The following is a 258415-nucleotide window of genomic DNA, read 5'->3' on the forward strand; positions in this document are numbered from 1 at the left end:
AAATGAAAAGGACTATGTGACGCTGAAACAGGGCAGGGACTCGAAACTCGAGGTTCTTTGCGATAAACCTGGTCCTGACCAGAGAGTCTGTTACTGCGGTAACTGACCGAGAGCTTAAGTTACCTCTCGCTCCAAAACCGGCTAGAGTTACCCCACTTTCTCTGGTTTGAGTTACCTCTCTTCTTGAAACGGAAAAGTCAGTTTCCCTCATTTCAGGGTTAGCAGACTCTAAGTTTTCACTAAACCTGCTTTGTGAAATGGACCCCTGAACAACTGTTGAAGTACTGTAAAACTTTTGATAGTCCCAAACCAAACTGAGACTGAAGATCTAACGATGGATTCGATATTTTTCTCAAACTTCATAAAAAATAATCACGTACCTTCCTGTCAATCTCCAAAGCCGACCCATACAGAACACCACGCGTTTATATCCGAGCCCGGAGGCCATGTGTGCTGCACACAAATGACTCTGGTCTACAGCGGACCGACCGACAACCAATTTGGGACCCCTTCTTGCCTTTTCAAATGGGGGGGGATGTGACGCGTGTGTGAGAAAAGGGGAGTCGTGTTACAATCTACAGCTGTGCTTAACCCCACCGCTCTCACACGCCAGGGATCTGTGCTATTATCATCGTTGTCCTGGGCTATTATTAAGCTGTTCTTTTGCCCTCCCCTCATTTTCTTTCACCGGTCACTCTCGTAAAGCACAAGCCAAAAGGACGCATCGTGCAGGATCCGAGTGCGGTACCTTGGCAAGGGTCGGTGACAATATTTGTGTAGCCACTTCACAGTGTGTTCACCTCCGCGACCGCGGTGTGATGCAGTCCAGGGACGAGAACGTCTGGAACCTTTTTTTCCGGAGGGTATGACCGCCGGTTAAAGTCCACCATGTTTGCCATACCGCACTTTGTGTTCATTGGTGTGTCTATTTTTGTCTTTATTCGTTTGTTTGTGACGCCATCATTATTGTGACACTTTCCATTCATTACATTTTTGTGTGTGCAGCATTATAATTATGTACTGTACGCTTTCACAATCCAATAACACAAATTGTACCTTTGCAAAGATGATAATGATCAGTTTTGATTGATTATTTGCAGTGGTATGTAACTACAGTACCTAGAGCATTTTTTTTCTGTTTCAGTCACTTCTGTAGCCTGTTTAAGCAGCAAACATTACATCAGCATGATTCATTAGAAATCTAGAAATGGTGAAACTGTAAACACTTTTTAAAACAAATAATCTAACTCCAAATTCAAATTCACCCAATTAGTGGACCGGTCAATTATTTACCCAAAATCGTGTTATTTTTAACTGTTTTAGAGTGCAGTGTTAGCATTAATCAATTAGCTAACTTATGCTTCCGATCAGTTTCTTCTGCAGGCTGTTTAGGCAACAAACATTACACTTAATGAAACTTGTAATTTTGTTAGAATCTACAAATTACCCAACTCCAAACTTTTCTGTTTATTGTGGATAATCATTAATATAACTAACTGATCATGTAATTGTATTTTATCTCCTATTTCAATTACTCTTGGAAAACATTTACTAGGCAGGAAAATGACCAGAATTCATAGCTCAAATTGGATTTACATCTGTCATCTTTATCTATGCTCCCTGGGGTTTAGAGAAGACATTGTAGTGTTTGCCTTGGCCAATTTTTAAATTATGTGTGAATACAGTTGAGTTTTTAGATACACACATTGGTTGCGTTTTCTACATAATAGATGCTTTTGCAGTTGGAGGTGACAAGCTATTAAAACTATTCTGGGTCGCGTGTGTCACATTAGGCGTTGAAGATGTGGTGTACCTGATTTTATTTGGGCTGATGATTATATTCAAAATCCACCTTGAATCACCCTACCTGTTCTTTTGTCAGCTCAGCAGGTTGTTCTGTCACATCTGTGTCCTCCACTATCTTCAATACCATCTTGTCTTCTGTCCCTGAAAACTGGACACATTGAGGAAGGTCCACATCCTCTATAGGAGTCCATGCAGGGATGAGCCTGTCCATGTCAAAGGCAGATGGAATCAGCGAATGGTTCTCATGTACAAAGTTATCTACAGCGGTTTCCTCTGGTTCAGTTTTGGTGTTAGCTGTTGAATCGCCAAGAGATTGGCCATTGTCTTCAATTTGTGGTTGGAACGTGAAGCATTCCTGTCCACACTGGATGGATTCCTCTTGGATTGTTTGTCCCACGGGCTGATCGTGGACACCCATCCCTCTTTCTGTCTCGTTATAGGTCTTAATGTCCGCTAGCGCTTCAGTCAGGGCGTCTATCCCGGCTCCTATCTCTGAGAAGGCGGCTGTGAGCTCCTGCCTCGGGGTCCCGATGACATTCCAGTCTGAGAGTGCGCTGGCCCAGCTCTCTACTGAGGACCACCTCTCCACTGGCGGCCTCCAATCCTGGGTGTCATCCCTGCCCCAGCCAATCCCGTCACTGGCGTAACCCGACACCCAAATCTCTTCCGACGCTAAATCGCTGGAAGTGGAAGTAGCCAAAACATTCGTCTTATCCAGATACTGGCAGGCATCCGCCCACAGCTCAGCAGGACTGACGCTCCTCGGTACTTGTGGGATGATCTGGGTGACCTCAGCAGGTGGCTTGAGCCCTGACTCAGACTCCAACATCACCCAGTCCTTATTCGTGGAAGGACAATGTGTCACGCTCTTGGCTGAATCACAACACGCAAAGTGAGACGCATCACGGTTATTATCTAGTCCATTCTGCGAGGCAGTTGAACTCAGGATGAAGTCCTGAGTCTCATTTTCAAAGATGTACAAGTCCGACACAAGGCCCGTGGCCGAGTCAGTCTCTGAGCTATCTGACAATGACCTCAGATAGTCGGGCTGATGGTTCTCGAAGCTGAGGCCGGATGTCCTGGAACTCTCCAGAGTGGGCGACTCCACCCTGAACGAGTTTCTTGTATCTGGTATGTGGATGGGTTCAGTGTAAATCTCAGACATGTGCGAGGTAAGGCCGCCAGACAGATGGGGTAGCGGGGATAGCAGTGATTCCGACTGGTCCAGGAAGCCTCCCAAAAGAGAATAATAGCAAGAATCCTGACTGATTTGAGACTCAGGGAGAACAGACGGTGACTGTCTTTGTTCGTTGGTGGTGATCACCGTCAGTTCCATCGATGTAGCTCGTTTTTACACCTCCTGCATTGCCATCAACCACAGCATCCTCCAGTGCCTACACATAAATGTATGACAAGATGAGAAAACAACTTTTACTCACAAAACTGATGACTTTTTTTATCTTGAGTGAAACCAACATGCTTTTGGATTGTGGCATGATGAATGTGCAAATGCCTAGACATTACACAGATCTGATTGGCTGGATCGGATCGGCAGATATTTAGCATTTAGCATATAGCATTTTGCATATTTAGCGCATGCAAAATCGGTAGTAATGTCATAATCTGCAGATCGATCAATGACATCATTTAATAGGATCCACAAAAAAAGATTTTACAGCGTACACAATCTTGTTCACTCCAGGGATGTTCTGTGCTGCCATCATTAATAATCCAACGTTCCTCAGCATATACAGTCTGATTTTTCGCCCCCCCAATTTCATTATTGTTATTATTATTATTATTATTTATTTATTTTTATTTTTTATTTTTTTTTTTTAATGGTAAGGTTTTCCGCCCTCCATTTTTCATGTATTGATTTTTTAGGCTTAAAGTGTTCTTTTTTCCCCAATGCATTTCGGTGGTTCAGTTTTGGCTATTCTTGGGCTGGGTCGGTTGTTTAAATAAATTGGATAGATTGGTCCATCTTCTGATCGGAATCGGTGATTGGTTATTGTTTTTTGTTTTGTTTGTTTTTTTAACTCACTGATCGGCTTCAAAATCCTGATTGTGTAAACTCTACAAACTACACACAGGAAAGCCATTGCCAAGACTCCAACCCCGAACCTCGGAACTGTGAGGTAGTTCTGCTAACCAGTACTACACAATGCTGCTCTCAAAACTGAAAATAATCACAATTTGTGGATTTCATAATTTTATTTCTATATCATAAATTTCCAAATAGTAGTAGTGCACTTTAAAAAACAATAATTTAAAAGTTATAACATTTTAATTTGATTGAAATTATTTTAGTCCGCTGATAGTGTAGTGGTACACACGCCTGAGTTGTGTGCGGGCAGCGTGGGATCGATTCCCGCTCAGTGACAGTGTCTATGTGTGCCCTGCGACTGGCTGGCGACCAGTTCGGGGTGTAGTCTGCCTTCGCCCATTGACGGCTGGGATAGGCTCCAGCAACTCCCCGCGACCCTGTATAGGATAAGCGGTTTGGAAGATGACATGACATGACATGAAATTATTTTATGGTACTTATTATAATCCCTCAAGAGGCTAATCGACAAGATACAATTACTATATTTAAAAAAAACCCCATTGAATTTCCAAACAGTTGTGCCTGACAGCAGGTTATTTTAATATTGCCCTTAATTTAATAAAATCCTATGTACAGTACAGTGGTCAAATTGTCCTGCTAGCCTACATGTGAGTGTTCTGTTGCTCTAGGTGGCGATGTGAGGTGTTGAAAGCGGCTCTGTTGATTTACACAAGTGCTCGAAGGACTTGCTGGTGGCAAAGAGGCTGGAAAAATACCAGGACATCTTCACCCATGGCCTGCATTTGTCACATACTCTGTGAAGGGCACGTCGCTTCAGACACGCTGCATGACAACAACAACACACTAGCATGCAATAACCTAGAAAAAGGACACGTGTTTAATACCTCCTCGTTTTTAGGAAATCAGTTATCGAGTGTTCATCTTTTAAATTTTATAATTAAAAAAAATCTAAATAAGTGCAATAAAGGCCAAATGTAATGTTTTCTTTTATTATTTTAGTTCAGAAAATATATTTTTTTGTAAAGTGATACATTTGTACATTTTTTCTATTTAAAAAAATAAAGTAGTACGTTTTTTCTTTTGTAGTTAGAAAACAAAAAGTTTTGGGGTGGTGATATTTTTTTCCGCTGTGTTTTTTTGTTTTGTTTTGTTTTTTTAGTAAATAACATTTTATTTAGATCATCTTTTGCAGTTTCTGTAAAAAAGATGTTTGGGGGGAGAGAGATAATTTTTTTTACACTTACACTAGTTTTGTGTCATGTGTCACCTCCAACATCGCTTATCCTGGACAGGGAGGTGCCAGAGCTTATCCTAGCTGACTTTGGGGCGAAAGGCGTACTACACCCTGAACTGGTCACCACCCGGTCGCAGGACACACACAGACACCGTCACTGAGCGGGAACCGATCCCACGCTACCCGCACACAAGTCAGGCAAGTGTACCACTACACTATCAGCGACCCTACACAAAGTATATTCAGGAAACAAACAAAATAAAGTCAGTGATGAGAGAAATTTTATTATTTTATACATATACTAGTTTCATTTATTTAATACAGTTTAGCTTAGGTACAAAGGAAGGGAGACATTGTATTTGTTTTTGGGGGAAAGAATTACATCCATTATCCAAACCGATTATCTTTACAAGGGGCATGATGGAGCCGATCCTAGCTCTCCTTGGGCAATAGGCGATGTACACCCTGAATTGGTTGCCAGCCAATCGCAGGGCACACAGAGACAAACAAACATTCACATTCACAATCACACCTAAGGGCAATTTAGAGTGTCCAATCAACCTACCATGCATGTTTTGGGGATTTGAGAGTAAACTGGAGTACCCGGAGAAAACCCACGCAGGCACGGGGAGAACATGCAAACTCCACAGAGGAAGGTCGGGGCCGGATTTGAACCCAGGACTTCTGCACTGTGAGGTGGACGTGCTAACTATTTGACTACCGTGCCACCCCGGGAAAATTTTGACCGATAACAAACGAAGAGAAAGTAAATTAAGTTGTTGTCTCTGAATTTTTGGGGGTAGTGCGGTTAGTAATTTTGTTCATTTTGAAAAACAGAAAATAAGTTAAATAATGGGAGGAATTGTATTTCTTATATTTTTGCATGCTAGTTTCTGAATAAAAAATAAAAATCTCCAGCAATCAATCGAGAGATGACAGTTCATGAATACAATTCTTGTTATTGTTGTTACTGTCCTATTATGATACAGCATTTGTGTTAAACCACAAACTACAATGAAGGAAAAAAAAACCCACTAAAATGCCATGATAATGTACTCATATTAAGATCTTTGTTGATACATTCCCCTAAATTATTTATATAAAATATCGATATTAGTATTGTATTGAAACCTTGCAGTATTGCACACCACTGCAATCCACCAAAGAAAGTATACAGAGATGACATTTAAGATGCGACCAAATATGATGGGAAATCCATCAATCAATCGATCATAAAATCTTGTGCAACAATTTAAATAATCTGCCACCTAAAATATCCAGTGGGCAATTTTGGAAACAACAAGCCTGTGGAGTGAATTCAAGGCTAATAAAAAACGCAAAGTACGTACCTTTCCCATAGACGTGTTTGCCGTTTTAAAGCTGTGATGCACCACTTGAGCGTGAGCTCTCCTTCAAGTGGGTGAGGAGGGGGGAGAGGCTATTTTTGGAGGCCCTCAACCGTCACCGACTCCTCGCGAACGCAAAGTTACCTGATATCGCGGACATGTGCCGATCCTCAACATTTAAGAGGCTTATCTATATTTATAGTGATGGCCTATTTGCTGGAGTCAATAAAAGTGCTTTTGACGTACTGTTTTGATTCGTTAGCCAGGAGGAGAATGGAAAAAACATGTAACAGATTTCTGCAGAACTTTGCAAAAGTGTGGAATATGGGCCGAATCTGCCGATGAAGAACAGGTGTGAATCTGGATACATTTTGCAACTGTTCCCCCCTGTCTAAAAATCCAAATGGTAGTCCTGTTCACCTACAAAGTACATGTAAACTTCATTGTTTGTGTCCCCGCTGTATCTCAGATTTTTAAGCAGTCTTTTTTTTTTCTTCTGCTTTATGTTTTTATGGTATAGATACAAGTCCCAAATTAGAGTTGCACACCTTAAGTGTATTACCACATTGTACCACCACATGCCAGGCAGCACTGAGCTCTACTGGAAGATTTGCAGCATGTAATTAAGAGCAATAGGAGGCAGAGAAGGGCCCCGGCTAATCTCCAGTAGTTGTCATTATTCCCACAGATCCGAGAGAATACATGCCAAGCAGTATTGTTGTATGGTCTGTTTGTATGTGTGTTAAATTAGCAGTAGTTTGAAGGTTTATAATTAACGTACATTCTATGCTAGTATCATTAGCTGGTCTATGGTGTTTCACATTACGTTAGCATTAAGCAAGTGGACCTTAGGTAGTTTAAAACTACAACATTTGGTCAAAATTACATGGTAGGATTGAACATTTTGGTCTTTAAATTTACAATCAGAGCTGAGCTGCTTGTGAAGTGAAGATTACGTTCTCGACGCCGATTGGCTGTCGCAGAGGAGGGATGGTCTGGTCGATTAAATATGCAGACAGGAACTCGATGACGGTTAGTCGATGCCCAGCTCTATTTAGACTGTTTAATTCATAATATTTGATGTGTCGATTTTACTACAAAATTCAACTAAGAGTGACCATCTCATCTTAGCACTGTATGAGCCAGAACATCTACTTAATTTCCTAAAAGTGATTTTATGTTAGTCTCCAGTGAGAGCGTGAGAAAAGGCCCTTAGGAATACTTAAACTATTGTTTTAAAGCGGAAGTCAACCGAAACATATTTTTTATCAAGGGGATGTTCTATGCAGACCCACTAGTTGAAACAAGGTATTCTGATTAATATTGCTTTTGTGGAATATGAGTTAAGCAGCAAAATCTAGCCTTCTCAGGGGGCGGCCATTTTGTCACTTCTGTCGACATAAGTGACAAAATGGCCGCCCCCGAGATGGCTAAAAACGGGTGGATTTAGGTATGAAATCTCCGTCAGCCCACATCCCTCCCTTCCCTATTGCTCATCCTGCTTGTCAAAGAGCAGACAGAGGGCACTCTGACACTCCCAGTAAACAAAAACAAAAAAAAGTGCATGTGCCCCTGGACCAAACGGAACATAAATGATTCGAAACTATCGACCCGAACAGTTTGGACGCTTTTCACAAACTGTTCCATCCCTATCTAAGTATTCTGTCTTGCCACCCTACCCCATAGCTCAGACATACTGTATGAAGACGGGAGTTTCAATTTGTCACATGTAGCCAGTATTGTGCCAGAAATTCCTGTAAATTCTTTCAATGTCGGCATGTTGGCATCCTCACTTGTATTTTATTTTTATTTTGTTTCTTTTTATTTTCACTCCAAACCTACACGTTGGCACAATTTGTGAGATCCAATTAATGGTTTCAACAAGCAAAATGCAACTGTGTTGAACAAGTTAACACGAAAAAATGCATCAGAATTCTATGTGTTTTTCTTGTAAATTTGCCACATTCTAGGGACATGTAAAAACAACATTAATTACTAGTTAGTGGTATCTGGCAACTGTATGAATGGAAATGTTGACCAAAAATAGAAGCTAAAAGTTTTGTAGCGGCTCTCGTGCGGACATGTTACACCTTGTATGCTATGTTGTTGTGGCGTGTTGGATTGGACTCATGCACTCAATGAGACAGAGTGAGACGAGTGTCCTCTTACAACAGCATGATGTATTTTTGCACCGTGTTGTTGCACAGCCTGCTGTCTGCCCTGCTTGCTCAGGCTCAGGGGGATCAGGGGTTGGGGGGCTCGGGCCGGTGACGCTGCACATGTCCAACGTGTGCGTCACTGCCTTGTTTTGCTGTAATGACGTTGCGTGGGAGACTCAGCTGAATGGAATATGAAAGTACACTCATGTTAGTAGGAACTTTTAAAGTCTGTATATTATAAGGATAAAGTACACATTTGTATGGGGAAAAATGTAATCTTTTCATGATAAAGTTGCATATGGGAAGAAATCTACTTCTGCAAAAAAAAAAAAAAAAAAAAAACATCATTGAGAATATATTCGCAATTTTACAAGAAAGAAACAATATCCATTTCATGAAAACATTTGTTTATTTTTCGGTCAAAAAAATGTATACATGTTACGAGATCGTTACAATGCTATGCTAGGAAAACAAAATATTCAGTGAAAAAAATAATATCAAGAGAATCAATTAGTAATTTAACTGAAAAAAGATTTTTTTTTTTGTTTTAAATAAATTTGTAATTTGTTTGACAAAAAAATCTTCAGATCCAAATGTTCAGAATTGGAATCATTAAAAAAAATGTTAGGGCAAGATTAGTCATTTGTACAGGAAAAAATGTTATTTTTAATTTTGTCATGTAGCAAAACAATTTCATAATAGTCACAAGGCATAATTGTACAAAAAATGCCATAGTTTGAGAATAAAGTAATAATTTTTCAAGGCTAAGTGGTTTGTGGAGAATGAAGTCCTTTTTTTAAGTTACAATGACACGTGATCTTTTCATCTCATGAGAATAAAGTTGTAATTTTGCTGAGCAGACTTTAATGAGTTAAATTACTACTATAAAATAGCCTTTATTTTTAAACAAATCATTACACAGAAAAGTCATTATTTTGCTAGAAAAAGTTGTCATATTTTGAAAATAAAGTCGTTGTCTTTATGACAAAATACATCATTTATGAAAATAAAGCCTTATCATTTCATTTTAGTAAATTTCCTGTAAGTCTGTATTTTAAGACAAACAAGTTATCCCATTATGAAAATAAAAAGTCATGTTATTTCAAGGGAAAACACTATAAATCGTAATACGTACGACGAGTACGTAATTTCACCAGATGAAGTCAACATGAAAGCTATTAATTAGTCAGTGTTGCAAGAGAAAAGACAACAAGAGAAACAATGCCATGATATATATTTATGAGAACAAAGTTCTAAACTTACAGGAAAAAAATATTGAATTAAATTAAGGCGCATGGGGAACCTTTCACCTATCAGGCCCCATTTCAGTTTTTATAATGAAATCATGAATGAATGTTGTTCAAGACAGTTACCGGTACTTCTTTTTAGGAACATATTGCCCATGATCCATTGTTTGCCTTCCCTGAATCAGAGCACAAGGCAGAAGCATGACTCGACCAAAATGTTGTGAAACAAAGTGAACCATGTTCGGTGGCAAGTTCAAATGGGATTTAAGTAAGCAATGTGATAGGACGTCATGTTGCCGCTTCTGACTCGCTGTTATGGAAGATGCAGTCAGCACATCAGAGATGCCATCATGCTAAACTGGATTACAGCACTAAATCCTCTAAGCATCTTTATCACGTTAACTGCAAGGGCAAAGACCACAGCCAAGGTTCAGCTATTCCAAACCATCTCATTTAAAAAAAAAAAATCAGTAGCGTAGGCATGACACTGAGCAGAAAGAATACAGTATATGCCTGTGAATTTTGTTTGTATGAGTTGCTTTTCGGTGTGTGTTATAGTTGCAGTTGTTTGAATGTTTCTACTTATCGTAACATTCCATATTACACTGTATGTTAGCATTAAACTGGCTGAGTTAGTTTGATGCCTAGTTTGATTGAACAATTTGCTAACAAACCAACCGAAACAACGATACACAAGAAAATGTGGTCCCTTTATTTGCGGTATGACAGAAATGTTCAAAGCTTACAAGACGGCGATGTAACACAGTTAGTACGGTAGTTGATTAACGCCTGTAATCAGTGTTGCACTGGATCGGCTTTGCGGTTCCAACTCAGGAGGACGTAGGGCTTCTCCACCAGAACTGTTAAGACCACGCCTGTCCCCAGCGTGAGCACCAAGTGGCCGAGGAACAGGTACATCTAAAGAAGACCCCAGACATCCAGAGATACAGTTGAGTGCGACCGTTCGAATCACTCATACAGCAGACGGTACCAAGAAGCCAAGAGCTCACAAAGTTGACATCTGTGTAGTGGATGGGGGTCTCCTGTAGTCCGATGTAGACCAGGATGAAGACGGGATGGATCAGGTAGCAAGCGAAACTGATGTTCGCCAGAGGGACCCACAGTGAGAATGACAAGAGGCTATTGATAAAGCCTGCAGAAGGAGAGGAGCGTTGATAAAGCATAATCACAAGATATACAGTAATAGTCACTTTCACAGAAAACAAAAAAAACATTTTTCAAGTTGTAAACGGGTAATGTTAGAGGGGAAAATCCAAGGGGAAAGGTCGTCCTTGCGAAAATAAAGTCACAATTTTAATGACCCAAAAAAGTAATTTACAAGAACACAGTCATCTTATTACAAGAATTATTTTGTAATATTTCCTGTTGTTGTAACATTAACTGGCCAAAACGAACACTAAAATAGTCAGAGCAAAAGTCACCACATGACAAGAACAAAAGTCCTTTATCAAAGTTATTACGTGTCAATTCTTGTAAAATGATGACTTGCCAACAGTAACATTTTCATTCATTCAGACACTTTCAATGTCTGAAATAAAATAAAAACGCTTTTTCCAAAAACAAAAATGAACTGAAACAACATTTTTGCAGAACAAACAAAAACTAACTAATTATAGCAAAAATATCCTTCGTTTTTGTCTTTGTCAATTCATTTAATAAATGAGCCTTTGGGGTTGATTATAAATGTATTTATTTCAGCCGGAGGAATTTATTAATTTATTAAAACTCTAAAACGATCATAACCCTGGTGATATAAACACCTGCTGATCTTTTACCTCCGTAGCCCTCCTCACAGGCCAGGACGATCCAGGCGATGGCCAGAGCCCACAGCGGTCTGTGTAGTCCCTGGTAGAGCGCATGTGGCACGGAGGGGTGCACTGGGATCCCCCGGAGGACGTAGGCCAATCCTATCAACGCTGCCAAGACTGACAGACAACACAACCAACCCAGTAGCGCCTGCCACTAGAGCAACAACAGCAGACAAGCATGTGAGTGTGATGGCAGAGACCGTGACGGTAGCGCCAATTACATTTTGGATTTGAAGAAGATGAATCCTACCTTATTCTTTAAGAGTTGGCCTTTTTTAGTTGTCAGGTATATTCCAGTTAATATTCCTATCAAAAACGGTCCGTATCTGGTGTGGGGCTTCACATAATAATACAGGACATAATTCTCTGATGTCCTGGAAAATAAATTACTGTATGTAAAAATTACAAGAGACTAAAGTCGGAACGTTATACGACAAAAGTCATACATTACAGTCGTAATTTGAGTGGGTAAATCAGCATGTCTAGTACAATTTTTTTTTTAAAAATATATATATACAGTACTGCATTTTATTCTTTTTTTTTTCACACAATCAAACAAACAAAATTGGACATTTCCGTCTAAGGAGTTCTTTCACGGTTGTTAGCTTTTTAAAACTTGTGACATTTCGATTTTATTATCATAACAGTTCCATAAAAGTTAAAAAGTCAATTTTTTTGTCGGAACATCAAACTGTTCTTCTAATGAATTCTTAATTTAATTTAAGTTAGGGCTGTCAAAGTTAAAGCATTAACTTTGGAGATTTATTGTAGAAGGATGTCATTAACTTGTAGAAATACGTATCACAATTTATTTGAAAAATAAATTATGACTTTGCTCTTGTAATAATATGAAATTTTCCTAAAATAAATTATGAAGTTATTGAAAAACCTTACTACATTTTCTTGTTCAATTAAAAAATTACAATATTGTAAAGAAATTGCAATGTTATTCTTTCGGGTGAAATCCAAACATTTCCTCAAAATATTACAACTTGATTGACCCCAAAATTATGGCTTTGTTCTTATTACAAAATTATTCTTGAAAAATATTGACTTCATTCTTGCAAAATTACAATTTAGAGTAACCATTGTAAAATTATTAATATAATTTTGTAATTTTACCATTATGTCCCCTCATATTTATACTATTTTTTCCCCTTTTCAATGTGGTCCTAATACTTGTGAGTTGAGAGAGTTCAGTTTCTTTAGTGGCTAAACCTATATCACTTTCATGTATTTGACTCCAAAGCATCAGAACCAGATTATGGTCAGTTAGTATTACAGCGTAGATGGCTGGAAGACGGGCAGCTGCAGGAGTCCCGTGACGAGTGAACCAGCCAATGTGGTCATCAGCAGGAGGCCTCCTGCCACGGCTGCAAAAACACCTCTATTCCTGACGGAGGGCACAGTAGATAGGTTGAGTGCTGTTTCGATCTTTTGAATCATGCATTAAAAAGTTTGGACGTACAGTCTGTAGAAATAGACCAGTATGGGAGTGGTGGCGTAACACTGGAAGTCCAAAGAGAGGTACCACGTCCAAGGAACACACTGCGGAGAGGTCAAGTTCTTACAAACAACTATTTCAAGATAGAAATAAGAATTCTCGGAAGCGACTGGTTGACCTTACTATCTCATGGACTGGGAGCAGATTGCTAATCAGCAGCAAGTTCCCCCACCAGTACGTCTTACAATCCATCAAGTTGTCTATGAATGGAAACCAGTAAGGACCCCAGTGCACCAGAGAGATAAGGCCAACGGTGAGACACATTACAAAGATATGCAGCGGCTGGATCCTGTCAGAGAATTTTTTTTTTTTTTTTAAAAACAGTTCACATGTTCTTCATCACAGCACCGAGAGCTTTACCTTTTGAACCTCCTGAAGAGGTAGACCACCACTAGAGCTGGACTCAGCTGGTCTTCAGCTCTTTGGATGGAGCCCAGTAGAGACCTGGAGCTAAGTAGACCCCTGGAACATAAAAATGCTTAACAAATCAAAACAATAACTTGTTTTTTTCGTGTTGTTAGTGTTGCACTCGAGACTCCCGGGATGTCGGAAATATCGCACTCTGATTTTCTCTGACAACCAACCGCCCTAATACTTTTGGTAAGACCGCCATTGTTGTGTCACGTCAGACAATGTCTGTTTTAAATCTCGAAATTAAATGTTGAAATTTGCAAGTAGGAACCCTGACTTTTCCTAGTCTGAGTTCACAATTTCCGACTTCTCAGTGTCCTGGAATGTCGCTGTAGTCTCACCCTAGCAAGAGGAAGGTGTCTACAGCCATGAAAACTGGTCCACTGAGAGAAAACACATACAGAGGGCTTCTTTCTACTGTTCTCTTCCAGTCTTTGTAGTTATCTGCGAACGATATTGTCATTTAAATGACCCGGTTGAGAATGGACCTACATTTCATAAGGCGAGGTCTCGTACCAAGATTGTTTATCACAGGGAACTGTGCAGAATGTCCGCACATGATCCACAACAGGCTGAGGATGCGGATGCCATTCAAGGAGGAGTAGCCGCCTTCGGGCAAACCCGAAGACGTGCCGAAAATACCCCGGCAGGTCGTCTGCAGGGAGAAGGCCTGGAGGCACTGATATACACAGCTTTTAGGAAAACATGAAGATCCACGCCTGGTGCTGTCTGCGGGAGACATAGTATACACATATCCATCAGTGATTCCGACCGCAAAGTTTAATAGCAACCCCCCATAATCAATAGTCATAATCAAATGCTAAATCAAATTTTTAGACAGTACAGTACATTGTACTTACTATTTGCCTCTGTTGTACGACCATTTACTTCGCTACCCATAGAACCGTTGGTCTTCAGGGTGCCGTACTGGATGAGGTCAGTGTTTAAACAGGCAGACTCTGTAGTTGGCATCACCGCCCGGTTCTGGTGCCACCTCACAGTAGTCGTGAACAGGGTGGCGGCAAGGGGAATCGCCAGCATTGTGCAACATACAAACCTGTGATAGAAAGGAGGTTCGGTTAAGGCGAAGGGTGATGTTGAATATATAATAAGGTCTTCTTACAGGCATGTGACATCTGATGCATCAGGGGCAATGGTGTCTGACAAGCAGTGAGTCATAAACATCTCCTGAGTGGACTCATTAACCAGAATAGAAGGTAATGGAGGTATAAGGGATGTGTGTCCCATCTTGAATGTATCTGTTAAAACATTAATGAATGCATTATTGTTATGCATACAAATTAAATACAACTACAATGAATACAAATTAAATTAACTGACCGTACAGCACCAATGTTTGTACGTCTTCTTCATCACAAGAGTCTGGGACACAGATACCCACAAAATACTGGATGGTTCCCTGCAAGTAAAATAGTAATTAAATGAAGGTTATATATTTTCATTCTTTGTAGTTTGCATCATTTGTCCTAACCTGCTTGAGGAATACTTGGCAGTACTGTCCAGAGAAGGAAGGACTGTGGGCAGAGTGACACTGCTGCAGCAAGCCAGGCCGGTTGGCATTACCTCCTTCAACATTGCTAGCCAGTTTCCCAAAAGCATCATACACTGTAATTAAAAATAAATAAATAAATAAATAAGATTAAAAATATATATATATATATATATATATATATATATATATATATATATATATATATATATATATATATATATATATATATATATATATTGAAGTCTCTATTATCAAAGCTTTATGCTGCAAGCAGTTTCATTGTTTATCAATGAAGTACACAATTTCTCAAACCTATCGATACAATGACTGATGACTAAGGAATTAAAAAAATTAAAAATAACCACCACAAGTGTAATGAAAAAAGTACTTACTGAGAACAGCATATTTCTTAGGGTTGTCCTGGTTTATTTCCCGTAGGAAAGTATTGGTATCCGTCGCGCATTTTTCGGACACGGTCAACGAACATGTTGTCTTTAGGAGTGCAATTAATCCTGCTAGATGAAACAAGCTCATCCAACCAAGGGCCATTATAAAAGTGTCTACATCTTTTTACCCGAGTGGGTTTTTAAAGTGGGGGGTGGGAGGCATGGGGGGTTAAAGAGTTATCTTTACAACTGTGCCTCGTGCACACCTGCTTTTCTACGTTAGGTGTAACAAAAAGGACCCAGAGTGTCGCTTTGTCATTGCAGGATCAACGTGATTAGCACCTTCGCTTCACAAAAGATGACTGCCGCATAAGGTGTTGAATTTCCTGAACATTTCCGCTCTGCCTTAATTGGCGTGCTAGTGATTTGTTTTTAATCAGCAACATTTTCCTTCAGGTTGGCTTTTACAGGTTTAGGAACCATATTTGGTTAACTTCGATTTAAGTCAATGTGGATGCCTCATGTCTTGCTATAAGGTAGTAGAAAAGGGATTTAATCAGGAAGCGAAATATGGCAGCCTCCTGTAGGGGGAGGCGCGCCCTATGTAATATAATTGATTACTTCACCCACAATTATATAAAAATAATTACGTTGATGTGATAGAGCAGCATTATTTTGCATATTGTTGAAATGAATAGTGGGTTTTTAAAATGAATGATAATTGAAAATTCAAAATATATGTTCTTTAAAGTACAATCCCAACAATTTTCTGGGGTTAAATTTGCGATGTATTTCAACCCTCATAATAAAGGGTTAGTTATATCGATAGATAGATAGATAGATAGATGGATGGATGGATAGTTGGATGGATGGATGGATGGATGGATGGATGGATGCATGGATGGATAGATAGATAGATAGATAGACAGACAGATAGATAGATAGACAGATAGATAGATAGATAGATAGATAGATAGATAGATAGATAGATAAATAGATAGATAGATAGATAGATAGATAGATAGATAGATAGATAGATAGATAGATAGATAGATAGATAAGCACACTATATGATTATTAAAAATATGGAAAACTAATTTAACTAACTTTCTGGAGATCAGATTGAGAATTAATTCAACCATCGTAATAAATGGTTAATGATGATGATGATGGCGGGATAATAAAAATAAAAGTAGAATAATAGATACAGTTCAGCATTGCCCACTAGAGGGTGAGCTTGTTCCAAAAAACCACACAGCCTACTGTAGTTGTACCTTTTGTTTTCTCTTTTTTTGAAATGGCAATTGAAGGACGACGAACAACTACTGTCTTGTTAGAAGTTGATGACATCATCTTTTGCCTTGCTTCCACCATTTATTGAAGTTAAGACCAGCGCAAGCATCTGAATTGTCTAATAAAATTAAAAAACAGCAGCAACGGTAGCAGCAACAAGACAACATTCTAAGAAAGAATTCACAGACTGCTTCTCTCATGCAGTTTAACAGCGAGAGGCTAAAGTCCTCTTGTCAAAAAGTAGCTTCCCTTCTACCCTACAGCTTATCGATATGTGTGGCTGTTACCGTGTTGACGATTCAAAGCTTTGTTTTCAGTGTAACAGCCACGTTTACATTCTCCAATGTACCAATGAACAAGAATAATGTTGACGGAAAGGCTAAGTCTACTGGTACACTGGTAGGCCTTTTGAAAAATGAAATTGATTTTTCACTCACAGAGGGGTGTTATTGTCATTGAATGTATTCTGTTGTCAAATAAAGTTGAGTAAAAATAAGATAATAGAGAAAAAAAACGTGGTATGTTTAAAGGGGACCAGTCAAATTAAGTAAAAAACTCAATTCTCCTAAAGGTAATTTCCATGGACAAAAGCCATAGAAAATATGACATTTTAAAAATACCTGTTTATGTGGAGAATTTCACTATAACAATATGATACAGCCATAGGTTATGTAAGTCTACACAACAGTGCAAACTGTTTAAAATGGTCTTCTATAAAAAAAAAACATCAATTCAAGTCTTTAGAAACTGAAGTACAAAAACTAAGTCATTCAATTAAAAACAAAAAATGACTCTCATATACTGTATTGTACATGTGCTGTGTGAACAGTACTTAGAATATATATATATATTGCAGTGTTTTGTACATAGTAGGACCATGTAAGTTGAAAAGTTCCGATTGTAGTTGAATCATTTCACTTCTCTGCTGAACTGAGTCGTTTGGCCTTGATGAACGCCATGCCGTGCGTCCTCATGTGGACGTTGAGTTTCCCCTCCGTCTCAAAGAGCTTCCCACACACTTCGCATTTGGTCTTTGGCATCCCGTCATCGCTGTCCGCCGTAACGTTCAGTTGGTTCTCCCTCTGGCTCTCGTCGTCATCCTGAGCCCTGAATCGCTTGAGACCTTGCTCCTTTAGCCGGTGTACAATGAAGAGGTGTCGGGCTTTGGAGCGGCGCGAGGTGTAGCAAAGGCCGCACTCCTGGCACTGGTAGGACGAGCCGTCCGACTTGTGCTGGGGGATGTGCTTGTGGAAGGCGGAGACGTCCTCGGTGGCCAGGCCGCAGACGGCGCACCTGTGAACTTTGGGGATGTTCACCTTGAGCCTCTTCAAAGGCTGCAAATCCAAACTCCTAGAGTTTAACCCAACGGACCCTTCATTATCTTCATTCTTTCTCTTGGTATTTGCAGACTGGGAAAAACATTCGAAAGATATTTTAGCACTGAGCGGCAACGTGAAGGACAAATAAACGTTTATATCCGTACCGATTTCTTATCCGGCAAATCATCCCTGGTATCGGAGGTTGCGGTCTTCTCCTCTGAGGTGCCGTGCATCAACTGAATGTGCTGATCCAGCAGCACTCTCTTCGTGAACGGCTGACTCAGAGTCGGGCAGTGCCTGTTAAAGTGCAATAAAATCGCAGTGACACTCCCAACAAGCTGTTCAGCTTCTCTCATTTGCATTGGCCTTCTTTATTCTTTCTCTGCCCATTTTTGGTTTTACTACGACTCAACTTGTCAAATCTCTCTGTCGTCAACTATTTCATTTTTGAAGTGGTACCTTGACTTACGAATCCCCCATCTTAAAGTGGAAGTCAACCCAAACCTATTTTTTTCAAGAATATGTTCTATGCAAGCCCACTAGTTTTAACAAGGCATTCTGATAAATATTGCGTTTGTGGAATAAGAGTTAATCCACCTATTTTTAGCCATCTCTGGGGGCAGCCATTTTGTCACTTCTGTCAACTGAAAATGACATCACAACTGCTCAGACAACGACCAATCACGGCTCAGCTTCAGAAAACAGGTCAGCCGTGATTGGTCGTTACCTGAGCCCTGAGCAGTTGTGATGTCATTTTCAGTCGACAGAAGTGACAAAATGGCCGACGCCTGAGATGGCTAGAAAGGGGTGGATTTTGCTGCTTAACTCATATTCCACAAACGCAATATTAATCAGAATGCCGTGTTTCAATTAGTGGGCCTGCTGGGAACGTATTCTTGAAAAAAAGTATGTTTGAGTTGTCACTTGGTCGATTTAGTTTTGTGTTGTGAAGCAAAAGTCGAGTTGCAAGCTAGTTTTACCGACTACTTGACTTTAGTACTCCACATTCATTTTTAAAAGGGAACTAAACTTGAACTAAAAACAATATAATGCAAGGAACTGGGTCGACCAGAGTTTTCTGATCAGACAGTCCAATTTTTTCTTAATTCAGCTACACACTGGATCTTCAAAACTGGAAATTCTAAGCAAATTTTCTTGCATGAAAGCAGGTTAGTAGATTTCCCTCACTCCCTAGCATCACTCAACATAAGTTTTTTCTTTTTGTTTACCATAGTCTAAGATAATGGGTGACTATTGCCAGAACAGCTTTCTGCATCTGATTGTTTCCGGGTTCTGAGGGTCCACTAGCTGCCATATCTGACCTGCAATCCAAAATTCCCCCTTTTTTGTTTCACCGCCTGGTATCCACTTTTGCATTTACTTAACAAATCACTTGTAGCTTGTACTCACGGGCAGGTGTAGACTTTGCGCACTCCCTTGTGTTTGAGGCGGTTGTGTCGACAAAGACTGTGGGTAGAACTGAAGGATTTCTCGCACTGTCGGCACGGATGCTTCTTCAATATCTAATGTGAGATTGGAAGATTGTGAGATGTCGCGTATTATTCTTAACCGCGTTAGCCGACTTAACATGCCAAAAGTTTCCGTAACGGGTTCAGACAATCACCTTGCCATGTTCTCGTTTCATGTGAGCCACAAAGATCTCCCTGGAAGTGAAGACGGTGTTGCATTCTCCACATGTATACCCTGAACCATCGGGGTTCTTAAGATCGCCGGAGCTATTTTTGGTTGAGGTTTTTGGTGATGAAGCTGCAGCTTTATTGACACCCTTCTTTTGACCATTGATGTTTGCTCCATCACCGTTTTTGTTACTGGGGCCATTGTTTGAATTTGTAGGCTTGGTGCTGAGAGGGAAGTTAAGCCCCAAGTTTGGTGGGGCGTCAGTGGTCTTCAAAGTTCCATGGATGGCCTTGCAAAGTTCAAATGGATTGAATTGAGGTGTGATTGAGTTATTTAATTGATTTGCGTATCAACTATTGAGGTCCTACCTTTATATGGTCCATCATGAGCTGTTTCTGCGCGTAGTGCATGGAGCAGTCGGGGCATTTGAAGACAGGAACTTTATGATTAACAACATGCTGGTCGAAGTGTGAGTTGAGCAGAGACTGCATTGTGAACACAGTATCGCACATGGAACACTTGTATATAAGCCTGTCGGGTACAAGAAAGACAATGTCCTTAACAAAAGTAAGTGACACTGTTCATTGAGTTTTGGGAATACGGGATTTGGTAATGACGCTAAATTTGCTACATCCGCTAATGAAGAGCTATTGAAGTCAGTGGTGTCCATATGGAACAAAAACAAGTTAATCCAACATGTCTAAAATCCTACTGGTGAAGCAGAAAGGGCGATTTTCCTGCGATTTGGTTCCGGGTATCAAGTTGCTGTTGTCGTGTCCAATTCTTCAATGCTAAATTACATACTGCTATTGATATGTGACTTTTCCCTCTCCGCGTCGATTTAATCGGAGTGGAACACTTCTAAAATGATTTTAAGTGCTTTTGACCCGTGCGGCCTTTACCACCACTCACTTGGGCTCTCCTGCTTTCAGTCCAGGATGCTGTGTGTGCGCATGAGAGTGTGTTGCTGGCGCAGACTTGAAGGCCATGGGGCAAAGGGGACATTTACAGAAGATCTCACAGTGTGTAGTCTGGATGTGCGACTTGAGGGTTGCAACATCAGCAAAAATCACACTACAGTGGACACAGCTAACGGGTGGAGACAGGACAGAGAATAAAAAAATAAATGAGTTACTCAAGTCAAACTTGAACACTGAGAGCAAAAGGATACATTCAAGATTTGTTTTTGCTTTCTATTTCCATGAGCTGAATTCACAGATCACAGATATTCTTTATGTACACAAAAAGCCTATATGAATATTGCTGTTACACATGGTGAGCAATTATTAGGCCAGATGGATGTACTGTGCTATGTTAAAAGTGTACATTTTAGAGTGGCCTTTATTGTGGGCAAACCTCTGAAATAATCATGCTAATCTAATTAGCATCTTGCTATGCCACACCTGTGAGGTGGTGGATTATTTCAGCAAAGGAGAAGTGCTCACCCACACATATTTAGATGTACTCGTAAACAACATTTGAGTGAATTAGACCTTTTGTGTACATAGCAAAAGTCTTAGACCAGTTCAGCTCATGAAAAATGGGAGCAAGAACAAGCGTGTTGCAATTATATTTTTGCTCAGTGTTAACAAGACTTAGGTTGTTTCGAATAGTAACTGGTCTATCGCCACAAGATTTCAAATGAATGAATTTCAGTTCAAGAGACTAACCGGTAGCCGACTCTACGGGTGTAGTGCAGGCAGTTCTTTGTGACGTGGGACTGGAAGTGGACAGAACGACAGCTCGCGCCACATTCGGGACAAATGTATGGAGACTTGTGCTGGTGGATTCGTTGATGGCATAGAAAACTGCAATGGTTTGGGAGAAGCATTTGGCAGATGGTGCAAGTTTTCTGATAGAACAGAGAAAGGAAGATAGAGAAGATAGATATTGCACTGTTGTCAAAATACTTTCCCTGCTTAAAATCTCAAGTGCACAGTAAGTAAACCTGAGCTATATTGAGGTTCATCGTTCGTGACAGCTATCCTAACTAACTTTGATGTGATCTAGATATTTTGTTCTCTACTCTAGATACACAACTTTAAATATTCACAACTTTTGTACGCGGGTTGAAGTGGCCTTTTCAGCCAAACTTTGCAGTCTGACAGATTTTCATTTTTGGGGAAATCCTGTCACATTGCTATTTCAAGTCCAACTTTGGAGTTGCGCGGCTTCAGTGAAGTATCACGTTGTGCCACAACCTGAAGGGTAACAACAATTGGAAGGAAGGGACAGAAAATGTCCTCAACTAGTATTGGAGTCCCCAACAGTAATAGTTGTTGTTCCCTCAGGACAGAGAGAATATATGCCGGTTAGTATTTTTGGGTTTAAATATGCAATGTTTAAGTAAGTGAAGGAAAAAAAACAGCTTGAAGCAAGCACGATTTGCGTCTTATTTGGAGAAAAATGCAAGCAAAAGTCTTTTTCTGTTTCTTCAAAATGATCTTATATGACAGTGTACCGTTTCTTGATAGCGAGAGTGAGAATAGGCGCTAATGAAGACTTTAAAATGCTTTGTGATAAGTTTAAGTGTGTTTTAATAGGTTTAAATGTGGTTAACTCATTCACTGCCAGACATTTTCAGACCCTCTTTTACCCGAACGTTTGAAAAAAAAAAAAGGTCAATGGCAGTGAATGAGTTAAAAGTGTGAGTCTTACAACGTTTTTCCTTTTTTTTTTTTTTTTTTAAAAAGGCTTCTTTCATCTATTAAGTATTGGGGGTGGGTCTGAAAGGTATCCCCCTTGATAAATGGGGATTTTCTGTAGATTAAAAGCAGCATCATGTGCCATACCTGCCCACTGGTCTCCAGAACTTGTTGATAATGCGTTGCTAGTGAGCTGTCGTCCTGGAACGTTTCATTACATTCCAAACACTTGAGGCTGTGCCTGCAGAGCTTTGACGCATCATCGTCTAAGGGCACGGCTGCCTCGAGAGACGTATTGTGTGGAGTTGAACTCACTGCACTCTGTGACCCACTACTTGGAACTTTTCCTGTGGTTTGAATGGGAAAGGCCAGTGCATCGGAGGCGGAGGAGATGCTGTCTGTGATGGTGGGCGGTCCAGCAAAGGGCGATGTCGTTATCATCTGGTCTGCGGGGATCGGTTTTAAGATGAGATGTGAGCACTGCATGACAACCCCTTTGTCCTTGTGGCCCCTAGCATGAGACAGCAGACTGCATTTGTTGTAAAAGATGAGACTTTTCGAGCAGTGGTTGCAGGTAACCTCAATCCGCACACTGCGACGTTCGTAGTGTTGGGTCAGGCTCTTTTCAAGAGCAAAGGAATCGCCGCACTCCAAGCACTTGTAGCCACGAGTGGGAAGGGAAATGCAGGCTGTGGTTGGCGGAGAGAGGTTTGGGACATACACAGGAATGGGATTGATGCTACTCAAAACTTTATTAAAAGCATCAACGACAGAGCTTTGAGAGCTGCTGAAGACTTGAACCCTGGAGAGTTTCTTCGCAGACTGGCCACTGACAAGGGCTTGCTGTTTGAGAACTTGCGATTGCTGTTGCTGGGATTGCCTGGAGGAGGACATTGCTTTTTGGAGCTCGCTGGCAGCAGAGGACGCATTCTTGGAGAGAAGATTGAGATTGCTAAAATGGACTGCCTTCGGTACAAGTTTGGCATTAGTCAGACTGGAAGCAGGGACCATGACAGTCTGTTGTTGCATGGCGTTTGCCGCTTTAAGGATGGCACTGCTGGCACTTTGTACCGAGGCGGCTGGAATGACGGTTGCTTTGACGGTGGTGTTATTAGACAGCTTCAGGTTGATGACCTGGGAACCAGCTGTCTTGACGGCTGAGGCTGGCAAGAAGGCTGTCGCCACTGGTTTGATGGTCATCTGCTTCGTTATTTCTATTGATGGTCCTCCGCAGGTTGCAACGACTGTCGTTGGCAACGAGGACATTGCGGGGGATGAAATAAATGCGCCACTGGTAGCCTTTACCGTTAAGCCATTTCCAAAGCGGTCTCCTTTGTTCACACTGCCAAGATCGAATTCCGGGATGACTCGTGTCACTGTGCGCTTGATCTGTCCAGAAGAGGTCTTGACTGTTTTTATCCTGACTTTTGGGATGACCGGTGTGGTGTCTGTACTGCTACTCTCACTATTGACACTAGAGGGACTATCCGGTGGTCCTGATAGCAGGCGCTTTGCCAACTCCAGTGCTGACTCCTGCTCACGTTTCTTCCCTGGAGCCCTGGAATTGTCATTGTCTTGGTTTGAGTCAGTCTGCATAATAGGAGAATTTAGAATATAGTCTTGAGTGCTTTCCTTTTTAGCGCTAAGAGCTGCAATGGCTGCGATACAGGAAGAAAGTTTTGCAGAGGTCTTTGACTGGATTTGGGATGTTTGCCCATTATTCTCCTTGCCATGTGTTAAGTGAAGCGTTTCTTTGGGTTCTTCTTGAAACAAAGTCGATTGAGGGGTGTTATTGGACACAGAACCTTCCAGAATGATATTTTGATTGTTATTCTGATCTGGTTTTAAGTCCTTTGTTTTGGACTTAGAAACCTTTTCCACAGATGCAGGGTGTTTAGAATGCTGTCTCTCTTTCTTGGTCGTGGACTTGTGAAGTGAATGTCCGATACTTTTGATAGTCGGATCACGTACTTCATTCTTGTCCTCCTCAAACTCTTCCGCACTGGAGATGGGACTGAACTGATTACAGGGTAACGACTGCTTGCATACTGCATGTTCATCCGCCTTAGAAGGATTACATCCATTTTTGGGGCAACAAACACCCGTTGGCATGGAAGTCACGAAGCCATTTTGAAGTTTATTGCTAATTCTTATAGAATGAGGTTGGGTATGGAACTGCAAATCCTTTTCTAACAGGTTTCCAACATGCTGACTTGTATCCGCATTTCTAATATTCTTGACGATGACACTTACACCGACATCTTCGTTGGTTGTGGACCCGCACTTTGCTTGCTTGACATTGTCATCATGGTCATCTTCCTGGCCAGATTCAATTGCAGTTTTAGGATCCACCATGTCGGGGATGTCGAAGGCCGCCAGGAGGTCGTCAAAGTCTGGTGTCTTCATATCTCCCATGTTCCTTTCCCTGCTGTAATTTGGAACTCACCTGTAAGTGTCAGAAAATAATATAGTCATCGTATTCCATGGATTGATCATCACAGCCATTGTCGCCGACTCTTTTAATTACATCAAATATTGTGTTTATTGGTCATTTGTTTGGGGGGTTGTGCAAGATGAAATCGAGTATTTAATAACCATAGACTAGATCACACCTTTAAGTATTATGTTAAAGTCAAATAACCTAAATTCAGCTTTTTTTCCTCCTTATTTTCAATAATAAAAAAAAAATAATAAAAATAAAAAAAGGAAGAAAGAATTAAATCAATAACGACCAATATAAAATAATTATATTGTGATCTGGTTTTCAGTCATATCGCCCAACCCTAGTTGCATAGAATGCATAATCACTAACTGTACAATGGTACCAGGGAAACACATCCTGTGGTCAACTACGTTGAGGTTGCTATAATTAAAAATGAGGTATCATTCATACAGTCAGCATGCTGAAATATATATTTTTTCTTCGAGAAATACAAATACGGATGAATGGATGTAGAAAAGCCAGCCATATAACATGTCATTTTGAAAGTAATGGGTAAGTAATACCACTGGATTTGTCTTAGTCTCATTCTTTTTTTCTATCGATGGAATGCTTACAATATAATGTGAAAGCATGAATATCGAGTGAAATATGGTCAATATTTGTGTCCAAAGATGCCTAAGCTATCTAGTAAAAGCCTGCATTTGAACGAGAATAAAAACTCAAATTTGTTTTGATCATAATTTTAGTTGTTGTTGTTGTTTTTCAGAGTTGTAAAATTGATAAACTGTGTGATACCGAAGCTAAAATGATCATAGAATTGAAAACAGAACAAATGGTAAACATGTCCCTGTCCTGTCTATTAATACAATATGTCTAAATAGACAATTAGTAGTACGCCGATTGATCGGCAACCGATCATAATCGGCCAATTACCTTGGAAAAGTACGCAATCGGCATATGTCAATCAATGCCTTTCATTCCCAATCACAAAAAACGATCACCCGCACCTTGTACTTTGCAGCCTGAAGCCAACTAGAGATCAGCTTGTGTGCTGTGAGTGTAGTGTCCCCTAGATTTGTGTTTTTTTCTGCGCTTTCAATTTGAAATGAATGTCCTGCTTCTCTACAATAAAGGGATAGAAAATGGGATGTTTTCTGATTAATCAATTGAAATCAATAATTAAGAGATTAATGAATTATTAAGATAATTGTTAGTGAGCGGTTCTAAAATTTAAAAAATGTGCAGCTAATCCTTGTGATCAGTATCGGAATCAGAATCGGCCGATCTCACTCATGGATAATCGGAATATCGACATAAAACCCTGATCGGAAGACCCCTAATAATAATAATAATAAAAGTACTGCGTTTTTTTCGGTTTCAGTAATCTCCCCCTCTGAACGTTTGTCATCTTAACCATCATCATCAAGGGGTGAACACCAGAGGTGAGCATTTCGCCGGTACTGACAGAAGGTCCATCAGTCTATCAGATGGACGCCCGTTTTGCTGACGATTGACGATAAACTTCCAAAAAATTAGGTGGGTTTTCCTCCGTCAGCGTGATTGTCACCAACCGAGTCAAGTACCGACAGACCTCTCAGTCCATCACTGACGGACGCCCGTTCTGCTGACGACTGACAGAAACACACCCAACACACACGAGACAGGAGTTGGAGTACGAGCTACTTTGATTGTATTTTACCCTTGGCCGCAATGCTGAGCTGGATTCCAGCTATGGGAAGACATTTTAGACTTTAAATTAAAACGTTTTGGTGTTTTAGGAGTGTGTTCCAACTGTTCAATAGACTGGCAAATGATATGTGAAATATATGTGAGTATATGTGTGTGTGAAGCTCTTTGAGTAGGCACAGTATGAAGTAGATATAGTGCACTCAATTTACCATTTTAATCAAATTTGATTGTTCATCTTCTGGAGTGTGACATGTTTCTTTTTTGGGCGGGCAGGGGGAGGGGTCTGGCGAATAACAAACTGGCGGACCGGTGAAATTTACCGCCGAAAGCGACGACGGAAGCGCGGGTAAAATAACATGACGGAGTGACCGACTAACGATTACAGTTTGGGTCGGCTTGAAAATATGACGGACCGACGATGATTGACACGGGCCCATGACGAATGACGGCCTGGCAAAATTTTGTAAGTTGCCCACTTCTGGCTAATAGATGCATGGGTTAACTTCTTTTTAAATACACTTTGAAAGAATGTTAAACTGTTACTTACAACCTGGAAATGTGTTTCTAAATGTAAACAAATGTCCGGTTACCCAGCATCCAGGAACAAATTCTGTTCAAACTAAGAGATTCCTGTGTATGCTTCTCACTCGTTAATGACAAAACGTATTACACTATTTCATTTTCCAATTTAATTGCGGTATTTTTTTTCTACCTTTCATTTTTCATAGTGGGTGGTATATTACAGTGCAATATGAATATGCTACGTGTTTGTGTTCTTTTTATTAGGGACAAACGGCATATGTGTGAGGCTAGCCTGGTTCCATCAACACCACTTCTGCTCTTTGTGCCATATGACAATCCGCATACCCAGATTTTGTATTTCTTTTTTTAGCCTCAGTTCTACTTAAGAAGCCTCAATCCAGTACGAGGGGTGGGCGGGGGGGATTTCAGTGATGGCAGAGAGTGGGGTGGAGAGAAAAGGGCTGACGAGCAATGAAAGGATATGAAAATGGCTGCCACAACTGCAGACAGCGAAAGAGGCCTGGTGGGAGCAGCAAGCCGGAGACATCCGATGCTAAAAATGAATGTTAAAACGCACAAATATGACGGATAATTAAGACACAACACCTCTTTCAGACGCATGCGTCACTTCCAGCCCATATCCACACAATGCAAGATGTCCCCCATGTCAGTAAAATGAAGGTTAGTCGTAGAAACATGCAAGAAAATCCGCCACTCCTCACCCTCTCGCCTCGCCTCGTCCCTCTGCGGCCACTAGCCGAACCTTCCTCCTTTCCTTTTTCCCATCCCGCAACAAACATTCACTCCACCGCTAACCCTCAAAAAGCCATGCGGCCCACCATGACTGAAGCAACAACAACAAGAAAAATCCTGCTTCTTCGCAAAAGGCCCAGAAGTCAGGGTCAGGTTACATCCAGGGTGCTGGTGGTCCTGGGAAGGATCCGCTTTTGTCATTCTCTGAAGCACTGGCAGCACACAGACATACAAACAAGACACATAGATCAAGCCCTATGGTGTGTGTGTGTGGGTGTGTGCGCGCCTGTGTGTGTCAGGGCTGCACATTCACAGACTTCCAGGCAGCCAACCCCCCTCTGCCCTCATCCCTTCCCAAATCTCCCTGCCGTCTTTTCCGCGAGTCGTTGCCGCGTCGCAAACGGCCGCGCGGTCGACGCTTGCTCCGAGGTAGCCGGCGGCCGGGGTTCCGCCGACCGCCGTCGGGTCGGCGGGGAAAACCGCCCGTATCTCTCGGAGGAGCACAGAGACAGCATTGTTCCCGTCAGCTCTCCGTCTGCCTCAAACTGGTTTCAGCTAGTTCTGCTCGCCCCCGACATAAAGCCCATCGCTGCATTGCGGCCTCAAGAGCGCACAGGCAGCAGACAGAACAACGCTCTACTCCCAGGATAGCGCTTCCCATTTTTGCCTTTGTCTTATGGAACATGATGCTCGGATCGGATCAGGATCGCACACCTTTGTGGATAGTCAATCAAAAATGCAGAAGTGTATGAAGGAGGATAACGGGGAAGGAAATGACAATATTTACGTCTTGTGAGGTTGGGGATATTGAGGAAGTCAAGCTGAGGGGTGACGGCTGCAGGTCTGGATGTTGGACTAACGACTGGAAAAAGGACACAATGGTTCAATCGACTAACTTTGGTCATCTGCCCTCGTGCCGCATTGTGATTTCCGAACACCGAATACCGATCCGTTCTTTTCAGTCCAGTTTCCGAAACGATTACCGTCAATCTCCAAGAAATAATGTCAAAGTCAAACTTTGGGTATCCGTCCAATATGTTTCCTGAATTTTATAATCCCTAAAAAAAAACAGCGGCGTGGGAAAACACCGGTTATCCGTGCACACCTGCCTGCACCACTCACAGATTTCCAAAACTTTAAAAATCCCCAGGTGAGGTGGCCCTTGCAAAACATTGGGTGTCCATACATGCATCGCATATCCTGTTAGCAAAGGTGGCATGGGAGAACGCAGCGTCTACCTCTGCCTAGATTGCAACCAAACGGATGCCATCCCTCTCCACGCGCCCCCACGGAAACATGCATACACATCAACATGCACATGCAAATATGTAACTAAATATTGCATACCCAGTACGGTCTTTCCCCCCACACTGGAAAATGGATGTCTTCCTGTCGAGGCCTCAGCACCTGCTTAGTGTCTTACCCCGGCCATTCCAGCCTCCATCTTCTTCCTCCTTCCCCCTCCCCCTCCCACTCTGCTTCACTGATTCACTGCCAGTCCGGGCCTCCCTTCCGCCTTTGGCCGCCGCCGCCGCCACCTTCATGGACATTCATGAAGGGATGGATAGAAGTAGGGGGGTGGGGGGGGAAGGGGGTTAGTGCTGGTCGCACTGTTCAGCAGGCAAATCAGGCCTTTTGTCTCTATCGTTGGAGGGGGTGGTGGTGGTGGTGGTGGTGGTGGTGAAGGGACTCTCCACTCAGGCTCTGGAGCAGCAGCTGGTGCAGAGGAAGAAGAGAGAGAGAGGGAGGCAGATGGAGGTGGGGGGAGACGGAGTGGAAGAAATAATCGGCGAACGTCGGATGAGGGTGTCAATGCGTGCGCTGTTTTCATGTAATGGACCTTTCGCATTGCGTTTCTTCCTATTGGGATGAGGTGGGGCTCGTGCGTATAGAGCAGGGGTCACCAAGTCCGGTCCTCCAGGGCACCCGTCCTGCAGGTTTTCCATCTCTCCCTGCTGTAACACACCTGTTAAAATGATCAGGATCGTCATCGGGCTTCTCAAGAGCTTCCTGATGAGCTGATCATTTGAATCAGGTGTGTTACAGCAGGGAGAGATGGAAAAACTGCAGGACAGGTGCCCTCGAGGACCGGAGTTGGTGACCCCTGGTATAGAGGGACTAAATTCGAGGTAGGGTTAAGTAAGGTCAGTAGTTCTTCATTAATCTTTAAGAGTACATCAAAAGTAAATATTTCGTTGGCCAAGTCTACAGCCAAATGGGACTGCCTGGGCAATTTTCTGGCAGTGTTAAAGCGGAAGTCAACCCAAGCATATTTTTTTCAAGAATATGTTCCCAGCAGGCCCACTAGTTGAAACACAGCATTCTGATTAATTTTGTGTTTGTGGAATATAAATTAAGCAGCAAAATGCACTCCTTTTTAGCCATCTCTGGGTGGCCATTTTGTCTTCTGTCGACTGAAAATGACATCACAACTGCTCACAACGATCACGGCTGACCTGTTTTCTTAATCTGAGCCGTGATTGGTCGTTGTGAGCAGTTGTGATGTCATTTTCAGTCAACAGAAGACAAAATGGCCGTCCCCGGAGATGGATAAAAACGAGCGGATTAACACTTATTCCACAAACGCAATATTTATCAGAATGCCGTTTCAACTAGTGGACTTGCATAAAACATATTCTTGAAAAAAAAATATGTTTGCGTTGACTTCAACTTTAAAGGAAAAAAAGCATCACATTGTTGCGATTTTCATATATATTTTATATATATATATATATGTCCGTATTTGGAAGATTGGAGAAACTACGAGTGGAAAACAAAGATGCTAACCTACCTGGCGTTCCCTCACCGGGAACCAGTCCTCGACGCACCTGTCAGCCTCGCACTACTCCCAGCCTTTATTGTGTGAATGGGGCCATGATGGATTCATTTGTCAGGCAACACAAATGCACGGTATTAATTAACAAGGCAGGAACGCTATGTGCGTGTATTGAAAGGCCCGAGTGGCGCTTCCTGCCCCTCAACGGTGTGACACGTTATGCAGGAAAACAGAGCACAGCGAGCCTCCCCTCCCCCACTGACACAGTCATGTGACGTCATTTCTCCCTGGATGCGAGTAGGCAGAATGAGGCGCTCGCATCCTATCCTTGCATGAATTTACTGCACCCAATTAATTGATGCTGCTGCACTCTAGTACTCAGCACAATGAACACTCGGATACGCTTCTGCTATTCTTCTTTTGTCTCACACGGTATATGCCAATATTTGCATCAAGGTTATCTTGTCTCACAAACAGTGTAAGGCCTTTATTTTCACCTCGATTTTCTTTTGTCTTGCACGGCATATTTCCATACGCCTCCACTGTCTGACCATATCACCCCTTTTGTGCGCTTCTTTTGTCGTACATAGTGCAAGCGTATTTTTGCACCTTGGCTGTTCTGGCTTGTAATGAACTGGCCGTTCGGGAATCTTCCGAAAATTCCCGATGGCCGCCACGCCCCTGCCTCAACCTGCAATATTCATCAGAAAAAACGTGTTTCGACCACTGCATCGAAAATATCCTTGTAAATATTTTTTTGTTGTCAATTTCCCCTTAAAAGAGAGCAGGTAAAGTTATGATCAGGAATAAGAGCAAGCTGTATTTAAGGGACATCGGGAGTCCTACTTAAGGTACTGGTTTATTACTAGTCCAAACGCACTCTGCTTAATATGACGCAACAGGCCTGGAAATTAGTCGATGAAGCTAGCACACTGTTTGACAATATGCACCCGGGATTAAAAGAGAAGCATTTTTGAAAAAGAAAAAAGAAAATAACCAACGATCAGGCTCATTGAAGAGAAACAAATGCAGGGCCTCCACTCATTAAACTACATTCAACATAATGGCCATGTTTGTTTACTCTTTTATTTTATTTGGTTTCTATGCCGGTCCCTCAAAATATGTCAACAAGAAAGTAGCTGTGGTTCAAAAAAGGTTGAGGACAGCTGGAGTAAATCCTTTTAAAATTTAGAGTACGCTATCTTTTCTTGGGATTTGAATGATATTCAAAAGTCTTCGGAAAAGTTCATGTTCCAGTATTTGCTACAGCCTGCCTCCGTTGTCAATGAATGAATCTCGCCTCTTTGGTGCATTCATTCACATTTTATATGCGGCTGGTGCGTCAGAAGTCTGAATGGGAGAATCCATGTAAAGCAAAAGTGTGCAAGTCCAGGCGCATAAAAAAGGTCTTATACGTCAGTGTGAGAATGCTGCCCCATGATGCGCTTATATTTCAACACATTGGGTGTGTCCACCTTGATTCACTTGGTGACCATACAGAAAAAAAAATCTCAAATGGACTAAATTCTTTTCTCTTATTGGTCTTATTGGTTTGTCTTACATGAGAAAGTGACAGGCAAACATAGCAGCAAAAATAAACAAAAAATCTCCAAGCTGGCGTTTATTGATAACTGATTTCCAACCACTGTGACGCATATGTGGGGGAGATATTTAATTTCCCTTAATTGCTCCAAAAACGTTTTCTTATTTACTTCAAATAATGTACTTTTGTTAATTAATCTACCTACGTCAGCAATGGATCGTGACTATGGAGGACCAAAACTGCCAAAATAAAAAAATAAATAAAAGGGAAAATAAAAACAAATATAAAAAATATAATTGACAAAAATAAAATAAAATATAAATAAATTGATATTTAACTGTATTTATATATATATATTTTTGTATTTATTTCAGCATTGATTTTGCTATTTATTTTTCCTTTTAAATATTTTTTAATTTTTGTATTTATTTTTACATTTTTGTTGTTTTATTTCAATATTTTTATTTTTTTCAATCATATTTTTTAATTTAACTTTTATTTATCTATTTTTTTATTTTGGCAGCTTTTGCCCCTGCAATGCAGAAGGAAATGTTATTCAAATGAAGGGGTGGTCCTGAGTGTGTCTTGCTGTTGAGCTATATGGAAATAAGAAGAACAAAAAATATATAATACAAAATATATGTTTAAAAAAAGATTTGAAAATCAAAAATAAATAGCAAAAGAAATGTGGAAATAAATACACAATAGTTGTATAAATACAGTTAAATATAAATTTATTTATATTTTATTTGATATTTTTCAATTATTATCATTTTCTATTTATTTTTGCTTTCAATGTTATTTATTTTTGATTTTGGCAGTTTTGGTGCTCCATAAGTGACAGGCAGGACAATTAAATTCTCTTCCACTAGATGACAAAAGGTACATTTTACCTGTAGATCCACCTATTGCCATTCATACAACAGGATAATTGTGTTCAACTAAACATGTCCAGATTTTACACAAAGTAATTTTGTAAGTAAATAGAGGGGAGATCCCTTATTGTTTCAGAATACGAGTGCAGTGAACCCTTGTATATTTGCGGTTCGACATTTGTGATTCGATTTCACATATTAACTGTTGTTTGTTTTGCGCTCGAATCAAAGATTAAATTAGAGTACCACTCAGACGCCATCTGGTGGAATCTTGGTAGTGTTATGTTGTTATGTTTCATTTATTCAGTATTATTTTGTGTGTTAAAATGTCCATCTTTGGTGGCGGTCCCTGCTTACAATTTGTCAGTGCAGTCTACTTTGCCGTTACAATTTGTTTTATGTTATGAACTGTTATTTCGAAAGATTATGGAAGGATGAAAAGATTGAATTAGTTGTACTTTTTTTTTTTTTAAATACTTGAACCCCTTTTATGTGGAATTCTTGATGCAGTCCATACACACCCAGACTCTATCTCGAGCGGCCACCACGTACGTTGAGTTTGAGACCCCTGTTGTAAAGTAAGTAAACACACACAGACACATATCGGTCTGGCCACCCAAGCCCAAGGATGCCTGCGAATATGACTATTTAATCAAGCAAATTGACGAGAGCGTCTGCAGCAGTTTTGGATTACTTAAACTGCACAACATTGCCGTCTAGTGGTTCATTAGGTGCGCTCTTAAATCTTTTTTTTTCCCCCCTTGGAGGATGACAGTACTTTTATTGGGTAATTTGAAGTTCTGTACACCACAATTATGGGAGGAAATTGTTCCGTCATGTTTTAATTATGAGCTTTCAAATTTTCAAATGGCAGGTTTTTGTCATGCAAAAAATAAATCATTTAACACCTTTTTCCACCATCAGCGTGACTTATAACTTATAACCTAAAAATAAATAATTGAGTTAATGTGGTTACACAAGTGTGAACACCCATTTGTAACTGGAGATGTGGGCATGGATCGAAGTGCAACAACCTGGAATCGCTGACTTTTACTGAACATGGACAGAAGAGTGAGCATTTAGTGGCTGGTTTTGATCAATCTGGTTTTAATTTGTGTTTACCCCAACAGAGGGCGCTCAAACACCCTTTTGAAGTTTTGATTGGGACAGCCACATTGGATTCTGTGATGCTGAGCTGAGAATTAAGCATTGACGAATCAACCAAATTGTTTTATATAACTGTAACATTATTTATTTATTATTAACTGAAAGAGCACACACACACACATGTCGCGCCAATCAGTATTGGACAATTTACACATTTTTCACCCATTTAAAAAGATAAGAGATATTTTTAATTATGTGCACATCAAGTATGAGAGACAGAATGTGACCCCCACCCCAAAAAAACAAAAACAGGAAATCACATTGCATGATTTTTAAACAATTTATTTGTGAAAATGGGTGGCCAATAAATATTTGGCAGCTAGAAAACAACTCTTCTGTCCCTCACAGGCCAGTCATTTGCTGTTTCAGACTTTATTACAGCCTCCACTCGTTAACAGTACAAATGGCACCTGTTTGAATTGATTAGATGTATAAGAGACACCTGAACATACCTTCAAACTGTCAGACTACAGTCTACACCACGACCAAGACTAGAGAACTTCCCGAAGGCACCAGAGATACAATTGTACAACTTCAGAAAGCTTGGATGAGTCAAACTGCAGCAAACAACTTTGTGAGAAAAGATCAACGGTTGGAAACATTATTAGAAAATGGAAAAAGTATAACATCACTGACAATCTCCCTTACAGTGGGGCTCCATGCCAGATCTCACCTCGTGGGGTTCAACTGATCCTAAGAACAGTGAGGAATCAGCCCGTACCCGTACGGCGGGAACTGGTCAATGATTTGAAGACATGGAGTGAAATCTTGCACTAAGGTTGCCCTACTATGCAAAAATCATGTAAGGGCCTGTCTGAAATTTGCCAAAGACCATCTGGACGATCCAGAGGAGGATTGGGTGAATGTGATGCGGTCGAATGAGACCAAAATTGAACTTTTGGTTTAAACACCTGCACTCACCGTGTTTGGAGGAAGAAGAATGCTGCATCCCAAGAGCACCATATCTACACTGTGAAGCATAGGGGTGGAAACATCATGCATTGGGGATGCTTTTCTACAAAAGGGACAGGAAGACTGGCCCGTATCAACGGCAAGATGAATGGGGCCACGTATTGTGACATTTTGGGTGAAAAACTCCTTCCCTCGGTCAGAGAATTGAAGATGAAACGTGGCTGGATCTTCCAGTTCTGGAGTGGCCTAGCCACTCTCCAGACCTCAACCCAATCGAAAACCTGTGGAGATAGTTGAAACTGCGTGTTGCCAAGCGACAGCCCTCAAACGTCACAGCTCTAGAGCCGATGTGTGCAGAGGAGTGGGCCAAAATACCAACTAAAGTGTGTGTAGACCTGGTCAAGAACTACAGGAAGCGTTTGACCTCCGTCATTACAAAGTATTAAAAGTCACTTTTGCTGGCTGCCCAAAACTTATTGGCCATCCATTTTCACAAATAAATTGAATAAAATGTGATTTCCTGATTTTTTTTTTTTTTTTGTCACACTTGATAAATGCAATATAATCGGTATATATTTGGTTACGTTTCTTGTGTTTTCTAAAAAAAAAAACAACTGAAAAAATAACTAAGGCCAATAAATGCTTTGTCATCAGATAAAACTCTCTCTCTCTCTCTCTCTTTCTCTCTCCCCCTCTCCCTCTGCCTCTCTCTCTCTCGCTCTCTCTGTCTCTCTCTCTCTCTCTCTCTCTCTCTGTCTGTCTCTCTCGCTCTCTCTGTCTGTCTCTCTCGCTCTCTCTCTCTGCCTCTGCCTCTCCCTCTCATACACACAGCATGTATAAAACAGTAGGGTACACATTGACGGTGAATGTTTTGGTCCCTCTTGGTTTCCAGACAATGGCGAGCGCTAATTGCAACAAGTTGGTTGCACACGTCTTCCCCCTTAAAGCAAAAAGGAAAAGTTTCCTCTTGTGTCCTCATTCCTCATTTGGTTCACGGCTGATTGGTGAACAAAGAGGCAACAAGCCACTTTCACCCCATGATTAGGCTTCTAATGCCACTGACTGATGGGATAACGTTTACGGGAGTTAATGAGGAGGAAATAAGTCATTTTCTGAGCGGCCGGGAAGAATTCAGCCAGGTTAAAATGCCTTCGGTGTAAGAAAGACCCTCGCTGTTTATTTTATGTGTTAATGGAAAACGTGTTTGCGTAAAGCAAATTCTATTGGCGAAATTTTGTGAAACGTAGTTCTTCACCGGTTATCAACAACTTGAAAAAAATATATACTTTATGTCTTCAACCATGATTTGTATCGTTTTTTTTTTTTTATTCCTCGAATTAGTGCCCTTTTTTCATTACAGTATTATAATATACAACCGCTAGGGGGCACTTCACTACTATTTTCCATATGAATACACAGGTTACTCAGGTCATGACAATACCAATGCATCGCTGGCTTCGGTATGAACAAAGTTGAACCTCTGAGGTGAGAAAATTACTCAAATATTTGGGGAATAATTCTCACGAAAAATAGAGTTTTAGGTGTCTTTGTTATAGGAAACATTACATTACATCCCTCAAAATGGGCAGCCTCAAGAAGGGGCAAAGACAAAATGTTACAAAAATCCACTGTCACCACCATACACGTCCCTTTTTTGTCAAAGTGCAGGTTGAATATATTGTTTTTTACGATAACACGTTTGTGACTATTAAGAAAGTTATTTCACCTTCACATGTCTTTGTCATGACAGTTAAGACTGACTGTATTTGCGTTTAATCGGTTAACTTAATTTTGGGGTTGAATGGCCATTAAAAAGTTTGTTTTCAGTTACAGTGAAGCCTTGAGATATGACTGACCCGTTTTATTCGCTTTGACTTGTAAGCGAAATTTGTGAAACGAGCGCGTATGCTGGCAGTGCTCATCTCAACTCACTTCACAACAAGCAGCAGTTAGGCATGCAGATTAAAATTCGTGAGCAATTCTTTTAAAAAACGGCTTCAAGATGGTTAATGCCACTCCCATCTGAAGTTTAATGCCAAACTAAACATAAAACCAAGAGAATTACATTTTTATTTTAAACAACCACATAACTTTGACTCTGCTCTCTTAATTATAGCACATTATGGGAAACGATATGGGCACTAACTGACCTATTCTTTATCCTCTGCGAAGAACGACTCATAATACAGAGGAGCTGAGACATCTTCATGTACTGTTTATCAATATGTCTGCATGTATTGTAGGTGGCCAAGGTGCTCACAACAAAGGAGCAGCGCGAGGACCATTAAATTGAAGCAAAAAATGTGGTCAGTACTGTTTTAATGTCTTTCAATTCAATTGAATTATGTCCTTATTGTATGTTTTTAAAAAGTAAAATATTGTAAAGTGTTATTTTTCACATTACAAAGATGCTTAAACGGATTGATGGGATTTTCATTCATTTCAGTTGGGAAGCATGAGTTTAAGATATGAACGTTTTGAGTTACGAGCATGGTCACAGAACAAATTTAATTCGTACTTCGAGGCACCACAATATTTCCAATGGAATTTGAATTTCCAATTCAAAATCCAAACAAATGCACCATTGACCAGCATCCTGGAAAGGATTGTTTTCAACCTTGGAGGGTTCGCAATATGCACATTTCCATTGTTGTTTTACTTTTACATACAGTATAAAGTTTATTGTCTTGAAAATATTCACATTGGATAGATTTTACCCCCCGCACCCAGAAAAAAACATCAGAAAAGGATTTTGATGCAATAGTGAAAAATAAATAAACAATTCTTGTTGCAACAGGTAAGAATGAAACAGAATGAACAGAAATCTGAGCACTATAAAAAGTTTTGCACAGTGTGTGCCTGTCAGTTTGTTGCCATAGCAACGTCGGCCTTCCAGTCCCATCAGTCCTCCCAAAGACGCAGCAGCTGTATCCATCACCACGTCTTGCCAATAGACTGAATGTGTTCTTTGGCCTTCATCCTCAACGAGGCAATGCTGGACTTTCTCGGGTCTGACGAGCACTGGTAGGCCGAGAGCGGCGGCGGGCACATGGAGCCCATCCGAGGCAGGTGGGGGGTGTGCCCCAGGGTGGGGGCATTGAGGAAGGAGGACGGGACGGAGGGGGGAGGCGAGGCGGTGTAGGCGCCGCCTCCTCCTATAAAGCCAGGCAGCGACTGTAGGGTGGCAGAGGCCCCGATTGGTGAGGCCAACCAGGGGTCCAGGGAACCCGTGGCGGGGGGACGGCCAAAGGAGAGCAAGGAGGGGGGGGCGGTGGTCTCCTGGAGCTTGATGGAGTTCACTTCCAGCTTCTCCTGCCGACGCCACTTGGCCCTGCGGTTCTGGAACCAAACCTGAGAGCAACCAAAGGGAGTTCGATGCAACTGTATTCATTGTCCTGAAGGTTAATTAACCGTGCCAAAAAATTAGGTACAACTACACAATCTAATGAGATGTAGCAAAGTTCGTCATGCACCATCAAATCTGAGTTTTGTTTTAAAGACATTTTAAAAAACAAAACAAAAAAGATTTGCTCAAATTACCATAATGAATTATGTTATTATTAATCACATTTATGTGGAGACCATGGACCATGATTTCTGGTTTGTCACGATTAATTAAACAGTGTGTTTCTATAACTCCCTGCCATGTTTATATTTTCAACTGATCACTTCTACCACATTCCTAGAAAATCACAATGCCCCACCTGCAGAAAGAAATTATGTTTATTGTTAACACTGTGATGGTGCAGAATATTACATTTGTAGTGTTACGGCAGAGAACACATTTTTCAATTATAGAAAAACAAAAATGAATTTAATGTAATCAGGGGCTCAAATAATGGATGGGTGGTGTTCACTGATCGTTTTTCGGGATGGCTGACTTTTTTTTTTTTTTTAACCTTAAAACTATACCAGCGCTTCTTTGATTAAATAAAACCACCAAAATGTTTCCTCTTACCTGTACTCTGACCTCGGGCAGGTTGACTTTGAGGGCCAGTTCCTCTCGACTGTACACGTCAGGGTAGTGGGACTTCTCGAAGGCTCGCTCCAGTTCGTGCAGCTGGAAAGTGGTGAAGGTGGTCCGGTTGCGGCGGTGCTTCTTCTTCGGGTTCTCGTCGTCCGACAGTTTGCAGCCCTCCCGGTCCGGCGAGCCCGGACAAGGCGGCGGATCACCAACACCAGCGGCACCGCTCGGGCAGCACATGCCTGCGCAATAAAAGTCGTTCCGATTGATTACTATCCTTGTTGGATTTTCTGCGAGGACGAAATGACATGAGCGTAATGCCTTAAGTCAAATTAAAACGAATGGAATTCATTTATTTAGGCAACAATAAAAACCGACTAAAATTAAATATTGGCTAACGCAAATTTAAATGAAGCTAAATGGCATTACTAAAATAAAACGGTTGAATAAAACGAAATCAAATACATCATATTTTAAGTAATATGAAATTTAAAAGTAAAATCACTATTGAATGAATAAAAACGAAATTAAATGCACGTAAATAAAATGACATTTCAAAATAAACAAAACACTAAATAACTAAAAAAACACACCACGATCCAACAAAATTACGAGGTGAAATGATACAACACCACTTTGAAAAGATCAAAATTAAGTATTTTTAAACAAAAACAAACCTAAAGCAAAAATAATATAGATTAAATAAGACAAAACCAGAATTAAGGTATTAAAATGAATACAATCAATGTATTCAAATGAAACAATACCACAATAAAATTAATATAAATAAAATGTAATAATCATACAATAAATGTAAATCAAACTGTATACATTAAAATAAAATACATCCAACAGAAATTCGTAAAATTATGTTAAACTAAACGAAATACATTTAAATAAATAAAACACATTTAGTCGCCAAATGAAATAAAACAGAAAAAAATAGTGCAATATTGAATGATTTGAACGAGATCAAAAATGAAATACCTTTCAATAAAAAGAAACCTGCTTTTGGCTGAAATAAAGCAAACATAAATAAAACCAATAACAATAAATCTAACAACATTTCAACAAAACAGAAATTAGATCGAACGTACCGTCCAAACTTTCTGCGAAGTGATTTTTATGACTTGGTTGAAGATGGCGCTGCTCGTGCGGGTCTTTGCCGCCAACTTTGGCTGGCAGGCTGCAGGCGGCCGACTTGTGGAACAGGAGCTCCTCCTTGAAGCCCAGGATGGCCTCGATGCTGTGCACCCTGGCCGGGTTGCCCTGCTGCTGGTGGACGAGGGTGCGCGCGGAGGGGGACTGCTGCAGTCGCTCGTCCATCATCATCATGCTCATCATCCTCTTCCTCCTCTGGGAAGGCGGTCCAATCAGCCACATGGGTCGGCGGGGACGAACAAAGTGGATGATTGTTGAGTGGAGCGGCATCGGCTTTTAAACTAACGACCACCCACCCACCTGCTCGCTCCTCTGACGTCACACAAGGGGGACGTCCCGGATTCTCATGGACAGCACGTGTAAAACCTACTTACATCAATCTTCAAACCATCTTTCCACTCCTCCAGATGTCATGTTCGGGGGAAAGAAGAAGGAAGATTAAGATTAAGGTACAACAAAATCATAATTACAAGATTTCTTGCCATCGTAATATTTCATCCAATTTGTTGCCAAACTGAATGGAGGTCTCATTAGTTGGATGGGCTGTGATTGTTTTTTTGTTGTTGTTGTTTTTTGGGGGGGGTAGCGTGGGCCACTATCTCCATGCAGCCTCTCCTGCCATTTCAGTTACTGATGGATGAAAAATGGGAATACATTAAGAATAAATAGTAAGTAAACCTTTTTATAGGGAGGCGACTTTTATTCGCCGATTTTCACTATTTACGGCAGGGCTCAGTCACTATCCTCAACAAATAGGAGTAATGCAACAAACTGGACAAAAAGACACTTGAAGTTCTGCCAGTTTGGTTTGAAGTGGCCATTTTAGACCCGCTGCACACCGAGCAACGCGAATAAATGACAGTCCACGATTCAAGCCGCACCAGGGGATCGTTGCACACATGACTAAGTGGAACAACAGCAAAAACAACAACATACAAACAAAACAAAAACATCCTGCTGTTTTTGTTAGCTCAAAAAGCATTTTGTGGCACCAGCTACAGTATTCATTACATTTTTAAATAATGCCAAAACACTGAACTAGAAGCTGTTTCCAAACTTTTGCTTGGTGTTGTACTGTATCATATTTTTTCTTGACCCACAAACGACATGACGTGATGGTCAAGAAGCGTATTGCCTTAGCGAAACTATATTAATGCAAAGAGAGAAAATGGGCACGATATAAAGGCGAGAATGTGGATTTTGAGAGGCTTTTGGCAATGACATTCAGTGTCTGCACTTGTGCATTTCGCAACACAGACACATAAACACTTTGCTTTTTAGCCACATGGCCACGTGCACGTAGGAAAATATAAATTATGAATATAGTCAAGTATTATTGTTAAAGAATATATATATATATATATATATATATATATATATATATATATATATATATATACACACACACACACACACACTCAACTAAAATATAAACTCAGAACTCAGTGGTTACACATGCTGTCTGCCATCTGTCTGATTGTAAACCAGGATTCATCCGGGAAGAGAACAGCTCTCCAACGTGCCAGACGTCATCGCATTTTCCCACTCAAGTAGGTTACGACGACAAACTGGAGTCAGGTCAAGACCCCGATGAGGATGACGAGCATGCAGCTGAGCTTCCCTGAGACGGTTTCTGACAGTTTGTGCAGAAATTCTTTGGTAACGCAAACCCATTGTTTCAGCAGCCGTCCGAGTGGCTGGTCTCAGACGATCTCGGAGTTAACCATGCTGGACGTGGAGTTCGTGGGCTCGTGTGGTTGGACGTGGTCCGTGGTTGTGAGGCTGGTCGGATGTACTGCCAAATTGTCTGAGACGCCTCGTGGTAGAAAAATTCAATACATGAGCAATAACTCTGCTTGACATTTCTGCTGTCAGCATGCCAATCGCAGGCGCCCTCAAATCTTGCGACATCTGTGGCGATGTGCTGCATAACTGCACCTTTCATACATCTTGATGAGGTGGGATGGATTATCTCGGCAAAGGAGAAGTGCTCACTATCACAGATTTAGACTGCTTTGTGAGCAATATTAGAGAGAAATGGTGATACGTGGTGATATAATGGTGTATGTGGAAAACGTTTTAGACCTTTGATCTCATAAAAAATAGGAACAAAAACAAAAGTGTTGCGCTCTTCCTTCGATTGCTCCGATTTGTTGTAAACTCCTACCAAATGTTGTGAACTTTCTCATCCGTTTCTGCTTGTAACTTTCATTTTGATGAAAAATGACTCGGTGGGCCAGCGCCATCTCTGGCCAGCGGGACGCGTGTCCCTCTCCAATGCATACTCAGTGCAGGAATAGCTTTAATTTTCCCCTTCTGATCCATTAAACAAAGCTACATTTTAAGTGCCCCGGTGGCCCCCCTCGGGAAACAGACAATAAAGACAATTTTCAGCGATAACCATTTAGGAGCAAACAAAGATTGACAGCAGTGTGGTAATCCCGCTTAAAGGGGGATTACATGATGTTGCTCAAAAGAGTTAAAACCCGCTAAAACTATTTAGCTTTTCCTAATTGCACAAGGTGACCTCATCCTTTGTGGGCCCCGCAAGAGGAGGGGGAAAGAGATGCTAATTAACACCACAGGGTCAATGTGCAACTTCCTTTTTAGTGCTTTTATTCATTTCTTGCTTGTTTTGTAGGGTAACTGACATTTGGTGACACACCCAAGTGAAAATGGAAGAAAATGTGATGACTAGAAAAGCTTCCACTCTTCCGGGAACACTTTGGGTAAGCTTTTCGAATCTTTGTTTGTCCCGTTTTGTAAGGAGGACGCTATTAGCGACTTTATATTCTGCACTGGGAATCAAAAAAAGAGCCTTCAACAAACTCGGAAGCATTCGATTGTCTGAGAGATGAGGACTGAATGACCTGAAGCCAATTCCTAATCGTTTATTTGATTGATTCATTCATTGATTTATTAATCGGTAATTATTATGGATGCTTGATCATCCATGAGCACTTTAATTAGGTCTCTTTTAAATGCCTTTTAAATCATTGAATTGACACTTTACAAACAAGGCTTGAAAATTACCAGAAAATAATAATTAAAACAAATGATTAAATGTGATTTGATGATTTTTAAATCATGATATATATTAAGTTAGGAGCTCTTTCGAATATTGTGGTTATCTCATTTCGATCTGTAATGTCAAAACTGTTATCAAAATATTCACATCCTCGAAGCTTATTTTTAAATGACTCCATATCAAAACTGAACATTATTGTCTATAAAGGCATTATTATTATTTTTTTTTAATTCCCACCATCCCGAATTACTAAAACATTAAGTATTGCTGTAATATTGTCATATAATGTATGTTAGAGAAACCCTGCAATAGATTGTGCAAGTGTGCCTACCCGGGTAATATTATGTCCAAAAAATATTTGTGTATTCATCCCACATGATTGATCATTTCATAAGCACTTCGATGGAGAGCTTTGAGGATTCACAGGTCACACGTTCAGTAAAAATAATAACACGCGTGGGTGGATGGATGGATGGATGGAGTGGGAGGGGCCCGTCCCACAGGCTGGACCTGTGTGATCCTATTAGATGTTAATCTTCAGACTGCAAATCACAGCCGCTCAAACTTGGGCTGCTGTGAAACTCTTAACTGTTGACCATGTCGCCTCCCCACCCTTAGACACCCCCACACCCCAAAGCCCCTCCCTTGATCACAACTAACCCCTAATCGTCCTCTCGTTGACAAGTGTTTGGATAATGCCCAATTACATTAAAACCGTCCCTCCACCAGGTATTAATCTTTCTTATCTTATCTTTAGTGCTTGTGTAGAGCCAGCTCTTGAATGCGTTTCAAAATCCAATTAAGAATTTGAAATGTGATCACGTCATGTAGAATTAATCATAACACAATCATGTGATAGTTTCAACTTCTCTTAATTGACTTATGCCAATCTCATTTATTAAGTCGTAATCGAAATATAGGGATAAAACATTCGCATTACACCACAATACTTATTTGTCCATATTTCTTAAAACAACATTCTAAACAGTTGGGTGAAAAATAACTCAATTTCTGTCAAAAAGGCACCCGCTACAATTTGACCCAACTTTCTGGGTTGTTTTGTACAACAAAATGCCTTTTTTTTTTTTTTTTTTGTGCAAAATAGATCCAAGTAGTGGATCAGTCACCTTTTGACCCAAATTGGGTTATTTTTGACCCAACTGTTTTTAGAGTAAAAGTAACAATCAAATGTTCTTTATGGTTTCCTACTCTTTGCTCCTTGTAAAATAAGAATAACAGAGCTGTTGATTTATCAACACTGTACCTTTAAAAATGAAGATACCGGATGCATATGACAAAATTCATTAATACAAAGTTACGTTCAGGTTTTTTCATAGCAGTGTTGGCGCTCTGCGATATCTGCAAAACAGCGATTATTTATCATAACTGGTGTTGCTTTAGCCATATACTTTACCATGTGACAAAGAGATAAGATGTATTGTAATACTTATTAATACAAAGTAATGGTCGTATCATTTCTTAATGCGGTTCTGACACTTCAAACTTTGTCATTGAGCGCTACTGCTACGATCTACGATATATTGCGATATTTATTAAAACAAAGTATTGGTTCAGCCTTTCTAATAGTGTTGTCAATCTTTGCTCTTTGTCTAAAGAAATGATAGCAAAATAAGAACTGCAGATAATATCTGATGTCAGTTTGTCAATATTGTACCTTGTGGAGATAAAGATACGGTGTATCGCAATAGGCTATTTATTAATACAAAGTAAGGGTCGGCTTTTCAACATTTCTTAATGGTGTTGTGACTGTCAGAATAGGAATAAATGATCACATTTAATGTTGATGTATTAATACTTTCCTTATTAATACACTGCCAAAAAAGACACAACTTGTATTTTTGGGGGGCTAAAACAGTAATTTAATTTGGAACAACTTTGAAATATAAATGATTGACATTTTTGGCAACATTGTCAGTTAGCACAACAAAGCAAGCAAATTATTTGCTCCAAGACAATTTGCTGAGTTATTTTTACTGATATCTTGAGAGGTTGGGGGACAATACAAGGAACAATTAGTTCTGCAAACTGTTATTTCTTTGTTGTGAAACATGTGAAAGCTAAACTACAGTAAAATTAATAATATTTTTTGTTGAATTGCCCAACTTAAAATTTTAGTTTTTTTGCGTTGAAATTTTGAGTTCACATAACTTTTTTTTCTCTTTTACAGTGTAGAGAAAGTAATGGTTAGGTGTTTTCCTATTGGTGCTGTGACTCTTACCCTATTGCAAAATGAATTATAGATAATATCGGAGTTTGGTCTGTTGATAATCTAGATACAATACATTGCAATTTTTATTATTCTAAAATAACATTTGCCTCTTATCTTAAAGTGTCGTGTCCCTACGCTTTCTGTCCAAATAAATAACAAAATTGGAACATTATATATTTGATCTTGGTGTATCGCTAAATTGATTATTGATTGAATGCTATTTGCTCATTTTCAATAGAAATGATAAAGCAGTCAACACGCACAGAAATACTGCATAATACACATCTTTATTTGATCCACATTTTCATATGTACATTATTTATTGAACTCACATGGTAAGGTCAGGCAATGTTGCAGATATTATTTATACATCCTGTATATTTCAAATGACCGTGAGAAAATGACTGTTACTGTTTTGTGTTGACAAGAGATAGAACCGCTAAACGTCTCAATGAAGTCAAACACCACCTACAAAAACAAACAACAACCTAGCATAACCACTGAAGTGAAAGGGAAGTCAAAACACTCTTTTCAACAGGCTGTAAACACGCTTTTAGGAGACTGTAACCATCTCGCTTGTTACAGCAAATAGAAATAAAGTTTTAAAGTCATGTGACCATAAAAAGGACATTGAAGTGGGGATAGAATTAACATCTAATTTAATTCATTGTCGAAAAGGTCTTTATGGAAAGTCAGGACACTTGGGTTGATTAAATTAATTTAGCATTTTATTATTATTTTTAAATATTTTGTATATTGTATTTTTTTGAGTTGGTGGATTTAGAATTGTTTTGTGTATGGAGGGTCATTCTGAAACAAAGAAGCTCACTTTGAGTATGTTTACATTTATCAAGAAAAATGTTTTTCGAAAAGGTCTTTTTTGGTAAATTAGGGCACCTAGCGTGGATTATTTTAAACTGTTATTGTCCAACTGTTATCATTTAGAAAGTTTTGTATATTTTTTAAGTGATTGCATTTAGATGATATGTGGTCTCACAATTAATAATCAAGCAGGGGGCACTGCCGGTGATTGTTAAAATCCAACAAGAAATTCACATTTGTTAAATACTTAAAATCATTTTCGTAAAGGTCTGTATTTATAACACAGGGCACCTGGTGTTGATTCATAAAATGACTGTTATATTTTATTGTTAATATTTGACTTATACTGTGTGAGTATAGTTTTGAGTGGGTTGATTTAGGTTTTAGGTGTGTTTTTGCAATCAAGAATGCTGGCTGTGATCTTAAAATTCAATGCGAAATTTGCTTCCCCCCCCCCGAGTCTTAAAATAATCATACAGTACTATGCAAAACTCTTTGGACCACCACTAGCTTTGTTGTTCTAACATACAAAATAAAATAATTTTTGAATACAACGTATAAGTAGAATGACAGATTAACCTAAGAACCTAAAACAAATCCCACAAAGTTACGGTACATTTTGGTCAGGATCTGGATAAAGGTGCACATACAGGACGTTTTTTTGACGATTGAATAGTAATGGTCACGCTGATCTCTTCAAGAACCAGGAAGTAGCGTGCTGGTTAACAAACGGATGGAAAAACACATTTTTTTTGGTCAGTTCAGCCTTGGCGGAAGTCATCGCGCTACTTCCTGATTGGCTGCTTCTGAGAGCGTTGCTAAAACAACAAATCCAATGGTGGCTTTTGCACAGTAGCTCCTTTCTCCTTTTTGCCCGTGGTTTTCTCACATGACGGCGCACTTCTCCTCGGCTTTGGTCTTGAGCTCGGTGACAGTGGCTGACGCCTTCTCCTTCAGTTGGTCCATGTCCATGTTCTGCAAGTTCTGAATCTGGCCCATGAGGGAGTCCTTGCCCTCCTCTTCGGTGGCATCCTCGTCCACCATCTTGAGCAGCTCATCGGGCACGTCCACGTCGTCGCCGGCCATCTCGATCATGTTCTCATCCTGCTCGCTCTGCATCAAACAACAACAATAAACGCGTCAACTTGAGGTGGTATACAAAGAGTTTCCATTTCCTGCAGCAAGGAGGTTGTTTTCATAAGCATTAGCATCAGGTAGTTAGCCAGTTTGCGGGATTACGCAAAATTTTGGTGAACTTTTCTGCGACATGCCCCCTATTTTCCGAGTAAATTATGCAAGAGTCCAAAAAAGAAATTGTTCAGCATTGGCGGGAGTCTGTGATCAAGTGTCCAATTTTTTTTTTTTCATTTATTGTGTGGGTTTTGAGCGTAACTGGGATGTAATAACAATTTTCCATAGTCAATTGTTTTTTTATGTTTTTGTTATGTTTTTGTAAGAGTATAGGATAATTTTTGGTTTGTTGGTTGTATAATATGAAAATTGTTAAGCTAATTTTCTCAATGGAGATAAGGAGGAAAACGAAAAATTCTGGTGAATCGGAATAATAGGCATACTGTATATTTCTATTTTTCACTTTTGTTAACATTTCAGATCATTTGCTTGTATAAAATCTGTCAATATCTGTGAATCTTAAAGTTAAAAAATCGGGCATATGCAGGAGTCTAATTATGGCAGAGATTGCTATTCCTGTTACTTATACCAGGGAGGCTAAAGTTTTTTTGTTTTGTTTTATTTGTTGTTTTTTTTCCGGAAGTTTGAGCAAAAACTATTACACCATTTTTTCCCAAGATTTTGTGAATTTTGGCACGTTCATTTATATATCATAATATCAGTTACCTCTGTCAAGCAGGGTATTCGTTTATCTTAGTACATTTTTTGGCATATGTTTGGTTTGTGGCGGCACGATGGCCAACTGGTTAGCACGTCCGCCTCACAGTTCAGAGGTCGTGGGGTTCGATCCCTGCTCCGGCCTCCCTGTGTGGAGTTTGTATGTTCTCTCCGTGCCTGTGTGGGTTTTCTCCGGGTACTCCGGTTTCCTCCCACATTCCAAAAACATGCATGGTACGTTGATTGGACTCTCTAAATTGCCCCTAGGTGTGATTGTAAGTTTGGATGTTTGTTTGTCTCTGTGTGCCCTGCGATTGGCTGGCAACCAGTTCGGGGTGTCCCCCTGCCTACTGTCCGAAGACAGCTGGGATAGGCTCCAGCAACCCTTGTGAGGATGAGCGGTGTAGATAATGGATGGATGGATGTTTGGTTTGTACCTAGGATTATGCAGATAAATATTTTTTCTAGAAACTGTAAATTTAGTTATGCATCAGGAAAAAAATACAGATTTTATAATCTACTAAAATTGCAGCATTTCCTCAATCTCTTCAGTACATAACGTACCAGTAGGTATCTCGATCACAAATTTGTGACGTCACGTACATAGTGTGAGGGAGTTGTGAATTAGGTGATTATCCAAATTCGGATTGTTAGGCCTTGGCAGAATTCGCCACTCGACTGAGTGTCATTTGGGTTATTTCCGAGGTGGATGTTTTTGTCTTTTGGAAGGATGACACAAAAATAACTTTGACTCAACACATTTTCCTGACACTTTGTGTAACGGTGGGGCATACGCAGGCCTTGTGAATATGCGAGGGAATTCCCATGAGAAAGGTAAACAACTTTTTCCCGGATTAACATGATGTTTTTCCACGAGTGATGAAAGCACTGAAAGATTGAATTGATTGAATATAAGATTAGGTACGTTGTAAACAAGTGGATGAATCTTTCTTAATCCATGTTGTGACTCTGTTATTGTGTAAAAAGCAGGTGGGAGTAGTTGGAGGATAAAACACCTTTTTTTTTTTTCTAGACAATTTATTTTGCAAAACAAAAAACATGGAAAAATCTGAAGATGATTTCTTCAATAGGCTGTTCATATGAAAATACGTGCTTTATAAATTGTAATTTCAATTTGTGTGGTTTTTGTTTAGATTTTTTTTAATCATCTTTCTTTATGTTTGGGACAAAAATAAAAGAAAAAACAAAATGACTCAACAAATTTGGAGATACTTCTTGAAACTGACAATCGATATAATTGTCTGTGATGTAATTACAAATGTCTTGTTTTTAAATAAATATTTTTTTCTGTCCAGGTTTTGAATAAAAAGAAAAAAAAGAAAAATTGGGAGATACATGTATTTTTTTTTTCTCAATTGGCAGTTGGTATGATTGGCTGAGACATAAATCCAAATTTCCTGAATTCTATTTTATAAACTTATTAATGGATGTACTATAGTATATACACCGTAGGGCACTTTAATAGACGCTAAAAACAATTAATGATGACAGATAAAAATGACTTTTAAAAAATAACCTTTAAAAAATGTTTTTAATATTTTAACTACGCATGCTTAGGCTACATGTTCAAAGTGCCTTTCAGAGCACCTTATTAATAAACTATATGTATAATAAAACATAAACAATCATTTATATTCGAAATAATTGGACCATAACCTTTCAATTATTATTCAGCATGTTTAATGTGCGGCTCTGAGGCTGGTGTATTTAATTTAAATTTAAAATGCAATTCATTCATTAAAAACAAGTGATGATATGATTGAATGCCATGTAATTCCAAATTCTGTGATTTCTTTTTTTTTTTTTTCTCTGAATGTTTACAAAGTTCATTTTTGGGTGGCATTCGAGACATGAAAGGGCATACTGGATTTCAAAATAAAACCTAATTTTGTTGAGCCCATCTTTTTGAGACGATCCTGCCTGCAAAGGCGCGGTCAAGTGACTCTCAGGTCCATTGATGGGGATTATCCGCGGTCTTCAGGCTAAAGATAACGTCCACCGAGTCGCACGAGACGCTTATGCCATAAGACGGACAACAACTTCCTGTTATTCAGTGAAAAGTACTTACCTCTTCATTTAACCCTTCCCCCTTGCTTTCAAGAAATAATCCATTGTATGCTTTTACTATTGTCGCGATGCTGCAAATCTATTTCGCTTTAAATAAAGACACGGAGGCCTTATTGTGCGTACAATGTAAACATCATTAGAGCAGAATAATTAGATTTATACATAGATGTGCTTTAAAAGGCCACAGAGCGGCCATTGTTTTTTTTTCTTTATCACACAATAGCGGACAAGGTCACGGGCATGCATTAAATTCACACTTTTTAAATAGCGTTTCCCTTTTGTTGTAAACGGTTCATTAGAATCTGTATTTAAATTAGGAATGACATACCTTTTGTGCTCTCTCCATGCCTACTAAATGCTCTGTATTAGTCCTTTTTGTTCTATTTATGGAAAATACAAAGTAGGAGAAGTCCGATCACATGGACTGATGCAATACCGAGTGATCCTGGGATCTCTGCTCAGTGGATTTTTGGCTTCTACAAAGGGTCAACACCCTCCTGTCTAATCTGGCGAACACGCTTTGCACCTCCTCTTCTAATTACCACCATGCGCCTACCTGTCCATTTTCCTATATTATATTTAGACATATAATAGGAAGACCTAATGAACACTGTTAGAAAGGTTTAAACTATCACCAAACACGTAAATTCAAATTTCAGGATTTTATCAAGATTGTGTCAGACCATATATTTATTTCCTTTTTAATAATAAAAAAAAAAGTTTTTTTTTTTGTATTTGATCATTTGCAACCTAACTCAACGGCCTCTATTTTCATAGATTTCTAGAGTTCTATGAAGTCGGATGTGATCACTCCCACAATGATACAGACCTCCCTCTGTCGGATGCGCCGGCCTGTGCTCATCTGCGAAATTACTAACCCACTTGTGGCGCAGGATTTACGTGTTTACGGAAATAGAGCCCAATATTTCTTATTTTAATTTCACCCAAAAAATGTTAGATATTTAAAAAAAATATTATTCAAAAAATGTGACTAAAGTAAATAATGTCAAACTTGTCTGCCATAAAAGCTTTGCTCGGTTTTACTCTGCTGCCTGCAGAAGATTGGCAATGCAAACGACAATCTGGTCTCAATTGCCTAACTTAGGTCAAGTTTTATCCATCCATCCATTATCGATACGGCTTATCCTCACAAGGGTCGTGGGGCGTGCTGGAGCCTATCCCAGCTGTCTTCGGGCAGTAGGCGGGGGGACACCCTGAATTGGTTGCCAGCCAATCGCAGGGCACACAGAGACAAACATCCGCACTCACAATCACACCTAGGGGCAATTTAGAGAGTCCAATCAATTTACCATGCATGTTTTTGGAATGTGGGAGGAAACCGGAGTGCCCGGAGAAAACCCACGCAGGCACGGGGAGAACATGCAAACTCCACACAGGGAGGCCGGAGCCGGGATCGAACCCACGACCTCTGAACTGTGAGGCGGACGTGGTCAAGTTTTAATAAAAAAGAATAAAAATGAAGTCACATAATAACTACTACAAATCAATTGAGGAAAAAAAAAAACCCAAAAGGGAAGTAAAAACAACCGATAATGTGGTTGCACAAGTGTGCACACCCTCTTATAACTGAGGATGTGGCTTTGTTTCGAATGAACCAATCAATCACATTTAACATTGTTAAATGGGAGCCAGCACACACCTGCCACCACTTAAAGTGCCTCTAATTAACCCCAAATTAAGCTCAGATGTTCTAGTAGGCTATTCCAGACATTTTTGCAGTCACCTCACAAGCCATTGTCTGCTGAGAGCGGGGATCTTATTGTTGAAAGGTGTCAGTCAATAGACGGGTAGATAAGAATTTCCAATGCAATGCATGACATAATCCACGATACACAATACACAGTGAAGTTATCAGCAAGTGGAGAAAATATGGCACAACAGTGACCAAGAACTGAATCCTTGGGAATGCCCTTGATGAAAGACAAGAAGAAAAGTGTTCAGATTTCAAAATAAAGATGCACTAGAGAAATTCCATGTGTCGTTCCATCTTTTCATCATTCAAACGAAGCACTTTTATACAAAATGGTGGCCCCCATTATTTCAATTGCAGTATTAGGATAATGAGGACTTGAGAGTGCCTACCTTAGGCAGCCTGTACTTTTCCCTGAGGCACACCCTCAGCGTCGCCCTCTCGGCCTTCTTGTGCAAGAAATCTGCATCTCTCTCCATCCTGAAACGCATTCATTCATTCAAATTAAGTCATTCATTACACACTATCAAGTGCGTAGTGAACTGAATTCATACATACAAGAATTAGTTTAATCTTAAAGGACTCACAAAATGTTGCATTAGACATTATTGACCTGATTCTGAAATGTGATCAGTGATTAACTGTTTAAGAGGAATGGTGCTTCCTTTTTTGTGGGTGTTTTCATCCAGCAATTAAACAACAACAAGATAGGACACTAATCATTATTGTCCAATGAAATATATTATATCTCAACATTTAGTTTGTAATTTATACCCCCCAAAAAATCCTACATTTTAGCTCTGTGTTTCGAGTCTTTGAGAAAAAAAAAAAACTCACTGGCGTGATGACCCACAGGGTACATTTTTTCACCTTTTTCACAGCTTTGTTTTTAATTATTATAATATGTTTGTTATATATTATATATGTTATATGTTATTATGCATAATATATATATATAAAACCAAAATGACCGATCTCCTGACTTTTTGTGACTGATGGGTTCTTAAAGGGGAACTCAATCCAAAAATGTTCTTTACAATAATATGTTCTATGCGCCCCCACTACTTTAAAAACGGCATTCTGAATCATTCACCTGCTTTCTGAAGCTGAATCATGATTGGTCGTTACCTGAGCCCTGAGCAACAGTAATTTCATTTCCAGTCGACAGCAAGTGGCAAAATGGCCGCCCCCTGAGATGGGCAAAAACAGGTGGATTTTACCCCTGAACTCATATTCCACAAACGCAATATGAATCAGAATGCCGTGTTTGGACTAGTGGGGCTGCATAGAATATAGAATGTTCTTGTCAAGAAATGTTTTTGTTTGAAGGTTGAAAGATAGGGTTGTGTGTTGCTTATGAGCAAGTATGCATGAGTAATTAATGATCAAAATGATGAAATGCGGTAAAACTGCTGTAGTGGGCCGTATGTGGCCCACTGCGCTGTTAAGTTACTCCGCCCCTGCTAGAAATATAAACTTGCTTGTCCCAGGTTTGGCTCTCCTGTAAAGTTTCTTTGAGGTGAGCACTTTTCCCTCAGCCAATTAAAGATTGGGATTATCAAACCAGACAGGGAGGAGCACGTTTAAAAATCTACAAAATACACACATAAATACGCTTTTGTGTAAAGCATGTTTGTTTCGTTCTTCAAGTATTGGATTTATTGTCTAAACATCAGATCAAGCGTTACAAAAATCCACTAAAAAAACATGTAACATTCATATTCATAGTTTATATTATAATGATAAAAAGAAATTTGTTTGATCAACCATTTATCTTTTTTGTCATCAATTTAGGATCTCAGATGAGTTTATGCAAACAGAAATGGCTGTTGTGGAAAAAGATGTATCGGTATTTATTTCTTCCTGTTTAATATGTCCATTGTTAAAAATAAAAAAAATAAAAGCTCTTTCCCAAACAAGAGAGGCTGATAAAACCCGTTATGTAATTTGGGTTGAAGGGATTTGCTTCATGCTGCGGGATACCACCCCCACGGCCAACCCGCCTCCTCGCGAACAATTCTTTTCAAAAGTGTTTTTATAAAAATGAGTATAAAATGTTTTATTTTTATTATTAGTTTTTTTTTTCAATGATATGCTTGTACTCAAATGTGTTGCTCATACAACAACTCTACGTTCTTGACTGAATTTTACACACGTTAATTGCTTAGTAAAATAACTTTCAGGATCATGACATGAAATGTCATCCAGATGGCAAAAACATCTAAATAAAATGACATATTGAATCAGATTTTTGATTAAAGTGCAGCCCTAATTTACACCACGATGCTTGGACAATGTAAATATTCCATCCTATATACTTCCTGGGTAAAAACTTGTTAAATCGTATTCATTCATTTTCACACAAATTGATTTTTTTATGATTGTTTACAAAAAAGTCATCACATGCAATGCTTGAAACAGATTAGTATTCCAGCATTTGTAGCATTTTAAAACAATGTAGCCTGGACATTGTCAAAATAGGATTTTTAGGATTTTATTTTTTAGATCAACCGATTGACATGTAATCAATTGAATACATTTTGTGATTGTTTACTTAAATCAAAATGTGAAATGTCATTCAGAACGTCCAAAAAAAAAAAGACATGTTAAAGCAGATTATTGATCAACTAATACACATGTAGCCTGGAAAAGGTTTTTCTCCCTATATAAAATCCTCAATTTGTGGAGTTGACAATGTGTTATAGGACGGCAGAGGTGAAGTATTTACTCAAATCAATGTGAGATTGTGCAAGACAAGCCTTCTTTTCAAGGTCAGCCTGCTCTAATCCAAAATGGAGACCCTCACTTACTTCTCCTCCACCAACTGTTTCTGGTACTCCTCGTACTCCTCGCGCGTCATGCCCGCCGCCTTGGCTGGGTCCGAGGGGGTGGCCTCCTCCTCCTTGTCTCCTCCGCCGCCAAGGCCCATTCCCGAAAGCGGGTTCCCGATCATGCTCTTGATTAAGAAAGCCATGGTGATTTTTTCGTTGTTTTTTTGGGGGGGCCAAGGAACGAGGAAAATGGGTTGGGTTGGTTTCTGCGCTTTGGTTCCTTTAGCTCCCCGGTAGCTGTCGGGCTAACCTGCTGCTTGTCTATGCGGCCAAGGACGCAATGATGACAAGCAACAAACACACACAATTTCTCACACACGTACACACTTGGTTGTGTGCTTCGGACATAATCTGGATTAAATCCTCCCCGGCTCCACTATACTAAGAGACAGATGGCCTGTTTCCTATCTATTTTTAAATCAAGCATGCATTTCACGCTTGCACGTTTATTTTTTTGAAATTGATTGTGCGCCAAAGAGCATGTTTTTTTAAAAACAGAATCCGAGATGGAACCCGAGATGGTCGCTTTATTGAATTAGCAGAGTACGTGCAGTGTGACGGTAGCGAGAGAAGCAGGATTACGGGTCTTGTTTATCCCCGTTGGAGCCTTCCTCCATGCCGTGCTGTTGTTTGAGAGGGAGAGGATGATTGACAGGTGGGAAAGGGAGGGAGGGAGCGTTTGTTGCTTCTCCATCATCATTAAACGTATGAGCCACTGAGAACTACAGTGGGCTAACTCCATTTTGGTCATTTTTAAATTAAGGGCAGAAATGAGGAGACAAAAGGCATATCTTAAAAATAAATACTGGTCTAAAGGTTTAGGTTAATTTTTTTTTACATGTAGGGGGCAGTCTACTTTTGCATTCAGTTTTGTAAAAATGTATTTATTTTTTTGGCCTGTGCTCCAGTGCATCGATGCATTTATAATGTTTCATAAAATACTGATCAATTTAACGCTTGTATGGATTTAGAACACGATAGCACTAACCTTTTGGTGGCAGTCAGTGGGCAGTGACCCTTACTTTAAAATCTCCTGCAGGATGAAAAAAAACATGAGTCAGACCACACTAGTTGCCAGTGAGGGTTTTAGGCAAGAGTTGGATTATCATTTCAGTATTTTATTACTTCATCTTTTATTCCTGAGGCAATGTTTAGAATGTTAGTCAGGTGAGCGGTCAATTGTGGTCTGGAATAAGAAAAGGGACGCAAGATGTTAGTGTTAGGATAGAAACTATCAGCAAACTCTGTAGAAGCCTGATAATGATTCTGATCATTTGAATCAGGTGTGTTGGACGAGGGAAACATCTAAAACATGCAGGAAAGTGGCCCTCAAGGACCAGAGGATTTGTGGTAGGGCTGTCCAATTAATTGAAATTCAATTACAATTACGATTATTATACTCCACGATTACAAAATTGGTATAATCGTAAAAAAAAAAAAAAGATTATTAATATACATTTATATCCAACGCACTATATTTGTTTACACAAGAAAATCATACTTGAATTTATACATTTGCACCTTTTTAAAAAAACAAACAAATTTCATATATTTTGTTTGGTCCAAAAAAACATACATAACTATAGTGTTTCAAAGAAATGTATTTTTCATTATATTTTTACATTTAAACATTTTCTTGTTTAGTATCAAAAAATAAATGATTGTTTGAATAATCGTGATGTCAATTATTACCAAAATAGTCCTGATTCATATTTTTTTTCATAAACCGTAATCTGTGGCCGGGTTACGGTTTGAGTGAGTGTAGGGCAAAGGTGGGATCAAGTTTCAAGTGATAACCTTCAAGTTTCAACAAGTCCCAATTCAATTAGCCTTGGGCAAATCGAGTCACGTCCCAAGTCAAGTTATTAATGTAATCCTACCTGCACTATCTGGTCTTCATAAAGATAGAAGACCAAATAGGTGTGATAATGATCGACCGCAAGACTAAAACATTTTGTTGCAGAATATCCCCAAAAGTTCTTTTCTTTTGTTGCAAAGTTGTTTCATTTGCAAAATGTGCAAATACATAATTGAAAGGGTCTTGTCATGTGGCCTTGTAATGATTCCACCATGACTGAAGATCTGACCAAATGAAGTGTCCATGCTGGCACTGTAAGTGTTCTCAATGCAATTGGGAAAAGTACTCTTGACTAATTTCATTGATTCATTCATTCATTATACCGTAGATTGAAACTAAAATTCACTTTATTTCAAAATGAAATAAATTTTGCCTCACATATTGCTTGATAATGAACAGCACAATGATTTTCCAACCATTATTGCTTCATTAACTCTGTTGTTAAAGTAGAAGCCAACCCAAACTGATTTTTTTCAAGAATATGTTCAATGCAGACCCACTAGTTGAAACAAGGCCTTTTGATAAAAATTGCGTTTGTGGAATAAGATTTAATCCACCCGTTTTTAGCCATCAAAATGGCCGCCCGCTGAGATGGGTAAAAACGGGTGGATTTTGCTGCTTAACTCATATTCCGCAAACGCAATATTAATCAGAATGCCTTGTTTTAACTAATGGACCTGCATAGAACATAGTCTTGAAAAAAAAGTTTGGGTTGACTTGCCTTTAACAAAGGGGTCTGGGTAACGGTAAACTGTGTATTTTCCAGCTTTCTCTTTGGCATTATTATTGACAATAATGTGAATGTCACATTTCAAAATATGTGTTTTGTTTGTAAAAGACACTGGTGGCATTAGTACTGACATTTACGTACATACTATTTAGTCTTCACTGTACCTAACGTATGTGTTTTTGTGTTGTTCTAACTGTACTTATACTTCAGCAGACGTATCAATTTTAAGCTTTATTCATACAAAATTACACATTTAAAAACAAAGACACAGGTTTGTTGTCAGCAACATCTGGGAACAACTAAGGCAGACTTTTTTCCTTCTTTTTTTTTTTTTTTTAAACAAAATCCCAAAAGATGTGACCAGGCAAAAATACTGCTAGGGTTTAATTTTGCATGTCACTTGTTGTAAACAGCACCAAATTAAGATTCTGGAAACAATTCATTAAAACTATATTCTTGCACATAAATCATATTTTACTTCCAGGTACAATAACTTAGAAAATTTGTGCAGGGGAAAAAAAAAAAAAAAAAAAAAAAAAAAAAAAAAAATCACCCAAAATAGACTTTCCCTCATTTACATATTAATTGGATTATAATTTTTGGGAATCAAAAGAACTTCTTGGCTGCTGCTTCCTGTTGGCTTCTGCAGTGGAGAAAAATGACAAATTAGTAGGTCATTTAATTTCTATTTATTCAATAAGTACACAAAAAAAATATGAACTTACTTGAACATGATATAACACAAGAACAGAACCGATTGGACCACGATGAAGATGACAAAATGGACAGTGGACAAACAGGAAGGCATGGGCGGAAACTCAGGGCACTTTTGGACCTTTTCACCAGGATTCTACAGGGAGTCCTCATATTAGCAGGCACAATAAAAACGCTACCATGTTAATGCTAACTTTGCATTCTGACCTGAGCGCCACGCTGTACTAGGTGCTCCAAGTCGCGCCTGACTGTGTGTAAGTGCTCCTTGATCTCGTTGAAATGCTGAATGCTCTCGTATGAGGCCACGCCGCCGCCCTGCTGCTGATGCTGCTGCTGGGTGGAGCCGATCAGCTTCAGAGACTCGTAGAAGGCATTCCTGCCCAGATAAAGAACGTAATATGAAAAAAAGAATTCCAAGGTAGCAAACATGACGTGAAGTCAAATTATAATGAAGAAAAATTGCGATGTTACGAGAATGAAGTGGGAATATTCAGAGAGGTCAAGTAAGAAAAAGTTGTGATGATACAAGATGTCGAATAGAATACTAGAAAATCAATTTTGAGAGAAAAATAAGTTTCAAAATGATAAGACTTTTTTTTTAAAATAGCCACAAATTGAAAGTAAAAGTTGTAATATTGCAACAAAAAGTCGCAATACTACAAGATTATATAATTTGCAAAATAAAATAATGTCGCAATAAAAGAAAAACCACAATGTTAACAAAAAGTTGTTAGAGAAAAAAAGTTGCAATTTTTATTAGAAAAATTAATGAGAATGAAGACAAAATACTCCAATAAAAATGGATCCGAATTTAGATTAGATAGGGATTTGTAGAAAGGTGCTCCTGTGGAGATCTAAAGCCATTCAAAAAAGCCAACCAAAATACCAAAATAGAATACGAATCTGATTTTCATGTTGGCAAGCAAGACGCACAGTGGGTGTATCACACTTTTTTTTTCAACCAGAGATACAAAATGTCTCCTGTGTAATCTTTTAATCCCTATTCACCAGAGGATCTGTATAGCCAAAGTTTGAAACCCCGAAAATTACCATCTGATAAAACAGGTCATGATTGCCAAATTAATCCCTTCTAAAAACATGTTCCAACATCAGATTACAAGGGTTGAAAGGGTTAAGGAAACGACTAGCTGTGATGCTAGCAGACAGAATTAGCACGTCGGAACAATAATGTCAGCAAATTTGTTCATGTGCATTACAAAAAAAAAAGATGCAGTGCTAAAAGAAAAAAGTTATGTTGCAAAAAAGTTGCTATTCTTCTAGAATGACCTTTATTTGACAAGAAAAGTTATGCTACCACAATTATGTTACAATAAAAAGTTCTAATGTTACACGACAACTGTGCAATGCGCCAAGAAAAAAAGTGGTTATAATAGTAGTTGTAATAATAATAATAGAAAATGTAACATTAAAATGCAACTGTAATATTTTAATAAAAGTCAATGCTGTGAAAGTAACACAACCACCAAAAAGTTGTGACGCTACAAGAAAAATGTCGTCGGAATGCTATGAAAAGAATGTAGTTATGAGAATAATACCATTTGTTTTTGCCTTTGCAAAAAAATATGTAGAAATGTCAAAATGTTAAAATTGTTACATAAATTGTTATAAAATGACGTTATTAATGACATGAACACTATTTTACTTAACTGTACTTTAATTAAAAAAAGACAAAAGGTTTTAAACCTGTATTTTCATTGGGTTGCCTTGGTCACACAGTAAGTCAAAAGAAAATGACATTTCTTGCAGTTGATTAGAGTCAGGCAGTAAGCAGTAACTTTCTCTTATCATCTTAAAACACGTCTAAGACGATTAGGATGGAGGAGGGGGGGCGGAAAAATGGACAAATGAAAGGAAGTCCTGCAGAGCGTCATTTATAGTAAAGACCGTGTTGAGGCCGTGTACGGCAGATGTATTTAAAGACGCCTAATCTGATACGCCGCTAAGACGTGGCCTTTTCTTTGCGAATCAACAAAATCTAATTTGTTTTCATATAGAAAAAAAAAAAATCTCCCTTGAGAAAGTAAGTGAGCGTTTAATAAAGCCGGCATCTAATCTTCATCTAGTGACCCATTTATGACCATTTTCTAATCCAGCCACGAGCCATAAATCAGTTAGCGCGTTGCACCAGGCTGGACTGGCCTTTTACTGCCGTCAATCAAATGATCGGCGAGACACCTCCAACCTGAGAGTAGTGGCTCAACGTTATAATAAAAAATATATAAATAAATAAATCATAAATCATGTACGCACATGGGATTTAGGCCACATGGACAGCTTGCTTCTTTTATGATAACATGACGCAGATTAATGTTACATAAAGTGAAATCTTTAATATCGTCGTGATTAATTTGTCATGGATGCAGATGGCACGCTCCAATTAAGACACAATCAAACAGTGACGGCCACAAAAAGAGACATCATTTAATCATTAAAACAGCACGCCTCCACGAAGGAGTATTAGGGCCACGCCGAAAAGGAAAGGAATAGTCAGGAGGATAAAAATGCTAATGCTAAAATTGTAAGAAAAAAAAATGTAACAGGAAGAAAGTTCTATTTGAAATATACGGAAAATGAATAGTACACTCTGAAAACAGTTGGCTCCAAAATATATACACATTTTTTTAAAATAACAAAGAACTAGCATCGGATCAACCTGAACCAAGTAGCGGTCTTTTTTACCCTTAATTGGGTTATTTTTGAGCCAACAGTTTTCGAGTGTAAAATTATGAGAAAAGTGTTACGTTCGGTTACGAGATTAAAGCCATAACGCCACCAATAACAACATGAACCTCCTTTCATTTTTCAGACAATGTTAGTGTAGCGTCCGAGGTATCTAACGTCACATGTGTCACACAAAAACTCTTTCGGCGTATTCCCGCCCTAAACTCGGACACCCATTATCGCTGTAACGCCGGGTTGAAGGTCAATTGCGCTAACCAGCGAGCTAAGTGCCTGGGCTACTAACCCACCAGTTACCACTACTCTTAAGACTTTTTTTTTTTTTTTGCATAGCTGGCATCTGTTACACATGCACACTATACAGACCGCATTTATGAAACTCAGCAAGCAAGTGACCTTCATAAGAGTTAGAGTTAGAGGCAATGCTTATGCCCCACGACGTTTGCTTTGATTTTTCAGCGTAACGATGGCTTGATTCACTGCTGGTGACAGCCTTTAGGATCTCATATTGAGTGTTGACGGCAACAAATTCCAAATGCAAATAGCACTACCAGAGCCAGAGCTGGGCTTTCGTTCCGCCTAAATGGCGGACCGGTCTGTCTATCCGTCACCGACAGACGCCTGTTTTGCTGACGGCTGACGAATGATGGGTAAAATTTGAAAAGAGAAGGAAGAACTAAGCATAATCGGAGTCCCCTTTCTTTTATCCGTCATTCGTCCGTAGTCCGTCATTAGTCTATTTTTGGCGGCGGGGCTTCGATGGCCGCGGCGAGGAACAATAGTGAGTTGGGGGACAGATTTGAGTGATGGACCAGGGCTGTGAACACTATCCATGGGGCAGTCAGTCTTTCTGTTCAAATATAATCGTCTAGTGTATATTTTTGCGATGAGGCTTCAATGGCCGCTGAAGGCTGCTTGTGTATAGAGAGACACGAAACAGTAGCATGCGTTCAAGCGTGCCTGTATTTCCTCATTCTGACTTCACGTACACGGCTCCTTCCTCCTGCTGCTGGGGCACGCGAGTGAAAGTTTAGTCGGTCTGCTCTTTGGAAATTGGATGATGTGGGAATAACAGACTTGGATATGGATGAACTGAGCAGTCAATTGTCCCATTACTTAAGGTCCCTTAAAAAGTGGGAGGCAAACTGTTGCAATTCCTCACCTCAAGTGAATGTAATTTTTAGAGAAAAAAAAAGAAAGCCAAACTGCAGTTAAAGCACATCTTGTTTGTTTCATTTCAAATCTATTTGGTGGTGTTTGCAGCCAAAAAGATGAGAATTGTCCATGTTCGAATGTTGATGAACCCGACCGACTATATCGCACAGAACTATTTGTTGGGAAAAAAAACTAAATGTAATTTCTCTCGTAATATATCAATTTGACTCTTGTCATTGTATAACTTAATTTCCACTCTTGAATATTTTTCCCGTGGCTCTAATACTCCTCTGTGGTGCAAGTTAATTTGAAAGGGTGGGACCAACAACACATAAGCACATGCAATTTTTCATGACCTATTATTTTTCACATTAAGTTTTTCAGTACAAAAATTAAACAGCCAACCGAAGCTTCATCATATTACATTATCGTATTTTGGTTTTTTTTAAGGCAGGCTGTCACGATAATGCAAAGAAATCACTTTTTGGGTTGTTTTTTTTTTGTAGTATAAGACCCCTTAAGTTTAAAGAGGATTATGAATGGGTGGGTATTACTGTGCGTATCATGCCTTGTACATATACCTTTAAAAACAGACTTACTTTCTCATGTCTGCCATGAAAGCATGATCATGGGATTACTAGGGCAGCCAGTCAGACACCTGAGATGTGCGCAGCCTGAGATTAAATATGATTTCTGGGGTTTAACTGCCGGCATTTTCCCTTTGTTTTGATTTTCAGCGGATGTTAAAAAAAACAAAAGGGACTCACCTAAACTCGTTGAGGTTTCTGAGTAGATCTTGGTGGGAGGATACAATCGTGCCCAGCTGGTGGTTCGTCACGTCCAGCTAAAATAAACAACAGCATGGTAGGAGGAGCTAACATTGGAAAAATAACATGAGTAACTTTGTTTCGATTGTTTAAAAATGTGATTTGAGTGTCAACAACAGGCCTGTAAGGCGGGTCTGGAAGCGGGAAAAAAATAATGGCAACGTTACATGGAAAAAAGTAAAGCTGTAATTTTAGTCAGGAAAAGTAATCATCTTACAATTACAACTTAGTTATAATGTAACAAGAGAATGTCATATTACAAAACATAATTTAATTTGAAATTTTACACAAAAAACCTTAAGTAACAAATACATGATAATTTTACTTTATAAAAATGTTTGCATTAAAAGAGTCATAATTTTACTAAAATAAAGTTGTAATTTAACGAGTAAAAAAAAAATCAGGTGACAAGAAGAAATTTGAAGTCATTCACTGCCATTGACATATTTATTTGTCTTTTCACAGTCCAGCCATTCAATCCCAGGAATTTATTTAGATTTTTTTTTTTTTAATTTCAAACGTTTGGATAAAAGAGGGTCTGAAAATGTCTGGCAGTGAATGAGTTAATGTGACAAGGCAAATTCTGAGGGGGGAAAATAATTCAAGACTCAAGTTGTAATATTACACAAAGAAAAGGTCCTAATTTTACAAAATGACGTTTTTGCGATTTTCGGCTTACTCATACAGCAAGTAATAGTGCAAAAAACAAAGGTTTAATTTTACAAATATAAAAATAATTAAAAAGACTAGAAAAAGTCATAATTTTACTAAAGTACTAATTTTATTAAGTACTAAAGTTTTTTCTACTAGGCATTTTACAAGAAAAAGTTTTATCATTCTTGTAAAGTCATGGATATATAGTTGTAGTGACAAGACAAGATAAAGTTGCGAGAAAAAGTTATATGTTGACAAAATAGCCGTATTTTACAAGAATAAAGTTTCGATATTCCGAGAGAAATTAGACTTTCAGGAGAATATACTTGTAATGTGATCAGAATGAATACAATTTATCACCAGAAAAAAAGTTGTAAGTTAAAAGACAAAGACAAAAAAAAAAAATTAACATTTTATGGGGTAAACTGTATAACGTTGCCATAGAACTCATAAAATTCAGAAAATAATGGCATATCAATTTTAGCATGTCATATTGAAACCCACCTGGCCAGTGTTGGCTCCCCTCTTGGAGATCTCATCGGTGACGATGGTCACGTAACGCCGCTGTTCATCCAGAATCATGGCCAGCTGCCGGTTGAGCTGCTTGATATCCAGGTGGATACGGTTCTGACCTTCAAACACCTGACGGATCTCTCGTTCGTTTGCACTCTCGTACAAGTCGTCAACTGCTGGGAAACAAATTCAGAAAAAAAAAAAAATCATTCATTATCTCAGTTGCCGTGTTTTCAAAATCGTAAACACAAAAATGAATGATAAAACAAAACGAATATTGGTCAACCAACAAGTCAACATTTTCTAAACAATTGCAACGGGATTACCCTCCCGACCCAAAAATCACTTTTACGAGAATGAATAATAATTTTTTTTAAATCAAATTAAAACAGTCATTTAAAAAAAAAAAAAAATAAAATAAAAATAAACATTGGAAAAAATTAAATCACAAATGATTAAATTCCAAGAATGAGGTAGTACTGATAAAATAGAATTTTACACACAAACAATATTTAAGTTTATGAAAAAAAATTGTAATATGAGAAAGTTGCATTTTCACGAAAGCATACATTTGAAATTTTACAAGTTGTCATATTATAACTGAGTCAATCTTTAGAGATTACAGTAATAATTAGAAAGTCAGTCATACGAGATTGCAATTGTGACATGCGAATTGTGATATTGAGATGTGAGAAAAGACACAAAGTTAAAAAAATTACAAAGTTGAAAACTTGAGATTGAATTTGAAAATGTAAAAGTTGGAATACCATCATAGTACATTTTCAAATTATGTAATAGAAGTAATAAAACACATGCAAAAAGTTGTAAAATTATTTGAATAAAGTAATTTCATGGAAAAAAATTTTTAATTTTATGCTGAAGTCATGCAATGATTATGAAATCATGTTACAAGAAAAAGGGTTTTGTAAAAGAAATTTTTGTAAACCGAGTACATTTAAGTTAATTCTCATACTGAGAATGAAGTAAAAACAAAAGTACTTATAATAAATTGGTCTGAATATGAGAATCATATCTTAATCTTACAAGAATAGTCACATCATTACAATATATAGTTTAAAATTTACAAGCATATATAGCCATAATGTGACAAGAATACAGTCATAATATGATAAGAACAATTTTGTTAGGAGAAACAACTACAGAATTTTTAAGAACAAAAGTTGTAATGTTAAGAAAAGATCTTTGGGGTAATATCTACAGAGTTGCAATGCTAGCTGAATAGTTGTAAATTTTGTAATTATGATGAGAAAATATTTTACAAGATCACCATGAAGGAATAAAGTCATTAAAAAAATGTTATGAGATACAAGTCATAAAATGACGAGAAAAAGTCATGAATACAGTGGCTTGCGAAAGTATTCAGGTTTTTCCTTGAACTTTCTGACCTTTCGACCGAATAATTTCGCAAGCTACTGTATCTATGGCATCTTAAACTTACGAGAATAGTCAAAAAGTCTGAATTTTACGAGACAAAGCCCTAATAATATGAGAAAGAAGTCATATGACTATGAGAACCTATTTTACGAGAATATGTTTCTAATTTTAGGTATAACAACATCCAAAAGTGCCGTTAGCCACCACAGCACTAACTTGGCTCTCCATGGACGTCAGGGTGCTCTTTCTGGAACTCCTCTTTCTTTTTATCGAGCTCTTGCTGGAAGTTGTGGAATTCCTCCTGGTACTTGTCCTTGTCTTCTTTAGGAATCTCCGCTTCTGGTAGGGGCTTCAAGAGGGCCAGCACAGAAAAAAAAAAAAAAAAAAAAAGCTTGAGTGATTTCAGAAGAGGCTTGGACTGATTCATCTGCACACAATCATAGGGATTTGGAAAAGGAGTTTGAGCAAATGGAACTTACCGGCGTCTGGCTCGGTTCTGTGAGTTGGAATAACAAGAAGGACAAGACGTCGTGGTCATCTGGTGTGGAGAGAAGACACAAAAAAGGAATATTAATTCAAATGGCCGAAATAAAATTAAAACAACGACAATGTTATGCGGAATAACTATTGCTATCCAACAAGGCCGGAGTTTTCAAACAATATAATCGTGTGTAGAAAATAGCTTAGGGCACAGTAACACTAATTTACTGCCTAAATGGGCTGATGTAAAAAAAAATAATAATAATAATTTTGACTCAATGAGGAAAATAAGGTGCACAATTGGACACAAATGTTGAGATATTAATACAGTTGTGCTATTATGAAAACCATGTGTAGCCAAACTTTAAGCCTTAACTTGAAACAATTTCTCTGGTTTCTAAATAGCATTTGAAACCCAAACGCTTGTTTGAAACCCTAATTTGACTTGAAATCCTAGTTTCAAACACTAACCATGTCTTGAAACCCTAATTGGAAACCCTAACCCTAGATTAAACTATTTTAAAACCATAACCCCTGATTACAAGCCTTATTTTTGAAACACTAACGTAAAACATTGACCAAGAAATAGCATGTCAAAAGCTAACCCTTGTTTGAAAACACTTGCTTTGGCCTTATTTCAAAACCCAAAAGTAAGGTCAAGCCTCAGTTAATTTCACAAAATCATAATTTGAAAACCCTAACCCTGTCTTGAAAAGTTAATCTGAAGTGTTGAGGCTTCAAACTCTAATGGGAAAACCTATATTGAAACCATAACCCTGACTTGAAACCCGAACCAAGCCTTGAACCCCACAATTTGAAAATCTAACTTGAAACGCTAGTTTCCCTAATCTTAACTAAAATTTAAAACACTCTAGCCAGAAGCCTTAGCCCTTGTATGAAGCCCTAACACAGGCCCGATACCCTAATTGGCGAACCGGTCCCTGCAAGTCACATTTGAAACCCTTTTTTCACCATAGAATACCTGCTACTCCGCCAGTCGCAGCAGAGATGCCGAAGAAGCCCTCAGTGGGGATGATCATGTTTTCCACCCTGGTGCAGAACTCAAAGTCGTCTTTGTCGGGAGTGAATCCGTTGTTGATCATTACCTGCCGAGCATTACAGCCAACATTGACAGGAAGTGGGCCAAGCATGCCCCTCAAACAAAAGTGCATTGTGACGTACCGTCAGCGTCTTTTTGTAGTACGTCACTTTGGCTCTGACGGGATACGGCTTGTTGCGGAAGTCTCGCAGACACGTGCCCAAGGCTTGTGTGCTGCCGTCTCTGCCAACACAATTTACAGCATCACTGCTGTGGTCTCCACCAAGGTGGGAATCAGTAATGGGTTATGGTATTTTTTTTAATTTGTTTTTCTTTAATAAACAGTACCATGTTTGCTGTATCATAGATGTTTTTTCAACAATATACTGAATAAATTAGCATGTAACCACTGAATCATGATATAATTGCAAGTAAAGTATCGTAAAAATCGGAGTTGTCCAATAACAGCTTTGGCACCCAAGTCGGAGTCCGAATCATTTGTTTTCAAGCATCTGCCGATACAGAGTCTCGATCTGATATCTCATCAATGCATTACGAAGAAAAAATAATGCATTCAAATTGTCTTAATGATCTTAGTAATTTAAACAAAAATACATTATAATATTTTATTCTTGACTTTAGAAATTCAAGAATCCGATCTTGTTCAGCCGATCACGATCGGCTGAAAATCATGTGTTCGAACCAGATTTCCGCTTCCATGTAAAGTTATATAGTGAGTAAATCTGAAATTTCTACCCCTACTTCTTACATTTGTTGAAATGGTCTTGAACACAAAGCATACACAATAGATAATGATTGAAAGAGTAAAATCCAAAACATACAAACCGTTTTTTGAAGAACACAATACATTATCATATTAGAAAATAAATGAAACTCGATAACAACGCATTACTGTATATTGCGTCATAGTTTTTTTATGCACACATGACCCCATGTTGATTAAACACTGTACGTGAAAAACATTGCCAAGTATCTGCTTGCGTAAACAGTGCAGATTCCAAGACAAACTGTGCAACGGCGGTGTGGAAAAAAAGTCATTTCAAGCTTTCACTGGTCTGCAGGAGATTAGGGAAAGATAGGGGATTATTTACTTTCCAGCAAATATAATCATATTTTCTAATCTTTTAAGTTGCTCAAATGTGAGGTGGCGACATCAGAGCAATGGAAGTGCTTACTTACTGTTTGTGGTCATAAGAAATTCTGCCGTTGTTTCCCACAACCACGATAACCGGGTTATTTTTCTGGAGGGGACACAAAACATGCTAATCGTGAACAAATACATTGAAAAAATCACTTAGCTAAACATGATCAAGTATGACCTATTGACTATTTGTTTGTCATAAGGGCGGGTGAAGCAAACAACGTAAATAATCATCTTTGAGTAAAGCAACAGAGCTGGGCACTTTACCGTTTTTTGCACGTCCGTCGTCCGTCCGTGACCTGAGTACGCTTTTGTCCCCTTCCCTCCGTCCTTGCTCATAAAAATAATTGTCGTCGGAGCCCGTCTGTCCTCGTCCTCTTAAAGCGCTTCAGTCCTTACATTCCGTCGGTCTGCCGCCCCCACCCAAATTTTTTTTATTTACATGACCCATCAGGCTTTGATAGATTTTTACAGCCCAGAGATGTCCAAGACAAGGACATAGTTCGCATGCAAAGGGATAAAGTTTGTACTCAATGTTAACAGTTAGTTAGCAAAACAAAATTGCTGTGCACTTTTTTCCTCGTCAGTGAAATGGGGCAGACTATGCCTGTGAGAACAATACTGCAGGGAGGGAACACACATGAAAAAGGGCACTCTACAGTGTTGTGTAGGCGTAGTCATGGCTGCTCTGTGGTATCATGGAAGAAAACAGAGTTCTTTCTTTTTAAAAGAACCCAACACAACACGGCAGTCTGTACTTCACCCGGTTCGGCACGAATATAAGGACGGACGAAAACCCATTTCCTTCCTTGCTTCCTTTTTAAAAGACTTCTCGTCCTCCGCCCATCCGTCCACAGAATTGGCGTCAGTCCGTTCCATCCCTGGGACAGAATATCTATCTCTGTAAATCAACCTTTTTGTTAAGACCTGTTATTTTGTAAAGTCAGCCTTGACAGCTTTCCAGTTTTGGGAGCAACATTTAAAAAGAACACGAGTGACTAACAATTCAAATTGGCCCTCTTGCAATTATAATAATTTGCTTCTCCTAGCATTAGCCATAGCTTGCTAGTATTCTGAACTAGCAAAGAGGAATGTTCCAAACTAGCAAGTGGAATGTTGAATAACTCATAAGACACTCATCCGAAACGAATCTGTGGAATTGACACCGACCTTTCCGTCATTGTCGAAGGAGTCGAAGAAAATCCCAACTCCGTTCCACTTGTCAGAGGCGCCGTACGCGGGCCCAAGGCGGCCTTGAGCTTCAGTGAACCAGATGGCCTGTTGATACAAAAGGAGACAGAGTTCAAGCCTTTGGCTAAGAAAAAGGCTTTTGTGATTGGAACAAAAGTAACAAACTAAATTGTCCTAATTTTGCCGCAGTAAAAGAAATAGATACACTTTTGGGCCGTGTTGACGTCTCAAGTTCAAAAATATGTCAGGAATTGCTGAACACCCCTTCCCAAAGACGCCTGAGACACAAAATTGATGATTCACCATAAACTTCGTACCATAACTAGTGAATTATTCTGGGTAGAAACACGCTACACTTGTTTGTCGTCAACTACAAACAACAGACGATGTATTCTCACACAACCTGTAAGGCAACCAACCATTGAAGAACCTTCTGCCTTCGGGCTATTTGAACTCGCCACTCCTGCGTTTGCTTGCGCTTTTTCTTATGCCGTCATTGTGTTCCGCCGGCTAAACACCATTCCACATGACTCGATGCCGTCACTGAAAGCAGAGACCTATTGTTCTTTTTAATTTAAGATAAAGATGCTTCCTCGTGAGTGCGTTATCCTTTTCGGAATTAGCCAGGGCGTCTTTTAAAACTACCACCTTCGTGTTGGTATGTGAAGGGGCCTTCACATACAACGGGCAATCCCTGAACCCGTTGCTGGAGACTAGCAGTAAGGGATGCAGTCAAGCAGACGAAGGAGTCCCATCTGGTCTTTTTGGCCTGTAGGACTTCAGAGGCAGCTGAGGGGTACCAGGGGTACCTCGCACATCCAGTTCAGGAAAAATAGAAACGACTTGCTTGACCTCAACTATGCTTGTGATTTATATTTAATGATTGCAGCTTCACCGTACAATGACAAAAAGTCTTATTTTTCTATTCTATTTAGACTTGATTTTCTGTTGCGTAATTAATTGTTCTGTGGTTATTTAATTTTTTGTCCAGCCCAGGGAGAGCGCATGCAAATTAGGCAACTCTGGTCCAATTTGATTCAACTCATTCACATTCACTATCTTTGATGGCTATAGAGTCCAAATATGCATTGAAACAGGAGGGTTGGCAGTGAGTAAAAAGGATTCAAATTTGGGTTCTGCACTTCCTGTGTGGAGTTTACACGTTCTCCCTGTGCCTTTGTTGTTGTTCACCCAGTACTCCGCTTTACTCCCACAGTCCAAAAACATGCAGTAGGTTAACTGAATGCTCTAAATCAGGGGTGGGCAATTCCGGTCCTCGAGGGCATGTTTTTTATGTCATCCTGCTGCAATCTACCTGATTCAAATGATCAGGATCGTTATCCATATATTTTTTCTTTCTCAAGAAAGACAAGGTTAGCCAATAAATTGGTGTTCATAGCATGCTTTCTGTAACAGCTGCATTATTGTATTGTCTTGAACTTCTCAAAAATAAAGCTCTTGTGAAAAATAATACTAAATAATACAAAAAAGTGTATTAAAATAAATATACTGGTTAAAAACAGCCCTTTGAGTAATTCATGGTGAAGTTCACAAAATAGTTAGAAGTTTATGAAATTAAAGAACAGAGAAGTTCATGTGATTTGTCCAAAAAGAACACTTTTTTTTTATAAGAATCTGAATCGAGAATCGTGAGGAACCGGAATCAAATCAAAGAACCGGAATCGTCCAAATTCAAACGATGCCCAACCATGTCTAGAGTCGCTGCCCACGCGGCTCGCGTTTGCCGGCACGAAGCAAGCGAAGGGGCTGCGAGGGAGAAGCAGCCAGTGTGGGCGAGCTGCCGTGCACTCGCGTCGTAGCTTCGGCGGCAGGAGGAGCTGCGCGACGTGCGCACACATTTTGTATTCGTCCTATTTCGTTTGTGCTTCTTCTGCGCGGATAACTACCAATCGAAACTTAGCACCGACATTCTAAAATCTGAACGATTCCGGGAGAGCCTGAATGAAGGTCCCGGTTCCACTCGATTCCCGGTTATCGATGCCGAAATTTAATGAGATCAAATTATTCTGAAGGTAAACAAGTGCCCCTGTTAGCTTTTTCTTACCAAGCCGTCCGCTCCTATTCGACTTCTTCCGGAAACCCGGAATGTCACCTCGGCTTCCCAGTGTTCGAAGGACGCCTTGTTTTTGGACCATAAAGACCCCCGCTGACTCTTGAGGGATGGCGCGATGCGCACCTGGTCCGTACTGGGGATGGCATCTACCATAGAGATGAGAGTTAAACCTTAATAAAAGCACCTTATACATGAGGTTTCGCATGCCATGTCATAAAACTACTGAAGAACTTGCATCATTACCGTGTGATTATCACATCCAAACACAAAGGCACCTGATTCACTAAACTCCCCCAAAAAATGAAGTCTGACATGATGGAATTGGAAGCTTTCGTCCATGAGACAAACAAACATATTAGTAATCAATTAATAAGTAAAAAGCACCGCTGGGTTGAAAATGCCTATCAGACATGCCATTTAAAGACGCAAACCTCTCATGTTGGAAAAATCACATCAACTTACGCCCACTTTTGCATGCACAACCATTTTGTAAATTGGGCCCCAAATGTGGTGGTGAATATAGCGTAGTAATGTTTTACTAATATTTTTTAAATTGGACCAAACACTTGCATGCTACTCTTTTCCTTTAAGGTTAGAATGAGGTTTCTCATCCTTGGGCCAAACATGGTTAGCACTTTTGAGGGTTAACTTAAATGTCAATGACGTTTCCCATGTCATGTCATATACGCGCAAAATATGGTGACGAGATTTAATACAAGACAAAACCAGTGTATGTATGAGGTCTCTCATGATTTTTCTCAAGTCACGCCATGCAAGTTATACCTTACATTACGTCATTGTGATTTTTGAAACGTAAACACAACGAACGGCTGCTATATTTTATATTGGCTAAAGCACCTTAGGAATGAGATTTTTCACAACATTTGGTACAACGACTTAGTAGTGGTGACTGATTTTCACACCAAACATGGCGTCTATATTTCCAGAGTTGAATAACGTTTCGTATGAACATTTCGCATGAGTTTGACATGACATATAGGGTGGATATAATTTCTTTTAATTGCACCATTCCTAGCTCCATGATGCTTTAACTACGACCTGGAAATTGTTCTCAAGCAGCCATGTTAAGGAGCGTTTTTCAATCATTCATTCTCTGAACCGCTTATTCTGACTTGAGAATTGTCTTAAATGTGTATCAAGGGGCACGGATCAATTATCGAGTAGGTTCCACGCATAAGCTATTGACGTGGAAACAAATATTTCCTTTGCAGAGATCTTTTAGCTCCTTCACAGCGATGTATCAAATGGGCGTGTACCAGCTCGATCATGAACGTAAATCTTTTGTTTCTGTGATTCCTTATTGTTTTAGTTTAAATACGACAATGTATACAAGTTCTGACAAATGTGCACTGTTTGCGAGAGGTGTGCGGGTAATTGGTGAAGACCAAGCCATTGCCATTCCATCCACCCACGGGTGGGTGTGTGGGACATTCACTAGATACTGAACAACTTCAAAGCATTCCTGGGCATGTTATATATGGTGAAAAAAATTGTTCAAAAACTGAGTTTCCGCAGATTCGAATGATACCAAACATTATAAGATACAATCATATCTGCAGGCTCAGCGAGTATTTAAGTCAAAACAATCGCTAACACACAAAAAATGTGCAACTCACCATTTCATCCTCAAATGTCCGACACAATTTCATAATCCATCATCAATGATCATAACAAGGGTCCAGTAAAAGTATTCCAGTAATATAGTTAGTCCACAACAAGCCTGATATCCTTAAAGCCACGTTATTAGCTACTGCTAACTGTTACAGGTTGCTATCAGATACATGTACATATTACATATGTACATATTTTTCATCGTAGATTGAGTTACCTTCGACGGATTTAGCAACACGAGCTTTCAAAACATAGGCTGGACCTTAGTTTGATTGATTGCTTACTTGATCCAATAAACTAATGTTTCCCATGTCAGAGTTCAACAACAGCCAATGAACATATTCCATGCGTAAATAGTACCACCCCTGTATATGGATGATTCGTCAGTTATGTTTACAGTCACAACCAAACTTGCTAAACTGGTGATTGACACATTCAATGGCCAATGAAATTCTTCAAAACAAAACCATGGAAACTGTTTTCAACAAAAACAAACACAGTGCGTAACTTGCGTAACACACACTTTCAAAGCCCAGCGACACAGGGCTGTGCGACAGAGTGCACGTAATATCGCGTCACCCTCTTTGATTTTTCTGCGTTTTTTAAAATCTGGTTGTAGGATATGATCGCGCCAAGTCTTACTTTTCATTAGAACTCATGATTGTTGAAGCATTCCACAATAGCAGCCTTTTCCCCGACGTATGTGAACATGGTTGCAATGGGATCACCCAAATGGCACACTTTTGGTTCGCCTGGACATCCCCTTAGTAAAACTTGTGTAAAATACTAATTTTCTGTCGCATTATTGTCAAATTTGAAATGGAATTGGAGGAGCCTTTGAGCTCTAATCCTGCTGTGTTATTTTAGTCCACCACCTAATACAAAATTTTATAGAGCATAAAGTGGACATCGTTGCAATCGCAATTCTGCTACACAGACGACTGATGTGTGAAACACGGCAATGACTGAATGAGATTTCACGTCCTGTCATACATCATGACATGCAATTTACAACTGTACCATGGTGGCTGTACATTGGAATGTTCTCTCTCATTTATTAACAGTTTAGGGTTGGGTGAAGGAAACAATAGGGTATTTCGATTAGAGATGAAGATTTGGTCTAGTTCTTTATGATTGTATTGTTATTCATAGTAGCATTCCCATTTTGAGTGTTTATATATGTACATGCTTTATTTTGTGTACAGTCTGTGTACATCACATAGTACAATACACTTTGTCATAAGTGTCTTCATTTGTAATTGCTTTTGTTTTGGCAATGCAAATGGGAATCTATTTTCAACTGCATAGATGCATAATTGAGCAAAAACACAGCACCTTTCGTTTATCTGCATCAAACTGCACCTTAACCTTATCAGTACTGTACTTGATGAATTGGAGCTGCACAGTAGAGTCCACTATCAGCTGTATGACGCTGAGCTTGTGATGCAACTTATGAATGTTCAACTTTTAAATTTAATTCCTTGACACGTTTAACTCATTCGTTGACTCATTCAGTGACAGTTGTCAAAGGCGCATGTTAACTGGGAGGTTTTAATCACTGTAGGCTTCAGTGTTGCTGTTAGCGCCGCTAGCTCGGGGCAGTTACAAGTTACTGTGGGTGACGTTGACATCTGGACTTACTGCCCAAGTGTATCCAGAAGGGGATCGTGCCATCCGCCTGGACCAGATGGGGCCCCTTAAAGCTGTACTTGTACTCGAAGCGGCGGTGGGGAGCCGCGTCCGCCGGGTCCGGCGTCTTCGCGACGGCGTCGTTGTCGTCGGCCCTCACTTGGGCGACGCCGCTATGATACAACAGCCCTGCGAGAAGAGCGACGAACATCCTTGCTGCCGCCGAGGTCGAAGCCCTCCGCCGCCGCCGCCGTGTTGCTCCTCCGGGCACCGCCATGTTTCCGTGTCAGTGCTGACGTAGCGCTCAGTGCTGCAGCACACAAGCATGACGGGATTGCCTGGAGGCCAACAAGGCGCCTTCTCATTGGTCCACGGCTCTCGCTGACACACACACAGATGCTGCGAGGGGCCTCCGAGGATGTGACACGACACGTTGATTTGAGCTGAGCCAACACAGCGAGTTGACTGAGAGTACTACTGTGGTAATGTCAATACATCATGGGACAGAGGACAAGGTGACACAGCTCACAACTCCACCCCCGAAAAACAAAATCAGTTGAACCGCCCTCAGCTAAATTGAAAGTGACAGTTTCCACATGAATAGTTACCAGCAGTGGTTCTCAAACTTTTTACACCACCTCAAAATATACTGAACTCTCCACGTACCGCCATAATGATACTACAACATATAAATACAGTAGCGTAGAGTAGGCCAGTGTTCATCTAAATCGAGGCAGAAATGTTATTCATAAAAAGTATATCTATATGTATTATTGTATTAAGCCACTGTAACATTTTGAATAAGAAAACTATACAGAAATAGGAAAAAAACTTCACATAGTCCATCCATCCATTTTTCCATCTGACTTTGAACACGGGGCAGCAAAGACATGGACAAAGTCTGGACACTCTTTGAGCTCACTGCACTGCTCCGTCATTGGTTAAATCCATGTCCCATGGTTTATGGACACCATGCTATCAAGCAGGGTCACCAATGATTTTTGGCAAAATGCTTTGTCCTGCTGCTGTAGAACGTGTGGTAGCATCGTTTCCTAAAAAAATAAACCTGAAAGATTATATTGATTAACAAAAACAACAAAAAACGAGCATCATTATTGAAATAGTCAAAATGTAAAAATATTTATTTCTTACAGTAATTTTTGGGTCCGCTTTGGGTGGTGAAAGCCTCAGCGAGAGAAACAAGGAATTGAGACACCATTCACTTTCTGTTGACTTTCACTGGTTCCACCCCCGTGGACCGAGAGGGCCCCAGTGGCCTTCCACTCTTGTTGTGCCCCCCCGGCACAGCTATTGTGGCAACGTTAATCTGGGGATTTTGACTCTTCTGTCGCATGATCAGCAAATGGCAAGAAGTGATCTGTGAGGCTTTAGACTGATAAGGTTTCATGTGCTCTGCCGGTGTCATTTCATGTTAAACGCCAAGATTTTGTTTATCCACAAAATCCATCAACATGCATGGCAGATGTGTTTTTTTGTTTTTTTTTTAAATCATGAAACAAAAGCTCTTGTCCCTTTACACAAACGGAACACAACAATTGGGCTGGTGTAATAATTGGTACATTGGTTGCTAATGGTACCCTCCCATATTAGTTATGTTAAGAAACACACATTTTTTTTAATGATTAAAATTACATTGTAATTGTCCAATTATCTCCAGCTTTTTATATTTGTACACTTGCTCAAATATTTTTAATATATAAATTTAAAAAAACACACACACACTTTGTAGAGGCCAAATGTTTTGTATTGTATTGGATGTCATAATTTGTCAACTCTTGGAAGTGCAGTTTAAAAGCTCAGTGAACATAGAGAATAAAATAAATAAGAGTCCTCTGTGCCTTTGTGACCGAGATCCTCATTAGGGAGATAAACCTGCACTCCTTTGAGGGCAAACACAGGAGTTAAAATGACAAAAGCCATGCTAACGGATCAATTTAGCCACGCACAATGACAACCTGCTGGACGTTAATGGGTCAGCGGTGCCAGTGAAAAGCTCATCCTGGTAACTAGCGCAAATATTTGGCCAGTCAATTATATGCTCTTGTTGTCAACGTGTCATGTGTGAACCAATATACTGTATAAAATAACGTAACGACGTCCAATGTGATGGTTGTCTCATACCACTTTGCTATGTCTCACCACTACTTAACGGTAGTAACATTTGAGGTCTTGGCCCACTGCCTTTGCCCCAACCACAACCAATGCCAAAGTAGCCGTAAAACTAGTGCTTTAACTACTGTGCTGTCTAAAATATTACCCTCGGCTGTTTTTTGCGTTTTTCGAAGCATTCTCTAAATTTGTTGCTGACCTGGTGACCCACGCCGATAATGTATTAAACATGGCTGAAATACCCATCTAAATGTCTTAGCACAGCATTTCAGACAATATTTGATATTTTTGACTTCACACAGCTAATACAGTATATGTACTGTATTACCATAATCATGGTAATAGTTTTAATGTTATATCCCATCAATCATAACGTCCAAAATAATGGTTCTCCCGCATACCTCGATGTCTGAACCCTTTTTGATCAAATTGAAGGTCTTGGCTCACTACCGTCGCTCCAACCAAGCAGCTGCAATATTTGTGCTTTAACTACTACTCTCTTGAAATATAACCCACAGCTATTTCTTTTTTTGCTTCTCATTTAGGTCCTATTGATGTTCTCATCAATGACTTTAATGTAGCGCTCTGTAACGTTAGCCCATGGCACTGTAGCACCATTATGATTAAAAATGCGTACTGACAGACTTACACCGGTAGCTCAGGTAACAACCAATCACAGCTCTACTATTTTCCGAAGCTGAACCATGATTGGTTGTTATCTGAGCCCTGAGTAGTTTTGATGTCATTTTCAGTCGACAGAATGACACCTACTGAGATGGCTAAGAACAGGTGGATTTTGCCGCTGAACTCATATTCCACAAACACAATATCAGTCCGAATGCCATGTTCGACTAGTGGGCCTGCATAGAACATATTCTTGAAAAAAAATATGTTTGGGTTGACTTCCCTTTTAAAGGATCCAACTTCGACCTTGACATCTCAGCAACTACAGACCACAGTCACATCATTCCACATGAACTATGGACAAACACATGAAACAAACATCGGGAGGTGTTGTACATAGTTTTTGTTCAATATATTTTTACTATTTCTATTATCAGTATAGTTGGCAAAATACTGTGATTATATATCATCAACTCAATTACACTGAGATTCAGTCACATACAACAGGTGTTGTACATGGTTTTCTACCAAGATATCCCATTATATAACACAATCTCTGTATCGTGATGGGGTTGTCTTAATTTTGGCATGCTTAATGTGATGACCGGTAACGTTTGTAAAATAGAATGTCCTATTTTATCAGGAGTTACTCTGTGATTCACTTGCATGTAATTCTGATAATGGCAGCACAACATTGTTTCAAAGCCAGCACTTTCGAGGGGTATTGATATTGCGATGTATCATGTCCCGAGCTCTCATACATTATTGATACAAATGGATCAAATACCACTATCATCTTCCTTCAATCTCGACGTAGCTTTTTGTGTATCGGAATGTTTAACGAAATACAGTACAGTACGATGAGGAAATTCAATTTTTTTTCCTGGTGTTTCTATAGAGGAAAACACACACACACAAAAAAGATTAGCCCCATGAAAGTGGCTGAGTGTCGCACATGCTCCATCCTCACAATGCCCAAGGGTCCCACCTTTGAGGGGGCTTCGCTCCAGCGAGGTCCGGTGTGGTCCGGCCTGGAGTGGGTTAGACCACTCATCGGACTTTGGCACATTCATTTCAGGAGCGACCTTCTCTCTCATTATTTAAGCAACGGCGACAATAGCATACAAACCCCCCACCCTCCCCTTTTATGCGCACAAGTGTGGTGGGGGGTGTTGCCCCCACCCACCTCCTTTTAGTGTGCCCCGCCTGGTCTTTTCAAAAAAGATACCCTCAACTTTCTCTTTCTTCCATTTGCCGAAACAGATTTCTTTTTTTACTCTTCAGGCCTCTCATTAACTCCGCTCCTGCTCGCCATGGCTTGAAGTGGGCGGGCCTTGTGAAAAAGCAACCAATTAGGGGCCTCATCAGCTCCAATTAGACGAGACAAAGCCAGAGTAAAGATAACTCAATGAGTGTATGTGTGCGTGTGTGTGTGCACCAGTCCAGTGTTACAAAACTTTGCCATTCACAACATGAGGTGGGTGGGGAGTGGGGCGATTCTCTCCGGGGCCAAGTGTTGTTGTGCTGGCAGGGCCCCCGGGCCCCCCAGGAGTCCCAGAAAGAGAGCCATTCAACCCTCTTTTACCTGTTGGCAATCTCTTATTATTGTCCGCCTCCACTCTCTCCATACTTCCTTCAACAAGGGGAGGGGGTGGATGGATGTTAAGGGGATGCCTTTCACCTCATTAGAAGTGCATTTGCACTGTCTCCTAGCCGCAACAATGTATTTTTCTTTTTTTCTTTGTACATGATAATCTTCCCTGAATGGAGGATTTTTGGGGCGCTTAATTTGCCGCCCACGCTAAACACATTCATTAATGAATTGGGTAACACTAATTTTCTCCTATTCAAGGGGTGCATCTTTTTCCGGCGGTGGGGGCTAAATAACGAGGGGAGGTGGTGGTGGTGGTGGTGGGGAGATATAATTAGGATCCAAGGGTCCACTTCAGTAAATATTTGGAATCTTTTAAGGCTTACCCTCGATTAATTACTTCCACAAGAGATTTTCGCAGAGGGAAATGAAGTGCCAACTTTCCTCTAACAAGATAAGCTTGCGGGGGGGGGGGGGGGGTATTCATCAATTTTGGATGGGGGCGCCATTTTAATCAAACGCATGCTCGGAAAATGGGCTCATTACGGCCACAAAAGAACGACGCGCAAACAGTGATGTCATGTTTTGTCGCTTGTTTACACAGATAAAGACGACTTGGAAAAGGCCGATAGTGTTGATCATTACGGTGATGCCATTGTCGCGATAATGTCAGCTGACAACCGAGAGCAAGTTGCCAAGTTGTATAACCACATACGACCAAATAATAGGGATGTCCCGATCGCATCACGTGATCTGAAATCGGGCCTATCACGTGATTTTCAACTGATGCGGTATTGGTTGAAAAAGATTGTTTTTAAAGATCAGAAAGCTACAAATTAATCCAAAATGTGCAAATATTTTGCCAAATCTCAGAGTAATATCTTATTTTTACTTCATATTACACAATGTTATGTTATGTTTTCTGCTGCTAAAACAAAGTAGCAATGTAGTGACAGTAACAGAGCTGCAGGGGTGCAGGCACACACACACACTACACTTACACACACCTACACACGGTTGCATAACAGATCATAAATCAATACTGTCCTTTCTAAATAAGAGAAGTCATGCATGTAGCGTAGCTGCGTGGATTTTTCATTTTACCCTGCACAAGCCAATGTAAATGTATTGTTTACTATTAGATAAATCAAATGTGTCAAACAGAGGAATCCCACATTCTTTGGTAATGCTTGTATGGGCCATTCAAATTGGTGACATTTGCATCACCTGGCAATTACATGAAAATACATTTTTATAAATCGTCCTCCACGTTGATATGTATTAGGTTTAAAGTTAACGTTCAATTGGTGTAAATTACATGGCTATAGTGCCTGTATTTTCTAATTTTAACGCTAAAAACCCTGGAAGAGTTTCAGTACAAAAACAATGACATGAAAAAAAAAACAAGTCTGAGATGGACACATCTTGAGTTTTTCAATGTGTATCATGACATTTAGTGCTTAAAAAAAGGGAGATTTTTTTCATGTACCACACTAGATGGAGAACACACTGTATTAGAGCGGCAAAATGGCGCAAAGCTTAAAGCGGAAGTCAACCCAAACATATATTTTTTGAAGGGTATGTTCTATGCAGGCTCACTAGTTAAAACAAAGCATTCAGATTAATATTGCGTTTGTGGAATATAGTTAGTATAGTATATGACTAATCACAGCTCACCTGTTTTCTGAAGCTGAGCCATGAGCCCTGAGCGTTTATGATGTCATTTTCAGTGGACAGAAATGACAAAATGGCCACCTCCTGAGATGGCTGAAAACGGATGGATTTTGCTGCTTATTCCATTAATGAAACATTAATCAGAATGCCAGGTTTCAACTAGTGGGCCTGCATAGAACATATTCTTGAAAAAATATGTTTGATTTGACTTTCTATTTAAGTAGCATTGACCAATTGGCTTTTTCATGCCTACGTTTTTGGATTGTTTTACTGACACGCAGGTCCCCAGTTGTATTTATGCACTTTATGCAAAAACGATACAACATAATTCAATTATTGCCAATTATTTTGCAAACTCCACATTAACAGCACATGGATACCTGTGTCTCTCTGTACCCCAGTTTGAAAGTGCTTGAAATTGCTTTGTGTGGTGCTGAGACGTCACCATCCAGTTTGTTGTGAGCGAGGACTGCTACCTAGTGGGTTCAGAGGGGTACTGTGACTCTCCATACTTTTGGGGGCATCCCCGGTGCGATACAATGACGTCATGGCACAACACTAAAACCTACGTAGTGTATTTAATTGCCAAAGCAGCAGTAACTTTAACAACTAAAACGAGGTTGGATGTCACCTCAAAGGACGAAGTTTACGCTACCTAAATTAAAGTGGTCATGCAGTGAAACATCCGAGATGATAAAACCTACAGAAACATGCTGTAAAGTAGAAATATGCTGTTGCAAAAACACATAAAGCACACGTAGATCATAATTTTAAACTGGTGTAAAGGAATGGACATGCTGTCATATGATTCTTAATGGGAGAGAGGGCAACAAATTGTGGATATTTAATTAAAAATAAGCAATGATCCAGTTTTAAGACGATTCCTGCCTTCTTTGCATAGTCACTAAACAGTTCTAATGTTGTAATGGTGTGTATACAGGGCACCTTGCTATTATGTATGATGAAAATTAGATTGTAGAATTTGGAAAAATCTAATTCTGTAAACTTACGAGGACAAAGGCAATGTTCTGAAAATATTACAGTTGTTTAATGTTAGTGTTACAGGAACAAAACATATTTTGTGAAGAACATTGCAATCTAAATACTGTAGTGTATTTTTTTAATCTTTAAAATGATGTAGAATTTGAATAAAATGTAATGTAATTTAATGGCATGAGAAAAAGGTCATATGAGAATCAAATTGTATTTTTACATACAAATGAAAGTTGTATTGATGTGAGAATAGTCATGGGATTACAATAAAAAAATGTTAGAATTTTAATAAAATTGTAACTTTTGCAGGAAAACAAGATACACACTTGCAGAAAAAAAAAGTTGGTGGTTCCTCAGCATGTAATAGCATGGTGAACTTATTTGTCGGACAGTTCAGAATATAAAAATGTTACTTAAAAAACACGGCACAGTTAAAAGTTTTATGGTGGCGACAGTTTGATCCTGGCACAGATTATTTCCATTATTTTCTCAAGCCTCCATTTTGGAAACACGCAGAAGCACAAGTGATGAACGACACCAACGGGGCACTTCACAGTTTTCTTACTGCGCCTGTGGTTGTTTTTCAAGAAAACAACAATGACATTTAGCTCCTAAGATTAGAATTTTTCTTCATCCAGAAGTGAATGAGGTCAGCAAAAAAAAAAAAAAAGTTGAAACAAAAGCAAACTTTTATGGCTTAAACACAGCTGGGAGTCCAAAAGAGGCCCAGCACAGCCTCTTGAACTTCGGACGCAGTAAATATAATAAATGAATGAACTTCAGACGCAGTAAATATAATAAGTGAATGTGATCACGTTTTAATATAAAATAATACTAAACAAATACTTCTATGTTACCTTGACTTACTAGTGCCCCAACATAGTTACTAGTGCAACAAACAGTCAAACACACAAATAGAAAATGAGAACACTCACAGGAGGGACTCCAACTCCTCAACACTACAGATGCTGTTGTGATTTTCATCTTATCTCAACATAAAGCCATCCATCCATCCATCCATTATCGATACCGCTTATCCTCACAAGGGTCGCGGGGCGTGCTGGAGCCTATCCCAGCTGTCTTCGGGCAGTAGGCGGGGGAAACCCTGAATTGGTTGCCAGCCAATCGCAGAGCACACAAAGACAAACATCAGCACTCACAATCACACCTAGGGCCAATTTAGAGAGTCCAATCAACTTAACATGCATGTTTTTGGAATGTGGGAGGAAACCGGAGTACCCGGAGAAAACCCACGCAGGCACGGGGAGAACATGCAAACTCCACACAGGGAGGCCGGAGCCGGGATCGAACCCACGACCTCTGAACTGTGAGGCGGAGGTGCTAACCAGTCGATCACTGTGCCGCCCAACATAAAGCCATTGCAATTAGAAAAAAACAGTTTATGTCTTTACATTATATGTTGTAGTATTTTTGGGGGTGTTGGAATGGATGAATGGATTTTCAATAAGAAAAACTGATTTACTATACAGTGGACCCCAGCTTTTTGGGGGCCAGGCACCGGCCCAGTTTTCCACCCAAAACGGGGGGTCAGCTGCCGACAAAAAATAAAACAAACAAACAAACAAACAAACAAATATAGTCAATTAAAAAAAGAAATAAATCTGCAAATAGGTGAATTTGGAGTTTGGCACCCTGAAATGCTCAGTCAACCACAAAAAAAGAGAAAAAAAGGAAAAAAAAAACCACCCGGAGCCACAAAAGCCTTTTGACATCCAAAGTGAGAATAACACTGTCAATATTGGGGTTTTTTTCTTAACCACTATGTATCATAAATTGTTACAGGGAACGCAAAGTTCTACTTCTGCATATAACAAAAACAGTTTGAACCCTGACAAAAAACATCACTCGCTTCAAGTTTACTTTCAAACAAAATAGACAATAGTGTCAAATGAAATATTTCTTTTCCAAATTCACAGAGAGCCACAGCAGAAAGATGAAAGAGCCAATTATGGCTCTAGAGCCGCAGGTTGCAGACCCCTGTATTGGTACTGTAATAGTGTACTACTAATAAGTCAAGGTAGCACTATATTTACAAACTTTTGTGCTCGTGCTTATTGATGAACTAAGCGATTCAACACTGACGATGTAAATGTCTCCCTCTAGTGGAAAACAATCCAACAACAGAGTGGATTACTCAACCCAATGCAGGACAGTCGTAATCTAATGAGAAGGGTTAAGTCACAATTTTGCAAAATCAGAAATTGAAGAAAAATATTCTATTTTTCATGACTGATTAAGCAGACAGAAGAGTCAGTAGTGAGGAAAAAATTCTGAATGTTACAAAAGTTTTATTTACCAGTTAAGTCATGCTGTAGCTTTACACATGTAATAAGCATAAGGTTGTGGTATTAAGATAAAAACGCGTTTGTTTTTTTGTTTTAATTGAGCTTAAAGTCCTAAGTTTGCATGACTAAAATTTCATTTTTCATTTTGAGGAAATATTTTTTTTGATGATTAAAAAATATTGTTGTGAAAGCAATCAGCATTGTGAGAAAAAAATAGTTCTGAGGAAAGTCATTTATTTGAAAAAAAAAAGTCCTAATGTTATACCTTGTAGCATTAAGACAAAAAATAAAAGAAATACAAAAATATTTGATGGAAAAAGTTTTAATTTTACCAGAATAAAGCCTTAATTGACCTTGAATAGAATACTTAGGTTGAAGGAAATAATTGTATTTTCATCATTAAAAATAAATGATGTATGATTAGTTTGAAATTGTGGTTATTATCATTCTTTCCCGTCATCTTTTTGAATTCAATGCCCTGAGAATTAGATTGAAGCGTCAATGTCACAAGCTAAAGTTTTACAAGAAAAAAAAAAGATTTTACAAGAAAAATGGAACATTGCAAGAGTTCAACTTTACTTTGCAAAAAGTTATATTTTTATATCTAATAAAAAAGAAATGTTGCCTGAAGAGTCAGTTTGAGAAAACGTTTTTTACAACGAAAAAACACTAAGACACATGAAGGAAGCAAAAGCAAATAGTAACAATACTTGTAGATTGTAGATATAGGTCACAACTATCAGGCTGAAGTGGGCGCATGCGTGTGTGTATATGATATTATGTCATGTCATGTCATCTTCCAAACCGCTTATCCTATACAGGGTCGCGGGGAGTTGCTGGAGCCTATCCCAGCCGTCAATGGGCGAAGGCAGACTACACCCCGAACTGGTCGCCAGCCAGTCGCAGGGCACACATAGACACTGTCACTGAGCGGGAATCGATCCCACGCTGCCCGCACACAACTCAGGCGTGTGTACCACTACACTATCAGCGGACCTGTATATGATATTAGTCATGTTGTTATCATTTGTGCAACAGAGTTTCTAAAGTGTGTAAACGATTTACATGTGTGATATTACATCAGCGGTGTTAAGTGGAGATTTACCGCAGCACTGGGAAGTATGTCAACATCCCTTAAAAAAAATCCATTTACGTTATCATCCGCCAGTTGTTATGCTGTTACCATGGCGACAAAGCATCACAGTGGACTCATCTTACATGTGGCATCAATCTATAAGATGAATATCTTGAGTTCATTTAGTGTAATTGTTAGACCACTTTCTCGCACATGTTCAAAATAAAGTACAAATAAAAGAAAGGAGCCGATTGTCAGGAATGTTTTTGCAGAGCTAAAAAAAAAAGTGAAAGAATAACATTATTTTGAGAGAAGAATTGCCACTTAAATGTCAAAAAGATTTACTCTTACAAGATTAGTGTCATGACGAGAAACATAATGAAAACATGTCGCAATATTATGAGAATAAACATTTTGCAGATTAAAAAAAAGTTATACATTCATGAAGCAAAATCTTTTTTTTTTAACCAAAAATAAATTGCCAATTTACAAGTAAGAAAACAAACCAAAAGAAGTCAAGTTATTGTAAAAAAAAAAAGTCAAAGATATGAGATGTTCGTTGTTGTATTTCTATGCAATGAAACGTCTTAATATTGCCAGACTAGCAATACTATTATGTGAAAAGTGTTCATTGGTGAAACACATTTATGAGAGTAAAATCATAATTTAATAAAGGCGCACCTTTTAACTTATTCACTGCCAGACATTTTCAGACCCTCTTTTTACCCTAACATTTAATAAAAAAATATAAGTAAGTTCCTGGGAGTGAATGGCTGGACTGTAAAAAGACAAGTAAATTCGTCAATAGCAGTGAATAAGTTAATGGGGAAAAAGGTTGGAATGTTGCGAGAATAGTCATTATTACTAGAAAAATTAGAAAGGCATACCATAAAAATTGTGAAAAAAAAACAACCCAAAACCTTAGAGAACACGGTCATAATTTTTGAATGACACCTTAAATTTAGATCAATTTCACATTTTACGTGAAAAAATATGTACACTAAGCCCAAAAAAAATGCTGTTACAAGAACAAAGTCGTAGTATTACGAGAACGTTTTCAAAGTTACAAGAAGTAAGTCATAGTTTTGCAAGGAAAGTTGTAATTTTGAGAATGCCGTAGCATGAAAAATGTTTTTAAAAAAATCTTTGCCGGAATACTGCTTTAATATTACAAAAATAGCCATTTTTTTTTTAATTAGATGTGTAAAAGTGCCAAAGGTACAAAGTTGCAACAAGCAACATTTACAGTTTGTCTTTATCGCTAACCAATTTCAAGCTACAAACTTTTGAAATAACAACATTGAATATTTTGTTGAAAAAAAACCCCTCTGGTGCCTAAAGGGTTGATGTAGCATGAACAAAAAAACAAAAACTGACAGAATACCATCGTAATGTTACAACAACATCTTGGTTTTATGAGGACGAGTATTCATTTTGTGAAAAAGTTTCAGAGTTATAAGAAAAATGTATAATTGCAATTTGCTACTCACCAATCGTCTCTTCTTCTGCTCATGCCAAAGCTCTGTCTAATATAAAAGTATAGTTTTGACGCCATCTTGTGGCCTCTATAGGCAATTATTAACCTTTTTGGGGGGGGTGCATCCACAGATTTTGGCTACTCAAGGCAGGGCTTGGTCTCCATCCACCCAAATAGCGGGCGAGAACTGTTTTATGACCATTTTAAGACTAAATGTTAATTTACGATAAGAAAAAAAAATTTAGGAATCCAAAAATTTGCCATTTATCTTAGAGTATTGTTTGTTAAAATCACTTAATACAATAGTAATTATAAATAAAGTACAAAGCATGTTATTCCTAATAATCATAACGAGATGATTTAGAGTAAAGTTATTTCATTTTAATGTGTGGGAAGGACGTAAAAATGTTCCGAAAATAACATCATTTTGCATATATCATAGAAAAATAAACATCTGTGATCCAAATGGCAAATAATACATTCTGTTAATAAAAATATTTAAATAATAATAAGTTATTTACATCTCACATTGGCTATTTAGAATCCATTGCTGTGTGTTCTGCCTCGCGGTGGTTTCCTCTTGCGGGTCCTCTTGGAGTGCGGTGGCGCCGGCAAAGTCTCTCCAAAGTCCTCGCCGGAGCCCGCGTCCTGGCTGTCTCGCCAGGCGCCGGGCGTCGCCGGGAGCTCCTCACCAGGGTAGAAGGGCACTCGGCCGTACACTTTGATCTGCAGGTCGGCGATGTCGTTGCGGATGTCGGCCATGAGTAGCAGCAGGAAGTCGAAGGAGCCTGGAGGGCCCTACAGGTCGACAACGGCAAACAAGTAACTAACAGTGACAACAAATGAGCGTAATATCCAACCATTGTGTGCTACATTGTTTAAAAAGACTTAAAGAAAATAATACTATACTATACAGGATTGCAGTTTTAAAAGAGTTTGTGAGAATAACATTGGAGTTTGCCATAACTAACATTGCAATTTTCTATAAGTAAAAGATTTCATAGTAACTTTCCATAAAATTTTACGCTAAGAAATTTGTTTTGTGAATGAATTGCATTTTATTATTATTAAACAAATTTTCACTTTTTTGGTTAAACATCAACACAGTTGTACCTTTACAAGTGTACAATTTACATTTTTGAGAACAAATTATTTCAGAAGGAAATTTGATCATTTCTGAGAATAAAATTGTAATCTTGTGGTAATAAAATTTTACAAGCACGACAGTGCATATTGTATTGTAATATAATAGAAATTGTGTGAGAATTTTTATTCATTTTGACAGGGGTTTTTTCTTGCAAATATTTTTAATTTACATTAATAGAATTGAACTTTACAAGACCACAATATTTTTTTTACACAAACACAAATTTTACAAGAGTAAAATCTACTTTGTCAACAAGAATAAAATTGTCTTTTTTTTGAGAATCCAATATTAATTTGACAAGAAAAAGTGAAACTTTCTAAAATATATATTTTTTTATGAATCCAATGTTTATTGTCTGACAGCAATTGTAATTTTACCACAATAAAACTGCAATTTTTAAGAGAGTAAGATTTTAATTTTACAAGTGCAAAATGTTTATGTGAATAAAGTAAAGTAGTTATACTTGATTTGTCCAACTGTTTTTCCTCCGTAATAACGCTGTTTATTTTTGCGTCTGTCTGTAAGCGACCCTGAAACAACAGCGCTGGATTTTAGCGACAGATCTCATAGGCACGTGACGATGTAGGTGGCGATTGTCTTACTGGAGGTCCAACAGGCCCGGGTGCTCCTCGCTCCCCCTGGAGGGTGAAGAAACAAATATTTAGTTTAAATGAATTTGAGTCAAGGGGAGCATGAGAGGAATTCATAATATTGTATTCTTTTTTTTTTTTTTCCTTTAACGAGTGTAAGCGCAACTGTGAGGAATTACTGTTGATCTACGGTAGCGCTCGTTCGCCCGACCGCTGAGGTGGTTCGGCAGGCTCGTATAGGGGAGGGGGGTCACGCTGGGGCTGTGAGTGTTTTGGCAGATGGTTTGGATTTGTTACTCGGAGAGACAGATTAGCATCACCCTCCGATCTATCCACACAAACATCCCCGTTGCAGAAAAATTGAAGGATTCTGTGTATACTGTAGCTAAGGCACCTGAATTGGACCACACCAGCGAGCCGCTTAGCCAAGCAAATCGCTATTAAGCTAAGTGGCACATTTCCAAAAGATGTCATAACTTTATTAAAACTCAATAAAAGGTATCGTTTTGGGCTATCTCAAGTACTGTTGCAAACGGTTTTCCACATTTTAACATGAAACAATTACAATTATGACTTATGCCCACAAAAATCGGAATCGGACAATCACGACTAAGATCAAGTATACTTACATGAATACTCGAATGCGATCTGAATGAAACCAACTCGTGTTCGACTCACAAATTCGTGAAAATGATGATTGCGAATCCGACATTCATTAATTTAATCATACCGCTTTGATGTCATCATTGCGGATCAACAATGTCGGGTCTGGCAAGTTCAAACTGAAAAAAAAAGACGACCATAAACCTGTAACCTGTATTCTATACACATAAGAAATATCGGAAAGGGACGACTACTAAGAATTTGATGAAAGTATGATATAATAGTCATATTAGAGAGAGAGAGAGAGAGAGAGAGAGAGAGAGAGAGAGAGAGAGAGAGAGAGAGAGAGAGAGAGAGAGAGAGAGAGAGAGAGAGAGAGAGAGAGAGATGATGAAATTGATGAAATTCATAAACCAGACAGTACAGACAAAACACAAAACGGTAACAGACGTCTTGATCTGAAGTTTGGAGCATCTTGAAATCTTTTGGTTTCCTGTCGAGGTGAAGCAATGCAAACCGTTTCAGTTCCCTGACGAACCCTTCCTTAAAAAAAACAAAAAACGGAAATATTCCAGACGTGCCAAGTAGTCCGCAGAGTTTTCTTAACACCGATCAGGAAAATGGCCACTTGAACAACTGCACGCTGTTAACCCCCTCTGGGCTTACTTTTGATTTTCATGGGGCAAGAAACGTGTTTGCACTTGAGTGGATCACAGACGTCATGAACAATCAGTCATACGTCTTAAATCCGATGTAGCAACTTCGACTGCGAACAATCATCGCCTTGTAGGCGGCACCGGACCTCTATTAACCGCAGTTGAACTTGTTTCCAAATGTAATCTCACCTTGTGTCCGTCTTTTCCCGGCGCTCCCGGAGGCCCCTGGTGGATAAAGACGACAGCTCATATTTATTAAAGCTTGTGCATTTTAATTGTGTTTAGAAATGATGCGCTAGGTTAATGGCTGCCTGTGTTTCCAGCCAAGATGAACTTATGTCTTAAAATCAAGCTTGGGACGGGCATGATACATTGATACTTATTGTGGATGATGTGCATTTGGATTCGGTTTCAGGTCAGCTCAACTAACAAATTTAAAGGACTTTCATGAGTAAAAAAAAAAAAAAAAAGTTGTAGTTTCATTCTTACTTCAAGTTGACTAAAGAGATACCATTTTTGGCCTATGATGAAATCTCAAGTTGGGTTGCATACACCAAAAATTTGATCTTAATCCAAATAAAACTAAACTGTATTCTGCTAACACAAATATCGGAAACAGCCAACTACTGTAAAAGGGAAGTAACATTGTTGAAACCTTAAAGCGGAAGGCAACCCAAATATATATTTTTTCAAGAATGTTCTATGTAGGCCCACTAGTTGAAACACAACATTTTGATTAATATTGCGTTTGTGAAATATGAGTTAAGCAGCAAAAGCCACCCGTTTTTAGCCATCTCAGGGGGCGCCCATTTTGTCACTTCTGTCGACTGAAAATGACATCACAACTGCTCAGGTCTCACGTGACGACCAATCACGGCTCAACTTCAGAAAGCAGGTCAACCGTGATTGGTAGTTACCTGAGCCCTGAGCAGTTGTGCTGTCATTTTCAGTCGACAGAAATGACAAAATGGCTGCCCCCGGACATGGCTAAAAAGGGGTGGATTAACTCTTATTCCACAAACGCAATATTTATGAGAATGCTGTGTTTGGATTAGTGGGATTGAGGCGAAGTCAACGCAAACATATTTTTTTCAAGAATGTGTTCTATGCAAGCCCACTAGTTGAAACAAGGCATTCTGATAAAACGGCTGAACTGTTTTCTGAAGCTGAGCCGTGATTGGTCGTTACCTGAGCCCTGAGCAGTTATGATGTTGTTTTCAGTAGACAGAAGTGACAAAATGGCCGCCCCCTGAGATGGCTAAAAACGGGTGAATTTTGCTACTTAACTCATATTCCACAAATGCAATATTTATCAGAATGCCTTGTTTCAACTAGTGAGCTTGCATAGAACATATTCTTGAAAAAAATATGTTTGGGTTTTCTTCCACTTTAAGTGTGACTAGCGTGAGTATTCCAAACAACATCGACACACCGCTAATGAGGATTAAGAGCTTTTAGGAGAGGAACATATGTAATTAAAACCCTCCGAATGCTCACCGGAGGCCTTTGTGAGGTTCTGGCCCAGTTGACGCCGCTAGCTCGTCTGATTGCAGGTGTTGATATTAATGTCATTCATCAACATGGCAATGCACAACCGCATCCCGCACATTCTTGGTCCACGTCCCGGTCACACTAATCAACATGAAAGGATGACGCTTGCGGGCAGAGAATGCGACCCAGCCAACCAAAACCAAAACCACTTGTCATTGGATTAACCCTTCATTGTTCTTACCTCAAAAGGTCAACGTTTCAGCATTTCAGGCTTAGATTAAATGTATCGGACCTTAATGATGGTATTAATAACCCTAAATCAACTCCACATATTTGCATGTGATCTCATACTGAAAATGAGTCATACAAAGTTACCATATAACGATCATCTACGGAAGTGTGAAATGAAGTTGTGGGATGAGGAGAAAAGTCAAGTAGAAGAAAAAACCCATCTAAATTCATATTCAAAGTTGTCTTACAATGAAAATGGAATGTTTGCATCAGAGGAAAACTTTGTAATGTTACATCGTTACAAAAATTGCCTTCATTTTAAGACAGTTGCATTACGAGAAGAAGCTGAAAGTGATTTTAAGGACGTAGTTTTAATTTTAGAAGAAAATAAAACATAACGTGGCAGAAACACGTTTGCGATTTGTGGATTTGCAAAGGCGCAGATTTTTTTTTATCACCCCCCCCAAAAAGTATCCTCTATTATTCTCAGAAAACTCACCATTTTGGCCAAATCTCTGTTGCCGCCATCTTGCGGCAGTTTTGTGCTAAGGAACTACAGTGGATATATGAATACATGAGAACAAGTTGTTTTTTGAATGTAGTGTTTTGAGAATAGTCAGTATTGTGCGTAAAATGTAATGTTGGAGTTGAGAAAAAGTGTTCAGACAAATGTCGTAATTTTCCAACTGACCACAGCTCCACGAAGGCCTCGTTTGATGTGGGACAAGTCTGGTGTGGGCCCGAGGGGGCCCATCAGTCCCCTTGGTCCAGGAAGGCCCGGAGGCCCTGACTGTCCTACAAGACCTGGCTGTCCTGCTGGCCCTGGATCTCCTAAAACAAACAAACAAACAAACAAACAAACAATCAAACAAACACAAAGAGACTTGTTGATGAAAGTGGATTTGATTTCCTGCTTCCTCTCTTTAGCCGAGAAACAGTTCAAATGACTTTTTCATAGATGCGAAATATGACACATATTCAATATTCAATCTTTGTTTTTTTTTGTAACTCAAAAACATTCAAATCAAATGTACCAAATGTATCACTGTTAAAAAAATGGGAAAAATAAAATAGTTGATCATATAAAATTGTGTTGTTGTTTCTCCCACTCATTTATGAAAACAGCTATCAAATATTATCCAAAATACAATTTTACTTAAGAATTATTTGAATTGTAAATCAATCTTTGTCATTTATCGCATGGGCTGTGTGTGTGTGTGTGTGTGTGTGTGTGTGTGTGTGTGCATCGCTCAAGTCTGTTTCTTTCCAATTAATGAGGCTTTAATGGTCCAGTAAGTTGCATGTTTACCTGGTGGACCAGGTAGACCCGGTGGTCCCGTTAAAAAGGCAGCTGGGATTTTGTCATTGGTCCTCTGCTCTAGAACATCAGAACTGGTTGACAGTATCTTGGGTAAAGAAAGAAAGAAAAATACTACATATTTATTTATGAAGTGGGCATTTTGCGGTGAAACCAAAAGGCTTATATAAAGAGAATTACTGTTATAAATACATGACTGCAGATCATTATCGTATAACCTTTCTGGATTTACTCCCGACAAAGTTTGGATGAAGGCGCAATTCATGTTTAGTTGCTCTACGTAGTCGAGAAGCTGAGAAATTACAGTTTCGCTGGTTGATTAGGGAATTACTTATTTAGCCATGAGTACACTATATCGTATCATAGACCTTGAGAACATTTTCACAGCCTTTTTGAAATTTTGTCAAAGAACTTTAGAACATATCACAAATCCTAAAAATGTACATCTTTTCCATTAAACCATAATAAAAATAAAAATAAATCTGTTTTCAAAGACTGTTTTCACTTTATTTTTTTTAAACTGCGCCACCTCAACTTAAGTTCTTAGACCCCCTTGCCCCAGCAATTCAATACTATATTTTACTTGTTGTTTTTAAAACTTTTTTTAGACCCTCAGACGCTGGGTACCCAAACCTTTCTATGATAAAACAACCACATAATATAATGTATGATAAATGACTATCAACCTTTGTGGTGTACCCAATATGTGAAACAATGGAGTACCACATGACTGCAAGCAATTAATCATGTGACCCAGAGCGCCACAAGTGGCAGACGGATTCTTGGAGGGAAACGCAAGTCTATCATTGGCTTTTCCCCCTGTTAATTTGCTGTCCAATTTGTACTTGGAGAATGACATCAAGTGGAGTGAAATGTATAGGTGTTTTTTGCTCTTTTTTTTTTTTAAATAAAGGATGAAATAAAGTAGTCATACAACATGACTCACTGACATGTCATCTCTCTGCCCTGAGGGCGCAACTACTATGACTGGAGATCAGTTGGAGACCTTCTCTGCCTCATCTTTTTTGTTAATTATGCTGCACCTATTTCAGTTGATCTTAGAGCTGCCAGCATGTTGCGCCACATTGTGGTACTACACTCAAGGTGCGTCGCACTTGTGAAAAATCCATAATTTAAACGTGCGATATAGCGGGGTTGTGAACGATGAACTGCAATATAGCGGGAGCGTCAGTGTATAACATTTATAAGAATTTGATTTTTAAAAGTTTTACATGGAGGTGCTCACCTTTTGTTTCAGCTGCAACACGGTGGTCCTTATCTGCTGAAAGTCATCACATGTGGCCGAGCAGGTCCCCGTGTTCATCACGATGTCAGATTTCTTCAAGATATGATGCAGCGCTGTTAACGGTATCATTGCTATTATTTGAACTTATTTTTTGGGAGAACGTTAAGAGTTTCATAAATAAGTGAGAACAGATTAAAAAAAAAGGCAACTTCAAATTGTTTATGATACAGTACACATTTCCATGTGCCATAGAGCTTCCTCAACAAAAACAATATGGCTACCAAAAATGCTTTGTTTCCCCCATTGGACTATATTATTGAAATACACACCACAGTGTTGGTGCCGCCGACGAGTATGATTAGCGTTTAATTGACAGGGATAGAAGCAGGCAGTTGCTCAGTGCCGTGTTGCCGACATGTTTGGATGTGTGACATCACACCTCGCGAGCTAGCCGCCAGTCATGGGTCGCACCATTGAGGGGACCCGTGTGCTGGAATTTTCTACCGTCATTCCCATTTACTCCACCGGTTGAATAATCAGAGTAACAATCGTGAAAAAGGTCAGCATACAGAGCTTGCTTTTGTTTCCGCACGCATACATTAAATGGCAGATTGACAGTGTCGGGACCACGTTGCTTTTGCTAAACCAAGGAGACACCCTTGGGAGGAAGGACCGCCTCATTGGCGACGGAATGGGCGTATCCACCTTTATTATTATTATTTTTAATCTTCCGGGTCCTTTATGAAGTTTTCCTCAAGAGCATCAAGGCAAACCATGGGAAGGACCCCAGAGTTGAAGGGTTCAAAGTTCATGCTCAGGAGGAAAAACTGTTCTGACGTGCCATATGTAATGACTACCAGGTGCATACAGACATACACACGCACGCACACATACGCGTCTCCACCAATGAGGACATAACATGTTCCAACGTGAAGTTGGTCGACGGAAGCACGCTTAAAATGATAGACGGACCGACCGTCGGCCGATAGGTGATTACTATTTGACAAAAAAGGCAGATAAATGCACGGCGGAAGGGTACCCAGGCTGCAGACGGCTGGCGATTATCGGACCGGCAAATTTGAGTAAAATGCCCACCTCTGATTGTTTGCATTAACACACTCCTTTCTAACTCTAAGTGTTATTAAATGTAAAACTGAGCCATACAGTATAACTGAAAATATATACATATATCCTTACATTAGCTCTTAATTATTCAAACAGCTAGCAGACATGGCTAATATTTTACTGGCATTGGGCAGAATCCTCGCTTCTCCAGAACCATCACTTTTCAGGAAACCAAGAAAACGGCTTGTTTGTTGACTCATTAACATTGCATTGCTGAAGAGAGCAAGCCATTTTCAACCTTTTAGATTGGTCGATTTCTAAAATAACAACTATTAAAAATTAATTAATAAAATACTACTTAAAGCGGAAGTCAACCCAAACATATTTTTTTTCAAGAATATGTTTCCAGCAGGCCCACTAGTTGAAACACAGCATTCTGATTAATTTTGCTTTTATGGAATAAGTGTTAATCCACTCAACGACCAATCACGGCTCAGATTCAGAAAACAGGTCAGCCGTGATTGGTCGTTGTGAGCAGCTGTGATGTCATTTTCAGTCGACAGAAAACAAAAGGGCCGCACCCAGAGATGGGAAAAAAGTAATTGTATTTTGCTGCTTAATTTATATTCCACAAACGCAAAAATGTGACGCAGCTGGGCGGCGTCCTAGTGCCCTCTATTGATGAGCCGCCACTGCTTCATGCACACATAGGAAATGGTTGCTCCCCACAAACTCTGCTTAGCAACGAGCCACTGACCTCTCTCTTCTTTGCTGCAGGTTCGCCCGTCTTCCTCCAGGAAGAAGCCAGGCTCGCACTCGCAACGGAAGCTCCCAACCGTGTTGATGCAGAGTTGCGAGCACGCTGTTGTGTTAGTGTCACTACATTCATCAATGTCTGCATGAATCACATAAAATTAAGCTTTATAATTATATGGGGTATTTAAAATATAATCTTAAGACCCTGTGATGAACCCGCAATACTATAACACGAAAAGCCAAAAGGTCGCATCCAGTCAAGCTCCAGATACTGTGAAAATATGCCCGTGAAGGTTGTAAGCAGCATATCAGGTGCTAAACTTTGCCAACAGTGCAGTGATGTCATTGCTGTATTATTGCAGAATTTAATAATTCATTGAACCAGTCGCAATGGAACATTTAGTTTTGTGGCACAATAAACGGTCATCATATGCTTGCAAAATGGAAAGACTCACCCAAACAGTAGGGCTTCTCGCGGTTCCGATGTCGCTCGCGGTGGTAACGGTAGCCGGGGTAACAGGTGCACACCACGCGGCCAAAGTGATCACTACACTGCTGCTCGCAGGGAGCGTCAGCGCACACGTCGTAGTCTTGAAATACAAGAGAAAAGTAAAGTTAGCAATGTGAATTTCTATGTCACTTTGTTCAGCCAGAGCCACAGGCAGCAAACTATTCGGGCCAAAAAGAAATTCTTCAGAAGGTTGGTGGCTGCCATATAGTGGAATTAATGGAGTCTATGTAAGGTAACATTAAAATTGTATATGTACTGTAAATACTGTGTACCCCAGCTATTTCCAGTACACCTTTCGGGCCCCCGGTTTTTACATTATACCTTACTGGCAAGACCAAGTGCAGTACCACATTGTGCCACAACATGCAAGACAGCACTGAGCACTACTGGAAGAGTTGCAGCATGTGATTAAGAGCAAGAAGAAAAGACAAGCAAGGTCTCCAACTAATGCTTTTCAATTGTACTGGTTCCACACCGGTTTGGCCTTGCTGGGCAACAGTTGCTTTTCCATCAAACTTTCCCAGGGCCGTGCCGTTACAATGAAACCGCTTTTTAGAGTCGTTTGAATCCGTTCAGTATGAATGAGCGCTGGTGGCAAGCTTTGTGTGCAAAATCATTATCACACTATTTCATTCATGGTCAGGGGCGTGCTGGCTATTGGGAAATGTGTTAAATAATCAACACATTTCCCCAGTTCCGGGCAGTTCTTTGATTGGCCATGATTGAAGCCGGCTGTGATGATTCCCACAACAGCGCAGACCTCTTTCTCTCTTAGATCCGCCGGCCTGCGCTCATCTTCTTAATGCCGTGCACCGCACAAGAATTTACACCATTTCAAAAATAGAGCTTAATGTTACCAATAAGCAAGCAGACTTGAGTTATGTGAAAATATATGGTTTGGTTAAACACTTAGGTGTTTATATGTGAAAGTTTTTTTTTTTATGTGTCAATTTTAGCTAACTTCAAATAGGAGTGATAAACAGCTTGAAGCAAGCAGGCTTAATTGTGCTATACATACAGATGTTAACTATGAGAACCTCACTTCATAACTTCATATTGGTTTCATATGTTGTTGTGTTATGCAATATTTATTTATTGTACATAAATTACAAGTGCACTACAAAATAAAGTTTTAAAAATCATAATATGTTGGCGAAAAATGTTGTCCCATCTTGTTGCAAAATATGTTTACCTTGTGTCAAGATGTGGCTGCAAACTACTATACATACAGTAGCCTTTTTCATAATGTAAGCATATTTGACAAAATTCGTAATACGTAACAATGAATTGATTGATCATACCTAAACTATTCGGCGGGACTTGCCTACCTTCAGGAATGCACTGACCCAGCACGAACTTGAAGCCCCGGCAGCACTGCTTTCTGAAATACACCAAACGGAAGCAAATAACGTTGGGTATAATATGTCTATTAAAGCCGCATTACGGCTGATATGTATTATTAATAAAACACAAACGCGCGCATCTGTCTGCGGGTCAGACACAAGAGTTTCCCGCTGACTTGGACTGGTTCCCTCACAGCTCTGTGTTCTGATCCAAAGCATTACGCTTATTATTCATCACCGGCTCACACTCAAAAAGCAAAAAGTGCTTCCAGGTGTTGCTGTTGTTTTAACAGGAAATGATACACACCGAAAAAAAAAAAAGGAATTACTCGAAGTGAGCATGGTAATACAACATGCTCACTCAGAGATGACCCCGTAATTCTTGCAGCATTTATTCAACCATTGGGGGCACTGCGTTTCTTTTGAACTTGGCAGTGTTCAAATATGATTGATGTCATTCTTTTTCTCACATACTGTATGAGGTAAAGGACAAAAAAAGGCAGCACAGAGGGATCAAGGCCCAATCTGATGAAACTATAAAAGTAAAATATTGTAATAGTACAAAAAAATCCGTTCACTGTATCAACATTGCTTCTACTTTGAGTTTTACTGGAGGTCTTCATTTGTTTGCCCTCCCCTGATCTAGTTGTTTTGTGTATATGGATGCGTTCGGAAAAACGCCCTAAACGTGAACTGGTTCACTTCAACCGTTCGGACATTCAGAGCATTGTTCAAATGTGCCGTTCGGTTATTCAGAGTGCACAAAAACGGAGTGCCAGAGCGTGCTCTAGGTGCTCCAACTGGGGACACAGTGCATCTAGTTCGGCAAGCACTACAGGTGGAAAAGTTCAAGCGCATGCTGCTTATTGGTTTGTAAGACAGGCTGTCTATAGAATTTTAAAAATACTACATTGAATAAAACATTTAAAAAATTGTAGCCTAACTGTAAAATATAAAAATTCCCATCACAAGAACTTATAGTCATCTTTTACAAAGATCAAAATCTCCATATTTTATCAATTAAACCAAGAAATGAATAATCCTACTTTTGATGCATACAATTAAATTAAAAAATCAGGTGATTCATATACAAAATTCCAATCTTAATACAAAGATGTCATTTCATTTTATTATTTTATGTATCACATCGACCTCAAAGAAATCATCTAAAATTGCGCAAAGGTAATACCTGCAGTTATTAGAAGGCTATTCATGACATTTAGTTATGAATGGTAGCGATTCACTCAAAGATGATTATGCAGATGACAGATGTTAAAGAGTTACTGGAGGTCATTCTTACAAAAGTGTATTTCTGTTCAGCCAGCCATTAGATGAAAAACTGTAAATCAACCACATGAGGGGAAACCACGATGTTGGCTTGAAGACATTATTTTGGTTCAACGATGTACTTTTAATGTATGTTTTCTTTAAATGTGCGTCACGAGACATGCTCACTGGAACAGAATGCAAATAATACTCGCTCACTCGTATGGAATATTCGCCAGACACCGTGACGACTTCTCTCAGCACACTGGGGGCGCATGAATGTTAAAGCGTGACCATCGCATTTGATTACGTTTGTCCTGACCCTCGCCGCAGACGAGCGATGCGCCACAAAGGGGCGCTAGAGAGGCAATATTGCTCATTTTAAAACGAATATCCGACCAGTGCGGTACGCATTTCGGCTGGCAGCCAATTATCTCATACTCAGGGATGATATTTCAGTGGAGACTACAGGAGAATAAAGTGGACTATATTAGACTGAACTGGACTATACAACACTAGACAAGACAATAGTAAACTAGACTACAATACACTCTACAACACTGCACCGCACCAGACTGGATGAGACATAAACTCTACAAATTTAGACAAGACTGCACCAGAACAGCCTGCACGAACTTGGAGTAGATGAGACGACAATGTAGTCACTACACTTTACCTACCGTACCTTTAAGATACGTGCTTAAGTGGTTTACGATATAGCTAGGCCAAGAAAGTGGAAGCGATATAGCGGGAGAACACTGTAATATTTTCCACCGTGGTACAAGATGGTTTTCATCTAAGAAAGCTGAAGGGCAATTCCTCATGTCAAGTCCAAGAAGCTTATTGATTTTAAACAGGTTTGGATTCAAAGTTTCCATCAAAAATGGTGAATTGTCATCCAATTCAAGAGCCCAATGCATTTTTCATGATATCCCGATTCCTTGAACTTTAGCTTCATAGTTTTTACATATTTTACACACAGTAAGCGCTGCATTGCCTGATCTTGGCTACTAAGAATTATTGTATGGTAAAAAGTCTGGGAAGGGGGACACTACAAGTGGACACCCTGAGAGAGTTGACACGAGGACGACTTCCTGTGTGACCCGAAGGAGAATAAGCAAACAGTCGGTGGGACGATGGCGGTAAAAACAAACATCCCCCACCATCTCGAGAGAAACCAGATCCATATCCGTGTTCACTTTCCCTCAACTGTGCATCTTTGATTGAATTAGCATTAATGCAAAATGCTCACAGATTGCAACATCATACCTTGTTGCCCCTTGTGGAAAATCCAAGCGGGGTTAGGAAACATCCAAAACAACTTTACAAGATTATCTTTTCCTCCCTCATGAAGGATTCTGTTTGAAATGATTTCTTGTGGACTGGTTTTGACGCGCGGCACGGTGGTCGACTGGTTAGCACGTCCGCCTCACAGTTCAGAGGTCGTGGGTTCGATCCCGGCTCCGGCCTCCCTGTGTGGAGTTTGCATGTTCTCCCCGTGCCTGCGTGGGTTTTCTCCGGGCACTCCGGTTTCCTCCCACATTCCAAAAACATGCATGGTAAGTTGATTGGATACTCTAAATTGCCCCTAGGTGTGATTGTGAGTGCGGATGTTTGTCTCTGTGTGCCCTGCGATTGGCTGGCAACCAGTTCAGGGTGTCCCCCGCCTACTGCCCAAAGACAGCTGGGATAGGCTCCAGCACGCCCCGCGACCCTTGTGAGGAGAAGCGGTACAGATAATGGATGGATGGATGGATGGTTTTGACGCATGCTGCTAATGTTTCAACCTACATGAAAGTCAAATCAACTAAAGTGTCCTAAAGAGAAGCAGGTCAATGGCATGAAACAATTCAAACTAAACTAAACTAGACCTTAACTGACATGAGCAGACCCTTTACCAACCCTTGACTAGACAAGGCTTGATTAGACTAAACTTCACTACACTAGACTAGGCTAGGCTAGGCTATACGAGAGTAGATTGGAATATATGACACTAGAGTAGACTAGCAAGGCTACTCTAGAATAGACTATATAACAGGCTATACTAGACTAGGTCCATTAGTCTAGACTACAATCTCGGGAGCAGTGTTGCTGTGAGTCAGACACACACAGAGCAGTAGTGCTGCCATATATTCCCAATAGCGACGTACTGTACCGGTATATGATCTGTGCAGCACAGTACCAAATGGCCCAGTGGTTAGGGACCATTGATCTAGTACAGACTTGACTACAATAGACTATACTAGAATAGAGTAGTTTTGACTACACCAAATTATACCAAACTAGTATACACTAGACTGCAGATGGACTAGACTACAATATACACAGCTACACTAAATTGGTTTAAAATAGGCTGGAATGTTCTACATTACATTCAATTAGACAACACTAGATTTAACTACACTAGACTGGCATGGTTTAGTCTGCACTATCTTAGAAGAGATGATATTACACTAGACTGGACTAGATGACAGTATAATAGACTATCATAGTCTGGAATAGACTACACTGGATTCATGTGTCATCTTCCAAGCCGCTTATCCAGTACAGGGTCGCGGGGAGGTGCTGGAGCTTATCCCAGCTGACTATGGGCGAAAGGCAGACTACCCCCCGAACTGGTCGCCAGCCAGTCTCAGGGGACACACGCAGACACCGTCACTGAGCGGGAACCGATCCCCACGCTGCCCACACACAACTCAGGCGTGTGTACCACTACACCATCAGTGACCCTACACTGGATTAGACTAAAACTAAAATAGACACGACACGCATGCACACACACAATAGACTGTACCAGATTACTATATTAGACTACTAGTGTAGATTCGACTAGACTGTGCTATAATAGTAAACACTTGACTGGATGAGATTACGTGAGGTTACATTAGACTTCCCTACACTTTACTATATTGGACACGGCTACTCGAAAGTAGCGTCATCCATCTGAGACACCCGGTTGAAATTTGGTGGCAATCTGGGGAATTCCCTAGTTGGAGTTAGTTCAAGTAAGGCCCCCATGGAAAATGCCCAAATCTTGTGAAAACAACACTTCCAAAATGGTAGATGAGTCCTGTGATGGACTTTGTGGATGCCAATGTTTTCTAACTCTCTTCTGCCGTCTCACTAAAGTAACAGGCCAACGCTCACATTTTCAGATTATTTGTCCTCAAAATCTACTGGCGACACAGAGTATTAAAAAGACCCCCACCTGATTAACCGGCTCACTTTTAAATGTGTGTATATATGACATAAAATATACAACCAATCAACTCATAATTGAATCATTTACACAAATATGGTGGCTCGAATTTTCTTTTCAAACATCTCTGTTGTTTGTTATTCCGTGAATGAGATCCATTACTGTATTAAAAAGAATGTGCTTTTTAAAATATAAAACAAACTCACTTTTGATTGACACTCTAAGAAAGCGATCTGTGTCCATTCCTCACTTTCCATACTTTGGCCATGCTGTGTTCCCTCATGTTCACTCGTCTTTTAGAGATATTTATGCCAAAACCTATAAACTGTAATTTATCCAATTCATCTTTTTTTTATTTTTTTTTATGGATTCTGTAGGTATTCCGTCCATTAAAACCTCTACGGTACTGTATGCACTCCATCCACACTCCCGTTCATGTGCACTGTAAAACAGTCTGTTGCTACGAATTAATCTTTTTAATACCCCACATAAAATGGCAACGATGAGGTTATACAGGCGACGATGTGTTGAAGGTTCATCTTCGAGGGGAACGCAGACGAAAGAAGGATGAGCCAGCATATCACATAAACCACAAAGAGTGGTTATTTGGTCACGTAACGTGTCGACGCGATGACACAAAAACAGCCAGAATAAATTCTGCGTGTGTGGAAATGTGAAAAGGTTTTTGTTTTCATTCAACAGAAAATCATAATATATTTGATTTGTAATATGTTTACATGACCTAGATTTAAATTCAGTGACATGCTGGGGAAACAAAGACCTGAGCATAAACTGTCTTGGTAGTTTTAGGCACACTTAAAACGTAAACTGATGAACTATAGTGCAGTTTGCTTGGTTCAGTTTATACTGGAGGGTTTTCGCATCACATCACTTACATGTTCATTTGCTATGTGACACAAGAAGATCGTGAGTAATACATGGAAATATTAAATCAAGACGTCAACATTATGCTGTCTTGGTAGTTCTAGGCACATGAGTAGAATTAACTTTGGTGCAGCTCACCTCTTTCAGTTTGCATTGGAGTGGGTACACGTCATTTACATATAAACCTTATAGCTGCCTGGTTAAGATGATGATGCAATGGGGTTTTAAATCAAGTTGTCACCATATACTGTCTCAGTAGATCTTGGCGTAGTCGAGTAAAAATGTAAACACATGAACCGAAGTGCATCTTGCTTGGTTTACACTGAAGGGGGTTCACATCATGTCATGTACAAATTTTCCTCCTACATGACTGCTAAAGAAAATAATGTTATGGGATATTAAATCAAGACTTTTACCATAAACTGTGTCGGTAATGCGAGATGCACTCTTGTAAAAAAAAAAAAACTCTTTAGGTCTTCTTACCTGAATGGTAAAGAAGATGAGTTGAAGTTCAAAAAGTTTAAACCTGCTACACAAAGCAGAAAGACTGAGGACAAAGGCTTTATAACAGATACATAAATATAAAGTAATGTGAGTCCATCTTATGAATGTCCAGAGAACCACCAGAATTACAGCAACAACAAAAAAAAAAAAAAAAGACAGAGGTCACTCGTTCATCTAAAAATACCACAGGAGCGATTTTCCCTGTTCTTACTTTAAAATTCCTCTGACGTGCTGACGTTCCCTCAGCCGTGTCCTCATTATTCCCTGGAATTATTAGATTGCAGGCTACCTTTGAGATGCCAAAAAAAGGTAAAACAATGTTGAAGAATGGTGTTTTTCCACCAGATGATATCTTTCTGCTGAGAGGGAGGCAGCTGGAGAACTTAAGATGACTACAAGGCGCATTTCGCAAACTTGATGACTCCACAAAACATCTCAAGTTTTGCAACAGGGCGAGACTCTCTGCAATTTAATTGACCTTTGATCTGCGCTATCAATCAAAATCGCGACAGTTCCTTGCTTTGTCCTGGAGAAATCACAGCTGACAGTTTGAGGAGCTGTGGAAACGCTGCTTCCGATAGAATTCTTACACCCAAAAAGCTGACTTTTAACTTAACTACTGTAACTGTCTGGTGTAAGGTATCCCAAATCACTTAGATTCCTGATTGTGTCTGAAACCACAGTTTCCCCAATCTTTATAGAGTTCCAAAAAAATCACACGGCACACCACCACACAAAAATGTCAAAATGTACACACAGGTTAATTTCCATCAAGTGGATTAGAATTGAATTGATCCGCCTGCTGCCATCACCTTCACTGGCAGATAGATGAACAAAGGTTATTTGTAATAAACTTTAATGTGAAATGCAAATGGTTTCATGTAAAAAAAAAATGCAGAAAATATAAGATACTGTTTACTGTATATTCTTCCCTTTGCTTATATTTATTTTCATTTGAGTAAAAATAATAATAAAATAAATGAATAAATTGTTTTCAGACCAAATGAGTGAAATTGAATACTTTCATCTGGTAGGGAATCACTGGTGTAGACTGTAGAGGATTTTTATTTCCAGTTAAGTAGTAGAAGAAAATACCTCCTGATCTGAGCTCGGCTGCATTCATTCACTCGTGTCCAACCTTCCAAAAAAAATTGGCTGAATAAGATCTTGATCTAGAAAAAAAAAATCCCTGAGAGCTACCAATGTACCCAGTAATTTGACTGGAGTAACTGGTGTCGGATATCCTCCAAAATCACGAGAGTTCCTACTGAGAGTTAGCGGTGTACATTTTTTTCTAAAGGTTGGTTAAAATTTGTATCTGACAGAGCACATACCTGCTGAGGCCAGCTCAGACTCGGACAGAAAATCATTTGTGCAGTGCACCTTTCATCAAGTCAACTGACAATCAAACAAAAAATAACCCATGTTGTGGAAGAGTGGTCTGTAGGGAACTTCAGGAATGAAAAGTGGAAGTCTAACTGAGCCTTTAACAAGATAAACATCCTCCACGAGGTAGTGTAGTTGTTCACATAGCTGTCATGGTGTTGGATCGATTCGCACCCAATAATCCATTCACAATCACCCTGTGATTCACTAGCGACCGAGCCAGGGTGTAGTCTGTCTTTTGTCTCAAGTCAACTCGGATCGCCTCCAGTCCGTACCGTGACTGATGGATGGATCCAAAGCCTTTGCCAAGGAAATCGTAGCAGCAATTTAACCTTAAAAGAAAAACAACTTGACAACGGAATTGTAAACTGACCTAGCATCTGCTTTGGTTCCCAACCAAGATTGGGAAAGAATGGTCTAGAACAGTCCTCAACCAGTGGCGCACATTAGTGTGCTGTGAGAGATCAACAGGAAATTATCGGGAAATTATCCCATGTCAATTATTATATATATATATATATATATATATATATATATATATATATATATATATATATATATATATATATATATATATACTTACTCATTTAAAAAAAAGTTTATTCATGCCAACCACTTATAGGAACAGGCAAAACAATAAAATGTTCTTCCACTTGATGACAAACGATACATAATGACCCCATATAGCCACTTTTTGTGAATTGTTTTGCTAAGTCGGGTGCCGTGAGATTTTTTTCCGGTGTGAAATATGTGCCTTGGCTCAATAAAGGTTGAGAAGCACCGGTCTAGAAAATCAAAGTACCAAATCAGAAGTCAAAGTGGGCTTTTCACAAGACAAAACTTTAGGGAGGTGGTTTCCAAACGATGGCCCGCCGACCATTTTTTAGCAGCCGCGGCATACACAAAAACTAACATTTGTCTTGCCAATGCTATTGGGTGTGAATGTTAAAATCGTGGGGTGGTTGTAACACCCACATTCCCCATGGGTGTGATGCACCTGACAACCACTACGACTGCTGATAAAACAATCTTATGTAGAGCTTTTTTAGATATACAAAGAAACTATTTAGAAAGAAAATAGTAACAAAATGTATCTTGTAACAATGTAGTTTAGTTTTTCCTCCATTTTCTACTCTTTGTCAAAGTCAGATTTGTGCATATACAGCATTAATGATTACCGTAATTTCTCAAGAACAACATGAACACATACATTATAAGCACCCTGAAAAACACTGTAATAATAATAATTTGATAGATTAGGAATTTCTTTTTTTTTTTTTTTGTGCGTCTAAAGAAAAGTTCCATTACCTTGCTAATAATTTCGGCTGTCAGTACTCGAGCTAGGAAGCGGAAATAAAATAATATCATAAAATCTGTTTGGGAAAGGTCTCAAGGAACTCCAGGGACAAACCTCTGGAAGTCAAAATAAGCCTTTACTGAGCCAAAGCCATTAGAGACCATTGGTAGTGTAGTTATTCACAATCACCATGTGAACTGAATGGCGACCAACCCAATGACACAAATGCATCCCAAGGGTCATCGGTTGTCAGCTCAGCTGCTTACCCAATAAAAACTGATGCATGATCTGTCCGTTTGGGACTAGAGTAGATTAGTCTAGAGAAGCTTCAGAGATTGAACCTCAAACCAGAAGTCATGCAGCTTGAGCTAGCGTTAGGGTTGGATGGGTTCACATTCAATGGCCCATAAACTGGCCACCAATCTAGAGTGAAGTCTACTTTTTGTCTTATGTCAACTGACATCCAAATAAAAACTGACCCAGGATCTGTTTTGGTTCCCAACTTAAGTTTGGGAAAGACAAATCCAGAGGAACTCCAGGGACAAAACCTCAAACTGGAAGCCAAACATTTCTGAGGTCCATTGGTATAGTCGTTTAAATAGCTGTCAAGGATTTGGATTTATTCATACTCAACGGTCCAATCCCATCACCCTGCGATTGGTGACCAATCCAGGGTGTAGTCTGCCTTTTGCCGTCAATGAAACAAATGGCACCGATCGCAGACTTTTGCCATGACATAATTTCCCACTTCATGCGATTTTTGCACTTGCCCTGTGATTGACTATCAACCAATCAAGCCCGTAAACAAAAACGTTTATCTGTTTTGACTCCCAATCCTAATTGGCAAAGACTGTTCTCAAGTAACTCCAGGGACCAAACCTCAAACTGGAAGTCAAAAGTAAACCTTTAAAAAGAATTGATGACATGCTCTCTGCTGTGCAATCAAGATAAATACGTAGTCCTTTATGTGTGTCCCGCACCACAATTGATAACCAGCAAGATACATCAACATAAATTATGGCTGAGTCAGGGTTCATGATCTGAGGACGTGTCACACAGGCCTTGATCTTAAAATCAAAAGGAAAAGTTGTGCACTGGTCAATGTCATTCAAAGTGCTGATTTGGATTCGAACCACTAACTTCACTCCTGTACTCATTCAGCGACAGCAAGTGCTCGAAAAGACAATCAAAGAGCTATTATATTTTTCCAGAACAGTCAATTGCCTCAGATCAGGAGTGACTTCACCTAATTTGACTGTTGGAAAACAAAACAAATAGAAGAGGGGCTAGACTAGCTTTTCGCTTCTCTGGTCATGCTACATCGGTGGCCAATTTATACCCATGTCACTTCTGTTGTGGTTAGTCATCCTTGTATAACGATAGAATGTTACAGGAATAGTTTTATGAGAACCAAGTAGCACTTTAACAAGTAGAATCTAGTAGCAATAAAGTTGCAGTTTTACAAGACAAAGCCGTTACAATAGTTGTAGTGTAGACACACAGCACGGCATATACGACCGGGATGGAAGGCAGTCTCCAAGTGCCCATTTCACAGATCTGTGACCTTCCTGGCCAACTTTACATCATCTGCCCATAGAGATCTGCTTGCAATTCCTTATATACGCACTTTGATCTCCTGCCTGGACTCCAACAAATTAGTTTCTCCTACTGCCATGTCAAGGACTCTGCGCCTCTTGTGCACCAATTTTAAAGGGAATGAGGGAGCCACTTCCATTGGCGACAGCTCAAGATTAAGTCTGCCATGTTAACGCCCACAACAAGGAGAAATGACCCTTTTTAACTGCGCCAAGCTGCGTGCATCGACGAAAATACTAAGACAAAGTCTAGCCCGCCCTTGCATGGATTTATACCACGCCTTGTGCCAGATTTGCACCGGTCACGAAAATACAGCCTACAATGTTAAAATAGCATCAGTTTTTCAAGGGGGAAAAAAAAAATCTGACATTGTTCATTTCCGTGTTCGAAGAAGAGGTTTTTTTTTTTGTGAGAGTACCATAAGTCTTTACGAGAATGGTGTTAGTATTACAAGAAAGGTCTTTAAAAGAATACATATTCATATTTACGAAAGTCGTATTTTTTGAGGAAAAGTCACATGAAGACAAGAATAAAATTGGATTTTTTACAAAAGGTTGTCAAATAGTTACATCAATAATTGTGGTACACTTTTGTAATAGTATATAAAAAGTCATGGTGTAGAATAAAGCAAGAATATAATAGCATTTTAATGCGAAAAAATCCTTATGTTACGAGAACAATTTAGAAAAGGCCATTATTTTCTAATCACACGAGTGAGTCACAATTTTACAAGAATAAAATTGCACTTTTTTTCCTCAGAAAACGGTATCAGCAGTAATGTTGCAACAATAGCTGTGGAGTAACAATGGCACTATGTAAAAAAAAGTCTCAATGTAACACCAATAAATGTGTGAATTGTAATCTTGAAAAAGTCCTCCTGTCACTAATGTTACATCAACAGTTGTGATGTAACAGGATTAGGAATTTATTGTAAATATTGAGCCTGTTTAACAATTTACAATTGTTGCCATTTGTCATTTTTTTAGCAAGGCAGGTAGGATAAATCCATGTTCATGCTCAAAATTGGTTAGATTATCTTTATGTGCGCTGAAGGAAAACACAGTTAGGAATGTTGCATGGTGGTCATTTGTGTTCAAGCAGGGCAACAAAGCAACAAACGGCATGTTAGCCGTTGCATGAAGTCCACATCTGTCACTAAGGAATGCTCTTTAACACTAACATGTCCTCCCTTGTGCTATCGTGATGGCTTGCACTCCAACATCTTTCTCACTTTAGGAAATACAAGTCTTAGATTCCCACCCACCCCCAGCAGGAGCAGCAATAAATGCAAATTAAGCATGCCTCCATCTCCCACCCACAGCTGTATTACAATATTACTCAAGATAAGTAATCATAGCGATGAAAATGCATGATCATAGATGCCACAGTGCTGTCATGAAACAGAAAAAAAGAAAAAAAGGGAATCTTCTGAGCAGTCAGAATTATGAGAAACTAAATTTTACAAGATCAAAACTCATATTTTTTAAAACGTATTTTTTAGTTTTTTTCACAATACAAATCATATGAAAACAGCAGTGCTATGATAAAAGAAACCATCATACTCAGAGAAGTTAATTTATTGAAAATTTGTTGTAATTTGATGAGAATAAGTTTCACTTTTACGAGATTAATCGTAGTAATAAGAGAAAATTTTACGAGAAAATGTATGAGTCAATGTTGGTTTTGTAACAGTAAAAAAAAAGTCTCATGTTTTTATAAAGTCTGATTTTTATAAGGAAAAAGTGTAACGGCAATATCAGAATAGTAATGTAGTAGCATCACTACAAAAAGTCCTACTATTTACTTTACTGTAGACGTGCAGTTGTGTAAGCCAGTTCTGGTTTGCAGCAGACACAATGCACTTTATCTTCTTTTTTTGAAGTTTCAAATTATCACAAACTTTGGACATTCTCTGTCTTTTACTCACTCGTTCCCCCTGGCTTGCACTTATTGCGACGTAAGTCTGCAGTAACAGTCTGTGCGGAAAAATGATCACTGCAAACTCCTGCGACAGCGAAACATCTGTAATATAAAATTTGATATGTACAATTTAAAAAGCTGCAGTACAGTAAGACCACAAAAAGTGAATTTAGACGACCATAATTACATTCCCCCTTCCCCCTCCACCCCAAGAATGAAGTTGTAATTTTGCAAGAAAATAGAAGCGATATGTTTTAGGTTACGAGATTCAAAGATCATCTTTACCTAACATATATTTATAACTGATGAAACACGTAACTACATACAAAATTTATTTCTTTTTTTAAAAATCATTATTTATTTCAAAGGGAATATTGAGATACAAATTTGCCTCCATTTACATGACTGCCCTCATCTGAAGTCAGTCGGCAGATGCTGTAACTGTACTACGTCAACCATTACTCAGTTACAATTACAGAGTGTGTGCATAAAACTAATTTCTTAGCTTATGTTTTGCTAAGCTTGAAATTAATCACAATTGAAAAACGTCCAACGACAATTTCTTGTGTTTTTATTCCTGATTAATTGTGATGACTTCAATTAATCAGTACGTGTGTACGTTTGAAGCGGAGTGGGGATCGTTAGCTAGCCCGATTTCGTCCTAATCCTTCTTCTTCTTCCTCCTTGTGATCCACCATTCAAATCTTTACAGCTTTCAACTCTGCAGGAGCCGTCATTTTCCCGACACTTTCTGTGTGTCCACCTGACAGGCTTCCCCTGCTCTTGCCAGAATGGAAAACATATGTTTACTTCCTTGCTTTTAACACGTACGGTGCTCAGCGTGGGCATGTTTTAGTATTTGATACAGATTGTAAGAATTTATTGTCTTTCAACAGTGGTACAGACTTCTTCCACTCACCCTGTGTTCATTAGTAATAGTAAGGCAAGGAAGCTTTATTTATAGAGCACATTTCATAAAATGTGTGTCACCTAGCTACCAAACAACATTTAAAGGAAAAATACAACATTTAAAGGCAAAAGAATTGATATAAGGATAAGGTTCTGTTGGTCCATGCATGGCCGGGAAAAGACTACTTCCACCCTTCAACGGCGCACAAAGGCCTCCTTACGTCCAATTCTACCAGTGAAAAGTTGAGTAAAATACCAAAGAACGAAAACACCCTTGCGCAGTAAGACTGCGCTATGTACTAGATTTGCGCACCGCACGAAAATAGTGTTTACTAACAGCAACCCTCTTTTCTTTAATGCCAAAATGATAACCTCAGTTTTGTTTTGGTTTAGTTGAAGGACATTTTGGTCCATCCAGCTATTAAACTTTAGACCGCTTGGACAGAAAATAAAAACACATTTTATAATAACCACATTATTGATGGGAAAAGTTAAGATTGTTCCAGGAATAGAGTTGTACTTTTAAGATAATAAAGCTCTAATATGCTTTGACACAATGTAGGAACGTTAGTTTTACAGTGTTTGATTGTAATAGAGCGATAGGATTTATTGCATCTGAATTGTCATATGGGGCTGTTTGACTTTTCCTCGGCAGGCTACATTTCAATGTTATGAGGGCGAGGAAGGCTGCCAACCGGTGTAAATGCTTTTCAGGCATCTCAGATTGGCATGATTGCTGTGTCTACATCTGCTCAAAGAGATGTTGAGAAACAACCGGGACTCGCTCGATCACCCTTTTTTAGCTGCATTAGTAGCCCAAAAAAACAACATATTTTAGTAATTCATTATGCAGTTGTTAAAAATATCTGAGTAATACTTCCAGATGTTTTTTTTTTTTTGATAATTTAATCCACCTTTTTTTTCTTTAGGAATTTGTAAAAGCAAGATGATGATACATTTCAGATGAAGCTAACTAGATTAAAGATTTGTAATGCAGCTAACTTGCTAAGATAACCAGCTAACAAGAAGCTTAAAGTGGAAGTCAACCCAAACATATTTTTTTCAAGCATATGTTCCCAGCAGGCCCACTAGTTGAAACACGGCATTCTGATTAATTTTGCGTTCGTGGAATATGAGTTCAGCAGCAAAATGCACTCGTTTTTAGCCATCTCTGGGGGCGGCCATTTTGTCTTTCGTCGACTGAAAACGACATCACAACTGCTCACAACGACCAATCACATCTGACCTGTTTTCTGAATCTGAGCCATGATTGGTCGTTGTGAGCAGTTGTGATGTCATTTTCAGTCGACAAAAGACAAAATGGCCGCCCCCAGAGATGACTAAAAACGAGTGGATTACCACTTATTCCACAAACGCAATATTTATCAGAATAACTTGTTTCAACTAGTGGACTTACATAGAACAGATTCTTGAAAAAAGAACTTGACTTCCCCTTTAATAAATGAATTTTGTCACATAAGGTTAAACATTTGCAAATGTTGACATACCAAAACCCTGGAATGTCATGAAAATAGTCACTGTATTTTGAGAAAACACCACCATGTTACAAGAATAAATGTTTTACGACAAAAAGTCCCATCCGCATTTTTAATTAAGCAGCCGGCAAATCTTATCAAGCCATGACTCTGTCACCTTTCACCAACAACAAGCTAACGTTAGCACCTCCCCCAAACACAGAAGCAATCAAGATGTCATACTTCCATCAATACTCTCACTTCACCGTTTATTAGCAGAATCCATGAATAACCTTTATATTGTCTTAACAAAGGGGTGCAAATTCCCCATACGAACACCAGAGATTATGTCATGAGGTCAATAGAATACCACTTCACATGGAACGGTTGTTGCTGCATAGCACATACCAGAAATGGCCACATTCAATGACCACACGAACACCAATTTTGGTGCCACAGATGAAAATACTGAAAATAATGAATTAAACCTAACAACAACACCATAGTTTCATAGAATGGCGCAAAACTAGTATTGTACTTTTGTTGCTTTGACATGAGCACACAAAAAGGGAATGTATGAGATCTTCACTGAATAACGGAGGACAAGTTGCCCCCCCTTCTCAAAAAAAAAAATCTGCAAATATGCAAATTTACAAATGCCAAATTTGAGGCGGTTCACGGCATTACAGTTTTTTCAACTCTTCGACAAAAATTTCACAACTTCATTAAAATTAAAGAAGAGAGTTACTGTTGAATACACATAATATTCATGTCACCAGACATAGACGCAAGAAGAAAAGAAACAAAAAAGCTCCGTAACAGCAGAATTATTTTTAAAAACAACACTGCAACCACTGCACATGCCGCACATTAATTATGCTGCAGCTGTAGAGTGGAAAGAGTCTTTTATGGGGAAGTCTTTTTACAGGCCAGGCTAAGCCAACATCGCACACACAATAAATCAGTGCAATCATCCTTTTCGCGCGCCCCCACTGAAGAAGAGTTATAAACAAAGATTATAAATGTGTTCTTTTTGCTCCCTCAATTGTTGCTTAGCACGGGGGGAAATCTGGCCTTTGTCTTGGCGTGGCCGGCGCGATGGTTTGAAACGGTTTCAAAAATGTGAGCGTGGCTGATGAAATCCCATTATATCAGCGAGTACATGGCCTTTTGCCATGCTATGTTAACCAGCTAAGAAGAACGTTTAACTTAGAATAGAAAAAGTCGCCTCATTACAATGTTCAGCGGCATTGGCGTTCAGTGGCTAGCGTGGGAGTGACTCATTCCAACTTGGGGGGGTTAAGTGTGAGGGATGGGCATCCAAATGAGGCAGGTGCATGGGCATTCATTTTCTGACCCATCCCTCCGTAATTGGAAATATTTCATGAATATTATACTTTAAGGAAGAAAAACACATTATGATGCAAGAATAGTTTTCGTAAAGTCAGTGTCGTATTTTAATGGGAAAATGTCAATGTTGTTATGATCTTAGTTGTAGTATTATGAGAAAAATGAAGAATGTTTATGAGCATAAAGTCATAATTTTCAGGAAAAATGTTGTACATCATGATGTTATATTGAAAAGATGCATTCAAAGAGGGAGTTAACCCAAATATATATTTTTCAAGAATATGTTTTATGCAGGCCCACTAATTGATACAAGGCATTCTGATTAATATTGCGTTTGTGGAGTAAGACTTAATCCACCCATTTGAGCCATCTCTGGGGACGCCCATTTTGTCACTTCTGTCGACTGGAAATGACATCACAGTTGCTCAGGTCTCAGGTAACGACCAATCACGGCTCACTTGTTTTCTGGAGCTGAGCCATGATTGGTTGTTATCTGAGTCCTGAGCATCAGTGATGTCATTTTCAGTTGACAGAAGTGACAAAATGGCCGCCCCCTAAAAATGGGTGGATTTTGCTGCTTAACTCATATTCCACAAACGCAATATTAATCAGAATGCCATGTTTCAACAAGTGGGGTGTCTGGGGGCATATTCTTGAAAAAAATATGTTTGGGTTGACCTTAAGAAAAAGTGGATAAGGTATTAAGAGCAAGACCGCGAGGAAAGATGGGGAAAAGGCCTCGAGAATAAATAAAAAGAATAAAGTAGGCATTTTACGAGAATAAATTACTACAAAGTAGTTTTATAAGGAAGGTGTATGTCAAAGTATTTCTCAAAGAAAGTCTTTCACAAGCAAAGTTGTAATGTCATTCCAAGAACCGTCACAGTATTACAAGAAAAAGTTCTAATCTTTACGAGACTAAAGATGCACTTTTACGAGACTGATTTTTTCAAAGACAAAATTGTAGTTGTACAAGAAAACATTATATGTCAGCATATTGTAAGAATAGCGTTAATGTTACAGAGAAAAGTAAATTTTATGAGAATAAAATGTTTGTATTCTTTGACAGATTTTTGTCATGATATTAGTAAAAATTATTAATGCTTCGAGAAGGTAACACTGGTCATCAAATTTTATATATTTATTTTTTCAATCAGAGATACAATCTTTTAATCTTTTCTAGATTAATTTTCTGTGCCGATTCCGAATCTGCATCAGCTTTTCATAATAATATAATAATAATAATTATAATAATAATAATAATACATGTAATATATTTAAAGGCGAAGTCAACCCCCACAAATTCTTTGCAGTAATATGTTCAATGCACCTTTACTAGTCTAAACATGGCATTCTGACAACATTGCGTTTGTGGAATATGAGTTAAGGAGCAAAATCCACCCGTTTTAGTCAGTTCAGTGGTTTGTCTTTTTGTCACTTCTGTTGACTGAAAATGACATCACAGTTGCTCAGGTAACAACCAATCAGGGCTCACCTGTTTTGTGAAGATGAGCCATGATTGGTTGTCATCTGGTCCCTGAGCAACTGTGATGTCATTTTCAGTCGACAGAAAGTGGCAAAATGGCCGCCGCCTGAGATGGTTAAAAACGGGTGGATTTTGCTGCTTAACTGATATTCCCCAAATAGAATATTAATTAGAATGCCGTGTTTAAACTAGTGTGGCTGCATAGAACATATTCTTGTAAATAATTTTGGGGGGTTTACTTCTACATCTTTAAACCCGTATCTCACGGAGCACCAAGTGCCTGCGACTTTTCAACATGTTCAAAAATGAACATGTTTGCCACAAGTAAAAACTCTTTGCAAACATCTTTGCAAACATCTTTTTAACGTTTTAGGAACCCTGACCAAAAAAAAAAGGCATAAACACAAAACAACACAAAAATTTGCAAGCATTCACCACTTAGTGAGCTATGGGCTTCAGTAATACTGTATTTATGAATTAAGGCTTAGGTTCAGCAGAGGGTGGAATTTTTTTCTGAAACATCATAGCTATGAATTACAACACATAGTTAATTCTGTATTGTGCAAGCTTTAATATCGGTAAAACAAAAAAATACAATATCTCAAAAACCTGATGTGCTAGGAACAAAAGTGTTTTTTAAAAAATCTGCTTCAAAAATACGTTGGGGGGGGGGTATAAAATTTGCTTTAGAGCAGTGTGGTTGTAGCTCCATGACAAAAAGTTTTAATGGCAAGAATAGACAGAGTGCTAATCTTTACAACAATAAAGTTGCATTTTAATAACAACAGGGTACTGATACCCCTACAGCCCCCCACCCTGCCCTCATCTAAGGTACAATCTGCCCCTTAGATGTGTTCGGATCAGAAATAATGGAATTAGGGTTCCAGGGTCAAACTGTGGCCATCCTGAACCCTTTACGGGCAATTATTGAGTAACATGTTAACATTCTTAAGCATTTGCTCATCAGGCAGGAATGTGCTGTTGACAATCTATATTGTGGCTTAGATAAAACTGTGGTACATACGCTAGTGATAATAAACCTTTTATAACCACCATGAAAACCACTATATAAAAAAAACTAATGACCATCAGAATGTGAAGCCAAGATTTAATTTTCTCGATGTGTAGCAAAGTCACAACACTTAGTGCCCACGTCGTTGCCAAACTGGCACCCAACGCTCACACCATTTGTGCTATTAAAGCGTTTATACCGCAATTAGAAGCTTTTGTGGAGCAAAAGTCTTGCCCTAGCACTTCACAGACTTTTTTTTTAACGGGAGCCAGAGAAAATACCAACACAGTAACACTCATCTTTGTCACAATAGATTGAAAACGCCAACATGATGGGAGGTCGGCCAATGGTCCTTTGATGAACGATGTTCCATAAGATTGCTGAAACTCAGCAGCCGAGACGACATGTTGGAAAAAAATCTGACATGAATTCATGGGCTCACTCCCACTTGGATTTCAGCATCTTTGAAATGTAGGGGAATACCAACATGATAATTGTTACGTAAAAGAACAGCTAGCTGTGTTTTTACTGTCAGTTGTTTGCGTAAGACAGACAGACAGACAGACATAAGTCAAGAAGACTTTAGGGTAAAGGGTGAAATGTCTGACAAGTTCAATCTAGATTGTTTTTTTTTTTGCGGTACTTGCAAGATTATGCATAAAGTTGTGTTTTTCAATGATATGGCAACCATCACCACTCACTTTGTATCAACAATGCAAATTAACTGTGTAAAAAGACACAATAATATGTTACCGACATGAGTGATTGATAAAGCTCTTCACTTGCTGTCATAATCTAAGTATTTGTCAATTTGGTTTTGATTTGATTTTGTAGCTTCAGAATATTTTGACTTTTCAGTTCTGTTTGGAAGCACGATGTTAAGCGGTGAAAATGCTTACATTTTGGCATTGTTAACAAAAACTACAGCATGTGACAAAGAGATTTCATAACTGCAGTATTACGTAAAGTTGGTTACGCTATTAGCAGTATTACGCATAAAGTTCTAATTTTAGTTTTCCACATTTACGATGGTGTCAAAAAGATACAAAGTAAACCCACAAAAAGTTGTGAATTACCAACATAATTGAGACGGATATTCAAAGGTTACTTTGGTTCAATTAAGTGACAGTTACCATGGCACCCATGGTGTTCCACAAACACCACCCAAGAGATATTTCTTTTCTGGTAACTTACATCTCAACCAAACACAGATGGATTTTGATATCTGAACCAAACACAGATGGAATTTTTATATCTCAATCAAACACAGATGGAAGTTCTTCACACACCGGTACATAAATGATAAAACGGTGAGTTATTTAATTCATTGTAAATAACACTGGTCAACAAATGTTTACGACCTTTTTTTTTTTTTTTTTTTGATCAGAAGTAACCTTTTCTAGAAGATTTTTGGGGGGCTGATTCCAAGCCACATTTTTTCTATGGCTAATACATCATGTTTACATAATAGTGATAATGATAATAAAAACATGTAATATATTAATATATTTATTTTATTTATTTATTTTTATTAAGGGTTAGCTTCAGCAACAGGTTGATTTTTTTTACAGTGCATGTTAAAATCCATATTGTGCAATCTTCTATAGGTCAAACTGAATGAAAGCATATCAAAAACCTGATGTGCTAGAAAGAGAGTTAATACATTTTTGTTCAAATCAGCATCAAAAATACTCTTGGGGACACGTAAAATTTACTGTTGACCAGTTTGGTTGTAGCTCAATGACCAGAAGTTGTAATGATAAGAACAGACAAGAATAAAATTGCACTTTTATGATAAATTGCTAAATATAGATTAGAGAAACATAACTAAAGACATTTTCAAATTCCGCAACACAATTACGTTTAGGGACACATCAAGCGAACGCTGATTACAATTTGCTGTGGACCAGTGTAATTAAAGCCAATAATGAACTTACCTGTAGCATGTTGCAACTTCCCCACTGGACTTGACGCATGAGTACTTGGTGGTGGAAATGTTATCTGAGCACTCTTCACTGTCACTGTCAAAATATGTTAAGAAGTAACTTCACAAAAAAGTAACGCGCTGGTGGCGTAAAAGTGTCCGCCGAACGTTACCTGAAGCGGGCGTCGTCCTGCCGAGGTGACCGCGGCGAGGCTCCGCAGAGGAGCAGCACCCATGTGACGGCGGCGAGCAGGCTGCGAGCGCGTCCGTGGATCATGACGCTCCGTCGGGGCTCCTGTCACCGAGCCACCCGCTCGTGGAATGAGCGCGGCGGTGGTGGTGCGGGGGCCGTGCGTGGACAGCAAAACCTGTCACGCACCCAGCCACGGACCCTCCCACTCGCCACGCGCACGTTGTGGTCAACCGAGATCGCTCTACCGTGGCGATTTATGGTGATTATTTTTCATTATTTGACTTTTTTTTAAAAATCTTTATGTGGAGTGCAGCGTACTTCAGTACTTGCGCTCTGCTGCTACCTCGCGTTTATCGTTGGAAGCTCAACAATAGAACACCCCCACCGGCCTCTTCATTAGGTACACCTGTAACGAGACCCACTATTCGAGGAGAACAAATACTTTTCCACGACACCATTTTACACCATCGCTCTCTGGCCAGCCCCCAGGACGCCCCATGCTGAGGGCAACATTTTGGTATCTGTCACAAGTTTACCATCATCATCATCATTACTATCATCATCATCATTATTATTAAATGCATACTTAAAGAATAAATGTACAATATATCTGAATGCAAACTCTAACACAATCTGGCTGTCAATCAAAATTACGTTTCACACCATAGCAAGCAAACAAACAACGTGGTTTCAAAGTGCACAATTTGACCAAATTTGTACATACACACACACACACTCACAAGCAGGAACAAACGTAACAAAAGGTTAAAAAAAATTGAATTGTGAAAAATGAAGAGTTTTTGTGTCATTGTGCTTATTATGTATTTGAATGAATGAGCCATCGGTCGCAGAAAGCTAAACGACGTCGGCCGTTGGTGACAATTGATCACTCTGATTAGCTGTTGGTGGTGAATCAGTGCATGAAATACAAGTAGACGATGCGATAATACACATACGCAAAGGAACTGCAAAGTGTTCTATGTGGAGCACACCCTAGTCTGAAAACGGCTTTCTGATTTATGTGTTTGTTGGAATGTGAATTAAGCAGCAAAATCCACCGGTTTTTGTCCATCATTGAGGCTGCCCTATTTTGCCACTTGCTGTCGACAGAAATGACGTCATAGTTGCTCAGGACTGAGGTAACGCCCAATCACAGCTCACCTGTTTTCTGAGTCTGGTCAGGAGGTAAGCAAGCTGAGCCGTGATTGGTTGTTACCTGAGCCCTGAGCAACTGTGATGTTATTTTCAGTCGACAACAGTGGGAAAATGGCCACCCCGTGAGATGGATGAAAATTGGTGGATTTTCATGCTTCATATTCCACAAACACTATAAATGGTCATGGTAAATGGGCTGTCACTTGTATAGTGCTTTTCTACCTTTGGTACTCAAAGCGCTTCACACTGTAACTCATCTACCTACTGATGACGCAGCATCAGGAGAAACTCGGGGTTCAGTATCTTGCTCGAGGATACTTCGACATGGTCACAATGGCTGGGGATCGAATCCACAACATCCGTTAGGAAACGACCACGCTACCGCTGATCCATGCCTCCCGTGTTTAGACTAATGATGCCACATAGAACATATTGTAGAGAAAATGTTTGACATGACTCCCTATAAAAAAAAAAAGAAAAAGAAAAAAAATCTGATATATTTTATATTTTTAGCTAACTACTGTATTTGGCTCAAATTCTACACAGACACTTGCTGCTTGACAATTGTGTGTTCTAAGCCAATGAAAGATCAGTTTGTGGGATTTCTGAAGATTTTGACAGCATTGTTGTTTGCCTGTAAAACTGGATTTTACTGGGTTGTTGTGTATTGTGGGAGGAAATGTTTCTTCCCTTTATTATCACGTAAATGACTCCGAAGGACTGACCTGGCTTTTTTTTTGGCTCGGCGACACATGAGCGACTCGACACAAAGCCTTGTCCTATGGGTGACCCAAGTGCGGTTCCGAACACGAGCGCTCACACCGGCCAGGTTGACCCACGTGTGCAGTCACATGGCGGCCTGTAAGGATACCTGCGTGAAACCAGAGGTGCGCGGTGTCGCTTTACAGATGCCTCCGCCTCACCTACAGTATGTCAATTCTTTGTATCTTAACTGAGTTGCTCATTAGTTGACACATCATTGAAACTAATACGGGATGTTTGACATTAAATTTCAGTCATTTTCAGCTAATGCCTACCAAAAGCTGTTTGAGCAGTTATTCGATATTCCTGATGAGTTCATGTACTAGTATGCTCTTTGCACTCATCAATAAGACAATAAACAAGCTTGTTTACCCGCCGGTTGAGTAAAAGTGCCAAATGTGGCAGGGTTTTTACTTTCTGCACGTGGATTTGCCACCTCTGACTACTAGTGGGCATTTTGGTGCTACTAGTAGATTCAAGAAGCTTCTCGTGCACAGGTCTCAAACTCCGGTCCTCGAGGGACGATTGCATGATTTAGATGTTTCTCTCCTCCAACACACCTAATTCAAATGATCACGATCATTATCAGGCTCTTGCAGTGCTTGTGGATGAGCTAATCATTTGAATCAGGTGTGTTGGAGGAGGGACACATCTAAAACATGCAGGATACTTGCGTTTGTGGAATATAACTTAAGCAGGAAAATCCACCCGTTTTTAGCAATTTTAGGCCATTTTGTCACTTCTGTCAACTGAAAATGACATCACTGATGCTCAGGGCTCAGATAATGACCAATCATGGCTCAGTTTCAGAAAACAGGTGAGCTGTGATTGGTCATTACCTGAGCAACTGTGATGTCATTTTCAGTCAACAGAAGTGACAAAATGGACGCCCCCGGAGATGGCCAAAACGGGTGGATTGACTCTTATTCCACAAACGCAATATTTATCTGAATGCCTCGTTTCAACTAGCGGGCTTGCATAGAACATATTCTTGAAAAAAATATATTTGTGTTGACTTTCACTTAACGTATCGAAGTTTGAGACCTATACTTCCAATGCATGACACATGTCTACTAGTTGGGCCTAGTGGTGTTACTACTGCAACCTGGTAGTTTACCAGTACGGGGACCAGTTTGTCAAAAGTGGTCCTACAGGAGTAGTGGAGGCATTCATTTAGTGTATTAGCATAAGCTGTATGTCATGGATATTGAATAAATGCTCAAACTGCTTCCATAAACACCAGCAGAAGCAAGCGTTGGGAGCATGTGCCTGCAGTCCCACTTCCCTCCACTGGATGGCTCTTTCAGCCAAGAGATCATCATCCCTCCTCTTGTTTCAGCACCCTCGTCATTAGTGGCCACAAAATGGATGACAGCTTTTAGTGAGAGCAGGGTGCGTCACATCGACGGCGGTCGGGGGGCGGCGAGGCTGTGCCACTTACCTTCCACCCTTTTCCATGCCTCAGCAACCCGAGCTGTCCAATAATGAGGGATGCTGTGAGCCCTCACAGGCTCACATATAGGGGAATAATGGGACAGGTTTGGTTGCCGTGGCCTTGTTTAGCAACACTCCCCCACCCCTCCGGATAACAACAGAGCAAGCATTTTCACTCTTTGATGTACGTCATCGCTGCTCTTGCGTACGTACCGTATATGTAGTGCAACATACAGTGTGGTGTTTATTGATATCCTATGCAGGGATTAATTTAGAGCTCACTCTGTTAGAGAGCCCATCCAAATGGCAACTTTGCATTAAGGGGCAGCGAGTGCAGTGCCCCACCATGTTCAGCAGATGGAGCTGTTTGTCTTTTTTCAGTTGGGTTGTTTTTCCCATCCAATGGTCATTTTTACCCAACCAAGGCCCCGATTTTACATTAGGAAAATCTCAAAGCACACCACCAGACAAAAATGTCACAAAACGTACGAATACTGAAGTCATGATCTCGCTTCAGTTTGCTCACTCTTTGCCAAGTGTGGGCCTGTTTGACTGAACACAAAGCTGACAAACTTGCAGGAGGCCATGACATATATATATTTGCAGAGCTGGGCATTTTACAAAAACTTTGCGGTCCGTTTATCGTCTACCGCCTACAGCTGGGCTGCTCTTCCGCCGTCCGTCTAGCCGCCTTTTTGAAAAAATAGAAATCGCCGATAGGCCGGTCTGCCTATGATTTTAAACGCGCTTCCATTAGCGTTTCCCACTATCAACTTCGACAAACTACCACTCGCGCTATTATCTCTTGACTTAAATGCTGTGCATTGGAATGCAAGATGAAACCGGCCAGCGTGTTAAGAGAAGCATGCAGACTCCCACTAATAAATATTCAACATCGTGGAGAGTTATATTTTATTTATTTGTTTTTATTTTGTCGGTTCGTAGATACAGCATATATGATTACAAGAAACCGGTCAGTAACATTTAAAAGTTGGGGACAGATGTACTGTACTAAAAAAAATGTCATTGACATCACTATCGATTATGCAACTTAAATTCAACTTTTATCACATTAGCGCCCACTACAAAAACATCTCTAATCTAACCCATAATGTTTGTTCCCTGCTCCTTGCATGTGTTTTAATTTTGTATTCGTGCATTTGACTATTTGTCCAGTTCGTTACCTACTTAAAACAGTACACTGCTGTATTACAATTTTTTCTCACACCAGTAGAACTTTACTATTAAAATACGATTAAGTAATTTTACCACTTTCTTGAGAAATACAATATTTTCTTCAGTCTAAAACCACTTTTTAAGATATTCAAAATATTAGGGCTGCAACAAACGATTATTTTAATAATCAGTTGATCTGTAGGTTAAATCGATGAATCGTCAAAAAATGTTTTAATCTCCATCACTTAATTAAAAAATAGGACATTATTTCAAATTGACAGTGCAGAAAAAGCACAAATGTAAATTCATTATAATTCAGTTTAAATTTTCATTTGGTCCATAATGTTAGAAAATAGGCAAAAATATCGATCACTGATTTCATGGAAGACTACCGAAATATTTACTGTTGAGATACTTAAATCCCAAGGATTTGGACAAGTTTAAATTAAACAAGGGCTTTAAATGATTTATCGATTATGCAAAATGAATATCGATTCATTTGATAATGAGTTGTCGTTTTATCGTTGCATTCCTACAAAATATACAAAGATAATGATACAAAACATTTAAAATAAAAAGGAAAAGAATCTTAGTTCAGTCCAGATGACTCATTTTTCGAATGCAGTGACCAATGAGTGAGACGCTTTAGTGACAGTCAATCAAAGCTATTCATCTTTTTCTGTGTTCATGCATGACAGTATTGTAGTGGATGCCACGTGAAGTCCCGTATATATTTTACGACGACTCGGCGGGCTCTGCGCACTTTGTTGTCTGCGCGGGCCGGTCTGCAGCGCTGCAGCAGTGCTGATTTGCACATGCCCAGACAAGAGTGCGCCGTCTCTTAGCTCGCTAACAGAAGCTAACAGCCTGCGTCACCTTGACACACTCATCTAACTTGTCTTGGCGTGACACACACACTAACGCATTAAGAGACTGCCAATCGAGCCGAGAGGACGTTAAGTGTCGGACACTCTCTATTATTTATTCATTTTGATATAATTAGGGTATCAAGGTCACTTAGGGTTTGTTTTTTTGTTTTTTTCTGTTAAGCCAGCTGCTCAATGCACAAAGAACACAGCCGGGAGCGCTTGAACTCATGTTAGTTTTTTTCTCTCTCTCTCTCTCTCTCTCTCTCTCTCTCTCTCTCTGGCTCTCATTTTTTTTCTCAAATAAAGCCACTAATTCCTTTTTCATTACCCTTGACTAACTTTGCACACGTCAGTCCTCGCTCGTTGTTCATGATCCTCTTACTGCAGTTTAAATCACAGCGTGCTACGCTACCTCTCTGTCTTTCTATCTGTATGGATTTTTAGATTAAAACCACTAGCGGCGTTAAAGCAAGCACATGCATATGCATAGATTTAATTAGTCAGTGCACTCCAATCAGTATGGAAATAGACCCGCCGTTAAATCATGTCTGGCTGCAGTCAAACTTAACAGAAGGCAGAGTCTCTAATGTTATGACGATTAAGTCGTAGTGTTATACTTGAGTTACAAGGTTGCAAGGAAAAAAAAGTGCACTGTTTCAAGAATAAAATCGAAGAGTTTTACGTGGAAACAATGTTATGCGAACAGAATTAGAAATGTTCTAATTTTCATATGTTCGCCATAAAAGTAGTGCTTTGGTGTGGCAACCTTCTGCCAAGGAACTAAGTGAGAAGTGGAGAGTAAATTAGATAGGCAAACCCTGTCTAATAGAAAAGTAGTGTTTTCCCACTATCTTGTGGCATCTCCAAATTGTAGGGTTATAGGAATAGTCGTAAGAGATTTAAAGAGGAAATTTTTTCAAGAATATGTTCCCAGCAGGCCCACTTGTATTCTGATTAATATTGTGTTTGTGGAATAGGAGTTAAGCAGCAAAATCCACCCCTTTTTAGCTATCTCAGGGGCGGCCATTTTGTCACTTCGGGTCGACTGAAAATGACATCACAACTGGTCAGGGCTCAGGTAACGACCAATCACGGCTCACCTGTTTTCTGGAGCTGAGCCATGATTGGTTGTTATCTGAGCCCTGAGCATCAGTGATGTCATTTTCAGTCGACAGAAGTGACAAAAATGGCCGCACCCGGAGATGGCTAAAAACGTGTGGATTAACTCTTATTCCACAAACACAATATTTATCAGAATGCCTTGTTTCAAAAAAATATGTTTGGGTTGACTTCCCGTTCAAGCTTAAATAAAAAAAATGAAGTTACGAAAACAAGCTCATAATATAAAAATGAATCAGAATTGTGTGATTGACGGTTTTCTCCCATATGGGAATTAACTCATAATGTTACCAGAAAGGTGTAGTATTATCCAAATAGTGGTAATGTGGGAAAAAGTTGTAATGTTAGCACATCACTAGAAGGTCGCACTGTCCGATCAGATTACTGCATTGTCTTCTCATACTTCACCATCCACTTGAACAGCTACAATTAATTGTGTTTCGTATCTCAGCATTCACATTCTCGGAAAAAAGTGAAGCCCTCACCTGCTTGCTGGCTTCTTCTTCTTCGTTGGTAAGATAGCAGGTTAATAAGCAATTTCCTTCATGTCATTTCAACGCTTCAGTGGTTTCCCCGCAGCACGTACACGGATACCGTCTGTCTATTCACTGGCATCAGCTGCGCAACCAGTGACTCATCTGCTGCCCAAAAAGAGAATTATGATTTTATCTTAATCTTATCTTATCTTAATATAGTAACTTTATTGCCATAATAATGTCACCTTTTAATTTTATTACCTCTTCTTTCAGCGAAGCTTAGTTCAACAGTTTTTTTTTCAGACAAAGGGCGATGAGAACGGACTATATATATATATATATATATATATATATATACATATATATATACATATATATATATATATATACAGTGGTAACTCTACTTACGAAATTAATTGGTTGTGGAAGAAATTTCTTAAGTAGGACATTTTGTAAGTAGAGATGTGTTTTCCATGTAAATGCCCTAATACATTCCAAGCCCCCCAATATTCAGACATAAATGTTTTATAAAGCATAAAAATGCATCAAAACATGTAACAAATACATGTTACGTTTAGATTATTGCACAATAAATGAGAGTTGTGCATAATGTAAAAAACAAAGAATAGAGTAAAGAATAAAAATGATGGTCATTTACCTTTTAATTGGTAAAACATTTAAAATATTTTTGGGGGGAGGCTGGAACAAATGTCATTTCCATTCACTTCAGTGTTGAAGTAGGATTTGCACTACAGGTGTTCAGCATTATGAATGTGGTCATGGAACAAATTAAACTGGCATCTCAAGTTACCACTGTTTTAGAAAATTTTACTCTTTTATGCAAAAGTTAGCTCTGACCATGGAATTTGATTGGACAAATTGCTAAAATCACATTTCTATTGGCTTAAACTGACATTTTTAACAGGGTGGAGGTCTGTCCATTTCTGGGCCTTTTTATGTCATTTATTTTGTGTCAAATTTAGGTCGCGACTATGGGACACTGGATCTCTTGCTGCCGTCAGTCTGAAATCACTCACATTGAACATATCGAAACCTTTGTCTCATAAATTCACTTAATATTACGACTACATTTCTTATCATAGTGAAATATTTGTAACAAGAATATTTTTCACATTACGTTTTTTACTAATACTGATTTTTTTTCTCTCATCACATTGCAACTTCATTCTTTCATTATACTATTTCGTCTTTATTCCAATAAAGTATCAACACTTGAGTTCTGTAACTTTTTCTTGTAATTTTAGAATTGATTCTTGTAATTTTCCACTGATTTATGACTTCTGATAAAATAAATAAATACATAAATAAAACAGTTTTATTCTTGTAAAATTGTGACCTTTTGCTTCGTGTAGCACAGTAACAACAATGGAAAGAGGGAATGGAAAGACAGAAGTGAGTTCCATGCTTTAATTCCTTCGGACGGGCAGAATGTGGTTGCGGCTGGAGATGCCGACGAGCAGATGGCGGCAACGAGGCAATCCATGCACGGAAAATGTGAATTAGGGGATTTTTCCGGCAGGCCTCTTTGCACTAATGTGACATTTTACAGATCCTAAACAACACTACCAAAACACCATGTATTAAAACACACACACACGCACACACAAAAAAACATCACTGTTATGCAAGAGGATTTTCCGCCAAACTTTTTTTTTTTGTACTTTGCTTTTCCCATGCGATTAACGTCTTCTTCCGCTCTTCCGTGACTCCCACCCATCCTGCCGCCATAGCTCAAGGGCATCTCCTGGACCGGGGTGACCCGGATGAGGAGATAGCTGATAATAAAGGGTTCTGGTGGCCATTGGTAGTGTCGTGGTTCACATATCTGACTCTCTTGCAGCTGGCGTGGGATTATGGTTACACAAATCCAGGAAATGTGAAAATTTCCATGGAAATAAATTGAATTGCAAACATATAGCGGGAAACGAAAAAGAAAAAAGAAAGGGAATTCCCTCTCGTGTGTGTTGTGTATATATATATATATATATATATATATATATATATATATATATATATACACACACACACACACACACACACTTAGTTCAACGAAATGTTACCAAAATAAGTCAAAATCAGGAAAAAGTAGTGTCCCTTTCAACATCATCAACAATCCTAATGGTTGGTGCTGTTTAGCCAGTCGGGCTAAGGTGTCAATCAACGGCCACACCTCCCTGAAGTCTTTGCACTTCTTGTGATTGATTCAGCCTTCACACCTGTCACTCAAAGTTTTAAAATGTCAGAGGCAGGGCGGGGTGGGACAATATTTTGGGGAGAAAGTCAAACAAGGACGACGGCTGAAAGTCAACAGAGGGATTTCAAGTCTTCCTGGGGAATGAGTCATCACTACACATATTCAGATGAAGTTCGGATGACTTTTCTTTGAAAAATTAATGGTTGAAATAAAGCAGGAAACGCCTGCTAATGGTTGGAACATTTACATCCAATTAACACGTATTCAAACTCAAGCACCGATTTATTTTACCCACCATTCTATTTATCTGTCCTACACATGTAAAGAGAAGTTAACTACAATATTACAAGAGCGTGATCAGACCTTTTTCCTACGTTGCAGGAATTCCATTTCCTGTGGTCTCACTAACACTAGTACACTGTTGTCTCCACTTAGGAGTTTAATTCATTCCATGGCCAGTTTGTAACAAAAAAAACAAACTCATCTTACCTCAATGAAACGAACGGCATTGCCATCAATCCTTTCCAGCGCCCCCCAAAAAAACAACATTTTAAACATGTAAACCATTAAAAAAAAGAAAAACACCGGACAATGAAACACTTGCTGTAGACACTATGTACTGTATGTTTAATGTAGTGTATCCACACTCACAATCACACCTAGGGGAAATTTAAAGAGTCCAATCAACTTAGCATGCATGTTTTTGGAATGTGGGAGGAAACCGGAGTACCCGGAGAAAACCCACGTAGGCACGGGGAGAACATGCAAACTCCACACAGGGAGGCCGGAGCCGGGATCCAACCCATGACACATATAGACTTATTAAAATATATTTGTGTAAAAATGTCAATCATAAATACACGTCCTAATTGATACATTATTATTTTGTATATATATTGAATACTGTATTTAGAAACAGTCTATCAGCCAATACATACAATACAATTATACAAATAATACAAATATACATTTGAATTATTAGTATTCCTATGACATCTTTGACAGTTTGTAAACACGTTCCCAAGATTTCCACTATGTTTCCAATAATTATAATCACAGTGCGCTTGCATTGGCGTCGAGCGGAGCAGCAACACAGCAGATAGTGAAAAGTATGATGGATCGCATGCACTTTTTGTATGTCACCACCTACAGGACTGGGGTGTAATGATTTTTCAATCAAATGGAGGACACGTTTAGGGTTGTCCTTGGAGGTCTTCTGTGTGTGTGTGTGTGTGTGTGTGTGTGGGTGTGTGTGTGTGGGGGTGTTCTTTTTGTTGTTGTTTTTTAATGGAACATTTTTTGTGTCCGCGAGCAGAAGAAAAGCCCCGGTCACCTAAGGAGACTGCATGCCAGTATCAGAGGTACTTAAGACAAATGATGACGACATTAATTATTCATAAAACAAGAAAGAAGGAAAGAAATAAGTCTTGGCTAGTGTGACCTTAATGCCTGAGATTATATCTGGATTGAAAGACAACGGACATCTGGCATGCAAGCATTCGAGCAAAGGACACAATATGACTGGGGAATTTACAGATTAAAATAAAATAAATACAGTCTTTGGACTCATCAAGTTGGAGAAGACTTGTTCAAAATTTTGGCCATGCTACTGATCCGCTCACCTGCAGAGAATACTTGGTATAGGCATACGCCAACCACACTCACCACAGAGTTTTCTTTATAATTTGGGGCAGAGGAATAATATGTTGGATTTTTTTGAAGGATAAGGACCTTATAATTTGTTAAATTTACCTCAATTTCAGCAAGTTTCATCAATAAGCAACAGCTTGTTTTGAAAAAAAATATCCCAATATGTATAGTGGAATGATATTTTAAGATTCTTTCTGGAGTCTATTTGTAAGAGGATAAGCGCGACAGAGAATGGATGGATGGATGTTTATTATGGGGAGGCAATTTTCAACACTTGTCACCAAATATGGTCCCCATATAAAAAGTTGAAAGGCTCACTTGTTGCTTGTCAGACTTCATAGGTCACAATCATAACTGCCCCACAGGCCACAAAAAAATAAATCACATTATAAATAAGCATATGACACTGTATTGTTAGAAGCTGGTCGCAATATAATGGAATTATATCAGATCCCTTTCAGATCGCTTTTATTTTAGGGAGGAAAAAAATAATAATGAAAGAAATGGAAGCTTATGCCCTATAACAGACGGTTTGGGATTGCAGAGCTTAGACAGAGGTCACTCTCGATTCATAACGGCAGGCAGATTTGTGCATGCAAACGTCTCAGTGACGTCCAAGTGGACGCGTGGTGAGCAGACACGACACATGGGTGTACTCGCCCCAACCCCCACGGTCATCATGATATGACGATAAGATAGTTAATAAAGTTATGGATAGCCCAACAAAAAGTGGAATTGACGGTGGGGTGGGGATTTGCTTTAATCTGGCAGGAGGTTTAGCCATGGTGGGATTATTTACTGTTACGCAGGAAGCTTTAGGTGTCACATGGCTGTGGAGTCTGGCGTTGGTGGGTGAGTGGGGGGGGACTGGTCGGGGTGACATCCATTCACCCTTCAGATGAGCACATGACACTTTTTACCTCAGTGAAAAAGTGCTGAGGAAAAAAGTAAAAGGGGTAATAAAAATGATAATCAATCATGTGAAGGGCATATATTACAGTCCCATAAAAATATGTATACCCATAATACGTTTTATTGTTCGACAATAAAATGTAATACTCTATTATTAAAAAGTAAATAATAATAAAATGTTTGTTTAATAAAACTACGTGTATGTTAGTTTGACCACAAATAAAGCTAAAAGGGTCATAAAATCAAACAAAGCATGAGCTAAGCACCATTAAACCAAAAGGGCATAATACATTTTTAGGATTTTGAGGTACTTTTTAGTACGACCACCATCATCACCAGTAGAGCCTTCCAACTTAGGCCTTGTCTACACGTAGCCGGGGTTTTTGCAAACGGCGGATATTAGCCTGCGGTTAGCCCTATCATCCATACGTCCCCGAGTTCTTTCATCGAAAACGCAAAACTCCGGCCACAGTGGAGTTTTGCGGATATCTCCGGATGCTCTGACGTCAATTCCGCGACTTGTGTTTTCAAGAGAGTCAACATGGATGCCCGCGGAGCCGCGTTGGTTACAGCCATTCTCAAGGCGCTTTTTGCTTACTTATTTGTCCGCAACCAACAACTGCTTCTTGTTGAAAGGTTTAAAAGCAGTTCTAACCTCTTGTCCGTCCTCACGAACGAGCCCGGCGCCGTGTTTTCGGTTTCGCAGAAGTGACGTCAAAAGACGGAAGTGCCTTCCGAATGGACAGTATTTGGCTAACTACTGCCGCCTAGAGGCTTGGCATGCATTTGCATTAAAAACAATAAGAACAAAAATGAAATTCATTCTTTTTTGTCAATACAGTTTTGTGTGTGTGTGTGTGGGGGGGGATTAACAACAAAAAAGCTTGCAATATCTCAACACTTAAAAGTGAAGACAAAATACAAGAATTGTATTTTAGCAAGAAACAGAATCGATGCACAGATCCGACCCTCCCGAGCCTTGAATTTACCCCGTGTTCTAAAGTTTGATCACGTAAAGGCAGCAAAGCAAACGCGGACTAAATAAGCGACGTCAATAGCATGACACGTCGATCGTATGTGACGTAAACCGTTTTGTAGTTCCATCATGTGACTTGACTTGTAAACAGCATATCATGTCCCGACTAAAGAAACAGCGCTAATCTGTTCCCACGACCACAAGGCAAGATTAAAGCTTTCCCGGGAATGCCTGACCACAATATGAACAAGCAAAGGGGTCAAAGGGCAATCGGACCTCTGATCCTCCTCAGCGTTCACCAGGGCTCGATTAAACTTAAATTCAACACTTGCGCATCGGAAAAAATGATATTTTGTAGTTATTGTATGAGATGGAAGCGGCAAGAGCGGATCCCGCAGCAGCGGATTTAGCCGTAGAGATGGCAGGAACGAGCATTGGTGCAGAAAACGAATCCTGGGTGTGGAATTGATGGAAAGTTGCATTGCTTGAAGGAGATGATGATGAACTGGGTGTGCTGACAGCTCGTCAATAGACGAGCAAGCGGCGGCGGCAGCGCGGGCGCAGGGACAGAGGCTGAGGGGGCCGGAAACGATTGGAGATTAAACAGTCCAGGTGGCAAATGTGATAAATTTCCCATTAAGATTTATTCTGAAGAGATGGGACAGTTGAGTTTCGCGTGTTGTGGTTCGGAAGAGAAAGGCACTGAATGCTTATTAGCCGTACACTTCACGACTTTAGACGTAAAAGCCATGACGCATTATGTACAATAACATCACGACTACTACTGCAATTCTTACTATAATGGTCGGCGGGTTTGCTTGGAGACTTTATTGTCATTCTGATTGAGATCATTACGAATGAAGATCTCTGGTCAGCCTGGTCATTCCGATCTGTTGTTTACATGCTTCACTCGTTCATCAGATCAGCCGTCTGACACGTGGAGATGGATGAAAACATCACGTGGTTTATCAAGATTGAGTTCATTTGTCTATTCAGCACAGTAGACCCGTCTGCCCTACAGAATAACTCTGACAAACTAGATTCTGCAAACAAGGCCAATGAACCGATACTGACTGAACAAACCCAGGGAACTAAACGCAAACAATTGATTGGTTAACAGAAGGAAGTGGTCTGACGAGAACAAATGGAGACAAAAACATGAACATGGGACACAGGATAACTCACAAAGCATGAAACAAAACTAAATTTAATCAAAACAAAGAACAAAAACGCAGCTCATGACAACAATAAGATGTTTAACTTTAAAAAGCTCGAGAAAAGCCATATGAAGCAATTTTGTAATGAGCAGCCAGGACTGAGTCTACTGCATTACTATGTGACAATAACTTTCCGTTCTATGGTTAGTCATCTTCTGTGGCGGCAACAACGGCAAGAAACAACACAACTTGATTGCTCGCTGAGCTCAAATCTCACAAGAGGGAAAATGATTTTGTCTGTCTCTTGTGCTGCCAAAATAATGCTGCTTGTATCTATGATTCCTCTCACACAATGTGTGTGTGTTAGGGTGAGAATGTGCGTGTATGTTCAGGGTCACGAGATAACAAGAAGCCTGCAACCTCCGTGCGGAGGTCAGCGGAGATGTCGGGCCTTGGCACGCGGGGTTAAACGTGACGTGAAGGCGAGATGCTGGCTGGAAATGTCAACGCTGCTTGCAGCGCATCTGGCTACCGCACGCCAAACAAAACCAACAAAGAAGAAAGATCAAAGGCGGAATAAAGAAGGAGGAGTGACCGAGTCAGCATCTCGTCAGGAATTGTTGATGGGGAAAAAAAAGAAAAAATTAACAAAATTGTAACGATGACAACTAATTTATACTCATGCATGCTAATTCATTTTAAATATGAGTTTGGGTGTGTATTATTATTAAAAACATGAATAAAATGCTAATGTTTGCTAATTCTTGTTAATCTTATTAGTTATGTTGGTAATATTTTACGTATACTTTCTTTTTTTATCGTATTCGATTTTATTTTGTCAGTATTTTATGGAGAATATTTCAGTCATATTTTAATTGTATTATGTTATCAACATGTGAATATTTTAGAAATATTGTATTAATGATTATATTTATGATACTCATATGTTGTGTATATATGTATTGTATGGCTATATTTTAAATATTTGTATTCATTTTATAAGATTTTGTTTAGAATATTTGATATTAATAAAATATTTAAGTCAAGTATTTTTATATATTTATTAGGTTATTATTTAATATTGATAAATCACATTATTTGCAGCTTTAATCTTTTTATTGAATACATTAATATTTTGTGGACTGCATTTGGGCTCTATTGACATTTTATTATTCAAGCCACTGATATATTATGTACATTTTATATGTCTCCAAAGTGTATGAATTTTGTAGTTGTATGTATTGTATGAATATTTTATTTAGAATGTCATTATTTGTGCTTCATGTGGAGTGGTGTTATTTTTTTCATTATCATTTTATTTATGATATTGTACTTATTTTATTACTATTCTTACACACTACTTAATTATTAAAAATATTTATTATTATCCTAATTATGATCCTTGATTGTCATTTATAGAAATGTGGCAGCACGGTGTATTGATATAAAGTAAAGTAAACTTATTTTATTGTATGTACATTGTTTTGAAAATGGGTTGTAAACACAGAACACAATGTAGTAGGGTCATGGGATCCTACCAGGCATCCTGCCATTGTTTATAATACAGCATGTGCCAACACTGTTTGTTTTTTTGTTTTGAATTCGTGTACTCAGCCAATCATCTCCGTGCCTGCCCTTGTATTCTTAAACAAAGTAAGATGAGGGAGAAAAAAAGACCTTAAAATGGCCAAAATTAAAATTAAAAAGTGTGCCAGGACGGTTGCCTTGTGGAGCGACACGATCACCACTTCCTGGTCGATGTGGCCTTCGTGCAACCACAGAGGAAGGTCGATCAATTTCGACTAATTTCTTAAGAAAAAATTCCGCTACCACGTGTGTGATTGTGCTGATGAAATTCGATACATAATCTCTCCCTGTTGGGCATGCCTTCGTACGGTTGCACACAATTGCAAGCTAAACATGCATCTTTGTGTCCTTGCTGCCAAGTCAATGAAGCGCCATCATGACAAGGACATGCAACGCGTGATGGCTGACCCTGCGTGGTAACGAGCTTTCTCAGTTAATTGAATCTAAGGGATACATTCACAATGTGGAAAAATGTAGTGGTCCTCTCAATGTCGGGCAAGGTGAAGACAGTGACAACTATACGGAATCAGAGGACCTGATGAACAAGAACCTCCAACTATCATTGACTTTATGTAGCCATCAATTAAGACCACAAGAACAAAAAAAAGAAAAGACTTCATAAATCAATACAGTTTAGGAACACAGAATCGTATTGCTGCCACACGAGAAAAAAAGTTCAATATCACCCTATAAGCTAACAAATTTCAAGCTAAATTAAAACGTGAGATTCATCTCATTATAATGTGCTACTGAACGTTTTTTATGGTGAGCAGCAATATGCTTTGATCGAATTTTTCTAGATTCTTCTGCCCAAAGAAACACCCCCGACTCACTCGCTGTGTGCACATTGGCACGCCAAGGACTTGCTAGCATGACTTAATCTTGATCGAGTACAGTACTGCCAAAAACAAAAAGTTTTCGGTTTGATGATGTAAGCATGCAGCCATCAATAGCCGTGTTTACATGGCGCCATGTATTCCAATTAGAAAGGATGCGAATGACCAATTGGTACGAAAATGCTCCATATGAACACCCCAAGAACTTTTTTTAAAGTGTTGGTAACTATTTACCAAGATGCTGCTTTAATAAAAGTGTTAAAACAATCGCGAATACTGTGCTAAATAAATGAATGAACTCCGTCTTGATAGATCACGTGATGTTTACATCGATCTCCGCGTGTCAGGCGGCTGATCTGATTAACGAGTGGAGCATGTAAACGGCAGATCAGAATAGATCACATCACATGTAAGCTTTTGACCAGAGAGCTTTTGACCAGAAAGTCTCCATGTAAACCCGGCTACGGACTCAAACACTACTGCGTTATCTAGGGCTGAACAATCAATCAAATTAAAACCAACATTGCCACGTAGTAGAATGCAATTTTCAAATTGCAAAGTCTGCATATTTGAAAAATAATTTGGTCGGTTGGCATTATTCATTTATATACTGTTGACAGATTACTGCTTAAGAAGTGCAGTCCACATCTATGAAACAACAAATAAGACAAGCGTATGGTTTGGTCTGCCAAAGAGCTTACCTCAGTGCTTTCCCATGCAGATGGAGAACCAACAGAGCGCCGGCACCATGTGGTTGTCAAGGCGGCCCTCCCAAGCTTTCGCTCATCGTATGCCTTCCGGGCGAGGCTCAGCCTCCTCGGGCACAAATTGCTACGGACCTCGCAGCTTGTTAAACTAGCAGCAATTCTAGAGGGAAGTATAGTGGAGTTGGCCTGTCGTTTTGTGGACCCAGAAAGGGTACAAGGGAGAATCCCGAGGGGGTGCGGGGTAGCAGGCTATGTTCCTTGCTAAGAGCCATATGGTCCCTGGATAACTGCAGAGTAAACTGTCACTCTTTGGCAGAATATCAAACCAGGGGAGTGTCATCATGCGACTGTTTGGAATCTTCACAAGCTCAAACTACGGCACAGGGGCCTTTTGTATCCCGCTGTCCATTTTTAGCCACCAACATTCCTATTGTGTACGACGTCCCTGAAAAGTACTGACTATGACTGATAATAATAACAAAATCTGTTTTGAATATAGCTTTTCTACTTGTGGATGGAAAGATGCAAAACCACAATTTACTAAAATACCAAGAAGATTTATCTTCACATCACTGAATAAAGATAATTCCGTCTCAGAAGCAAAAATGGTCAAGTAACAATTTGTGAACATATATTCATTTTCGTCAATTAAACACTACTTTAAAGTGTGTCAGATTTTGATTTGGAATGCCATACCTGTCAACCCGGCCGAAGTTTACAGTCGGAATCTACAAACGGATTTTCCGGATTAGAGCTGAAATGGGCAAGACGAGATCGCTCTAACAAAAAATGAGTTTTTAATAAAAAAAATTTTCTCCGTACAAAAATTATTATATGGCGTACACAATTTGGACTGATCAAAAAACGTATAAAATACGGGGAAAACGTATAAGTTGACAGGTATGGAATGCGATATGCCCAGTGCAGGGCTGAATCTATTAAAGTGAGATGCAGGGCCTGGACCGCCCCAGAATTCTGGTTCATGAAACCTTAGGGCCTGAGGATAGGCCAGGGGCGGAGCCACGGGTGGGCCTGGGTGGGCACAGGCCCACCCAGATTGACAGACTGCCCACCCAGTGAGAGTCATGAAAAAATACATACTTTTACATTTTTTGTAAATTATTATGAAATTATTTTATCATTTGTAATTCGTTGTGGTTTTCTTTGCATTGAACATTAAGAACGGCATAGTTGTGGTTGTCTAAGGAAGATTTGAACTTCATATTATTCAGTTTGTCATTTGATTTGAATATACAATGTGTCGGGACAGGAGGATTGTGTTCAGTGAGGGAAATATTCAGGCCCACCCTGATTTTTCCAGGCCCACCCATTACCCACGTTCTGGCTCCGCCCCTGGGATAGGCCGTTAACTGCTTCCACCTTCAGGACGTTTGGTTGTCTGTCTAGTATCTAGTAAGGTTCAAATGTGGTAGCAATTGGACAAAATCTGTACGACAAGATCCTTTTTGATGGTCACCTGGAAATAGAAAAGTGACCCAAAAAAATCACCTCTTCGAACCAAAGTGCCAGGCTCTCTCTTGGTTTTAGGGTATGAGTTGCTGACACTTCTTTTTGGTGTGTTTTCTCACGATAGACATGTCTAGCAAAATTTTGTGAAGTGAAACTGGCTTTTGGGGATGAATTATGGAAAAACTGCAGGGGGGAAATGTAAAAGTTCACCCGTAGAAACACAGAAAAAGTCAAAAGTCTTTTACGCTTGTAATGAATTTTCCACGCTAGAAAGTCTTTCATTGAGTACCCGATTAAAAACTTAATGAGTGTCACTGTTTTGTTAGCTTTGTGTCTTTAATTTGGGCCCATTAACCATGTTGAGGCATGCTAACAAGGTCACTTAGCTTGATTAAAGACAGTTTCTGCAGGCTAAATAAATATGAGTGAAAATTCGAACAAAAACAAAGAGTCGGCTAATAACCAGCTGATAATAACATTTTTGTTAGCTGGTTTTGCCTTCCAAGCCCAAGAGACACTGATGCATTGTTTCAATATTAAAAAGATTCTTGGATCTAATTGTGGAGCTCGTCATTGGAAAGGAAACGATCCCTCTGTGGCAAAGACAAAACGTCGGGAAAAGTTGAAGTGACGCATGCTTTAAGAATTAATTTCCCGTGCAAACAATTACTTTTAATTAAGGCTGAATGAGCCCTGTTGTCACTGTGATAACAGCAAAGCAACGGCATCGTTCCAAAGCAAGCCTTGGGAGATTTATTCCAGACAAGTTTGAGTCGTTTGCTCTTGATGCTCGGAACAAAGAAAGCAATCTTTTGACCTGCAAGGGAGGGAATTTGTCTTTGGGGCAGGCAGCTTTACGACTTTGGTCTTGGAACTTGAAAGGTAATGAATGGCAATCCTTTCCCGAAGCTATTTCCGATATTTCACTGGAACTGCTGACTCTTCCAGAACCTTCTCCCGACCATCTATAGATTCAATCACCACTAGCCTGCATCCAAAAGACCATGACACACACTCACTTTAAATGACAATATGTCGTTTATTTTCTATATCTTAAAGGTTTATTATTTACAAACAAAAGAAAACAAAAAGAAAAGAAAAATCAAAAGGATTTTTTGACAAACACTGTTTGTCTGCATATTGTTGTAAGAAAGTTTACATTAATCTTTCTTTTCCTCCGCAAAGAAACTCAGTAAACCGAAATGTGGCTCTCGTCCTCTGCGGAAATTCTTTTTGCATCTCTATTTTTCTTCCGCCTAAACCAAACAAACCGACGAACGACGACTAAAAAAAAGGAACGAAATCAAGAATATACATACAAACATATGTGCTGGTTTGTTGAGGGACTCTATGCTGCTAATGTGTAAGCTTGTTACGTCGCCATTAATGCCCGTCTGGTAGCTGTGATCGGTAGAGTGAGAAGAGAAAAAAGACAAAAAATAAACAAAAGCACATAGCTGGGAAGCACTCCCTCCGAAGGCAAGTATATAAAAAAAAAACGCCAAAAACACGGAAACAAAACAAAAACAGCATAAAGCAACAGTCCTGCGATGCTTCGCCATTCATTCTATGTAACTATGGCAGATTCACGATTAAGTGCCTCTAGTTGGAAATCTGCCATAAAAAAAAATATGTTGAACTTTCTACTGGAAAAGTGCAATTTGTAAAACAAAGACAATGACGTTTTCTTTTTTTTTTTTTTGCTTTGGCCAGTTTCCTTACACAAACATCAGTAGCTAGCTACAAAAAAGAAAATGTAAGAAAGGTGCTCGCGCGTTTGTACATCTTATCGTGTGTGTGATATTACTGCGTTTAAGATTGCGCCCCCCCCCAAAGAAATCCACTTCACAGATAATAGCGTGAGTGTGTGAGAGAAAAAAAAAAGCTGCTTGAAAAAGTTGGATACCGTGAGATATTTGGCCGTCGTCGCAAACTTCTTTCCTGTCTAAAGAAAACAATAAAAACACACAGACATAAAACATGTAAAAGGGGAACATTAGGATGAACCAAAGAAGGGTGGAACATGGCTATCGTTTAGGCACAAATACGTAAGAATGTCCATGTGAAAAGTCGATGCTCGCACAGACGACATCGAGGCGGACGGACAATGAACATAAACATCAACATTTAACGTCAACATTGTTTTTTTGTTTTTTTTTGTGACAGTGCATGCTTTCATTGACGGCGGCGGTGGGATCATATCAGTACAGTATCGACACAAACGCACGTTAGCCAAACGCACATTCCCGGAAGGGCTCGGATACGCTGAACCGACCTATCTACGGAGTCATAAACTATCCTGGAAGCCAGAAAGACGGCCTGCCCAATCTGATGTAAACTGGAAAGAGTTGTGGTCTTTACTTGGAAAGTTCTGCGTCTGTTTTGGGCTTGGTTTAGCGTATGTGAGCCCACAGGGAAGGATTCACATGAGCCGTAGAACCTTAATGCAAACAGCAGCACTCTGCAGCCTTTTCTTTATTTTTTTTATTTTTTGGTAAAGCTTAAAGTCCTGAATTGTTTCAGGGGGTATCCCATAATGCACCAAGCTTGCTCCACTGATTCACGTGTTTTTAATGTACTTATTTGTCAAGTCTCTGAATTGCAGCTACCATTTTTACACTTGTTAACAGAATTACGACTACATGAGGTTCCTTGGTTTACAATGGTCCTGTCATACATCATTTACTCAACTCAACTGTAGAGGCTACTAACGGCACACTTGCTTGCACAGTGGTGTAAGAATATTTAATTGTAGAATTGCAGTATTGTTTTTCATTTGTTTCATATTTACATCTTAGAAGGGTTTTTCATAAAAATTCTGTAGCTGTAACCTATTAGTGATAGACTACGGCACGATCTCACAAATATGGGTTATGCTTTGTCACAAACCGAGGATCCCCTGTAGTTAACAATCCAGTATATGTGCAATCTACTTCCGCGTTCGGCAAAACGTGCAAAAGTACTTCCTCTTCACCCAGATGAAGGGGATTGTAACATGTCTTTTTTTTTTTTTAACAAATGAAGGGCTAAAGCGCCTGGCGAAACATCTCTCTAAAACCTCTGGGCGACTTTAGAATCACCCTCTAAAGTTTTCCCGGAAATTCAACACCTACAAAATAATTGATATCTCAGCCCCTGTAGCATATAGAACATAACTCCGAAATACAAAATAACAAAATTCAATTTAGCAAATGGCGATGTAATATTGGTCAAGAAAGATGGCGGTTTATATGTATATCAGTTAGTTAACCAATTAGAGTCTTGGGTCTGTTCAAGGATTTTTTTTTTTTAATTATTGTTCAGAGTGCGGAAAGCCTAATTTTGTGTGTCAAGGTTAACAAAAAAACAGTTTGAAAATTGCAAATAACAAATTTCACTTGAGCAAAACGGGATTCTCGTTGAGCCAGTACATCGGCACGCTGCATTTTTTTTTTTTGCATTAAGGTTCTTTTGTCAGCTTTGTCGCTTGCAGGTGGGTTAGCTAGGTTCCCCGACACAAGTAAGACATTTGTTTATGATAGAGAGAATGCACCACACAGTATCTGTAAATACTAGCTCTACAAAAATTATTTACAGCACACGTATAGGTAATCTTTATGTCACAGTCTATTGCATAATGGTGATAATTCTTTAGTTTATAAATATTATAAATATACACAGTTTTCTTTTTTCTCTTTTCGTCACTACGTCACATTTCAACCATCCCAAATGAGGAATAGAAAACAAACGCACCCATCCGTCCTTTCGTCCATCCGTCACGCTCTTCTTAAAGCAGCATTTTCTGTTATTCATTCCCTTAACACTGTCGAGGTTGCAAACACTTTCCGTACGGTGTTGGTTCCTGAAAAGTCCAGAAAATCCCTTCGTCTGAGCGTGTGCTTTTTTTGTGTTTGTTTGTTGTTGTTCTCTGTGTTTTTTAAAGATGATTTGCAAGTGTTTACTTTGCACGTATGATTCCACAGTGGCGCTAAAACGCTGCTTCTCTTCTTCCCCCGATGGTGGAAAAGGAAGTCACAATTCGTAATGCATTCCAGATTAAAAAAAAACAAACAAAAAAACTCATAAATATATAAATAAAAATTTCATACATTGTATATAATTCATTATATTTCTCAGAAAGGAAGACTCATGGTTTTTTATACTACAGCTTTTTTTCCATTGCCATTGCGAAATATATTATAATTGGATTTCAACACACAGTAACATGCACTCCCACATTCTCCCAACGCTCCCATTCGTACACACATACAGGCCATATACCAGATATGTGTATATATTCATAGTTATGGCATAAAAGAAACAGATTATCTGTATAATATACATTCTTAAGTAGGGTGACAATGTGCCTAAAATATAATACAAGGGCTTTGTATGTACACGATTTCAATGAGGTTATCTGAGAAGAGAAAACAATGCTGAAGTAGTTTGGAGCTCTTCCATGGTTAAAATAAAAAATTCAACAAAAATCAACGAAAAAAAAGAAAAGAAAAAACGGGATCATAAATTAGATGCAAAGCGCATTTTGTCTTGCTCATTCTCTGTACTGCTCAGGACAGAATCTCTCCGAGAGCCAGGGGATTCCCTGTGCTGGCCTGATGACGACGAGGCCGCCGCCGCCGCCGCCGCCGCCGATGTGGAGCGCACGGGTGGCAGGGCCCCCGACGACATCTGCCGGAACAAATTGACTCGCTGGGGAACTGTGGTGCGGATGCCGCTTTGAAGACTCAACCCCTGGATGGTGGCCGCCGCCACCGTCACCGCGGGCGGCGCGATGGAGGCCAGCGACTCGCCCGAGGCCTGGTGCGCCCGCGGCCCGAGCGACACGTCGTGGGGCAGGGACGGCTGCGAGGCCGACAAGTGTCGCACGTCTCGACTCAAGCTGCCCGACTGCAGGGCCTGCGTGCTCTTGTGAACGTCCCCTCGCTGGGGCGAAGGGACCTGCTGCTGCTGCGGGGACTGCTGCTGCTGCTGCGGGGACTGCTGCTGCGTCGCGCTACCGCCTGCAACCGGCACCGACGGCTGCTGGCTGAGTTGCGACTGCTGGCCGGCGAGAGACGGCTGGCCGACAGGCTGCTGGATGAGCGACAGCTGGGACGCCGTGGGAGAGCCGTATTGGAAGCTCCGGCTAGCTAGTGGCGTCTGTACTGGTGGGCTGCACATGGCGGCCGTGAAGGAGCACGGTGACATGATGGCCCCTTGGAGCGGCGTCTGCGGGTTGGCGGAGGACGAACCGAGATGGGAAACACTGGCGGCGGGGTAGAGGGCCGCGGCGGCGGCGGCCGGCAGCATGCGAGCGGCGGAGGCGTTGGCGATAGCTGAAGCACTGTAGGTCAAAGGTACCGACGACTGCTGGAACTGACTCATCCCAAAGGCGGCGGAGAAGGGCGGCTGCGCTGGCGAGTTAATGATGGAATTGCCGGACATCGGTGTCGAGTTCATCCCGCTGAGCGACTGCTTGCGGTCCACCATCATCACCATCTCCCGGTCCTGGCGAATGATCTGCTTCAAGATCTCGTTTTCCTGCGTGTTGAAAACGCCGGCATTCAGGTCCTTCTGGAACTTCTGCAGCAGCAGTGAGTTCTTCTTCCCTGTTGGGGAGCAGTCGAGAGAGTTGAGCTGGCCTGGCTAAGGGCGAGCACACTAACAGTTACGGCAAATAAGATCAAGATGCAGCTTGAAGACTTGACCAGAGGTGCCAAGTAACCAAGTATCAGTACTTCTTGTTTGTTCTTAAGTTAATCTCGGTAATTTTTCAGGCATCTGTATTTGAACTGAGTATTTTGTTGACAACATTTTACTTGTACTCCCGATGTTTGAAAACACGTCTGTACTTTCTGCTCCTTGTGTTGTCAAAATTGGCTTGTTGCTTTTTCAACCTTTACAGATGACAACACCATGTAAAGACATGTGTAAATTATTTGAACTTAGTTGAGATCTCTAGGTGGAAGAAAAACATGGAGGTATGTGAACCAGGAAGCATCAGATTTGGAGAAGCAAGAGAATTCCCTCCCATGGTCTAATTGATGAAGAGAAGTGTTTGGTGTTGTCAGCTACAAGAATGCTTCTTGTGCCAGTCTGAAAGCCAATAGCTCATGGCTTATCATTTGAAAAAACACCAACTGGTCAGATCTATTTCATCCAGTTTTTTTGTTAGTCAATTTACAACGATCGGAATGCTACGGGGACACGTTTTTTTTGATAGGATAAAAGTCGCGCCAACGCAAGCTAGCTCTTGGTGACGTGACATGTAACAAGATTTTTTTTTCATTGTACCAAACGGGTATTGTACTCTAATCAACTGACAGTAAAAAAACAACTTCTACTTTTGTACCTAAATGCATTCCAGAGTCTGTACATTTTTCATTTTACTTAAGTTTAACTTTGTGTCTTTGAGTGTGAGTACATTTGCCACCTCTGAACTTGACTAGTGATGGCCACGCTCATTTTGTAATGTCTTCAAGCTGCACCTTTTACACATCCACTAAACTCGGTCATATGGAACGTGAGGTGTGAGGTACACTGAATGGTGATGGTGGCGATGGCGACTAGAGGGTCTGAGAGGAAGGGGTGAAGGACACATAAGGAGACAAAGATTACATGTGGAGTCGACTGGCGGAAAAGTGCTGACTAAACACAGAATAGTGATGAGTTGCAGCCACGCGTCACCACTCTGGACACTTTCCCTCCCAAAGACGACACGTAAGTCTAGTTAAAAGTCACAGTCTATACAAACCACAAAAACTAACGCACGTCACACAAGGACACCTACAATATCCACTTCTTAAGACAAAGCAGAGAAAAAAATAAAAGTCTGTTCTACCACTCTTACCACAGAGTGCTTTTGAGGTGATGTTCATATTTATGTATGAAACAGTTATGCATGGCGGAGTTGTGCTTCCAACTGGACCGTACAATTAAATTAGAACATTGCATAATTCCTCTCATACAGCTTTTAAAAAGAACTCGCCACAGTGGGTGTCGTACGCACCGTTGAGCCTCCCGGGGCTTTATAAATACAATTGATTCAAATTGAAAACGAACTAATAATGTGTCATAAAGGGCACGTGGCGCCCATGGGCACAACAAGCAATTCGCTATTTTTTATGCATTGGTTTGGACATCCCCCGCCTACTGCCCAAAGACAGCTGGGATAGGCTCCAGCACGCCCCGCGACCCTTGTGAGGAGAAGCGGTACAGATAATGGATGGATGGATGGTTTGGACATGCATCATGGCAGCTCACATTGATGAGGTATATGCTAGTATATGTTTACTCATTGGCAGGCATATGACAAACATTTGGAGGTAGCCTGATTCTAACCTGAGGAAAAAAAGATTGATTGTGTGTATTTTTTTTCTCCCTTAACTGTGTAGCTGAGTTTCGGCTTGTAACGAGTTAGGGGCCGCAGCAAATAACTCACATGATCTGTGTGGCACAATTTTTATGCCAGATGCAAACACAACACAATCTACCTATTTCATATCCGGGCGAGGCGCCTTATTCATGTGATTGTTTTATATTTACAAACGAGGATGTTTTCAAGACAAATATCTGCTGTAATTATGACTTTACTTCAGTGTGAGAGTAGGTTAATTATACTAGTGATAGCAGGCCATTATACTCTTGTTTTCCGATAAATGAAAAATTTATAGACTGAACGTATTGAATCAAAGAGCTACTGTACAACTACAGTTTTTGTAATACAGTATATATACATATATATATATATATCTATATATCGATAGATATAGATATCGATAGATATTGATATATAGATATATATAGATGTATATACAGTATACACATATACATATATGTCTTAGAAATACTACAAGAATCCGTGTAACCATTTAGATTTTTTTTCTTTCTTTTTTTTTAAAAGGCACATAGGTCTCATAAAAGTGAGAACATTCTCCAAAACATACAAATTTATTCTTTAACATGTTTTTCCTGTGAATCTACAACTATTCTCAGAACTGTACAATGTGCCTTGTAACTTGTAAAATTACAATTTCATTCTTAAATTTATGACTCATTTTCATGACAGTTTGCATTTATTGTAATACTACATTTCTCGCAACATCACGACAATTAATGAATTCTCACCTCTTTCTCTCTCATAGAACTAAAACTGTTATTTTTTTCCCTTAAAAAAGACAACTAAGATTCTATTTTCATACATTTATGACTTAATAACTTATTCTCGTAAAATTCAAGCTATTTTCATTTAAAAAGACAACTTGTCTACCAAATTACCATTGTATTTGCTAAACACTGCTCTCATAGTATTACAACTTTTCTTGTAATATTACTTTTTTGAAATACCACAAACTTTTCTCATAACGCTATGACTTGTGAAAATCTACTGTAACTTGATCCTCGTAATTTGTCTTTTCTCGCAACTCGTAATTCTATGACTGTTATCATAACGGTTTTCTTTCTTTCTTGAATACACCTTGACATTCTGATTTTATTCTCGTCATCTTTTAATCGATTGTTACTTTTTATCGTAAAAACGGATCTTTTTCACATAACATTATTATGATTCTCACGAAGTTTACACTGCCATGACACATATCGGGAAGTGTGTCAATCCAGCCAGACCAGCCATGATGATGCAGTGACTGAGGCCGCCACGTCAAGGGATGTATTTCTCGCGATCGCTGTGGGCCTTGCCTATCGACAGCCTGTAACAAAACGTCGCTGGCTAAAGAAGGAGTGGACGACAAGTGCGCTCAAGGCTTTCACTTCAGTCACTCCATCATGAAGACTTTGTCCATCCTCAAGGGGATCAACAAACACTTCTCCGCTTGGACGCCGTTTTTTCCGCTCAAGGCCGCCGTTAAGATAACAAACTCACGTCGGCTTTTAGAAGGATTGATGTCACCTCTGTGGACTTTGGTCTCTCACTACAGACTACAGCTAGCACCAAAGACTACCAGTTGACTTACAATGCTTTTTTTATGGCGTTTTTAAAGGTGACAGGATTTAGCTCTGCGGATTGGAAGAACAGTAAACAAATGATAACACTCACATGGCTGCTTTGACAGCAAAATATATAGCGTCCAAAAGAGATCATCGGAGCGGAGTGCACAGCAATTTTTGGTCTGCTTCACTTGCTGAATCTTTGGCACTGAAAAATGTCTACTATTGTTAGGCGGGCAACCTTTAGTGGGATGCAAACTAATCAATACACAAGTACAGTTCAGTTTAAGTTCAACAGGTTTTCATTTTATCTTTAACACATTTTTGTTTTTGAACATTTAGACTATTTGGGTACATTTTTTAATTTAACTTTTATGTCTAATACATTTTAATTGAATATAATATGACTCAGTTACATTTTCCTACATTTAAGTGCAGTTTTGATGTTGAAACTGTGAATAATGTTGTAGTGGCTTATAATCACAATTTTGGGGGAATAAACACTGTCTTGTTTCTGATAAACACATTGGTATACTGCACTATGATACTGTATTTTAATTTTGATCTGGTGGTGTCTAAGTATTTGATGAGCAATTAATAAATCAATGCCATATTCTAAGATGTTACTTGAATGGAGTGTCATCAACTCCTGGTTCCAGGCCTGGGTCGTTTTGGCGTGGTCTGTGTGGCTGTCTTCCCTTAGCTACCATTATGTTGGTCTTGCTTGGACAGCAAACTTTAGACATTATTCATTCTGATCAATGAAATTAAGGCATACTTATTCTTCAATATATATATATATATTTTTATTTTTTATTATTATTTTTTTCATGTAATGTTACAGTTTCACGATTTTTGTTTTATTTTCTATTTTTCAGTTTGACCTATAAAAGCTTACGCAATATGGATTTTACCATGTGTTGTAATTTATAACGATGACATTTCAGAAAAAAAAATCCACCTGTTGCTTAATCTAACCTTTAATTAAAAAAATACTAAAAATATGACCATATAGCATATTTTATTGTGACTATATTATTATTATTTTTACTATAATTACTATTATTGTTTTATTATTATGAAAAGCTGATGTGCTACAGAAAAAAATAAGGGGAGAGTCGGAATCCACGCAAAAACGCCTCTAGAAAAGTTTACTTGTATCTCTGATTCAAAAATGTAGGGAACATTTGTTGGCCTGTGTAATTCGACAATTTATTTAATCCACAAAAGATTCAGCAGCAGATCCAAATGTTAGTTTGTCAATTATTATTTACCCTTTAAAAAAATCTTTTCTTTAATATTTTTATGTACTGTAAATCAGTTCCATACAATCATATTTTATAATTGTAACACAACAAAGTGAAGTTTCTGTAAGGTTCAAATTAATATTGTTAGGTACTGCCTAGTCTTTATCAAGCAAAGTTTTAATTAAATTTGAAATGATAAATCAAAACTTAACCAGAAAAACAAAACAAAACAAAACAAAGGAAAATTATATCTCAGTTGTTACACCAAATAATGAGAAGAAAGGAAGATGAAAAAACAAGATTTAGGACTATACACACACACACACAGACACACACACATATATAATTTGCTCAATACACACGTTATCACCCCCCCAAAAAAACATAAAATCACACACATAAACAAATAAAAGCTCACATAAAGAAACCCAAACAACATAACAAAACAAAATATAGACAAACACAAGAAAACTGGTGAACACATGCCAAACAAACAAACAAACAAACAAACTTTAGCATGAAAACAAACGTGACTGAAATCATGGTCAATGTGCCTAATTATAACAAAGAAAATTAAAAATAAACAAATAAATTAAAAACAACACCATTTTCATTCCTTTAAGGCAGGGGTGGGAAACCGTTTTTGCTCAAGAAGAGTCCTCTGGAGGCCATATTGATTTAATGCAAAATATTACAAAACAACAGAGCTGGGCTGTCCGTCCCGGGGGCGAAACGGTCCGTCCCTCCGTCCCGGACGGACACCCATTTTTGGGACACAGGACGGGGGGGTGACAAATTTTAAAAAAGGGACGGACTAAGCATGGGCGGAGATGGATTTTAGTCCGGCCCACTAATCGTCCCTCATGCGTGAGGCGGCCAAAAGTTCATCTCAACCTACTTGGCGAAATGGGCAAACAACAAAAAGTGCCTCTGAACTCTTCAAACGCGCAACTAGTAACCCAACTGCACAGGAGATTTTTCAACAGGAGATACAACGGGAGTTCTACTAGTAGACAACTGATGAGACCCAGTAGCGCGAGCAGCGTCAGAGCGAGAACACCGGCGAGTGACGCCAGCATGTCACTTGACTGTCCGCTGCTGGAGGAGTACGTCGCTTCAGTTGTGCTAAAGCTAATGCAAACAAATATTGCCGTCTTGGTAAAGTTCAACAGCTGTAAAAACTAAAGAAAGAGGGAAACAAGTTCATTTGTTTATCCGCGCCAAATGGACGAATGGATGGATTTTTGGTGGCCATCCGTTCGGAGATTTACCGCTTTCACATCAGCTGCATTGACATATAAACAATGACCGCTGTTACATAAAGCAGTTACATTACAACTCTCGACTCGCTCACTTCATCTCCTTACACAAATACGTGTGCTGGCAAGCGGCTTGTCCACCCGTTAACCCAGAAGTGGGTGCCCATAAGCTAAGCAGATTTGAATAGTTATTTAGGCAGTAATCTGCCGTTAGCATCCCTTCCGCGGCGGCCTCCTGCACAAACACTTTTTTTTTCCTTTTTGGTGCGTTGGGCGGACGTAAGGACAGAACCGCTTTAACCCTTTCATGCACAATGGTCACTACAGTGGACAGCTATTTAAAAGTTGCTTTCGCCTATATTAATTCATCAAAAAATATTTTTATATTTTAAATAATTACATCAAATCATAATTAATGCGTGAAAGGGTTAAAATATTTTTAAAAATTTAGATTAATTAATATAGGCGAAAGCAACTTTTAAATAGCTGTCCACTGTAGTGACCGCTGTGCATGAACGATTTAAAACGATGAGGACGGACGGGGTCAGAGGACGCTAATTTTTATGAATAGGGAGGAACGAGGCCGGAAGGGTACCCAGATCGCGGACGGAGGACGTACCAGCAAACAAGGGTCAAGTACCCAGCACTGCAAAACAACATGTATATTAATATCTCTGCCTGTGTTTTTATTATTACATGAATGGGGATTCCGCGTTACAGACATCCCATTAACGTGCAAAATTTTTTTAAAAAGACAAAATTGGACATACGTGTTTTTCACAGGACAGCGACGATACGAGCATTTGTAATTTAAATATTTTGGCCTTTTATTTTTGGAACGCATGGCAGGTAGGATCAAGTGCCCGTGCGAGCCGCATGAATACCATACAAAAGGCTCCCCACCCCTGTTTTTAAGGAGAATTCAGCATTTATTCATAGCACAATGTCATAAGTCACTCAATAATGGTCATGTTGCAGAAAATAAGCTCCTTGTTCTTTTCTATCCGAAATGTGTGACTGGTGATTCTTTTATGGTACTAAAGTTGGAATGTGAGATTCAAAAGAACAAAGTAGTTGTATTTTACTCACACAATCAAAAGTGAAAACATTTGCATAAATGTAATGTAAAATGTAAAAAAATAACAAGATGGTGGTGGGTTTCGTTAGTAAAGTTTTACTAATCTGCAGTTTTGATACCTTTGAACAAAAGAATTCAAAGATGTGCAATAATTGAGGTGGCTTTTCTGTGAAAGCAAAAAAAAAAAAAAATGTCATATGAATGGGGCATCTTTGTTCCCTGGATTGTCTCCGTCGTCCTCCGGGGACTAGGATGGTTGGAATTATGTGTATGTATCCTAGTGTAGAGGAGGGAAGGGGGTGGGGGACAAGAAGCTTTTGGAGGATGAATTTGGGGGTGGGTCGAACTAAGCCAGCCTCGACTGCTACACTGTTTTATTTTATTTTATTTTTTAATTAAGCCGCTGTTCGAATGTTGCAACTGGAATGAAGTGTTTACCTGGTGCCTACTCGTCGGCCAGGACACTCTTGAAAACGAGATGAGCTCGTCTCAAGACGGACTCCTGGTCAGGTGATTTTTAGATAGATAAAAGATCACGTCAAATGTGCAAAACGTTACTTTTTTTCTTTGTTTTTTTTTTTTTCTTAAATAAGAGCAAGACAAGCATGTCACCAAATGCAGTTCATATATAAATATATAGAGAGAAAGAGAGAGAAACGATACAGTCATGACAACGCACGCGTCTTCCCTTGTATGAGACAAACTCCCCTGTTTGGTGGTGGTGGTGGTGGGCGGGACAGGAAGTGAAGCCGCTCTGAGAGGTGTCGCTCAGAGTGGGCGGCTGTCTTTTTTTTTTTTTTTTTTTTTTTTTTTTTAATATATCAGGAAAAAGGGCAAATGCAGATTTTTCACTCAGATTAAAGGGCATCATGTTGTGAAAGGATACGCAGACAAATTTAGACGCCTTACTCCAAACTTAAGAATGCAACCCCATCTCCTTGGACTTATAACATTATCCAACAATATAATGTGATTTTTTTTCCGTTTTTTTTTTTCAAACAATTAAAGGTTCAGCTAGCCTTGAATAGTGGTGAAACTGAGATGGAAATTCAAAGTATGACTTTGCCATCAAATAGAAATGAGGCTGAATTTTCACTACCATTCGCATTACATTATTGCATGGACATGGAAGCATGCACTACTCACATAAAGTTAATGATATTCAGGCTTCAGGTGACAATTCAGTATGATCCTACATGCATTATAACCTTTACATGTGAACCTTGACCTTTAAATTTCTGAATGCACGTCAAACTTGCTGTTTGCTAACAAGGAGCTAAACAACAAAATTCTCAAAAAGTAGTTGATCCATTAGAATTTCTCATTTCCAGTTATATGTCTTTCTGTAACTCATCCAGTCTCTCTCTATCTCTTTTGGAAGCTGCTGATTGTTAAGCCCTTTTCACACTGCACTTAGCAGGGCACAGTGGCATGAGGACAATGGAGGACGCCTTAAATGGGGGGTCTCAGAATCCCGAGTATTTGGTACACGTGAGAGATGACAGAGAGAGTTTAAGAAGACTGAAATATACTTCGAAGTGGTCTGCAACGGTAGCTCACAAAGGGGATTAAACTCCCCAATTTCCCACTAAGCCATTAGTAAAGGAACCACCATTTCCTGCTTGAAATGAGCAAAGCCAGTACTTTCTTTGGCAACAATGAAAGATACATCTAGTCAAGGTGCAGTCTATTTCTCGTCTAAACTAGTGGCAAAGCCCTCGTTTCTACTTCCTGGTACCGCTATGTCAGCACTTCCAAATATGAGTATGCTAGCAACAGGGGCGCCGTCGTCATTCCCTCCCGCCATGCGACCCTTCATGCTGAGCCAGTGCAGTGTGTGAAAAGGGCTTATGTGTGTATGTGTGTATGTATATAAATATAAACTCTAATATAAGATGGAGCATGGTTTGTACTTGTGACAGAAAAAAACGCGCATAATGTTTGGGGTACACGGACGTCATTTCCGAGGAGAAAAGGTTGCCTTCATTACGTGAAACACGCGTGTCATCTTGGGTGAGTGGCGCTAATCAATGTGCTGTGTTGCACTGGAGCAGGGTGTCCTGACACGGTTCCACTAACTCAGTGTAATAAGACCACAATCAGGCGTATTGACGCACCTGAAGGACGCACAAATACATGGACATGACAGTGAAAAGCAACAGGAACAAGTAGATACACACTGCAGCTCCACCACTGACAAAATAATAGGCACATTGCAAACTTCCCATTAGCACATAAAAAATAAAAAAAAAAAACAGCGCATTGAAAAGGCAGTTTGCCACCAATGGGTGTTGTTCAGACTTAAATCACCGTGTGCTATTTTTGAAAGGCTACGTATGACAATACACGGATACACAGTGTGCTTTGGTTGCTTGTGTGAGCGTGTAATTGGTCAAAAACAACGCTGAGCTGAGCGTATGGTCGGAGGAAGACGCTGGGCTCGGCTCCAGCCGCCCACCCGAGTGAGCGGCGCTGTGGGAAAAGTGGAGCCGCGGAGCCTGCGCACCTTTTCATGTTTGTGGGGTAATCAGTGCAATGGAAGTAGCCAAAAAGGTAGCCCAAATATCTTGTGTTCTCTTTCTGTGGTGTAATAAGGTTAGCATCTCAAGATGAAGCTATGGCTGAAGAAGTATTTGTTATATATTACAGTGGAACCTCTGAAATGGGAAGAAAACAGAGAATACTGCTTGTGTGGAAAGTGACTGATTTATGACTTACTGTAAATGCAGATTTTAATGTCTTCCAGGCTCCTATTGATTTATTTTGCCCATTTGTTATTTCAACAACAAATCCAAATGTACATTTGATTTCTTTCAGGTGCACAATTGCTGTCACTTAATGGTGGTTATTAACCATTGTAGCCCTTGAGCTTTTATTGCTTCATTGTGTTGAGTGTCATAAATCAACAACTTCTTGACATAGGTGGTATTTTGTATTCTCTTCCGTTTAAGGTAATAAAGTCCAGATTATATTGCTTTCTTTCTTGTTTCATGACGGCCATTATTCATAATCAACAACAGAATGTAAAATCAAGATTTTGGTTGTTTGTAGGTGTGCATTTCTTGTAGTTTGCGGTTGACATTTAATTAAGCTTGATCCATTTTAACGTTCTATTGTCTGTGTTGTCATAAATCACTCAGTAAATTACTTTTTGACCCAAGCTCTATTCTCTGTTGTATTTGATACCAGAGCAATGAGTAAAGGTAATACAATCCAGATTTCATTTCTTCAAGGTATACATTTGTTTAATGGCAGTTATTGTCTGTAATAATTGTATTTCTTTATTGGGGCAGAGGCGTCAAGACAATTATTTTTAATAGTTTTATTGGGGCCATTAATCATTCTATTGTTCGATATTTTTCACAAGAGGTTAAAAATATCCACTTGTTTTTTGGTAAATACATTCTACCCTTTGATCTTCGACAATTGTATTTATTATTGGGATGGGATGTCATAAATCAATAACCTTTTGACTTATGCGATGCTCTTTATTCTCTCCGACTAAAGGTCTGATTTACCTCTTCCAGGTAAGCTTTTATATGCTACTATTTTGACCAATAATTATTTTACAGTTTGATGTTTTAACAACAGGAATTCTTTTGCACTGTACATTCATTGTTGTTTTGGGAAAGTTATTACGCATTGATAACTGTATTTACAGCATTTCTTCTTTGGTGTCGTGTGTCAAAATCAGTCAAATTAAACCCTTTTTGAATAAAAACTACTCTATTGTCTTTTGTCTTTCACCAGATCTATGACAAACTCAATGGGATTTATTTATGGGGCCAATAATCATTCTGCTATTTGATATTTTAACAAGATGTCACAAAGGCCAGTTGTACATTGTATTTCTTTTGTGTGTACATTTGTTGTAGTTTTATGAATCCATATTATTTCTTATGAGAACATTTGTAGTGTGCTCGACCTTAGAGGTTCCACTGTAATGGCCACTCAAAAATTATGGTAAAACCCAAATGACAAATAATGGTCCCTGATGGACAGTTTTGCCCAGTTTATTTCATACATGTGCCCCTTTTAAATTCAAACCTTGTTTAGTATTTCATGGCCAGGTTCTGTAGATGTACATTTGAAAATAAGGAAGCACCATTGTGGCAATTGAATTATTCTACAGTGGGAAAGTGGGGATGTTCAAGCCTGAAGCGACTTCCTGTTTCCTGTCGCTGGCTTTGATTTAGTGTTTGGTTGATTTTGAGCAGGGGTGGGGAACCTTTTTCCTATTAGGGGCCAGAAAGTCCTCCCAGGTCTGTACTAAATTGATTTAAAAAAATATGATGCAACAATCAAACAACATTTTTATCATGATGTGTTATGAGCATTTTTTGGGGTTATATTTTAGGTTCCCCACCCCCGATTTAGGCCTTTTTATTCAGGGGGGTGGGGTGCTGCTCATACCCAGGGGTGCTGATGAGTGGGAAGAGGGCGACACAACACATGCATGTGAGGTTAGCTTCCATCCACTCGCTGGCGTCCATTGAGGGTGGGCGGGGTCAACGCCTCCCCCGACCCCTTCCAGGACGGCGGCATGCGCTTCATCCCCAATTAATCCAACCATAAAGATTGGTTCTTTACAAGGATTAATGCTGGTTCCAACACGTGTGTTAATTCATCAGAACAAATTACAGCATAACAAGGACATGCGGCACAAGATGGCGGACACGATGCTTTCATGATGGGAAGACGGCAAACGTGTGACGACACGAAGGCATAATGCAAAACAAAACAACAACAAGAGAACGGTCAGGACAGAGGAGGACGTCGCCGTCGACGTGAGGATCCTTACCGATGCGATCCAAGCGGTCGATGGCGACTGTCTCGAAGGCCCGCCGCATCATGGGGTACTCCTCTAGGACCTCGTTAAAGTGGTCCACGGAAAGCGAGAAGAGGCGGCAGTAGGTGTCAGCCCGCACGCTGGCTGTCCGTCTACCCTTGGTGAGAAGGCATATCTCTACAGGGTGACAGCAAACAAACATTTTTACAAACAACACACATTTTAAAAACATACATTTAAAAAATATACACTTTATTGCTTCTGTGCAGTTGTGCTGGCCTAATCACAATCAGAAGCACTGACCTACAGTCGTTTTTGGCTACTGTATATCATGCGGCGGCACTGCATCAAGGATTTAAAAAAAAAAGGTATCTATAAGGTATCTATAATGTACACAACACAACTCGGGCGTGTGTACCACTACACTATCAGTGGACGCCCATCCATCCATTATCCAATCCGATTACCCTCATAAGGGTCGCGGGCGTGCTGGAGCCTATCCCAGCTGTCTTTGGGCAGTAGGCGTCGGACACCCCGAATTGGTTGTCAGCCAATTGCAGGGCACACAGAGACAAACACACATTCACACTTACAATTAGACCAATCCATCCATTCTATTTAAAAAACTTCTTTATTTACTTTAGAATCGAACCCCACTATTCGTGGGGGATGGGGACCGGCCGGGCCATCCAATGGACAGAATCCGCATATAATTGACGTCCATTGAAATGCATATGGGAAAATTGATAACAATTAAACCCCAAAAATTCTACCAAACACACTCATACAATACAATGGAAAATGAGTGGAAAAATAGCACAACTTGTAAGCAGAGTCAATGCCACATAAAGCAATCCTCATGTTAGTCGGTAACGTACTTTTACAGATAATAAAAGTATATTGCTAAACTTGAAGTACACTAAGGTTGCCTGTTGATGTTTGAGGAATTCAACTAAGATTATGGGGATGATCAAATAGCTTTATCCATAGCAAATTGAATGGCAAAAATTGAATTTTAAATTTTGACAGATATTTTTGGGGCATGTGTGGACCCCTAAAATGTGTAGTTTAAGCTGCATGCATTACACAGACATATTTTAAAAAAAATACAATTTGGACATTGGACAGCGACCATAGGGCATTTCCCTCACTCTGAGGGCTCACTGAATGCATCTACTGATGCAGTGTTACTTGGAATGGTTAACCAATTGAAAAAATTCATATTCAAAATACTTCAAATATCACGTATACACGTTTAAACTCAAGCACTGACAGTTTTCTGTTCATATTCTGGCACGAATGACAGTTTTATGACTAGGAATGTACTTATACTGTACAAGCTAAAGCAAATGGAATGTCTGTTTTTATTTATAAATGTGTGGAAAAAGTTAATTATGATAAATATAAACAGCTTAGCCATGCAGGTTTTCTCTGCTGTTGGACAAAGTGAAATGTATGTTTGACACGTGCATCAATACTCATTTACAGTTTGCCTGGTGAATAGTGACAAATGGTATGGACGCGCTGACACGTGGTATTGAGTCAGGAGATATGCTAATGCTAAGCCGTTCATTGCCTTCATATCGTATAGGCATGCCTAAAGACTAAAAAAGAGGCAGCTCAGTTGGTGCAATGCAGCGGTGTGATGCTTGACAGGACCCGACTGCATTGCATTAAGAGGCCATTAGCTATATAGCGGATGATAAATGGTCTCAGCGTTGCTCAAGTGACAGAGTTTATTTACACTCGACGTAAGCGTCTCCTTTTGTACCTTCACGTTGAAGGTTCATCTACATGCTAATGTGTCACGGACATTTAGTTAAAGGGACACCTGGGTGAGCTTAACATTGGCACTCATATAATAGGTTTGCATGTAAAAATGACATCAGTACTAAAGTGCCCCCCCCAAAATACTCCGTCGTGATTTAAGGTCTTTTTTTGTGATTAGATTTATGACAAATTGCCCCACCCCCTTTTGGGACGTGGCTTATGTTATGTTTTCGGTCTCAGTGGTCTACGTCAGGGAGGGAGCCAAGCGTGGTAGTATTGCTCGCTTTGTCAGTTCTGTTGTCTAAAACGGCGACCGATCGCCACCAAAATGCAAATGCACATTACTACTCTTGTTCAGCACAGTGTTGAGCTCCTAATGAGCTCCAAACTGTGGCAGGACTTTAACTTTCTGGACCTACACACCTGTGGTCTTAATTTAGCTGCAACTTGCTGTTCATAGTTGGTTACACTCTGCTATCATGCGGTTCCAACCAGACTTTTGTAAAAGGTGTACAGCACTGTACCTCTAAAGCTCTTATTCTGGTATTTCGCAACCACATTTCATGATAGCATAGCGGTTAGCATGGCTTCAATACCTTCTTCTGTTAATTACTTGTAGTCCTCATTTATTGATAACAATACTTGTCAGAAGTCTTTCTCATTTGCCGCCATGGAGGCAATGATTTGTAACTTAGAGTAGCAGCTCTGCACTGTGAAAGGACAGTGTTCAGTCATGTTAGCTATCCAGGTGAAGCTAGTAGCTTGCTGCTAACTACCTGACAGTGTGCACTTCTAGCTCGTACTTTTTCCAAATGAGCCCCAAATCAGGGGTTTTCTTTACAAATGGGGGATCGCTACATTTTTCTTTTTCTTTTTTGCCATTTTAGCCTGCACCATCTAATATGGGTGGAGCGTGGCATCATAATATTGATGATCAATTTCATTTCAAAGATTCACCATTTTTCATGCGTCAACAAGAAAAACGATGCACACTTGGCTTGTGCTAGTTTCCCGGCAATGCTCTGTGTTGATTCATTACTTCAACCCCTCTTTGTCTTCCATGTGTACATTAAGAATGTAAAACATTTCCTAAGATTTAAAGTTCAATTAGTTTCTGTTCAATAATGTAATCCAACCCTCTGACAAGCTTTAGCCAAGTTTTGTTCCTGCGTCTGACAGAAAGCAACCCTTCTTCTTTTGTCTCGATTCAATCTTTATTACTGGAGTGGTGCTGTGAACTTTGGCAGGAGCATGTCGTGAAAAGAGAGCAGGATGTGTGTGCCATGTTGGAGCAACACCCTCATGCTGGGGGTGTGAATGGTGCGAACGCTGGAATGAAACGGTGAGGTCGGATTTAACACATACCGTTTTCAAACAAGAGAATGCCATTATTTCTAAGATGTGAGGGTTGAGCGTTAAGGCATTAAACATTAGTCGTGTCATTTGAAAATTAACAAAGGGTGGCATTTTGTCAGAAGAAAACCAGAGCATGCGCCTCAGTGTAAAGAATATCACCTGATCTTCAAATCCAATTCAACATTGGAATTTTGGAAAGGAACAATTTACTGCCTCAAACTACATAATCAATAAGTAATAATTTAGGGTATACATTAAAAATAATCACTGACATTTAGGTTAAACATTCTTAATAATTTTATTTTTGTATGTTATTTTTGTTAATTGTAAATTGTGTATTTAGGTGAAATTAATTACATCAGAAATTAGGACTGGGTGATATGGTTGAAACGTGTATCACAATATAAGTAATTCATATCAGTTGACATAGATTTTTTTTTTTTTTTTTTTACACTTCAAACTTCAAAATAAGGACCCAGGGGGATAGGATACATTTGGGCAATTTCATTTTAAAATAAAACAACTATGAAAAAGTCAAATTCACTGGTCAATTTAAAGTAAAAATAAATATATTTTTAAACATAATGTGCTTATTAGGGCTGGGCAAATCACAATGTCCATATTTTCACATTAGTCTATTGATAATTATTGATGAGTTATATTTCTTTACATATTTGAAATAAGGGTGAAAAAAGATTCAGGAGAAAAAAAATAAATGAAACAGCTATCAAGAGGAAAAATACCATTCAAAATATCTGGTACTAAAACACGCTTTTGTGCTCCAAATTTCCTCTTAGGTGTTTGTTAATTGTGGCATAAATCTAACATCATACTGTAGTCTCTGCCTACAGCATGCAGAATGACGGGCTCGGGATTTTAAAAGTCAGGAACTTTTTAAAAAAATTTTTTATGGATATTATATTGAGTTCAAATTCGATTGATATTGATGGCTATATATATATATTGATATTGAATTATTTTCCAACTCTATACTCTGTGAGGATAAGCGGTTTGGACAATGGATGGATGGATGTATTTTTACAATATTAGTTGCCTTTGCAGTACGCCCAGGAGTGATTTCCCTTTTGGCCACGATGCCTCTGTGCTAGGCCCGTGCGTCATTGGCCATGGTCGCTTTGTGACCTACTGTCCTCCTCCATGTCCAGCTCATTAGCATGCTAATGGTGTCCTGTGGCTGCTTTTTGTTCCTCGCTCGTCCTCCTCCCTTGGCTTTCCGTCTCGAAGTACTACTTCTCGCCCTTGCTGCAGCGGGGCATAAATCATCAACGGAAAAAGAAAAAGAGAAAAAGAGGAAGGTGCCTGGCTTCATTCGGACAGCTGCTCCCGACCGACCGACCCGGGCTCGCTCATCCACACACACGCGGGTGGCATTACCAGCTGGGCGGCAGGGCAACAGCAGGTGGCTAGCTACAGGCATAGCGCAGCAAAAACAAGCCGTGCTCTTATTGTTTTTGACAAACACATATTCAAACCCCAATTCTGAAGAAGTTGGGATAAAAACAGAATGCAATGATTAGCAAGGGTTAGGCTTAGGCTTAGTGAAATAATTTTCAACTGATATTCAATTGGATACGTATATGCTACAAAGACAAGATTTAATGTTCAAACTGATAAACTGCTGTTTTTTGCAAATATTCACTCATTTTAAATTTCATGCCTGCAACACATTCTTCAAAGTTTTGACACCTTGCTGAAACTGCCTTGCTCAACAGTCTGTTGCCGGTAGATGGGGCTGGGTTGACTATATGTAAATCAATAACGGGGATATTTGCGTTTGGCCATGTTTATGCTGTATGTGAGAGCCTTCTTCAAACGTCCGAACGAAATATGGTGTAAAATCCTATACACCCATCATTGATCAGCAAGCTAAAAAAAAACGATAATAGATCATTGATCCAATTAGAAGCTGGACAAATCTATTTAAACAGCTTGTTTATTGACTGTACAAACAACCCTCGCTATTGGCAGGGATTGGGACCAGCCCAACCGACGACTAGCTAAAATCTGCCTATAATTGACGCCCGCTGAAATGCACTGGGGGAAAATAATAACAATTTAACCCTACAAATTCTCCCCAAAACACTGTTAAACATGTCACTGGAGTGCACACGATTCTGTTTGCTGTAATTCTATTTTGCGGATCCGATCACTGATGTCAATGATTCATTTGCAAATTCTGACATTACAACCGATCCCCGATTTTACATAAAATGCTGATCACATCGGTCGAAAGTCTAATTACTGCTGCTGTTACGGCACATTTCGTACGTTAAGTTCAGACTACCTTAGATGTACGCTCACACTCGTTTAAACCCTACACTTCATCCAAGCTGCGTATCCGGAGTATGATCACCGACGTCATATCCAGAGGATGATTCGTCTGAATGAGCTGTTCTGCCCTACATGTCCGCTCCATGCGGAACCTCAATGAAAAGCCCCGCAGCTCGGCACACTGACACATGAACAGACACTTTATGACAGCAACCCCCTTCGTTTTGAACACGCTGTAGCAAAGCAAAAAAGACAACCAAATTTCACTCTTTGATTCTCGCCTGCGAGACATGAACTGCTCCAAAGCGGAAGTATTCTTAGAATCCCCGCCTCTATAGTGCCTGTCGAACTCAGCATAAAATATGCAGGCTCGTCTTAAAATAGGAAACTTTGCCGTCAGACTGAGACGACACGGATTTAGTCAGAGTAAACAAGAGTCGGCTGGGTTGCAGCTGACATTTAAAACATTGATGGTATCCATACTGAGATGTGGAGAGAACGAAAAGAACAGCAGAGGGCTTCTGATTATCCACAGAATGAAAGTCCGATCCGCTTTCGTCAGTGCCAAGAGTGCGACAGGAACATATAGAGGGGGGAGGTGGAGGGTCTAGAGTTCACACAACGTGTATCTGTGTGCGAGCGTGGTGGTGATGGTAGGAGTGCGAGGGGGCGAGGGGGCGAGGGGGCGGTGGCAACCTCTGTGTCCTCGGGGATGCCTGATCCACGCCTTGGCTCCCTCCAGCGACCAGATGAACGCTTACATAACGGCAGAGGGGCTGACGAGCGGCCAATGCTGCCTAATGAGTATCTGCATTAATTTGACTTCAAGAGGCATCCAACGCACAGCCTCGGGCGCAACTCAGCGTGCGTCAGTATGTACACTAACTCTATAATGCCTGACTTTGGTGAGCAAGGCAATGCAGATATGATGTATGATTTCAAGTAGGAACTTTTAACAAAACAAAAATAGTATTACTATAGCATGAAATGTGACTTGAAGAAAAAAGTAGACGTGGCGAATAAATTAAAGTAAAGTAGCTATGAACCATTCAGAGGATGGAAAACTGACATCGGCCGACACCTTCTCGCTGGCTCTGTTTATGGAATCTGAACTCTGATGGGTTCAGATTGGTAAAAGACAAACAAATCAGACATTTCAATTGTTTGGCACTGGCCAGCAATCCTTAGTCTGAAGGCCCTGGGAAGTTTGGATTGATATGGCAACACATACAGTAGAAGCTGAAATCTGGTTGGACAATAGAAAATGAACCCACAGATGACGGGAAGCTGTGCAACCAAGACATACGATATGAAATGAAGAAAAAAGACTGAAATAAATGTATACAATTTCATATAAGTTTTAAATGCAGGTTAAGACAGCAGAAAAGGCTTCGAAGGCCCTCAGTGCACGCCACTCAATTCTATAGGTGTACGTAGTATGAATACACTAGTTTTACAAAATTGGTTGGTATTCTTGAGGCGAGCTATGTTTACTTGTTTTAAATCAAGTTTTCCTGTTTTATTGGCAGATAATGCAACTTAAAGTGGGAAAGTAAACCCAAACATATTTTTTTCATGAATATGTTTCCAGCAGGCCCACTAGTTGAAACACGGCATTCTGATGAATATTGCCTTTGTGCAATAAGAGTTAAGCAGCAAAAAATCCACCCCTTTTTAGCCATCTCAGGGGGCGGCCATTTTGTCACTTCTCAGGCAACGACCAATCACGGCTCAGTTTCAGAAAACAGGTCAGCCGTGATTGGTCGTTACCTGAGCCCTGAGTAGTTGTGATGTCATTTTCAGTCGACAAAAAGTGACAAAATGTCCACCCCCAGAGATGGCTAAAACAAGTGGATGAGCTCTTATTCCACAAACGCAATATTTATCAGAATGCTGTGTTTCACCAAGTGGGCCTGCTGGGAACATATTCTTGAAAAAAATATGTTTGGGTTGACTTTCACTTTAAATTAATACATTTCTCATTTTAGTGATGTTTTAGTGCTGTCAATTATTCTCAGTTTTCCGCTATTTGCGAGAGGGCTCGGTATACTGTAAATTTGAAATCCTTACAGGATTGTATACCCAGCTCGCATGATAGAAAGCTCTTACCTCCGAAGTAGGACCCGTCAGTCAGCTTCATCTCCTTGTTGAACTTGGTGATGACACTGGCGACGCCGTGCTGTATGAAGTACATCTTCTTGCCGACAGTGCCCTCGCGGATGATGTAGTCATTGGGCTGGAAGACCTCGAATTTCAGCTTGCTTAGCATCCCTGTCACAAAGTTGGGGTCGGCGTTTGCAAACAGCGGCATGGTGGCCACCAGCTTGCGGCAGTTAAAGTTGACAATTTCCTGGCGGGAAAAGAAAAACAGGGACATGCGACAAATTAGATCCTGGGAGAGATTGCGACGGAGGGAAAAATACTTGGAAAAGCACTTGGCGCTCCAGCTGCTATTATCAGGCGGCACAAAATGAACTGGACGCATATTGCCGCTTTATCCCTAAAACCTCTAAAGCACTGCTGAGGAAAACATTTTGGCACTGCTGTCAGATCTTGATGAGTTCTGCTCCATCCCGGCCACCCGGGCCCAGCTGGAGATTAGGTGTTTGCTTTCCTTTTACCCCCAACGGGGCACAGATTGAAAGCTGTTCAGCACGTGCCGTGTGGTTGACTCCCTCACCTCCCTTTTGCCACACTAGCGGCATAATGGGACATTAAGAAAGCTACGCAACCTCTGGGGCTAACTACACGAGGGCTAGCCGCATGCCGGGGGCGATGACCTCAATCATGGAGCAGAATTAACGAATCGGATAGTAAGCAGTTTTCATGCTTCAAGGAGGCCTCTTGGCGGTGAACAATCTTTGTATAAACAACACCTATTTAAAGATTTGTCACATGCCAAGGGAATTGAACAGTCACGATATCATGTTACATAATGCGCTAAACATATTATTCAAAGATTAGTATGCCACTCAGCGGAAGATATGGCGAGAAAAAAAAGTGCCTTTAGGCTTTGTACAATTTTGTACTGTATTTACCGTAATTTAACTCACTCCTCATTTTTACTTTTCACATCAACCCAGGTCAGAAGGAATCTTCTTAAATAGCTAGCAATCGAGCGCTGGTTGTCATCTATTGTTTTCCAGTGGCAGTGCACTGTCGCTCCATGCCGCTAACTTCAATTGACCGGCTTCAAAACAGATTAGTGCTTCCGGGTGAGCGGAAATATGAAACACAAATAATACACAGAAATGTATCATTACATTAACACTGCATTTTCTGATGCTTATTCATAATATTGGTGTCTTAGCGGTTTTGATGATTCCCAGGTTGTCACACTTGCCGGAGCCAGCAATGTTGGCTTTAATCTTGCGATAAAATGGCATGCCAGATTCTCCGCGTAGTCTGCTGAGTGGAGAGGATCCTCGCTCCCACTATGACCCCCATGCCCCCCCCCCCCCCCATCCCCATTCTCCGCACTCCTCCTTCCAAATTTGGCTGGGAAGGCGAGGCGGCGCCAACAACAGTCAGGTGGCCGTCAGCCAACGATCCCGACTCAGCTCTTGGATGTTACTGTGGGAAGTCTGGATTAAATGTGCTTCACCGGGGCAAGACAATCCTCGCCGCTAAAATTTCCTGCCAGGGATGTTCAAACTGGGCATGTCCGTAAAATCAAGTGTTTCGCAGTGAAATGATGATGTAAGTTCTGGTGTGACTCAGTTCGTCTTTACTCGCCAGTCCCTCGAGGCAGATTTTATTGTGTGATGCTGTCACCAGGCAGATTTTGCCTACTCTGCATAGTGGACAAAAAGCCTGTAAGGATTTTCCGCATTGTAGGTAATAATCATAAATCCCCTGCGCGTCCTTCCTCCGCCGCAAGTGTCTGCAGCATTCGACCCTGCGAGCGAGTGCGCTTAATGGGTCTGCATGGGAGAGAGTCACGAATGCCACGCTTGCATGGGTTTTATGGCGCTCCTCGCCCATATCTGCGGAGTGTAATTACTCATGTAATCCTGTGGATATGAGGAGTCGCAAAGTAGAAAACTGATCAATGGCTTCACCGTCAATTTCAATATGACTGAAGCGCACACGTATCGGATTATTATCGATCTTTGCCAGTGTTAAACTAAGACGAGTGCACTGTTGTTAACGTCAAATTTGTAAATTTTAATCATACATTGTCTGTTCTGAAGTGTTAATGTTCACACTGGATTAAAAATTGAAGCAATTCTGCAATGCTTTTAGGGAGAAGATTTGGGGCAAAATTAATCGGACAAAATGCGAAAGAAAATAAGATTTTTTCCACCAGAAATATATAAACTGCTGGCAAACTACGGCTTTGAAGGACCCCTGTAAATGGCCAAAATAACCCAGAAAGGGACAACTTCTCCGTGGCTTTTCAGGTATGGTATCTTGAGACTTTTTGTGGGTTTAAACAGACAAGACTATCGAATTTCATCTTCCTAAGTGAAATTAGTTTAAGGTACTGAATTTTTAATACCTTACAGAGGGGCACTATTGAGTGCATTTTTAGAGCTCAAGGCTCCAACTGCTACCAGAATAAAATTGTGTGTACAATGAACCTGTGGTTCGCTTTTCACTAATTCACCAAAAAGCTATTCCCTGAAAAACTCCCCTATTCAGTGTTTGTATGCTGGGAAGGTACAAATTGGCAAAGATGGGGGACTCGAGTCATATGACTTCACTGGAGTCAGACTCGAGTTGCTATTTTTAGGACTTGCGACTTGCTTGCCAAAAACACTGGAATGATTTGACTTGGGACTTGGTATCTAAGTGACTCGACTTGGAGCTCATGACTTGACAAGTCTTCCTGTTTACAGTTCTTAATTTGCATTTGAAGACAGTTTGCCTTTTTAGGAAGAAAAGCAGGAAAGAAAGAAAAAAGAGATTTTTTTTTCATTCATGCCAACCTGGCAACCTGGTCAGCGTCACTAGGTGTGATGTGGCAAAAAAAAACACCAACAGCGTTAGAGCAACTCCGAGGATGACTAATTGGAATTAACTGATTATTTTGTCCGTGACATTGACAAAAATACGAGGATGGAAAAACACGTAGTTTGCACCTCCCGGAATGAAGACATAACAACGACAATGTCTAACTTCATTTGTCATTATTGAAAAACCTACAGAGAGGTAACACAAATTAATCTTACAGTTTAGCTAGCGATACGAACAGTGATTTGGCACCAGTAAAAACTGAGATTTTGAACATTTAAGTGCAGCAAGTAACGTAACTAAGGATGTGATGCTTTGTGAAAACTGTTGGAACCGTTTGTTTAGTTTTGACTGTGCCGTTATTGTTCGCAGATGCAAAAGTTCCCCCGCCCTCTATTAAATAACGAGGTGAAGTGCAGTGCACTTCAAAAGTAGCTTTTATTCATCAAAACAGTAGACACCGGTGTCACCGGCATGTTGCTAGCATAGAGCACCATGGAGTCTATGCAGAGTACTTCTCTGGTCATCAGCCTATCCGCCATATTTGATGTGTCAGCGTCCCCCTAAACTAATGCACGTCAACTTCACTCCATTTCAAAATGACCTACAAAGTGCACAAAGTTAATGCCTTTCGTTCACCTGTTAACACACACCAATTAGATATGGGTAACAGGATGGAACCTGAAACAAAGTATGTAGTTTAGATAATCTGATGATTATACACATTTACACTCTCATTCAGCATATTTCAGTATTTATCACCATATTAACAGTGTGCCACTCATATCATATAATTTCATTTTCAGAGATGTAAGTGTTCATTACATTTTAGAGATAATGTACTTTTTGTAGGAGGACCAGTGAAAAAAAAAGTTTTTAAGGGTAACGTAAGATGTGTTTCAAATGGTATTGAAGTCTTAGGATCAGAGATAATGGTATCTTTATGGCTTAAACTACTAATATAGGCAATTATATTGCAGATATTTTTAGGGCAGGGTGTGCTATTAGCTAAGAGATTTTCGCTTGACCCTATCTCCAGTGAACAGTGGGGTAAACTCTATGAAAAATCCTCCGAAAAGCAATTTATTAGGCCTGAAAATAATGATGATGAATAAACAAAGTCATTTTAAGTAGTCATTTGCACCATGTGCTCGGCCCTTGCACCTCCATGTCTAACAGGGCCATGCAAAGAGTTGGGAGATGAGATGCGTTTATTTATATGGTTCAAACATAGTGGCAGTCGGACAAAATCTTGGGGATGAGTCCATAATTGGAAATGTGACCCTAAAATGTCTCTTTCAAAACAAAATCGCAGACTTTCTGTGTCTTTTGGGACTTTTTTGCAAGTGTAATTATGACAAGTATGCCTTCCAAATGTTTGTGTATTTCTGTAATATTTTTCTCACCTCTTTGAGCGGGTCATTGAGCTCGCTAAGGATATTGTCCTCATCGAAGATCTTGCCCTGGTAGCGGTGTTCATAGTAGTCGTGTATCTTTTGCCGCATGTCCGCCGGAAGCTTGTGGAAGGACATGTATTGCTCCACTTGTTTGTACTGCGGAAAGCAAAGACAGATGGACAAAAAGCAGACACATATGAGTTTCAGGTGATGCATTCGTTCTTCCATGGACAAATATCCCAATGATAAAGCTAATGACTGAATGAAAAGTTGGCATTGATTTAACTACAAAACACAAGTCGTGATCTCAGAGCGTTTTGATTGCTTAGTCGTATATGTGTGGGAGGGAGGGGGAATAAAAGGGGAAGTGGCGGTGAGGGGGAGCACAAACAAATTGCTCCCCGAGGCCACGTCAATCCAAGGTTGCATTTGCCATTATTTCAAGCAAGCATGAAGCTCAATGCTGATGGGCAGCAAAGCCATGATCTTAATGTGAAGTAGCGAGCTACATGCAACATCCAATTGACATATTCAGGTTACATTCCTGACTGTTCACATCCATGGCAAAAACAACAACAGAAAAATCATGTGAATTTCATTCCTTCATTTCCCTTCATTCATTTTGTCCGAGAAGTGAAGTCAAAGGCCGTTTGTGTTGCGGCTCATGTAACTCTCTTTCAATTCCCACAAAGTCTATTTATAGCATAGTCGTTGACATAGCTGATTTTAAATTCCGGCCACTGGTCGTGCAGTATGTTAACATGACTGACTTTCCTTTAGGTCATTGCTTACATAGTGGTTCAACTAATTAACTTGAAGGCCACTGGTAGTGTTGTAGTACACATAACAGACTTTGAATTCTGGTAGTCTAGTGGGTCACATAACGTACTTTCAATTCAGACCAAAAGATAATATGAGTTAGGTTGGGCATATAACTGGCTTTCAATTCCCGCCAAACACCTTTGGGCTTTTAAGGGTTCACTAAACCAACTTCCAGAACATGTCAACGGCCATTGATGGTAATTAAGTGGTTCACATAACTGACGTCCAATTCAGGCGATTGGAAGTGTAGTGGTAAACGTAACTGACTTAATATGCCATCAATTACTATTGGTTGTGCCTGGGTTCACAAAACGACTTTTCTTACCCACCAAATGTCATTGGGAGCATAGTTTGTCATGCAACTACCTTTAAATTACCATCAAAGCCCATTGGCAGTCTTGTGGTTACCATAATTGATTTTTTCGGGGTTCACAAAATTGTCTTGGAATCCTGGTAGTCTCGTGGGTTGCATAACTGGGTTTCATTCCACATCAGAAGCCATCTTAAATTTCAGGCCATTGTGGAGTTATTCACATGATCGTTTTCGAATCCTGCTAGTTTACTGACTTTCTATTCCTGCCATAGGCCGTTGGTAGTGTAGTGGTTAACATAACTGACTTTCACTTCACACCATAGGCCACTTTTGGCATCGCAGTTGACATAATTGACTGTCTATTCCCACCAAAGGCCTTTGGTAATGTCTTGGTTTACATTACCCACTTTCAGTTCAGGAAATTGGTGTCATAGGTGTACACATAATTGTCTTTGGATTATGGTCATGCTGTGGGTCCCATAACTGGCTTTCAACTCCCGCCAAAGGCCATCGATAGTGCAGTTGTTCACATAGGTGGTGAAACACAGGTAATGGGTATTAGCAAGCGTGACCCAAGCCTGGCCCACTACATGAAACTGGCACAGGATGCAGAGACTCACAAGGCGTCCCTCACTGTCACTGATTCCCCTCTCCCGGCTGCAGACATTTGATAAGAGCTCGGGTCATTGTGTATTGGTGGGGAGGGGGTGAATTTATTTGGAGCGTGTGGGACAAGTTGGAATGTGGCTCAGGCTGTTCATCTGGACTGGAATGGCCAAGCTGGGAAACAAGTCATGCTCGAAGAAGTGCTGTGCACGGCATTTTCAGTAGACAGCAAGAAGCAAAATGGCTGTCCCCTAAGATGGATAAAAATAGGTGGATTTTGCTGCTTAATTTATATTCCACAAAAACGAGATTAATCAGAATGTCATGTTTAGACTAGTAGGGTTTGCATAGAACATATTGTTTGGGGTTGAATTCTCGTTTAAGTATGTTCTCAATTCATGGTCGCCACACCCCCACTCAAGCATTTCGTAACCAGAGTGTGGCACATTTCATGGCAGACGTAAGTTTTCACACAAGCTAAAAACACATTTCCGGGTTTTAAACAGGTGGAAAAACATGCATCAAATTAAACTGCGCTAATAAGCTAACCACCAGATGGTGCTGGAACTGCACTAATGGAAAACAATTTGGGTTTTTAAACAGATTTGCTGCTATTAATATTGTGGAAATTTCAATATCGCGATATCACGATATTGCCGATATTGTGACATCCCTAGTACATACCTTATCCCTTTGCATGCGAAATATGTCTTTGTCTGGGACATCCCTACAGCGTAAAAATCTCTGACTGAAATCTGTGCCACCATACACTTAAAGCTACAATCCGGAAGTGGAAGTCTTTCATTGTCCTTCTAAAATAATATCGCATTATTTTGCAATAAGGATTTTATTGCAAAATAACGCAATAAAAACTGAAAACTTATTGCGTTGTAATGCAAACATTTTGCAATAAAACAAAATAGTATCGCATTATAACGCAATCTTAAATATTCTCGTGATGTCCCCTGGCCGGCTTTGTAGACTGGTGACCGACAGCGGTTGTGTTGTCAGCTAAATGCTGTCTTGGTTAAACAGTTGTAAACAATTCAATCTACTCACGAAGATCTGGGAGATAGAGTGAAGGATGGTGACTAGCACTTTGCTAATAGGTGTCCAAAAAGATGCCTTACAAAAAAAGAAAAAAAAACAATAGGTATGATCATCCTCTGCAGCTCCACGGTGGGGAAATGTTGGGGAAAAGGATGATGACTGGTATTTAGCTATCGCTAACAGGTGCCCCAAAAGATGCCTTAAATTAATCCCCTATGGTTACACATTGGGAAATAGCTTTGAGAAATACAGCTAAATTAATACTGACCAACTTTTCATGTACGTGTGCTGATCGACACAATGAGAAAATCATACCCCGCTGATACACACTGCCATGTTAACAATGTAAAGCGAGGCCTTCACAGCCCCTTTAAAACTGTCAGAGCCCAGAAAGAGATGCCAGGAGGTTGAAGTGGGAAGTGGATGAAGCAGATTTACTGTAGAACAGATGTACTGTACAACCAGAGATGAGTAAAAGGCATGTCACTAATTCAGTGACTTTCAATGTTTGCTGTGGGCGAACTGCTGTCATTAATATTCACTAGAATGCACTGTGCCACTGATGTGTGAAGCAATGAGCAAATTATGGAAGTTACAATGACTGTATGGACAAAAATAGGCAGCAGTTCTCCATTTCTATACTGGCATTAGCTTGGACGTTATGATCCCAATGTTTTAATGTAAGAGACACAAAGTGTGAACATCCTGCAATGTATGTTACAGAATATTGCTAGAGATGACCAAGGGAAAGGTTGGATTTTAAAATTTCCCAAAGAAATAATTGGTAATTTGGGCATTATATTATTATCCAACCATTCATTTTCTGTACTACTTATCCTCACTAAGGTCAAGGGTGTGCCGGAGCCTATCCCAGCTGATTTGGCAAAAAAGCGCGATGAACCTCAAGATGATTCATTGCACTGCACCACCCGTGTGCACAGGTACGCAAATGCGCGTCATAACGCAATTATGTATATATATCCACCCATTATCCAAAGCGTTTATATTAGCAGGACAGCTTTGGACAGTGTTTACATTAATGTACTGTGGTGTATGTGAGGTCAATTTCCAGGTTTTACATGATCTGTGAAAGGGTCAATTCATTTTTTTTCCATTGTTATTCAATCATAATCTCAAATCCATACACAACAATAATCCTTGCATGACAGTGCTACGGATATATTGACATTGAACGGTGTTATGTTATAAGGGGTTGCCGGGGTTATCTGATTGTTGCGTGCGAGCACAACGCACATCCGGAACATCCACGTGTTCTGGGAATTGACAGATGGTAGCTTGGCTGGATTGCTACATAATCACTATCTATGCACATAAAAATAAGATAAATATATACATTAAGTCATCATGAGTGAAGTGGAAGAGATGAATAACATTTATATAGCAGCTCTATCTATCTATCTATCTATCTATCTATCTATCTATCTAGCCAACCACCCATCCATCCAATGATCCATCCATATATCCAGGCGCCGGTTACATAGAACTCATTTATTAAAGTCTGAAATGAGCTGAATTTTGATGGGGTGGGAAATGAATAATACTTTAAGAGCATCTCAGCTCTAATTAGCATTAGCTTTATGGAGCTAATGTGATTATGTGCATCAAAGGGGGCCATTAGGGATTAACGCTAAGTTACGTTGAGTCAATAAACAGGATATGAGTGAAAGCTCTCGTCAAATCGTACAATTCCAGAAAGTTGTCGGAAAAATATGTTTATGTCCTTGATTTGAGTCACGCAATATCTCGCCAAATCTCAAGTAACGACATGCCTCAAACTAACAAGGTTTTTGTTGGTGTCCTAAAACCTTATCACCAAGCATCAAAACATTTACAGTGGTGCGCATTTTCCTTTTTTTGTTTTAGGGCATGATTTACTCAAGTTTTGCTTGTGCAAAAATAAGCGCAAATAGATGTGCACGCTGATCTACTTACTGGGTGTACTCAGAATTGTGTCTGCCAAATGCGCAAGACTGCCACGCCGTTTACCTTGCGCATTCAAGTTTAAGCATATGTAAATAGATTAATTTAACACATATTTATCAAACCTGAGATGAGTTGTGATATCTGATTTGGGGTGTTTAAATGTCACGTGTCAGGCATATGCAAACGGCACCGCTGTGCATAACTGACGTGGAGATATACCCTCGTCAAGAACAGATCTTTCTGCTTTTGTCAACATGTTTTAAATGCATCCATCTATCCATTTTTTGTACGGCTTCTATAAACAAACAAAAAATCTTGCGACATAACGTCAGTTGAGCAATGCAATTTTGGAATTTCTGAATTATCCCTGGACTGAATGGGAGCCAGTCACAAGCTATATAATTTATGATGAAACTCCTTTCAATTCTGCATTTTCGTGTGTCTGGGTCATTTCAGGACACTGTGACAATTGGTGCTGACCTCTCCTAGAGCAGTTTTTCGTATGTGATGTTCCAAGTTTGAAATTAAGTGTTACGCAAGAATGGGGAGATAAATCCAATTCCCACGCACTTGGGGCGAGTTAAATCAAACAAACATGGCATTTATGCGATTGCTGGCTTTCCCAAAATGATTGAAGCAATCAGTTTCTCTATTCTTACTCAGTAATATGTTTGTCTCTTTCACTAATACTTCCAATTCCATCATTTTAACCTTCATTTTGTGCTTGCAGTGCTCTCACAAATGTTCCATGGTGAAAACCATCAGAACTATCAAAAACAGAGCAAAAAAAAAAGCAAGCAATTTCCACCTTTCCTGAACACTAGAAGTATGAGAGCAGTCATTTTGACTGTTTTCCAATTTTGATGTGTTATTACTCTGGGTATAGAGATATAAGATGCTCCTGGCCTCTTGATTTTTGCTAATTATGCATATATATTTCATTATCATGGTGCAATTATATGTTATTAAACAATATAAAAATAGTTTTTACTCCTTTAACTACGGCATCCCAGTCAATTTGACGGTTGGCACGTTGCGCTGGGACGGTGCCGCAAGGTTTCTATAGCAACCAGGGATTGTACTGAGAAACGCTACTGGTCACCATGATCGATTAAAAAAAAAATCTTATTGAGACGTTACATCTGCTTCAAAAAACTGCCGAGTCTGAGGATGAATTGCCCGACTGACACACAGGAGGAGAAAGAGCAGCTTTGCCGCTTGTTTGTAAAATGGGCTATAGATGTGATAGTCATGACGGTGTGGCTAGTGAATGCCAGTCAGTTGAAGTAAATAAAATAATGAGCTTATGTGGTGGTTGTTGACATAATCCCCCCATGGAAAAAACGAGTCCCGGGGTGCCAGCCAATGTCAATTATTTTGACCCCCCCAAAAAAAAAATTCAAATAACTTATTTTGTTAATTTATCTATGCCAACCACATATAGCAACAGGCAAAACAAAGAAATGCTCTTCTACTAAATGACTGAAGGTACATAATTAACCTGTATATATACTTTTTATAAATCGTTTTGCTAAGCGGTGTGCCGTGGATTTTTTTCCGATATAAAATATGTGCCTTGGCTCAAGTTTGAGAAATATTGCTCTAAAACATAACCCTCACGACAATTTGAACCTGGTACGATTTCCCACTTACCTTCTCTTGGTACTGCCGTCGCGAGGAGTCCAGCGACTGGATGAGCGCGGTGGCGTGGCCCACAAACATGGCGTAGCACGTGGCGCCCACGATCATGCTCAGCATGGTAATCCACAGGTCCGACATGCTCACCGGTGCCCGGGCGCCGTAGCCGATGCACAGCATGTGGCTCATGGCTTTAAAGAGGGCGTACGAGTACTGCTTGCCCCAGGACACGTTCTGGCAGGACGTAGAGAGAGAGAGAAGGACGAGGTGGAGGCGAAGTTATTGCAAGGCCGGGCTTGTCATTGATGGATCACTGAACTTCCAAACATAAAACACACTCTCCATCCGCCTCACAGCCTCTCCATGCCCTTTACTACAACTGCTCCTGCTTCTTTCTACCTGCTTTCATTCTTTCCCCCTTTGCTAAGGGGTGAAAAACAGTTCACGTCGGCGGTGCTAAAAAAGAACAACTTGCATTATTTACACATTTGAGGCATCTTTTTTCCTTAGAGAAGCAGGAGAGAGCTTTCTCTTACCCTTTTTTTTAATGCACACTCATTCTAAAAAATGGCCGGCGGATTCAAAGCACCTTTATGAGAGCTCAGTTCAGCGCGCAACAAACATTGCACATTTTGCTATTTCTTCGACTTTTCCTCGGGCACTTAAAAAAAAAAAAAGGATCACAGTCACGCATAACACCAATCATGCGGGATATCTATCTTACCTCAAAAGAACTCAGTTCGGCATCAAAGTGTTAAGTTCTTTTTCTTAATTAACTTTTTTCTTTTCTTTGTATTGTCTGCCACGTAATAGAAACAAGTGAGGATAAGCAGTTTGGATAATGAATGGAAGGATGACATGCATTTTTATTTTGTCATGCACTTCATTTTGTTTATTAGAATTTTTTGGGACACCTAATTAAATAAAAATGCATCATTTTTTTCAAGTTGCACATTATTCTTGGGTCATTCCCCCGGCATTTAATCCCCCCCAAAATTGACCACATATGCAAGAAGACATTTAAGATTTCACTGCAAGTGGCAGGATTAAATCTCGATGAGTGTTTCGCTTTTTTGTTGTTTTTTTTGCAACATTTACTTCTGTTTACACTTCTGTAACAACAGATAATACATATACTGCATTTAACCATTTTGAAAAGTTTTGACTTGTGTTTTATTGTATTTAGATTTGAATATTTGGTGGCACGACTGTTAAATTTGCCGGTATAGTTAATTCAAGTTTTCGGATAGCAAAGACATCTTAGTAAATTTTTTTAGATCAAAGTTCAGCAATGAATAAATGATCTCATTAAATTTGGGCTTTGCTTATTCACAGTTTTTTTCATCAATACCATCGTGCGTGATGTCAACAAATTTCAAAAGACCCAAGATGAATCCGCATCAAAGAAATCATTTTGTAAATTTGTCTTTCTTTGCAAAACTGATCAGCGTAGTACCTTTAACAATATCTGTTCATGGACGCTATTGATTTACCACGCGCATGTTAAAAGACAGATCCTTTTTAGATTTTATTTAAAAAAATAATAAATAGAGATTCCAACTTTGATTTAAAAAATAGATACATTATTATTGTGCAACATATGATTTATGATTTAAATTACAACTAAACAGAAAAAATGTTATTCTTATAAGATTATGACATCTCAAAAACATGACTTCATTCTCATATGTCAGATGACCTCTCGAAAACAAAATAAATCACACTTTCTTAAGATTACAATTATTTAATTTAAGATGTGTCTGTGACTAATAAGGGGTTTATATAAAGGCAGTTTGTCTCTGGATGCAACTTTTAATTGGTCAATTGTTTTTGTTGTGTGTTTACTAATAACCAGAGGTGGGCATTTTACTTAATTTTGATGGTTAGGCATTCGGCATTTTTCGTGACGAACTGAATTGTAATCGTCAATCTGTGAGTCAGTCCGTCATTTAAATCCGTCAGTTACTCCGTCAGAAGTCCGTTGGTCCGTCACTCGGTCTCCCCAAAACAACGACAGGAAAAACGGTCCGTCAGTGACATACACAGTTAGCGACAATTACATTGACGGATTAAAACCCACTTCCATTATTCGTCAGTCCGTCTATTTTAAAAGGCGTCCCGTCACCCGTCAATGGTCAGCAAAACGGACTGGTCCGTCAGTCTGGCGGAATGCCCACCTCTCCTAATAACTGTTAGCTTCATTTAGCTCATGAAAGCAGAATTCAGCGAGCACCAAAGGATGAACTCTCAGGCAAAGGACTTGAATTTGATAATTTGATAGAGGTTACCATAAAATAATCAACTCTAGTGAGTATGCACTTAGACATTGAGGCTTTTGTCACGGGACACCTCGTTCTTATGAAATGCCATGTGCATTTTAACAGGATGACCGTCATTTCTCTCTGGCGCCAAAAATAGCATATAATAGTCACTCAGTTATTCGCAGTGATGTGTCCAGCTGTGTGCCTCATTTTTCATGGCCTTGTTGACTTGCCATCAATCAGACTAAAGCTGAGCAAACACGGTGAGCCCACATGGTGCGATAAGAGGCCAAATAATGGCGGGACAGCAGTGGTGCAAAGAATGCATGTAAAATGATCGTTTAAAGACGGCACACGGTTGTGGTGAGGACCTATGACATACTGTATTTCCTCGGATAGAGACCAAACACCAATTGTCATGGCCAAAATCAACACCTCCCTCAAATAGATACCTCACTTTTCCTTGTCAGGAAAAAAGTGTAGTGAATGTGAACACCTAGTTAAATAGATGTGGGCACATACATACATACATATACATATATCCATCCATCCATTATCCATTCCGCTCATCGCGGGGTGTGCTGGAGCCTATCCCAGCAGTCTTCGGGCAGTATGCGGGGGACACCCCAAATTGGTTGCCAGCCAATCCACATGTATACATACATACGTATATATATATACATACGTATATATATATATATATATATATATATATATATATATATATATATACATACATACATGTATACATACATACATACATGTATACATAAATCTGGAGCTAGCCCGGTCCCTAGCCCCCCAAGAATAGTGAGTGTCTGATTCTCATTACATTTGCCACCCTGGTGGTTTCTTTGGCTAAGATACTTCATATTTGTCCAAAGTCATGCTAAACAATAAACATATTTTTCTTCCATGTATGTACTATAAACACTGAATTTTCCATTCTGCACAAAGGCCGGAACACAAAAGGCAGCCGACCATGACGTTGGAACAAATGGCATTTGAGAGGTCATGAGGTGTCATTCGCACACGTTAGCTGAATGTTTGTGTTAGCAAAATTTGCATGACTGGAGAAGCAGGGAAAGATCATATACATGTTTTGGGGGTTTTTTGCCACTCTTGAGCTGACTCACAGCACAATTTCGCCTCTTTGTCGTGCGGATGGAGAAGAGCTGTGTCGGCACCATGTTGTGCATTGTCATCGCTTTGTCATACATTTGTGTTTGCACCGCGGGTCACATATGGGCCCCATGGGAATTGCACTGCGTTGAATTGTTGTGATCTGTTTTATTGTTCATATCCAGATAGGTTACTATATTGGCGTAGATTTCTATATAAGACTCAAAGATGAGACAGTGCAGATGATATTAATAACTACAGAATGCAATTTCTGTAGAATTTGCACGTAAATTCTGAAGACCTGATGAATGAAATGAAATGTAGGAAACCTGAATTATTTTAACAATAAAGTCAAATTCTAAAAAACTGTGTGATCAAAGAGAAGTTTACATCCCGCCTTGTATTACAGCATTATTTCTGATGAGAATTGCTCAAATGCAAACGTGCATAGCAAATTTCATGAATGAGCTGCACATTTTAAAGTTGGAACTGTTTTATTCTGTTGAGAAATGTAGAAGGAGGTGAATGAAGGACTTAAAGGATTTGGATTTTATATGAGTAGTATCATGTGTTTTAGTGCCATCTGTTAGTGCTATTTGCCCAAAAAAAATACACTGAGTGAGGATACTGCTACATTATCTTAGCCATGCGATTTTATCCTGCTTGTAAAATGAATGCTTGCTTATGCTTATTTTACCAACTTTATGTGAAAAAAAAAAGTTGACCTGGATCTTCTGTGACTGGTTTGGTACATTTGAGTTCATCTGTTTGTGCTGTCTTTGACAAGAAGGAGCACTAATTGGGGATGTATTCTGCCATGTTAGCCTTTCACGCTAGCCGCTAGCTAGAAGGCTTGATAGGACTCTCAGGCTGAGGCAACTTTGTGCGAACAAAGGATCTTGAGTCGACTCTTTTGTGACTGGTGTCCGCACGTTCCAGTCCCGCAATAAGTGAATAAGTCGACTGTTTGCTACGTTAGCTTGCAAGTAAAACACATATAAACCAAATTAACTACACAAAACAAATACATGAGCTTATTTCACTGACTTTTTGCGAACAAAGGACTTTAACTTATTCACTACCAGACATTTTTCAGACCGTCTTTTACTCTAACATTTGAAAAAATATATGAATAAGTTCCTGGGATTGAATGTCTGGACTGGCAAAAGACATACAATTTCCAAAATGTGAGTCGAACAGTCTTTTCATGTTGAAATGGTTCAACACTCACACACTCACACACACACCCCCACACACACCCCCACACACACACACACATTTTCTGACAGTGTTCCAGCCATACACGAGCCAGAAAAACAAATGCAGTTATTATTTTTCACACCACTGCTCTTAACTAACCTGATTTATATTCCTTTTTTCCACCCCCTTTCGTGACTCACGACCAGCCCTGCTTCATGACAAGGCCAATCATACACTTTGTACATATTGATTTTGTTTCAGTAGTCAAACGGCATGATATTTTCCATCTGTGAATCATCGGGAAGAATTGCAGAGATTGAAAGAATCTCTCGTCACGTAATGCTCGGTCATCCGTGTGTGTGTGTGTGTGTGTGTGTGTGTATGGAAGGGGGGGTGTGACTCATCGGTGTATTAACACATCTCCAAAACACAGCTTCCGCTAGAAGTGGGGCTCCTAACAAATGAGGTGAACGCAGCAAATGTATTCAAGCGGCTTGTTCTAATTAAACACCACATGCATGCTGCCAAATAAGCAACATAGTTGAATATTCATTCGGCAGCTCAGCCTTTGCTTAAAAAAAAAAAAAAGTGGAGGGCTGACTTCATTACCATACAAAAATCACATCCCCAATCACTGTGAAACTGTTGCAGTGATCCATTTGAACCATTATGGAGTTACACGTACGTTTTCCATTCAAAACTTCACATTGAGGTATTGAAATTTTAATTTTAAAGGACGATTACCATTTCAGTAGACTCTGGCACCACAATGTGTGCACCCATGTTTATGTTCAACTCAGCTTCGGTTCACCATGAGTCTACCTTTTGAACTTCAAACTTCAGTTTTACTTCACATAAGTCAAATTTTACCACTGATATTGTTTATCATGCACCATTTTTGTGCCTCTGACAAATTATGAACACCCCTAAGCCCCAGAGAAGCTCTGACATGATGAAAACTATTTACTGACCAGTGTCATTTTTTACTACAACTGCGGTGAAGAAAAGAAGCATCACAAATAAACACAGAGAAGAAAATAATAATGGATTTTCTTTCCAACTGCAAATGTGTGTGCATTTGGGGGGGGGATTCTCAAACTGGTAAAATATTGTTTCGTTTGTAACTACCACATCTCACTTCTCAGAAAACAAGCTTCGCACCATTTTCTGTTCTCCCTGAATGAGCGGAGGGCAGATAGTGAACAGTAACTTGACTTCTGCTGAAAAGTGGCCGTTAAATGTGCCAGACCAGCAGGCACGTGACTGCAATGAGTGCATGAGAATTTTTTTTTTACAAAAAGACAACTAGGAGAATAGGAGGTTGAAGTCTTCTGCCTACAGCTGTAAAACGCTTCTCTGAAATGTGATCATTTTAGATAATAGGGCCACATATCACTACCACAAAACTGCATAAGAATAAAGCCCTGCCCCCAAAATACACATCCCCGCTTGTTAGCTCGTGTTGGCCTACAAAAGAACAATATTTGACTCCAAAGTACTTTGAATGTCTGAATTCAAATGCCAGCTTTCATCATTTCCAAGTTATTATACATAAACTCTCCCTTTATGTTTCAGCATTAGCATACATAACAGTTCTACTGACTCAGTCATATAACTCCCTAAAATTCAGCAAGCTGTCACATGTATGGCTAAATAAAAAAAACTGATGCGCAATATTCATTTGTCCAATTATGTAATCAAATGAAAAAAAAACAAGCTGTTCTAACCAACTGCACAGAAGGAAGGGAGGACTTTGAACCCATGAGGGAGGAAATGGACAGCTTTGCGGTTCCAGACGCTGATGTTAACTGTCTTTTGGGATGTTCAGCGAATTCTCTCAGATTTCTTCCAACATCTCATTTACTGACATTATTTGGCTTCGGATGGTCCGTGATGAGGAGGATCTTCTGCAGTGTGTTTCCCACTGCCGCCGTCGCTACATTCTTTGATCAGCAGAAAAAGTTACTCAAACTGCAGAACAGAAATAAGGATCATTCCGCCATCAACTTTCAACACAGTTATCGTGATGGTAAAAAGATGCATCATCCAAAGATGCTCGTATCCATATCATGGACATGTTTAACAGCTTGAAGGCCCTTGGTGGAAATAATGCCCTTTCCCAAACACACGCGGGCGTTTTAATCAGCCCAGATGAATAAAACACCACAACCCAACTACAGCTGGCACATCACTTCTTGGCATCACTTTGACTTGCAGGACTTTGGTCTAAAAAAAGAACAACGATACCCCGGTGTTTTGAACCTACAACCGCAATGTGCTAACAAAGTTTTGGACAAGGGGAAAACAAGCGTCCTTAACTGTTCACAGTCATGGCAAAAGGCCCAATCACACTCTCACCTGACAGCAGCATTATCTTATCTGCTGATTAAGTCAATGCGGCCGCTTGGGCGTAAGAAGCTACTCTAAGGCCATTAGTCAAGCTGATAACACCCCTCCAGGCCCACTCGCCACTATCGCCAGTCCTTGCTGGCCGGGACTCTCCTTAGTGCTGGACACGATGAATCCAGGCAACAGGACCGACGGCGAAATTTGATGGACTGCAAGTCACGTTCTAGCTCCTTACGGTCAATCAGCCAATCACATACAAATTTAGCATTGCGGTGCCGATTGTGGTAGCTCCCTTGTAGCTTACTTTAATATGATACAATACGTAAGTGTAGACTGTGTTATTAATAACAGCAATTGCAGCAACCAGTCATTTGCAGACAGTGCAGTTCCACTCCATTCCTATTGTTGGTGGTATCAAATGCAATACAGATTAGGAATGAGCCTTGAACTACATTTCCTTAAACAACTCGACAAGATCTGGGAAATGTAACACCGGTTTCTTATTGCAATTGCATGAAGATAAATTAATCAACAATCAATGCAACACAAATCATCAGAATTCTTGATAATCGATCAATAAATCGATTGCCATCTTATTTTGACATATATTAATGTTCTGAATTCGTGTTTCTATGCTCCAGAGTTGTTGTGACAGCGTGGATTAGCTTCCAGGGTCCTGCACAAACTTTTGCACTGGTAGCACCGGTGTGACCAATTTTTTTCAGTTGACAGAAGCAGCAGCAGCAGAAGAACATCAACCGGCTTACGTATCGCATCCTATGTAACCAAACCAAGCGCACTTTTGAAAACCGCTCGAGTACCCCAATACCAGAGTAGAGTTTAGCGCACTCGCATTATATTTCCAAACACCCCCGTAGATAAGGAGACAAGGCGCTTTCATTGTAAAGGGAGCGTGGAGGAGGAGGCTGGCTATACTAGTGAAAAATACTTTACACCAGTTTTAAACAGTGAGACTGCAGAGGGAACATTAAAATATGTGTCCCACCAGCGTGACCAGTATGAAAAGCCGGACGCATTTGCGAGAATGTTGGTCACACTCTCGAGCCCTGACTTCCCACAGGTGACATAGTGTTGGTCTTTTTATACATCAAATTAGTTTAAAGCAAATCAATCGAGAGGTTCGAAGTTAATATAATTGCGGCTATGACAAAGCACATGCCAAACAAGTCCAGGCGACTATTCTGACATCCAAATATAGGTTGATCATACATGCATCACACTCTCGCACCGTGTGGGGTTCTATATATAGGCGTGCTATCACTGTTGTCTGAACATGTCAACAGCTTTTTTTTTCTTTTCTGTGAAACGTCTTTTAAATCAAGGGACCTGTAATGCAGCAAGAAGTAACGGGAAAAAATGCCATCATATGACAACAAAGGCGTAATGCTCTCAGGGAAAGATTTCATTATACAGGAAAAAAGTCAGCATATTAGAAGAGAGAATACAGTTTTAAAGCTCACTGAGAAAACTTATACTTTTATGAGCATACAAAAAAAGTTATGATATTAAGAAGTCACAATTTTTGCCACAAAAATGTGTCATATTACAATACAAAGTTGTCATATTTGGAGAAGAAAGTCACAACTTTCCTAGAAAAATCAAATGTAATAATAATATTAATGATAAAGTTGTAATTTGTATGCCAAAAAAATGGTGTTGTTCATGAAAAAAAGCCAACATTTTATGATGTGTTGTCATTTTTAAAACTACAGGGTGAAACTTGAAAAATCACAAGAATTAATTAGCAATTGTACGAATAAAAAAAAAGAATGATATTATGAGAACAAATGTGTAATTTTATGAAAGAAGAAGTTATATGAATACAATCTTAATTTTAGAAAATATGTTTGCAATTTTACAAAAAAAGTCTCATATTATCTCATAGGATCAAATCTTAATTTTACAAGAAACAAGTGATTATATTAGGATAAAGTTGTAATTTTTATGCCGAAAGGTCACAAAATAAAAGAGGGGGTGAATCATACTAAGAGATCAGAGCTCATTTTTAACAATAAAAAGCATTTACTGTGATTTTTAATGCTTTTTAAAATTGCATGGGGGCTAGTTCAAATGTTCTCGTGCCCACCCCTGATTGAAAGTGGTACAAAAGCCATTTTAACTTGCGACATTAGATCTTGTTGGGCAACCTCCCGTCGTGGCAAAAGTGCTTGATGCAAATGAGGCCTCGCGGGGTGTAGCTAATTAAGTCTTTTACAAGATTCCACATTGATCTGCAGCAGGGTAATAAGTGAGATTTATTCAGAGCGAGAGGTGCAGTGAAAATTTAGGCTGTTCATTAGGCTTTTTTGGATGACTTTGTCATAGTTTAATAATGTGTGGCGAATGGAATGATGGCGTTAGCATAGTTTAGAGTAGGCCATAATCAGGATGAACCGCGGCAGTCGTCGGAGAAAACGATTCTCGTGTTTGCCTCTGAGTGACTCAAGCACGGTACGCTTGGGATGACGTGAAAAGTAAAGAGATACGACACTGAGGAGAGCTGACGTTTGCACCCCAAGCCCGGATGCTTCGCAACAGTCGCTTTGCATGTGTGGAGTTTGGCGGAGGAAGAGGCTAGACGAAGAGGCAGGGGACGGCCTGAGGCGAGCGTTTACGATCTGCAGCGCCTACGAGGCGCCCCACGCGATCGCGTCACTCGTTTCGCCCCAGCGGAGAAGGCGGAAAACGGAAGGGAAAAAAAATAACATCCCCAATGGACACCCGAGCGCCAAAACAGCCCTTATGAAGAGTCCACACAAAAAAATTCTAACAATTTTTCTGACTTTTTATGTGCCCTTGTATGCACTGCTGTTTTGGTTAGCAACCAGATATGGGTAGAGTATACAAAAATACTCATGTACTATTACTTTAGAATAATATAAATCAAGTAAAAGTAAAAATGAGTCCTCAAGTAATTAATCAAGTATTTTGAGTGACTTGCTGGTCACTGATTTATAATGATATAATCAGAGCGTGACCGTTGAACAAAAACATATAAAACAGGAATGTGCTATTTCAGATATTGCTCAACCATACCATACCACTCTAACTAAAACAATATGTAAAAAAATAATAATAATAAATAAATATATATATATATATATATATATATATATATATATATATATATATATATATATATATATATATTTTTTTTTTTTTTATTTTTTTTTTTATTTCGTATTTTATTTTATTTAATTTTACATATTTTACTGCTGATCTAGTTTCTTTTGACGGCGCTTGAATATAGCAGATGTCCTAAATGGAGCTGTCACCGAATGGGAACTTCCGAGGCCAAATCACGGAGTCGCTGTTGTGACCGACAACGCTCGCAACATGCATGTGGCAATACGTGAGGCTGGCTTTGGGCCACACATTAAGTGCTTATCGTGCAGGCAATGAACACAATTACACAAGTGCAGCTGGTCCAAAGTTGGCCGCGTATGATGTTTATTTAGACGTGTCAAGCGTATAGGTTCTTTTTTTCATCGATGCTCAACAGCAGCAGCACTTTTGACGTCTAAATAAAGACAGCTCAAGCTGCCCGCGCACAAACTAATTATGGAGGTAATCACGCGCTAGAACAACTCTTTGGACATGATGGCTCACGATCTAGAGCAGCGGGGTGCCGTATCTGCAGCACTGAGGAGCCCAGAACTGCGACGAGTTGCAGAAACCTTGACACAGACGCAGTGACATTCCTCTTGTTGAAGATCGACTGAGAAACAAGTTGAACTCTACAATACAATACAATTTTATTTATATAGCGCATTTCATAACGGCTAGAGCTGTAACAAAGCACTTTAAAAACAATACAATACATAAAAAACTATATATATATATATAATAATACTTATATATATATATATTCATTTATTTATTTACTATTTTTATTATCGTATTTTTAAAAAATGGTCTCGAAAAAAAGTCATACTGAGAAAAAAAAGCCATGTTGGTGGAATAAAGTTGCACTTTTTGGGGGAAAAAAAAGTGACAATATTATTAACTAATCCACTAATAAAAAAAAAAAAGGCTTAATTTTAAGAGGATAAAGTCAGAATTGTACAAGGAAAGTCAACAAGGTGATTGTTGCAATCAAAAAAAGTTAAAATAAAAATGGATAATTATTATTATTTTTTTTAATTGATAAATCATTTTAAAAAATTGGGAGGAATCATTTTAGGAGGAATGAGAAAAAATATTAATAAGAATAAAGTTGGGATGCTATGAGATAAGAGACTGTGTCACGATACGATTATACAATAAAGTTGACATTTTACAAGAAATAAATAAAGGCAGTTTTACGAGAATACCGTTAATGCACCGTGGGAAAACGTCTTTTTTGGGAGAACAAAGTCGGAATTTTTGGAGAAAGAAGTCATCGTATAATGCAAATAAAAACACAATTTTTCGGGAATAAAGTCATTTATATGAGAAAATTACATTTTACCAGGATAAAGTCATAATTTGACATTTGTCAAAATTCATTACGGTATATTATGAGAGTAAAGTTACAATTTTTACAACAAAAGTATTGAAAGACAAAGACTAGTAATAGAATACAATTGTAATGCTTCGGGGGTGATGGCGGGATGCTACGAGACTTAAGTTAATAGACTTAAGTCATAGAGATCAAGTCAGCATATTAGACTACTAATCATTTTCCAAAAATTAAGTTGTAATTCAACTCAAGTTACTATGTTATGAAAATACAGTCAAATACAGGTAACCAACAAACTTGTCATGTTTACTATAAAACAACTTCCTATTAGGAGAGACTATGAAGCTGACGACAACAAAAAGATGCAAATGTAGCTGAACACTGAAATATATGAAAATAACAATCACTAAAGTCTGCATCAATCACACGCATAACACACGCACAGCTGCCAAAAGACGACAGAAAAGAGTAAAAGCGAGATACTTACAACCATACCGTTTAGCGACACCCAGCAGTCAGGGGGGAAGTCTTGGAGCAGAGGCACCAGGTACTGAAGGCAGCCGTCCCAGTGGCACAGCAGCAGCATCATGCCTATCAAGTTAAATATTCTTACCACAGCGCTTGCCAGGTCATAGGTCATATGGAAGATCTGCACACAGAAGGACAGAGAAAAAGCAGAAACGTTGGGCAGGCTGATTCGGAACTGCGCGAATGACGCAAGTCACATACAAAAAAGAAAGAAAAAAAAAATCTCAGGTTTGGCCACTTGAGGATTCGGTCGCCGCTGTTTGAGTTTGTGCTACTGCGTTCGCAGATGTCGAGCTGTGCATAACTCAACATGGCCGCACTCCAAAACAAACAGGCCTCCAGAAACATGCATTGAGTAGCATGTAGCAAGTCTTCAGACGGCAATGAGCGTGCTACTGTTATTTGTTTCTTTCTATCTATATATGTACAGTACTACGACATGACCGAGGATGTATTCGACGAGATGTCTTATGTTGTGCTCAATCAAAAGTCCAGAGGCGGGCATTTTGTCAGTAGCGACGGAAGGTCCATCAGTCTGTCACTGATGGACTCCCGTTTTGCTGGCAAATGATGACTGAATGATGGACCGGCAAAATTTACTGACGCGTCCAACTCTGGAAATGTCCATGATAGATGTCCAAGGACGTGTGCTATGTCCTACAATGTTACCTGTGACCTGTTCTATTTGTTCCATGATGTGTCTGTTGACCCGTCCTTTGGTGTCCTATCAGGCATCTCATTATATAACCTATATTGTGTTCTATAACATGTTCTATAAGTCCATTGATATGTCCCATAATGGGTGTAGAAGTGTCCTAGAATGTGTCCTACAACAAATCTCAAGCTGTATCCTACAACTTGTCCTATTATATGTACTATGCTGTGACCTATGATGTGTTCTGACTTAATATGTTCTGCAGTGTCTTATGATATGGCCAACAATGGCTGCCTTGTTGTTCCATTCTGTGGTCCCACTGCCACTGGTATGGATCTGTTAAGGCTAGCGGTGATCGTGCTAGTCAAAGCTAGCAACATGAAGCTAATCCATGCCCCTTCAGCCCATAGATAACGATGCTTTAACCAGTCAAGCGTGTGTGGCATTTCTTTCGTGTGCCATAACAATAACGTCTTTCTGCCGTCTTGTTCGATCCAAAACAAACCCAAAATGTTTTGGGCCATTAACGGTGGCTGTGACTTGAAAATCTGCATCTGCAGGTAGGTAGTGGGCTACCGTTAATGTCAAACTCTGGCATATCCTATAGCATTGTATGTCCTGTGTTTCCTATTTGTTTCATGACAATTCCTATGTTGTTCCTATGTCCCATGAAATGTCAAAGTCCTAAAGTAGGTTCCATAAGGTGCTCTAAGATGCATCATCAATACACTTCATGTATCCTTCAACTTGTCCAATGATGCGTTTTATGTCTTGTTGTATGACATGTCCAATAATATAGCCTACAATGTGTCTTTATAATGTTTATATGTTTTATGTGTATTGAGACATTTCACACAATATGTCCTACACAGGAATGTGACAGAAAGAAATATGTTTTTCAGTAATCCCACAAACCGTATGTGTCCTATCATTTACTGTTATTTTACATTTTAACAAAGCAAATGTTACTTTGTAATCTAACGTTACAATCTGAGGTGTTTGTGCTAGAGTACCCATCAAGCAAAATGATGAAAAGGTAATTTGGTGGTGTAAAATAGTAATTAGAAGCAGGTTCATTTATGTATTTCACCTATTTGGGTGAAAAGAACCAAGTGAAACCCTACCACTACACATATTTCATAATAATCTCATAATTGAGAGCTATTTTTTAATTCCAGGTTAGTTATTCCATAATTCCTCCAACTGTAATCGTTAAATATGGACGTGATGATGGCTGATTGGTGCACTTGGGTAATAAACCCGTCGCATCCCAGGATCTGCCGAGTGAAATATTTCGTCTAATTGCGATCTATTTTTAAAGTCGATGCTTTTCCTTTTCTCCTCAAAGCGCCCATTTTAATTAATCACATCTGAAATGACGTTTAATTGGGCCTATTTCGTCCGTTAAGTGGCGGATTCCATGTTCACCTCCAAAACGGTGTGAAAACATTAATTCACATTGAGTGATAGATTAAGACGCTACAGATCTGGAATTTAAAAAGCGGTAGGGGCCTATTCAACTAATTTGTTAAGGTGGCACATTTCCTACAATATGTATAACGTCTGTAATAATTTTGAACCTTTCATTTTCCAAATAATGACATAATACGCCCAAAACAATGAATGTGTGTGATTGAATTGTAAATATATATAATTGGAATGTGTGCCAGCCGCAGTCAATCATGATCACAAATAGGATGTTTATCGGGCTGTGAAAGAAAGGTCACTCATAAGACATTCGGCACAATTAAGTCTGTTTTTAAAGGCAACATAAAAATAGCAGAAAATAACACAAAAATGGTACCATTAAACTGAATTGCTTGATTTCCTGAGTCGTTTTGGGTTTTGTGGTGAGTCAAAGTTTCACATTTGCTGCGAGTCATCAAACGTTCATGCCTTACTCTTCCCATGTGCGATGACCCATTTTAGTGTCGCCCATCTGTCTATTATACGTAGTTGAAATTTGTTAGTGATCACACAAAATCTCTCGGTCTAGTCAGTCTTTGACGGACACCTGGATATAGCTAAAATGACCCTAAAATGGTCCAACTGAAATTGTTTGACTGCATATTTTCTCCCTGGTTACTCTCCGCTGCAACGTCGTTCCAGCCGACCTAAGTGACAAGTGCACTGTCTCACTCAAGCACTTATTCTGGTGTTTTGCGACTGCATTTTGATAGCTTAGCAATTAGCATGGCTTCAGGTCTTCCCTTCGTCTTCGTGATAACGCTACTAGTTTAGCTTTTTCTCTTCCGTCGAGGCAATGGATCAGTGACTTATGCTATGTAAACATCAGCTCACATGATTTTTAGCCACATGTTTAGCCACATTAGCTATCCAGCCGCAGCTCGTAAGTAGCAAGGCTTCGCAAAATAGTGTGCAACAAGCATTGCACAATAAAACAGCGGAAAACAGCGAGCTGATATGGCCGTACAATTTGGGCGTTTCTGTCACACTGAACAGTGCGAATGAAAGGGGATACAAAGACGTACTGTAATCAACATGCGTGACTGTGATTGGACAGTAGGGTCCAAATCTCTATCTCCGAGCGAATTCATAGTTTATATTGAATATACCCTCGATACCGTATCGGCACGCACCCCTACGTTCAATGAATGGATTTCTACAATGATTCTGAGAGTTTGATGCACGTTGTCATAGTCATGAGTGTAATACAATGACATTCACCACACCAGAAACTGTCTGCCTGTACTTCGATCAAATTCACATTACACCAACGACTAGGCCCTGCTTCTAGCTGTGGTAAAGCTTAGTCTACTTTCAGCCACTAAACTGTCAGGTGCGCCAGGGGTGTGTAAAAGAAAATGCCCACAGTCGACCGGAATGCCCAGCATGGTGCAGCGCAGTCTCCCAAACACATCAGTTTTTAGGCTTGAGTTCATAGAGCCCTAAATGTTCTGTTGCTCGTAAAACCAGCTTTGGGGGCAAAGAGCAATGAAGTAAATTTTGGGGGCTTCAAATAATAATGGCAGTTTTTTTGTGTCCTTTTGGGCATGGGTTCTTAAGCCTTTTTGTTGGTCTACTCAGCATAGAAATGAATTGATTGTCAAGGGCTGCTACCAAACCACACACCCAGAAACAAAATTTTCTCCAGGATGATCACCCTGTAAAATTTCTGGAGTCCTTTATAGTGTGAAAAAGCACTCAAAAATTGGCTTGAGAATAATCAATAAGTGGTGCTGTTAATTAACTGTACAACCGTCCAATTCTAGTACTTACAACATGGAGTTTGCATCACTTGTGCAAAATTGGCATTAATTAAACCAACGCAGGTGGTTTAAAATCTCTTTGAGTGGCAATCCCCTCCACTACGATCCATTGTGACTATCCTGTGACCTTTCTGCAACAAAAGGACAGCGACTACATACACACACACACGGGGCGAGAGAGAAAGAGAGAGAGAGAGAAAGAAGAGAGCGAGAACAACAGGGCTGGGCTGATGCTTAGATCCCTCCATGGTTCAACTCCTCCACTGGGACATACAGTGCGCTGCCCCGCAAGGCTAAAATTAGCCACTAGCATATGCCAGAGGAGAGCGCTCGTCTCAAACGCACCCTGAATCTCTTCGGCTGTCTTTTATTCTTAATTTAGCAGAACTCTCTCGCACACGAGGCAGCACGCTCGCTCCATTTGCCTTCACGTTCATCAGTGGCTGATGACTTAATGGGATGGAACAACTGACATAGAGAAAGTAGGAAAACAAAAACAAAAAGAGAACGGTTAGGGAATTAAAGGCAGATATTCCTGTTTCTAACTGGATTGGAAAATGAGCACAGGCTCTTTGAGATTTATTGGGACAGGCACATATCAAAGAACTAAACCCAAAAGTAAATGAATCCATCCATTTTCAGGTGGCTGACTAGGCTGTTTATCTGAAAGAAAATGGAAAATGGAAGTCTAAGCCTTGAAAACAAACATTAAAAATAGGTGTTAAAATTGTACAGTTTAAACATTTAAAATTTAGACAATTTTGTTTGACCATTATGAGCATTTATGCCCTTAATGTTGAGCTCTATGGTGTTGAAACAGGAGTTCAGAACCAGTTATAATTAAAAAAAAAAAAATGTTCAATTCAGTTAGTTTGAATTTGTTTTTTAGAGTAGGTTTGTTTGTTTTTATTTTCTTTTTATTTTCACAAATGCCTTATTTGAGATTAGTTTGTATTAGTTTTAGTATTAGTTTTATGTATTTTTTATCTTTGTCAAGTGCAAAAAAAGGTAGCTAAGTATTGTCTAACAAAGTAAACTACAATTCTCAAACAACTGTTTGACCTTTAAAGATGCAAAGTAAATACATTTAAAATGAACCCCAAAAGGTCATGTATGATATTAATTGACAAAGATGAAAATGAAGGCAATTTTCCATACTTATGGTTAATTTTAATAACCATAAGATGTAGATGCCGTTAGTTTCGTCAACTATAATAACCTTGCTCAGAACATATGTCAACCACAATTAATCGCTGGGTGCATGATCAAAGCAAATAAATGCCTCCCTCAAATAGATGCCTCTCTTTTCCCTCTTATGAAAAATATGTCAGAGGTGTTATAATCTCAATTAAGGGTAGGGGGTGCTGAAGCCACATCAGAAATATGTGCAGCCCCAGTTAAGCCCCTCTAGCATTTAAATGTAAATATAACTTTTTTTCAAGGATCAATTTTGTGTTCTCATAAAACAAAAAATGTATCTCGCTCCAGCAGAGTGAATATTCCAACTTGTGATCAAAAGGTTTTTGTTTATAAAAAAAATTCTACAATGAGAATAAAGTGGTGGCACCATTTTGGAGGATTTACAGGTCAATGAAAGGTTACATATGAGATGATGGCATACAGCTGCCATGTTTATCCTTTCATTATAACGTAAATATTTCCAAAAGGATTTATTTTTTAAATCTTTGATGCAAATAGATTCTCCATAAAGATGTAGTCAGGTGAGATCAAAGCTCACGAGTGGGTGGTAATTGAGAGTGAGAGTAAGCTTCTCTTCCAGAGGGGTTTTTCACAAAACTCGCAAGAAAGGCTTTGCCCAAAATCCCCGCTACCTGCGGGTCATCCCTCACCGAGGACATCAAGGAAAGATGTAGGAACTCATTAGCAGCGTGTGGAACTTGTTTAGCTCACAATTTCATGGGATCTAATAATAGAGGGAGCTCCTCCTAACAAAGGGTTTTGGATCAGTGGTCTGGGTCGGGCGAGCTTGGTTATGATGAAGGTGTCCATTAGGGAGCTGGGAACTGGGATGCACTCATTTGTGGAGAAAGGCTAATGTTGCAAAAGTGCACATGAAACAAAGATTTTAAAATGGAGTTGGGAAGGAAAAGAAAAGAGGCATAAAATACCTTTTTTTTGTTGTTTTCTTCATGAGGGTTCATTTATCGGGCAGAACTGCGAGCTAGTGGTATGTCTGCCTCTAAATTATGAGTTTCGAGGTTCAAAACCCAGCGCCGACATTCGATTGCAGTGTTTGTGTATTCTACCTGTGCTTGTCCGGGGTTATCCATGTACTTTCGCTTCTTCCCACATTTTAAAACCACGCATGTTAGGTTCAAAACTCAAAATTGTCCGCAAGTGCGAGTATGAGTATGAATGATGTTTGTCTATATCCGTGCCCTGCACTTGACCGGCAACCAGGCCAGGCAAACAATATTCGCAATTTAAAAAAAAACATTTAGGCCATAAATACAAACAATCCAATAAACAAATAACTACAGTGATAACTGAGCATGTCTTCTAATGCCACCTGACCACCGCATGTGTTCTTACGCCACCCAGAAAACTAGTTCAATGTGAGCGCTTCTTAAACTCAAAACATCATATACGCACCTGGAATAGGTGTCACAAATAATCCTTGATCCGCATGAAAAATCGGGGGTGGGAATAGATACATGAGGTTCGCGGTTATATTTAAGTCGCCTGCTTCTGTTGTCCGGCAAGAGCAGTGAGACTGCTCCAGTCACGCACAAATCACTGTGTCCTTTTTCCAAACAGAGATGTCTCCATGTTTACGTTTATATGCAGTCAATAACCCTTTCAAAACCCGAATATTGGCAGTATTCCCATTTTGAAAGGCCATGTAAACGTGCGCAAAAAACAGAAGAAGCTCTTATTTGGGTTTTTAAAAACCTAAAGACCCCTAGGTAACCCGAATGTTTCAGAAATCCGAATTTTGACCTTAACCCAAATACTGACTGCATGTAGACATTCATGAAAGACGTGAGTGTGCCACATTGAAGGGAACGAGAGGAGCCCCTTTCATTGGAGACGAATGGAATCGTGCATGCCCACCATGGCGCAAACCATCCTTAAATACGTCAGCTTGCATACATCTGCGAAATTACCAACACCTAATCTAACACGCTGGATTTGCGCCAGTCATGAAAATACTGAAGATCTTTATCTTCATGAGCTACAGAGAAAATGAAGGATCAAAGAATTCATTTGTTTTATTTTATTATTTTTGAACTATTATTTCAAATGTTGTTAGAAGTTGTGCTATGCTGACTTTTTCTTGTGGGGCCATAATGCCCATAGATGCCACAAGACGGCAACAAAGTATTACATGGAGATAGGCAATTCACTTCATCATAGTTCCTTGGAACCAAGACGTTACAAGATGGCGCCAAAGAAATACTATTACTGTATATTAGACAGGACTTTGGCCTAAGCACAAAAACATTTTTTCAGTGAATAACTGATATTGGTTAATAAAAGAAAAATCAGTGAATAGGCAAATTCTCAAAGAGCAAATTGTGAATATATGGGGAACACGAAAAGCTAGTTGAGAGTGAATCAACAGCGCCTCTGCAAGTAGTGCGCCCCATTTCGTCTCAGTTTGTTGTAAGACTGGATTAATCAACAATCAATTCCACACAATTGACAGGACTCTTAACAATCAAATTATTGTTCAATACATTATTATTATTATCATTATTATGCTGAACAGTCAGCACTACAAGGGCACAGGAGAAGATGGCAGTCGACCAAAAGCTGTGTGTCCAAGGCACGGATGTAATCAATTTAAATTGGATTTCATGCTTCCACTAGAAGCAATCTACGCCTTACGCGAGTCTGACATCTAGGTGGCACTGACAGGGAGCAAAAAGCACGGCCAACACCCCGGGCTGGCATCGCTAAAATATAGGCTTATGGTGCGCCCGGCTCCAGTTTGACCAGGGGCAAGGGCATAGGTCAGCATAATCCTCTAATACAGTAGAGACAAAGAGCCAAGATGTGATGTGATAGCAGCAAAGGGTCACACGGCGGTGCAGGCTGGCCAGCTCACTCCCGTCGGGAGGACTTTCTCCAACATAGTGCATTGGCGGCGCACAGTCAGCTGGCAGGCCATTTGCAACCGCTGTACTACGGCTAATGGACCAGCAACATGTGGCTTTTGAAACCTTTGCATGGATTTAGGGATTTGGACCTAGTGTTTAAAAAGACACTCAAGGGTGTGGGACAAAATATTGATATTGCCATGTGTATGTCATGATACATCGGCTGTAAATATGGATACTGTATGTGATGACGGGTTAGCCATGATACCGATTACCCACAATGTTTCTGTTTTATGTCACGGATGACCCGGATTACAACTGCTGCGCATGTGCGTTGCAGACAGGCATACAGCCAGCGGAAGACGAGACATTTTTGAGAGTAAAACACAGTGGCAAATAATCAAATATATAAATGAACAATGTTGATTTTGATATCTTGGCAGACCTACTCTCCTGACTGCCGGGGACGAGTAGGCTGCGCTGCTTGCAGAGTACATGTATCGGCCTGTAGTATCGATACCATGACATATTAGTATCGTATTCGGATACGCCGTGTATATATTGATACTTTTCCATGTTTGACAGGACTACAAAGAAAATGGCAACATGCTTCTAATTGGAAAACCACAATATCCAAATGAATACTTGAAATTACATGGGTGAAGTCCAAGGGCTGTTTGTGATATTTGAATGAAAAAAATGTTTGTTTCACAATTTTGTGACTATTTTATTTGAAAAGAGCAACAGAAATGGTGTTAAAAATGAGTAAATTGGAGAGAAGTGCGACAATATCTAAATTAAAACATTATAAAATTGTCATTCAATGAAAAAGACGCAACACCATATTTGAAATGTATTCTTAAAAATGTTTTTGTCTTGAAAAGGGGAACAAATTGATTCATAGTGACCAGTAAAAATACCTAAATGAAAAAGGTCATATCATCACTGTCCAATGTCAAAACGATAACTCCCCAATTTGGGAGTTAATTTTTGCCTCCCGAAAAACAGCAAAAATGCGTTTCTAGAAACAAAATCCATTCGTGTGATTATGTAATTTTTTTTCGTATATCGACAATATCTCAATAAAAACATGTTATCATATTGTTATAGTCCAATGTCATCTTTTCTGAGTTTTTCCTAAGGAAAAAAAATGTTTCATGTTACAAAGTAAAGACAATTGAGATATTACAATATCAAAACAAAAACATGTTAATCATATCATTGCTGGAACACAATTAGCTAAGCATTCATTTATTCAACTTCAATTGGACGTGAGTGACCTCTGCTTGAGGTTCGTAAGGGATTACCGAGGGACTAATTTAAAAGGATTAAATCCACCAATGGCTATTACTTTGAAGGATGACAAAAAGGCTTCCTGGAAATTATGTTTTTCTGCCACTTTAAAGTTGCCATGGGAATCTCTTTTTCTTTGTTTTGCCTAACCATAAATGGCAATTTGTTTTGTATCAAAAAAATATATAATTCAGATAGTATTTTCATTTTGCCTCCTTGTCTTGTCAAAGCAAAGAGTTCTAGTATGAAATCAGCTACATGCACACTTGGCTCCAAGAATAATTTGTCAAGCATAAGCATATTGTATTTCCAATGCACAGTAGAACATTAACAATGAATAGGGCTCAAGAGTTCAAAGCAACTTCCTGTTTACTAAAGGAAACTACTTAGCATGCGTATGTGTCTGGAAAAGAATGGCGGAGACAGGACAAAGAGTTCAAACTGCATATTGGACTACGTTGTTGAGGCAATGAAGCCCTGAGGGGGAAAAGAGACTTCATTAAAAGGCAAATGGGTGACGGATGGAATGAATCATTATGTGTGGAAAACAAGGCATCGTCTAACCACCTAAGAAAAAGTGCAACATTCATATCATCTTTCAAGTCTTGAACAAATATTATTATGTGTTTTAACATTTGTGAGTAAAATATGGTTTAGCATAATCAAACAGTGATGAAGTGAATGTTATGGGGGTAAAACCCATGATTTTACATGAATAAAAACAAAATATGGTAACCCAAAAAATCCGTCATATGCAAAAAAAAAAAATATATATATATATATATATATCAAATAACAATAAACATGCAATCCATGAATAGGTGTTAACACCACAAGTCACCCTTAAGTAATGACAAGTAAAAAAGTGGGAGCAGCTGTGGTCAGTAGGAACAAGCGCTCAGCGTTACATCGTTTTCTGTGGCGGTCAGCACAATTGTTGTCCCCGCACTTAGCAGATCTCGCCGCGTTCACTCTTGCCCGCCGCCTCACCCGCCCGCTCTCTATTTTGGTCGTGTGAGCGTGATAACCTCACCACTTGCGTTCTGCCTTTATAATGTGCGGCGAGTTTGCATTCATACGGTATGCGTGTAGTACGGAGCTTTTGCATTGGTAATGAACGCGAGGCTGGAACATTAGCATGCGGCGGAAGGAGCGGATTACATGGCGTTGTTGGTGGGCGGCCTCCACAAATCTAATGTGGAGGTCATTACAGGAGGCAGCAGGCATCACTGCAGGGGAAACAATCTACTGAATGTTGACTTTAACTCAGGGCTAGGCGACCTACGACCTGTGGTCCATACATGGTCGACAGGAGCAATTGAAGGTCCCCACTATGCAATACTAAAACAAGAATGAAAAGGGGACACATCTTCCCTGGATGACAATGGGCTGCTCTCGCTTCATATGCATTGCAGTTCACATGGTCCACAGGTTCTCAATAGAGTTGAGGTCAAACTTTTTTTTCCTTTTGTAATCATCGCAGTGTGTATAAAAGCTTGAGGATATTTTTCACAGCATTCTTTTGCATGAGAATCATTTTACTGCAGAATGCACGGGTCTTTATTTAAAAATGATAAGAAACGTCACATATTTTGCAGCAGTTGTTTTGAGACCATCCGGCACACTCTGAGCTTACTATTTCACTCTCCACATCAATTTTATTCTTGGAACATGTCCATATTTTCCTTGAAAATGTGTACTTTTTGTTGAATAAAAATCAACACTCTTCTTTTTTCTTTTTTTTGGGCCTATGAAGCACTTTGAGACTCACTATTATGGATTGGAAAATATATATATATTTTAAGTAGAACTTCTGTGTTGTAAGAAGACATCTTATGTTTTTCTCTTAAAATGTGCCACTTTATTTTCATTAATTTATATTTTTTCCCCTTAAAATGTTCAACTTTTTGTCGTACATTTTTGCCATAAATTTTCCCTCATAAAATTACCATTGTACAGTGACTTCAAGGAATAAGTTCAACAATTTTACAATTTTATTCCCTGTAATTAGACTTTACACAGATGCGATCGGTTGGATCAGATCGGCAGATATTTGGCACTACAAAAATGGTGATCGGTTGTTAATTGTTGTCATGTGGCGTCATGGATCGGATCCACAAAATAAGACATTATAGCAAATACAATCTTGTTCACTTCAGAGAAGCTCTAGTTTTTTTGGGGGGTGGAGGGTCAAGTTTTTTCCTCCCCATCTCCCATGTATTGAATGTTTATCAGCATTTATGGAAAGGTTTTTAGGGTTTAACTTTAATTATTTTTTCTCAATGTATTTTTATTGGGCGTCAATAATACGCAACAATTTATTTGGCTATTAGTAAGTCGGCCAGTCCCAATCCCCTGCAAATAGCAGGGTTTGATTCTACACTAGATAAACAAGTTGTTGAACTAGATTGAATAGTTTGGTCAATCTGATTGGATAGGTTTAATTGTGTTTATTAACCAAAAAATGCTTGTAATACACAGTACACGTTTGTTTGCTATGTTTTCATAAATCTCTCATGTCTCTCTCAGCACGGGCACCTGACAACTCATCGGCGCAGTGGGAAGAAAAGCGGAGAGGAGACAGATGAAGCGAGATTTGAACGGACATATTGTCTGAAAAGCTGCCAGCGGGCCCGAGAACAACTGTTTTCCCACTTGACCCATTTTCTGTCTCGCAATTGTTACGCAAGTTGGTGCTGGCATGACAGTTTGACAAGATCATAATTCCAGGATGTCAATTAGCGTTCTTTGTGCGTCATGCAAGACATGAGAAGATATTGCGGAAAATAGTAGTTGTAGTTGTTCGATAATGTCAATATAAAATGTCAAATAAAGGCCAAAGTCATTTGAGGGCTTTCCTATACTCAAATACAAGCAAGGCATGTTCATCCTTGTGGAAATGTACATTTTGAAAATTTACCTCCCGTAAATTTGTCGATAACACCTTCCGGAATTTTTTTTTTTAATTCAGCCCTTAAAGTGGAAGTCAACCCAAACATATTTTTTTCAAGAATATGTTCTATACAGGCCCATTAGTTGAAACAAGCCAATATGATTCAAATGAAATATGAGTTAAGCAGCAAAATCCACTTGTTTTTAGCCATTTCAGGGGGCGGCCATTTTGTCACGTCTGTCACTCCTGAATTTCTAGCACAAACTTGTCCTAGAAATGTTATCTGATTTCAAGCAAAGTTTGCCGACTTGCCGTCAAACACAAAATTAGTCTAATAAATCAACGGTGACAAAATATTGAAAAATGTTTCACATTTTAAATAACTACAAGCTACATGCTGTCATGGTGACATGGTGTCCCTGTGCTTGTGTTGGTTTTGGATGGATTCTCTGTCTTACTCTTACAGTCCCAAAATATGCATGTCAGGTGCATTGAAGACTTTAAATTGTCCATAGGTGTGAATGCAAGTATGACTGGCTGTTTGTCTATGACAGGGGTGTCCAAACTACGGCCCAGGGGCCATTTGTAGCTGCTCATTTTTAGTGGCCCATTACCACCCACGAACATCATCAGTGGGTGGCGATGCCCCTGACAACTAATCTTACTACTACTAATACTAATAAATGATATTATATTGCACTTTTGTAGCTATACAAAGATGCAAAGCAGCATTTCAAATAGAACTAACAAAATATCTCTAAAATTTCAGGAATAAAATGTGTTGCTCCAATTTCTGCTCTAGTCAAGGTCTAAATTGTGACCACATCACAGTAATGAACCGTAAAGTAAATCGATTTTGATTCTGTGGAGGGGCGGGTCTTTTCTAGTGGGACACAGGTCTGTGGGCCACAAAATCCTGACATATCCTAAACTATTTTCTTTTTCACCTTAAACTGAAAGCTGTGATGTAGTATTTTTTATTATTCAAAATAACCACAATATGTAAACAATATAAAATTGTTGATGGGTTGGTTTAGTGTTTTTAATGAAAAAAAGTTAAAGAATTCCATTATCCCTTAGATCCTTTACAGTATGTGGCAAAAAATTCAGCTGAGATGAACTGAGGCTCCATCCTACACATGACCCTAATGAGAAAAAGCATTATAGAAAATGGATGGATGCTTTGCATTCATGTCCAAAAGATGATCCTTAAATGTATGAAAAATAATCTCACCCTCACGTAATGTATTGCTTGTATTGCTTGACTTTTTAGTATAATTTCCTCCTAAATTCTTATAAAAACTGCTAACTGGCGCCCCAGAAATGTCTCGCCAAACAAAACTTAAGAAAATAAATTCAGAAAGACGGGAAAAGAAGTGCTGTTTTTGCAAATATGTCTGTCACTGAGGCAGGGGAAGAAGGGAACGTTTGAGCCTAAGTTGTGTTTGTGCTAAGAAGGCAGTCGAGGTGGATTAGTGCCCATGTGAGAGCAGGAGGGATTTGACTGGATTGCACAGGATGACCCACTGTGCTCATGTTAACATCAGGAAGATGAACCCTTTCCTCCATCGTTTACACAGGAAAGGAAGCATCCTGAAGGGGAATGCATGCGGGTCCCACAGTATGATTCCAGTCATATATGGTAAAAGTGCAGATGATCCATTCTCCGTCTACAGGGGCTCAAATTGAATATGGACTGTCTCTAGCAGATTTCGGCAAGCAGCATTAACCCTGTTTATGAGGGAGGCACAAATACCAGTACCAGTATTGGTGTCGGTCTGTGCTAGTACTCATAAAAATGCATTGATACCACGACACAGCTAGAACTTCACCAGCCTGACATTGACATTCTGGGTAGTGTCCATATCAGCCGTGTGAAGATACTTAAAGGTAAACACAGATGACAAAACTTTTAGTTGAAAATTACAGCCTGCAAAATGGATGATATAGTCCAATCGGTCGGGGTCGTCAGTGGCAGCGGCGCAAGTTGTGACTTTACAAAATGACACTGGAGGAGGCCATGAGTGGGGTGCTCCTCTGCCCCAGGGGGCCCCCAAGGCTCCCTGGTTGATCCTGCCAGTGGCAGATCTACATAGTTGCAAACATGAAGCCATGTATGTCTGAGTACACACAGACTGTAAAGTGAAAACAGTGAATGTCTTCTTAAATCAATGGGTCCTTTACTTGGATAACATAATTAATTCTTACTGTCAATTAAATACAATGCCCATTTGACAATATGGGGGGAAAAAAAATAAAACTTTCGCTCTCATTGTAATTTTGACCTTTTCTCCTCCTTATCAGCCCCCGAACATCTTCAAACATTTATTCTCATCTTTGGAACAGTGTCCCATTAAAAAATATATATTTTTCCTTTTCTAGAAAGACTGAACAAAATTATACATATACTAAAACATTAGTACAATCTGATAACAGAACATTCAAATTTGGAAAAACTTACATCTTCCATAAAAGACAACTTCAACCATTATAATAAAACTTCAAAACATCACAATTTATTCATTTTATTAATATATTTTTTTCTCTCATTCTCTTTTCCTCTCTTCCCAACAAATTCAATACCCACAATGTTCCTGTTGACCAAGTACAACTCCATCCAACTACTCCCAGTCCTTTGTTTTGCATATTGTTGGTTTGTTTGTTTTTATGTGGTTTGTAATTGCCAGACGTGGGCATTCCGTCAGACTAACGGGCCGGTCCGTTTTGCTGACCATAGACGGATGGAAGGACACTTTTTAAAAATGACGGATTGACGAATGACGGAAGGGGGTTTTCAATCATCAGTGTAATTGTGACTAACCACATCCATCATCAGTCCGTCACTAACGGACACTCATTTTTCAGACGTTTTTTTAAGTGGTCGACTGACAGACCAATGGACCTCTGACGGAATAACTGACGGACCAACGGATGGACTGACGACTACAATTCAGTTCGTCAAGAAAAACTAATGAATGAGGGACGGTAGCCCGGCCGCTGATGGACCAGCAAAATTTTGTAAAATGCCCACCTCTGGTAATTGTCCCTTGTTTCATACTGCTTTGTGTCTGTATTGTAAAATCCACCAAAATGTTCATTAAAAAAGGAAAATTGGTTTTTACTTAAGCAAAACAATGTGCTCCCATACAGTAGCTCTGCTAATGTTGTGAACTGACAAAAACAAATTGCTAAATTAACTCATGACAACTGAAGAAAAATAGCCCTTACCTGTATGTTTTTTCAAAGTAGAGAGATGGGTTTTTTTTGTTTGTTTTTCAATGAGAAGCTTAACTTTATTAGTCTGGTATAAGACAACGCATCCATGAATCATTTTTTGAGCCATTGTGGGGAATATCTTGCTCTTTCAAATCTCTCTATTTACGTCTTTGTTACATCATGCCGTCATCCATGGAGGGTGAAAAAAGTAATTGCCCTATTTTCACAAAGTAAGGAGGGAAAAATGCAGTTATCATTTTTCAAATGTAGGGTGACTAATAGGGCTGAACGATTTTGACAAATATTTTAATTGCGTTTTCCCCCCTCAATATTGCAATTGTGATTTAATGTGCAAGTATATTTCAAGGTCTTATTTCCATGTATCTTTTTAACTAAAGGCATCAATAAATCAATGTGGATTCCAAAAAAACAAAACAAACAAAAAACAATATAAGATTAGGCATACTTTTTGGTATATATATACAGTATATATACATACATACATACATACATATGTGTGTGTAAAAAATATGGGTATGTCTTTTTTTTTGTGATTTGTAAATTGCATTCTACTACATTGTGATGTCAATTTGAATTTGACTAATTGTTCACCCCTAGAAAATGAATACTAGTGTTGTCAAAAGTATTGATACTTCAAAAAGAATCGATACTTACACGCCCTATCTGAATACAATATTAAAATGCCATGGTATCGATACAATGGTGCGCGTGCCCCGAGGCGTCCACTGCGCACATTCTGCAAGCAGCGCAGCCGACCCGGCAGACAGCTTACAGCAGTCAGGAGCGCCCTCACTGCGACCCCACTTGCAAGTTTGCCACCACTGCTACCGTGTAACATTTCCATCCCAAAAAATGACAAAAAAAGCCAAAACACATATGATAATTTTATCTTAACCTGGTGATACTCCACTGTCTCTCTTCCTTATCTGCTGATAAGCAAATACAGGACAACCTCATTCCCTTCTATTGTTTTGTTTTGTTTTGTTTTCCATTAGCATGTTATGTTCCGAATGGTGTGTTCAATATAGTGCTGTACTTGCAAATTGCCGCAGCACTTACTAAGGCAACTTTACTTGCTGTGTTGGTACTGTGAAACTCTGTCTGATCTAGTGCGATAATTTTTATAGTGTGACAATTTCTATAGGATGGCAGTGTATCTAATGTTGATCATTAGCTTTGCAAGATGGCAACTTAATGGTATTTTGATTGGTGTAAACAGCTAACGAGAATGACTAAATGATGATGATCACAGGGGCCATGTTGGCAGATAGATGGAAGCTGCTTGAGCAAATCAAGCGCAACATTAACTCTTGGGAAGTGAAAACGCTAATAGCTAATAGTTGTCATTACGGGACGGCTGCCGAGACAAGCGCTACTCGTCTTAATCTGATAATAAAACATCTAAAGTCCCGTGTGGAGAATCTTACGGTGCAAAGATCAGCAGGAACGCACCAACCCCCCACTAAACCTGGCCGCAATGCCCCCCTCCGTGTTTACGGGCCAACCACCACCGTCCAACAAAAATAAACCAGATTAGCCTAATCGCCACACTTATCACTTTAGCCTGCCCTCGCAAGACCATAGCTGTCATCTGTCTGCTTACTGTTGCACGTACACTATGCAGCAGAATGGGTGGGGGTGAGAGGGGATATCCCACAGTCACCGTTTAAAAAAAAAAAAAGAGCGGACGTGAAATGAGTGCGCAGAGATCGAAAGACCGCTTCAAACTGATATGTCAGACTTCCTGCTCTACCGACTCGCAATGAAGGAAACTCACAAATTTTGCTATTTAGAGTCACCTTTCTGTTTAGTATACGTGGTTCAACTTTGGTAGCAATCTGACAAAATCTTTCGGACGAGTTCACATTTGAAGGACACCTGAAAAGTCCAAATTTACCCTAAAATGTGGCTTTTAACCAAACTTTCCACACAACGATAAAAATTCAAATTCATCACAAATTTGTGTCTTCTGGCTGTCTACAATACGTGGTTCAAATATGATAGCGATCTGACAAGATCTGAAACACAAGTTCATCTTTGAGGGACTGGAAATGTCACAAATGACCCTAAATTGGTTTCTTTAAACCAGAGTGGCAATTATTGTATTGCCCTTTTGTGTTTTATGGAGCGTCATCAATGACGAAAACTCACAATTTTGTCAATTTAGAGTTATCCTCCTGTCTTGTATACATTGTTCGTATTTGGTCGTAAACTGTCAAAATCTTTTGGATGAGTCTTTTTTATGTTTCTAGCGAGTTATCAAACTTACCGGCGACAATTTGAATTCTTTGCAACTTTGTTTTGTCCAGTACGGTATATGTGGTGCAAATGTGGTAACGATCTGGAAAATCCTCAGCACATGCTTATCTTTGAAGGACCACTGAAAACGGACAGAAATGTCTGTTTCAAATCAAAGTGGCAAACTTCCTTTGGCGGGTCATCAAACATTGCTGACACGCTCTTCCGAAACGCAACAACGAAAACTCAAAATTTGGGCAATTTAAAGTCACACTTTTACTAGTATATTTCAAATTTGGTAGCAATTTGGAATACACTCTAAAATGGTTTGTTTAAAATTCGGAAAAATCAGTTAACGAGCCTGTGACCACTAGTAAACATTTTTACATGCATGCAAAATTTGGTGAGTTTTGACGATGGGGAAAGCCCTCAAAATAGAGATTTATTATAATAATGATGAAGAAATGCTATCACTGGCTTTAGGAGAGAGTGGGGAGGGGTGGATACAAAATTAAAAATACATATACACTTGGTGAGGAAGCTAAAAATAAAGCAGCAGCTGCTGGACGACGGAGCAGATGTTGATCGAGTGTGACTGCTGAGGGGCTGCCGAAACACTTACACTCCCGCAGGCCAGAAAACAGAGGAGTGCATCCTTAAAAAATAACAACCGATCCATGATTACGTTTGTCCGTCCTGAAAATGTCTATCATTTACGTTTCTTAATCTTTTTTGGTTTGTTTTGTCCATATATTGCGTAAGACCTTTCGTTCATCTTGCTGTCTGTATCTGTCTCTCTCTCCTGACTCTGCTCACGTGTCTGCTTCTCTCCAACGCTAAATAACAGGAAACAAAAGACACAGCAGAGGATTTATACTGTACACCTGGAAGGGGCATCATTTCTATTGGATCTGGATTCTATGTGGAATTTCTGGTTGATTAATCGCGCCTTGATGGAATTGCATTTGAATCACATCTGTTTGACAAGAAAGTGTACCGAAGACTGCTGAGTTAGCATGTCATGGTAGCCGCCTTCTGGTTAGATGCCATATGCTTGTAGCTTGTGGTCAAGGGGATATGTTTTATGTGTGTGTTTTTAACATTTCCCATTACATGAGTGATTTTATAATTGCATGACAGACGCATTGTTTATGACAGGGGGTTAAATGTTTTATGCCGAGTTGCCGCATTTTGCTGCCATGCTTGGCCCACACTTGGTCACGGAAACTCAAGATTTTGGCAATCTAATGCCATGAATCTGTTGAGTTTATGCGGTTCAAATTTATTGGCAATCAGATAAAATCTGCAAGACAAGTTAGGTTAGGAAGGACCTGGCAAAAATATCAGACTTGACCTGTGTTTTTGTATTTCATGGCAAATCATCAAACCTCGTTGCTATGCTTCGCCCACACAGAATGAAAAATAGCAGCATTTTGGTAACTTAACATTGTCCATCCATTTAGTGTATGTGGTTTACATTTAATAGCCATCAAACAAAATCTCAATGATAATTTTCTCTTTGAAGGACACTGGAAAATAACCATATAACAGCTGTGTCAAACCAAAGTTGTAAACTTTCTTTATCTTTGTGTTTTATGGAAACTATTTGATGCCCTAATCCACCTCCATGCAGTGCCGAAAACTTGAGATTTTACAATAACCAGTTGCTAAGTATATTTTTGTTACATTTGGTAAGAATTAGAGACAATCTTATGGACAAGATGGTCTTTGAAGGACAATGAAGGCAATGACAAAGATTAAAAATACATCTGTCTAGTATAGCTTCAGTTTGGTAGCAATCTCACTAAACCTCTAGGACAAGTTGGTCTTAAAAGGACACTTCAAAACAACCCTAAAATGGCCAATTAAAACAAAATGCCAGACTCCCCGTGTTTTATGTATGGCGAGTCATCAAATTTTACTGTCATGCTCCACCCAGAGACAATCAGAAACATATTTTAGCAGTTTAGTGTCCCGCAAGTGCCTCGTACATGAGGCTAACATTTGGTAGCAACAGAGCAACATTTCTAAGACAAGTTAGCCTTAGAAGGACACCTGGACCGTACCGTGACGTTGCTCTGAGTCTGCTCTACCCCGCTGTTGCATGGTGTTCCACAGGATTCAATTTTGGGGCCTCTGCTCTTTTCATTGTATTTGCTGCCCCTGGGTTCTACCTTAAGAAAACATTGTATTTCCTTTCACTGCTTTGCAGATGACAGTCAGATCTACAGTACGTCCCACTGAGCTAAAAGGACGCTTTCTCATTAAGGCCACTTTTGTCCTTTCTGGAGAAAATCAAGGCATGGATCGTACTGAATTTCTTGAACTTCAATGAAAACAAAACAGAAGTTATGGGGTTTGGTCCCTGTGGCCCTTGTACAGTCTTGGGACACCTGGCACCTTATCTAAAGACAACAGTCTCGAACTTGGGTTTTAAATTGGACAGTAGTTTAAATTTAAATCCCTGTTGATGCCAAATTATGAAATTTCACGTGTAATGATAAAAACAAAAAAAAATTGGCAATTCAATGGTGTCCAGCTGGCGGCACATGGTCAACTGGTTAGCACGTCCGGATCACGACGCAGAGGTCATGGGTTAGAATCCAGCCCTGGCCATTCTATGTGGAGTTTGCATGTTCTCCCCGTGCCTGCATGGGGTTTCTCTGGTTACTCTGCTTTCCTCCCACATTCCAAAAACAAGCATTTTAGGTTAATCGGACACTCTAAATTGTCCCTATTTGTGATTGTGAACCTGAATGTTTGTTTAGCAACCTGTGTACCCCGCCTACAGCCTGAAGACAGCTAGGATATGCTCCGGCACCTTGCGGTTTGGATAAAGGATGGTTGGATGTTGTCCAGCTGTCTAGTATGCATGGTTCCAATTTGGTAGTAATCGTACAAAAGCACAAGGATGAGTTGGCCTGTTTAGAACACCCGTAAGAATTGACCCTAATATGTCCACTTCAAACCGATACGGAATACGTCTTGGTTCTTAACTTGATTTGAGATGAGTCATCAAACTTTACTGACATGCTCTACCCAGAATCAAAGGCCAAAACTCCAGATATTGCTAAGTTAGTACTGCCTGTCTATCTAGTATTCAGTATATGCCTCACATTTGCTAGCAATTGGACAACATCCAAAAGACAGGTCGACTTCTGAGGACACCTTGAAATTACTCTAAAATGGCTCACTGGTCATTAATGGTACGAGAGTGGTTATTGTTGACAACGGCATCGTGTTAGATTCAACATTGCTCGTGCAATTAATACTTGAGGTTTTGGGCACAACACAACAACACAAGAGGCGCTGTGAGATTTGGCAAAAGGGTTTGAATCGACATGGTTTCGGAAAAGAGGGGAGAAAAAAAGAGAGTCTCTCGGGCGGCAAGCGTCTGGGATTTTCTGACCCTTAGGGTCTAAGAAAATGAGCTGCCCCCGCCAACGAAGCAAGGCAAGGCAAGTGAGAACGCCACTCGAGACGAGTTATGTTCATCGTCACAGAGGCGTGCGCTAAAATGCAGACGACAAGGACACGGGGGAAGTAAAAAAAAAAATGGGGGAGCAGGAGGAGTCCATAACAAAACATCATTATATAGTTACATGAAGTCCATTTGACTGTATTCTAGTTGATGACAATGTGTCTTAATACATTAAAGAGTAAACAGCAGGAGGGGAAAAGATGGATTAGAAGACGCCTTCGCTAGAGACCAAAAAAAACTGTGAGGCAAATGTTAATATTTCTATTAAAATAATTGGCGTAATAAGAAGATTACGCCATCACTAGCGGCGCAATTCTTGAACTAACTTGCACCACCGCCAAGAACATCATGCAAATGACACAATAATGTGCTGAATATATAAATAGAACATTTGTCCTTACACAAATTCAGTGATGTATATTGTTTTTTTGTATGAATGAGAGGCCTGTTCTCACATTTTAGTAGAATTCCGTACAAAAAGTAACGTGCTAACCATTGAACACCATATGAATTAAACAATATGCCCTAACTCAAAACCACTTTCGCATACAGTAATGGAAAGGTATCATCCACCTAAGGCAGTAAGTGTGCTTAATTTAGTTGGATTTTATACAAATATTTCAAAAATGCAATATGTAGATAACACGTGCTTCTTGGTTTTCTCAAAAAGACTTTGGGGATCGACAACATACTGAGTGGTTGTCACAGAAATTGTATTCAATTCAGTTTTGTTTATATACCGTCTTATGAAAAAAGAAGTGGTCTCAGGGGACACTTTACACACTGAACATGTGTTAAACCACACTCGCCACTTATTAAAAGAAAAAATGTAACCTAAATTTAGCAGGATTCGATACAATAGTGCATATTTTTCAAATAAAAAATGTAATTTGAGGGAAAATAACATACACTATGCCCAACCATTCAGTCCTAACAACGTATGTAATTATATTCAGTATCAGAGATGGGAAATTCAGGTCCAGCCACAGGTGCTTCTAATCAACTGAGCTCGTTTACCTGCCAGTTGAGTAGAAGCACCTGTGGCTATAGCCAAACTGTGGCAGGGTTTTTAGTCTCTGGACCTGGATTGGATTACCATCCATCCATCCATTATCTGTACCGCTTCTCCTCACAAGGGTCGCCGGGCGTGCTGGAGCCTATCCCAGCTGTCTTTGGGCAGTAGGCGGGGGACACCCTGAACTGGTTGCCAGCCAATCGCAGGGCGCACAGAGACAAACATCCGCACTCACAATCACACCTAGGGGCAATTTAGAGTATCCAATCAACTTACCGTGCATGTTTTTGGAATGTGGGAGGAAACCGGAGTGCCCGGAGAAAACCCACGCAGGCACGGGGAGAACATGCAAACTCCACACAGGGAGGCCGGAGCCGGGATCGAACCCACGACCTCTGAACTGTGAGGCGGACGTGCTAACCAGTCGACCACCGTGCCGCCCGGATTGGATTACCCATCTCTGATAAAAGTGAATGTAAACTCCCAACCACGAACCAGTAAGATGACAAGGTTCCAAAGTGGTTGTTTTCTTGGGTTAAAAGCAAATGGCCGCTCTCACTGTTGTCATTGTCCAAGGAAGAAATCACCCATCGAGCTTCTGAACGCTGATGAAAAATGCACGAGTAAAGCGTGAACAGTGGCGAGCAGTGAAGTCACTGTTGCGTACAAGAGTGCTTGGCATCTTTGGACAGCAGACTTGCTCTAATGCAATGAAATAGTATCCTTTCTGCACTTTAAGCAAGCTGTGTGTATCAAAGTGTGGCCTTTCAGGACCAAATGGAAAAGCTCACGAGGTAAGTGTAGCTACTCACTAATAGTGTCCGAAACATGACCCGATGAGTCTTTTGTTGAAAATAAAAAACAAACTGGCCTACACAGAATTCATTTTGGCCGTAAACGTATGACATATTGAATAAAATGATTAGGTTCAGAGTTACACAATAGCATTTACATAACAGTCATGTCGATGTTTTTAAGTAAAGTATTGAATATAATCTGGCAAAATTTCAGGATTTCGCCCTCCCTCATATCAAAGTCAGCAAAGGCCCAATTATCAGATGTCTCTAAAACACGGGTCACCCACATGGTCCCCACGGGCACCAGGTAGACCCCAAGAACCTGATGAGTAGCCTGCGGGCCCGTTCTGCTCAAAAGAAGTCATCTTTTGAAAAATGCAATCCAGAGATCCCATGATTGTGACGTGAAACAGAATGATAGCCATTTAGGAAGTGACATGAAGCTGACTGCTGTGTGTTTGTCTCTCACCATAAAAAAATGACAAAGTCAAGAGTTTGCCACCACAGTGTAGTTATCAGAAAAAGCACGTCATCGCACCAGTAAATGTGTTCCTGCTGCTCAGCGTGTCCTTGTTGTACCTCCCAGTGAAATCAGACCTTTTGTTTTCAGTGACGCACGGCGATAACGACGACGCCACCCGCCCACAGCAAACTTCGTCTTAGTGAGACATTAAATATACACAAGCGGCTGCAGCAGCCTCCACTGTTTTGCTCACCATAATCATAAAAGCTAAGCTACCTCACTAGAGGGCATACTGATCTGATTGTATGCAAGTAGTTATTGATTAATCACATCTGGACGTAACTAAGGCAAAAGTACCATCTTATGACACAAACGGTACTTAAGTTAATGGTGTTTTGAATTACTATTTCAACAATTTAGACAGGGCTTGGTAGAAAACAAACATGAGTCAATCTTGTATTAAAAAAAAAAAAGTGAAAAATAGCATCCATCAAAAGCACGGAGAGAAGCTGGTTCTGACAGAGATTTCGAAGGATTTCATACCAAAGTTTCCCTTATATAATTAGAAGAAATGTTTTTGTTACTTTACAATCATTTTAATTATTAATTTTGTGGAAAATAATATACCTCCTATAATATCCCACCCACTGTGCCGCGAGAGCTCATCGGGTGTGCCGCGTAAATTTATCCAATTTAAATGAAGCTCATCAACTCACTTCAACAAAGTTCCTTGGCACCTGATTCCACAAGATGGCGGCAAATCGGCAATGTAAGACTTTTATTTTGAGGTGCAACGATTGCTAGCTAAACAACTATCAAATTAATCTATTTTGATAATCGATTAATCATTTAGAGGCCTTGTACAATTTTAGTGCACGAATCCTCGAAATGTCAGCCTCAATATTATATAGTTTCAGATTCAAAATCATGCCATTTTAATGAGATATGAACTCATTAACATAATTTTCTAGATACATTTTTTTCTGCTGATTCCGAATCTAATAATAATAATAATAATAATAATACATGCATACATACATACATTTCGTAATATTTATGAATTAAGAGTTAGGTTTGGCAGCAGGTGGAACCTTTTTCTGAAATGTCATAATTATAGATTATAGCGTAAAATCTGTGTTGCATAAACTTTCATAGGTCAAAACTTAACAAAACTTAGAAACAAAAAATGAAGATCTCAAAAACTTGATGTGCTAGAAAAAAATGGGACACATCAAACCATTTCTGATTAAATTAAATTAGCTTTTGACCAGTGTTATCTTTGTTTGTGTGTGTGTGAAGGTGTGCATGTGTGTGTGTTTCTAAACACCTGCTTTTACTTTGGAAAGTAACCATTCACATTTTTTTTTAATTTTCTGACATGTTTCGGAACAAATCAGTATATTAATTATAATTAATTTATGTTTGTGCATTATCTGTACTCTCAATTTGAAATATGTCCTGTTTTTAAATAAAGGGACGGAAATAAAACTTTGGTTGTGTTAATATGACTCAGTGATTAATCAACAACATAATAACAGATTAAATCGTTAGTTGCAGCCCTTCTTTTGTTGCTTTGACCTGAGCACAAAACAACATTCTGAAAAAAATCTTTAAGTATAATCTATTAGTCAATTTGTGAATGCCGAACAGTGAATATACGGTGGTTCATTGTAGTAATTTCTAAATATTACTTGGTCACACAAAAACAGGTTTTGTACAAGAATTTGTTAGTATTTCATACATTATATTTAGCATTGCAATTTGTACAAAAAAAACCATATTCTTCATTTGAGTTTTGTTAAATTAATTTTATGAAAATATGTCCCCAATTCTTCTTAACAAACCTCTTAACGGGATCTTAAAAACAAGAAGCTGCAGTAGCCTCTATTGTTTTGCTGGACAGCTACAGCTAAGATAACATTTAAGAATTAATGATGATGTAAGAATTTGGCCAATTGTGCGGAACTCATGTTTGATTAATAATGTCTGGAAACAACTACGGTAAGACAAAATAGAGTCCACTAGTTGGCCGAAACCAGAAGTGCTATTTAGTACGGCTTCTTGTTCATGTTGATTCATATTGAGCTTAAGTCTACTTTGTCTACTGTGTACTGCCTCAGACTTGACGGAACGTACACGCTGCTGATTGAAGAAACGACGACTCGACGCAGTGTGCTCCCTCAGGAGAATTCAAACGTTCACATTGATCTACGTTGCTATTCAATCGACGTAATCTATTCTGCTGCCTCGGTGTTGTTGGACGTTATACTGCTGTTGCAGACAAGGCTACTCCCGATAATGTAGATGGACAAAGAAATAAAGAAATAAATACGAATACCAAATATGTTTTCTGTTTTTGCCTTACGCCAACCTCTATCGTTTGTGTTACCATTCAATGTTTTTAATCTATTCCACTGCCATGTACTGCCTCATGCTGCTGACTGCAGAAACTGCTATTGCGATGTAGTTGGGCAAACAGACACAAATGAGAGGAGCAAACCTCACCCTTTATGTTGCTTTACTTCTACTTAGGCTAATCAACTGCTGCAGTGCACACACTGCCGACTGCAGAAATGACTACTCAACGCAATAAATTCTGTCAAGACGACGCAAATGTTGTTTGTATTGATTTATGTTGCTTTTCCATCGACGTCTCTCGTACTGCCTCGTTGCTGGCTACTCAAGGCAACGTAGGTTGGCAAACAAACACACATACGAGGAACAAATATGATGCATTTCATCACCTTATGGAACATATTTGACGACCATCAACTACCTCGTTATTGTCAGATCACACGCAGCTGTTTAAGATAAGGCTGCTCAAATCGAAGAAATTATTCCCCCAAAACAACATAAATACAAATTTGTCTTAAAGTGGAAGTCAACCCAAACATTTTTTTTCCAGAATATGTTCTATGCAGGCCCAGTCGTTGAAACAAGGCATTCTGATAAATACTGCGTTTGTGGAATAAGAGTTAATCCCCCCGTTTTTACCCATCTCTAGAGGTGGCCATTTTGTCATTTCTGTTGACTGAAAATGACTTTAAAGTTGCTCAGGGCTCAGGTAACGACCAATCACAGCTCACCTGTGTTCTGAAGCTGAGCCATGATTGGTCGTTATCTGAGCCCTGAGCATCTTGTGATGTCATTTTCAGTTGACAGAAGTGACAAAATGGCCGTCCCCTGAGATGGCTACAAACGGGTGGATTTCTCATATTCCACAAACGTAATATTAATCAGAATGCCTTGTTTCAACTAGTGGGCTTGCATAGACCATATTCTCGAAAAAAAATACATTGACTTCCCCTTTAAATTTACTCCTACAATCTTGTTTTTAATCAAAGTACTGCCTTGCTGTTTTTGGAGAGCACACTGGTGATCACCAAAAAAATATTGAATACAATGTGGTCATGCTAGTAGGTCTTTTACAACTAGTATGTAAACAGCTCCACCTCCCCCAAAAATCTGGATTGAAAGCAGTAATGTGTCTTTTAGTGTGCTCATAAAATAAAATAACATTACTCGTGAAAGGGGTAAAAAAAAAAAAAAAAGATCAGTTGCGCGTCGAGCCAGCGCGTGCCACCCTGAGGCTACGTGGTTTGATAGATCCGCGCGCTAACATGACGCACCACAGACTCACACACACAATACACACACACACACACGCACACACACTCCAAGACGTCACATCCAATCACGCCGCACCACAGGAAACACACACTGTGTGTCCTGCCACTAAATGGCATTTGAGCGGACATGCTAATGAGGCCGGGCTGCCTCTAAATGTCACAAGCTGGCATGTGTGATCTATGCAATGTGTACTCTTGCAAAGATTCACCATGTCTGTAGAATTAATTGCAAGTAGCCAGCCCTAAATTGAACACGGATTGCCCAGATGGACTCCAAAATGCTTAATTTGGCGTCACTCTACAAGCTGTAATTACAGATAGCAACGACAGGACCAAATCAATCAAAGTAAGAAACACCCACTTCCTTATCATGAGTCAGAATTTTGCGTCTGCACCTTCGTTCACATGCAGCAGGTTGACGGCGATGGCGCTCGGGGAACATCAGCAAACGCTCGACAACCCTACTATTATTTGCAGATAAAATAGTCAAAACTCTGTTGATTGATTTATTGATCGGCTTCTCAGTGCGATGAAGTAAACACAAATATGCAACGTTTTATATGTTAATCCGTTTTAGATGTTTCCTGTCAATCTACGTAATCAATTCTGCTGCAATATAAAACCAAGTTCTGGTCAGACCACGCTCTCTTGATTGTAGAAACGGCTATTCGCAAGATAATTATCAAATAAATGAAAACAAACAAATATGGTACTTCTTATTCTACTGTCAACCTATTGGCCATTCTTATCTTTCTATTCTTTTTGCATAATCCTGCCGTGGATGTCCAAACTATGACCGCTGTGCACTTTCCCAACTTAAACCGGAGACTTTTTATGTTTGTTGTGCACCAACAACACGCTGAGTCATGCTAAGACAGACGATCGGCACCTTCAGCGGTGTGTTTACATAAGCATGTGAGTGTGTGTGTGTTTGAGAAGACAGTCAGACAATACTTCAGTGGAGGGCAAATGCAGTCGCTGTAATGCAGTTAGGAGTCATTTAGATACTTGGCTCAGCTGGCTCACATTTTCCCTTCTTGCGGATCAATTGACCGAGCAGCAGTAAATCTCTTAAATAGCAGCCAAAACTCTGAATCACCTTCATCCAACACAGGCTATTAAGACATGCTGTCTTGATGCAATTTCAATCCCTATTTCTAAATCAATCGTCAAATTGGCAACGTTAAGTAATCCATCTTTACCAGAAAACGTGTGGTAACATGACACCGCTATGCTACACTGCTGTCTTTACAGTGACAACCGGTGGGTGGAAATCGTTACGGAGTAAAGGGGGGGGGGGGGGCGTTGGACGCGTGTCACGTAGCACGGGCATCAGCTATGGGCGAGTAATTACATCATTGTGAGGGAATACACTACTGACAGCATAGTCAGAGGTGACAGAAGGTCAAGGCAAAACGAGAGTAAATAATGGAAATCAACTTGTGAAATGCTACTTTATTGGCATATGTGGCAATATGCTAAATTATTAGCATTTGGCAAGCAAAAGACTGAAATAAAAATGGAAAATGTATAGTAACAGTCTAATTGGTCAGTTATCCCCCCGTTTGTTAGATTTTACACTGAAACAAGTACTGAATAGGGCTATGCGGTCATCTACACATACTAAAGATTGCTAAATGTCATTTTATTGTCCTCTGGCATGCAAAAGAATTAACAAAAAATGTAAATACATTTTAATGGCTAAAACAGTCTGTTTTCTTCCCCTGCTGTAAAAATTAACATAAATGACCTATTAACAAAAATTAAACGAGCCGTGGATTAAGCTATGTGGCTGTCCGTTTAGTCAGTGAAGCTTGATAAATGCTATTTCCCTGTCATATATGTAAATAACTGTGCTGCTGTCTACCCCGCAGGGATAATTACAATTTTCTGAATCTGAATATACCCCACACAAAATGTCAAATAAAAAATGGAAAAATGCTGTTTGACTAGCTCATCTGTTTGTCTTTTGCCCAACACTGTATAGCTTTAATGTTGAAACTATAAAAATAAAGTGATGCAGTAGTCAGTCAGTCAGTCAGTTGACAATCAAAAGTTAATAGGAACACACAGGCAAGCACTTAAATCCATATTTTCAATTTAAAAAAATGCTGTGTTGCTGTTACCTTGTAAGCCAAAGTGTTAACATTTTGCTCCTACTAACCATGGCTAAGATAACAACGTTAGGAGGCTGAATCACACCACCCATAGCACATGCATGAACTATAGGTGATTAATTACAGCATTGTGATGGATTACAGTTACAGTAATGAAATGAATGAGTCAAGGGTAAATCAACTGTGATTAAAAAGATGAATAAATGATAAAATAAATGTTGTAAAAATGGTATTTTAACAGCCAGCTAAAACGAAATTTGTGTATTTTGGGGGTCTCCAACATAACTTCCCAAAACTAACTCAGTCCCTTGCCCTTCACATATTTTCCACGAATTTTCACGAAATTTGGTGGATATGTTTATTCATAATGGGACACCTCAAAAAGTGTCAAGCCATCTTCGTTTAAAGCAGGCGTTTTGGGCTAATTTGAGGGGTAGTCCTTTGACGAATTACTACTAGGGAATTCACCCAAACAAGCACCAATCAGAAGCAGGCAGATAGGTGGTGTTAAAGTGCCAAGTTTTTTTTGCCTGTGCCGTCTATCAGGGGAGGCACATGACATCAAAGTTTAAAGATTATTTCATTTCAAGGATTAGCCAGAAAAAGGGGGTACATTAATGTAATATTTGGCCATATTAGCCAGTTGGACATAAGAGCATGGAAGTTTGAAACTGGGTGGGTATCTCTATCATAACAGGACGTACGAAAAAGTCTCAAGGACCCATGCCCCAAATTGAACAGGAAGTCAACCCTTTTGCTTTAAAGCAGCCTTTTTGGATGAATTTCAAGGCTAGTACTTGGCCGAATTACTTCAAGGCAATTTGCCCAAAAGACCCCCAATTAGAAGCCGGTATTCATGAATTGCAAGGCTTTTTTGTGTATTTTACCAAATGTGGGCAGACAGCGTAAAAATGTGATGATCATTTTGAGGCTCCGCCATGAATTATTGCTAATCTATCCTTTTTTTTTTCTTTGTTTGAATATAAACAGGCATTTTTACACGCAGAATAGATTGTGTTAGAATTTCAATGTTAGCATAAAACATTATTAGCTATGACATACTGTATACATTTTGGAGCACACTAGAAGCAGACAGATTGAGCCTGCGGCTGGAGAAAAACGGTAAAGCTTGTCCCCCGGGAGCCACGTTGCTGCCACCAGCCCAACCTGAGCCCATGCGGCTGAGCCGGGATATGGCAACAGGCCTGATGCTGCTGCTGGTGGTAGAAGTAATGAGCCAGATGTGGCACCACTATCATTGGCTATGCTGCAGTCACATTTACTGTATATATATATATTCACCCTCTCAAAAAAGGCAAATAAGGAGAGCCATATTTGCTAACACGCATCATTGTGATGTGACCGAGGTAAGGTCGTTTGGATCATTAGCGTTCCTATTAGCGAAGGCATAGAATTTTAAATAAAAGGCAGCAAGGGGGCAAGAATGTCCTTGACAGATTAGAAACTGTGGCATGGTATGCATTGTTTTTAGGTAGAAAATTATTATGTATATGACGTGTTGCTAAGTAACACCCTCAAAACAAAGACTAGGCAAAGCTTAAACTGCTCTAATGGTTCTCCTAATAACCATGAATCAACACTAGGCAGTTGTTAGCACATTAACCAAAAATGCTTCTGGCATGACCTAGTTACTAGTCATTGCTACGCTTTTGAGTTATTGTAATCATAAATTCAGAGCTAGCCAGCTTTGCAGGAACAGTGCTACTCCTTTATATTATCGTGGGTGGCTGTATTCTTTATCTTATTTTTTAATTGTTTTATATGATGGCTTAAAATTTTAAAGGTAAATTGTACAGGTGTTTTGTCATTTTAGCAAGACAAGCTAATTAACAAAATTTTACAACGGACACAAAGCAACATAATGCCACTGATGCCACTAAATGAATTGAACAACTCAACGACTCTTTTATAACAAGCAAATTCCTATTTTCGTGATTAGGTCTAGGTCTCGGGAGTCACTTTCCTCCACTTTTTCCCCCACAGAATCAGAGTCCGTGGCTTGGTGTTGACCTCACACAAACCAGTATTTTTAACAATTTTTATTTTTACATTTGCAAATGTAAGTACTGAACTGGTCAAACATTCACAATTGTGAGCCTCAACAGTTTTCCATGAAAGAAAAATTACTCTTAGATAAGATAATCAATAAAAAAAATCCGACAATCGGCCTTTATTTTGAATGGAATGAGGTAAATGCTCAAATTCAGCCTGATTATCGTTACGTTTGTACCCTGCTTAAGTAGAGCGAATGTTTGGGTCTTCTTAATTTAAAAAAAAACATGCTAGGCAAGCACAGTGTTGATGCTCTGATGTTTTTGCGCTAGGAGTTGAGCATGACTCATCTCTGGTGTTCTGTTACGAAACTCTGTTTAAGTTTGTCCTCTGACGACGACCGTGTCGCCTTTGAAGTCCAGCTGAAATAAACAAAATCATCAGTTTCCAAATTCCTCTCTTTTCTCTCGCTCGCTCTCTTTTTTTTTAATCCTTGTTTGTTTTACTCGGCGTGCCAAATGAGCAGTCAACTGCTCGGCACGACCTTCTCTGCGTAAGCTGCAATTTCCCTGAGCGCTGCACATCGCCATAATTACGTGCGAGCAAACAAACGAATGAATGATTGAGCACACGCATGTGTGCATGGCGGCGTTCCGCTCGCTAACGCCAGCCCACCGGCTCCACTCCGCCTGGAAACTATAGTATAGGCATGACCGGCCATTATTCTGGGAGGCGTTGACAGGGAATTTCTGAATAATGAAGCTCATCATTTGTTTTGGCCCCAACCTAATGGGTATCATCAGTTAAAAGTACACACAGGCATGATAATCAATTAACGATTATCAGTTGTTGAATAATCGTGTTTCGATGAGTTCGAATGGAGTGCATTAACTGACTCGCTTTCTAATCCAAGGTGACATCAACTCTGGGAAGATGAGCTACATCCAGGTAGACAAAGACTATCCAATTCCAGCATGGTAACGGGAGCTCAGAACATGGAGACTTATATCCTTTTAAAAATATCAATCAATCCTCAGTACTGTGCATTGCTGATGAAAGAGGCATGAGGCAATTTTTTTGTCACAAATGATGGCGCTGACAAAATGCAAACTTGTCAAGCCAAGTCTAATTTATTTTTCTAGCGCTTAATCATAAAAGAGTCTCAAGGGGCTTCACATGCGATCGATTAACTGAAGGTGAGCTATCAACTAATTAACTGACCTTTGATTTTTAACGTAATTGCTCCAAAAAAATCTTAGTCTACTTGATTTGGAGGGCCTGTTCGCATGAGAATATTTTTAGTGTTTTTGGTTAAGTCACAATTCAAAGTCTTTGGAGCCTATGAAACGCAAACAAAAGGGCATAAGAGTGAAGTTTTTTTTTGTAAGGATACAATTACAGTTAAAAGTTGTTAACGGAATGCTAAAAACGGTAATGTCATCTTAGAATACAGAAGTTTGCCGTCGGAATCGCTGACGGAAGCCCGTTTAAAATCATAAACGGACCGGCCTTTTGGCGGGTACCCATGCTGCAGACCGATGACGAATAACGGACTCTCCATTTTTTGTAAAATGCCCAGCTCTGATACTTTCCTCTTTTCCAAGGTTATGTATAGGTTACTGTCATGTACCGTAAATGTAGCAAAAGGAGCGGGTTTCAGCCCTGTTCTGACTGAGTGAGACTCTTGATGGGGCAGATGGAGCAAAGAGGTGGTGACAAAGTGAGGAGGGGGCTCGCAGTGAAGGACAGTGACGTGCATGCCGGATGACGACTTATCGTCCACTTCAGAGTGGCTGACTGAAGCTGAATGAAATTGACGACGGTTCACTGCAGTACAGAATGCATTTGTTTTGCCCTTTTTAAGCGCAAATCCTTTATCTGACCTAACCCCGTACGACAGCTCAGAATATTTCCACTCTCCACACTGATAGCAGCTCCCGCGGATGTGTCGGATTCGTTGATGTGTTGGCGTACGGGATGTGGGGGGCTACGACACCTTAACGCCTTCATTTTTTTTTTTTCTATTTGTATTCGTCATTACTGAGTGTAGAAACACTTGCGGGAAGAACATTAATTCATTATTTCGTTCATTAAACATCATACTTGTTTGTGGTTGTGGCCTGTACCACCTCGCCATCCTCCCACAGAGTCCTAGTGGCTCATCTGGAATGCTAATCAGCTTCCCACATAACCAGCATGCCCAGCACATGGCAACAGCACATTTGGAGGCAGGAAAAAATAAAAACACATAAATGATCAGCTGTTGACACTCTATACCACTAGTCATCCTTCGATTTTTCAATAATGCATGTACAATGCATCGTGAGATTTATCATCCTTGTCCAGTTAAAACTAAGTAGCTGGACAACCAAAAGTGTAATATTATACTTTTAACATGATATAATGAAAAACGTAACTGTTGTTCGGGTGCGGACGGTTACCACCGTCCGTTCCATGATAGCATACTAGCCAGGTACACAGTTATGATATACCCTCAAACATACGTGGCTATGTTAAATCCAAATAAGACACACGGCTAAGGTATATCTGACGTGTGCGTGGCTTTGCTATATCCAGCATGATACGCAAGGATTTTTGTAGTGCGATACAGGGCTATGGTATACAGTACGCATCTACGATATCTAGTACCACACACGGCTAGACTATAATTTGGCACTATACACTGCTTATGTATATCTGAAATAATACAGTATATTCAACACACAATACATCTAGAGTACCTTATATCCGACCCGATTCACAGGTATGGAATAAACATCAAAAATCTACCTGTCTGTCAATCTATATGTCAAAATGATTCCATCCTTCCAGAACGTTTTCCCTACCCAAGATGGTGACCAATAAATTGTCGAAATGGGCTGCCTTACTGTTTTTTTTGTTTTTTTTTTAGCACTTTCTACTTCATCGCTTAGCGTCACAGGAGCTTGAAATTGAACTCGCGGCCCAGTACTTTTATCTACGCAGACTCATTAGGGCTGACGTTTAGCTTAGAAAAAGGCTACAGACTTCACACAGCAGACATTTGGACCCTTGATTCGGTGTTCGTCCATGCGCAACATGCACACGAAAAGAATGTCAAGTCACGGTGTCATCTGCGTGACAACAACAACAGTAACAAACAAGGCACATGGTTGGACAAGGACACTGAGGATAAGATGGGAATAAAAAATACAGTAGAGGAATAAGTATGCTAACCAGCAGTGGCCATCCCCTCCAATTAGTCCACTTTCCCATCAGGAAAAGTAAGCCTAATTATCTCAGATGAGAGACACTAATGTTATGCAGGCATCTAAAAAATGTGTTTGTATGAATACATGCCCTATGCCCCCTCTGCGTTTGTGTAAATGAACAACTCCTGGATACATTATTATTGGTTGGTAGTGGGGCAAAAACAATTACTGAAGGATGTTGTTTGCTATGATTCCTGAATATTACCCCGAAATAGAAGCCCCGCCATAATAGAACCCCCTCACCTGCATTTGAGGAAATAAATGCCCCTGGCTATTTGGACAACTACAGTTTGGCAATAAGCCAGGGTATATCTAGGAAGAATAGGTGAATTTAGTTTATCCGGCATGATGCGCTATAGCGTGCCGAGCACCATAATATATCCGAAATGATACACGGCTTCAGCATACCGCACACAATATACAAAAGTATATCATGCCCCATATGCAGCTATTGTATAGCCAGATACGTGGCTACACTACATTCAGCACAATACGCTAATGTCATTATATCCGTCACCATGCGCTATGGTACATGTATCAGGATTTGCAGTAACGATTTACCGAAACAACACACGGCAACCGTAACCCGACACGCGACAGCATATCTTAGCAGCAAATCCGGCCATGTAGCTTCTATAAAACTACTTTATATCCAGCATAATTTGAGAAGGTGGATATCCAGTACAATGGAGGCCAACAGTACTGTTCAGGTATATCATCTGTGTCTTTGGTATGAAAGGTGGCTGTAGTACATCCAAAATCGTACATGGCTACGCTATGTCTGGTAATACACGCTACATTACCTCCGCCATGATACACCCAGCACATTATAAGCCTACATGGTGGTATATTCAGCATGATACGTGGTTTTGGTCATATAACGGATATTATACTGTACATGACTACGGTATAGCCTTCAAGGTATGCTACAGTATATCCAGCACGATACGTGGCTATGGCACATCGTGAACGATACTTGGCTACAGTATAACCCCTACAACACACTATGATATTTTCAAATGGCTCCGGCATATCTATGGACAGAACCCACCACCAAGCCCTCTGAACATATATCAGTTTTACAGGGAGCTGCACATTGACCCTTCAGGTTGCATACCTCCTCCCACTGATGTATGTATCGGATGAGTCGAGACAGTCTCAACAGGCGCAGCAGGCTGAGGATCTTGGTGAAGCGGACGATGCGTAGGGCGCGCGCCGTCTTGTACACCTCTGAGTCAAAGCCTTTCTCCACGATCAAAAAGATATAATCCACCGGTATGGACGACAGGAAGTCCACCACAAACCAGCTCTTCAGGTAGTTCATCTTGATGACTTTAGGGTCCAGGATAATCTCAGAGCTTTCCTCGTTGACGATGCCCGTCCTGAAGTTCATGACCAGATCCACCAGGAAGATGGTGTCCGAGGCCACGTTGAACACCAGCCAGGTGGTGGTGGTCTGCTCTGAGAAGAAGGTTATTCCCACAGGAATGATGATTAGATTCCCCATCATCATGATGAGCATTATCAAGTCCCAATAGAACCTGCAGAGACGGACACATGACACATATGTTTGCATTTAAAGTCAACTACAAAAATGTGCAAAACACTGCATCTTGGAAAAAAGGCTAAAACATATATGATATTTTCAAATAAAGGCCTCCTACAAACAGAAGCCACACCATGACAGATGCTTTGACCCATCTGCAGTACAAGTAAATAAAAGCTGCTGCCACTAAATGCAAGAAAGCAGTATAGCCCGGCACAATACACTACAGATTATCCAGCAAAATACATGTTTAGGGGTATAGACATTTAACATTTTACAGTATGTATTATTAGTTTATATTGTAGGGTATTGTACAAAAAGCATTTGTATTTAGTATAAAACAGACATATATAAGGGTTACTAATTGGATAAATCAGGCATCGTATGCTACTGTATATCCAGCACAATACTTAATGGTACATCCGGCACGAATACAATATATTCTGCACAATACGCTATGGTATTTCCAACACAACAACCGCCGACAGCAGGGATGGCCAATTTAAAGGCTGGAAGGGGCCACCATTTTTCACCAGCGCTACTGCGGGGCCACATAGGGCCATGCACTTCCTAACAAGATGTATAACAAAAAATACTATATTAAATCTGGACAAAGTAGGTGCATATGTGCAAAATATGTGCTCTTAATATATATCATTTTTATTTTTATTTTTTTAATGCAGGTGTAAACGATCTACTATCCTATCCCAACAACAACCATGAGGAATATGACTACCGGCGCCAATGGTATGGAGGCATATTACATCTCACGCATGCGCAGAAGGTACTTAATGGTCAGCCTCGCTGTCTGTCGTTGCGGTGTATTTTTCCAGCGCAACGTGCCAGTCAGTTGTCCCGATGCCACAGGGGAAAAGCGTCGGTCACAGTTGGCCGATATCGGATTGGTCTATCAAGGCCTTAAGACCCAGTGTGCGCGCAACTAAGACATGTCTGCCATATAGTGTGGTTGGTGATATTACAACTAAAAACTGCAGTCGACCCCGGCATATTCGCAGCTCAGCACCCGCGGATCCGCATATCCACTTTTTTTTAAATTTTATTTTTTCCAATATTTTGGGGTATTTTGGATTTTTCCCATATCTTTTCCCACCACATCTTCATGATTTTCATGGAAAATGTAAATTGAATGTTTAACAGCGTTTTTTGGGGGGGTCGGGCACTCAGAGTGTGGTTGTCAGTTGCCCATCCCTGGACTACAGTATATTAGCTGTGAAATGTTATGATTCCCCAATAACAATGCAAAAAATGCAGACTACTTTTTACAGACAAACAATAACTCTGCCCTTGGTGTATGCTGTTAGTGGCCCTGCAAGCAATTCACCAGCCCCTCCAAGGGTCCTCGGACCGCCGATAAGGTCTGAGAATAGATGCTTTCAGGCATTCTATCTAGCGGCAACTAAAAACTCCACTCTGACGACATCCTCCGCGGGTGGAAATCGACTAGCTGGCTGGCTCGCCGGCAGGCCGCCTGCACTTGTGCTGGCAGTCTGGACAGGCAGTAATGGATCTGTTTGAATTCATTAAGACACGGCCTCGGCTTCATAAATACCCGCAGATCGCGTGTCCGATAATTGTCTTCACTTAAAGCTAAACAGCGGCCCTGCAGGCGCCGCGGAATATAGCGGCACGGTTATTTTTACACGGGTGGTCATTGATGTGAAATCTCTTCGTATGCATGGCCTTGACTCGGCAAGGGACCTTGAGCGAGGCATCAGAGCTATTATTCCTGCGACGGACCGCAGCCAAATGGGCCTTGAGCCTGACAGCCGCGTTATTCGTCTTTTACATGAACGTACCAGGTGAAAGGTCACTTTGGGGGGAAAAAAAACGTGACTCCAATAGGTTAAAGTTCAGGATCAAGTTTAAATAATAACATCAAAGCGTTACATCAGAGGAGTTTTTTTCTATGATGTCAAATACAATACTCAAGGTACTCAAGCACGGTTCCAGCATTAATCGATGAATCGGGTTTCATTTGCATCGCTTTATAAAAAAAACAGGACATTATTTCAATTTGACAGCGCATCAAATGCACAAACAAATGAATTAAGATTCGGGTTTCTGGTTTGGTCCATAACATGTCCAAAAATCTGGTAAAAGCAGGTTGCAAATGTCAAATATTTACTGTTGAGAGGCTGAAATTTCGAGTATTCTGATCATTTTAAGCTAAACAAGGTATCTAAATACTTCATCCTATTAAATTAGCGTTCAATTAATCGATTAATCGCTATACCTCTAGTAGATTTATTTCAGTATGTGAACATTTTCCATTTCTATTCCTATGTTAAGTAATACATCCATCCATTCTCTGAACCACTTAACCTCATAGGATTCATACATTTTGATATTAAAATTAATTTTGATGGTTTCCTAAGTGAAATTCTAATTTCTTGAGAAAGTGAATTTTCATTAGCTCTAAGCTCTATTATCGAAATTATGAAAAGAAAATATTGCACGTCTGCCTCACAGTTCAGTGTTCGTGGGTTCAATCCCGGCCCCGGCCTCCCTGTGTGGAGTTTGCATGTTCTCCCCGTGCCCGCGTGGGTTTTCTCCGGGTACTCCAGTTTCTTCCCACATTCCAAAAACATGCATGGTAGGTCAAGTGGACACTCTAAATTGCCCCTAGGTGTGATTGTGAGTGCGGTGGTTTGTTTGTCTCTGTGTTGCCCTGCGATTGGCTGGCAACCAATTCAGGGTGTCCCCCACCTACTGCCCAAAGACAGCTGGGATAGGCTCCAGCACGCCCGCAACCCTTGTGAGGATAAGCGATATTGATAATGGATGGATGAATACTGAAATATTTCTTATAACACAACTCTTTCCTATTTATTCCTTTAACTGAGACTTATTCTGAAAATCTGCATTTTTCCTTTTATTAAATCGCAATTAATCAACATGCTATACGTTGAACTAAAAATTATTATGCCCCTATAGGTTTCATTTACAATCAAAGTCAATCAACATTCATCAGTCAAGTAATGATGGTAAAGGTAAACTTAATAGCGTTAACGGTTTTCAAAAAAGCAACACTCAACAAAATTCAGTCTTTCAATTGGGGGGAAAATGCTCCCCTTTTTGGCCTGGCCGTTTGGTTATTCAAGAGCTGGTCACCAAGCGTGACGATGCAGTCAGCCACACTTAACAGCGTGTGCGGCTCTCCCTACATCATTGAATTAATCGCTTGCTTTAACACTTCAGCCGCGATGCACGCAGCACACCCCGTGCAGACCAGTGTGCGCCATGCCCAGTAAGAACTGCAGCGGTGCATTGCGTTCCCACTTAAATATGTAGTCCACTTCGTACTCCGAAAATCAAGAGCTATACGGAAGCAGAGCGACATCCGACTGTAATGTGCCGCTCATGAAAAACTTCAGTAGGGATCGAAGGAAGCCAGCGACGCCATTACCTGGTTAACTGTTCAGGAAAAAAAAAAAAAAAAAAGCACAGATGACTCTGCAAATCACCGCCAACATGTTTGCACCGCGGGCCAAGTGATTTCATTAAATCAGCAGCTCTTTTTCCGCCTTCTGTTATGAATAAAAGGGTGGAGACAAGATCGATCCTCAAATCTTCCACTCTCAAAGCTATTATTGCAGCCACAACAGAGTTGGGATGTCAACTATGTATAGTGCCTTTTACAAAGTTCGGAAAAGCCAGCGTTTTCCTGCCTCTTTTCAGTCACAGTTTTGTATAAACAGCGCAAAGATGAAGGACTCGTCTGCCTTCAGAGGTAGTATCAAAGCTGTAAGTGGGGAAGGCAATGTTCCATAAGGGTAGTATCAGAGCCAGAGATGACAAAGATGACACCTCTGTGTAAAGCTCCTTTTACAATGCGCGTAAGAATTTGTCTACTTCTTCGACCTGGCAGCTTTCCGCCCTCAGAGGTACTATCAGAAGTCACAACGGAGACTGAATGTTACCCGTGTGTAAAGCCCCTTTTCGAAAACCCAAAAAGCATTTTCTTGCCCTTCTTCTGGGTGACTCTTCTTTATAAATAACGGCAACACTAAAAGGTAGAGCTTAGACCCGCACCCAAACTACACGTTTGCTATTTGTTTACCGTTTAATCAGCGAGCCCTGAATCAAATCCTACTACCTTAGCTGAAAAAAATTATAGTCCAAAATGAAAATTTGATCATAATGGTAAATGGAGTACACTTACTTACATAAGGTTTTATCTATACCCTAGGTTGTTCAAAGAGCTTTACCAGGCCTCATATTCAATATTTCTAAAACATAGGAATGTGCACCGTCGAGCAAATGCGGCCGCGTCAACCTGCGGGAAGGTTTTCTTTTTAGTTTAAAGCAGCACTGGGCAAGAATTCGACCTTAATAAAAAAAAATTCCCAACTCTTGACTTACAAGTAGTTGAATGGGACTTTTGTCATGCCCTGATACAGACCCCCGTCTGTATCGTTTTTACTGGCACTAAGCAACTTTGAGGAGGATGGGAGCAACCCTGGCACACACAAAAAAAAATACAAATGTCCTGAATTGCTTTACGGCATACTCTCAAGTCAATTCGAACATCTGCGCGCTATTACTGGTGTCATGGCAGAAGCCCCAAAACAAACAAAAAACAAAAGTATTGTCTAAAAAAAAAAATACATTCATTACCTCATCACTATTCATCTTTCACACAGCCACTGGAAATAAAAATGTAATTCAGTCCAACTTGCAGGCCAGCGACAGCTCAGGATTTCACAACACTATGCGCTGGCGCGCATGGGAAATGTGGTTGACTTTTGTTAATACACTACCGCTTTTAATCGCCATAATCAACAAAAACTGACATATGACACAGTGTTGCTTTAAAATAACTTACTTTAACTTCCAAGATCCCTCGCCGTACACCGGCCAAAGGCAGAACCCACAGTCGTCTTTTGGACCAAAATTAAATCCACCTGCTTAAGTCGTACCAGCTGCTAGCTAGAGCTAAGCTAACCCGGGTATTTTCGTATTTGGTGTTCCTTGCTAGGACAGCGTCAGAGGCCAACAGCAAGGACACAAAAGCGTTGATACACTGCCTAGCTTGGCTTTATTGAATGACTGCAGTTGGATTTAATGCTTATTTATAAGCAGCGAACTTTCACACACGACGTTCACTCCCTACATCAGCGCTTCTCAAATAGTGGGGCAGGCCCCCCAGTGGGGCGCGCGGTGCGATGCTGAGGGGGGCGCTTGTGACCCTGGAGAACATGTACTTAAAATCTTTTCTTTTAAAGACTAATAAACAATGTGAATAACGTTATTCTTGTAACAACCTGCAATGTTCCACCGTTAGCGGTAGTAGCGCCGCCCCCTTTTACGTTGCCTGTTAAAGCCATGATTTTTCAGTTTTTCGTAAAAGCGTCTTTAATTGGGCCAATAAGTTGGCATGAGAGTTCAAACAAGAAGCTCACAGCCACTTGCTTTTGACGTCTGCATTGATCTCAGCTGATTATCAATCATCATTGTATGGATGAATGCCAATGCATCATTATAGCCCTCTTACTGACGAAGATCAATACTGTGCTATTTATAGAACCACGAGCAGGAAGGCTTCGCTGGAGGAACAAATGCAGATGTTTGATAATGACACAGATATACCCTCTGCCAAGGCCAAGTAGAGCTAGCTTAGCCGTGGATATTAGTATTGTCCTGCTCGTTTGAGAAGCCACGAAATACCGTAAATAAGTATGAAAACACTGCGACGCACTAAGAAGGCTTTTTAAGGAACAACAACGGCCTCTATTGAGCAAAGGTATACCAAATCCTGCGTGTGGGACCTCTCCAAAAACGGATGAATAATGTATACTACTAACTTGCCATTAATCTTTAAGCAGCCACGCTGCACAAAGAATATGCTGGGTGTTACGTTTCAAGTGAAGCGATATACCGTAAGTCTTTATGGATGTTGTGAAGTTGTTTTTTGTTCTCAGAGGTCAGCATGAAAGAGGAACACAAGACATCGAATGTTGAAATGAGACCAACGACACAGCAACCAATAACAACCAACAACACGGCAGCTAGCTAGTCCAGGAAGGCAATTTCCCAGGCGACTTCCCTCTCAGAAAGTGCCCTTTAGAAAATGTCAGGGCGATGGTACGGCAGTTGGAGGAGTTGCGTTGGGGGTGGGGGGGGGGGGGTTGTAAGATGTCCAACCTGCTTCCTGGAGTTGAGGACATCCATTTTATGGTGTCATTTGTCAGCTGTTCCAACAAAACAAAACCTCACAATTTGGGATGAACATTTTTGAAAATTAATCAAAACAATTTTTCGTCAGTATTGCAACTGCGATTTAAATTGCGACTTTTTTTTCAAGGTTCTCATGTACTGAACACACATCCATCCATCCATTATCGATACCGCTTAAAAAATTAATTCTGTTGTATGAATGGCGCAACACGGCTACACAAGTTAATTGTTGAATCTGCCATCTAGTGGAAGAGCATTTCATTGTTCTGACTGTCACTATATGTAACTGGCATAAATATATGACCGAGGATGCATTATTTGTAGTAAACCAATCACCATTTTCGCACCATTTACGTGTCCCCGCAGCACAACTGACAATCTCAAACAACGCACTCATGAGCTGCCAGGTTATTATAGTTAATGAAAACGAACAAAATGACTAAAACTAAAAATGAAAAAACACTCTCGTTAACAAAATAAATTACAAATGAAAATGCTCTCAAAAAAACAAAAAACTAACTGTAACGACATCTTAGCTTACATGCATAAAACCAACCAAAACTAACTTTGGTTATGGTGAAAATAATCTTTGTTTTCGTCTTTGCCAGTTAATGAGTTCTCGAGGTTCATTTTAAATTTATTTTAGTATTGCAGTACATCCATACAGAAGGAAGGTGAAATGGTCATTTGAGAATTATAGTTTAATTTATTACACAATACTTAGTGACCCCTTTTTTTTTATTTTGCTGCGACAAATACTCCATATATTAAAAAAAACAAAAGTAATAACTAATCTAAAAATAAGCATTAAAAAAAAAAAAAATAGTCAAAACTAACAAGGCGGCTCTAAAAACTAATTAAAACTGAATTTAAAAAGTCCAAGCGGAATAGAAAGTAACTATAATGAAAAATCCCAATCTCTTTTAACTATGATGTACCACAACACAGTGACAAATAAATGTCTGTTATGCTAAAAAATAAAAAAAAGACAAATAAAATTGGCCAAGTTGCACACTTTGCCTATCTTCAAGCAGCATGGGTCAATCTCCTTACATAACAATTTGTAGAGACCACTAAGCTCATTGACTGCTAATCCTTGACCACTACCATCGCTGCGCATACACTGCACGCCCATCTCAGCTTGTCTAGATCGTCAGAGATCTATCATGAACATTCTGATGTTGTAATCACGGACTATTCCAAATACAAATTACAACCACAAAAACAACTAGCGAAGAATGGCAAACCTCGACTAAGGTTGAACAGTGAACAAAAGCTGTTTGTTTGTTTTTTCCACGGAATGCTAGCAGGTCACGTTCGTGTTTATGGAGGACACTGGAATCGTACATTATTATGTTTGGACGGACAGGCGATTCTAAGAAACTCTCTAGAAAGGTGAAAATATGTGGAGTGCCACATTCATGTTTCTCATCTTTCTATGTGGAAATTGGTCGATTGGCTTTGGTCGCCTAGGCTAAACTTGTTTGTTTAGCATTGTTAGTTATGAAGGTGACTGCAAAAATCGGAAACCCGAAATTTGGTCACTGTGAGAGTTAGGACGATATTTGGCAAACGTGTAGACTTTCCCGTATCTAGCACAGTATCTATCCATTTATTTTCAATAGCACATGTCCTCATTAGGACTCAGCTGACTATGGTGGTACACCCTGGATTGGTGACCAGCAGGGCTGGGGAAAAAAAGTCGACCAACTCGGTTGTGTCGACCACAAAAATTTGTCAAAGTACAAAATAACTAATAATAACAAATAATAGATAATAATCTCTCCCTGGATTATGCCAAGCGTCTGGAGTTGTTTGTATCCGTAAAATTGTCAAAAAGTTTTTGTCGTAACTATGAAGGGGATTTGGGGTCACTTGGAAACAGGAACACAGGGAGGTAAACGCATGACTGAGTCAGTAGCCAGCCACCTACCAATTTTAGGACTACGATGGGTAAGTTAGGATGTTTTTTGTTGTTTTTTTACTCATTCGCTTATCTAATATATCCTATCATGGCGAGTTAGAACGTATTATATTGTATTAATTTTGCAAATGATACAAATTAACTTAGCTTAGCATAGCTTGCACATCCATGCCAATGATCACGTTTTAGTGCAACATGATTATTGTGGGGAATGTGTACGAAAAATAAATAAGGACCAGGCAATCGTGACAGTCACTGCTGGATCATTTCTTTGAATAAGTCTTCAAATCCGCTGGCAGCGGAGCGGCCATTACTGGCCGCGAAAGGAACTTGTGTTTGCGAACGACACAAGGCCATGTCTTATATGAAAAGCAATATTACCTCCTGTTCGTGGGTCAATGTGACCCGCTCTGTTTAATCATCAGAAAATATGACATAATGCAATGCGATGCATTTAAAAAAACAAAAATGAAAAAACGGAGGCTAGCAATTCTAGATTTTCCAAACGGGTCAATTTGACCCGCAACATAACAGGAGGATTAAAACGTGTTTTAGTTTGAAGTTAGTCTACTTTGGCAAAGTGTTATGTGTTGTAGAGGCGTCCTTATCAATGTCGGGGATGGGGGTACGGCGGGGGGCTATTCCCCAAGCAATCAATGGAATAATCGATAAGATAATCGATTACAAAAACATTTGTTTGTGACAGCCCAAGCCAGCCAATCCCAGGACACATACAGTGTTAAAAACATCCACACTTGAAATTAACACCTACAGACAATTTAAAGTCTTCATTCATTCATTCATTCATTCATTCATTCATTCATTCACCCATGACAAATACTGCTAATCCTCACGAGGGTTGCACGATTTGGACGAGGGGCGTGTTGCCAGCCAATCACAGGTCATATAAACAGTACAATTAAAACTGAATGTATGTCTTTGACGGCACGGTGGTCGACTGGTTAGCACGTCCGCCTCACAGTTCAGAGGTCGTGGGTTCGATCCTGGCTCCGGCCTCCCTGTGTGGAGTTTGCATGTTCTCCCCGTGCCTGCGTGGGTTTTCTCCGGGCACTCCGGTTTCCTCCCACATTCCAAAAACATGCATGGTAAGTTGATTGGATACTCTAAATTGCCCCTAGGTGTGATAGTGAGTGCGGATGTTTGTCTCTGTGTGCCCTGCGATTGGCTGGCAACCAGTTCAGGGTGTCCCCCGCCTACTGCCCAAAGACAGCTGGGATAGGCTCCAGCATGCCCCGCGACCCTTGTGAGGAGAAGCGGTACAGATAATGGATGGATGGATGGATGTATGTCTTTGAAATGTGGGAGGAAATCACAATACCTGGAAAAAACCCACACGAGAATGGGGATAAACTTTACACAGAAAGGCCGCAGCAAAGATAGAATCTGCAACCTCAGAACTGTGTGGCAGATGCGCCAACCAGTGTCCACCGGCGTAAAGTACATTTAGTTGAAAAAAAAAAAAAAGAGGCTGACATGAGGACGCACACGCAATTATGAAAAGCATGTTGATTGCGGTGTCGTCACCTTGATTTGGTTTGACAGTCAACAAAAATTTTAAACACGCACTGATAACACCTACGGGAAAGAGCAATATATAATATACACTGGGAGCACTTCAATCTTAAGCTTTTCCTTGTTTTGTACAAAACAACCCAGTAGTATGGTCAACTTGAGGTTGAAGTACTCCTGCAGGCTTGCTCACTCTGACTTCAGGACCAAGGACAGTTCTCTGAGACAGGGGCAAGCTCCAGAGCAGTGCTTGGGAGACGATGGCCACCATTGAGCTGAGCCAAGCCGCACGGGTGATGGCACGCACGATGAGGGAGACGCGTTAATTGGTGAAGTGGACCGTGAGACGGCCGCCAACCTGCACCTGATTTCACTGGTGGAATTAGATGAGGCAGTCGCAGCACTGGGGCTTCATTCATTCCACCATGACAGCACTTTCCATCACATTACAGCAAGCAGGAGAGAGCCATTTCAGGTTTGAACACAAGGGTAAAAATTAAATTAAATTATATATATATATATATATATATATATATATATATATATATATATATATATATATATATATATATATATATATATATATCACAACAACTCTTTCAATAATCAAGAATAAGTGAATCTGTTTCAAAAAGTTTGGTGAATACAAAATCAATCCCTTTTATTTGATATTTGAATTTTGGGTTTTTAATCAATAAACAATACCAACTATACATCAATAATTAGCTCATAAATTGTATTTGGAAAAAAATAAGGGATGGAATAATCGAAAGAATAATCGATTCTAAAAAATTCGATAGTAACAGCCCTAATACATGTGTCTATTCATCTATCCATCTATCTATTTATCAATTTTTATATTATTAAATCAATTGTACTGACTTCCAAAAAGGGAAATGTTGTCATAAAAAGACGATACACATTTTTTTCTGACAAAAAAGTCTTAATATAGCAAAAGACAATTTTACATGAATAAAGTCCTAATTTTTCAAGAAAAATGTAATATAATAAGAATGAAGTTTTAATTTATGCACTAAAAATTTTTTTTTAAGAGAAAACAATTTCACAAGAAAAAAAAAGTGAAGGGTTTTTTTTTCATAATATGGTGAAAAAAAGTCATCAGTATTTAATGATCAAGTTGGCATGTCTCCGAAAAAGAGTTGACACTCCATGAAAAAATGGGAAATTTAAAAAAATGTTTTCTTACTTTGGACAAAAGGCAGGGTGCGGACAGAATATTTTTCTGTGTGATTTTTTTGTTGTTGTTGTTGACGGGGTGGCCCTGCGGATTGCCTGCCTCCTTGCCACCTCCCCTTTGCACAACTCTGGTCAACAGTGAGCTTCCAAATGAGAGGTGGCGTGCACCCAGGACTTGTCGCCAGCCAATGGCAGTCGACTGCTTGGCTGCCCTTTGAACAATTCAGAGTCTTTGATAAACCTAAATCCATGTTGGTGACAAGGCCGGAGAAAAAAAATCTTCTAATTCTAACCCTGAACCTCTGAACTGTGAGGCAGAAGTGCCGGCCATGAGCCGAGCATGTACTGTATATGTGTTCCAGCCCTCGCCCCACTGGTTGCCCACCTTCAAAATGACATCACACGTGAATGCCAAAACTAAAAGAGAGACCCTCTCACCCCCCCCCCCCCCTCCCCTCATTCTCCTTGGTCCTTCGTTTTCCCTCCTACCTTGCAGCAGAGTAATGTTTACAAGCCACGATGCTGGTGATGCTGCATTGGCAGCCGGTCTGGGGCGCCTGCACGAGCTGCAGTCTGTGGCCACAAAAAGACCAGACGCGCGCGCGCGGCGCCAGAGCTCGAGCGTGTTTGCGTTGCGTCCAAGGACGTTTGTGCGATGCAGCAAAATGCCGCAATGAGACGCGCGCTTGAGTGCAAGGTGTGCGCTAAAGCTCTCAGACCCACGGGTGACCGGAGCCGGGAGGAGGGGAGGAGGGGAGAGGGGGTGCGTTCAGGTGTTTTACCTAAAATCGCTATACGGGTGAATGATCCAGTAGCCGGCCGTCTGCACCCGCTCCTGCTCCTTCTCCACCGCTTTCTGGCTGCCGAACATCCGCAGGGAGAACTTATTGACTCCGGGCTGCATCATGGCCCCGAATTGCCTCTGCATGAACCCGTGTTGCCTGGACGCCGCCTCCAGGTCGTCGAAGCCCACCATGGCCTCGTCGCGCTCCCCTTTGAAGCCCACCGAGTTGCCGTGCTCCTTGGTGTTCTGGCCGCCCGCGCTGTTGTTCTTCTGGATGGAGTCCTGCCGCTGGAAGGCGTTATTCCCGTCCGCCTTCTCCTCCTTGGCGCCGGAGAACGAGTTGGCTTTGTCCTCCATGGCTGCGTGCGCTAGAGGCGGGGGTGGGGGGCCGGGGAGGTGGAAGGGGGCTCGAGCCGGAGAGGTGCCGCTCTCTCCTGCAGGTGTCCTTCACACTGCTTCGGCGCCGCTGCTGCTGCTGCTGCTGCTGCTGCTGCTGCTGCTGCTGCTGCTGCTGCTCCTGCTGCTCCTGCTGCTCCTGCTCCTGCTGCCGCAAACACCGGAGCCCGAGTGGCCGAGAGCCCTCCCCTGCTCGCTGGATCAGCTTGCTTGGGTTACCGCCATCTACCGACGGGCCCCGGCCCCGAACCGTCCGCGCGCGCGACACACACACGCACACACAAGAGGCTGGTCTTGCCGCGGTTTCAACCTGCACAAGCTCCTGCACCTTATTTACGTAATCATGACGGACAAGAGCCCTCCTCCCCCCTCCACAATTAACACATGACGCGTTCAATGAAGTTGGCCAATGTCTTTATAGCCGACACACACACACACCAAAAAAAACTATCTGATGGATTAATCCATCATTTACATTTGAAGGGGAAAAAGTATGGACATCATTCACCAACATGAATATTGCGCAAAATAAAATCATATTCATGTATGCGTGCAACCCCTGTCCAGACTTATGTAAATCTAACAATCCTCTTTTTCTTCTGTGTATATGTAATTATTATTGGGGTGGGGGCGGGGGATTGGTACAACAGTACCCTGTCGTTTTGACAACTGCGAACATGTTTTTAAATACTACAGATTATTTTGTTTTACTTATGATTTTTTTTTCCAAAAACATTACAATGTTATTTCATCATCAATATACATATAGTATTAAAATATCATAATCTTTCAGGCTAACAGATACAGTCGCAACTGTCAATCACATCGTATTTAAGAGATGGATTAGTTACACTATTTGGGGATGTGAAGGGAATTGGCGGTAATAGTGTGGGGGAGGGCCCCAACACACACACAGCATCCACTTGGACAGTCCCCACACAGGTGTTACTAATGTCTTTAATTAGAGGCTGTCACGACAGCATTGGGAGAACCTGCGTTGGCTGTGCAGCTAAGTAAAATGGCCGACAAGTCCATCTTAATTCAACACATGTAAGTAGTCCTTCATTACGGGACTACATCAAGTTATATAGCCATCAGTCGTATCTGATATTCCTCCCAAAAAGGTTTCCACGTTAAGAGAACTTAAGAGTTTAGACTTAATTTCACATGAAAAGCCATCATATTAAATTATAACATTCCAATAAAAAAGTTATCATATTACAAGAAGTAAAAAAAATAAAATACTACAGTCTTTCATATTACAACAAAGATAGCATTTTACCAGAATAAAGTCCTGAGAGACAATTTTATCTTTGACTAAGAATAAAGTGGTGAATTTCCGAGGAAAAAAAGTCACCATGTTACCAGATTAAAATCTGAACATTTGCGAAAAAAATAAAAGTCTCACTTAGTCTCACTTAGAAGAAAACAATGTAACTTTATGACAATAAAGTCACAAAGTGACATGGGGAAGGTCATTTTGTGAAAAACAAACAAAAGTGGGACTAGCCTAATAGGACGTTTAGATTTTTAAAAAACATATAATAAACATATGCAACAATAATAATAATAATAATAATAATAATGACAATAATGAAAGTGACAAAAATAATTGCAACGTCTCATTCAGTGCAGCAGCTGGCTGTCTAGATGACCGGGCAGGATATTAGCTTGGATGTTTTGCATGCTTGCTGTTGGATTATTATGTAATGATCCAAATGTTACCCTAATTCAAACAGACATCTCTTCATTTATTTCCTCCTGTTTTTTTCCTCTCTTTTCGTTTGCGTTGGGTTGGATTAGTTGGCATGCCAACTGTTCAACCCCTTCTTGTGTAACTTCACTTCCACAGTTCATGGTGCCAGGGAAGGGGAAGGCAGAATGGGAGGGGGGGGGTTGCTAAAAGAGAAAGATTGCATAAGATTTATGGCTTAAAGTAAAACTGATATTGAACAAAGTGCAAATCCCCGATGTACGTGTCAGAGGACAACAAAAATATATTTACACGGTCAAAGGATCACATGTATTCACGGAGCGTGAACCGGCATGAATCCGGGCGAACGATGAAGCAGGCATAAGAATCGACTGTCATTTGCAGACAGCAGAGCAGAGTTTGTGGTCTAAAGAAAAAATGTGGTATCAAATAAATAATTTATTATTTTTTGTGCAGAATGGCTTGACGTAAATAAGGCAGAGGCGCTGTTGATTCACTCACAGCTATCTAATGCTTAAAAAGAAAAATTGTTGTCAAAACTACAGAAAAGTCAAATATATGAACTAGTCATATATTGTTTCAGTTTTAAAGCTGTCATATTACATGAAACATTTTCAAGAAAAACTTTTTTTCGGAAAAGAAAGCAATTGCAATGTCAGTCATGCTTGGTAAAAAGTATTTTTTTAATTACTGATGATTACATCAATGTTACGGATTCTGTCAGTTCTGAGGAACTGATTACTGATTAATTCAAATTCAAAAAATCGAAGATGATGTCGTTGGAGAATACCATTTTGTGCACGTTGAATTTAGGTTTGTCACATACTTTTGTTGTCTTTTATTAGAAAATAGCCACCAAAACATGAATACTCCATCGACAATTTTCTCAATTGTCAAACAAGGAAATTTAGTCGAAACGTACATTGTTACTTGTCATGCAAATATTTGATTGTCAAAAAATGAGGAAAACACACGAGGAGGTCTCAGAGTGAAAGTTCCAATTGAGAGAAAACGTGGCCTCCCAAGGAGCACAATGTACCGTCTGCTGCCGTCTGATTGGCCGGGCTAAAATTGAATTGTGTCTCTAAGATTACATCCCAGTCATCTCTGCTTACGGTCAATAGCTCATCTTGACATGAACCATTTCATAGGCCTGCACTGGCAGCTATTACTTATGCCACAAATAGCATCAGCCGCCAACAGAATGGCCGCATTGTGTTACAGCCCCCAGCCCCTCCCCTTTCCATTTATTTAGTTTTTTTTTTTTTTTTTTTTGCAAGTCATTGGATATAAAGCCAGTTTCGAGAGTTGTTGTTTAAACTATTTTAAAGTGGCATACTGTGACCTTACATCTATAAAAAAATTAAAATATTTTCCTTGCAGGGACATGACATCTGACTCTCCAGTCGTCTTTGGACTCCCGCCCACGCTGGACTGACTATTTTAATTAAAGCGCGATCGGAGTTGGGAGGAGAGCAGCGTTTTAATAGGATTGCGGGTTTGGTCAGTCTCCAGGCCGAGGCCATCAGGCTATCACAGAGCGCAGAGGATGAAGCTGGACGACAACCAGCCCAGACAAAAGGTTGGCTTCATCAAGAAGAAAAAAAAATTGCCCGGGTGTAAACAAACCGACGTATCAAGGATGTGAGGGTCATAAATATCATAAATGGAGAATATCAAGGTTCACCAAGGTTGATTGACAGTATGTACAGCAACAGTCACTTGCAAACCCGGAACCCCAAAACTGTAGTGCCTGACTGTTTACAATTCCACGATCAATCTATTAAGTCATTGTGTTTGAAATTTCATAAATGCTAGGAAGCTCGCCTACTCAGTGTTGTGAACTCCTGTTTCAAGTGTCATGTTACGCTGGAGGATGAGTCGTAACGTGAACGTCGTCTTATTTCTGCCTGATGAACGTTTTTGTGAACGTGCTCATTCTGGCGTCTGTGAACGGTTGTCGAACGGCAGTTCCATTTTGTTCAAGGGTGCCAGGTTTCGTTAGACTTCCGGGAGGGACTTCAGGTGGCTCATCGTTTTACGTTCGCCTGATTAGTCTAGCGTGAAACTCTCAAGCGTCTTCGCATTGTCTTTCAACTTAGTCGGTGGCCTTCTGCTTGAAAATATCGCTGCCGTAAAGAATTGTTGGTAATATGTTTCCTTTCCTTTTGTAAAAGTTGATCTGAAGTAACCTTTGGTAAAAGTGGCTTAAAAGGTTGAATCCAGGTAGCATGGACATCCAGACTCAATGCTGTACCAGAGACTGAGTCTGGCGACAGTCGCATCAAGCACATTTCTGAGGCGGGGCAAACAGACAGTGGAATGAACCAATCAGCGAAGAGCGGATGTGACGTGAGAAAAAAAAAACACATCCCCTATTGAAATAAATGCTTCCAGTTCCGTCAGCTGCTGGGTTTTTAATGACTCTGTGTTTCTGGTCATTTAAAACAGAGTTTAATGCTGAATCTCACCCGCGATTCATTTTGAATGTTATGAGGGTGGACCTCCGCCACCGAAGAGTGAGGTTGCTCACGAAGAATACCTCACAGCAAATTAACTAATTTGATCGCTTTGATCAAATTATTGATATAAATGGGCCAAGCCCCGGTCGGGGGCGGGCTGTCCAGGCCCATTTCTTCACATGCAGAAAGAAAGTGGGTTTGGCTTGCCAGGCTAGCATCCAGGCACTTTTTGTAAGGGTTTTTGGAATTCAAATGACTTACTCTCCAAGTACTTCGGGCTCATCTCACTCAGATAGGATAGGAAAGTTTCTTTGCAAAAACGAGAATCCGAAAAGGGCCAAAGTCCGTCGTAATACCAAGACTGAACTGTGGGGGGCAGCATAGTGCCACAGGGCATCCAGACTGCCGGAAAATACAAAGTAGAGGAAAGAGTAGGAAGGCAAGAAGAAACAGAAGATGCTAGGCTAACTGCTGGACTGGTTTGGTTATTGTTACATTTAGCATCACAACCATGGAAGCTATGACTTGACCGAAGGATTTTCAACAATAAATACTGAGCGGGTTTAACAATTAGGATTGTTGGCCCCAATTGTTTTCCCCAGCAGATTGCGGAGGAAAAAAAAATCATAATCATTGTAACGCATTCCATGCTCAAGGATAATGTTTTTGGCATGTCCTAATCATTTCATCGTTCAAAGTAAAACCCTCAAATTTGGCCAGATTTTCCATTTGCAGTCACCCTGCTTTTTACAGCAACACTTGTTGGAAAAAAAAGTACCTCAACCGGTCACTCCATTGACAGTCTTTACACAAAATTCTCGGTGATCAGTTATGCTCAGACCCAGCTTCCCATTTATGACGTAAATATGGCGTGAGGGTAAAGATGCGAAAACAAACCTATCCATTGCATACATTGTGATTGCACACGAATCGGGTTCATGTGAAAGCTGCCACATTACCATATCATTTTCAGAATTCATGCAGTTGAGCTCAGATTCAACCCTCGCAGTTTATACAAACTACGGTTATTGAGACGTGAATGACATCAAGTTTGAAGTTGATTTTAAGAAGAATTAAATATGTTATAGTTATTAGAGTCAAAGCAGAGTCAACCACATTTTTCTTGTCAACTGACCCTTTGAAGCACCTGCATTTTGCAGGTTTCACATTTACTTGTGTGGCTCGGGACTGCTTGCGATACCAATGGGTTATGGGATAGCAGATACTGAATATCATGGAGTCCGGTTGGAAGTTGATCTCGGAAAACAGGCCCATGCAGGATTCTAATTAGAGCCCAGAACTACTACACGAGAATTTTGTATCATCAATGGAATGTGAGAGGAAGCCAGACTACCAGAAAACCCACGTAAGCATGGGAATAACTGGCAACCTCCATGCAGACTCGATTTTGAGCCACACCTGTTAACAATTAATCACTGGCTTGTATCAATTCTAGCTTCACTCAAATGTAGACAATGTACAGATAAAGGTGTTTCCTTTGGACTCATCAATTTTATTTAGGAATCCTTCTTTAAAATCTAGGGCCTGTGACAGTTTCCAACGCCAAGTTTATTCAGTTGGTGGGATTTAACCTATTATCACACGCCCACTTCAGATTATATCCTTGAAGGTCGGTGTCTATTCCTATCCCAGAAAATTTCAGGCCACCATATCGCACGGGTCAACTGAATTCACTCATTTGAGTGCACCTTTGCCCCTGGAATATGAATGCCCAGACATTGGATCAGGTGCTGCTGCAGCGCAGTTGACAGCCTTTCGCTGCCTAATTCCAGATTTGTGGCATACACAGTGTCCACTTGCTAAGCATAGTAATCCCAAAGGATTGGCAAGTATTTTTAGTAATGGATTTACTGACTGTCCGTTGATCCCTTGATGGGTAGTAGAGTCGCCGGACTACGCACCTCCGTGACCCTGCAAATACAGCATGGGGACTCTTGGCCGTAGTAAACAAAAGGGTCTAAACAAAGCAAGTATAAGAACGTAGTTTTTGTGTTTTTTGGGGGGGAGTTTCCTAACCGACAGTGTACTACTACTATGTACTACTACGAGAGTCTAAAGGCCCTGATACACCAAACCGACATCGGAGGTCGTGAAGCATCGTGGCGTCTTTAAGTGCCGTGTGATTGGTGTAGTGGCCGCCGTCGTAGTGTCGTAACCCGTCTGTAAGCGTCTTGGGGGCTTTCACGTATGTTGAATCGGCGTCGCCATTCCTGACATTTGGTCACACTCATTGGCTGTTAGCTAGCAAATCAGCGCTTGGAGCACCAATGGGATGTGACAAATGCGGATAAACAGTGAGCACGCCTTCGCTGCCTTAATCTAATCAAGTACAAGAGCGAGGGTTGACAGTGTAAGTATTTCACAATACTGTGTCAAGAACGTGAGGGCTTACTTCGCGTGGGAGTTCATCGTGAGGGAAGAATATAGCTGAATGCATTGTTTACATTGTTATAATCCACCCCCGGCCAACAGCTTTCCGATTGGATTTTTCTAACAATGAGAAATAGTGACTACCGCCGCCGATGGTATGGAAGGGTATTACATCTTATGCATGCACAGAAGATACTTTAATGGTCAGCGTCGCTGTCTGTCGTTGTGGTGTGCTTTGCCAGCGTGACGTGTCGACAACCGGCCGGACGCCACAGGGGGGAAGCGTCTGTCACTGTTGGCGAACGTCGTTTTGGTGTATCAGGGCCTTGAGAACATGGGGTCGTGATGTGCGGTCGGGGAAGTGTTTTTGGGATCATTCACCTCAGATGTCAGAGAACGTACCATTTAAAGTGAGAAGAAATCTGTACGCAATCATAAGGGATATTGCACCTCCAGTTCTGCAAAGTCTGGGACATAATGTGCAGTGTGTGATTTTCTTGGTACTTTCGCTTCTTTGGAAAACTTCAACTGCAGAGTCGCACAAATGTCTGTGGTGGGCATAGAATCAGGGGTCAAGGAAAATGCACGGCTCGTTCGTCATCACACTTCGGCGTCTAACAGCGACTGCCTGAAGCCGCTTTCACCAAGGCGGAGCCACGACCAACGGTCCGAGTGACCGCCGAGGCAGCCTCGGCCGCGGCTCTCAGTCTTCAATTGGAATAGAATGTCACGTTCTATGTGTGTATTAGTCTCAATCACGTTGTCAGACTGAAAAAAAAAATTGTAATGCGTCTTTGTTATTGTTCAAGGTGTGAAGGTGTATCCGTCCCGCAGGCCATAGTTTTGGGGACCCCAGGGATAGACATGAGATCCGCAGACATATTGAAGGCGCCAGCGCTTATCACCAGCTCATTTAATGAGGGTACCCATTTGCATTGTCTGTTGCCACTCTGGCCAATAAGTAAGTAAGATATCAAATCAAGTCAAATTTATGTAGCTATTATTCACAAAAAGTCTCAATGTCCCCACGCAAGATGTAAAAATTCCACATTCTAAGGGAATGAGAGGGGACGCTTTGATTGGCAGCTATGTTCACACCCACAATTTTTTAAATTGCCAACACCCGGTCAAACCCGCCTCTGGATTTATGCCGGTCACAAAAATAGAGCCTAATGTTTCATTGCAAAAGGTCTGAGTGGGTCGATAATTTAAGATATGTGTGGATCTGATCTCAAAATGACATGGTAAGCAGAGTTAAGCAGCGTACTCACAATTGTTTTTTTTTTTTTACATTTTAGCATATATTCAAAATGTAAGAAACCCGAACCCATTCCTAATGGGTTACCCTTCTTTTTTTTAAATTTGCGGAGTCCATAGCTCGACCCAATTTGGATTTGACCACACACAGTTTTCCCATTGGAATATTGAACAGGTTTATTATTTCTGATCATTGCCCTGCAGAGTAGATCAAGGAGCGAAAATCACTCTTGACACACCCCACACCAAATGATAATCGCTCAAGGTAATTAAAGATATTTGAGGGCCTCTGATCAGAAGTTGGTGGCATTTATTTACCCCACATTATTCATGAGTAATAAATGTGCAATATTTCCTACTTTATGTTGCGCTAATTGTTTTTCTCAAAACCAGAAATGTTCATTTTTCACCCTTCTCTAGTTCAGTCATGTCAGGAATACTTCCTGGTGATTCAGTATTGATTTTTTTTTTTTTAATTATTATTATTAAATAAATAAATACTACCAGTCCCCTGTGGTCCGACCCATTACCACACACAGCGTCTTCACCTTGGAAAAACGACACTGATGACTGAAAATGATGGTGTGATCTAGCGTCAGCAGTCAAAGCAGCATCATCCCAGGATGCATGCTGCCAAAATACTCTGACACCGATGGGCAATGAAGTTTAAGGTGTCCCCTGAAAAAAAAACAGCTCGAACTTGAAGGTCATCAGAAAGCCACTCTAATAGCCCCCTGGCTTTCGTAAAGATCCTCCGGCGTGGCTTAATCCCAGGCGGCCCCCCAAACAAGCTCAGCTCGTCCAGTGTTTGTGGTTTTGCTTGAAATGAGTCATGATTCGTACGCAGGACACACGTCGCTGAAGAAACTAGGGATGTGACAGGAATTTGGGAAATGAGGCCTACATTCGCTGCACACTTCTCCACCATCCTACATTTGACCATCAGGAGTGGCCAGTATGGGCTAATTATCAATCCGTCCTATATACCACTTGTCCCTATTAGGGTATGGGCTTACTATGGGTGTCAAACCCATTTTTGTCACTGTCCGCATCGTTGCTATGGGGTACCTCGGGGGTCCGTTTTGAATTTAAGACCATTAAAATGTATGACCGCCTTATATTATCACATACACAACAAATTGATGGATAACTAGTTTTGGAATCAGTACCTTGCCATTGTGATGCTTCAAACAGGCAGACGGAAGTGGCCACTGAGGTTGTCATCAGCAGATTGCAACAGAGATACTGAGAAATCGGAAGAGTAAGTGTCCCGTCAGACCATTCCAAACCGTTTACATCAGCGTGGTCTGCATGCTAGACGACCTGCAAGGGGACCTGAACACACCACCAGGCACAGGGCTTTTTCATTAAAAAAAAAATATATATAGCTAAATAAAGCTTTGTCTTCATTCATTTTAGAAAACACTTTTGATTAAATAATTTTAAGAAAAAGGCGGCACGTGGTCGACTGGAGTTTGCAGGTTCTCCCCGTGTCTGTGTCGGTTTTCTCCAGGTACTCCGGTTTTCTCCCACATTCCAAAAACATGCAAGGTAAGTTGATTGGACTCTCTAAATTGCCACTAGGTGTGATTGTGAGTGCGGATGTTTGTTTGTCTCTGTGTGCCCTGCGATTGGCTGGCAACCAATTCGGGGTGTCCTCCGCCTACTGCCCGAAGACAGCTGGGATAGGCTCCAGCACTCCCCGCGACCCTTGTGAGGATAAGCGGTACAGATAATGGATGGCTGGATGGAATTTTATGAAAATATTCAGCCCAAAATGTCGGACAGGATAAGTTCTTATTTTATATGTATCCTGCCTTATATTGCGTTAAGTTGCGTTCTTAAATTTTAAACGGCCATATTAGACATTAGGAGTTTTTTTAATGGGCAAAAGCATTTTATAAAATAAATGAGGACGAAATTCTGCCTTTTTTTTCTTTTTCTTTTTTTTTGCTGATCTGAAAAACAATCCGATCTGTGAGTCAAAATCCGTGACCGAACCGAACAGTGACTTGTGTGATCCGTTTACCACTAATAGAAAGCGATAAATTGTCAAGTATCTCAGAACGAAGCTTTTATCAAAGCCATTGGTAACACCTTTAGGTCTCAAGTGACCTCCTAGCAAGTGAATGTTGCGTGGTGGGCAGAGTTAATTCCATGAATTCCATCATTGCTTTTCCAATAGCGTATCCCCCAAAGAATCCACTGGAATCAGCAACGAGTGACTGAAAAACGGCAGACAAGTGCTCCCCGATAATTAGGTATTCTCCCTTAAAATGATGTGACAGCGCTCTGACAGAAAGTTATTGACCCAACAGTCTCCATTGATTGTCTTCGGCTGAGAGCAGTTTGTTGTGGGAGGCCTTAGGCAAGTCTTTATCTACATTTCACACTGCTCTGGTTCTTAGTCTTCTCGGTTTTTATTAGTCCCAAAGGAGATTTCGGAAAGGGCGATTAGCGGCAAGGTCATCAAGTCACGTTTACCTTTATTGCAACGGTAAATATTCAACATTCTTAAAATTGCCAAATCCTTTTTTTTTAAAGTGGAAATCAACCCAAACACATTTTTTAAGAATGTGTTTCCAGCAAGCCCACTAGTTCAACCACAGCATTCTGATTAATATTGCGTTTGTGGAATTTGAGTTAAGTAGCAAAATCCACCTGTTTTTAGCCATCTCAGGGGGCGGCCATTTTGTCACTTGTGTCGACTGACAATAACATCACAACTGCTCAGGGCTTAGGTAATGACCAATCACGGCTCAGCTTCAGAAAACAGGTCAGCCGTGATCAGTCGTTACCTAAGCCCTGAGCAGTTTTGATGTCATTTTCAGTCGACAGAAGTGACAAAATGGCCGCCCCCTGAGATGGCTAAAAAGGGGTGGATTTTGCTGCTTAACTCATATTCCACAAACGCAATATTAATCAGAATGCCGTGTTTCAACTAGTGGGGCTGCTGGGAACATATTCTTGGAAAAAATATGTTTGGGGTGATTTCCTTTTAAGTTAAATTTAACGTGTCATACTAAACAGTATGCTGGCATATAGTGGTCAACAGTGGAAATGCAGCCAATCTGAACGATTGGAGGAGCAAAATGGAGGTCTGCACTGCCCTCTGAAGCAGTTTTGAAATTTCATTGGTTAAAGAAACTGTCCATAGTAGATTAATTTGGCAATCTGAATCCCCCGCCCCCCTCCAAAAAACAAAAATCGAATACCCACATAAAGGCACAGCACTTGAGCCAAGAGAAACGAGACAGAATGAAGAGAATAGACTTGGAGTAAATCAATACAATTCATGGAATAAAATATTAGACATTTAGGTTGTAAATGCAGATCATTGCTTCTGAAAATACTTTGCCAAGCAGTTAGCCTGCCCTGACAGCCCAAACTGGATGTAGACAAGCAAATTGTATGTAACATTAAATAAAGTCCATATAATTGAAAACGATCCTCTTTCAAGCATGGTGCTATAATGAAAAGACGAGCAAAGGACAAGCTTGGCATCAAATGCTCTCTGTCCGTGTTTTACAACATCACACAGGTTATGGACGTTTCTCTCTAATTATTTCAGCGGTGTGGAGCAATTGCCATTTTGATAATTAATCTGTCTGGCTTTAGCAGGCGAACGCGGGCCCAAGCTCACTGATTATAACCTTGTTGTGTTGGAGACCCACTTCTACATATCTCCAGCACGGTGCTGCAATATGCTGGGTGGGGAAGAAACGTCCGGACGCTTACGTCAAACGGGCACGTGCGCCGCACGTGAGAAAAATGCCCGGCTCTAGTGTCATTGATGCAAATCCATCAATGAAGCCAGAGAATTGTCTGATGGCATGCCATCACTGACTGATGTTCTGGCCGGGGGGGGGGGCTTTCAAGAAAATGAGGTCCTCACAGTGAGAGCATACAGTCACTTGATAAACGACTTCAACTTTTTCACCTTTAAGGAGATCAAGTGGTCAGGAATGATGCATGAGACTTTTCTCGGTACTTCTGGTGTCTTGTAGGGCTGCTGGATGCTGGCACAAAGTCATCAAAAAGCCCAAGTAATGTTCCACAGAGCACAACAGCAGCAGCTGTGCGGGACACGTGATTGTCTTCCTGTCACACTTGGAATGAGCTACATCATGATTGATAAGGCCAAACGTTGTTGGAATGAAGGACATCAGGACAGCCCAGTTTGGCTGATACCTGGTTTGTTTTACTCGAGGTCAGTGTTGGTTTTACGACATTTAGGGGTGAGGAGAGGAGGAGTTTCTCAGTCTTGTCTTGAAATTGCTTGGATTTAACACTTTTTGATCTTGGTCTAGATTTGGTCAAGAGTCCTCAAAGTTTTGGTCTTGACCTTCTTTATCTTGGTCTGGATTGGTCTGAACTTCACCAAGTATTGACCTAGACTTGGTCTCAACTCCAAAGTCTTGGTATTGACTTGGTCAAGGCTCTGGAAATTCTTGGTCTTGAATCGGCCTCGTATTGCTTCATCTTGACTTTGACCTGAGCTAGACTCCACAAAGTCTTGGGATTAACTTTGGTCTTTAACCCTCGGGTCTTGGTCTGGACTTGCTCTCAACTACGTAAAATATATTTTGAGGGCTGAACAATTTATCATTTTTGGACCAAAATCACAATTGCAGACAACGCGTCCACATGACGTCAGAGCTTCAGCTCTTTGCAGCGCTCCTTATTGACCCAGAATCTTCTCTGTTAAAAAAAAATGAACATCACCAGTCAATCAGGCTGGCTGAAGGTTTTGCTAAAACTTTTGCTAATGCTAAATATTATGACCCTCAGCTGTAAACAAGTCCATACACTTACCAGATACGCCAACTTCCTTGTTCCACATTCTACGCCTGCTCTGCTTGATTTCTTTGGCTCGTTTTGAAAGCTTGCTGTGTTGTACAAGTCCAAGCTAAATATCAGATTGGTGTAGAGTTTAGTTAGAACAGCGTAGCTTCGTAGTAAAATTGTGCGAGTGCTATACAGACCTAACTTCCGGTTGCATGGCAACTAAAGATAAAAAGAAAGAACACATTTTTTCGTGTGTTGAATGTTAATCTGTGTTTTGGGGAGAATTTTTAAGGTTTACTTGTTATTATTTTTCCCAATGCATTTGAATTGGCGTCAGTTATACTCAATCAATACACCAAAAAGTCTTGCTCTTGGTATGGCCACACCTCTGGTCTTGAATTGTTCTCTTTTTATGCAATCTCGACAACAACACGCGCCGAGACGTACAAAGGCTGTGCATACAAAACATCCCATCTGAAGCCCTCATTTATTTCCACCTCCTGTCATTTTGACACCTCAGTGGAGGACCTGGCCCCCACCCTTACACAACAGGGCAAACAACACATCCTGTGATAAATTATCTAATGGCATCCTCCCTCGTAATCATAAAGTAGCCGGAGTAACACGCGGCGAACATCTGGGCTGACCAACCACTTTAAATATAGCTACTTCCACCCCAACCCATCCCTCCCCCACCCCGCCCCCCTTTCCCCATGTTCTGCTCCCTGTTTTAATCGTATTATGCAATTTTTGTTTTTGCAAATGTTTCCCTACAAACGCACTTTCAGGGCAGCTCAGGTCTCACAAAGTCGACATGCACTAGAATTGGGAAGAGTTACATTGTTCATATGATATGTAAAGGTTTATGTCAGTATAAAAGCAGTTCTAAAGATGCCGCATGTGTCTACACCTGACATTGTGCTGGCTATGTGAACGTGACCAGTGAGGATGCCTCATTTGCCATTCTGATGAGGAAAAGGACAGGTGGGAGCACTCGAGTTTCGTGCCGTCACTCGGCCCCCGTCCGCAGCCGGGATGCGTTTACAGGGCGCGCCCGGCACACCTGATACTTTACATGTAATTCTAGATGCCTAGTGCTACGACACGAGGCACTGCAGGTAAAGATTTGAGCACGGACATGCAAAGATAGACTAATTCAGATCAACTCAATGGCATTGTAGTCCTTAAACAACCTTGTATATTTCACATACACAAAACTGGCATGGTGAGGAGTGAGTGAGGATGCGATGCAGAATCTCAAGAGAGGAAATTATACAGTATATACTAACAGTAGTTCGAAGATGGCCAGCCTAAAAAATAAAAAAGCCTGTTACAAGGTGCACACCCCCTTCAACATCCCAACATAGATAATGAGGTATATTAAAATATACCTCATTCCCCCCTTCAATCACAAATTGCCTCGACAAAGTGATAAAGTAATAGTGACATCAGCATGTATTCAAAAATCTCATTCCAATCTTTCACATTAAGCTACAATTTGGAAAAATGAATTAACTAAATCCTAAATAACGCTCAAGGCATGCTACTTAAGGTTATTTTAACTAAGAAAATCCTAATATAATAAGGCCAAATCGCTTCATGACGTCTCCCAGAAACCTCCTTGTGCGACCACTAGGCAATCAATTAATTCAATTTCCCTCTTTGCGTTTCTATTTTGTCCTTTCTTTCTCTTTTTCTGGACTGCCTTGTACGTAGATACAAGTACACGGATTGTTTCAATTACATCCTGTTGAGAAGTCCCCTCCACCGGCCAAGGTATTCCATTTTTTGGATATGCCCTGAACACCCTTGATGAGTGGGTTATTTCTCAGTACTACTGCAATGGGGGTGGTTACTGTTGACACAACAAGGCTTTTATTAGACATTTCCTCTGAGGTATATTTTAATATACCTCAATAACGTACCGCCACTCGCCTCTACAAGTTCTAAAGACCATAGACCAGTTAAATGTGCACCCCCCTTCAACATCCCGATCGAGCTGGCACACAGCCTCTGTCCTACACCTCCAAAAATGTTTAAACAAAGACAGTTTATAGCAAAGGTGCACCGCCTTGAACATCCTTGGATAGATGGCGCACCCCCTCTTTCCCATGCATGTCAAATAGAACAAATCAAAGCCCATTGAAAACCGCATCCCCTATAAAAATTTCAACACAAATAGCGCTGACGCATCTCCTCTGGTGCACAAACAGCCCCCCCCCCCAAAAAAAGACATTAAAAGGCTGACACAGATGCCACAACCCCCGCCCCATGCAAATAATCTTTAACTGGCCTAGAGGCCACATGAAAAAGTCAAAACAAATATCAAATCCTGTTGAAGTGCCTTTTTCCCTAGCACACAACTTTAATAAAAATATTTAAGGCACACCCCTTCTACATTGTGAAAGAGTACTTAAAGGTGAGATACAAGATTTAGAGGTGCACACCCCTTGAACATCCCAACAACTCTTCCCTGTATACAAGCTTAGAAACTGAAAACAAAGCCTATTTCAAGTCACATTTGTTTCAACATACCCGAATAGATTACACACCCCATGCATGTAATGTAACATTTTTTAAAAATGCTTTAACGGTGCACCCTCTACAACATCTGTGACATATTTGGCTTCGCCTCTGCCTCACAAAAACAAAGCCTATTTACAGTAAAAGGTGCGTTCCATTGAGCATCCTGCCATAGCACCCCATCTTCCTTGCACACAATCTAATAATCATAAAACACAGCCTATATCAAAATGCAAGCACTTCAACATACCAACATGGGTGCGTTAGCATCTAGAGTTGTTTGTAGATTATACGGGAGGCATAGTTCACGGCATGATTAATGCTGCCGTTAACCATGTAGCGGTAGATAAATCACGGCCCCGTGCTTAAAATATAATCTTGGCGGCTTTGTCGTCAGCACGCAGCTGCATACAAGGACTTTTATGTAGGTCAGGTTAACAAATTGCGCTCCCGTGATGTACTTCGTAAGGTCACCCAAGGACAAATGTAAAGTTTGTGTTTTTTTTCATCGTATGGCATCTGAACTTTATCACTGTTCACTAACATAAAACAATCTGCCCCAAAAAATCTAAATGGAAGAGTTTGTTGTTGTTGTTGTGTATCGCTCTGGGATTGAAATGCAGTACCAGAAAAATGGGGATTCAAATTTGGCAGAGTAAAGCAAAACCAAATGTCATAAGTACACAACATTATTAATTTTTTTTTTAAAAAGGTCAGTTAATAGGTTAATGATACTTTTTCGTTCCAAAAGGGATTTTCAAGTATTCTTCCTTTATCTACAATGGTCTCAACTCGTCAAGGTCTTGGTCTTGACTTGTATGACTCCAAAAAGTGTTGGTCCTGACCTGGCCTCAATCTTGACTTTCTTCTCAGGTCCTAAAAGCGGGGCCCTATTTTGGTAGACAAACAAACAACAAACAACCCCTTATGCCCATTTCTACCTGTGCAAAGTGTAGGAAAGCACCAAAAGAAAGAAAACTCCACACATGCACACAGTTAGACTTGCGCTGGGCACAAAATTAGGGCCCTTGGTCTTGACTTGGTGTCAACTCCAAAGTCTTGGTCTTGACTCAGCCTCACCACCTCAAAGTCTTGGTCCTGACTTGATCTACGCCTGGAAGTCTTGGCCTCACAACGCCTCGGTCTTGACTCAACTCCTCAATGTATTGGCCTCGACTTGGTTTCCAGGTCTTTCTGCGTATCAGTCATGAGAAACCACAGCAGCCGTTTGTAACTGGGTTGTAGCATGACTGTGTTTATGGTTTGTTAATATATTTGTGCAGGGTTAGATGGTGGTTGTGGCTTATTTCGGGTCGTAACAGAACACTTAGCAACGGGATAAAGTGAGGTTGAAGTAGAGGTAAGAATCTGAGGAGGCCTCTATGCACTTATCCACAAAGTACATACACACACATATTGTCGCTGGTTATTGCATTAGCAGTGCCCACTTGAATGAATTTGCAGCGCATGTGGAGCCCACTTGACCACCACACCCTTGAGGCTAATACAACGCCACCGCAGCCACTTTTGGATCCAACAACGACTCACCAAGGAACCTGAGACATTTCCGTGTAGGGTAGATAAGAGTTTTGCACAAGCATTAATTAAATTTGATGTAACTATTAGCCTAACCAGCTGGATCAGGAATAGACTTAGGCCAACATTTGCACTATTATTTTTTGTTTAGACGGCATGAGTTGTTTTTGTTTTTTTTAATTCGTTCAATGCCAGCCATTCATGGCGCAGCTAAGCTCCTCAGTGCCAGCCATTTCTGAGGATTTTGACGCATCTTTGAAGGCCCACAGAATATTGGGTTTTATGACTATATAGACATGGAACCAGCCAAAAGAAAGATTAGACTCTCTTCTTTCATAAGAAAAAAGTTTGTTTCTAGCATTCTAGAGTAATTCTTGAGTAATCTGCAGTAGAACATAGGCAAGTTTCACTGAAAATCCTGTTTCTAGAAAAAAAACCTGAGAAATCAAGGGTTTTGTGAAAAGAAATATATGAATTATAAACTTATAAATTTCAACTTTGACCCCAATATGTTTGCTTTTATGACACCTCAAATACATAAGCAGTACTTTTCTTATTCAAAAACTCGAAAACAATTCTAAAAAAGCAAATTTGTTGCCAAAAAGCAAAAAATGTATGAAGATTGTGCTACATACTGGCAATGGGTCTGATTAACGACACTGGTGACATCTGCCGGTGATTGCACGGCACCCTATTGCGTCAGAGCCTTGGGCATAAACGCAAAAAACGAGTTAACTTGATGTTGGGGTCGTACTAGTAGATATATATAGATATATAAAAAACGATTTAAAACGATGTAGGCATCAAATGAGTTAAGTTTTGAAATATTTAACTTTTTTTCCACAGTAAACGACAGAAATTTCCTTTAAGAAAACCTTGATTAGTTGTGCAGGTAATGTTTTCAGCAAGTGTAAAAATAACCGCTGTTACCACTTGTCTTAAAAACAATAAACAGAAGTTTTAACTTGAGTAATAAGTGACATCTCTTAACACTCCTAATTGAGGCTTGTCCTTTTGGAATTAATGTGATAAGCGTCATAAAAAGCAAAATGCACAGGTCAATGCTTGTTGCGCCCTTTTGACGTTGCTTGGAATTCCGTAGATTTGTACAAATATAGAGCTCCTTTTCCAAATGTTATGAGGAAAAAGTGTCGTAAAAGCCAAAGAAAAGGCAAAAAGTCATTTTTTCATGTCTCTCTCTGGTCTCAGTTTTACTCATTTTACTGATTTTGTTAGTATACTATATACTCATACCGAATTAATAATCAATCAGACACGTCACGTGTCTTGTGCTGCCTCTGAGGTCATTAACATGACAAGGAATAAATAATGAGCATGAGAGAATATCAATTATGGCAGGAAGGTGGGTGCACAGATTGTGTCATTACCCTTCACACAAGGGTGGGCTTGCGGTTGCCTTTTTTTTATGTTCAGTACTGTGTATAAGTCTGTTAGCGTTGTTGTCTCAGCAATGCTCTAATAACCATCAATATCTATAATGTCACTCAGTCGACCTCTGCCAAGGTGGTGCCATGTTCCACATCTTGTTACCTACTTTTTGCACACATCAAATGTTCCTATCAAATGTAGTCAGAAAAGCAGATCTTTCTTCTCATTTGTTGTTGTTTCTTAGCTCCACTTGCTCCGCCAAATGAGTACAATAATGGCTCATTTTTCAGCAACTCCCAATTCCTGTGCATGAGCCTCAAATTGCACTGATTGGATTTGTTACATGTTAAAATGTCAGCTGTAAAAACGCCATTTTGCACAGCATTGTTGCAGGTTTCAGGTTGATTCCGTTCCACAGAGGCCTACTTCGTTAGGTATTCAAAGGGGAAATCAATCCAAACATATTTTTTTCAAGAATATGTTCTATATAAGCCCACTGGTTGAAACAAGGCATTCTGATAAATATTGCGTTTGTGGAATAAGAGTTAATCCACTCGTTTTTTTAGCCGACTCGGGGCGGCCATTTTGTCACTTCTATCGACTGAAAATGACATCGCAACTACTCAGGGCTCAGGTAACGACCACTCATGGCTCAGCTTTAGAAAACAGGCGAGCTGTGATTGGTTGTTCCCTGAGGCCTGGGTAGTTGTGATGTTATTTTCAGTCGACAGAAATGACAAAATGGCCGACCCGTGAGATGGCTAAAAACGGGTGGATTTTGCTGCTTAACTCATATTGCACAAAAGCACTATTAATCAGAATGCCGTGTTTCAATAGTGGGCTTGCTGGTTACTTATTCTTGAAAAAAATATGTTTGGGTTGACTTCCACTTTAAAATATGAAGATACCGGTCCCTCGCCAACACTGCCTGCGTCATCAGCATCATCTTCTCCCAGTGTCCCTAACCTGACAGCATGCGGAATGTGCAAGTAGCACAGGTGCACAACTTCTCTCTCACACTTTTAAAACGAACAGCAAAAAAAAAAAAACACACACATCAGAGATTAACTCATCTGTAGTGGATCTGCCCAAAGGCAAACACAAGTCATTCTGTGACCCAAGTAATTGAGTGAAAGAAAAATAAATTTAAAATAAAATGAAAAAGCGATGTTTCATTAAGATTACTCCATTTCTCACAAAATTTACTGTCATCATCCATGATGGTGAAGTTTTGTTTAACTTTTGAGGTGCATTTTTGCCCATTTGGTAAAATCGTCCCACTTTTGGTAGAGTTCCAACATCAGACTTCCCGCTACAATATGTGTAATAAAATATGATTGTTTGTTTGTTTCCCCCTCGGCAGAATAATACAAGTCATTCATAAAAAAGCTCGCTTTGACAGCGGGTCAAAGATGTTCAATTCATTCAGCTTAACCCATGCAGCATTATGAATTGATAGGACTCTGGTCTTCTATTCCTCCACTTAATAACAGTGAAGCCCATTAAACAACAACATGGGCAGATGGCGTACACCAGATGTTTATGATTACCGGGAATTCAAAATGTCGATTTCACCATCATTAGCAAATAGAAAGCATGAAGGGAGGGGGAAGAAATTCCTGTTCTTGGCTGTGAGTCAAAGTACACAGGAATGCCCTTCATATTTTGATCCCACTGAAGTGGGGTGGGATTGCTGTTGATGTAATCACTGCTGCTTTATATTAAAAAAAAAAAAAAAAAAAAAAAAAAAAGGGTCTGGTTGTCCGAGGTCCCTTGTCCAGATGTTGTTGCATAAGAGATCAGTGAAACTGAAAGCTATGTTGTTTAATATTGGCTTCCAGGCCCAGCTGATGTCCACTGCCAGCCGAGGAAGGTAAATCCTCGGCCACCACTGCCAATGAGTCGTCCGTCCGGAAGCCGGGTGATGGATGTTTGCAAGCTTGAGACAAAGACAACCCCCCAGCCTGTGATGCATCATAAATAATCTGCTGTTTTATAAGTGCTGTATCTCCATCCATCCATTCATCCATCATCCAAACCGCTTATCCATTCACCGCCAAAACTGCCCTTCAAACTCAGACTCAGAAGACAAGAAGACTTGAGACAAGAACCGACCACTTTTACTTCAGCCTCTTTTGCATGGCGAGAGACTGCAAACTTGGGGTTTCTAATAGATGCCACAAAATGGCGACATAGTACTTAAGACAGAGAGGAACATATACAAGAACACACTGGTATTCACTTTTATTGATTATTAACTGTGGTCTGTAACAGTCCAAATAATAATCAGCAAAGTGCGAACGCCGCCGTACAGTACTCAGTCATGAACCCATACAGTATTACATCAACGACTGTATTCAGTAGTTACTATTGAATGCAAACAAACTAACTTTACATGAGGTTCATCAATAGCAGTAGCTAACATACTAGCCTAAATAACACGCTTGCACAAACTGACGTGACATCACACATGGGCAAACAAGTGTGCACTAGCACTTTACACAGATGGCATAAATCATTCAAGTCACATATACCATTAGGTGCCACAGCATCACGGCAAAAAGAAGAAAAATTTCTTACAGGCAGTCTAGAAAGGAGCTTTTGTTTTATTCAACCAAGTGTTGACCATGTGGACAATGGATGATGACTCACAATAATGTCTAGCAGAGCCTGACTGACAACTGAAGGTAAAAATTAGGCAGCTAAATATACCATTAAACTATTAATTTTGCTCATTTCAATGTCACTACCTTCCAGGACATTGTGAGAGCTCAACAAACATCTCGTTTTATTACGTTGCCACTCATTGTGGCAAGTCGGTAGGACCATTAGTTCCCATTAAGTGTCTTTTTGTCATTACTTTCATACGATTACGCTCCATTCCTCGGACACGGCTATTTTGTTTCAAACGTATAACGCGCAGCGATGCCTGCAGAAGAAGCATGGTGAACTAGAGGATAGTCATGTCATGTGACTGCCCCAAAACATGCATGTTAGGTTCAATGGAGATTCTAAATCAGCCATAGGAGCACAATGTGAGTGTGAATGTTTTTTGTCTCAACGTGCCCTGTAGATGGCTGACCAGTCCAGAGCGTAACCCGCCTCTCACTGGTCATAGTCAAAGCCAGGAAAGGCTCTGCGACCCTAATAAGGACAAGTGCTATAGAAAATGGATGATGGAGTCATATAAATCACAGACTCCTTTGGGAATGTTTGAATGGATTTGACCAAATCCATCTATCAGAATCCTAATGGCGTTTGTGTCCTCAGTTAGCACTTGTATGTCAAGATAATGCTAATACATTGAAGTTAATTCCAAAACAATCCACTTCATGGAGCCAACATGATGGCAGGAGCATAATTCTTCTCCAGTGATTATTTGGTCTGATGACACTCATGGGAAATTAGCTTGTGGTAGCAATAATGCATTGCAGCTTATGCGAGCGAGAAAGGGAGAGATGGTCCACGTTTTATGCTCAATAATTGCCGTCATGGCCCATGTTTAGTCTTAAAACGACTTAGCAGCATTCATTTGAGCTTAATTGATGAAATGGTAAAAAAAAAAAAACAATGGCAGGCTATCAATAGCCTTATTCTGCTGGGATTTTTTTTTAATATTATGTAAAACCAATATAGTGGCGTGACTGACACTTGGATTGTGTCCTGGATTGACCATTGATGCAGTCATTTAAACTTTACTTAAACTATACTTTGGGTAGTACCGGGTCTCTGTGGGCATCCCACTCCACAGGCATGACCAACTGATACACAGTTAATCCAGCTGTTTCACTTGCATAGTCAAGAGAAGTAGGAATTTATAGTAACTATTGCTGAACTATGTAGGTCAAGCGTTCAGCGGTCAAGTCACCAAACCACACATCTAACCACAGAAAATGTTGCAAATCTTTAGCAATACATTTGTATTTTCTTGAGGTTATCTGAAGTGGCATAGCAGGCGTGTTAAAAAGTATTTTCTTAACACGGCAGTACGGGGCTCTAAAGTTCATCCGACTCACGGGTGCACCAGCCATCCGTCACAATAGCCGCTTGTTCAATTAAGCCACCACACCTGTTTGTACACTAAGTACAATATTTTGTGTGTGTCCAGCAAGCGCTATTGCGGGATATGAACACAGTCATATTTCTTGTCTTTCCGTATAAAATCAGGGACATGTTTCAAGCAGTGGTTGCAAACAGTTGTCACTCCCCTTGTTGTTGTTTTCATCTGGGAAACTGAAATTAATCCACACCAAAGATTTGATTGAAGCCAGTGCTTCTTCCGTTTTTTTGTTTAACTTCGCCGCTCGTAATTGGAGTGAGGTTGGCCAGAAAAGCTAGCGGATCACGTGGCTGACTTCTGAACAAGAATCAGCAAGCTACAGTTACTTTGTTTGATTATCATTAACCTGAACATTAGAAGATGAAAACTGATAAGAAACAGCTAACAAAAAAGTACATCAATAATTCATTGTTAATTTCCGTAATTGATGATTAAGGAAATTAATGATCAATTATTGACGTCGTTAAAAGCCTGCTGGTACTCCCAACATGGTAATAAAAACGAAGGGGCTTCAAATTTAACAAGTGAAACAGGTGAACATGATCCAAGAGCCCTAGTGAATGCTTTCAGAAAGGTCCGGCGGTCGCTGGAGATAGTATTCCCCCTTCAGACGCTGCTGCATTATTTATCAAAGCAGTCTCATCGGTCAGCCCATCCAATGGCCAAGCGCCTCTTCAATCCCAAGACACACCTCAGCATTTCTCTCCGGGGACCAAGTCTCTTAAAGACATTTCGGTGTTGACTGAATTAGCATTTCCCAACTTGCCAAGAGAAGGTTGTGTTCCATAGACTGCATGATTCAGCTCATTCCATAGATAGGATCAAAAATCGCGGGTGTCCAACTCATTTTCATCACCATATCACAGTTATGGTTCCCCTCAGAGGGCTGGAATAACTGTGAAAACCATACAAGTGTGCAATCATCTCATCATACTCTATTGTTATATACAGTATAACTTACAGGTGGTCAAAGTTTTTTGCGTTACCAGCAGTCATTTGATACACACGCACGAACACACATACACACCTATTCGGTTTACTGTAAAGACCCTATCCTACTGCGCGGCAAACAATTACGCATGTTTTTGAAGGCAACGAATGTTGCGCTCACATCAGAGTTGGTCAAGGTTCGTTCAATGTCCCGAATGATCGCAAAACGTTCGCCAGATGTTTGCCTGGTTTTAGTGCTTTTTCTTGTCGCAAGGACATTTTGAACATGGTCAAAATTCCCTTGCGACAAGAAAAGTGCAGGCGAACGTGTGGCGAACGTCTTTGAACATTGATGCCATGATGACATGATGGACAGACAAATAAACAGATGGCAGAATGATGTGGAAATGAATGCCTTCCGATAGGCCCCCTAGAGCGGGTTTTGTGAACTGCAGCAGCAAGTGACCCTCTCTGCGGACACGGCGTTGCACAGAATCGCCTGCAGCTTGGTCAATTCATGGCGAGAATGTAAAGTGACTGACAGAAAAATCAACATCTTTTTTTTTTTTTCTAAAATTCTGATAGCTCTGCCTCTGGGCTCAAGCACGTTGGTAAGTGCGGCTCTGCTGAGGCTGCAGAGCTGGCTGATAAGCTGAATTTTGACACCTGTGCAGGAACTGAACCAAACTCACTTTAGGGTTGTGCATTTTCTACACTGTCAATTAAAAATGCCCTGCATTTTTCATCCATGATTTTTTTTTCTTTCTATCTTTTTCTTTTTTTTAAAGCGCAAGTCAGTTGAGAGTGACTCAACAGTGCATCTGCTGGCTGTTACCAAGTATTTCACACATAGACACGATTCTTTATGATCAATTAAACTAATCGTCATGAGCATCCCGAAAAAAAGTGTGTTAGCCAACATGTTGATGTTTTGTACATTGGATAATCTTTTTAGGCTGACGTGACGTACTTTGATTTCGGAGGCTCAAAACACAACATGAGGCCATCATTAAATACCCTCAAAGCCTTTCATCAAGTCCTGATCTCCTTTTTGGGCGCGTCAGAACCTAAGTTGGCAGCAAGTGACATCAGCATCTGAAACCGTAGTCTGGAGTCTAAAGTGTACGGGAGGTGTGATGGTCAACATGTCGCCTGTTCTGTAATCAGAGATGTGGAGGTGACAGAAGCGAGGGTTTGCGGGTAATGCGTCACATCTTTGCATTACCTCAGCGTTGTCAGTGTTGACCCGCAAGCCCAAGTTGCCCTTGTTTCGACAAGTTCATCCAATCCCCGATAGGCTCCTCTGATTTGGGGATGAGATCAAGTGACCAGTCGCATTCCAATTGTGAGACTATGTAGGTTGCACCCTCCTTGACTAATTAAATATTTAGGATGGAAATACTTTAGTTGCTCTTTTAGCGGAATAAAAATAAGAACAGAAACAAAGGGTTGCCTAAAATAAAGGATCTCAAGTTCAGCTATGCTGAAAATTACGTATAGCTGAAAACAGATTTTGTATTGATGGATAATACACACTGTGTACCTGTGGATTATGATAGGAGGCCAAAATATGGAAGCGTGGAACTGCCAATGCACATTTTTGACTGGAAAATACACTGGAACGTTAAAAACACAAAAAAATACAATGTCTGCAAGAACGCTTGAATTTCCATACATTCAAGTCCGTTCGAACGCATTGCAAAAACCTTTGAAGTGGGGCGCATAGAACATATCATTGTATTTTTTTTTTTTTATATGGTAATTCGAACATTCTTGCAGACTTTGTATTTTCTGGACTAAGTATGGCCGGAAGTGGATTTTAGTCCGGCCCACTAATCGGCCCTCATGCGTGTGACGTGGTCGGCAAATTTAATCTCAGCCTAGGTTTCTAAGGCTTCTTTCTACTCCCTCGTCGGCGCGAGCGACAACTGCCACATCGATTCACATGACCTACGCAATTGTGCTGTTGGCGAAAGGTGTGCAACACATGCCACGCACACATCAGGAATGTTTGCTGCTCTGATCGTCCATTATGTCACATGTTGCGATGACATACAGTTTCCCACAAAGGAGAGGATGCACCACGCAGCTCGTTGCTGCTGCAAAGCAAACTAGTTTGGCAGCGGCGTTGGTGTTATGTCACGTATGTGTGTGTAAAGAAGCTACTCACCCACGTTGCTCCTTAGCCGCCACCTTCCAGATCGTTTTCGCAATAAAATTAAATGCATCGTCTAGTCATCTCGGTCCCTTATATTTGTAGCAGGCACGATATCCAATACGATATTGTTGTCGCTGTCTTTTTGAAGCGACACCACCCCGACTTGGATAATGGATGGATGGAGTTTTCCTCGCTGTTTACTCTGTGTTGCGAAAGGAATACTACCCCATGCGGGAATAAAGTACATTACATGCTATGTTAAAACAAACATAGAAAACGTTTCTATTGCAAATTAAATTGGATTCATTTGTAACTGAGCAGATGTATTTTCTTCATAAGATTCAGGAGAATTCACACATGTATTGTATTCATTTCTATGCCATAGATACAATAATGGCTATAGGCCGTGTTGACATTTCCCCAACATTGGCCTTTACCTGAGATTAGTGTATCCTTGTTAAGATGATATATGGGCGCTATATTTATCCCTTATCTCACACTCTTACTCTCTTTCAGCTGCGAGACTGCTGACTGCAGGTTGAATTCTAGCTGCCTGTGTAGAAACAGGTGGCATCATAATATTAATAGGGTACTCTCAGCAGCATAGACTAATAATGGCAGACTAGACGTAAAACCAAAAGCCTTATAAGTGATGCATATTTGTATAAAGGTACTGTATGGACAGTGGGTCCTCGGTTTTCTACAGAGACAAGGTAATGCAAATTTGTGCAATAATGTGAATGCGGCGTCATTTCATGAAATCACTCGTCTTATCCTTCACAGAATTTTTCTATTTGGGGTCCTAATTTTGGATGAGCCTTCTTTTATAGAAGGCTTATTTCCATAGAATTTTTGGCATCGGTTTTACAGACTCTCCTGACTCCCACCATTCCTATTTATCTGGGCTTGGCCTACAAATACCAATTGCATATTTTTAGCCAATTCGTTTTTATTTTGTTTTATAATATGAAATCAAATACAAAACTAACAGTGACCTTTAATTGTGTTTTAATTAAATAGGCATATAAAAAATATGTACATTAAAAACTATTGGGGATAGGTTAGCGTTGTCCAAAATTATTTTTTTACAAAAATTGTGAAGTTTAAGCACTTTGTAGGTATCGCTTTCTAAAGTTAATTGACTTGCATTAGTTCATGGGGCTGAGGTGCCACATTTAATGTGGTGGATGTGCTTACGTCTCCCAGTAACAGGAAAAAGTGCTCATGATGATGTCTATTTATATTTGATGTCTCCATCCATTTTCTTCCACAAATCTGGGGTCATGTCACATGAGCAGCAACTTAAGCAGGAAAGCCCTAACTTCCCTCTCCCCAACCACTTCGTCCAGATCTTCCAGGGGGATCCAGAATCCCAAGGCGATACCAGATCAGTCAGGAGACATCTTAGCAACATGTACTGCGTCATCCCTGGGGTCTCTGACCAGTGGGAAGGGCCCGGAACACCTGATCAGGGAGGTATCCTAACCAGATGCCCGAGCCACCTCATCTGGCTCCTCTCAATGCGGAGAATCAGCGGCTCCGCTCTGAGTTTAGTTTGTACTTTCGAAAATTGTTTTTTGTCACAGCCCACAGCTTGTGACCATGGATGACTAGTAAATCTTCTTCCCTTTCACCATGACACACCGAT

The 258415-nt window shown here is 39.9% G+C and overlaps 8 protein-coding genes and 1 long non-coding RNA gene across 13 annotated transcripts in view; 1 reads left to right on the forward strand and 8 right to left on the reverse strand.

Annotated features, from left to right (window-relative positions):
- Positions 1-6474, reverse strand: part of alpk2 (alpha-kinase 2) — a 14826-nt gene extending 8352 nt beyond the window's left edge. The window contains exons 1-2 of the mRNA XM_086052895.1: positions 6458-6474; positions 1868-3200 (exon numbers count right to left, since the gene is read on the reverse strand). Of these exons, the coding sequence (XP_085909021.1) occupies positions 1868-3142 (1275 nt within the window). The 5' untranslated portion in view covers positions 3143-3200; positions 6458-6474. The remainder of the gene's footprint in view (positions 1-1867; positions 3201-6457) is intronic.
- Positions 6475-10551: 4077 nt separating this feature from the next.
- Positions 10552-15666, reverse strand: oacyl (O-acyltransferase like). Of its 3 annotated transcripts, none has more exons than XM_086052897.1 (15): positions 15510-15666; positions 15097-15230; positions 14946-15024; positions 14728-14863; positions 14465-14661; positions 14121-14333; positions 13946-14048; positions 13554-13655; positions 13317-13482; positions 13158-13237; positions 12972-13082; positions 11940-12063; positions 11657-11843; positions 10871-11013; positions 10552-10778 (listed from the first exon to the last, which is right to left on the reverse strand). In XM_086052897.1, exons 1-15 carry the CDS (start codon positions 15664-15666, stop codon positions 10656-10658), a joined length of 2055 nt encoding a protein of 684 aa, XP_085909023.1. In that variant the 3' UTR covers positions 10552-10655. The 3 variants fall into 3 exon arrangements, with proteins under 3 accessions (XP_085909023.1, XP_085909024.1, XP_085909022.1); XM_086052898.1 differs by having other exon boundaries at positions 11642-11843; positions 14728-14852; positions 15510-15657; XM_086052896.1 differs by having other exon boundaries at positions 10552-11013.
- A 1191-nt stretch (positions 15667-16857) lies between these two features.
- On the reverse strand, positions 16858-30782 carry znf532 (zinc finger protein 532). 2 transcript variants are annotated; one of them, XM_086052892.1, is made up of 10 exons: positions 30597-30782; positions 29153-29521; positions 22546-24844; positions 21424-21605; positions 20666-20842; positions 20122-20284; positions 19740-20042; positions 19526-19638; positions 18280-18412; positions 16858-18205 (listed from the first exon to the last, which is right to left on the reverse strand). In XM_086052892.1, the coding sequence occupies exons 3-10, from the start codon at positions 24811-24813 to the stop codon at positions 17711-17713; spliced, it is 3834 nt and encodes a 1277-aa protein (XP_085909018.1). In that variant the 5' UTR covers positions 24814-24844; positions 29153-29521; positions 30597-30782; the 3' UTR covers positions 16858-17710. The 2 variants fall into 2 exon arrangements, with proteins under 2 accessions (XP_085909018.1, XP_085909019.1); XM_086052893.1 differs by lacking the exons at positions 29153-29521; positions 30597-30782 and adding an exon at positions 27775-28497.
- A 6759-nt stretch (positions 30783-37541) lies between these two features.
- Positions 37542-40459, reverse strand: rax (retina and anterior neural fold homeobox). The gene is made up of 3 exons (XM_086053470.1): positions 40140-40459; positions 39037-39284; positions 37542-38429 (listed from the first exon to the last, which is right to left on the reverse strand). Exons 1-3 carry the CDS (start codon positions 40423-40425, stop codon positions 38013-38015), a joined length of 951 nt encoding a protein of 316 aa, XP_085909596.1. The 5' UTR covers positions 40426-40459; the 3' UTR covers positions 37542-38012.
- Positions 40460-45729: 5270 nt separating this feature from the next.
- cplx4a (complexin 4a) lies at positions 45730-55077 on the reverse strand. The gene is made up of 3 exons (XM_086054064.1): positions 54741-55077; positions 52323-52410; positions 45730-47396 (listed from the first exon to the last, which is right to left on the reverse strand). The coding sequence occupies exons 1-3, from the start codon at positions 54902-54904 to the stop codon at positions 47169-47171; spliced, it is 480 nt and encodes a 159-aa protein (XP_085910190.1). The 5' UTR covers positions 54905-55077; the 3' UTR covers positions 45730-47168.
- A 2795-nt stretch (positions 55078-57872) lies between these two features.
- On the reverse strand, positions 57873-74995 carry lman1 (lectin, mannose-binding, 1). 2 transcript variants are annotated; one of them, XM_086054069.1, is made up of 13 exons: positions 74527-74995; positions 71245-71399; positions 69159-69266; positions 68027-68088; positions 66970-67069; positions 66770-66893; positions 65787-65845; positions 65524-65656; positions 63904-64085; positions 62686-62762; positions 58271-58439; positions 58075-58199; positions 57873-57992 (listed from the first exon to the last, which is right to left on the reverse strand). In XM_086054069.1, exons 1-13 carry the CDS (start codon positions 74789-74791, stop codon positions 57956-57958), a joined length of 1596 nt encoding a protein of 531 aa, XP_085910195.1. In that variant the 5' UTR covers positions 74792-74995; the 3' UTR covers positions 57873-57955. The 2 variants fall into 2 exon arrangements, with proteins under 2 accessions (XP_085910195.1, XP_085910194.1); XM_086054068.1 differs by having other exon boundaries at positions 63904-64088; positions 74527-74994.
- A 9290-nt stretch (positions 74996-84285) lies between these two features.
- On the reverse strand, positions 84286-118149 carry ccbe1 (collagen and calcium binding EGF domains 1). Its single transcript, XM_086053519.1, has 12 exons — positions 118062-118149; positions 117724-117984; positions 117564-117647; positions 97327-97379; positions 95943-96077; positions 95489-95626; positions 93667-93779; positions 92412-92508; positions 91794-91933; positions 89570-89605; positions 88134-88169; positions 84286-87182 (listed from the first exon to the last, which is right to left on the reverse strand). Exons 2-12 carry the CDS (start codon positions 117825-117827, stop codon positions 86922-86924), a joined length of 1197 nt encoding a protein of 398 aa, XP_085909645.1. The 5' UTR covers positions 117828-117984; positions 118062-118149; the 3' UTR covers positions 84286-86921.
- Positions 118150-137259: 19110 nt separating this feature from the next.
- hcn1 (hyperpolarization activated cyclic nucleotide-gated potassium channel 1) lies at positions 137260-231880 on the reverse strand. Its single transcript, XM_086053718.1, has 8 exons — positions 231162-231880; positions 219102-219525; positions 183568-183729; positions 171702-171920; positions 165323-165469; positions 161070-161310; positions 153555-153719; positions 137260-141832 (listed from the first exon to the last, which is right to left on the reverse strand). Exons 1-8 carry the CDS (start codon positions 231518-231520, stop codon positions 140742-140744), a joined length of 2808 nt encoding a protein of 935 aa, XP_085909844.1. The 5' UTR covers positions 231521-231880; the 3' UTR covers positions 137260-140741.
- Positions 231881-232552: 672 nt separating this feature from the next.
- LOC147135328 (uncharacterized) lies at positions 232553-235107 on the forward strand. Its single transcript, XR_015089920.1, has 2 exons — positions 232553-232609; positions 234657-235107. It is a non-coding gene; the product is annotated as an uncharacterized LOC147135328 (long non-coding RNA).
- Positions 235108-258415: the final 23308 nt, after the last annotated feature.

This window comes from Filicampus tigris, chromosome 15, assembly GCF_054856515.1.
Source record: "Filicampus tigris isolate MCC_2025a chromosome 15, RoL_Ftig_1.0, whole genome shotgun sequence".
Taxonomy (NCBI): domain Eukaryota; kingdom Metazoa; phylum Chordata; class Actinopteri; order Syngnathiformes; family Syngnathidae; genus Filicampus; species Filicampus tigris.

Excerpts from the sequence above, each read along its gene's own strand:
- oacyl (XM_086052896.1), bottom strand. The coding sequence starts at position 15,666 with ATGGCCCTTGGTTGGATGAGCTTGTTTCATCTAGCAGGATTAATTGCA. Across the intron at positions 15,231-15,509 it reads TAAGAAATATGCTGTTCTCA|TGTATGATGCTTTTGGGAAA; the intron begins GTAAGTACTTTT and ends TTTTAATTACAG. Across the intron at positions 14,864-14,945 it reads ACAAACATTGGTGCTGTACG|ATACATTCAAGATGGGACAC; the intron begins GTCAGTTAATTT and ends ATGTTTTAACAG.
- ccbe1 (XM_086053519.1), bottom strand. The coding sequence starts at position 117,827 with ATGATCCACGGACGCGCTCGCAGCCTGCTCGCCGCCGTCACATGGGTG. Across the intron at positions 97,380-117,563 it reads GAAGTTGCAACATGCTACAG|AAAGCAGTGCTGCCGGGGCT; the intron begins GTAAGTTCATTA and ends GGTGTATTTCAG. Across the intron at positions 89,606-91,793 it reads GAGGCCTTCGTGGAGCTGTG|GGGCCTCCGGGAGCGCCGGG; the intron begins GTCAGTTGGAAA and ends TTTATCCACCAG.
- rax (XM_086053470.1), bottom strand. The coding sequence starts at position 40,425 with ATGTGGCTGATTGGACCGCCTTCCCAGAGGAGGAAGAGGATGATGAGC. Across the intron at positions 39,285-40,139 it reads CTTCGCAGAAAGTTTGGACG|GCATGTGCTGCCCGAGCGGT; the intron begins GTACGTTCGATC and ends TTTATTGCGCAG. Across the intron at positions 38,430-39,036 it reads TGCCCGAGGTCAGAGTACAG|GTTTGGTTCCAGAACCGCAG; the intron begins GTAAGAGGAAAC and ends GGTTGCTCTCAG.
- znf532 (XM_086052892.1), bottom strand. The coding sequence starts at position 24,813 with ATGGGAGATATGAAGACACCAGACTTTGACGACCTCCTGGCGGCCTTC. Across the intron at positions 20,843-21,423 it reads ACCCGTAGAGTCGGCTACCG|CTGTGTCCACTGTAGTGTGA; the intron begins GTTAGTCTCTTG and ends TCCACCCGTTAG. Across the intron at positions 20,285-20,665 it reads CTGAAAGCAGGAGAGCCCAA|GCTTATATACAAGTGTTCCA; the intron begins GTGAGTGGTGGT and ends TGTACCCGACAG.
- hcn1 (XM_086053718.1), bottom strand. The coding sequence starts at position 231,520 with ATGGAGGACAAAGCCAACTCGTTCTCCGGCGCCAAGGAGGAGAAGGCG. Across the intron at positions 165,470-171,701 it reads GACGGCAGTACCAAGAGAAG|TACAAACAAGTGGAGCAATA; the intron begins GTAAGTGGGAAA and ends TGCTTTCCGCAG. Across the intron at positions 161,311-165,322 it reads TCAATGACCCGCTCAAAGAG|GAAATTGTCAACTTTAACTG; the intron begins GTGAGAAAAATA and ends TTTTCCCGCCAG.
- lman1 (XM_086054068.1), bottom strand. The coding sequence starts at position 74,791 with ATGGCGGTGCCCGGAGGAGCAACACGGCGGCGGCGGCGGAGGGCTTCG. Across the intron at positions 65,657-65,786 it reads CAGAACCGAGCCAGACGCCG|CCCCTACCAGAAGCGGAGAT; the intron begins GTAAGTTCCATT and ends GCCCTCTTGAAG. Across the intron at positions 58,440-62,685 it reads AGAAACCTCAACGAGTTTAG|GAATGCCTTCTACGAGTCTC; the intron begins GTGAGTCCCTTT and ends TTATCTGGGCAG.
- cplx4a (XM_086054064.1), bottom strand. The coding sequence starts at position 54,904 with ATGGCTTTCTTAATCAAGAGCATGATCGGGAACCCGCTTTCGGGAATG. Across the intron at positions 52,411-54,740 it reads AAACAGTTGGTGGAGGAGAA|GATGGAGAGAGATGCAGATT; the intron begins GTAAGTGAGGGT and ends AATGCGTTTCAG. Across the intron at positions 47,397-52,322 it reads AAAAGTACAGGCTGCCTAAG|AGCGAGCAGGATGAGAACAT; the intron begins GTAGGCACTCTC and ends TGTTTGATGCAG.